A 260,267-nucleotide genomic window follows, 5' to 3' on the forward strand; every position below is an offset into this window, starting at 1 on the left:
GTCTTCTCTCAAAGCAGATTTCGGTTTTGGTTTTATTAACAACGTGCTACGCGTTTCACATGATTTACTGTTAAAGATTTTGCGAAACTATGCGAAGGTGATTGCGGTAAACAATAAACGCGTCGTTAAAATGTTCCATTCCGGCGACCACCAGCCCGCTGTTGCCCTTTTCTGCGCATGATCCTGACCTTGACAGTCGGCTGCCGTTTGACAGCCGTTGTCGTAAAGTACGATAATTTAAGGCAATTCTAATTGGCTGCATGATGGTTTGTTAAGCTGCGATGATATTCATCACATGCTCACTTGGTTGGCATGATGGAGATGAGGAAAGAGAATGATTGAGATTGTAAAAAAGAGCTCTTCAAGCTCAAGTTCTTTATTAAGTGCATTAATTTTATGTTATGGTTATATTTTAAGGACTGTTGTGAATAATTTATGATTTAAAAAAAATCCCACTATTTAATTCGAAACTTGGAAGTGATATCTTACATTATGAACACATCAATGAACAGCGAAAACATGTCAATTTGATGCCTTGGAATATTAATCACATTTAATAACCGCTTGGCGTCGGCCGGGTTCAATGCCCTACTATATTTTGATGTTCCCGGAAGTGGCAGGATCGGTTTTGAGCCGCGGTACGACTTTTACCTAAACACAGCCACCCGATCCCTTGCTCTCCCTTCCCTTCCCCCTGTTCCACTCCTGCTGGCCAAATGTTGGCCAAATGTTGAGATGCAAACGAGCTTCCCTGGGCGCACAAGGGAAGTCACAAGAAGCAAAACAACAGCAACAACAAAAAACGCGATCCCTCAGGTGGGACCGCTTCGTTACCGACGAACCACAATCATAAAATAGCCCACCGGCTCTACTACCTTCTCCTCAGTTTTCACTTTCAACCCGTTTGTTTATGGGGCCGAGGGAAGCTATGCAAAAAACCACACACACACACACACACACACACACACACACACACACACACACACACACACACACACACACACACACACACACACACACACACACACACACACACACACACACACACTCACACAGTGTGAGGCAGCTTGCTTTGAATTTATATGCGCGAATGTCATCCCGTTTGCAACATAATTCGCGTTCGTTCGGTTGTTTGTTTTTTTTTGCTTGGTTCCCTCCACTCCAAATCTCTCCAACGATCGACACCGGCTCCACCGGCCTGTGGGAAAGGTGGTCGGGTAAAAGGTGGACCCAAGAATGTCACCTCCTCAACGAGTCTCATGACAATTGTAGCGGCATTCAGGCGTTCATTCAATCGTCGATGATATTTCGCTTACCGCTCGCCAGCTTCCAGCATCTCTCGAAGCAGCAGCGGCAGAGGGAGGGGCAGATCGCCTCGATCGCGAATCATTCTTTCGATCTGCATTCCACCGGTAGCCCGCCGGATTGTGTGGCTGCGGTGTCGTTCGTCGTTCGTTTTGATGATATTCGAGTCTCATTTGCTTCATTCGCCACTGATATTCAATTGGATGCTTTGCTTCTAATACTGTCCCCCTACTGCTCTCACTTACGTCGGTTGATGTTGGTAAACTCGGGCCCAGGCCGTGATCGCGACAGCAGGTCATGTGAGTTGAGTGTTTTAAAAATAAATTTCACTCCAAAAGCTAAATCAAAAGTAAATAAATCTTATCACATACAAACGCCGTTTCCCCTATGTTCCTTCCTTTCTTCACCATGATCATCAGCTCGAAGAAGCGGTGATTGTTGACTGCGCTGTTCGGAAAGCATTTGCAAAGCCGTAAAATGACTTCGCCGAGAAATATTCCTATCGCTACTGCCCTTTTGGTCGATCGTTTGCGGTTTGAAGCACAACCAACCACCTGGCGCAGAATAAACTCGTCGGAGTCGGTGTATGGGTGAAGTGTGGGTAAAAATAAAGAGCAAATGTTTTCAATGCTTCACCTCAACCGACCGAGTGTGACAGGATAGCGGGATAGAGTTAGTTATGCTGCCCTTCCTCATGTTATATTATGTCGGCTTTTCCGATGGGAGGTGTTTGTTTCAACGGTATGACCCCATGATGCATGGATGGCTGATGTAGTAACATTTATTTTGCGTAATGAATCTTCCTACGGTACTTTCAATCGATTAAGAGAATGTCAATGGAATACAATTGTAGACTCACTTTTTTAAGCTTTCAAGAAAAAATGTAACCACAAAATGTTCATCATGCAGATATAATGTTAAACAACAATATAGCAATTGAATATTGCGGTGTAGAAATAATATGAAATTTGAATGCAAATAAAGAGTCAAATAAAACAACTTATGAACGGAATGGTATGCTTTGATTAGATAGTTTTGTTGGTCTTTTTCTAGCATTCGCCAATAACAATGAGTTGTTAAGTTGATAAGTTGAGGGCAATTTTGGTGTTTCCTTTGGCTTTTGGAAACGTTGAAACCTCGTTTCGATTAAATAAAAACTTAATGAGTATATCAACTTTCCACAGATTTCTATTATTGAAGCTCGATTTACGTCTGTTAGAACTAAAAATGTAAGTTTCAATGAATATAATCAAAATTTTAGACTATTAATTAATTAATTCATAATCATTTTTGCCCGCATTATAGGCTCTCGAGAACCACATGACGGTAGGGTAAATGTACCAATAGTGGTGCAATTTGTGGTGGTACAGATGTATTTTAATGGATTTAAAGTGTCAGGAAGGCCAATTTCTGAATATTTTAACATATAACAGTTGGAATATGTTTTATCTTCGCAATCACAACCATTTTTACCATGAAACACATCAAATTTACGAAAAAAATACATATTTTTGTGATTGCTTCGTTGTACCTATAATGGTGGTATGGTTCCTATAGTCGTCGTATTGTGTTCCTATAGTGGTGGTAAACAAAGATGCATCAAAAACGGTGTATAATATCAATGAAACTTAGTTTAGAAGCTGTTTTCGTATGAATAGCAAGGATTACTGCCATAATGTAGGTTTCTTGCGTAATTTGATCGTAAAAAATGTATGAATTTGGTTAATGAAGATATTGACTAAAGTACTGAATACCACCTGTCGTCAACCCATAGCCAGAAGAGTTTGCTTGATTTGAAGTCGATTTTTCACTCAGTCAAATAAGCGAATTTTGGCATTTGTTTGGTAAATTACTTACAGAAAACTCATTTTTGTTGCTTATTTTAATGAAAACAGTACGACGTGTCAAAAATATCGTCGAAAAAAATCTAAAATTACATGTTTTTATTGATTTTAGAACTAGGACCACTATAGGAACATGCCTGTTTGGTGTACCTATAATGGCACTATCGTAAAAATCACTTAAAAATACGCAAATATGGTCAAAAGCCAATGAATTTGAATAAAACAATATCATTTGATAACAATTATGTTAAAAAACTAATAATTGCGTTGTTATGTGATCATTTAGAACGTTAACTAACATATGAGTATCGTTATGAAATCCTAAGGAATTTAGAAAAATGTGGATACCTTTCACAAAATAATGGATTTTTCGGTCATAAAGAAACGGAATGGCCCCATTTCATTTTTAAATCCTTTGTAAAAGGCTAGAGAACATTTCACACTATCGTAAATATTTTAACTACTGTTAATTTATCGTATGAGACGCATTTTAGTGCAATACCACCACTATTGGTACTAGCACCACTATAGGTACGTTTACCCTACATTTTTTTTAAATTTTTCACAACATTTGTATGATGACAATAACAAGACATTTGACCTATTATTTAGATGACAGCCATTGTCAATCGTAATCAACCCAATCAACCTTTTAAAAACAGGCATCATAATACACTACAACTAAATAAATGATTTACTATTAGCGCTCTTTTACCTCACAAGGTTAATGACCCTTCGTAGACATGCTCCCGGAATTCCGATATGCGGCTGCACTGATCCTGCAGACCCACACTCCCCCGAAAGCCTTGCAGTACGTTTCGAAAGGGAGTCACAGTGAAAGAGAACAGCATGAGGGGAAAAACACACTCACAACTCAAACAAACACGCACACTACACGGAAACGGGAGATCGTGAGTGGAGGCGGTTCGAATAAGAGCAATGCAAAACCGCGCAAAACGTAGTACAAACAAAACTCATGCAACAGCAAATAAAAGAGTCAATCGAAATGGAACAAAAAAAAAACAGGACCAACAACCCCCGAAGCTCAAGACAGGCACAACGGGAAACCGCATCTGCGTAGCTGTTTTTGGGTGAAATTCGCGACAAATGTGTTACGTAAAATAAAACGTACAAAAATATCGACACCCCGAAATGAAGAACGACGGCTCGGCTGCGGAGATTCTGCTGGTTTCTGGCCCCGAACGGGCTGAGGAAAGGTCGCGCGAAGCCATACCAATTCGATCAAGAGATCAAGGAAAAGATTAGACCTCCCTGCACTCAAGGTTGTATGTGTTTCGGTGCAGTTCAAAGTCACAAACACCCAAGAATGTTTGTTTAAAGAGCATGTCCGCTCGCTGTTAGAATGTTTCAATATGATTCAAGATTTTAAGATAAAGTGCAACAACAAATACTACATAAAAATCCTACTCCAAGAGGGACGTTCCACCTCGCACGTTTTCTCGCCGCGATAATGGGAAGCTGTTTGCGCTTCGGCAGCATAATGATAACCCTGGCGGGCCAAGTTTGCCAAAAGCTCCTTTATCATTTCGTCGGGCTGCGGCGAAAGTGCAACTGCATGTGAGTAAATTAATTTCATCCTTCGTGCGACCTCACTATCCCTCTCCTCAGTATAGTACAGTAGTACCCACCCCGTTGCTCGAGTCACTACGGCATGAAAAGACTGTTTTTGTTATGAAATAAAATGCAATCACGGAACCTACTGGCCCGAAGCCGATCGACCGATCGACGTACAGTTTTGGGCGACCGACCTCAACGCAAAACGCCCTCGGAAAGAACTCCCCAGACGGAAGGGCCCACACGGCACAAATAAATCATTAACTGGCCGTTCCGCGTGTCGATGGTTTCGCTCGTTTCCCTTTCGTTCGTTGGAGTTTGCTCCAGTTCTTGGACGCTTCGTTGATGTCGGGTCGACTCGACTTCACAGACCCGGTTCAGTCGTTCACCTATTCGGTTTGCTCCAGTTCCTTTGGCTGAATTGTGGGTTCAATTATTAATGGTTGATTATGCGAGATGTGAAACAACGCCATCGGGTGGCCTTTCGCTTCAACCCCGGATATGTGCTCTGATCATCATTACACGCCTACCGTGTCGTCGATGTCCGTTGGGGGTAGTTGCTTCGCATCGTTGCATCCTGTGAGTAGGGCTAGTGATAGCTTGTCTGAATGGATGAATGTAACTGAGAGGTTTACATCCAGCATCGCATAAATAGTTCAAAGGATTGGCAGACTCTACCAGGAAATGTACAAATGGGTGCCGGAACCGAGCAAGGGCAATTGATCGTTTTGTTTCTTTTTGTTTCGTTATTTTCATTGAATGGTAATAGAAGAGGAAAAGGAAATAAAAGGAGCATTATTCTATGTTGGTGGAGTATAAAAAAATAAAATATGAATTTGAATTCCAGGGTGTAACCAATACCGAGTAATAAAACCCAGCCAACCGCAACTGTATTTATTCCTTTGATTGCGTGGTATGCGTATTGCATACCCAAGGGCGCTTTAGCCGGACCTCACCATGGCTGAATACTCGAGCTGAATACACCATGGCAACAGTCGAGGACAAATGTTTGGTTACATTCGTTCATAAAAAGTAGAAATTTTCAGTAGTTGAAGAGCGATTTAAAAATAATCACGTAATGTTTAACGATGATTATTTGAGCTGGTTTAGTTGTGCACAATTGAAATTGAAAGAGCTCTTACCCATGCAGAGATTGAAGACCAGAAACATAATGGTCGTTAAAAAATAATAAGACAATCTTGGTTATTTGTTATTATTTTCGTCAAAGGCTAAACAGGAAAAAAACTTGTATTTCTATACTTATTATACTTATACAAACTTGTAGAGGGAAGAGAGTGAACTTGGAAGGAGAAATGAAAATACGGCAAAGAAAGTAAACTATCATAAAAGATAAATAGAATAGACAAAAAATAGAAACAACACGAATAATAGGGAGAGAGAGAAAGAAATGAAAGCTAAGAAAGACCAAGTATAGAAAAAACAGAAACTCATGACTGTACAATATAACTGTAAGTCATTGGAACAAATGCAAAAAAAACGCACTAAGCCCACATCTCAGCACCTTCAATACAAGTCAGCGGCGAATGAGGTCAATCAGCTCAACGTCTCTATAAAAATTAACAAAAACAATACAAGTCTCTTAAAAATAAAAAACAAGGAATTATAAAGACACAGTGCAACAAGTTGCAATATACTTTTGCTTAAAAACTTTTATTTTTCCCTAACATTGTGTTACACTTCATACAATAGTTTGTGTTGTTTTTTTGTAGGGAAGAACGTGTACACATTTTGTCTATCAACTTATGTATTAACGCTTCCATTCCGTTTCACAAACACACACTGCTTCACGACAACCCTGCCCAGGAAAGTTCCCGCATACACTGTACAGAAACCATGGTTCACGGTTAAATGCAGGTGCAAATAGATAAATTAAGAGTAAACAATTTTCGTACCTTATACCGAACAAGTATTAAAATTTCAAGAGAAGAAGAAAAACATACAATTATTAAAAAACACTGCATCAAAAAACGTACCATTTTAACACGAATTAAATGATCTTACCTAAGGGTGAACAGATCTATCTCCACCACTGTACCACTCGCTTTGTTGCAAAAACTTACCGATTGATTTCAACTGATCTGCACTCTAACTGAACTATTTCAGGCGATGCCTTCTCTATTTCAATGCTCCAGACCAAAACTACACGTGTTTGCTGTTTAACTTGAGTTTGCTTTGTACATTGAGTTCAATCGTGTGCGAGAGTGTTTTCGTGACCTTTTGATTGGTTCACATTTCCCAGCGCGTTCACACTCGCTGAACTTTTTAACATAAAAACATCTTCTTTTTTTTACATCGCTTGCACACGAGACCATCGCGCGGTCGCCATGCACTGTGAACCGTTTAATTGATTTAAAATCAGCTTTTAAACATTCTCATTCATTATTGTAATTATGTACAGATTTTTGTGTTTCTTTTTTTTTTTGTTTAATTTGCTGGCCCAATCAAGCCTAGCCTAGCTGGGTGGCCATTGCCGCACGACACCGTTCGCACTGGGGATAAGCTCGGAAAACGTGAAAAATTAAGTAGCGATAGTAGTGTTGGGAAAACGAGGCGGTAGCTTGATATTAAAAAAAAAGGATTTCTGTGTGTGTCGTTTGGCACGCAGCCAGGATGACAATTGAATGTAAAGTTATGTTACGAAAGCTACTGCGAGGGCGAAAAATGCATGCCGGAGAGCATGGAGCAGCTTATCGAGTAAACTGCCGTACAATGTAATGCAACCAAACAGAAGCAACAGCAACCAAAAAAACAAACGACGTAAACTAATATTTATCATTTGCATTACAAAACGAACCGTACCGCTTTTTGCTGTTCACATCAATCAAGGGTGAGAGCGAAAGTAGGAAAAACGGGACTTGTCGCTGCTAATGAGGCGCCAATGTGTACTGATGACCTCTCATGCAGTTATACTTTGCAATGTCGATCCTTTCATCTCGTTTAATTGAATGCATTAAAATCAATGTTTAAAGAGGCAAAGTTGGAGCAAAAAAAAGGGAACATTGTAGTGCACATATATAATAATGACATGAAAATGAGGTTAAAGTTAACAATAGTGCAAACGAGAGAGAGAGAGAGAGAGAAAGGGAGAGAACACAAAATTCAAAGGACCGTGGGACGGCAACCGAAACAGAACGGAAATGATTAAACGGCACGTTGTACGGCTTATAGGATCAACAATCAATTGTGTGCCGGATACTCGCATGATGGAGGTGGCCCTTTATGCCTCGTCGCCCCTGCCAGCTTTCTGCTTTGTTTTGTTCATTTTTTATTCGCTCCCATTGCTACTCGGTCACCGATATTTCCCTTCATATTAATTCTGCCACCGCAGAAATCCCTCGTTATCGTTGCATGCAAACGAGCCGAGGCCGAAGAATAATGAGCGTGAAGCATAAAATTGCGGCCGCTAATGAATTGACCACCAATCGAGCGGCTAACGGGTGACATGTTGTTGTTCCCCCCGTTGCTCCTTCTGCTCCTGCACCGTGCTTAACAATGATGTTGCACAATACACACATACGGCAGAAAAAAAAAACCTCCAGCAGTGGCAAATAACACCGGATAACTGCAGCCCCGGCATTGGGCCACCGTTCCACCCACGGAAATGCTTATAAATGCACCAACGTGAAGGATGATTAATTCCGTTGCGATGGGAGAGGTTAAGGTAATGGTGTGATAATGATTGAAAATAAATTAATTGATGGAAGTACACACAATACGTGTACGAAATGATTGAAACGGGGTTATTTCCGTCGCAATTTCTCCGCAACTATTCCGTCTTCCTTGCCAGTGCTACGCCTGTCGCCGGTACACATGGCGCACCCAACGCTCGCAGTAAAATCTATTTATTGTCTCTATCATTTAATCTCGTAATTCGCTCATCGATGAGCCTGTGCGCATCCATTTCCTTCGTTTGCTTAAGTCTTGTTGTTTATGTTCGTGCCCTCCCTTCCTTAAACACGCCCTACTTATGGGACATGTTGGGACACGCTTTGAGCGATACTATGCCATCCATCAATTCTGGCAGCGACCCAGTTCACTATCGCAGCACTGTAGGCGCCACTGTACTTTAGTTCCGTGTGCAAATTACTCTACGAACTCTACGGGGATTTGCGCCCGGAATGCTTCCAAGTATGCGAGTAAAAACAACTCTACGGAAAAGAATCCTACTTCTAAGTTACTCTAACTGTGCTGTGCGAATAGAACGGGCACCCGCTCTCCGTCCTACTGGCTGCTGGTGGCGGCCGTCCATCCAACCTACATAAGCTCCGTCACATAATCCGGTTGATCCGTGCCGCCCGGTTGTTGCACCTGAAACGTGGAGCCACGGAACTCGAACAGCTGCTGTTGGTGGAATGGTGACGCAAAAAAAAAGCCACAATTAGAAGGAATATAATTATGTCCACAGCGAATCGTTGCTTACCGAAGGGGCCCGACTGTTGCGCAACGTCGCGTAATCGGCCACCTCGCTCGAGCTCGTCGCACTGGGGCTGGTAACACCGGACGAGCTTAAGGCACCGGGCGGTGCCAGCGAGCTGCCCAGCACCGTGCTGAGGTTGCTGGTGCCGTAGTTGCGCGGCTGGATGGTAGCGTACGTGTTGTCACCGGCCTGCGACAGATCGTACGAGTCCCTTCGCTGCTGGTGCGCCGCCGACTGCTGATGGTGGTGCAGCTGATGGTGATGGTCGAGCCCGAGCGTAAGCGAAAGCTGCGAGGGAGGATCCTGTGAGCTGTTGGTGCTGTTCGAGTGGTTCATGGACTGCTGCTGCGACATCTCCGGCTCGGAGAATACCTGCATCGTTAGTTCCTGCTCCTCGTAGAGCTTTAGCTTCCTGCGGAACGCGTTGAAAGTAGCATTGAATGAGGCGGTCGTCCTTCGAATTTGGATTTTTTTGTAATTCAGAATAGTACTTACTGCTCAATCCACAGTGGATTTTCGGTGGTGTTTAAGTCTTCTATGATTTGCTTTTTGATCAGCGCATCCTTTCTTCTCGTTTCACTCGGTATCGTGATCGACCTGTTTTGGGTGAGAATAAAATGATTTATTTGGCGTTCTAGCGAAATTCTTAGCTCACCAACGGCAACTTACCAGTGCTTCAAGCAGCAGCAGAGTACAATAAAACTAACCGCACCAACAAACAGCACAATCAGCAGTGCAATCAACGCCGCCAGTGCCAAATCAAACTCATCCTGCACCGTGGTAGCGTACGCTGGCACCACATTCATTATCGAGAAGCCAGCATTGTAATCCTGCCAAGATGTAAACACACATTAGCTGATGATGACACAACAAACCCACAATTCATACCTGTAGGAAATCATATTTGGCATCGATCTCCCGCAAGATCTCCTCCACCGGTACGATCATCTGCGTGCTCATGTCAACCGCGTGGAAGTACATATCGCACCAATCCATGCGTATGCGCCCTAGACTGTCCACATGATATCGGATCTCATCCACGATGATAAGCCGCTGCGTCGCATTGCCCAGCTCCGACACAATCTCGTCCCGATCCTGATGCACCTCGGACGGAGGCCGGGACAGTATCATGCGCACTAGCTGCTCCGGGTTGAAAATCCACACGTGCACGCGGGTGACCGCCTCCCGCTCCGGCGATTCGATCTCCTTCGCGACAATCTCCAGCACAAACCGGTCCTGGTTGTACTCCGCCATATAGTTGGCCGTTACGACACGCCCGTCCTTCGAGATGGCGAACGGGCTCGGCACAATGCTGCCCGTCGTCTTGGTAGCGCCGTACTTGTACAGGTACGAGCCGCGTATGAACAGATCCAGCGTCGCGTTCACGCCCAGATCCCGATCGGTCGCATTGACGATCGTGACGAGCTCGTTGATCGAAGCTTTCGAGCTGATGCCGGCGTAATACACGTCCCGCTTGAACACGGGCGCATTGTCGTTGACGTCCAGCACGTGCACCCACACCTTCGCGATGGTTGCGTTCCGCTCCAGCTGGTCCATCGACAGGAGGGCCCGCTCGTGCTCGCTAACGTACAGGTCGGACTGCTTGCTCGCCAGCACGTACAGCACGTACAGGTCGTTCTCTTCCCGATCGACGGACCGGTTCGTGTACAGGTCACCGCTCGTTTTGTCCACGTAGAACGCACCGTCCTCGTTGCCGACCAGCATGTAGTAGAAGATGGACGGGTTGGGACTGTCCAGGAACGCCTGGATCTTGCCGATCCGCACATCGCGCGCTCCATTTTCGGTGATGAAAAATTTGTACGGATTCGATGCGTCCGGAAACTCGGGATAGTTCTCGTTCACATCGACCAGCAGCACCGTGAGGAAGCGGAGCGTTTCGAACCACGCCGGCGTACCTTGGTCACGGGCGACCAGGATCAGCTCGTACCGGGACTGGCGCTTACGATCGAGCTGGCGGCGGATGCGCAGCTCGCCCGACATCTCGTTGATGCTAAACTCGTCCGTCTCCTGCACGTTTGCGCTGTTGACCTGTGGAAGTGTATAAGCAACGCGAGCGAAGGGATGCTTTCAGAACAATCATACGTGGCTTTGAAGTGATTGACACGCTACGTACCTGAAGGTAGTAGAGAACTTTTCCATTCGAACCCGAATCGTTATCAGTCGCCTTGACAGTCATCACCAAGTAATCGGGCGAAGCAAGATTCTAGAAATGAAAAGAATACAAACTTTGTTACGTTGTCTTTGTTTAAAGCGTAATAAAACTCATCAAAAGGGTCCCCGTTTTCCTGTAGTTTGTGTATTGTTATAGAGAAATTGGACCGGTCGGCCCACCTTGACTCTTTTTGCACGACTCATCCTCATCCTTTACCCTTAGTACGAGGGTCCCCTATGTACAAATCGATCGCAAAATGACACCCCATCGTATCTCAAACAATACAGCATTGAGATATTTGAATTTCATGAGTACAGCTCAACACAAAATGATTTTATTCTTCGCACAATAGCACATCAGTCAGTACAACGGAAGTGCTCCCGAATATGCATTTCACATATTGCAACATTCAATATGCTTCATCCCTTCCAAAAAACACGCATTCCCGCTGCTCACCATACCCCGTACGGGACAATCTGCACACACACACACACACACACACACACACACACACACACACACACACACACACACACACACACACACACACACACACACACACAGAAAACTCAATGAAATGGCAATACCCATCATCAGTTCTCGGACCAGAGAAACCCCCGACGGACAGGAGCGTTTTAATTTAAACCGCACGCGACATCGACACCAATCGAACCACCCGCGTCAGAATGTGTACAAGTGGCGCAGCACCCGTTATTACGATATTATCACCTTTCGTAGGGGGCGGGATGGTTTGGCCGTGCCTCACGTCGCCCCAGCACTTTGAGTGACAATTTCAATAGAATTTTAATGAAAAACTCAATTAAACACAGTCCCAGCCAGTGGCACACAACGCGACGCACTTGTGCGGCACCGTGCATAGTACCATGTGGGCACCCGCAAAAAAAAACATGCGTATCCGGCTGCATATGCAGTGCCGCAGCACAAAGGAGATGTATTTGCGTCTGGCGGGACGGGCGAAAGGCATTTCAATGTGCTTCCTTACCTCCGGTATTTCCACCGTGGCATTGTAGAGTGCCGGCATGATGAACACGGGCCGATGCTGATTGATACTCTGGATTTCGATCACTATTGTGGCTGCGTCGTTGTGCGGTCCCGAGCCTAATCCGTCGCGCGCCTCAATATCGATGCGGTACTGACCTGAAGCAGGGAATGAAAGTGGGAAACGATTAAGTGAGTTTTTGAGAGGATGTACGACGGCCGGGAATGGGATGATGCGGTTGGTGGTGCTGGCACGAGCGAATCCATTACGGTGTTAGCTAATAAATTGATATCAGCTCGTCCAGCGCCATGACTGCACCGATTGCTTCACGTGCGCACACGCACTGCAAGCAAAAACCGCCGTCAAATAGCACGCGCGAGAGTGAGAGCGTACCGAGCGGGGAGCAAGTACTTTTAATTCCGCCTTCATTAACTTACCACTTTTCCCTATTAGGCTGGCCCCCGGGTAGAGGATGCCCGAGTTCGCGTCCAGCCGGAAAATGCCGCCCACATTGTCCGAAAGGATGGCGTACTTGACGTCTCCTGCTGCTCCCTCGTCCGGATCGGTGGCCATTACCTGAAACCGAAACGCACAAGCGTAGCGCAAAACATGACCAATGCAGATACCATTAGGACGGAACTCTGGGTGTGTGTGTGTGTGTGACCTTACCTGCAAAATCGCAGCCGGCGGATGGAGCGCTGCATTCTCCGCCACCGTCGCGTGATAGATCTGCTGCGTAAAGGTGGGCCCATTATCGTTCTCGTCCAGCACGCGGATCTGCACCGGGACCGTGGTCGACCGCCGCATGCCCTCCGGCGCTCGGTCCGTCGCAATCGCGGTCAGGCTCGCCTCCTGCTCCGTCTCCCGATCGAGCGCCGACGCGTTGTGCACGGTGATGGCGCCGGTGTCCGGATCGATCACAAAGTTGCCACTGTGATCGCCCACGATCGTGTACGTCAGCTGGCCGTACAGGCCGGCATCGGCGTCGCGGGCCCGCACCATGCCGACCAGCGTGCCGACGGGGCTGTTTTCCCGCACCTGCAGCGTGTACTCGGGCTGCTCGAACTCCGGATCGTTGTCGTTCGTGTTGACCACCTCGACCGTGATCTGGGCGGTGGAGGTTAGCTGCGGCACGCCGGTATCGATGACGGACACGTTGAACTTTATCACCGGCGTCGCCTCGTAGTCGATACGTGCGATGCTCCGCAGCAGCCCTGGTTGAGGAAAGGGGGAGGGGGGGGAGGGAGGGAAAGATGTTTAGTGGTGCGCCAATTTTTCACGCCGCGTAATTATAATGTCAAATCGAGCGAGCCCGATTCTCCACCACCACACCAAAATGCCGCCCGGACAACTGCGACTGTACGCGCTGGAATATTTACGCATCGTGCAGACTACAATTTAGTCATTAACGGTGCATAGCGCTCGCATCCTTTCCACATTATTGCCCGTTCCGCGCAGAAGAGAGCGGGAGGTTGTGGTTGGAAAATGAAATATAATAAATTATCAGCTGTCTGGGGGACAAGGCACCCCACCGCAATCAAAAGCGCTGCCAAACGTTCCGAAAATGTAGTTTGAAATGCGCCAGGAAAAGGGCAAAAGGGGACACACTCAACGGGACAGTGACTTCCGTATTGAGTGCAGGTGTGTTTCTGTTTGCCCACTATTATGATGAGGATAAAATGATAAAATAATTACACTTTTAGCATGAATTGGCAGCAACATTTTCCAGGGAGCATCAAGGGCGAAGGAAAAGGTGTTGTACCGTACACCGCCTGCCTCGGTGTTAATTCGTTGATGCCGCATCAGATTAGGTGACGATTTGTGACGATGGTCAACAGTGCCGACTGTGCGCAACTGTGTGAGCCCGGTCGGGCAAACGTGAATGGGTTGAACGGTTGAATTATTAGCCGAGGTGATGAAGCGAAACAATGCTAAAATATGTGAGCCGGCTATTTGTGCACCGCTTGGCACACAAACCAAACCCTCAACCGTTACCCTGTTGTTGTCGTTGGCATTTAATCTGCCAAGCGACGGGCTAAATGACAAATGCTTTTGTGCGAGAGATTATGTTTCGCCCATAATAGTCTGACACTGAGTGCCATCGATAATGCTTCAACAATTGATGTCGCTGTTCCGATGCGTAGGCAATTGGCAGCTGTTGTTTAGGGGCAATTAATGTTTTAAACAGACGCATAAGCCTGCTTTTATGTTGGATCAATCTAGTTCGATTGTGAAACAATTTAGTTCTTTTGATTTTGTTTTGTTCAAATGTTTATTTCATATGCTCTAAGTGTATATACGATTGGATTAAAGTTTTAAATAAAATTGAGGAAGCCCGCAAGACAGTCTAAGTGACCAGTATATGGCGAGAAAATATGTGTAATGTAGAGGAATAGAATATCCTTTCATATTGAGTGGCTTATATTGTAACAAAGTTTTTTTTTAATATCTACAGAAAACTTATATGCTGAACTGTGAATCTTGCATTTGAGTTCTAAATGAAAAATAAAGAAAATGATGTTTTCAATAAACACATTTCATGTTTCTAGCTTCTACCTGAGCAGATACCATGACCATTATTCTCATTGATATGTAAGTAAACTGCGACCAACCCAATTCTTCTTCTTATTTGGCTCAACAACCGATGTCGATCAAGGTCTGCCTGTACCCACTTGTGAGCTTGGCTTTCAGTGACTAATTGGTTCCCCCCCATAGCAGGATGGTCAGTCCTACGTATGGCGGCACGGTCTATTTGGGGATTGAACCCATGACGGGCATGTTGTTACGTCGTACGAGTTGACGACTGTACTACGAGACCAACCCGATTAAACCTATTAATTTGGTAACAAATGACAAATAAGGGATACTTCGCTTTTCTTACTCGTGAGATTTTATGAACGATTACAAGATGAGCATGCTCTTTCGTTCATTCAAAAACTTAAAGGTTTTTTTTTATTATGCATGCCATTTAGAGCGTTCAAAATTCATTTACAGAGTTTCAATGAATTCGGTCATTTGGGAATGATCAGAATGATCCAGGGGTCTCCAAACTACGGCCCGCGGGCCGCTTGCGATCCTCAAGAGCCTTTAACGAGCCCCGCGATGACTGGGTAAAGGTTAAATTAAAAAGCTTTCTTTTCTAACTAATTAATCAAAATTTATTTGTTTACTTCTGTAAGACGAAAATCAAAATTCAATAAAAGAAAGCTGCAGAAATTTGATTTATTTTGTTAGTATTTTCTTATTAAAACGAGATTTGAACTTCCACTCATTCTAACGATAGTGTCAAAATGGCCCTCAACAACGTTGATTGTGAAGCTATGCGACCCGCGAACTGAAAAGTTTGGAGACCCCTGGTCTAATCAATCAATCAATAAACGACTATCATTTGTTGTTTCTGTACCATTGCCAAAGATGGATAAAAAATAAATATCCCCTTTTTCAATTTTTTCTTTACACAGTTTCCCTGTTAAGCCCGCGTTACAGCTCCAGTAAAATGGATCAAGAAATTTTGAGTTTTATTTTAAATATATTTTATTAAATATTAATCAGAATGCAGCTTATCGTACAGCAAAAGAAAGGATATTAAATTCCCTCATCTATTTGGACTATAAAACATATTGAATTAATAAATTAAACGCATTTCCTTGTTCTGTTGCTCCAATCACACATGCATTTCCTTGGCATCTGTTGCTTCAATCTCAAGGAAATTGCATTTAATTCATTATTCCAATATGTTTTATAGTCTAAATAGCTGGGGAATTGAATACCCTTTGTTTTGATGTACGATAAGCCACATTCTGATTAATATACAATGAAATATAGCAAAAAAACCAAAATTCAATTTCATGCGAGCTCTAAGGCGACCTTTATCATTGACAAAACGGGAAAGTTCGGCCAATAGGTTAACATGATCATGAAAATAAAGAAGTAAAAATTCACAAAACAACATTTTACCTTCCATCTCCCTTACGAAGACTTTACAAATGGCGCCCGAAAACAAAATATACGGCCATCACAACTAGGGTTCACTAGTCACTGTTACAGGCAGCTAAGGCACAAAGCGTTAAACGAGCAGCCGGAACTAATTAAGCCGATTAGCTAACCTCGTTTCGTCGTTGATCGTCCGCCGGAAAGCCATTCCAAGGGTGACGTTACGCACATTGCTAATTTATTGATTCCTTTCGACTTTTGCGAAAGGACCTGGCGGCAAACCGGCAAGCAATGTGTCTCGTACCATCTGACCGCCGCTTCGTGATGTACGCGCGGAAAACAGATGCCCCGCGCTCTAATGACAGTTTGAGGGGAAGTTAAATATATATGATGTCGTCCTTCCGCGCTAGTGACACTGCTTATAACGGAAGCTGTTCCACGATAAACTCTTGTTCTGTGTTTGCGTGTGTGCGCCCGGGAATGCATCTTGACAGTGTTCAATAAATAATCGATTAATGGTCAACAGGCAAGAAGGGGCACGGGATGAACGCCCGATAGCACCGTACGTTAGGCCAGGCAAAACCATTTGCTCTGTCTTATCACAGTCTTGTTAATGGTTCCTGTGTCTCACTGATAGTGTTTGCGGTTTTGCCGTTGCATCCGGCAGTGATAGCAAAGACGGCGCATTGTCCTTAGAATCAATATACAACACACACCAACACAATAACACACGTGGGGTGTGGGTCAAACAAAGCCTCATTCTGTCTAACCTTTTGTGCTGTGTTCTATGTGCTGCATCCATATAGACCAGATGACGATCCAGCGCAGCAGAACCGTGAAGTGTGGCCCATTCAGCCCAAGTGCACTTGATTAAACGCAATGGAAGGTTAAGCGGTGGCGGTGGCGCCGGTGGCCCTTACCTGTGGTGTTGTGGATCTCGAAAAAGCTGCTTTCCGTCATCCGGTATTCGGCAATCGTCGAGTCGGCATCTGTTGCTTGCACCGTCGTCAGGATGGTACCGATCGGTTGCTCCTCGACCACCTGGTAGTGATAGTGCGGGTTCTCCGGTGTCCACGGTGGTGCGAACAGCTGCGGCAATGGGCATGAAACGAGAGAAACAGAAACGGTTCAGGCTGAGGTCGAAGCACGGAGCAAGTACGAGCGCACAGAAGATGGATTGACAAATGGCTGAGACGTAGGCGTCACCTTAAGTAATATAATAAATTTCCACACAAATTTATGCATGCATACATGCACGCCTCATTTACCCGTGCCCGGCGTGTTTCCGGTAGTGCTTCCCATCGGTGGTTAATGCAAACGAGCACAACGAGGGTACTACCTGCAAGCCGAGCACGGTGGCTTTTGAGCCGTTCGGGGAAGTTTGCACAGAAAACCGGGTACCGGATCGTTGTCATCGTTGTGACTCTCTGCTGACAGCAATAAACTGTGAATAATGGTCTGGAAAAGCCATCAACCAGACTGTGACGGAATGGGGAATGGTATCGGGCAATGGGGGCGGTATCGGGCGGTACCACTGTCGCACTCAACGACCCCGTTCCAGGAAGGTGCCGTAAGAAAAAGTAGCTTCTTCGGTCGATAGCCGTTGCTGTCGGTGCGGCAAGGATATCACAAATAATCGGGCACAGGCGGCAGCATAAATCAAGGAGCAACCGAGCCCATTCCGTGGTCTATTTGACTCGAGTTGCAGCGTAAACCACGACCGAGTATGTGTGTCTGTGAGTGTGTTTATTGGTTTGGAAATGGGAAGGGTACAGATGTGTTACGATTTGAACAATTTTCCCATTCCCATCATCAACCGGTTAAGCATCCATATGCTCAATCAAGAGTAAATAGCACCATATCTGAGATGCTATCTGTAGCATTCCTTCCGAAGGGCTCACTAATTTCTAATAAAACGCTTAAACTAGTTGGTGAGAATGTGCGAATCGAAATGGTTTGTGCTTGCGTTCAACATTCCTCCTTTGCATGCATTCAATGGAAACATTTCAATCCTCAAAAAACGAAACTCTTGAGCAAAAATCATCAAGATATTGGCTAGAATCCATTCATTGTTAGTCTTTGGCACGTTACCTCCTCAGCAGTTGTGGACGAGTTAACCTCGTCTGTCACTTTCCAATAACGGAACGCCACGGACATTCCAACAAAGTACATCATCAAGCCTTGGCCTCTTTCCGTCCCTCGGCGTCCGTCGGTACAAACACGGTTCACTTTGTGTTTTAGCCCAGCCCAGCTTCGTGTGCGATGGTTCTGCGCCAAACAACGTGTTTCCGGGAGCCTTCTCCCATGCCAAGCACCAAACTAGGGACAAGTCTGTCTGAGAAAACGCATCAAAGGGGGTGTTCACAATTCATCACCGGTGCCGGTTACCGGGTTGCCTCGACACGACGAGTACACAGCGTACCAGATCCCCGGATCTGCAATCGAAAGGATGAGAGTTCTTGTCCTGTGCCTTCCATTGCGAAGCTGCCCCAGCTGCCTTTCCTAAGGGCTAACATTTACACTGGGTGCTGGCATTGAAAAGACTCACGTCAAAACACGCTTCGGTAGTATGAGCACGGGCAGAAGCGGAAAGCATCCCCGGGGAGGGATAAGAATAGCAACAGTGCCGAGAAAACACGACTCATCGTTGGGCACAGGCGGGCTTTTTTTGTTTTGCTGCCGGAATGGAATTGACAGCATTGTGATTTGCATTTGCAACGGAAGTAAATCATCGGAACGATTTGTCGGAATGGGTTTGCCGGAATCGGTTGGCTAGGTGGCGGATTGAATTGGAATACATTTACTGGAGTTTCGTTTTTTCTCTCTCTCCCTATCACTGTTCGTCTCGTGAAACAATTCCTTTCGATTGCAGAAGTTGCCGCTGGATACAATAAAATGTTGCTGATGGATGGGTTAGCAAATGTACGGCTTACACTGTGACTTTAATGATCGATTTAATGGCTTTTTATAGGAAAGTGTACTTTGCGATATTGGTGTACATTTCATCGTATTCGAATAGCATACACTAGGATATCTAGAAGAATGTGGCGTGCGACTTGGCTACAATTACAATTTAATGTATGAAAATACACATTATACAAACATGCTAGAAAGTGGTTAACGTGATATGTAAAACAGAAAAAAAAAACAAAATTTCCATAACTGAGGACGGAGTTTTTTCGTATATAATGATACCAATGAGTTTAATATATAATAGGAAAACGCAAAGTTACGGATATGCTCTTCGTAGATTAAAGATTCAAAACTCTACCAAACTTTTGATTGAATTAATCAACCCATTAGCTCCATTGTTACAACAAACCGTTGAACTTAATAGCATCGACAAAGAAGCACGAAGAAACTAATTTTGAAACATAATACATTATATGACTCAATATGCAAATCCAAAATTATGAAAACTACAATTAACTGCTTTTCAGAATGCGATGGAGACGCCCAGTCAATTTCGTTCGTTTGCGATGCTCTATGCCAGACACGTTCACCATCGCAATAGCAGCACAATCTACTGAATATACATTACCCAAATCATTGCTTAATACGCTCTAATGAAGATGACAGATCGCCTTAAGAAACTTCAGCCCCTACCGGCATCGAAACAGGCCAAGGGAAACTTAAAATTAAGCTCCAGCTGCACCTGTGCTCGTGCCTTTACGTTTTCCTCCAGCACCAGGCAGCAACGCAGCAACGGCGACAGTACGTGGAAAGTACACCCGATACCGTTCCCAGCATCACGCTACCAAACGCCTGTTAAACACTGATAATTGCCTTATCATTTATGCAAATGATACACTCGATAGTCGAACGGTGCGCCGGCACGCACACGCTCCGTGAGATATATTAACTCACTTATTGGTCCTGCCCAAAAACTGCCACCAACTGGTAAGCACTTGCTGCCTGCCGGTGGATTTTCCGTCAAACCGGACGTGCCTCGCGCAACACGAGAGCAACTGTTCCTAAGCGATACCGAGTACTGGTGCTCTCCTTGCCACAACGCCGGCGCTTCTTGTGTGCCGGGGGTATTTAGAAGCACCGGATTTGATCGGATTTGGGAGTCGAGTTCGGGGAGCCCTGGGCGGCGGGCCAAAAATTGCACAGCACCAGATGACCCGGCATGTCATGTCACGAGCGAAGTAGTTTGTACCCTAGTGACAACAAATTAGATCACCCTCAGCCTTGAGTTCTGTCAACCCACCGAAACACACACGCACACACCAAACTCGTTCGACGAGATTCCCTCTTGGGAGATACTGTCGGAGCTGTCACTGTTCTGTTTCTGGTCGTAAAGGCTGCCGGTTTGCTTTAGTCTGACTTTAAATCGCTGACCAACTTTCGTGGATAAGCAGACGCAGAGGCGAGTGAGTGGCTGTGTGGCCACCCCGCTTTGTGCATTTTATGAGGGTGTATTTTCCGCTTTTATCACTACTAATTTAAAATGGATTTGCTACATTGCTGCAGAGATGGATTCATAATTATTAATGTGCCCGGGGGCGAGGGAGAAGCCTGAGGTCCATGGGGAGTGACACGTGGATGGATAATTTACACTCACATGAGAAACAAAAGGCCGGGCTTTGGTTGGGAATCGAGAAACCATTCTGCAAGAGCGGCAATTAAAATTGATGCGAGATGAAGCCGCAGGACGAGGAAGAAGTACGAGACACCGGGTACGTCTTTCACACATCGTTCAACACATACACACACACACAGTTTAACAGACGCACGGCCGTTTATGTCTCACAAAACCGGTGATGTGGATGATGTACGACCGATAAACGCTGGATAGCAGCAACCCAAGCTCCCGTTGCTGCCGGGTTGGGTAAGGGGCTAGGTTCTTAAGAAAATTCCATTATTTGTACTGTGCTTGGGAAAGCCTCCGTTTTGCGTGCCATGTGGGAACGATACAGGTTTAGAATGAACACATAAATTATTCACCATTGAATGATTCCGACGGGGTGAGCTGAGTCCCGAAGCTGAGGAGTGAAGATGAGCAGGATCGATTGAAATGTTCCCTTAGCGTAGGCAAACCGTTTCTGCTAACATATCCCACAACACCACCATTCTTCTCGGGTACGGGTTGTGGCTGCGAATGTCCGTTTCCGAAAGCTCCCAAACGAACCTAACCGATGGGTAAAGCCCATAATCGTATTATAATTAAAATGCCCTCATCTTACCGCCGCTTTTGTTCTTGGTTGGCAAGAACTGGGTCGGGATTTTCTACCGGATCTGCTTCCATCATACAGAACATGCTATATATGCTAGCACACTCCCGCCCCAGAAAGTGGCTTGATGGAATTGTAGAAACAATTCCTTGGAGAAAGCCCGCTTCCGGTACGTATCGGTACGCTTAGAACCTTCCGGACAAACCTTCCCAACGCTCCACGGAATCGTTCACATACACACCCTCTGCTGCAAGCGATTGGGAGTTTGGGATAGATTTTTACTCAAGAGGAATAACCCCATCGTTTGGTCGATTGTACGGGAGATGATATTGCGGGATCTGTCCGCAGAGCGTTGGGATGAAAACCGGTAGCCGAAATGTTCGGCTCGAGAGAGTTTTGTTTGAATTAATTACAGATCGACGATGAAAGAGTTTTCATCTCTTCGTTTAAGCTGTAGTTGGAATTGGCTGTGTGCTTCGTTTGTTTCATACAGCGGAAGCGATGTGTAATTGAAAGAAGGGATCAAATTTTTGTCTTTTTTATTCTAAGTATGCTTTATGGCTGGAAGCCTGGAGAACAAGTTTCCTTGAAATGGAACGCTCTACCTGCTGGTTTTTGGCCCAGAATTGAAAACAATATTAAGTGAGCCTCCATTCGACCTAGTTAAAGCTTCCTTTTCCCTTGTGTACATCGAACTATCTTCACTTTAATGATTTTTTGCCCCGAACTGCTGTTTCAAATGAGCCGAGAAAACGGGTCCTGCATCGTGTCGTTCCTGCTCAGATTCGAAGTGTGCCTTATCATGCCGAGGGATCAACGGGTGAGTCTCAAGCACATTCTGATCAAACGTACCCGTCCCGGTGTTGTGCAATGCGATATCTCTAGCTTCAGCCAGTAAGCCTCGGAGTATATTGCACCGCAGCTGCACATACCGGTTGCCTTTGCGCTTTCTCGAAAGGCACTTCAACATATTAACACCATCGAGAGCACCAATTCGCCTCCTTCTGGCCCGGGTAGTGGTGGCATCCACTGCTGGTGGATTACGGCACATCGACTCACCCGCCCGACCTCACATCCTCGTAATAAGACTTTTCACCTGTGTCATAACACGCTTGTCAGCGCCTTCTGTCCCAGCCGCCCGCCAAGCCTTCATGCGTCAGTAGACACAACCAGTGTCTGGGCCTGTGTCGTCAACCTGTCTTCAAACCGTACCATTACTCGGGAGAGTATTTTTGGCTTAACGAAAACGCCATTTACGGTAGGATGACTACCCATGCCTGGTTACCCCTGTCCCGCGTTTGGCACCGCCCACCATAACCCCTCTGACCCGGACAGTAATTAACGGAAGTGGTGCAAAGTAACCTTGGTTAGGATAATGCTCAAGAGTCACTCGGTCGGCGGGATGCTTCTCGATGTCATTGGTTTAATTTAGCTCATCTGGCGGTTGGGAAGGGCTGGGGCAGCAGAAAGGGGTGGCAAGCAAGACACTAAGAGCAACCATAGCATCCAGCAGGGATCACGGGGCACCGTATCCATGAAAAGGTGCCACCGTTTGTTCGTAGTGCGAAAAGTTGCCAGGATAGAGGGAAAAAATACACCTACCGACACACACAAAGCACAGACAATCTGACTTCTTACGGCAAAGGGGCACCATCTTCATGCCGTAGTCATGCGACGCCACCCAAACCCGGCTCTCCGTAAAAGGAGAACCTTGTGCGCTATCACGTTCCACTTTAATGGGTTCCTCGGGCTCCCTGGCGTTTCTGGCAGACCAGGGCGTTCGTATGCTGGCGCGAAAGCTGGGTTCCACGCCCGCTGGTTTCTCATTTCCACCCGCTGCAGATGACAGCACTCCAGCCGGAGGCGCGGTGGCTGAACGCGGGACGCGCGATTTGTCTTGATACAGTCTTAATAGAGCACGCAAGAGCGAACCCGGGGCGGATGTTTTTAAAACCATGCTACGTAAACCCATCACCATTCCCATTCCCACGGCTTGCCGGCGTGGGTTGGCGTTTGCATGGATCAAGCACTGCTCCTGAGGATCCCAGCGAGACCCCGTGGGGCGTGGGGGCAAGTGAACGGCACCAGCCGACCGCCGGATGCAGCTTCGTCCGGGACGGGAGGGATTTTACGCTGGTGGGTAACGTTAGGATATTTTCTCATAATTCGCTGGAAGGATGCTTAAAAAAACGCCACCACTAGCAGGAGTTCATCATTGCCACCACGTTGCGATACACACACACAGCGTGAAGCCAAGATTGAGCAGGAAGATCGCGACCGAAAGGGGTGAACCAGAAGTAAAGGAAAAAAACAAGAAAAGGCAGCGCACACGAAAAAACGCGCGATGAAAGGAAACGAAAAGCGATGCAATTTTTCTTCCCGCATGGAATGTCCGTGCCCTCGAACGAGGCCCTGGTGAAATGAGAAATGGTGAGTGGCGGAATTTTTCTCTCCACCGATGGCGAGTGGCAACAGGACGGCGTTAAAACCACTGCGTCGGGAATAAATTGCTTCATTATATGGTACTCTGTTTTCGGAATGGTGTTGCTTTTAGCTATCTTTCTCTTCTTTTTTGTTTTGTTTTCGTTTGATCCACTTGCTGCGGACTCCATGTCCATTTTGCTGGTGTAGCAGTACTTCACGTCCATGGTGCTGGTGTTCTGGTACGTGTGTGAGCTTTGTGTGGCCCGATGAACGCGAAGAAAAAAGCATTCTCCAAGAAACATTAAAACAATTCATGCGAAGTTACGAGAACTTCATTCTGTGGATTTTGAAAAAAAAAATGGACAGAATTGTACAGCTGCACTTGATAGTTAGAACAGTTTATGAAAGTAAATATTAGCTTCATGTGTTTTCCTCCACAGTGTGTTTTTTTTTTTTAAAGGAAAAAAGAAGCTCTCTTTTATATTTTATCTTTTCAACGATAACTTCAAAGAAAACACAAAGAAAACTTTCGCATCTTGCACTACGATAAAGCGCTAGCAGACAATTGATATACAGTAAACAGTAAATTTTCATGAAAACCTATACAAATATCATTCACAAAGAGTCATATTCGTTGGTTTTGGCACCCTGTCAATCTACTTCATGGAATTAAAATTAACTCCGTTTGATGGCGGTCCTAATAAGCAACGAGATTTCACTTACAGGAGGAGTTTTGGTAAAGGGTATTTCAATTGGTGAAGCGATTGTGTAAAAAAATTATCTTTTCTTGCTACGGGTTGAACGAAATGATAGCATGAATTTCTTATTTACAGTTAAAATAGAATAATATCTCTAATTAATTAAATTCGAATGCCTGTTTGCAGCCGGAATTCAGCATAAACCTTTCTGAACAATAAGAGCCACGAGCTTATGAGCATTTATTTCCCATTGAACACACTTCAATTTGGAACATTATATGTCCTTTATAAAGGTTTTCATGATAAAGGTTTTCTGTTATAACAAACTCTCTTTACACTAAACTGCGCATCAGTTCTATTTTCATATTAACTGTAGTTTGCATATCAACCCCGCTACATGGCTTGTCGGGATTGAGTACTAAACAGCACTTAAGTACTGAACATAAACAAACAGTTTTCCTTCGAAACGGATCTAAATCGAGAATACTTGGACAGCATTAATTAGATAGCAACAATAAATGAACTAATTTCGTTGTTTTGTTTAAAGTTACGAAAACGCAGCAGACCATTTATTCTAAAAAATATTCCACATTCATGGTAGTGGTAATGTTGCATGGAAATACGTATATTCGCTTCAATGGAAAATACGATTCGTTGTAGATCTAAATAAACAAACAACTATTTAAAACATGTCTATAACAACAAGCCACAACTTAACAAAATTTTATTACTGGTTAAGTGTAATACTAAATTGCTGAAATTTTTGAATGATTCATCGTAAAATGTATCATGAATTAACAGTATTCTCCATCAACGCATGTTTATACATCATTTGTGGGACGTTTCGAAAAAGGACCGTTTGCTTACCGCATAAAATAACACTTGAGCCTATTTTACGATGGATATTTGATATTTATTAAATTCAACGTACTGTATGTGGCCCACTCGAAGCGGGTTAAAACGACGTCTTCTACTCGATCCTGTATGTATCCGTACAAAGGGAACAAATCTCACCATCACATCACACTGAGAGTATGCCATTTACGTCGAGTACTTTTTGCGCTACAAAACTCCCTATTCCAAACTTTTGTATGACGCTTCTTTTCCTCCACCGCTGAAATGCAACAACACTGCCAACACTCAATCGAGTGTGAAAATTATGCGCATTGCATTGCACAGCGCATATTAACGAGTTTTATTTCCCTCTTTCCTAGTGGTGCCATCAGAGCGAGGAGACTACTTATTCCCTACCGGCAAAACCGAGGTGATCGCATGCAAAGCACATCCCAAACCATTTTCCGTAAAAGCACTCTCGCCTAAAAAGCATTGCACCTCGCCAGCAGCGCAGATATGATTGTCGCAGCAAATTTGCAAATCAATCGATCATAGCTCGCTCGCGTTGTGGGATTTTCAGCACAACAGTTCCGCACATCGGCACGGCTTAGACCGGCAAGCAGCGATCCATTTTCCATTTCCCGAATGGACTCATTTGCATGTGTTGCTGTGCAGAGTACACCCTCGGTAAGGGATCGGTTGGAAACGAACTGACTAATGGGAACTTGCCTCCGATTTTCAAATTGCTAGTTTTGCGAGCAAAGCCGTCCCCACGTCCCCGACTGGGTAATCTTTTGCACTTACCGGTGGCTCTTCATTAACGTCCGTAATCGTGATGATGAGAAGTCCTTCGCCCTGTTGGATGGATGGTGCCGTCGTATCGGTCACGAGTACCGTGATGCGTATGACCTGGAAATTGCAGACAAAGCGAAACATTTATGAAACACGATTCATGCCACTACACTTCACTCCACTCCGTGTCAAACGCTTACCGCAAAGCTGTCCCGCAGCAAGCGTCGATTCACAAACACCTTGCCGGAACGATCGATCATAAACATATCCTTGAAGTCTTCCATCTCGCCCACCTCCTTGCCGTTCTTGTCCACCGCGGTGATTGGCTCGGTGGCCGCATAGTCCAGCGACTCGCTCGATGCCACGTCCGGATCGACGGCGACCAGCGTATGCACCAGCGTCCCGATCGGTGCATCTTCGCTCACCTCCGCCCGTTGCGTGGTCGGCGTAAAGTAGGGCGCCTTATCGTTGCTGTTGATAATGCTGACCGTCAGCATCGTCGTGCCGGACAGGCTGGGTGTGCCGGAGTCGGACGCCACAATCTCCATCTGGTACGTGTTGCGTCGATCGTAGTCCAGCTTGCGGGCAATGCTAACGACACCGGTCCTATTGTCGATCGCGAAATCATCAAAGCTACCCTGCTGAATGCGATACCTTGCGGGAAGAAAAGGGTACAAACAGACACACACACACATTAAACACCTCCAATCAATGCAAATAAACCGAAAAAGCCGATGCAAAACAAACAAAGCGTACAATTCATTGTAATTTCAAGTAAAACTTTTAAGCTTCCTTCGAGCCGCCATTCCCCCGTTTCTTTGTCTTTGTCCCGGGTCAATCTCGGCCTTAGGCTTGGCATCGGCTTACCGCTCTCACCTTTATTACATTAGCGAATGCAATTAGGGTTCACAGACACAGTGTGGGAAGGTGGGAAGGTTTCGGGGTCTACAAATTGAAAGTGAGTAGCGAATTGCAAATCGACTTCTGCCGAAATCGTTTGCATATTTAATGAGAATTTTGGTGCTGCTGGCCTAATTAAAATTCAACAGGACGTTCCACCGCCTTTTCCCGAGCTTGGCGCACTTGGCACGCGAACCAAAAAGGCAAGATAAAACCGAGCAAGTAACAAAAAAACGCACAAACACACACACACACACATTAAGCTAAGAACACTGCTCTAATTAATGGGCTGAGGTTGCGTCCCGGGGAAAGATTATGATTCGCAACGGGAAGATGGTGGAAGGAAGGGGCGTTTTTTTGGTCCTCGACACCTCAATCCACTTCTGAATTGGAAATAAGCGGACGCCTGAGTGCTCGGACCGTGCACGGATTTTAAAAACCGAAATTCATTACATGCACTTTGGCAACAAAAATGTTACCAATTTAATCACCCAAAACAGCCACTCTCTCGCTCTTAGGCTTTAGTCTATAAAAAAAAGTTTTGCATTTTCTTCCCTAACTCCTCACTGGTCTATTTGTGATGGACACGGTTTCTCCATGAAATCTGGCAACAAGCCCCAAATGCCATGGGCATCTCTAACCCGGGCTCTCCCATCCCAAATGATCTTATTTAAAGCTTTGCTCCTCGAACCGGCGGGACAAGAGCTTTCCAGCTGCCAAGGTAATCAAAAACGCGAACACAAATTAGGTCGCCGGTCAAGGATGAAGTGGTGAACCGTGGGCATTGCGGCGCTCTTCCTACCGAAGCGTTGCATGAGTCTTAATTTGTGTTTGAGCTTTAATCTCATTTAACCCGTCTACACTGACACTCTCTCTCCCTCTCACACACTCTATCGCTCTCTCGGTCATTCCACCTTTGTCGTATCGTACTTTATGATTGGTACTTTTCGAGCAGGGCGACCACACCTTTTGCACGAAAATGCTAGGCGCGGTGGGCGCTCAAGTTTCGTTCCCCTTTCATTCGTAAATCTAAACAAGAATTTGATTAAAATTTAACTTTATTTATGGCAGCTCCCAACCCATCCACAACAATGCTCGCTATGATACAGGCGTTTCATAGTGGACCATTTTTGGAACCCCCCTTTTAACCGATTCCAGCCCTTCTTGTTGCTTGTTTGATTTGTCCCAGTCAATTATGCTGTGCCTCGATGCAGCTACAGCGCGGGAACATGCTCGGTTATTGTGATTTTCCTCTTTGCTGCTTCCGATTCGTTCTCGATGTGCCCGTGGATCCGGGGACTCGTCCCGTGTCGTACCGTGTGGTTGTACGCTCGATTGTACTTGTGCATGTTTGCCGGGGCCGTGTATTTTCCGCATTTTTGTACACGTTCGGTTTCGGGTTTTACAACAACTACATCAGTAAAATCGATGCTCGAACTTCGTAGTTTCGCTGTTCTTGTTGGGCCAGAGCGCGGAAGCGTGGGGTTCGGTTTACATGATCCCTACAGGTTTGATGTTGTGTTTTATGCCGCCAGGGCGCAGGACGGGGGTTGCCATTCGGGATGGCGGATGCTGGAGTGCAATCGGTTCGCAAATAGTCAAAATAGGCCGATATGTTTGCATAAAACACGGGTAATCTTGTACCGTGCAAGGTAATTTATAAATGGTTACACGCACTTCCGTTTTTGTACACAGTGCATGTATTATTAAGCAAGCAGCGTGTAGTAGACATTGGTGAATCTATTTACTTGCATTTTAACTGTTTTACTATTCCAAAGTATTGCATATTTCATCACATACCTTTCTTTAAAAAAAACTCACCAAACGAAGCAATCAATTTGTTTGAAACGTAACAAACGTATATTTAGTTAGAGTCTGCCAAATATTGTCTTAAAGATGGGAAAAATTAGTACAAAAATAAGTAAAATTACGATTTACTATTATTATTATTATTATTTATTTATTTATTTAATAAAGACTTAAAGCCTCATTTGGTCCTTTTATTAAGCTACCTATTTTTACCGATTTTCCCTTTTACGATATTTAGGGTCAACTGCATGGTTCTGTATAAAGTATGGGCATAATTTCGGCAGCCAAAAGGCAAACTCTTCATAAAAAACTACTTTGAATCATAAAAAACCCTAATAATCGCATCGTTACTTATTAAGGTAATCAAGAAACGATAAAGGCCATTAACAAAACGAGAAAACGGCAGAAGGCTTGACTGAGGCGCTTGTTTTGTTTCCTTATGACGCATTAGAACCAACAAATGACTTCAAACGGATATTTAACGGCTGTTTCATCCATTTTCTTACCGATTTTTTGTTTGTTACCATTTCAATGTTCCATGTAATCAATTCTATGAACTTTCCCATTTGCAATAAACACCATCATCTTCATCATCATAACCATCATCGATTGGTTGTCGTTCGCCCTGCCCCGTGGTTTTCGATGGGAAGCTCGTATGCAAGCCTTTAGAGAACAGAGCGCAGCTCATCTACCGAGGGACAAAATCTCGACGTCTCCGGAAGCGGAAGCGAGTAAAATGGACATTGATGTCGTTTTGCAACCGAAACCCTAACCGCACCCAACCCACCACCATCGCTGGCGGGAGGGAGTAGAGATTGAAAGAGCATGGAATGAAGTAGCATCGAAGAATCGGAAAGCTCGGCCCTCGCTCGATTACCCCGTTCCGTAACAGGCGAACCTTCGGTATGAATAAATAAAGGTAAAACAAGGAAAGGTTTAGGTCATATATTCGCATTTACAGCACAACCTTTACCCCTTGGCTTCCGCAATCTCCATCCCTCACGAGATTGAATCGCTTCCGTTCATGATCGAACGAGTTTCTTCAACAGCATCCTTTCGGAAGGAGCCGCCCCTCCCGACGCCTCGACCCGTTGGGCCATGAACGTGCCACAGCCGCACACCATGTCCCGTAACGCAGGGAAGGATTGAAAACACGGGTACAACAGGATAAAATAATCAAGTTATTCTAAAAATTTATTTTTATAGCCTTCGAACCAGTGCACACAACGGTACAGCCCGGGCACCGGGCACCGTACGGTACCAGGGCCGTAGAATCGATCGAAAATTGGTTATGGGGGTTTCTCTCGGCTCGGCTTTCCATCGCTGCTCATCCCGTTCACACGGGACGGGGTATGCGGTTTGTGGAAACATGGTGTAAACGAAATTTAAAATTTACCTGATCTCCGCATTGATTCCTGTATCCAAATCGATCGCTTGCAGTCGCTCCACTACGGTGCCTGGGAAATTGATTGGAAAACAGAAAGAAACACGAACGTAAATCAATTATTTGGGCTAGCTTTCGCTGGTAGAGCTGTAAAGTAAGATGAGTAATGTGATGGTAAAAACACAATAGAAATAATGTAAGCGCGCTTGAGTGGTAGTTACGCCAGGCAATAACACGAGAGAATTTCACAAGAGCCGTTAGTTTGCAAGAACCGCAGTGCACACGAAAACAGTGTCAAAGTCGCTGTTTTCTGAAAAACGAACCAAATATTACGCAAAATGCCAATGTACTGGTGTAACATAAACCTGCCAAAGACTAGCAATAACGATAGTGACGATATTAATGCGAAATGGTATCGGGTCCCGTCGATCCCCCCAGTCACCAGGGAAATTCGGGATTCGGAAATCGAGCTCGTCAGACATAATATCGAGAAACATTGATGTTAAATAAACTTGACTCTACGCTCAGCATGGAACCACATGCCCGTAAGAGAACTGCGTCCTCTCGGGGGACGGGGTTAGAGGAAATTTCCGAATGTCGATCGATACCGGTACCGGGCATGGATATTGACATGGCATGGCAGACGAACCGCAACCATCCAATAACGTTCGATAGGATTAATATCTTTTGACGAGTTCGTTTGATGAGGAAACTCCAATAAGACCCGCTTCGGGGACGAGATTGCATGACAACAGTGCTGTGGTGGGAGGGAGAGAAAACGTGGAGTTGGATGGAGCAAAATGTTCATAAACTTAACTTGTTTACAAATACCAACAGTGGCACTGTGTGCAGCCGATAACCCATCGTGCTGAAGCCTATGCTTTCCCATTGAAGTTGATATTTCCGATAAGTAAGCTCCAATTTCATAGTGTGTCTTTGCGAAAGTAGTTTCTATCGCACTGCCAGAACTATGTCTTAATTCGCTCTCTAAGCATTTGGACAGTGTCTCGCTACCGCTGCCCGTCTGTGCCCGCTCCTGTGGTAAACTTTCTCCCACCAATGACAACAAACAGCGGCAGCCGGGGCTGAGTAAAGGAACTTAAATACTTGGGAACGAGCTCTTGAGCGCTTCGAGGCAACTAAGGCAGCGTAACTTCACTTTTGTCTTGTTCATCACCCATTATAAAAGGAACGCCATTACTACCACGATTGCGGCACGGCGAGAAGGTGTGGGCCAACTGGTGTGCGGCAACTTACGGAGCAACTTACCGATTGGAAAGTTTTCCTCGATCGAGGTGAGATAGTTTTCCCGAGCAAACTGCGGTGCGTGGTTATTAACGTCTCGGATGGTGATGTTCACATTGCAGAGCGTCGTGTACAGCCCATCGGTAGCCTGCGAAGGGGAACGAGGTAATGTCGGAGGTTAGTGCAATGGTTTAGAAATTGTTCGAATGCGATCTGCAAGACCAGACCAGAATAGGTATTAGGTCGAATTTTTGCCTCCCAAACCCTCGCCCAACTCCCTGCAGCAGGTAAGGTCCCGCTAGCAAGGATCCAATGGGATGGGTTAGTACACGGCCACCGTACGGAACTGGTGCTCAAACAACCGTGCAAGGAAATGTTAATCAAGAGGAATTTCTAATTAGATATAGTAATGGCCCGACAGGGACTGCAGGTACTGTAGCATCCAATGCAAACCCGCCCCGGTGGCTCACTCACCTCGACGCCAAAGAACACATTTTCCGACCTTAGGTGGTTCACATCGAGCGCAACCGTTTTCGATATCGTCAGCTGACCGGTGCGTTTATCGATTTCGAAATGCCGTGTGACGGCCTCGTTGCCGATGATGCTGCGGAGAAATGGCAGGGGGAAGAGCGGTTAGATTGCATCTGGGTCTAATCGATTTCCGACACAAACCGTGTGTAGCCCGGGCCGGGCCCGGGTCGCACCACTACTTACCGGTAGTTGATTTCGGAAACGACGTCCGGATCCCGGGCCCTAATGATGAGCGGTGGCTCGAACGCTGTCGCACCCTCGTCGACCGACGCCCGGTACAGGGGGCTTTCACAGACCGGCGGCGAATCGTTCGCATCGAGCAGGCTGATCCGCACCGATACGACCGACGTTTGTCCCCGGCCCTCGTCGTCGGTCGCCCGGTACGAAAGGTAGTACACCGATTGTGTTTCGTAGTCGAGGCAGGGTGCCTTGCCGGGGCCGTCCGATTGCCGCGGGTGCTGTATATCGTTCGTGAGCAGCGGCTCGATGCGAACCGTAGTCGGTAGGGCCAGCTCCTCCACCAGCTGCTGCTGCTGCTCCAGTGTGGTCGTTTCGAAGCTATCGTAGAGTGTTGATATTGTCGGCGGTGCTATTACGTTCACGTCGTGGTACTCGTTCGATTCGCCACTGTTGACAATGCGATACGTCATGTACTCGATGCCCCGGGCCGATGCGTTCTGGTGCTGCTCGTGCTGCAGATCGGACCGGGTCGGTATTTGGCGCCGCCGTCGCCGAACGAGCTGGCCGGCTACCGGTTGCATCTCGCCGGCGGTACGTTCGACACCGCTGCCGGGACAATCGGCCACCGAGATGGCACCCGTTATCGCGTCCACGCTGAACAGCTCCGAGCCCGTACCGGACAGCGAGTACCGTATGCCCTGGTCCCCGTACAGGCCCGAGTCGAGATCTTTCGCCGTGATCGTCGTTATCAGCTGCCCCGGATGGGCCGTCTCCGATACGGTGGTCGAGTACGAGTCCTGCTCAAACGTGGGCCTGTTGTCGTTCGCATCCGTTATTGCCACGGTCAGCGTGGCCGTCGACGATAGCTTGGGGTTGGTTTTCGTTTCTTCCGCTATCAGCAGCACGATAAACTTGCGCTGGTTTGGATTTTCGTAGTCGAGCGTACCGTTGGCGACGCGGATGCTGATCTGCGACGAGCCGGTTACCAGCTTCGGCTCCACGTCGAACACGTTCGAGACGTCGTTCAGGCGCAGCGCAAACTCTGCATTCTCCCCCACGTCCGGATCGCGCACGCTAATCTCGAGCGGCAGTGGCGTGCCCGGGGCCGTGTTTTCCGACAGTGACACAAAGTACTCGGTTTTGTTGAACATCGGCGGGGAGTCGTTAACGTCGCGAATCGTGATGGATGCTTGCGTGCTGGCGACGGTCAGATTGTCGTTGCCCGGCACACCGTCCACCACTTCGCGCGCCTTCACCGTCAGTATGATCAGCCCGGTATCGTCCGGCAGCGCTTCCTTGTCGAGGGGCTTCGCTGTCCGCAGCTCGCCCGTGTGTTTGTCCAGCAGGAAGTAGTCCATCGGGTTCGTCACCAGCTCGTACACAATCTTGCGCGGCTGGCCCCGGTCGCCGTCCCGCGCCTGTATCACCATCACGAGCGTGCCGATCGGGCTGTCCTCGTTGATGACGGCTGCCAGCGAGCCCTGAAACACGGGCGGCGCGTTCTGCACGTCCCGGACGTGTATCTCCAGCCCGGCCGAGGCATTGTACAGCCCGTCGCTGGCGTCCAGCAGCACCTGGTAGATCATGCGCTCGTTGTAGTCGAGCGGTTGCTTCAGCACGACCGCCGCCGTCAGCCGGTCCTGCTGGCTGTCCGTCACCTCGATCGCAAACTTTTCGCACGCGTCCGGATTCTGGGGCTGCGGAATGCACGACACGTCCAGGTTCTCGCCAACGGTGTCCCGGTCCGTCACCAGGATGCCGTCGAAAATGGTCGTTCCTGGTAGGGCATTCTCCAGCACCTCCGTCTCGTACGGTACCTGCGAGAGGATGGGGAAAGCAAAAAAAGCAAAAACAAAGGTCCGGAATGAGAACTCCACTGGGATTACAATCTTTTCCATTAAAATTACAATTCAATTCGCTCAACGCTTCCTCCCGTTCCATCCCTTTTTATAATTGCTGACCCTCATTACCCATTCCTACTCGGGAATGCAAAACCAACCGATCTCCCTGCGGAATAACCGCACACCAGCTGGACACACTGTCAGCTGTGGGGGAAAAATTCCAACCAACCAGAAAACCGGAAGGTCCAATCGAACGACCCGGGCTCCCCGAAATACCCGTACGGGGTGGGTAAAATGTTTGCATTCCGAAGTTTAAATTAGTTCCAAATGCCGAAACGGGTTACTGCCCGGGCCTTGCGTGGACGAACGGACAGTCTGCCACAGCTCCATTTCCGGTGCGGCAGAGCGGCACACAAGGGCCGAGGTCGAAAGTAGAGATTAATCATCCCGGGCTATAATGGTCCCGTACCCCGAGCTGTGCCTGTGTGTTCCGTTCGATGGCTGGAGCTTTTCGGGTGCACTGTGTGCGAGAAAACAAGCATGCTCCACACTTTCGTTCCAGAGGACGCAAAACGCCAGAGCACATACCCAGACACACGTACACAAATAGTTCCAAACAAGGTGACAAGGTGCTGTGGCAACCGGGGGAGGGAAAAAAACTGTGTCCACCATGGAACCGGGCGAGTTTATTGAAATTGTTTAAAATGGGAAACTTTTCCTATTTATTATTGCACAACACGAAACTAATTTCACTTCAATGAGTTCACCGTCACAGTTGGTGTCGTTCCTGCTTTCATCAACCGACACAGATTTCTTTGCGCCGGTGGACAGTTCTCGTGTTGGTGCTGCTTTTTTCTTCCCCCGCATGTATACACCAGGGAGAAATGTGCAGAGGGGAGGGGGTCTGTTCGCGTCACACCGCTTGCAAGCTTCTCGTGGTTTTCGTCACGATCGAACGAGTTGCCGGGAAAAACTGTTTTTTTTTTATCATCATTCCCGCGCTGGTTCGCAACTAACGCGAAAGTTGCGATGATAAAATGGGAAAATGGCAAAGTGATAGATGGATAGCAGCTAGCAACAAGAGTGTCGAACAAACAAACAAAAACAACACAAAAAAACAGGATTCCCCTTGACAACGCGAGCAGCGGCAGCGAACGAAAAGTTTTACTGATTTACTGAAGATCCGATGAACCAGTCAGGTGAAAGGCAAATGACACTACTGCCCTGAAAGGTTACTGCTGCGACGGCATGTGCCATTGACACTTCCCAGCAATAGTGCGCCATCAAAAGAAAAAGATATTTTTAGACATCGCGAAACGCAAAATAATCGACGAGTTTTCAAATATTGCAGATGTGTTGAAAATTTAACAAACAAACTACCATGTTGAAAGCATTCAAAGCTCTCAGAGCAAGTACATTTTAAAAAAATGGAACTAAAGAACAATTTGTACTTTTAAATAGATGCGCAACTTCGCTGTAGGTAATGTAGCTATTTTTAAAATTAAAAAGAGCTCAAAATTGTACAATATTAACTTTTTATGATACATTACTTCATCCAAATTCTCTGTCAATATAAATAAACGGTTGTTCTTTTTCCACTCTTTTTAGTTACATCGATATATCATCATCATGTATAGATATATTGAGTCAACTGGTTCTACAGCGCCTTCATAACTATATGGACAGTTGTTTTTCGTGGATTTGTAGAAAATCCAGAGGAGATAGATAAAAACATGTAAATTATGAATTGTGAAAAATACTATTTCACTTTATTATTTATATATTTTTTAATTTTCAAACCTATTATTTTTTTGATTTTCAAACTTATTACAAAAACTCGAATTTAGCGTCGTAGCATAACCATAAAGACGCTTCGAAAAATAAGTGTTACGTACAAACAAATGCAGTAAAAATCGTCCAAAAACATAAATAACATATTTTAGGAAAGTTGCATAGAATTAAATTTTTTAAGTGATTTAAAAAAAGTGTTTATTCATGAGTTTTACATAAAACCTAATTAAAAACCTATAAAAAAGTTATGAAAAATCACCATGAGTACATTAAAGCATATTTAAGTACTAAACACCTATTTTTCGAGTTGTCTTTATAGTTATGGTACGACCCTAAATTCATTTTTTCGTAATAAGTCGTGTAAAAATGATTTTAAAAATTCGAAAAAAATATATACAAAGATGTGAAATAGTATTCTGTACCATTCATAAATTCACTGGTGTTATCTATCTCCTCTAGATTTTCCGCAAATCACGAAACACAACTTTCCATATAGTTATGATAGGCGCTGTATAAATCTAATTATATCCTACGGCAATATCTTGAAATTTGTCTGCAAAAATATGACGTTTTATCTGTTTACAATGCTTAAGTTTATACCGTACATTCTCTTATTTAATTTAACTGCCCATTTATAGTAGTCTAAGATATTGTTTTAGGAATAAAACATCGAATTATAATTCCTCTATTTCATCTTTAGGAAATCACGCACAGGCACAGCAAAGGATACAAAAATTAAGACAGAAAACGAACGCAACGAAAACAACGAGTTAAATACAGCGACTTACATTCTGAAACTCCGGCGGGTTATCATTCTCGTCCAGCACGATGATGGTGATCGGAACGTTAACTATGTTGTCATTCTCGGACTCGATGCCGGTTGCGCTGACACGGTCCCGAATCGAAACGGAGAAGGACAGCGTATCCTGAGCCTGAAACAAACGAGAGCAAAGAAAAGTGAATCAACTAACTAAATAACGCAATGAATGAGAGGGGTAAAGAATGCTGCCCATAATGTAACAGCACTATTATCTTGGTGCACCGAGACTACCAAACCGCCGTGGCATTTCGTTCGAAGTCTTTGGGACAGTCCCTTTGGCCTTTGGTCAAACACCGCCGATATAAAGCACTATTGAACCTTGCCTTTGGTTTGGGCGTACCAACCCATCACTGCAGCTTAGTTTACTGATGGCGAAAACACCAACCCACGATCGTGCTATCGATCGATCTTCTCTACCGAATGAGTATGTGTGTGTATGCTGCTGCTGCTGGTTATGATACGGATATTGTTTTTACTTCCGTTTGATGTGATGTGTTTGTCGATTGAGTATTTATTTATGTTCGGTCTCGGACGAATTTCGGCGTCTGGCTTTAGCGTGTGCTGTGTTTTCTCTCGTTCCTTCAGGGCCGCCGGCGACACCCACGTGCCGATACGGCAGTAAACGTACCCGTGCACAGCAACCAGGTAGAAAATCAATTGCAATCGAACCCAAAAAAAAACAAAAAACAAGAGAACACCACTAGAAATGGAAATCAGGCAAGCTTTTCGCACCACAGTATAAAAAAAAACAACCTAGAAACAGAAAAATACCAACAGTTTGCTCACACAAAAAAACCCAAAACACACAGAAAAATGCAGACAGAATAAATAATTCTATTTATGCAGAATGTTTATTTTGGTGGATGATTTTTTTTCTTCTTTATCTTCCTCCACCAAACTTTGCCGTATTGTGCTCGCAATGTGGCCACTCGTCACGAACGCGGCTTTATTCATAATATGTTCACCAGTGCAATTGTGTTTGATTTTTGCCTTTGCCAACATTTATAACATCCACTCCAATCAGCACAGGTATGGTCCGGTGCTGCATCGCAAACAAACGACATAAAAAAAAATCCGCTTGTATCATTATTGTGATGCGGCACAAACTGTCAAGCACCAAGCCCACACGACAAAGCTCTCACGACATTCGGCGCAGCGCGTGATCAAAAGGCAGCTCTCTAGATACTGACTTTGCCTCTCTGTGTGTGCTTGTATGTGTGTGTGTGTGTGTGTGTGTGTGTGTGTGTGTGTGTGTGTTTGAATTTTAGTACAAAATTCGATAACCGTATCCTACGCAGCAAGCCACGCAAAAACGGACAAAATAATCATATCGATTGCACGCCGCAGCTCAGTTCAGAAGAAAAACAAGCGAAAGGCGGAAATTTCATCTATAAAATGGAATGGATACTAACGTTGCGCCTACTGCAACGCACCCCCGCATCGGAATAGTGCATCTGAACAAAGTGTAATTGCATTTTTGAGCAGCACATCAAGCAAGGAAGCTATCGGGAAACATAGATCGAGAGGGAAATTCCCCACCTTCACAGCTCACATTTCTCGTTGACTTCCGTTTCTGTGCGCACATGGCACAGCATCGCATCAGCAATCGGGTGCATTTTTGTCGCACCCTTATTAAGTTTTTGTGTGCGTGTGTGTTTCACTTTCACGCGCCGAGAACGCTTTTACCGATACTGACTTGCAAATCACGAAAGGTAGTAGATGTCCCTATTCACTGTAGTCAACAACAACAACAAAAACACAAACATTGCACAGAATGGCGCGCAATGCTGCATCGCCCCTCTTTTTCTGCTGTGCATCGATGGCAATGGTGTATGCATCATCATCATCATCATCAAACACGAGATAGAAACTAGAAAACTTTCACGTTCACCAGCACCACCAAGCAGGGGAATAAAAAAACGGCACACAAAAAACCCATTCATAAAATTCTTTCCCCATCAGTCTCTGTTCGGTTTCGGTGTTTGGGTAGTTTTTTCTTGCTTTCATTTTTTCCCACCCACTACACGACGGATCGCACTAATATAAGCGGCAAAAGGTGCACCAAAACCCATCCATGACTCATGCGAAACCAGTCGCAAAACACATCGCAGAACGATACGAAGCTGACGGTTGGCACCGATGCGAAGTTAAATAAATTTATCCATCCAATATTGAATTTTCACTCAGCGTGCTTTTTCGCTCGCCGAGTGCCGGCTTTGACCTCAGGGCAAACATTAGCCTGTGAAAGTGGCGGCCGTAAACTGGCGCCCTCAAGAATACAAGGGCACTGTCGTCTCACATTTATCGTTTGCCAAATGCCCTCCGCCAACTCAAAAAAAAAAAAACACACACACACACACACTGAAAACTTATCCCATCGTTGTGCTTTGGCACGGCACATCGACATCGAAATTGGACATTTTTATACCGCTTTTTATCTGGATAAAGGATGCTGTGTGTGTTTGTGTTGGATGGCAATTTTCGCAAGCCATAACTTAATTACCTGTGTCCAATCACTCGATTATGGCACGATGGTTGGCGAAATTCCTACAGCTAGGCTGACGGACCAGTCTACTGGTGCAAACATGCTCATGGTTCGTACCCCGGCCACTCCAAAACCGAAAGCGTTCAGCCATTTAATCAATTTTATAAACTTACATCGCACGAACCATCGAGCGAAGTTCAACATTTCGCTGCACTAAATTGGTTGACGGAGTGGAATCTGCTGTTTCTGAAGCGAAGGACACCGAAGGGCAAGGGACGGCGGCACTATCGGGCTGGAGTGGGAAATTCTTCTCGTCAGAAGAACCGTACCGAAGTGAAAACATGTGAAGATATTTTTCAGTGTCGGTGCTCCGGATGTGCGCACACCGGCGGTTCCTACTGAAACTAGCAACACACACACAAACACACACACACACACGAGTGGTATAAGAACATTTGTCTGTGTGTCGAGGCAAACGGGGTAAGCGCCAAATGCCGCTCACACTTCGACCGGGTCGGGATGCTGAGTTGTCGATATTAATTTTATTTTCCAATTTATTGATCCTTTCTTCGCTCGAAAGCCCGGTTCGGTACGAAAAATCGAATTCGTTCGTGCCATTGAACTGTTTGTCGTGCCAGAGTACAAGCAGTGTGTGTGTGTGTGTGAGAGAGTGTATGTGGGTATGGGAAGACATCGATGCTGCTTTTGCTTTTTTGATCCAGTTCAAGTTGTTCTTCCCTCCCCTGTATTCGCTTTAACATCATTCACTCGCCAAAATTGACCCTCAGAAGAGATTATGGGTGGTATGTGTATGTGTGTGGGAATGATCTGGTGGTAGTGCTTGTTGGTATTTTATTTCCACCTCTTTTTGAAGAGAACTGTTCTAACATCTACTGAAGCGATCGATAACGATGGGAATGGAAACGCCCCGATACCAACAGTCCTTGCGGGCTCACCGATACAATTCTACGTACGCGTGTGGCAAGGATTGGAACAGCATTCCCACGGCTCATGGTCCAAACAAGCATTACCACGTAAATCTAGCGCTGAACCAAACTTTGGAGCAGGCTTCTGAGAAGCATCGGCTACTGGTTAGCCTTTTCCTTGCTGGATCAGAAGCTAGCTACCAGATGTATGTTGTGCCCTATCTAAACTTGTTCTCATCGAATTATGCCGAAAAGGGAAACTAATTCATGAGAAGTTAGAGAAGCAAACATAAAAAAACTATCAAGGTGGAAAGGATGTTTTTAAGTGATTTTATAAATATCCAGGAAGCTTGTTATTTACAAGGGGCAACTGGCAAATTCAAATAAATTTCTCATTTAACAAATAAAAAAAGTGAGGAAATAGTATCATATTGATCAAATATGAGTATATATATTCAGTGTGACTATTCAGTTATTTCTTTAGCAGCTAAACCCACCAAACAAAATACCTCTAGTGCCTTCTCTTTATAGTGTAGATTGTTAGATCATTTGAAAAATTCTCCTAAAGCTTTATATTACCAACTCTATGAAGCCGTTTAATCTCGAAGTTACTTTGCACGTTTCCCAACGCATTACAAAAAAGAGAAATAATACATTATCCAGAATAAAACCCACAACGCACCTTTCAATTCCATCCTATGATTGATGGTGCATTGCCCGTTGGCTTGGTGCTTTAAATTTCGTTACATTAGCTTTCACACATACAGAGTTTATCTTTTCCCGGGCATGTGCAACAGAAATCCAGCGCAAATGCTATGCCAATTACTGGAATCCCGTAAAGCAAAGCGCAATCTGTCACCGCCCACCCTCCCTACTCAGCCACAGCCCGGCTAGCGCAACCAACGACGTTTGCCTCGCTGTCGGTGCGCATAGCTTGTGACGTGATGGGTTTTCCCCGAATATTCCCCGAGAAGAAATTCCAGGGCTTTTCCCCAGGTGGACAGGAATGCGTTGCTGCTCTGCTGCGTCAAAACATTTCAAATAGATACCAAACCCCTTATCCAGCTCTTCTCAGCTCATTTCCTCAGCTCTTCCTAGGCGATGTAGTTTAGTCTGCGATTCCTGTTCCATTGTTCCTCCTCACCTTTTTTAGATGGATCCGCTTTGGATTCGCTATTCCCATGCCGTTTGCTTCTCCGAAGCTTCCCTCCCCCAAAGGGCCGATTCCGTGGTAACGCGTGTTTGTGCATTTTTTTTTTTTTTTTTTTGGTTCGTTTGTATTGTTTGCTCCCTAGCCTGACCCGCACGCGGAATGCACTACAGGAAAGATTAGCGCCAAGAGAGAGCCGGGGCTCGAACATCCTGAGCGAAGCACAACCAAGTGTCCTTTGAGGCTTTCCGAACAAAGTAACACGTTCAATAGAGGAACGATGCGAAGCGATTTTCCACCAGAACCATTGTTCAGTATTTTAAAGTGTGTTCAGTTGGCCATTGTTTCGGCTGGTAGTGTGATACGGTTGCCATGCTCCTGTAAGGCAAAACGTACGGCAAAAGAGCAAACATAAATGCTTCAAAAGAGAAACATTGTTCTTAGAACGGGCACAAAAACGGTTCAATCCATTAGAGAATCTTATACAACAAAAAGAACATATTGCCGAGTGCATAGTGACTGGTTGAGACAGCAATCGTGTGTGTGGGAGAGAGAAAGACAAACGAAAAAGGTAGCAATTATTTAGAGCTGTTCCTGGTCCCTTGTAGCATGATTGAATGATGCTGAAGCCTGAACGAAGCTCCGGTTCCCACACGAGGAGAAGGTGCGTAGGGACGGCATGCTTTACCGCAGCCAATCGAAGGGTGGAATTCCGTTTAGCGGATTGAAGGATTAACTCCATCCTGAAATGGTATCTCCACGTCGAACTCTCGTTATCCTTCTTGTTATGACCTGGTAACTCAATAGCGTAATACCCATCGCATCAGCGATTAGGATAAGAATAATGGGCGAGGTTATGGGTGATGCACAGTTCTCTGTGAAAAATAGGCTTTTAGTACTTTCATGTAGTATTTAGTGGGTTGCCTTTTAGATGGGGTTCGAAGAATTTCGAGCGTTCTTATATGTAACGATGGCAAAAAATAATTTAAAAAACAGTGTACAGATATATTTTATGAAATTGTGTGAACAATAAAACATATTGAAGCAAACATTTTTCACCATCACGCGCTTCAACGTCTTGATTGGATTTTGAATCTCATTAAACTTCAACTATTCAGTTCCAACTTCACACATGCAAATTCTCGTTTTCTTTCTCTCTCTCTCTCTCTCTCTCTCTCTCTCTCTCTCTCTCTCTCTCTCTCTCTCTCCCTCTAGCTCCCAAATGGAACGCAGACTTAAGCGCACAAATCTATGGTCAAGAAAACACTTTACCATGCGATTCGAGCGGCTTACCACGGAAACCTCAAACCTCAAACTCTTTGTAAAACTTTCCACAAACTATCCTCTGCACACCCATCGTCCCGTTTTGGGATAGGATTCAATGGATTCCTAATTTGCACCCGTTTTCTATAGTCGCTCGGTATTGAACGACACATCATCCGGTCCCGTGGTGGCATACGTACGGTGCTTGCTGCCGTTGCCCCAGCCATCACCACGCACGGTCGGTCCTTCACTCCGTCGCCAGCTGCGTATCCTCTCATGGAGCCCCATCCGAAAGAGAGACGAGCAGAAAATTAGCATATAGATCAAGCGTCAAACGAAGCTGGTGGTAAATGCACTTCCGATTCTCATTTTCTTCGTGTGCCGGATTTCCACGCGGTTACGAGCCGTTTGAGTTGTATGGTTGAAACGAACGTGCACAAGGTTCAATGGGACCGTGGTGGTGGGAAGAAATCGAACGAATTCAAAGCATCTGGGGAAGTGCAGCTGCAGGGGGAAGTGCTGCATCATGTGTTGAAATACTTTTTGTTTCCTTCCGGTTCAATCAAAAGCGTAAGCATGCTCTTCCCTTGCGATCGTTTCGATAGGCCATGCGTGGGACGTTTTGTGGTGTAATACTACAACTTGAAATGGGGCTTTGTTTTTTTTTTGGAAGCTTCAACAAATTGCATTTCGAATGATCATTTCGTTGTGGGAATTTTAGAAGTATATCTGAGCAATCCCTTTTCAATCGGTTGAAAATTATCAAATTTTGTAACATTTTTCCAACACAATCTGAAATTAAATAGTTAACAACAATATTCTTATCGCAAATCTACCTTATAACATTTTGTGCACAACATGCCAATGACGAAGCCAACACCATTATAAAATGCAAATATCGTTCAGAGACATTAAAATATCTTAAGCCTCCTTCACTGGACCAGAGATCATATTTCTCACGGCCCTCGTTATCTCATTTGACCCGAGAAGCTACCTTTTCTTCCAAACCCCTGTCAGTGTCTGTGTGGATGTTTGTACACCTGCTACCACTTAGTGCGTCGTCTTATTGCGCATCCATTTCAATGCGTGCCTTTTGCACAAAGGTTCAGCTAACATTCCACTCCGAACAAACGCATACCTTAGCCGTGCTCTAAATGTTCCAATTTACTATGAATATTTCATACACAATTGTTTGTGCTTCGCTCAAACGTTGGAACAGTCCAGTAATATGCATATTCCTTAAATTTCCATGTTGCCCAGCAAGGCGGGCACGGACAAAATGCCTTCAGCGTTTAATGAAGATGCCGACGCCGGTCTGTGTCAGTCTGTGCTGTGTTTGTTTTGTGCACTGCTGCAGCTACTGGAGCGTACCGCGTGTGACAGCACCCGGCCGTGCACCATGGCAACCAAGCATCACCGACACCAGTCGTGCCGTACCTAAACGTCCGAGACACCAGTAAACAAGACGTTCGACACACCGGTGGCCGTTGGGTGTTCGGCTGGATGGGATTTCCCAGAACTGCACAGCGCAAAGGGAGCTGTGCACAATGTGACCCCGGTCAGCGATTAGCAAACATTCCTGGAAAGTGTTCATTACCGAGCCAGGCGAGGCGCCGTACCAGAACGGCAACGGTGAGCAGGGAGGGGTAAGTTACAGCACGTGTACTGACATTTTACATCAAATGCCGCTTTACTTACGGCAAGATGAAAAGCAAATGTTTTCCGAGAAGATCTACTTTGAATCTAATTGAGAATTTTGCATGACTTTCATTGTTGCACGGTGGTGTGTAATATGCTTGACGGCTAGCCTGCACCGCGAGTGCCATCAGGCAGCCATCGACCCCTCGGGCAAAAAAAAGGACAATTATTCCGCCCGACCGTGTGATGGTGGATATAAAATGCTTTACGATCTTCAAACGAACGAAGCACAAGCGAGCACAAGGAGAGCGAGAGAAAAAAGTCGCATGCCTCCACACGCCTAAATCCGATTTGATCGCTCAATAGCCATGCTCGGTCGAGGGTCCCCGTATTTAGCAGGCGAAGCGGCTTACGTACGGCTGAACACGCGTGCGGTGCGCGGTAAATGGAACGCACGCGGTAAAGCTTCCATAAGGATTACATTTTATTGTCAATCTGATAGCTCTTATCGCCTGCCATTCCTGCCGACCGGCACCGAAGGGAGGGAAAGCCGAAAGCTTACCGATGCGTTTGAGGTCGGGAAAAAGGGGCCTGCGGCTCCCGCTCGAAGCGTAATTAATGAACCATTTTGAATTCATAAAATATCCTACGGCCAATTCAATGCCAAATGTCTGGCATTGGCTGGCCCTTTTGTAACGCATTCGCTCTGTGTGTAAGCGTGTTTGGCGCTACTCTCAAAGCCATCCGCGACCAGTACAGAGGGTGAGATCTTCCTGTGTTGTTCCGTTTGCAAAATGGCACCAGTGTTACCGGGCGCTAAAGAGAGAAAAGCTTCGGAAGGATTCGTTCCACTCAACAGGGCACAATTGAATCGTAAATTACGGTCCCCCCCCCCCTTCCCTCTGCGTTCAGTTGGTTGTGCGGCAAAGCCTTTCATGCTCGGGGCTCGTTTACCGAGGAGCCCCCATTGTTTCCAAACCGACGGCCGTCGGAATCCGGCCAGGCATCATCGTTTGAGATTTTCTCGCACAGTCACATTTCTTACGCCCATTCTTGCCCATGCCGGGCTGTTGCTCTTTGCCAGGTCAGATTCTTCTGCCTTTGCCTCGGATTTGCCGCAAGGCGTGCTGGAAAGGTTCCCGGGCTAACACACATCAACACCGGATGCGTAAGCCTATATGCCTGTGCCCTAGGTATATTGACGCAACAATACCGGAAGAACGTAAAACTTCCTAGCTGGAAGAGAAGGAATATTTCCGCTCTTTCCCTGTCCTTCGCTTACCCGTTTACATCGAATGTGGTCTCGGCAGATATTACTTCGCTTCTCCCTGGGGCTGCAGCTCGGGCTGAACCCCTTTCAACTGTTTTTGTGCGCGTGTGTGACCACTCGAGCATGCAGTACATTCGTTTCCATAATATAATTACCATTATTATTGTTACCTCACTGTCGGTCTTATGGGCGGATGAGCTTTTACCGCAGCTTTTCCCCGAGAAATTATTTTTTGGAACGTAACTCCGAAACAGGTTCGAGGGAAAAGGGGAAATCCCTTCTGTGAAAATTCAAGCTTATTAACTTTGTTAAGTAGGACGATACAGAGATTTTCGATCACTTTCAGTGCTAAATATGTGTTCCATACAAATTTAACATTACAACAGGCTTTCAACTATTCTAACAACGAACCAGTGATTGCCTTTCACGAACTAGCTTAGTTTTGTCTACCTTTTGTACAACACACCAATTATCGACAATGTACTGTGATGTATGCTGCATTAATCTTCACCATTGTGTAGTGTTTACAGCCCGAACATAATTGATCACTATTCAATGCTTCGTGCATTCTCCAGCTAGTTGTTAGAGAGCAAAATTTAACCACTGCTACGCTTATCACAGCCGACAGGCAACAATGGAAGCGATTCTCTAGAATTTATCACGTATATGATCCCCGGCAAGCTCAACCACTCATATCGTTACCATGCCACCTAGCGCAGCAATGTACGTGTGTGTGTGGCTGGAGATATGTTTGCATCATTTTCACCATCACGGGGAACGGTTGCGGCACAAGGGTAACAATTCCTACCCAGTCAGTGTGCACCAAGTACGCGTACGGTCTGGGGTGGGTCGGACATCGTGCAAGATTTATGTCGTTTGCCATTAGCTAACCTACGTCGGTGTCATCTTTGCCGCCGGCATCCTTATGGTGAAGCAGCAGTAGTTTCGAGGAAAGCCAAACCATTCCCGTTCTAGTCCCTTTGCTTGCGCTGGCTTTCACACACGTAATGCAATTGCACTTCAAACTACCAGTCCGTCCCTGGGCTGGTTAGCCGGTCGGTTTATAACTACGATGCGCGGTCCGGCCCGTACTTACCTCGCGATCGAGCTCCTTGATCACCTGAACGTCGCCCGAGATTGGATCGGCGATGAAGTTATCTGAGCCGATCAAACCGAACGAAACGTTACCGCCCTCCGGGTCGTAGCCTTCGAGCTTGTACACCACCGCCCCGACCGGTGTCTGCTCGGACAGGGCGAGATTGTTCATATCTTGCGTGAAAACCGGTGGCAAGTTGCAGTGACCTAAGCGACGAGAGAGGGAGAGAGAGAGAGAGAGAAAGGAAGAGAACCAGAGATGAGAAAGTGTGTTATTGATCAAATGGGAGGAATTAACACGTGTTTTATACATCCCATTTTGTTTTTAAACGATTTATAGCCCGATGAAGAAGGTGGGCGAACTTTCTTTCGCTGTCATAACTCATTCGTCCAGATAATGCCTGCCAAATGGGTTTGCGTTAATCGGAAAAGCCATTACAGACATTAGAGGGAAAAGACAAACCCAGCACAGGCTGGTAGGTGCTGGAAAGAAAGATTTATTAACTACTCCTTCTAGACAGAGCAAAGCATGGGGGAAGACTCGTTTCTTAAATAAGAGGTGAACAAACAAAAAAGTACTGTATGAATTCGGTAAACTCATCTAACGGACTAGGTACGCAAGGGGCCACGCGCGCTATTTTTTTCTACATTTTTTATCACTCTCTCTCTGTGCAAAGTGCTTTTTCATCATTAGGGCATGCTCATATGTGAGCAAAACAATTTTACTTCATTTTTACGCTGATGTGAAAATAACCGCAACGTTCGCTCGCTTCATCTTCATCGGCTTGTAATGGGAAAATAAATTGAAAAACTAAAACTTTTATGCAGAAAATTGTTACACCAGCGCTACGGCAGCAGAAATGGTTTCTCTCGTCGCTAGAGAGGATAGGGGACAGCCGGGACAGTCCGACGCCCATAATGCGACAAGCAGCAAACGGCGTTAGTGTGTGTGTGTGTGTGCTGCACACGTCACCAGCAACAGAACTTGCCACGGACCAGCAGCTTGTTCACAGATGGCGAGCGGTGGAATGCAAAGTTGTGTGTTTCAGTTCGCAAGAAAGCGACACCAGGGAGGGCAAGAAGAAGAGAGAAAAAATTACACGGAACTAGTGATTCGCTTGCCCCGTGTCTCAGCACGCCACCAGACCCGGTGAGCGAAATGTTTTTATTATGGCAATTTTCGTCCAGATGCTCCACGCCGTTTGGTGAAGTTTGGCGTGCTCTTCGTTTCGGCATTCGCATTCCAGATAAACCACGAGTGCAGCGTTAAGATGGTGCTCGCTCCACTGCAGATACCGAGACGCTGGCTGGGTCTTAGATCTCGAGAGAAAAACCAACATCATTGGGACCACAGCAAACTACTGAAACGCTTTGGGGACGGTCGGCAGCACACCGCACGGGTCCGTTTGCTCCCATAAGCGGAAAAGGTAAAATGTCTGATTCGTCCCACCCCACTATTACGGCAAAGGTTGCAAGAAAAACCATTTCCGTATCAAAGCGTTAGATACCACTGTAAGGAGAAACTTTTGCCCAAGGTCTTCTGCATGGTAAGTTTTTCATCTTATCCAACCGGAAAAGCTATCCTTCGAGAAGCTCTTGGTTGACCATGGGACCGATGATTGGACCGAGTCAAAAGGTAGCCAAGGTCGTACAGTAGGTGGGCGTGAGCGTTCATTAGAATGAAGCAGGTCCAACCGAACCGAACCGGTCGTTAGTGCCAGCAGCCATAATTTTGCATTGCTCGGCACAGGCCACAACGTGATTCTCTGCTTCTCGCTCGTTGGTATGCCGGAGCTTCCTGGTCGAAAGGTGTAGAAACATGAACCCCGGGTGAATGGATGGTTTGTGCGATCGTTGCAAAAAGCAATGTTGTGCTTTGCTGTCACGATTGATAACATGTCCTGTAAGGCTATTACTTGCTGCTCGCTACTGCTACAAAGTAGCTTCCTTTGGATGTTCGATTTTCCGAGAACTGTTTCATCGATGTGAAGGTAGCTTTTGGGGTAGTTTATGGAATGGGGTCAGGACGTTCCGTTCGTACGCAAGCAAGCAGACTACGGTTGAGAACGATGTTGTCTTTCATCCATAAAAAAACGCGATTGGATGCGTTGCATACATTCTTGTGTTGTTCAATACAATTCACATTGAGTGCGATAAAGCTTTGAAGAAAAAGGCAAGTTCAAACGAACATTTATTAAACATATGTAAGAGTTTTATTTACTTCCCAGATTAATATTATACTGAAACATTCCTTTGAACTGGTAACCAAATTCATGAGAACAATATTTTCTTTATTTATTTGTATTGCTTGATGTGTTGTCATCAATGTTATTGACTTTTATGTATAGTATAAACTTATTTTACTCTGCCATCGGCAGTCATTGCCTAAGGATCATACTGTTTTTTGTGCTTAGGTGTTTCAATGTGTACCCCAAATCCAAAATATTGTACATAAATGATACTCCACGACATCTTGCTCACTAAGCTATGCAAGAGGCCAAAATACTCTAGTTGCATAAAATAAATATATAAGGTTATATCGTAAGAAAACGAATGCGATTGTTATTTGTTCAACACCTGCATACACTTCCAAATTCTTAAATTATATATGCTGTTACATGACAATATTCGTACATAGAAATCAGTCAATTAATTAAATTATCACACTTGCAATAGTCCTTCAAGGATTTAATTATATCCTGATAAATGAGTTAGTAAGTAAACAAGTAAATACACAAAGTATAGTTCTATTTATTTGCCACAAGAACCAAGCACATTCCAGGAATATCAGGTAGCAAATCCATTGGATATGTGGATTTCGTTACATCAGTATAATTGTTTACCCTGATCAATGTGAGATTTGAACGCAAGGCAGGCATATTGTCAACTACAGCAATTGCTTACTCCTTCGAGGGATGGAAATATTTAACAAATGCAATCCAACAGCCTCTAAAACTTCAAAGTAACAGAAAAAAGTCGTTTAAGAAACGCAAAAACTGTAGATATTAGTCAGGATTATGCCAGAATACCCCATGCAGAAAAACAGCATAGCTGCGAGAGGGATTGTTGGACACCCTCTTTAACTTTTCATCAGTTAAAAAAATGATCTGATCCAGGAACGTTAAAAGTAGCATTGTGATAAAAGAGTGAGAAAAGGTCTAAAAATACCCTTCCGTTTCAGGAGTAGGTTGGCTGTTGTAGAAGCTTTGTGATTCCTTCTGTTGATTGACAATTTAACAGGAAATAATGAGCACGCTTCATCATGTCGACATCAGATCGAGCAACAACAAAAAACAACATTTACAATAGGCCTTTTGAGAGAATTGAGTGAAAATGATTTGCTGGAAAGGTGTTCTCTGTCATAGGAGGTTATCTCTTATATACAGATCAATGATGGAAAAACATGTTTTAACAATTTTTCAAATTTTCATGTGGACAATTTTACCTTCCTTCTACTCGGTGAGATACCGGCCATTGGAGCTTAACAAAGTTTCACAAAACATCCCCTACCATAGTATCCATCGGCTCGGGAAGCGTTCGTGGTGTTGTAGTTTATTTATTACCTAGCCTCCAGCCTACATTGCCATCGATTGGTTGTTTGTTTTTCCGGTAAAGAAGAGAAATGTGACCATTATCCATGCCTTCGTATGTTTGTTTGCATCCATCCGAACCGTTGCCAGAAACGCATGGATACAACTACCATATTTATTCCTCCCAAGATTCAATACCACCTTCTCCCAGGGATGAAACGTTCAGCGCACACACAGACACACATACATGTGCACATATCAGTACGTTTAACCTGACAAAAGCTCTACCTCACCGAAAAGGAAGAACGGAAAACGAACTGAAACACCGCAAGGCCGACGGTACGGTACGGCGTGTGGCAGGAGAAGAAATAAAATAAAAATAAATGTGGTTTGAAATCACTAGAATGTAGCGCGACCCTTGCGATCCTTCCGCCCAGCTTGTTTTCAGTTATTTCCATATAGATTCCCAACCCTGCCCTTCTCCATCGGATCGTGTGCATAGCGCGGCGGGAGACTCACGCTGGAATTCGACCCTTCACTTTCAACGATTGAACGAACGAAAGAAACCCCGAGCCAGTGTTTCCCTGGAGGTTGGTGTCGTTTTCGAACGCCCGCAGCATACACTCACCCAACCAGCTGCAAAAAAGAAACTAGTGTGGGTTCCATTCTTTGGCAAATGGTAAGGAAACCCAAACGGGAATGCCGGTACACATATACACAAAAAAAAAACGGTACCGTTTCTGGTGTGGCGTTGTGCACTGATTGTGTGCTCGATAGGAGGCCCACATTACGATAAGGCGCCTGGCGGCAAGGTTAGTTCGGTGCCAATTATTATTATCGTATTATTATTACCTTATATGGCTCCGGTGTGGAAATTGGCTAGGGCAAAAGCGCGGAGACGAATGGTGAGGGGAAGTAGAGAGACCAAACAAAAAGTGTGGCCTAAGAAAATCATCTCTGTATGGCGCTCCTGTACGAGGTGCTACCCAGGCGAAGCATGAAGCCGCTGCCGACGATGATGATGATGCTGATGATGACGATAATGTCGAAAAGTGAGGCCAAAAACATATGAATGGCACAGGCATCCCGATGTACCGATTGGGGCAATAGCTCCCCTGTACCGTCTAGTCCGAGCCGGGAAGGGAAGGAATTAATTTCAGCCAAATTATGACAGATGGTTATTGCAGTTTTGGCTTCCGTTCGAGCAGTAGCGCCTTCGTAAACACCAACCCAGCGTGAGGTTGAGGCTTCTAGCTCTGTGTGCCTTCCGTTTTGTGTGTGTGTGTGTGTGTGTGTGTGTGTGTGTGTTACTCTCTGTTGTATATTTTCTTCTTCATTCTTTTGTTTCTCCTTCCTCTTTCTTTGACTGCCACGTGGCAGAGGCAATTGGAATTTGATTTACACGACCTCCGCACCCAGGGTCCACGCTGGAAACCATATGCGAAGAGGTGTAACTCTGGAAGCAAGGTTTAGAATTGTGAAAAACTTCGTTCCGGATGCTATACAAAAAAAATACGTGCTTAAACACACACACACACATCCGCTGTAAACTGGCACCGTGGGATCAAACAAGGGTAAAAACAATGTTCAATTTGTATGTGACACGTGCACACGCCACGCTCAGCCCACTCTTTGCGCGAGCGACATAACGATATTAGCATCGGTTTGCGCGAAACGCACTGGAGCGGTGTGGTAATGTGATAAAAATTGGGTGTAACTTTGGAGTCGTTATAGGCCATAAACGGCAGCTGCTCATGGTTGTGCAGTTTAATGAAAGCGTCGTTTGTGCAGAAAAAAAATGCCAGCGCAAACACACCGAGACACACACACACACAAGCAATATACCACACACGACTGTGCTGGGCCGACAAATCTGTGCCGACAAATCTAACACGTGCTGCACAGGGAATGAATGAGAAAATGGGGCTACGCAGCATGTTGAACATCGTGTGATAAACGGAAGCCTTATCTCACCGAAAGACACATAATATTCTCGTGTTTCAATCTTCACTTGCCTTCCTCGCCCGGTCGGCTGCTGTCCTTTCATGGCACATTAATTTGATTCTTGCACATAGCCGGCGGTAACATTCGGTACAGATTGGACGCGGAAAAAAACATACACACACACAAAAAACGACACACATACACACAGTCACATTTATGGCAGACACGCGGAAAACTCAGACGCGACGCGCGGAAGACTCATTGCCGAAATCAATTCACAGCGCCGGCGAGCGAGGCGAGACTGGAGTGAACCGAGAACCGACGGGCTGAGGATCATAAATCTTTTACTCATCGGTTAGCTCCTCGGGGTTCCGTGCCGGGTCGAATGTTTGCGTGCGGTGTTTGCATTCATCCGGTGGCCAATGATTCGATCACCTTGGGAAGTATGCGGTAGCGCAAAACAGCATCCAGGTAGGACCGATCGGCTGGTCCAGCTTCGCACCGCCGCAGTCGTCGCGGTGCGTCGATTTTTCCTCACTGGCTTAACTCACTGGCATGAATCAATCCAAAATGAAACCAACGTGCGGGTGGACGTAAAGCCTACCGGTACGTGCTCCGTCCCCGTGCCGTATGATTGAGCGCAAGCCGTGCTAATGGGAAGCCACGGGCTGAGCCACTAAATCAGAGCCGAGCTCATTTGTAAATGTCGCAACCGTTTCCACGAACCATCCTTTTGTCGATGTAAGTCCGTGTAACTATTGCCATTTGTATCATACCACTTTTTCTGCACGCGCGAGCAAGCGCGCACGATGCGGAAAATGAACACTAAGCGTACAGTAAAAGCGGTCGTTAAGCTGTGCTTTCTAAGGAAACTTTATGCAAGTTTATTTTTATGTTTTGCAACAAAACATAAAATAACCAACGTACACAGTAGATTTTTGCGCAGTATAAGCATTGCAGATTCAGCATTGCATCCTATGAATTGAGATATCACCATATTCTTGGCATTGCTTAAGATGTTTTGGGAAAGTGTCTCAAAAATGGAAGTGTAATATCGTAAATATTAAATTAATTTCATATATGAATTTTTTAGCTGCCATAATCGATTGGTAGTCTGCTTTTTGATGATATCAATCAATTTTATAGGGGTATCATTCAATTTTTAATGTTAAATTTTAGCAAATGCTGAATGGTATGTGGGAAAAATAAGGTTTATGGATGTAACGATTCCATTTCATCCATCCAATACCAAATAATGGTTATGGCGTTTTGAATTGTTAGAAATGAAAATTTTACATCCCGTTTATATGAAAATGCGAAATTATATCTAATTATAGTACCAGATCAACCACTAATACTAATTTTACTACTAAGAACAAATTTTATCCATATTTTTTTATTTTCAAACAAATGAAATGAAACGAACGATTTGAATTGTTTACATTAAAAATTTAACACCACGCCAAAATGAATTGTGCCATAAATGCAAAATTTTACCTAACTCTAGTATCAGACCCACCGCTAATACTAATTGTTACCACTGAGAACATATTTTATCAATAATTCTCATTACAAAACAAATAAATGGCAAGCATTCACATTTGATATCTACGAGGTAAGAAAGATAATTGTATGTTTTATTGTTTACTTTTATATTAAGGAATACGTTTGTTTGGCAATCGCAAATTTTGAATAGCAGAAGATGATCGTTTATCTGTTTCTAAGCTAAACGAATAATAAATTATCATGCATTTGTTGAAAAATTTAAAAAAATGTAAAATTTCTATATCATTCATGTTTTTTAACAATTGAAGCAATTGAAAATATAAAGATAATTATTGAGTTTGAAGTCAGATACATACATTCATACTTTTAGAATAATGAAATTGATTTGTTTATTGTCAAGGCAATCACTGTCTCGTGAATCTTTAATGATGATGACGAAAATTAAATATTTTTCACAAATTGAAAACCAGCGCAAACGTCGCGAGCAATAAAACCTCCTTAAATATTCTACCATATCGCAAGAAACTCACGAGAACCAACAGCAGCAATGGCACATCACATTGAAAGCCTATTAATTGGTTATGTGCTTGGATTGTCGCGAGAAAAGCATTTCTGCCGGCAGGAATGCAGACAATAAATCATACCCCCAGCACAGCCATCCAGATAATCGTTTTGTTCGTCGCGCAGTACGAAGCGAATAATGTACGAACGAAATTATTAATTTCATTCCATTCTGTCATCCCGACATTGCACCAGAGCAGTCTCGATCCCGCTCTCACACTCGTGCTGCTTGCTTGCCGATCCCGTCTACGGTCGCGAAAGCATCGTACTTCTATTACCGAAACGGTTGGTACAGCATTTCTGCCACCTCTTCTCTGTGCAACATCTCGCCAAATGGACGAAAGTGCAAAAACTCCCATCACAAACATCTGCACCTATCTTGCGGGCACCGGTGTGCCGGGAGGGAGGCTCTTTTCGTTCGCGTTTCGCCACCAAAAATAAGTTCCACTTGGCACCGGATACAGTACTTCGAACTGAAAATAAAGTGTACCATCCAAGGAAGACATCATATTTCGAGCTGAGCGAACCCCAAACTATAGGTATGTTGTGTGGAGCGGAACAGAACGCCGTTGCCACGGTAACGGCCACCGAGAAATAAGAAAGCGGGAACACTTTTCACGGGCACACTCGTTACCGAACGTGAAATAAGAACAGTGACGTGCAATTTCTGTTTCTTTTTGTTTTTTGTTTTGTTTTACTCTAGCATCCAACACACTACTCTTTTAAGTGAATGGATGCCATGATAAAACGAACAAAAAAAAACCACTTCCGAACATGTTCTCCGAATTTACCCGCGACCAGGCGTCTCCATTGCCGGACAAGTCTGCTCGGCATGGGTAGGACATGTCCATGGCATGTGTATGCACGAGTGTGTGTGTGTGTTGGCGTTAGTGTGAAACTCTTTTTTTATTATCTCCAACGTGTATGCGCGCGTGTGAATGTATGTATGATTTCTTTTTTATATCACTTTCGAGGAAGTTCTTCAACCACGTAGAATGTGTGTTTTGGCGTATTCGTGTGTCTTGGGTGATTTTATTCCACTTGTTTGCACTTGCGTTTGCAAACGCGTTGGTCGAAATGTAGTAAATTATGTGCTTTTTTTCCTCTTCGCTTCCTTTCGGTTATCACTCTGTATGCAGTTTATTTTAACACCACTTAGCTGCAGGCGGTACTTAACGGAATATGGCACCGTCAACAACAATAACGGAACCAGAGTACACACATCTGCGTTGTTTTTTTGGTCTCCCTCACACAAACTCACTCTTCTCTCTCTCTCTCACTCTTCAGAACAAAAGTATTAAAAAAACACGATTTAAGTCGGCCCTTTACAGTACTTGTGATGATGTTCCACAGCATGAAAAGCTTCCACTTTCGTAAGTGCTGTTGAACCCGGTCATCAATTGTTGTGTTGCAACAATGTTGCTGCAATTAAAATATGTTGGACTTGTTCCATTTCTGTTCCCGAATAAGATATTATGAAAATATATCGGAAGTTATTTGTAACAAACAATGCTTTAAATGATAAATGTGGAAATGTAAAAAAAAAACCTTTAGTAACCATGCGCCTCCATTGGATCTCATATTTACTTTTGAACACTAGTTTTCCACAGCTTTTTAGTTAAATATCATTAAATTATTCCCCATCTCATGTTATTCATGTTCGCTCATGCTTCTAACACATACCTAAGCAGAAAGACTTGCACACTACATCCATTGAAAAGAAACTTATCCACCATAAAATAAGACGTCTGTGCACTTCAAAACATCCTCTTTGAATTCAAAAATTTCCCTTTCTTCCGATCGGCACAAAACTGCTTCAAAAAAGGTGAACTGGAGCTGCTAAAACGACTCTAGCCAAAGTTTCCCCCAAGAGAGTCACATCCTTCAGTGTGCGTTGAGGCAAACAATTAGCTCTTATGCTCCTCAAACCCTAAGGAAGGTAAGTTATCTTAAATTGCGTATGTATGTGTGTGTATGTTGACGTATGCCAACGAACGCAATGACGGTCCGAAATGGAAAAAAGGTCACCGTATGCCCGCGAAGAAGGTAATTTGCAAGGAAGCGTAATATTTTTTGCATAACTTTGATCCCATGTAAATGACTCCTCTCCATGTGCCCTGCCGTCTTCAGTTCGTTCCGCTATCCCGACCGACGTTGGAAAATGGAAGAAAAATGTTCGTATAACAGCACTTCACCTCTACGACTGGGGTACTACAGCGACAGCTTCTGCCACCGACTTGAGTGTTCCCATTACCAGCACACATGTACGCTCGGTGTTCGCTGTGACGGAGGCGCCAAAAAAAAGTGTATAAGAGGGTGAAGACGGCAATATTTCGCATAGCATACAATTTATGCGAAGGAATTTTTCACTGCCGTGACTGGACGGATACATACGGTGGAAAAGCCGCAAGCAAACGCGTTTGGGGGAACGTATTACCTTTGACCCCAAAAATATACGCCTTGTTCAGCAACTCCACGCACACACACACACACTTTCACCTTTACCATCACCACTCCATCCTTGCCTTTCCGTGCACGCGTATGAAACGATTCCATGTAACAGAAAACGTTAAACGGTATATTGAACGCCAAACTTCCCGTTTAAGGAGCTTTGATGATATATACATTTTTCTTCCCCTGCCCGACATGCCTCAATAATGCTCCACAATTCGTCCACCAAGTTCAATAAAAACACCAAAACTTCTTTCCCAACTTTTGAAACATACAAATAAAATAATAATAGTAATAATAAGGTGAGCCAATCAGTCGGAACAACTTTGTACGCATGAAAGGGGAGCGAGAAAAATATACACGACAACAACAAAACGTACCACCACGAAACCAAATATTTGAGTTCAAAGCCAACGAGCGCAGCGCAGTTTTTCGCGGCTTTCCCTGTGCTGCTCATATTTTAGCTCTTAACGTTTAAGCCTACGCCGAACGCCGCGAACGTCAAAAGCTTTCTTTTTCCCGGCGCACACGGCATCTAACGGGAGGAAGAAAACTTTTACCACCCCGGTGCACCCCTTTCCGGTCTCCTTCCGGTCCGAGGCAGACTTTTAATGAGAAAAACTTTGGCAACTTCTCATGTTACCTTTTCCGCTTGTTTTGCACTGCTCGCTAGAAAGTTGACCTTATCTTATCCGTCCATATTCATCCTGTATGGATGCTTGAATCTTGATTGTTTGATAAGATCTTCGGCTACATGCTCTGGCATGGTGTTGTGGTGGAAAAGTGAATGCTTTCCTTTTCATAATGGTACAGCTGCACGTTTTGCAAACGCGCTTGTCGGTGATGATATTTGTTTATAAGTTGTCAATAAAGTTTTGATGGTAAAGTGAGAGGAGTGAGTGAGTGAAAAGTGAGTGAGTGAGTGTAAAGTGAGTCGATTGATTTAATCTTTGTCACAACTGCGCATGTCACTCAGGAAATAAACAAGATCACACGTATATTATTTACCAAACAAAAATTAACAACACTGTAATGTATTATTCAAAAAACATTTTATACAGTCTCTCCGCAGCCAATTGAATTCCATAAACTCATATTGTAGGTCAAGCAACGCGTTTAGGATTATCGCATAGGCAAATAAGTCTTAGCGACAGATAACGTAATAACTATTACCAAGCAGTAACATGGCTAATAAACAAGGCACCCGTTTATACGCAAGCACTCAGACACCTGTGCCCATTCGCTGTTGTATGTTAACAAATTTACGATGCTGGCGAAATGGGAGAGCCAGATAAAAAGCGACCCTAAGCCATACAGCCTCCACACACACACACCCATACAAACCAGCTGCCGTCTGGTACGAAGTTCGGTCTCGATTTAATGGTTAAAGTTTACTGCCAAAAGTTCCATGTGCGATCGGCGACAGATTGCCAGCACGCTGGTGACATTATTTGACATTAGCCGTGGCGCGGTGGTGCCAAACCTTCTGCCACTGCACTGTTCTGATGGATCCGAATGGAAAAGAAGAAGAAAGAAAAAAAGCCAAAAGAATGAACGGAAACCATCACTCGTTTACCCAACCCACCCACTCACCTACCTTCGTTACGTTACCTCCCATCCCATCGAGAGTGCAAATCGAACGTCAACGATCGTCTTGGGAAAAGTGTTATTATTTTTCGTGTGGATAAACTTCACGAAATCATGACCATAACTTTGCCCGCACCTTTCTGGCCAGAAAGGCAAGGGGGGTTGCTCATCGATCTGAAAAACCAATCATTCTGTCGGTTCATTTCGGTTCATCGGGTCCAAAGCTAAAGAGCGTACCGGGTTGGAAAAATGTTAAGGATGGCTCGGGACGGTTTTGACAAGAGGCAACACCGAGGTAAACAGCAAGAAACACAGCAACGCAGGTGCCTGCTGGCTGGATGGCTGGCTCGTTGGCTGGTTGCCGTAAAGGATGTTCGGAATTTATTGCTCTTTCCGGTGTGCGCCACGGTGGCGCATGGGGCGCATTCGCGCCGTCGTAAAAACAAAACGTCGCACCAATTTACGGCTTGGGTGATAATTGAATGCGAACCTGGTGCCAGCATTTCGTGAGGATACGCGCCGGAACGATTCGGCTGCGGCTAAGGTGCAAAGTTCAATTGACTTACACCTCACCTTCCGAAACGGCTGCTTTTAGCTGATTAATCTGAACTTTCCGGCACTGTGTTGACATTGAAACACCCCTCAGATAGTGTGTGCAATTACACGATGAATTGGAACACATATTACATTAGACATCTTTTACTTATTGGCTATAGTTCAAAAGTGTCCATTGCGTTCATTCGGTTAGAAAACAAAAAATACAACAAATGTAGCCGGCATAAACAAAGCCAATCAAACAACGGTGCTGAAGACAACTCCTGTGTCAAGTCTCTTACTCGATTGGATTCCATTTTTTTTTACTATTTATAGGGATTTATCAACACACGCTCACAAGTAGCACAAACAGCACGCAACGGCAAAGATCATTTCAATCGCAGCGTCAGTTTCTTCACGACCATACGTCGCACGCTGATTGGGAAACACCATGAGAAAACATTTTCCAATCCACTTGAACGATGTGTATCGCCCATCGCTTTTGTAAGACGTCTTTTAGCAAGCGCCATCTTTATTTTTATCCCACACTCTTCTTGTTGATCTTTTGTTTCGGGTGCCACTCGAAAAAAATATATATGCTGCCCCACAAGCTCATATGTATTTGTGTGATATGTTCACCGTCCCTGCTAGTGTTTTGTTTGCTTTCTGTCATGCCGTGCATTCGAGAGCCATTTAGCAGTTCGGGGCGAAACCATTAGTACGCGAGAAGGAAAGACATGCTTGAAAAGTTGCGCAGAATCCACACACACACACACACAAATACACAGTTATATAATTCTGGCCAGGACGACAAACGTTACACATTGTTTGCCTTTTGATCGTGCTAATGATGTGTTTTACTTTCTACTTTTCTTTCCCGTTGCTTTCAACGCTGTTGTACAAATTTCTCCAATTGTGACGCACGGAACCATCAACAGGCAAAATGGGACGCAGAGCAAGAAATGGAGCCTGATTGGGCTTGCCTTTTTTATGCTCGTTTTTCGGCTAGCCGAGATGGGAAACCGAATAGGAGATACACTGAATTAATGAGACAGATTTCACGTCGTTCGAATAGGCTCTGCACATCCACGGGCGGAGGCTGTTGGAAATTGCTTCCAATTCATACACGCACACATGTGCACGTATATTCGTCGGTTGGGACTTAGGCAATGGGAAACATGGATCCAGCGAAAGGAAGGTACGGCAAAGAATGTTTGATTCATGGGCGATGTGCTGATCCGATGAATATTGATGAACATTTTTACCGAATCCTAGATTAAGCGACCAATGAATTGTTAATAAAAGGTTTACAACGTAGGACCGTCAGACGGTTTTTCGAAGCATAGCTTATTTTTTTTTTTAAAGAAACTACTAGATGTTGTGCCTTCCAACATGAAAAGGGACAAGTAATTTACAAATAAATATATTCCATTAAAAACGTCATGGCTATTTTGTTCCATTTTAACTGTCATTTGAAGTGTAGTCTCCTACAGCACAGGCTGTCACGTTGCAAGGTGCACCAACCCAAACACAACATGAAACGAAAACACTCATGAATTTCCAGATGCGAATGTGTCCCGTTCTAAAGATCATCTACACGCATTCACTGGCAAACTTTCGTCAACTTCCCCGAGAGAAAAGTTCAAAGAATTGAACTGTTCTGTGCTTTGCGCCGGATGAAACACATCTTCGTAGTCTGCGATAGAAAAGCAGGAAATTAGAATCTGAATATTTGCCCTCTGTTTGCATTCACCACACGACAGCCAAAGGCCGGACAGTGTCTGTGACCGACGCTTTTGTATGCGCACAGTCACAAACTAGCTGCAAGCGCCCGGAAGAAAGTGCAAAAGAGAAAGACAGATACATACATTAAACCGGCCAACTTTGCACCATTTGCTTCCATTTCCGTCCAGTGTGTCTTAGCGGAGACAGGAGGCACTTAAAGTTTCTAGAAAGCGATCGGTACAGTGCTTCCAGCGGCAAACGAAGGTTGGAATCAATCCGGAAGCGGAAACTATATTACACACAAGAAAGTTGGTCGTCGCAAAGGTTTGCATGCTCTCTCTATCTCTCTCTCTCTCTCTCTCCTTCTCTCCCTCTCTCTCTCTCTCTCTCTCTCTCTCGCTACTTCTTGCATACACTGTCTCGCACTACTCACTAAATGCAGTTAGTCATTGGGATCGGGCATCTAACTTCACTGTCGTCTATGGCTAATTTTCTACTGTTTTTCAGTACAGCGCAATATAAATAAACAGTACTTACATTAAAACAAGTTTCTGTTCTTGTTGTTGAGTAAGGGTTCCAGTCTAAAGATTGTCTAGGACACTGACTGGCTGGACTATCTAGCACTGATTGGTATACTCATAGCAAGATAGTCAGTATGTAAGGCTGTAAGTATGTAAGTTCATACGAGGGCCATCCGGATCATGAATTTATATCGATCTTTCCGATTTCTTGTGCCATGTGCCCTTCGATTTGTCAAGTGTCTCTCCAAATGTGTCCACGAATTAAAACAGTTGTCTGTTTCTGGTAAACCATTTAAAACAAACAACAGAATAAACTCTTTTCATATATATTAAGCGCATGAAACTAGTGGATTTCGAAATGAAGTGGTAAACAGTACAAATGTGCTAAATTTGTCATGCTGATCGTTTTTCCGTCACTCGCTGATAGCGGATTGAAATTAGCTGATGACTAATTTTGATCCGCTTCGTTCTTTATAGTGTATCCCTCATTTATTCAAGGTCACCAGCTTTCATCGGACCTGTTCATTCCAACATGCATTAGGAAGTCAAAACGCACAATATCCATTGAAACTACGTGTAATAATGAGCCCTTTATTGGCAAAACCCCTACAGACTGTTCCGAGTTGAAGGAAGCTATGACAATGCACTTCATGCCACCCAAATCCCATTTCCCAGTCACCTACGTTCATTATTATTTCATTAGCCTTAAACCCTATTTCAATACCCATACAAATGCATCTCCCCAAAAAAGTACCAACGAGCGCCTTCACTGGCCATATCAAACGTGGTGCAGGGGAAAAGCCGCATTTGTTACCCGATGGTAGCTGCCCTTTTAGATAGGAACACTATTTCCTATCGCAATATCTCGCCACCTACATTCGCCATTCGCGGTTGGTTGACCAGATCCTTGACAAAGGAAACGCTATTCTCACCAACGCACCAACACTACCCCGACTGCGCGTCCAGTCTGTGCCTTATTTCATTTTGTTTCATTACCAAACGTAGCGGCATTCCAGCAATATTCGCGAGACAACAGGGTTGCACCAAAAACACCCAAAGTGTTACACAGACTCATCGTCGTAGCACACCGTACCGCCGGGTGGGTTAGGGTTTTGTGGTAGCTGCCGCTGTGGCGGTTGGTTTTTTGAGCGGAAAATGCATCAGTACCGTCGAATGGTACATTATTTTCGGATGCATCTGGCCCCTGCCGAGCGTTTGGTGCCCCAGTTCCGGCGACCACCGAATGCTATGGTCACGGTTGCAGCTATGATGTAGTGTTCATAAAACTGGTCAACATTTCTCATCCAGCTCTCATTCGGGAAAGTTCATCCCACAAAGCGTGTGAAGGGTGCATGCGGGTGGGTTCGTGGGCGACTGTGGGATTTAATTAAATTTAATTCAGCAATTTGTGTCAGTTTTATTGTTTGCTTTGCTGCACCGTACAGCGCGCATAGAGCAGTGGCCAGTGAAGCATCGCTGTGACATATGGGTTTTCTTGAGAATGTTGTGTGTTGTGTAGTATCCTTGCTGGGTGTAAATAGTGTGAATTTCGCTTACACTTTGGTCACTTTGGTTTGATAGTCACATACACAACCGCAGAGTTATACCAAGCTGAATGAGACAAATAATTGGGTCCTACATCACAAGAGCAGTTAATTGTTTGGAATTTCATTGAAATTTTAACCCAAAAGAACATCATACTTCACTCAATTAAATCTTAAAAATATTTGTAACACGACCGGGCTTAGTTATTAAACGATGCAGAACATAATTTAAGTGCATAAAGAATAAAACACGAAGTAATCTCGACATATTTATAAAGCACCTTGTTGCCTAACGTACTCGTCATTGTCGGCAGATGTCCATCGACAGGTCAAGTATGAAGAATTTGTGCAAACAAACGCCCCTTCCCGTTAGGTATGTGAGTAAGACAAAATAGAATAAAAAATAGACGCAAAACAACAACAGTAAAGCTCTCCCTGACGACCCATCCGACCCACACATGGATAGTGGTTATCATCATCATCATTTTCATCGTCGCCACATGACGATGGTTTTTGTCTCTTTCATTCCATCCTGGTAGCATCCCGAAACATTGTCAGACGAAGGATGTAATAGTACAGCAGTACCTTCACCATCATATTGCCTTGGGTCTCTTGGGCAAACAAAAAACATTACAGAACAAGCGTGCGTGTGTGTGTAATTGTGGTTGTGTCAATGTGAGTGTTGGGATAGAATTGCATGATTGTTGTACGTGATAAAAATGAAGTGTCTACAAATATCTAATAAGCACATTGTTCGGCCAGAATGGAGTATAAATCATGCTCAATATTTGAGTCTACGAAAAAAAATGAGAATCGTCATCAACTCGCATGTGGAAGTAGTTCGAACAAACTGCATTCTTAACACAACAATGTCTGATAAATACAGGATATTTTAACATTATTTTATACACATGATCGCAAAAACAGAGAAATATAATATTTTAGCTAATCCTAAAAACATTCATGCACAAAAATGTTTCAAACTATAATTATTTGTCTTATTTTGACATTTTTTTCAGCATGAAAGACTTCAGCAGAAATGTATTAATAAAAACTATGCCAATGTATTTTAAAATTAAATATGCCAAACAGAAAAAGTGACTTTAATACAGTGTAAATCATTTCATAATTATTTTGCACAATGCTTCCAAACTGTTGGTTTTGTTTTTCAGACTGCAAAGTATATAGCAATAACCCAAGCAAATTTATAACACCTTTTTGCTACCAGGAAACTAGTAATGCGTACAAAAACTCGTTTTTTTAATCAAATTAAATTAACGTGGATACTCATGTTATACAAAACATTCGTTAAAGTTCATCCAGCCACTATAATACGGACAAATTATTCTACGAAAAGTGTAACTGACCACATGGTGGGTAAAACTTATTCATCAGTAGCTTTCTCAATCCTTTCCCGTCCCTTGTCTGGTAATAAAAGAGCACATTTTTTCCACCCAAATTAAACCATACTTGTTCCACCGAATACATCCCGACAATGAAGGTAAATTTAATTTACAAAATTGAAATCCTGGCTCTTGTGCCGTACAACTTTGCAACTGAATATGAAATTGTTCCAACCGAAACGGACCAACCCGAGCGGAATCATCAAATTTATGCTCCAAAGACCGAGCGACAGGGACCGGCAGCCATCCGTGAAGAGACAGGACATGTGAAACAGCCGCTCAGCGAAAGGAGCAAGCGATCGACACCAGGCTGAAGCAGGCCGAGCAGCAACCGAACGCGAAGACGAACGCTCGCCTTCTCGAAAGCCTTGACGTCAAGGGTCGCTAATGTCGCCCCAAGAATTTCGATCCGGTAGCTCGCAGAACCAGCAAAATGAACGAGCAGTCCATTTCCCGGTGGCTTCGCGCACTCCGGTGCCCATAATCCGTCACCTTCTCGAGGGATTTCGGTTTCGGTGTAGCACGGCTCCCCGATGGTGGAACTTTTCTCGCAAATTGGATTTGCCAAGAACCCCGACAAATGATGCCGACTGTGCGCGCAACCTTCCGATTTGCTGCAAATCTTCCTACGCAGGAGAACCACCGTTTCCGACGGCCTAGCTGTCGTTCGAATAGATTGTTTTTTTTTTCGTTTTGCTTGAATTTTACTCGCAGTAAGACAATGCGTCTACCACGGGGATTGAAATCGTTCTAGGCTTGGTCGCCATCATTCTTCCGAAGGTGAAAATTTATGTAAGATTTTATTATCTACCATCATCCACGCGAAACAGCCACATGTATATGGAGCGACAGTATTGTCGGAAGGTAGTACTCATATTTGATTGTTCTTTTTTACAGATGTGTAGTTTCTAACATTCTTTTTTTGAGTATATATATGTATATAAAACAGGCCTACAAAATTGTGCGCGATTCTCTGCATTGTCGATGGACGGGATATAGTAGTGTGCTTTCTTACGTTTTACTTACGTTTTACATTGACTTATTTAAAAGAAGCAAATGCTATGCGCAAAGAATAACCAGTTTTGAAACACAAATATTTGTTTCAATACTACTGCTACTTCCGGTCTCATGGTACAGTCGTCTCATGGTACCGTATAAGCTATAAGGTATAAGCCGGTCTCATGGTACAGTCGTCAACTCGTACGACTTAACAACATGCCCGTCATGGGTTCAAGCCCCAAATAGACCGTGCCGCCATACGTAGGACTGACTATCCTGCTATGGGGGGAAATCAATAAGTCACTGAAAGCCAACCCCACAAGTGGGTTGGCAGGCCTTGACCGGCATCGGTTGTTAGGCCAAAGAAGAAGACTACTGCTACTTCACTTCACTTTACTATTGGAATCACGTGCCGGCTGCTAAAAGGCGAGATGGTATCGATACTCTTTCGAACTGCGACCTCCCGTAGCAATTGCTGGAAACATCCGTTCGCATAGCGCTTTATAGTAATAAGAAGCCATTTAAGGCCGAGCATGGTTGCTTAGGTTCTCACCCATAAAAATGAAGTAGAAGCTAGTTTTATATTGTTTTATGAATCTGCAATGATATGTAGATTACAATCCAATCTTGCATTTTTGTCTGAACTGTAAATCTTACGTAAAATTAATTAAAGAAACAAAAATGAAGCTCTCGCAGGTTTAATGTGTGCCGTATTTTCAACCCTATAGTTCAGATTTACATACATTTACTATAGGTAATTTCTATAGTAATTTACTTCCTATAGGTGATTGATCCCAACAAATTGCCATATCCTAAGTATAAAAGGTCAAACAAGTCATACAGAAATCCATAAGGACACGTTATTATAGCCAAAGCACGTATTACGGACTTTGGCTTCGATTTTCTGTAAACAAATCAACACATAAAGTCTGTAGGCTAAACAGACCCTTCCGCGCCCTTAAATCGCCCACATACAATCTTTATTATACTAAAACATGAAGAAACCGAAAAATCACTTCAGCTAATCACATTGTGTATACCTCAATTTTCCATCCAGCTTTGAACAACTTGAAAGAGAGGGTGACTATAAAAAACCAGCTTTCCCAAAAGTACGCAATAGCTTTAGTTCATTGTGAAAGGCCCAGGTAACCCTGGGTAAACAACAATAAACAACTCATCTTGCTCACGCTGCTAACGGTATGCCACGGCCCTTCGCAAACCCCTCCCAAAGCGACGTCTGACAGATTTGCGGGACAACAACAGTTTGTGTTCCGGGGCGTCCAAACAGTACAACGTTGACATACGATCAGTGCGCAGGGTGGCCGAACGACGCCCGTGGAGCGAAAGAAACGAATCAAACGATCAAAAGCGCCATCCACCCACTGTTTGGAAGGTGGGAGGCGGTTGGTGCGAAGCCAAAGTAAATAATTCAGAAAACGAGAGAATGACATGCACCTTTTTCCTGGCTGCCGGGGAGAGACCATTCACGACGCAGTCCTACAGCGGGTTCCAGCTTCTTGCCTGCCTGCCTGGCTACCAAGCTACCAAGGAGTTTCCACTCTTCCCCTTTGGGCTTGTGTAGCCCTTCCCAACACATGCGGGCGCGTGTTTGTGTGTGTGTGTGTGTGTGTTTGTGTACAATGAAACCACAACGAAATAACTTCCCATTTTCCCGAGCTCCACCAACATCACCTTACCATGTCTAACTGACGTTTGACTTCCGTAAAGCATAACAAATAAACACTAGCACTAACACCGGGCAGGGCTGGCTGCCAACCGCAATCATACCACAAGAGCCGTGCCACACTTGCCAACGCCGCCAGTTCCGGTGCACGACCAAAGCTCCGACGCTGCTCCGGTGGCTACTTGTGGCAGAGTCGAGTTTTCGGGAAGTGTACCAGCACCACCGGCACCGGCAAGATTGATCTGTCTCTCGTCGTCCACAAGCTCGACACCACTTGTCAACGAAATGTTAAGCCCCCGGAAACATACGCAACGTCGCCCCCGGTTGTGTCTCCGAAGGGACGGGCAGGAAGGCACACAATATGCAACAATGGCAATAATAAACCTGTCACTTTATTTGCCAACACACACACACACACACACACACACACATACACAACAACAACAATACTCCACACTGTGCTCTCTTCCAACAACCATGGCAACTGACGGTACGACAATCAGCTTCAACCGCCACGTGGCGGTTTGTTACACTTGACACTTGACTGTCGACCGACTGCTCACTGGTCATGAGTGGAGTAGGCTAAAAAGGGCCCCCTTTTTGCCTTTCTTTACCTAATACATCGTTTAGTTGCTTGCAGCTGGTGAGGTGGCGGATAAAGGATAGCAGAATGTCTTGGTGCGTCATCTTGACGGTCGAAAATGATGTAATTGCATAAGACGCAGTCGGAGCGGGAAAAGAACAGGGAGGCAATTAATTACTTACATGGTACAACCAGCAGGCCAATCGTAACGAACAACACGAACACTTTCCATCGGGGTAACATCGTTCCCCGGTGCGGCCCGGTGTGCCGGACAATGCAGACTAAAATTCCTGTAAATAAGAGAGAAAAAACGAAAGGATTAGTAATACGGTGAGGTACGGCGCGACGTGTGTCTTTTACAACATTCCCACATGCACACAGAACGTGAACGGTTAGAAAACTTGCCGCATCGGATGGACATTCGAGCGGCCGTAACAAATGATGTACACGTTCAATCAACGAATCCCAATTCGACGTTCCGACGAGTGGTCCGACGAACCACTCAAATCTTATACATCGAACATACCATGTTTGAGACGAAACCATCATGCTGTTGCCCTGCCAGTGGACAGAAGCACCCGGTACACAACTGACGTGGAAAACTTTTTCAATTTTTATACTGATTTTATTGCAGCCGGAAACATGTGCCCACATGGACAAAAAAAGGGGGAACGACTAGACGACCAGAACTGATGTGGAGAAGCTTTGAATGTGCTGGTCAATATCGTTCAAATCAATCGAATATTATATGTCACTTTTTCCTAGCTCGTTCTGTTACTGCAAGAAAAAAAAATACTTCAACGATGGTCAACAAAACAGCTCTCGTTCTTGGTGAGTGGCAAAGTGGCAAAGAGTTGGCAAAACGTTAAAAAGTTTACTACTAAAAAAAGGTCACTGCTTATGTAATTGTTTGTATCATTCGCAATAGAAAGTGGAACAAATATATAAAAATATAAATAATAATATAAAAATATGAACAAACCCCGATTTGTTGCATACTCGATTAGCTCCTGTGGTATTGAAATTTTATGTTGAAACGCACATATGACGCCAATGAAGACTTAAAACAGATCGAATTATTGTTTTACTATTTAATAGTAGTGTTTAAAGTTCTCCCACAGAATATAATAACCAAAACATCACGATTTTAGAAGGCATCATTATTGAAATGTTATGTTACAGAAGGCAACTGTCAGTTGCATATGGAAAATAAAACCTCGATGACGAATATGCTTCCACTGACATGCTAAAATGTCTATTTTCTAGCTCATACGATCAAAGACAGCAGATAACATCCATTTTAAATTGAATATAAACAGTTTTTACAACAGTACAAAATTCAGTTATCTTGACGCAATGAATAAACATCATTACAATAATACTATTCTTATTCGAATCGAAAAAAAACAACTGATTTCGATTAACACCATGGCTCAATCGAACCTCGCGAACATTTTTTCTTTCAAAATCCATTACGATCCCTAGAGACTCTAGTAATTGACACTTAAATTCAATTCACCACTTCATTGCTCCATACTCAGCAAGCAAGCGAATTGAGGTTGAAAATTTAATACAAAAAGCTCCTTCACGATTTCGTTTTCTACACGTTGCTTACACTACAACAACAACCACAACAACGGATAAAAAAAAGAACTACTATCCCAAAAGTGACGAGGGTAAATAAGAGTGTGCGTCTTACGAAAAGTTAACGCAGCGATAAGCCCACACGGTCCGCCGCGGCACAATTGCTTCGAATCTCACTGTAAGGGTTTAGGTGGAGTGGTTTGGCCGGCAACGCCACAAGCTAAAGTAGCGTGTACGACCATAAACGAAACGGTCACAAAAAGTGACCCATAAAAAGGGTTGTTCATTGTGGGCACGTGCTTACACACGAGACCGGTAGCGAAATCGTATGAACTGCACTAGGAAGATATATATATATATATATATATATATATATAAGTATATCTGGGACACAGCAGCGCCAATCGGTAGCAGCAAGAGTCGCTTGAGTCGAGGCAAAGCGACCGCCATTCACGCGCAACTTTCGGTCGTAAAATCGGTCAATCGATTATAGCTGTAGACGGTGTAAGCTAACGGGTGGCCGCTGCCGTCAGCCCTTTCGCTTTGCCACCGCTTGCAAAAGGTATGAAGTAGAACATTTTAATACTCAATCTAGACGGGCGGAAAATATGCTGGACACATGAACGGGTTCAGAAAAACGGATGGAGCTACAAAAAAAAGCACGCAAACACATACCAGGCAGCCTGTCAATAGCTCTATCAACGTCGTAAAGTATGCAAATCAATTGATCACGCAGCGGAAGGAAACCGGGACGACGGCCAGAAAGATCCTTTTCGAAAGATCAAACTCTCGTGCGAAAGTAAGTGGTGCTTCTTGATTGCATATTGCGAACACTAGTGGGACGGACGCTTTGGAGAGGGAGCAACAACAAAAATGCGGGGAAAACATCAAACCTCTAAAAGAGGCATAAAAGCAAAGCCACTGCTGTGGCACAGCTTTCCCGGCACTGTTTCCAGTATAAGAGGGAGAGAAGAAGAAAAAAAAAGACAACCCCCAGTCAGCCGACAGGAATAAAATCTCAAGCCAAAGGAAAATTGGTCCTTCATTTCAGGCAGCAGTGGATGGTGGTGGATTCCGCCATCAAAAGGACGTCCCGTCGTAAAGGAAAGCTGCTGGAAAATCTTATATCTTCCACGAAATGTGACTCATATATTTCGGCTCGAGAACCCCGTTACTCCAGCTGCTTGACTATGTGTGTGTGTTTGTGTTTAAGTACTCGAATACGAATACGATCGAACGGTGTGCTGCGCCGAGAAGGGTGAAATCAAAAATCCATTGTCGTCATTTTCGAACGAAAGTATCAGTTTTCGGTCAGGTTCGGCACTGGAATGGCAACTGCACAGGCAATACACCGAGCCGATAGGCTCCTGGCACTGCTCCCGAAGTGCTTCGAATCAAGGCAATAAAGAGAAGCGACAGAACAAATCGAGATACGTGCATCATAACTTTAAACCATACTGTGGATGTAGCAGAAGCAGCAAGGCATCGTCTTCTCCAGCTCCTGGCAAAGATACGTTTCGCTTGAAATTGATTCCATTATGCAGAGGAATAGAACGATAGAAAGAAAAGCGACGAGTATGGGCACGTTATTGGAAATTCATAAAATTATTTTGATTTCCTTTTAATGGTCCCGCTTTTCTGCATGACTGTACCCAGGTGGCACATACGACAAATCGTTCAATTGGCGTTGCATAGCATCGTGAAGCAATAGGATGTTAGAGCATATCGCCTTGGGGAATGGTATCAGTGAAATTGAAATACAAAATCAACCCACTGGCACACACATCATGTTGGGAAAAAACTATATTTTAATATTGGAGCTACTAGTTGATTTTCCATGAATAAACCAATCCTTTAGGAGAAAAAAAACCCCGTCTAACTGGGTAGTTTAAAGTCCCCAAAAGGTCCCATTTGGGTTTGTTTCTTCTGAAAACCTTCAACAAAGGCAAGCTCCGTAACTCTTCAAACCCAAAAAATTATCATATGCATATTGTCGACATCGCAAAACGATCCAATAACGATGGAGAACTTTCAATAGTTCTGTCAAGCACACGTGGTCAATAAAGGCACCGCTTGTCGTTGGTACCATATGCCACTAAAGCTACACTGTACACTGTACACGGGCGTCAGATTTCTCTGCTACACTGCCCTTCTGGATGCTGAAGCTCACTTTTTACCCCCGTGGTTGTTTACATTTTTCTTCTCGTCGTATTAGTTTTACCTTCCCACAACGGCCCCGGCGCTCGGCGGGCGAACGCTCGTTTGCATATTGACAGGCGCAGGCGACGGCAGAGTCACGGTACCGTAGCCAAAGCATGACCAGCCACAGACCGGACAAGGTTAGTTTTGCGCTCGCTTACGATACCGCGTTCCGTGCACAGACGGTTGCCCCACAACAGTCCATGGAGCAGACTGTGCTCGCCGTACGGAACACACAAATCGAGAAAGAAAACAGCAATAGCGCACGGAAAAGACGCGGCTCTTGCGTGCCGTTTCCCCGTTGGCTAGAATCGACGGGGAGAAGCAATGGATGATAATAGGATTTCTCTTTTATTTGCATTAAACCGTGTGCTTTCCCAAGTTGGAAAAGATGAAGATGAGTCGATTGATTTCAATGCATCACGTCGACGGATCTGTTTTCGTAGCTTGTGTCATGCTCTCACTCTCTCTCTCTCTCTGCTTTCCTCCTGTACGAAGAGGATTTTTTGTATATTCATTTTTTTTTCTTTTGTCTCAGAGGTTTAGTCGTTGGTCTCGGGAGCTTGTCGACGTTTCACTGCTGCCAGCTTTAACGTACGTACATACACACACACAACCCACACCTCCCTTCCTAAAGCGGTACCGCTTCTGAGGGGGCGAATGTTCAAGCGAAACTTCTCGCGTAAAGCAAAATAGACGCCGCTCTGATCATCAACAGACGAGTAAATATTGACAAATGAGATTAAAAATGAATTTCGATCCGCGCGTGAAATTGATCAAACCGATTGATTCGGTGCGGTTTGTGGTGGGGCTGGCGCTGGTGCTGCTCGTGGCATGGAGGCGCCCGGTACCTCGCTGCCGGAATGGAAACACGTGGAAATAATTCATCATTCATGACGACGGTTGATTAGCTTGGTGAAATAGAAAAAAAAAAATAAACAAAATAAAACAACCTAAATTTATGCAACGGCAATGAATTTTCGATACAAATATTGCCTTTTCTGCCGACGTGATGAGCGATGAATGATTAGAAATTAGCGAATACGTAATTGCAATGTACAGTCCAAACATAATTAGATGTTTACTACAACGCAATCGCTAATCTACTGTTCAAATTCTCATAAAACAATCAATTTGAATTTGTAGAACCTTAATCGAACGCTCAATTGCAGCAGCACAGCCAATGAATGCTCTAATATTAGGCAACAAACTTATTCGCATTACACTCGCCCATTAAAGCTCACAACAACTAACTGTAAGGCTTTTCTGATGAAAGTCATTGTTTGAAGATGATAATGGAAGACAAAAGGCTTTGAGTTTCACCTTGATTAACGCAACATACGCCTACGATAGTACGGGAACGACTGTGATTGGCAGATATGATAATTAATAACATAGAGACAATTTATTGTGTATCCGATGTTTATCATTATTGGTTAAGATGTTTGTAAGGTTTCCTTGCACACGAACGCAAACCCACATATTTGAATTATCGTGAAATAATTGAATCTTTCAAATCAGATCCTTTAAATAGTATTTTGGTATGAATTAAAGTATCTCTTAGATACTTAATTTTAGCTTAATTTTAAGCTTGGTTGTTCCTTATTTTTTCTTACCCTTACAATTATAAAATACAGCGAAACCCACTCCTTGTCTCAGATCACAAAATCAATTTATTTATGGCTTGTTTTTACCATCGAAGAAACTGGAAAAGAATTCCTCTATACGAGAAACAACACACAACAACACTTCCCCCGTAACAACAGCAACCCATTCCACGCCACTATTTCCGGCAAGTTGCCGTTCGCCGGTTGCACAGTAAACCATAATTCACTTCTTTTTAATTTTATTAAATTTTCGATAATTTATGACCCACGATTTTACACCCACGGTGCCAGCATCTCGCCAGACTGTAACCCCCGGAACGACCGAAACATCGGCAAACAGCCCGGTCACTAGTGACGCTTATCATATACCTTCGCCTTTTAGCGTTCGGGCTCGGTAGCGTCAATGGTCAACCACTTTTCTTTAACCACTCCACTCGACACCCCACATGGGCTCCTCGCTTCCAGCCCGCGGGGCAGGAAGGAAATGGAATGTGAAATAACTGGTCAGCGCTTGAGCGGAGCGAAAAACGAACCCGTAAACGGAAAAATATCAATCTTCAACCGAATGAAAAACGCGGCTTCGAAAAAAAAGCGCTTCCACAAACAGGATACAGTATTTTGTTGTTGTTTTTTTCTCTCTCTCTCTTCTTCTACTTTTGCTTTCTTTACCGGTTCAAGTCCCCTCCTTCAAAGGAAACATATTTTCAGCACAGTTTCGCTCACGTAACCATTTTCTTTTCCTTCCGTTTCATTTCTTGTTATTTTTTGGCCCTTCGTTTCCATCCTTGCTCAGTTTTTGTAGCATTTTTTCCCCATTACTACAACACTAGTGCCGTTATTATACCCCAAGCATGCTACTTACTAAAGGTTCCACTATCCAATGAAGGAATAACAAGGGATAAAGATATCCTCCCAGAGCGGGAGGGAAAGGAACGAACACCATCCAAGCTGGCCACGCTTTGGACGATATGATGAGGTGGCATAACGATGAGATTTATGAGTAGTGACGATGGAAACTTGCTGCCATTGCCGTTTCAGCCAACGGCACGAGCATGTGTGCGGAAGCTTCCACGCTTCCTGCCGACGTTTCCTGCGGATAACGCAAACGTCACACGTGCCACATGTATCGCCACTTCATTCGCTGTTTTATGAGCGTCGGTTCGGTTGGCACAACCATGCCATGCCGTTCACGATTTCTTGAGCGACCCTGCCGTGGAAAGCCGGAGCGAAAAAATATTTGTACATCTATAAAGAGCTTTCCTTTTCCGGTACGTTTTGTTCAATTTCACGAAAAAGCTAAACGCCCGGCGCGAAAGGGGTGTGGCCGCTAAATCCCATTAAAGAAATCAACCCTCGAAACGAAATTGAATGTGACAGCAATCACGTCGGCAAACAAAACTTAGTACGCAAAGAGCACCGGCTAGAACGTGCTCATCGGCCTGGGGGTCGTTTTTTATATTGAAATTCCATCCTGTCGCAGTAAATCATTTTCACTCCGTTTCCGGCACTCATCAATCAACCATTGGGGCTCACTCCTTGCCGGGTGAAACTGGAGCGAACAGGCGTTGCTGGTGTGTGGTTGTGTAAAAACGCTGCTGCTACAGTGCGATGCATTGGAAAAACTGGTTGCCATCGTTGCCGCAGGGGAGTGTGGGTAGTTTACGGTGGTTTGCTCCACACCACCCCAACCTAAGCAAGCGTACACAGGCGTGCATATAAATTTATTAAAAATTTATTATTACATGAGCTGGCAGCAATAAGGAAATATTACGCGCCATCGAATGATTTATACGTTTATTTTGACATTCAACGGTGCAGCCGGCTCGTTAACGTGCTCCCGGGACGCGGAAGGCGTTTTATTATGCCTTCCGGCATGGGTGAACGCATTTGCTGGCGGTGTGCATCAGACTGTGTATGCATCGTACATCAGCGACCGCTTAGATGAAGCGCAAAGCGTGATAAAGTTGCTCACTTTGCTACCGCCCCCATGTTGTAAAGAGCGAGCATTTCAAAAAGCACGCAAAGTGTACATGGCGAAACGTTCTACTAAGAAATGAAAGCAAGGGCTTTTTCATTAGACAACATACGATACATAAACAGATTATTCTGTGTTTCTTCATCAGCATCAAACTGTAGCACAATATTTGACAAAATACTTCACTTGATCCTTTTTTGTTTGTTTGTTTTTTAGTATTCACAACACAAATAGAAAACTATTTCGAAAATTGCTCCCAAACGCACTCAATTGTGTGAGTAAAATGGTTGCCTTTTGCCGCGCTGGTACCAACTTTTCCCAAACAAACACTATTTTTGTCTCGTTTCCTGCACAAACTCCAATGGCCTTGGATTCTTGTGATTTTAAGTAAGGAAAACACCAACACCGCCCACATCCTTTCTCGCGTAAACATACATGCTGCTTTTGTTTTTCAAAACGGTACCGGGTTTCCAAATAACTTCCCCGGTCCGGGTTCCGGGCTGAACAGTCACTTCCCGGACCAACGCATCAACCGAACCGATGGTAGCGAGATCCAAGATACGAGGATCGTCTAAGCTACTGGGGTGGCTTTTTTCTCCCACTCTCTTCTTCACTAGCTAGCTACTGCTTTTTGTTTTTTGTCCAACACCTCCTGCGTCTGTGTTGGTGTATCTGTGGCAAAAGTGATTTGGAAGGGAAAAGTTTTTCTTTGTCCCAACTTTTACAAGACACACATCGAGAAAGTGGGGACCGTTATCGCGCGAGTCGGGAAACCGATTTCCGACCAATCAGCTTCCCAATCGCTGACGAAAAGGGAAACTGACCCGGGAAGCTGGGGGTTCGGGGTGTTGTTTTTCTCCTCTGTATGTGTACGCTGGATGTCCCACTGTGGCTGTGCGGTGCTTTCCTCCCTCAAATGGACGGGCAATGGCTGGAAGGATGTGTGAATAAATGGTTTTTCTACGTATGAGCGAGTTTTTGTTTTCCTTTACTGCTGCGTGTGTTTTTACGTACATCCGTGTAGTAACGTCGCTGATCGAGTATGAATTTGCGTTTCATTCTTACCATATGGTTTTTGATCGAAGAGCGAGTATGGTTTTGTGAAATTTCAGCCCAAATAGAAAAGCATGAACAACAGTGCGAAAATAAATTGCACATATTCTAATAATACTAATAATACAAAAATAGATGTTCGATGTGAATAATTTTGCTGTAATTTTCCATCACACTAATTTTTCTTAAGTTATGAGTTTTGATTGCATGATTTCCGAAGAATTTACATCACTCGTAATAACCGTACGGCTGTTTCGATCGAAAAGATGCTAAGTAACGAAGGCAGCACCTTCTTGGAATACTATTTTCGGCTATTGCAAGTTCGAGCAAACTTGCACAAATTACTCAAAATGCATATTCCCGACCGTACCATGTCAGAATAATCTGGAAGAGAATTCATACCTGCTGTCATTTTTAACATTATTCCATGATAAGCGTGGCATCCCAGACAGGTACCGCGAATAGTCAGAATTTGTCGCAATATCTTACCTAAAATCTACCTCTAAGCCCAACTGCCTTCAAATAAATGATTTTGTGGAAATTCTGCCGTTTCATACAGACCTCTATTTCACAGAAACTCTCATTAAACACAAATCATCACGCTAAAACTGAGAACCCACTCAAACGTTGCAAAGGACGAAATGTTCTGCTGTGTCACCGTGCAATAAGACATATCGAGACAATTTAACGCTTTGGAGCGTGAAAAAATAGCCAAAATCAACATGGCATTTCACGCCTAAATGTATGTGCTAGAGGTGTCAAAAAAGCATTCATAAAGGTGATCCAGATTTTTTGATCGAACCAATCATTCAATCGTTCCTGCACTGCTAAACCTGCCGATTCGGCAGCATGTTCTCTCTCTCTTTTTCCAAAGTTTTAAGGTTTTTTTGTTGTTTTTCGAAATGTGTTGTACAGTTCCCATAGTTTTTTGGTTCGTTCCCACGTCTAATTTGCTACACATACTTTTTGGTTGAATTTTGTATGGAATTTACATCTCGCATACAGATATCTCCATACGATTGCACATTGTGAACAAATATGCCAATCGTGTACAGCGGTGTGACCATTCATGATTTATCGCTTTGGTATCAAGAATCATATACGTATAACATCGAAAAAGTATGTCTTTTCTGCTATCTGGGGGGAGAAGAATGGAGATCTGAAAATGATACCTATTCACTTGCTCACTTGGTGCATTCGATCTTTCGCCTCTGTTTCTCTCAGAGAAGCGATGATCTAAAAAATGATTCTCGTCTCACTCGTTCACACTTTACAGATCCGAATCATTTGAATGAATTCGCACTTCTTGTATATACCCAGCTATCATCATGTATGGTGCGATGTGATTCAATGAAATGCCAAAATTTTCACGCGCCAACATACCGCACGTGAAATATTTGCCGAGAAACTGCTTGTTTTTGTATGGACCTGTCATCGAATGTCATCGAATTTGGCTTCACGCTTCGTCGTTATTTGGCGGGATATCTGGTTGCACGGTCAAGTGAAATAAGAAATAGGAACGACATTATCAGCCTGCGTTCCTGTTAACTAACAAACTAAATCCTAAGCAAGTAAACTAAAAACTAGTAAGTAAACTTGCGAAAATGTTTTTAGTTTTGGTATGTTCTATTCATTGTTTATATTTTTGGACGGTGGAGCACATTTTACTTTGCTTTGTCCCATGTAACTATTATTATTTTTTTTAATATTAATTATTCCAAAACTGAATTAAAATTCCCCACTGATAACTGTACTTCAGAAAGAACAGTTTACTGTTTTACTTCAACCTATATGCAGCTGCACACTACCTTTCTAATCACGGTTAAAACCGTACCCTCTAAACACTGTACAAATCAAAATGAACTACACGACTCACCTTCCCAGAAGCTCCCTCCCTTCACGCCCGCCAGAAGGGAAATCGGACAGCGAGCAGGACGAAACGAGCCCGACAAACAAACCCCAGAAAGATGGAGCACCGTTCTGAATTATTCATACCGGTCACTGCTGCAACCCGCACCAGCAGCAGCAGCAGCAGCAACGCAAAATGCCGGCCCCGGTGCAGCGCTCCGTGGTGGCATGTTTATACGCTCACTGACTTATCGATACAAACAACGGTGAGTGCGCCCGAACGATATTTCCACCGGCGCAGGGAGCAAGCGTGCTGGCGGTCATTGGGGAGTGAACGAAAAAAAAGCAACATAATTAACTTTCCATGTTCTCATGAATAATGCAGCGTAGAAGCCGTGGGATTAGCCATCGACTTTGGCACAGGCAAATCACAGGCGTTTAAAGTCGCGCTTGGATTTGTTCGATTTCTTCCTTTTCAAAATTCAATATCGCGCATTGCCCGGGAACAAAAGGTTCGTGTTGCCGTTCCATTCGGGTGGAAAGCTGAAGCAATGAAAATGGAGCAGTAACGATTTCGTAATTCTGTCGCTTTCCTCACTTGGAAGCTTTAAGACGCGTCAGCATTCAATCGATGTCGAATTGAAGCACGGAGCTTTACCGGAAGAACGAACGCGTATCACGATCGAAAGCGGTATCATTTTCCAATTAACTTTATAATACGCTTTGCCTCCTGCACGCCCCACTCTCACAACGACTCGGTAGGATAACCTTTGTGCGATGCTACTGCGTGACCCCCCCTCCGAGCACGGATTCATTTCGCCTGCCTCTAGTGAGCATTAATTTAGCAACACTATCCTACCTCTTAGCCGTGCAATCGCACGAATGGAACCGAGCTGGCGTTTCACCATCCTTTTTTACCTTGCTAAATTTTATTCCATCAACTATCAACACGACTGCCGATTAGAATGATACGGTGCACGGATTCCGTATTGCCATCCCGTCTGCGTGCTGCCCGCAACACCCGCCCTGGTCCCGCACAACACGACGATCCGATTTCAGGCAAACAACTGAACGGTCGATGAAATCTTAATTAATGAAATAAATTACTATCATCAACTGCACTTCAACTCACTTATTTCTCACTCAAACTACTTCACCCGTGTACGCGAAGAAAGCTGTATAGATACACACACACACACACACACACACACACACACACACACACACATACTGAAGCGAACGACGCTTTTCGAATCCTAGGTCCCCATTTCCCTGCCCTGGTGGCGGTGCGGGAAAATTGATATGTATCGAAGACTAACGTCGATCCCGTGACCCGACTTCATTTCGTGCCAAATTGGCATGGCATCGGAATGGCGAAAAGCGATACGGCGGTAGCGTCCTGCTGCCTGCCTTCAATGCTGTACGTTTGAAAGACGATGGCGGTAAATTCTACCGACCAACGTCACCGGCTCGCAACAGTACACCACCAGTTACCAGCCAGTGCGCTACGATCCACTAGGTTTTGAATCCAAGTGGTGGGTGAGCAGCTATTTGCTTGTTAATGAGATTTTGCTGTGCTTTGTGCCTTTCAGTGTAGGCACGGCGCATGTATATGCGTGTGTGTGCATGTGTACTAGGAGCAACAAAAGAAAAAAAACTCTCTTACACACACCTTCAATCCCAATTGGAACAACACATGGGACTGCTTGGGAGTTTCCATTGCTTGCTCACAGCAGTTACTACGGTACGGTTCGGGACAACACTGGACAGGATAACCCACCACACACACACACACACACACACACACACAACCTCCACCATGGTGTACCATTATCGTGCTCCAATATCGAAGGAAATATTACGGGAGGAACGATCGATTGGCCGAGCTGTGCCGGTAGAGCGTACGTCCGGGAAAAACACATTAATTTCATTTCACCGTCGGGCACTCGCCGCCGATAGAAAAGCACGGAAGCACATTCGGGAAAGATTTTTATCCTCATGCCATCAATTTTTGCACCGTTACAAATGGTCAGATTTCGGGCAGGGATAGTTCCGGACTAGCCCAAACTAATACTACCGATCAATGGTGATGGTGATATTATTTTCAAACTAACGTTGGCCAGTGTTGTGCTGCACCGGGTAACGAAACTCATCATTCGAGAGTTTGGATATAGGATACGTGATTCCGCACGACGACACGTTTTGTTTCATAACAAATTTCAAGAGCTTTTTGTGTAGTTTCTTCTCCTCCCTAAATATCCTTTAAATTCCCCTCGTACACACACACCAAATAAGCTGCCATCCAATCCATCCCCCCTATTAAGCTAGCAAACTCAATCCCACAAATAATGCCATCTCCCAAAACACACATTCCCGTGGCAAACGCCGCCCCGGGAATCAATAGAGCAAAACGATGGATATTTTAAAATCCCCGCATTCTAATCGTATCTACCGGCGAGCTTGCCGTGGGAAGATCACTTCCTTCTGCAAACAGTTGTGCAGTGGCAAACGCAGTAGCAGCAGCATAGAAAAAATATAAAAGAAAATCCTATGATAAAGCCATCCAGAGCCAACCGAGCAGGAGCAGGAATGGAAATGCCATCAAATGATACCTCTCCCTACAACGGGATAGCAATTTTCAGCACTCCGTGGGACAGCGCGAGGATGTTGGGCAGCCAGCGCCAGTGCCAGCGTGAACGTCTTTTCCCCGCTCCCGCTCCACAAACACACACACACACACACACACACACACACACACACACAGCTACACATTCATTCAATATTCACTAATCCACCCGCACCCAGTGTGAAGATTATCGGATTACGAATTATGCCCCTTCATATTCTATCGCTGTCGGCCGGTCCGGTCACAACCACCACAGCTTGCTGAGCCTAGGCTTGCCGTGGGCTTAGCAATTGTGTCACTTGTGCTGGGTGCCAGTCGCGTATTGCCCGTAGTTCTCGCTTTTCATATCGCACAGCAACAACAACCAAACAGAAACACACTCACACACACACAGCAATCCGCATACCAACAAACGGCAAAAAAAACCCGTCCCCTGCTGAAACCGTACTCCCAATTCGTATGCCGACTTAGCTTCGCTTGCCATCCGGCGGGTTTTGGGTGAAATATTTTCGCCTCTCCGGCAGCATCCGCTTATCGAGGTTTCCGAAAGCCGTGCGCCGACTTCGAGTCACGCCCCGAGACTTTTGCCGTGTTGCCGTCCTTTCCCACGGCTGCCTGAAGGACTGAAGGACGGGGGGGGGTTTCCTTACTCTGTGCATCTTTCTATTTTCTCACTGATCCGAACGTTCCGTGGCACGGCAAGATGGCAGCAGACACTGACTCTGCCCTCTAAGCAACAGACTAACCGGAGCCCCTTCAATGGCGAGACCGGTGGGAGGCAGAGACACATCCACGTCACGGATGAACGTTGGAGAAATGATGGTAAACGAAACGATGGCAAAGAGTTCCCTTCCACTCTCTCTCCCTCTCTCTCTCCTTCTGTCTACATCTCCAGGAGTTCCTCATCCGAGAGGGATCCACAAATCCACACGAACAGACCGTCCGTTTCACCGGCCGGAATGAACGGTGAGAACGTGGCAATCGGCTCCACGGACGGTTATGTGGCTCACTTTCGTTCGCGTACCGTTGCTGCACGCACACCTTTCTCCTCCAACCAAACGCCTTCACCAATTGGACTGCCAGGAAGCAGATTAGCGTGCCGTGGTGCTCGGCCGCCCAGCAAACCGATCCCAACCTCCGCCCAAGTTCACTCGGCCGCTCCCCAAGCGGCAAGCGGTGTGGAAAATGTGGAAACGAGTCTGTTTGAAATGTCGCGCGAAAAAAGGGACGACAATTTGAAGCAATCCTCACCTCCACCGGCTGCTCACTTCTTAAGCATGATAGCGATCCATTTCATTGTGTGTACGAGTACGAGCCCCCCGGGGGGGCTGGTGGTGAATTTGTAGCTATTGTTCTAGGGGATTTACACGGCACGCCGGCCTTGGTCTTGGAAGAGCAGCAGCAGCAGCAGCAGGTTTTGCTTTTGAATATCTGATTCTTGGACGGCAGCCGTCTGACAAAGTAGTAGTACGCTTTAAACCCCGAGCCGACTGTGTGGATGCGGGGCACACCAAAAGAGACCCGGGCGAACATTTTGATAAGGGTTTTCTTCCCTTCACTCCTTCCCGCCCTTACTAGTAGCATGACACGGAACACAAGACGGACGTACTACGAGACCGGCCCGGATACAACCAAAACTGTCTCGGACTTTTTCCGATGCCCCACCAGATCGGACAGGTACAACAAGGATTGCTGGCAGGCGAACCGACGTGATAAATGAGAGCCCGTCCCGTGATGGGTTGAAGAGCTTAGAGGGTTTGGAATGTGTGTGTATGTTTTTTTTTAAGTCCCCTTCCCTCATTCTTTGTTTTCATGTTCTGCCTTAGAACCCTAACGGCCCGGATGTGTGTGTGTTGGCGGGACATACGTGAAAGCGTGTGCAAGTGCAAAATGAAATATCCCGAAACAGGGTTACACGGTCGCCACACTTCGATGAATAATGGTACCCCATCGTGAAGCATTTTATTACACCGGCTCAAGCACGTCAAACAAGCATGTTGTAACACGGTTTTGTCCAGAGCGGAAGATTTTACACATCCTCGAGCGAATCTGATCCGTGCCGAGAAAGAACAATGAGCGTATGGATAATGTTTGACAGGGCGCTACATGCACCACTGCACATAACACCAGGGAAGCAAATACTTGCCCTGAAGACAAGATATCTGATATTTCAATGAGGTTAATAGAATAACCTAGTTTTCACAGCTTTAGTTTTTTTTTGTGCGCTAATGAGTTTTCCCCCGCTATGACTTAGTTGACTATTGTTAACTATCAGCTTCAGGCTATTCTGCCAACGAATACTTCTCCGGTGTGACACACCAGTCAAGCGTTGTAGTTGCATTTATAATGCCTTGCTGTACCGTGATTGCAAGAGTGTTTGGGTTCGAAAGAATTTTTTTTAAATAAATAAAGCTAAACCCGTCAGTACCAATAAAACATTAAAAATACCCATCCTCATTGTTGGTGAATGTACAAACACACTTAGAGCTTCTGATTGCCGAAAGCAGGAACGAAACCTCTTGCGGCAATGTTTGCCTTAGCAAAGCAGCCCACACCAACGCGGCAAAACGGTGCTTGAATGAACAGCATGCACAGCATGGTACACTCAAAACCTGTCACAACCACACGTACGTAGAAAGGCGCCTAACTAAGCACTTGTATCCTACACCGTACCTTTTCCATTGAAGCTTCATTCATGATTTGGCCCTGAAATGCTTAAAGCCTCGATGTTAGGAACAAGCAAATCCCATTGAACTTTTAATTACTTCAAATCTGAAACATAGAGAAGCCGAAATCGTCTCTAAACACTACCAAACACATGTTTGAGCATGTAGGTTGTGTGTACAATACAAATTAGTAAAACCGGAACCGAGAACTGGCTACAACTGGTGGACATTAATTTTTACTACCAAAATCAAACACACCTACATTATGCAAAGAGTGTGTACGATTGCTACAGTGAAACATTCCCCGTTTCCCGCACCTGCTCCCGCAATGCTGGATGTTGTTCGGGGTATGTACCAGGGTACGACCCTTGTCGAAATGCTGTTCAACTTCTCGGTCACATCGACTTCTCGGCACATCACATACAGGTTTAGTTTTCTTTCCTGTTTTTGCTGATGCAAAATGGCAAGCAGAGTTCCTTCATGTCGCATGCATAATCGATAAGTCCTTTTACATGTTCAATTTGTACACATCTGGAGCCCATGTTAGCTTTTCATGTTGTGCAGAACTTTATTATTTGCCAGCTCTTCTAGCGTGCGTCGAAATTTGCAAACCAAGAGAAGTTTTATTATTTTATTTTTTTTCTTCATTCCACTCCATGCCACATCTGACTTTTGTTGCTTACGGTGACCTGTTCCAAGTTTACATTGTCGCTACATTATTTTTAAATTTAGCTACACATCTACGGCGGCAATGGTTCTGCAACCAACGATGTGGTAATGTGCATTGGAAAATAGGGTAGTGTAACATTCATTTCTCTGCCACTAGGCAACTGCAAAGCATGAGTAAAACTTTGTGCTGCACAGCCATCGGGCGTAAATTAAGATATAATTGAAACCGATGAGCGATCTGTTACAATTCCAATTTATCCATACCGGCTTCGCGTTGCAGCAACATTTTATTTACGATATGTTGACACGAATTAGTTTGAAAACAAAAAAAGCCTTACAAACATCACTTATTTATCTCGCTGCTTGCTGCCCACTAATGGAAAAGGGTCGAGCTGAGGAAAGTGTTGCCGTAGCTAAGCCACTTAAATATCTGTTCCACTAGGAACGTGAAAAGCCACAGCAAGCTTCCCACAGAGCGGATCAATTGATTGCCAAGCAAATACATTTTAATGCCCAGCTTCCGGTGCATGTGTGTGTGTGTGTGTGAAACAATGCTACAAAACCACTGGATGAAACGTGGAAGCAGAGCGCAAGAATGCTTTACCACCAGCCCCGCTGTGTGTGTGTGCTGCTGCTGCGTGATGCGATGTGGTGAAAGAAAGAAAACATTAGCGCACTGGAGTAGTGCTGTAAAGTTGTGAACAAGCGCCATATATCTTTCTTTGGTTTTACACTGTGTTTTTTTAAGTTCCGTTTTCTCTCCCGGTTTCACAAACGGCACGTATCCTTTCGTACTGTGTTCTTTCCGTTTCTCGCACCAGCTCGCAAACGGTCGCAGTCCCGGACGCTGTGAAATGTTTGCACAGGGGCTTGGCTTATATTTAGCAACCAAGACAATGGCGTGCAATGTGAAGGGTTTCCTTTAAACTGTTTGCTGATAAAACAGACATTGTTCTACGCGTAGCAAATGCTAAATTTCTAGTAATCGTTTCACCCTCCGGTTGGCATTTTGAACAAACAACCGCAGCACAATGGGCAGCAGACACAGCCTCTGCTAAAAAGTTGCTGTATTTCATGACGTCATGATTCTCTATCTACCCTTGTACATGTTTCCAGTTTTTTTTGCATTCCATCCAATCTAAAGGCCCAACCCTTTCGATGTTGCACCTTATCGGTGTGTAGCCGTTTTGAATACGAGCAAAGAATCTGTTTGCTTGCTGGTACAGAATCGACCTGGCAGAATACGGCACAGTACTGACGTCGCCTGCAATGAATTGAACAACGTGCTGAGTAGCAAGGAATGCAAGTGAGGACCGCACTATCTATCGATGGTTTGCGCCCACTTGGAATGTGAACGATGCGATCTGATACGAACGATTCGTCGATGATGTATATTGATGATGGCCCCTTAATGCAGGATGCTTTTAAAGAAACCGGCTGAAATGCTCCCATTTCAGTGGGAGCATACTGAACTGCGTTACAAATCATTCCATCTCGATTCGTTTGGTAAGCGGTTGCTATTTGATTTCCCGTTTTTCTTCTTCTTGTTTTGCTTGTGAATCGTTTAAAAAGCTTACATTCTGTTCTGTGGATGGAATTGCTTCTTTACATACGTGATTTATCTATCTGATGTACTAGTTCGAAATTCCGTTGCATGGACAACTTGCAGAGCTTCACTCAGGACTTCCCACAGGGCTGCTGGAAGCGCTTAACGGAAAAACGGGATTCTATGCTAATTTGTCTCCCGTTTGTTGGTTTGATTCTTTCTTACCTTTAATGATTGTTCGTTGATGTTTCGGTTCTTTTGAGTTTGATAACGCTCTTAACATATAAAAAAGGTTCGCCTTCTGCTTGTTTATTTGGCCTACCCAAGACAGCCTATGGCGATAGTGTGCTCAAGATATTATAACATAAGTTATTATAATGTCATTCGTATAGTTACTCCTCCCGTTGAAAGTGTTTGAACAAGTCTTGCAAATGAGACTAGAAGTATATGCCACCTCGTATCTTTTCTCGACTCATCTTCTTCTTCTTTTCTTCCTCTTTGGCACAATTTTTAGGGCTTGGCTTGCAGTGACTGATTGATAACCCATAGCAGGATAGTAAGTCTTACGTATGGGGACACAGTCCGTTCGGGTCTTCTACACATGACGCGCATTTTGTTAAGTCGTACGAGTTGACGACCGTACCACGAGGCCGGCCAACTCCTACGTGGGTATGCCAGCCTATATAAGCTTTCGATACTTGCTTAGTCCTTGCTACGGGGGACTGTACATATGAGGCTTGAACCCATGACGGGTGTGTTATTGAGTCGTACGAGTTGATGAATGTGCCACGGTACCGGCCCTATCGCTACTCATGAGTTATTATTAATCAATAATTATATTTCATTCTATAGGATTTGTCAATCTGGCAATCTGTAAAAATGCCAAAGAAAAACCAAAGGACCATATTGTTTTCTTATTGCAATTGTTGTAAAACAGATTATGACATTTGAGAATGCCTTTTCATGTTACTGACAAAAATCCATCACAACATAATATCAAACAAAACAACCAACATACCGCCTTCGTTTCCCTCCCAAACATAGCTCATTTAAAAATAGAAAATTTCTCGACGCTTGCAATCAGCTTAATGATTCTCGAATTCATTTTCGACAACATTTTGTTCATTTGTAGTATTTTTTTTTTCACCCACTTCAAACTCGGCAGGGATTAATTTAGCAGCATCGCTCGTATATCCGCACCTTTTGCCGCTTATCAAGCGAGCAGGGACGTTGAATTCGCTCGATTTTGTTCATTAAATTTTATTCGTCCCAGCGGATATGAATGAATTCACGAGAATGCTCAACCATACGTAACCAGGCAACCTCACGCTTCAAACCGGTCGGTTGCCGATGAAAGCACCGGCGCTTGATGTGGAGTGGAATAATTGTGTGCCACCACAGCGCCAAACAGCACTACAGCCGAACACAATGTTGTGCTCGAACACTGTTTCCTGGTGCAATTACGGCGAACACGATGCAACGCGGACCCGAAAACACCGATCACTTATCAGCCTGCGAACTCGGTCTCGTTTCGAGACACAAACTGCGCCATGCGTTGGTGCGTTGCTATAGAAACACACTCGGTTCCGGGTTTGATGTATGATGTAAATATCAATGTAAACAATTTCACCGAACCAAGGTTTATCATTTTGCTTGCGCACTTTATGAAGCGCAAATAATGATCCATGAAAATGGGAATAAATGGTCATTTGATGCAATCGCCGGTTTTTTTTTTTGTTTTGTTATGTCCCAGTGCCAAAGAGAAATAAAATCATTTTCCTGTCAATTAAAAGAGAATACGCTTCAGTAGATTCGTCGATTCGTGGAACGTTTAATAAAAGGCTTCTATCGAGTATTCAGACTGCGCTTCGCTACAATAAACGATATAGATATAAACGGCCTGATTATCAGATTAATTTCCGTATCAGGAATAAATTACATTCCTTATATCTTAAGTCATAATCGATGAAGGGAAAATTACTGAAAAATGCCCTTTCAATTTTTGTATTTTTACTATTGCTAATGCTCATCCTATTCTTACATTAAAGCATTCCCTTCCATACATTCAAAAGGAGAGCTCTCGTAAATATTTATACTAAGAGAGCAACGTTCTTTGGTGGAATGATACCGCAAATCGAATCCGCACAATATCAACACTGAAAATAAACATCCTATATCAACAGCAGCTCACAAATCTTCAACACCATCGAGATGGTTTGAAGGTGATGAAAACTTATCTTCACACCATGGTAAAAAAAAACAACCGATACCGATCGGGCGCATTCAGCCATGTAAATGGTAAACTTTTCCGCCCATCCTGATAGTCCCGATCAATTTGGCAACAACTTCTCATTCGCACAGCACCTGCTGCTGGGCGCACGGGAGCAACTTCTGGCTCGGACCTGGTGTGGGCCCTCTGCTTTCCTACGGACTGGGTTTACAAAAGTTTATTAATTAAGTTACCCCGCTCAATGGCCGGCTCGCAAACTACTCACCGTGCGCCAGCCAACCGGACAGTGTTAACATTGGAGATTGGGGATGAACGCAGCAACGAAAGCTGGCAAAAAAATGCCCAACCCTTCGACCGGTCCCTCATCAAGCGCGAACATCAACGGACCACTGGATGGCTGTGGTAAGGATCTCTTACTTTTACCAACTCTTCCCCTGAACATGTGTATTATAGGTAGCGGGCGGAAGGAAAACAAGCGGCCCATCACTTTCAAACAAAGCCACAAAGCCTGCGTTTTGAGGCTCACTGACACACACACACACACACGTACTCAAACCCTCTCGTCCTTTGGATACTCTCGAAAATGGTAAGGGAATTGGTTGGGAGGAAATTTTGTTTAGCAAACTCTACCTGCCTTTGATCCAAACCTCGTTCGGGCACTGTGGCCGTATGCTGATGATAATGGACGAGGGCTCGCCAGTCAGTGGAAAACATACCGTTGGCAGTTTTCACATTCTCTGCTAAATTGACTGCAAATGATTTCAATCCTTTCATCGCACACACTCCCCATCAGTCTGCATGGCTGTGTGTGGGAGCGTTTGTGTGCGGCCATGCTTTTAAGGCGTTTCAATATGTGAAGCACTCCCTCCGGTGAGCGTGATAACGAGGCGCACCGGTAGAGCCGGTAGTGTCATTCTCGGGCAAACTTGCACACCAAACCATCTCTTGTGGGCCCGTTCAGTTGTTCGGTCCGGTCCTTTTCAGCTGCCGCAAGGTAAAACTTCGCCACTCGAACCACTCGTCGGTAAAGGTGAAAGCTAATTCATCCATCCCGTTTACTGCAGCGCTAGCTTGTGGAACACAATCTGCCACACACCTTCACACACCTCAACAGTGCAGTTCTTAAGCCAAGCGAGCTGTCCCGCCTATTCTTAGACAGCCTGGGCTAATGATTCTACCGAGGGCACTTGAAACGTGACATCACATATCTCATCGACCACGAGCAGTGGCGGTTCTGTGAGTGACACTGAACCGAACCGGGTGGTATGGGAATCTCCCACCCCACGAACGGACGCTGCGACACACATGCGACCTTCGCTCGCTCTGCGGTGAAGACGCCTGCCGGGCGAATGCTGCTCCAGAACCCCACCCAGCATTCCAACAGGCTGTCCGTGCGATTGTCACTTCTCAGTCTCACACCAGACCGACAGCAGCCAGCCCGGGAAGCTGTTCACACGTTGCCTAGACAAATGAATCTGCTGTCCCCTCGATCCAGTAATTGCTGCTGCGGCTAATGCTGCTGCTGCACACCAGTGTGGCATGAACACGAACCGACGAAGGACATACCACCTCATAGTCAGATTTTATGAAGTATTTCCTTTTTCCACTCAACGATTTCCACCGACACCGAAGCACTCCAGCATGAACCACGGTACAAAGCACACATGCGTGAGAAACAAAGAGATCTCTCTCTCTCTCCCTCATACACACACACACTCACGCTTGGTATGCGGAAGCTTCAAGTGTGCTGGCAGTGGGAAGCGATAACCACACTGCTAATTTATTCCATCTCCGTTTTTCTGCTAATCCTCACATCCCGTACCTATACTTCTAGCGATTATTCTATTCTAATGGGCAAGATAATGCCTAAATCTGGCAGCACACATAATACGAGCACGGGAGAGAAAGTACACACCACTGCAATAAAACTTTTCGTACGTCCCGTATCTTTCCCAGCTACAAAAGCGGACCATTCGTCTCAGCGTACGCCACCAGGGCGAAAGGAACATCTTCCTCATGGACGCTTCGTAACTATTGTTCGAACATACCCAAATTCTAACACAAAGTCTCGCCCATCTTTTGCCCGAAATTCTTGTACTGTGCTTTATGTTGATGGCACAGGAATGTTGTGCCAAGGGAGTGAAACTCATCTCGGAAAATGGTTTTACAGGGAAGGTGAATTTCATTTTACTTACCAATTGAAGGTCTTCTTATGATGCGTTAGCTAGAAAGAAACAAAAGACATGGATTTCGATTACAATCTAATACGTTTAATGGTGTGAATTAGAAGTCAAATTATTCTCTGCAAGGTTGAGCGGATGTTTTGTATATTTGTTTCTTTACCTTTCCCGATGGAGGCGAAGCCTTTTACGCATATCAAATCCCAACGCAATTGTGCTCCCGTCACCATTATCTATCACCCTTTAAAGCAATCTCTTACACCAAAACAAGACCACGACATTCTGAAATCTGTGCTCAACATTTCTCTACAACATCAGATGAGAGAGAACATTTCATAAAATTGATGAGACACGCTTTACCAGCGCTCAAGAAAATGTACGATCCACCTAAATCACTGCACCACGCTAAACAAACAGACCGAACCGGCAGGATTAGCTTCTCAATGTCAACACGCACGCCTTCGCCTACACAGGCCGACGAAAGTTAAACTTCAACCCTGGGCGCAAGATATGATCTCTTGCATCGCACACTAAAATCAGCACTTGTGCAGATTAACTTACTCGGCATTCTCGAGTACCACTTCCCGGGCTATTTGCTCATTCTCAGCCCAGCCAAACACATTACTTGAAAGCTTTCGGCTGTTTCGGTTTGCTGCTGCCCCGGTTCTCGGCCGCCGTTGTGCCTTGCAGCATTAGCAGCAGTACTAGCACAAGCGGCAGCAGCAGCAGCTCGCAACTTTCCCATTTCAAAACTAAGCCACTTAACGCTGATGCATTCACCGGGAGGGACACTGGAAATAGACAGCGCGCTGGAAACTGGCAGAGCATTAAATATTAATTTCCACTTCCTGTCCCGCACCCACCGGTTCCATTTTTCTTTGTCGGTTGCTTCCATCCTTTCCATGCCAAGACGCCAGATATGCTGCTGCAAATCTCTACCAACGATACGGATACTATCTTCAGTGTGTGTGTAAGTGTATGTTTGTGTTCCTGTGTGCAAGTGTGTGCATGTATTTGGAGAGCTTTTTTTTGGCCTTCTGCTCGAGGCACGGCGATAAAGAACTGTATCTTCAGCTTCTCCAACGCGCACCGGTCGGTTAATGCAGCCGTAAAGTGGATCTTCGTCGCTACTTTTCCTGGTTCCGACTTCAGTTCCCCTTTCCGTGGACCTTGCGTATGATGGAGATATGAGACGAATCTCTCTGGCTCTGATGTTTCACTCGCTGGCACATCCAACCACGTTCACCGAGCGACCGGCAGTGCAGCTTGACTTTGCGTTAAGGGTTTACGATGATGATTCATATTTAATGTTTAATAAACGAAAACTTAACCCACCGTCGTCTGCATGCAAGATTTGCTCGATCAACGATAGAGCGTTACTCACCGTACCGGTAATCAACCTTGCTGCAGTTACACCGCTGGCACCACAGTATTTTGAACACAGAACGCAGCACGACGACAACCTGGCACGATGGAGCGCACTTGTCGCATACAGCAAACCACACTTCAACTTTAGCGACAAATAGTACCTTCCTTTGATGAGCTAGCTTTGACATTTTGTATCCAAAGTGAGGGTTTTACTTTAAAGTTATTTAATAAAGCTGGAGGTGACAAAAAAGCTGACAAAGACTAACGAGCTAATGAAAAGAGTACTACCAAAACGTAAGTTTGTTCACAACACTATTCATGCAAGTACAATCATTCAAATGCTATCTTTCTTGTGAAAAAAAAGATCCAACCTGGAGAAAAATACCTTTCAGGCTCTTACCTCTTTCACTACCTTACGGAAATAATTATTTAACATTGTGATGCTGAATCTTGCTATCATGGTCCAGTGATGACACTGCAGATGTTTCTTTTATCAGCAGTAAATCTCTACTCAAATTTTCTACCCTGTAAGCTATGCTTCCACTTTAAAAACGGATCTTAAATGCGTAAACGGAACATGCGGAACTGCGTCTAATCGCAATATTCGCTCCACGCCCAGAAATGAACCCCCTATAAGGGGTATTGGGTCATCCGGTGCGTAACGCAAACCTCACCCAAACCACCACCATCAAAGGATAATGCCCGGTCCCAAAATCATTAGTTTCGAAAACATTAGTCATTCCATCAAGCTTGTTACTAATGATCTGCTGCCAAGCGGCTGCTCTTGCGTCTATCGGCGTGGTAGGCTAACTAATTTTTGATTCTCATTTTGCCGTCATAAACACGAGCCTAAACAGGGGACCTGCCATAATATCACACGGAACGATGTTTCAGACCCGTCCGTCCGTGGCAGGCATCTCCCTAGGCTCACCTAACCAGCCGCCCGATCGGTGTTCTGGCCCCCAGGTTGCCATGGTCTACAGGCCAGCGTCGTAAAAAGCGACCAATTTTCTTGTTTAATTAAGGTCGACGCCTTTTCACAAAATGTACGCACCGCCGCCACCCGTATGCCACGCCACCATCAATCCCAATCAGCTTCAGCTGTGCAGTCTTCTGGTGTGGGACGCACAAGCTTACCTTCTTCCCGGCACGGCCCCATCCACGGGACATTCCAATTCGGACATTCTTCCACGCGCGTTACCTCCAAAACCATTCCCCCTCCCAAACACCCATTGCAGTGCCAGGTTGAGCATGACAACAGAGCTGCTTAGCTCCACACTGCCCTGTTGCCCTGCCGTGTGCCCTGTGCCCGATGGCGAACTCGTAGCAACTGAGCAACACCGGGAGGATGGCTATCAGCAGCAGCCACACGGATACGGAAAGGTTCTTGGAAAGTGCCATGGCAACAGAAACCCAGCTTCCCGGAACATGACACTCCTCTCCCCGCTCTCCGCCAGCGACGCCATTTACGCAGTTACAATTTTTAATGAGTGTCATTTCCTTCGTCTCAAAATCAGATAATTAATTTCTCTGCACACCGGTGAAATGCCGGCGCTTCGTTTCGCTACGACCACTCTGGCCGCTGTGTCAGAGGAGCGGGAAGGGTGGGCAGAGATTGTCGAGCAATCCCAAAGCCACGGTCTCGGTATGTCCTATCAAAGTAGCTACAGCTGTGGTGAGGCATTCTTGTGATTCTTCCGAAAAATGCTGATGGCTGCTGATGGTTATTACTTCAGGACATCAGGCGTTCAAGGACGCAACCATTGACAGAACGGAACGCAAACGGATCACACAAACATGGGAACAAGTAACACAGGAAACTATTCACAAGCAAAAGGCACAATGTAGCATCATGTTGTCCTCAGCTGACAATACTAATGATAATGATGATGTTGTTGTTGATGATGATGATGATGATGAGCTTCTAGGAATGCTGCTTTACCTGTTTTGCGTTGTAAAATTTTCAGCAGCACAAACACATTATTTGCCGCTTTGTTTTGCAGATTTTTCTTCCACTGTAGCGTTCTCCGGCTCCATCCAGCCAGAAGTAAGAAACCATTGAGAACATGTCGCTACGATGTTTTACCGACAAGTGGCTTCATGAGAGTCATTAAAAGTAGTGCCTTTTGCCCTAGATCGACGGTAAAAACCCCGCACCGAACGCGACAGACAGCTCTCACGCTAGATGAAAAGCCATGCCATCGGCAAAGGTAACATTGTCGCTAAAGATGCTCCCGTGTTTAAATAATGCTTGCTTGAGAAGGGACAAAGTGCACTGTCACACTTGCCCTCATTATTCTGGTGACACTTTGGTACGAAGTTTTACATCATTTTTGTCTAACTACGGTCCTCTACCGTCACGCCCGCTTATGTTTCGCTCGAAGGAAGGATTTTCAATTAGGCTACGTGCCTTGTTCTTGTTGTACTGATGAAGATGCTGCTTATGTGTAGTGTGCTTCGTGTCGCTGTAAGAGCTTGTCTGTACGCTATGTTCATGGCGTGTGCTTGGCCTCATTCATAATGCTAACATTATGGGAAAACAAATGCAAAAATGAAATTACTTTTCGTTAACGGTACCGGCGGGGCAAAGCTGAGTACCAGCAACTCTTTACAGCCGCAAAACAACTATATGTTTACCTCAGGTTAATACACATGCTAACTAGATAAAGCTTATTGCACAATGAAATATCGCTGAGTGCACTTCACCGAACAGTCGTCAGTATATTCGAGTCGATGAAGCAAAAATCGATGGCATATATCTCCAAAGAGCAGTCGACAGATTTTCTGCCAATAACTCAATTTGTCGGGAGCACGCAAATTAAACCATGCGAAGATTTAAAGCCGCGTACTGTATTTGAAATTAAGATTAAAATTAGTTTAACTTATCATTCATAGTTACCCTGCTTCTGCCAAAAATATGTAAATAATTCATTAAATTGTATACATCTGCTCTACTATAGAAGATCCATAACAACAAGGCTGAGCTAACGTCCACTTTGTATACACTCATTTAAAAATTGTAGATTCAACATCTGATTCTTCATTTGATGATAAATGCATAAATTTTATAAATATTTCACAAATAATGTCGCATGAAATGATGATTATTCAGTTATTTGTACAAAAAGACGTAACAAGCATTGCACGATATTGTCAGCTACCAGCTGCACCTGTACCATCTGCAGTGAACATTCGAATCAAAATCTAATTCCTGCTCCACCTAACATATGTGAATAGTTTTCTATCCCCTAGCAATCATTCACAAATTCTTCATACATTCAAGAACTACCCACATTTCCTCCTGATGCATTAATTTTTAGTTCACCGTTGACTGTACGACCCTTCAAGACCACTGGCAGAGAAGAAGCCAATCTCTTCAGCTGCAGACCCCCCCCCTATTGATCGCCGGGTCGAACAGCTCGACAGCCTCAGCCCTCTGGCACGTTCGCTCGCACTGTCAGGAGCAGCGTTACCAGTTTCCCGGAAACTTCGCCTTTCCAAGCCAAGCGCTCAGCTCCGTCTTCGAAAGGGGTGCGCCTCATGTGTGGTGCGGTGTTGAAGAAAAACTTTTGCCCCAGCCAAAACTTGCTCTTGCCACTGCTTCCGGCAGTTTTTTCCCCCATTCCCGCTGTAACGTACATAAATTGTGGCTTCTTTTTCATCTTCTGCCGCTCAAAGTTTGCTCTACAGCGTCCCGTTGGAAGGTTTGGCGCTCTCGACCCCGCAGACTTCTTGGCGGATGCACATCATATATTCTGTTCAAACACGGCACACAGGGCAAGTGCAAGGAGGAAGTTGTGACATTCCCCTTCTTCAACAGACATACACACACACACACACACCCACATTCACACCCATGCGTACAGGTATTTGTATATACCGCATCGTTTAAGCGAGTGGGCAGTGAGATGATAATTGAATTGTAATTGAGTTTTGTCCCGAAACTGGCCAAACCAACGTCCCGAGTCCACAAGGCTGCGGCGGTAGCAGTTTGTAAGTGTTAACTACGAGCTCGTGCTGGTTCTGGTTCGTGACACGGCACAGGGTGTTGTTGGGAGCCGTGCTTTTCAAGGGCGTCAAACAGTGTAAGCGGTGTGATCAGAAAGCACTGCTCCATGTTACACTGTGGCGGAAGGGAAAGAAAGGAGGAAAGGGCAAAATTTATTATCCTGATTAAACGGCACCGGCCGGTTGCACGTGATCGGAAAGCGAAAGCACCGTGTACAGGTGTACGATGGGAGCAGCACACTCAAGACACGCCGCCGCCGCCGTGCTAGAATGACAAGCGTTCGCAGTGGCCGGAATGTGGAAAGAAAACTGCTCATTTCATTTCGCCCGTTCCGTAAAGCGATGTTTCGGACGAGTTAATGTTCGAGGAACTGGTTTCCTTCTGTTCAAGAGGGTCTCTCTGCCCCGATAAAATCATACAATTTCGCACATAATTACATTTATTTGCACGAAATCAACATGGCGTACGTGCGGCGGTGCGGTCCCAAGCCAGTGAACAATGAACATCCAATAAATAAAGCTCGGGATCATGCCCTGCCGCCGGAAGGTTTCGGCCTTCCACGCGGACCTTGTCAGCTGGGCAGTAATGTGATGTGAAGAGGGAAGTAGGTAATTACGCTGCTGGAGTAACATTATTTTGAGCTAATTAATTTATGAGTTCTCACTCATTCCATCACACTTTCGCTCGCTTACTCCAGCAGAGAAATTAAATCATGATTAGTGTCTTTCGGACACTAAATCTTATCGTCTCTGTTTCGCAACGATTCTACCATCTCGGATAGATGTGCACTTCTTATTTCTTGGACAAGGAAGAGAGTGTGTTCGTGTTTTTTCTCCTTTGAGCATACAATATCTAAAGAAATGCTAGATTTTTTTTTTTTTTTGCTTTTTATCGTTCCATGAAAACCGAAATCCTACACGAAGCACACGAAAAGCTGCATTGCAAACATCCACATCCTTTTCTTATTGGCATGTCGTTGCCACCGCTCCTGCCTGCTTGTATTCCCGACAGTTGTTGCACCGTATAAATAATACATGCGCGGATCATATTTAACCGAGTTACAAACTAAGCGTGGCTCCAACTTTTCGAAACGCTTCGCTCCCTCGAGAGGTCGTGTGTCAAGCGGAAACATTAAGCTCAGGGCTAACTCTACCGCCACCCAGGTGATGAGCACATGCTGAAGCACTGAGGAAAACTTTTGCTTCTCCAACGAACAGTGCGCAACAATGAGCGGCAATGAGTTCGATCGTGAGTGCGGATGCAATTTGCTCTCGTTCCCCCCACAATGCCTTCAATATAAAATAAAAGTTTGCTGCTGGCGTTCTTCGCTTGCGTCACTAATGCCGGTTACTACCTGTCTTGTCTCGTGTAGTTCCGTCCATACCTGGTATTCATTATGCATCCTCATTAGCGGGTTTACCGGTACATCGTGGCAGGGCAAATTAAGAGCACCCGCTCTAAATGAGCCCGGTTCGATTTCTCCGACCACCGCCGACACTGAACTTAATGCTTCGCTTTGCGTGGAAAACTTTCCAGACTAAAGTTTTCCACCGTCCCACGCCTCTACTCCCGTGGCCGATTAGCACGAACGCCCGGTGCATCGATAAGCAAGCAACTAGAGCACCGTGGCCGACTCACCCCGGGGCGAATAAATATCTACTGCCGGTCTCAGTTTTTCCAGTTCATAGCTTTGCCCGGAATTGACTGTACTGTTCAGTGCCGCTTCAGATCCGACCAACAGATTACAGTTTCGGGTCACCGACTCATACCGATCGGGCGGCACTGTCGGTCAAGGGAGGGTCGGTTTTGTGCCGTAAATGGTCCCCGTGGTTACACTTGGAAATTATACCCTCGGCCGCATAAGTACGAAAACAAAAACCACTCAAACAAACCCACATCACCATCTGCGTGCACTCACTCTCTCTATCTCTCTCTCCCTCACTCGCTCTCTATGGTCCAATGGTCGGTTGGTCGATCGGATAATAGTAGCCCAAAAAACCCCACACCTAACTCGGCCTGGGCAACAACCGACGACGATGGTTTCGATGATAAGAAACGGCCCGAAAGACATCCAAACCAAAACTCATTTCCCACAGCCCGGCCGGTTGCTTCCTTTGTTTCCTCCCGTACTGCCAACGCGACTGCTTTGAACCGCACTTAGGAGCAGATTTGCCGTCTTCTCGAACCACCTCACCCACCACTCCATAGCAACAACAACAACCAAAACAGCTGCCGTTTACGCTCAAGTGCCTGTGGTTGGCTCGGCTTCACTCGGTTACTGCAGGCTGGTGCGCCCAGAAAAAGATCGTGCGATGGTATTTCCTCCGTTCTCCATTTTCTTACAGCAAAACCCTGTAGATACATCTACTCATTTCAGTCCCAGTAGCCAGTAGCCCAGTCCAGGGCTAGCAATCCTTTAAGAGGCATTATCTTCCATTCGCCGGACCACCGACAATCCTTCCCCACTCCAAACGGACGACAGCAGGCAGCCGGCCGTTTCATCACTCAACCATGGCTGTGTTTACAATTGTCACTTTGTTCCTGGAAGCTTTCAAGAAGAGTCGCACACCGTATTGAACGACCGGTCGCCTTTTCGAAACCCAATGGATACGAGGCAGCAGCAGCAGCAACAACAACAAAATACTCTTTTGCTCCTACACTGACCGCCCAACCGAACGGATCACACACTTGGGAAAGTTTTCTACCAGCCGGAAGTGAGCGAAAAAGAAAGATCGCCTAAAACCCTAGCCGACTGAGCTTGCCGTACCCGGCACATCTGTTGTCGAGTGAGGTATTTCGGGCTGTATCTGTTAGGTTCGCTTACACCTTCGGTAAGCAGCACTCACGGTCACCCACCGACCGGTGACAGCTTGAACACCCCATTCAAACAGACGTACAATGAAAGTTTTTCACCAAACATCCAAGCACACTACATGGGCAGTTTTGGGCTCCATCCGGCGTGTGCCTTTGTACACTTGCTTTGGTTCATACGGAGCGAGTCCAATGCTATAAAGCGTCACTATAAACGTAAAAACGCTGCTTTCGCTTAAGCTCGAGCAATTTCGTTCAAGTGTAAAGCCGTGTCTTATGCATAATTCCCGCCACAGTGCACAGTGCAGCCTGCTTGCCGGTCGGCCAGGGATTGCAAACGTGTGCAATGTGAAAAATTGTTTTCATTCTCTTTAGCAACCTTCGAAAACATACGTTTTTCGATACCAGATCCATAAAATATTTATAGTGACCTAATTTTCTATCCTCTCATCGAAAAAAAAGAAAGAACGACAGCACGTGCAATCATTCGTAAAGCTTTATTATCCAAATCCACACCCAAAACCAAAAGCAAAACAGTAAATCATTTCTAGCTCCTAAAACATTAATAAAAAAAACTAAACGACACTCGCCAACACACTGGTCAGCCGCAGCGCGGGCGGTTCATAAAATTGCCGCTCACGTACCGGGAGCACTCAGGCGTAGCAATTAAATATACTATCACCACGAGGAGCACGGGAGCACACACCGATAGCGGATGCGAGCGATAGTGCATCACAGACTAAACTATTTATCGCTCGCGGGGTTGCGACGATGTGCAATTTATACGATGGCTTATAAAAATAGAGATGCATAGCAAAGCCCACCAAATGTAGACCGTGGCTGTAGTGGATGTGTGTGTTGTTGATGTTTTTTTCTGTTTTATTTTTATGCTTTGTTTGTTCTATTCCACTTTAAAACGTAATGCAATCGTGTTTGCGCTACCGAACCAAACAGCAAACACATATATAAAAATGATCGATTTCAATTCCAAGTGACAGACCGCAAGAAAACACATAACCGCTGGGGACACGTCGGTGGCCAAGCTTATTTTTCCATTCTGCTGTTTTGTTTTGCTGCGTTGCTTTGTTCGCATTTACACGGGAACGTTTGTTAAGCTCTGCTGGATCACAAACTGGGCGCGGGTTTGCAATGAGTGTCCCGAAGCTGCAGTACGCTCTTTCGCACTTTTTATATTTATTTCCTGCTTGACATGCCGCTCGACCGTTACATAGACGTGACCATGTTCGTTTTGTTTTCTACTTTGGTGTAGGCAGCAACAGCCGTTAAGCACGGTAGCGGGACAATTATTTACGTTTCCATCATTTATACGTTTCACCAGGCGCCTCCATTGTTCTTCTCAACAGGGGCAACAGTGGTGCATTGTTTTAGTATGAATGACACGAAAGATCGCTTTTATTTGACATTCTTTTCTATGTGAGATGCTTGCAGTGTAAATATGCTCGGTTGTGTAATAAAATAATAGAAAAATATGAAAAGCAAACAAATAAACATGTTTTTAACTCAAAACCGAATCGGTAACTAACTCATATTAAGCATTAACCATAGTTTATTTTACATGGATAAAAGCAACAATTCATTAGTCTTTTATTCTCATGGCTCATTTGTGTTTGTGTTTGCACTTATTATCAAATTTATGAAAATGAGTTTCATGCTATCATTTACACTAGCTTCATGCTGGTAAAATCATTATTCCAATCGTTGCATGCGATGATTCATAAAAATGTCAAAGTTGTACCATTAATCTTGCAACTAGCTCAACAACCTAAATCACCACTGACCGCACAAACCACTGCAACGCTCTAATGGGGACAAAGAAACCCGCACCGTTACCGAACCGAACGGTCTGAGGTACATTTATGCAAAATCAGTTATCGGTGCGGTTAGTAGCGTGCTGCAATAAACAGCCGTCAGACGTCAACCTTACAACGCTGCAAAAACCTGCCTTTCGTGGCAAAATTCTTTACAGCCAAGCGTGTTGGTACCGTTTTGCCAAAAAGCCAGCCATTCGGGCATGCGAGCACGGTAAAGGTTGCGAGGAGCGCGGTCCTCTACACCCCAAGCAGCGAACGAAACTCGAATAGAGTCGCAAGCGCAAGCCCGGCATCGTTTGGCCGGGCTCAATCACGTACAGTTTATTATCGCTATTAACACGAAGTGTTGCCATATTTATAGGGTAATGCCATGTCGACGCAGAGCAGCTGCCAGCTGTCCTTAATTTTCTTCCCCGGAGTGGAAAACCGCGTAATGGGCTTTCTGTTCCGTACTCGAACAGAAACGCTGCTGGTGGGAAAGCAGCACACACAAAAATAGTCAACATAACAAAAAAAAAGGTTTCGATGCATTTCTCCACGCAGTTATATGCACCATCATTTACAGGAGACGGTGGGTGGGAGGCAGGAGGTGTCGTTTTCCTTCCTAGCAGTTCACTCAATTACTTACATCACAAACCAGTTCCGAATAGTTGGGCAAATCGGCTCTATTTGCTAAGCTAAATTGCTATAAATTTTCCCCAAACGCACCGCCAATGCACCGGCACGGCAAGGGTTCGTAGCCAATATAATCAGGCTCGATAGTGGCTACGAACGCTGCATTTGTGCAGTGCCGGTCTCGCCGGGCAGTTCCGGATTGCCATTTTCTGCTTTTCCTCGTGCTACATGTTCCACTTGGGCTAGCAAAAAAAAAGAAGCCCGTGCCCAGTGCTAATAAATATTCAACAGCATTAAAAGACAGCGTGCTCGTGCACGAACTGGCCGGGCAGGCCAGCCGGCCAGCCGGGGTTCCAACGGTACCGCAGGAAAGTGTTTGCATTAGCAATGCATAAATAAAAATTGAATTGACCACCAACGCAGCCGCACCGGGGCGATCGCGCGTATCATGAAAATCGGCGCGACCAGCTGTACCCGACCGGTGAGCCGCGTTACGTGTTATCGCTCTTGTACATGTTCTTCTCCGATCGTTTCCCTGGCACCGCAATACCATCATCCCCAAGCCGACCAAAAGTGCACTCTTGTGCACGAACGCATCTTCACAATGGTGCCAGGCCCGGACTGTATCCTCCGTACTCTACGCTACACTCGCGTGGTAAATTTGGTAAGCGATCGGCAAAGGCTAACTAGTTAATCCTTTCCTCGGAAATTTCCGGCACACCTCCCCCACGGTTGGTTCCGGTCAATTTCACAACCGACAGATTTCTACCATTTTCCTACCGGCGTTTGTCCACCCAACACCAGCACCAGCAGTCGTATTCGACGCGGTCGGCGATTTTGAGCCGCGGATGCTCGATTGCAGGCGTTATAAATTTTACTTTGCCAAATTTATCTGGCCACGATCGGGGAGGGCCCGGATAAAAAGAGCACCCGTAAAAGGAAGTGAAAGGAAAAACGGACCAAATGGAATCGATTGAATGCGCCCACTCCAGCTCCGGAGTGAATCCCGTGGATTATATGGCACGGAACGAAACCAAACCAATCATCGTCGGGCGTTCCAAGTACGTAATTTTTGGGGAAGAAGGGAATGAAATTTTTACATTTAATGCAGTGTGCACGATGGCGGGTTTTCCACCGGCTGTTTTCAACGATCTGTTTCTGTCGGTAAAGTTTAATACATTCATCATCGGTAGATATACTGTGTGTTCTGTGTGTTTTATGGGTATTTCAAGGCAATCACATCTAAATGCAGTTTATAATGTACGCCAATTGCTATCGTTTTAATTGCCTAAAATCGTTGTAAAAATATATAGAGAAGAGTTTTTATTTTATTCATTAAACGTTCACAGCGGATTGTGAGCGTTAAGTTTAAATATGGAAACATTATTTTAAGATCGAACACACTTTTCGCATCAAATCTTGGTTGAAACTTAATCGAAAATATGGTACTTTGCTCCGTAACATATCCTCCCATGCATCGTTACAAGCCTTCAATCTCTTGTGAAATAGATTAGCCACAAATAACGGCAAGATTCATATCTCTGCTATAATGCTTCATAATAACAGATCACCAAGAACTGGTGGCACAAGATGTGCTTATAACGAGAACGATTTGATTCGCGATATTTGTTATTTAGCCTGCACCGTTCCATCAATCTCAAACAGACAAATCTTCATTGTTGCACATTGCTCAACAATTATAATTATTATGTCATTGAGAATTTTAACTTCATTGATAAGTCTCAATTTGTTAACGATAAATCCACTTTATTGTTCACTCTTTCATATTGGCAAACAATTACCAGTATTCACTCGATTATAGTTAGCCCCAAAAAGCCATTTAACACCACAATAAATACCCAAGTAAGTAAGTAAAAAGGCTTTGACACTGCAACCGCAGATTGGTAATATCTTACGAAAAATATGAAGTTCCAAGTTTCAATGTAAATGATATTTTTTTCAGACATGAAACTGCCAAGAATCAATAAGCCATGTATTTGGGTTCATTACAAGGAATACTTAAACAATTCAATGAATCGCTAATTTTGAAACAGCAATTTACACCGTACATTCCTTTGAAAATATGCATTAACGTGCATGAAAAAACAAACCTTACAAAGTAATAAGCAAAACTTCCCACGCAAAATTATCCTCCCTGCTGTTGCGCAAGGCACAAACATTCTTTCCAATCACTTTTTACATTCCACTTGACAGCCTGTGCCCGCAAGCGACAAATTGGGTGGCTGTTGGATTAGGATGTCTTTTGCTTCCTTTGCATTTCCAATAACAAAAACTTTCACGCTGCAAACTACACTACTCGAAAGCATTTCCACCAGCTTATGGAAGCTTATCATCTAGGCCAGGCAACCAGAAGAAGGCGCAAAGTGGCAAAATTGCGTGAGCCGCCCGTCTCGCCGGGCATCCACGATTGCAACTCAATCAAAGTTTATCCGTTTCTAAAGCAATGTTCATAAACAAGCGTCAGCGCAAAACGATGGGTTTTTTGCTTTTTGCTGTTGCTGTTGTTGTTTGTGTATTGTTGCTTTGCCCGGACCACACGGAAGTGCTTCCCCCAAGAGCCTGAAACCTTCCATCACAATCACCATCGCACGGCCAACAGCGGTAATCCATTTATAATTCCTCTGAGATGTTTTCCTTTCCGGACATTATCACCTTGTTTCTGACATACTTTACCGTTCCAACTCCCGAGATGGACCTTCGCCAAACATTCGCTCGGAATCGTGAAGGTTGGCTGCCAGCACTGACGACTCCACATGAACGCACCAACGGCATGGGTACCGCAATCGCACCGAAACACCTCCTCCTTCGTAACTTATGTCAAACAAATTTAGAAAATTTCAGCCCTGTCACTCAATTCATTCCCCCCAGTGACTATTTATTGCCTCGGCCGCCGCTGCCAGGCTGCCCGAGCTGGTCCCGTGTTGGTGGAAATGAAATTTTCTACGAAATAAAACTTTCGGCCCATCTCCCCGAGGGCGCCACAAACCAATTCTTCACACGCACACCTACGCACACGCATTCCGGTCCGTAAATAGTCTGCTGCCGTGACCGATGCCGTGGTCCATAGCAAACCGAACCCAGTTTGGGATTTTGGTTTGTTTTGTTCACCCACCCACCCAGCCGCACACCAGGTCCGGGCATACATCCAACTACCCCATTGCAGGACCATAATATGGAAAGGACGGGACGGTGAGAGCAGGAGAAGTTTTGATCCAATCTAATCAGAGAGTTCATGCGGACCCCAAAGATGTGATAACTCTGGCGTGTACGTTCCACTGGGAGAGCGAAACAACAAAAAAACCCACAACGTTCGGAAGCATGTGGCAGGAAAAGCATGGTCCAAACGATTGGTTTATTGGCACTGCCAACGGGTGGCCAGCGAGTGCCAACCGAATCCGTTGCAAGTTGGCGAGCATAGTCATGTCAAGCGCCAGATCCCAAACACGAACCGACAAGCCCGTGTTTATGTTCAGCAAAGCATAAGTTCGAAAAATGAACTCCACGACAGGCCGGGCGGAAGATCTTATCGTGCAACGCCAAGGCGTTTGTGGGCTGTGGGAAAATAAACAACATCCTTGAATGCCCTAAACCGTTGGGAATTTTTGACAACGATGACGAAAGAGAAGAAGCTACCAAAGAGATGGGAGAAGCGGCATGATCTTCAACCGAACCGGGTCTGCAAAAAACGTCACCGAAAACTACCGAATATGAGCGCCGGAAATAAATAGCTGACCTTGTTTCCCCTCTGTGTTATCCACTCCTGTGCGAGAGGACGATGATGCCCACCGGTCCTTCGTTGACCGCCCAGCAAACCCCTCGTTGCCACGGTAACCGATGGAATGGGCAATGAAGTGGCAAGAACGATGATAAATCATGGCAAATATTTCATTAGAAAAAGGGCAACCCAGTTCCATACCGCGCGCCGAGCATCGCGTGAAGGTACCACGGTCAAGCCCACGAACGTGAAAACGTTAAAGAAAGGGGAGAAGAAAAAAAAGGCGAACCATTTGTCGATCGTCTCCACTCACAGGGTTTCTCACTTCCAGTGTGCGCTATGTGTGTGACGGGGCCCAAACTCTCAGGAGAAGTTCTTGCACAGCCAACATACCACGTGCAGCACGTGCTTCCTGTGTACCACCATCTTAGTAACCCCCACGTGGCACAATTCCATTGTCCAAGAAACGGTAAGGCGACGCGGCTAGGTGATGATGGTCGCGCACCAGCAGGAGGTCTGTCACTGCTGTGAGTCGGTCCCTATTGTTTTGTGCTATTTCTCCCCAAAGCACTCTCATTCACCACTGTTTCTCTGCTTAACTTCCCCCATCATCCACCGTGAACTGCTAGCCTTTTGATTGGCCCGGAGCATAGATACCGACACAAAGCACGGTGTGCGCTGCGAGACTTCTGTTTTAATTCCGGTACCATAAATAGCATCCTTATTTTCCGCTTCCGCTGCGCTCCGGTATCCTGAAGACAGAGAAGCTTTTCCCTTTTTTTCCTGCCCGCTTTAAACTAGCGGGCAACATAAAGGCGAACCGTTTCGAACCGGTCCTTTAGAACGCCCATTCGGTACCGCCAGTAGTACAACCATCGTTCTGCGACGCAGGGCGGGAAGGAATCGAGAAGGACAAAAAGGCAAACCGAATGGCGGCTCCTAATTGGATCGATTTGAGATAAACTTCAATCGAAAACAAAAGGTACGTAATAAATGATTCTCCCATGACAAACGACCGACAGCACCCACAACTGACGAAGGGACAGGATCGGGTGATCGGGTCTGGAAATGGACGCAGCCGGTAAAATTAGAGCCCGCTTCCGATTCTCGACTGATTGTGATTGTGCGAACTGTGCACGGTGCCATGGTAAGTGAATGGATTTCGCATTTAAAACTCACTCTCTGCCCTACACACACACACCCTAATTTCCCCTCTCCTCTGTGTGGAAAACACTGCTTATCTCATTTGCTTGTAGCAGATGTATTTTCAGCGGAAAATCCTCGTTTCCGGTGTTTGTGTGCCTTCATCGTACAGATAATTATGTATGAGGCAAACTCTTCCGAAAAGCTTACCCAAATCGCATTCCAGCGAAAGTAATTATATCCATGTGCTGTTCAGTGTATGTTGTTGTCGTTTGCTTCCCGTTCGAACAAGATGCAAACCAGCAACCGGGTCAAACCGCACAAGAAAGGTCACGGGGATACATCCGGGCGGACGAATAATTAATTACTGTAAACCAAACCTTTGAATGATTAATGACGAAACGCTCCTGCCGGGAAAGCCCCACCGAGCCGACAAATATTTGATTTGTTTGTTAAAAATTAAAGTCCATTATGGGCAAAGCAAGCAATAAAACGACCTAAAGTTCAACAGCGCGGACAAGATAATAAATGTAAGGAATGATCACAGCAAGCACACATCCCAACAGAACATCCTTCCTGAGACCTAAATAACCTGCCGTATGTGTATGCGTGTGCAGCTGCAAAATCATGGTACCCTGTGGACATTGTAAGCTCGCTCACGCACATTACGCACCAATAAGGGGGCAGGTAATTTAATTATTACTTCCACCATGTGTAGCTGCCATCCAGCCACGGCAACCTGTACGGCAAGCCATTATGAAATTATTAAAAAAAAAAACAAGCGCACACAGGACAATAAAAGCAGCTTTAAACGCTTCCACCCGCGTCCACTGCAGCAACATGGTCGCCAGTGTTTGTTTACCATTCATTAAACCGGATCAATATTGTTAACGACTTTTTACACGCCATTTTATGAACGGCACTACTTCAAAGCCTCGGTCAAGTTTATGTTTTACCTCGTTTTTCGAATCGCTCAACTGGAACGGGAAACCCACCCAAGCACACACACACACACACAGTCGCGCGCGCACTCAGGATGCAATGGGATTCCTAACACCAGGCACCATCCGCAAACATCGCAGACCGCGGGCGAAAGGAAGGATGCCGTGGATGGCACAGCTGCAGCAGGGCGAACCAGATGCGCCACCGGACATGATTACTTCCGCCGGTCGAAGTCTAATTATGGTCGAGATTATAAATTTTGTTCTCGTTCGTTCGCCCGCTCTCGCTTTTCCACCCTGGGCTGGTGGGTGGAGGAAACGCTAATGATCCGATGGCGCAAAAGGGTACCGGGCAGTGTGGTCAGGATGGAAACGCTGCACACAAAGCGGGTGTGAGCGAGCACGGGCGAGCAAAAACAAAAAAAGCACCGCTGACGGTCGAAGCAGGATGGTGAAAATGCTTGTTGTACGATCAAACTTTCGCCCCGCTCGAGCCAACTCGTCGCTTCGGGTTCCAACCCGACAGAACTGACAGTGAAGCTGTCCGTTGCTGGGGACGCGGATCGAGCTGGTTGCCTGGCCGCTGGTGGGACAGATAAATTTCCGAGCAGCGCAGGGACGGGACCAAACAGAAAGGGCAGGTTCAATGGGTTTGCACGTTTGGTAATCATCAAAATAATTAATTACGAGCGGTAAAATTTTAATAAACCATACTCGGAATGGTTCTGATCGGAAGAGAAAGTTTTTTTTAAGGGATTTGAAAAAGGCGGATGGAAAAGCTCAGGATAATTAAAATCCTGGAATCGATTTACAACGAGCATTAAGGGGACAAAGGATCGACATTCTATTAATCTCAACTGTCATAGTGCAGATGCCCTCTATAGCGAATGTTACATGCTTACCTTAGGTTTTGTTGCTTGCGTTAAGATTTAATCCTTAATTCATGGAACTTTTGTAAAAAAAATATTTTTATATAAACTGACACTGACAGCTTTTCTATACACTTTTTGCTTTATCTTTATTCACAGTTGTAAGATTTTTTTGTGGTTGTGCTGATGAAGCTGTCTAAATGCTCTGGATGGGTAATGCTGCAACGGGGAGCAAAAATAATATTTCAATCAGACGTACGTCGACTATTCCTTCCCATCTGGAAGGATTAAATCCATTCCTGGAAACGGTGCGCTGCCGCTAGCGTATGACACAAATTTACACCACACTAAACATCAATCGCACACGATCCGCTTGCAATCAGTTATAATCACATCGCCCGGCATTGTACCGGGCGTCTCCACCGCGTTTTCCGGTTAGCGCGTATCAAACGCTAATGACATTTGCTTTCCCGACCCGACCGTAATGAGTCGATCCGTGCACTAAGCGTGCACTGCACCGTGACACACAGGCACTTGCCATACCGCCCTTTGTCGCCCGTTCACTAGCACAGTGCCATATGCACACACCGGCCAAATCACGCGACCCACAAGCGACACAAACACACACACCGCACCGTGAGAGAGTGCTGGAAAGCAGTGGGAAGTAAATTAACGACGATTGACAAGCGCACCGGGTCGAACGGTGGATAGCACGGAATCGGCACGAAAGCAACAGCTACCGGCTCTTGATCAAACAAGGTTCAAGACGGCACCAAGAACTTCTGCTTTGTTGCGTTTTGCACGGGCCAATAAGAACGGATAAGTTGAGACGGTTGGGATAGGAACAAAACGTGTGGGAGAACTCGGTTGGGAAGTGGCAGGCGGAGAGAAAGAGGAAGTGAGGGAAGGTACAAATCTACCAGAAATATCTTTGCCCGGAACCGTGGGTGCTTGCAAGCTTGCTTTCTGCTCTTTTTCATCTAGTTGGCTTTCGCCTATCTGTACACAAACACCTAGCACACACTGATGTGCACACATACACACACACATACACACTTATACATATCTGTACGCATGCATACGTTCCAAGGAGAAAGCTTTGCCCCTCGGTCGTCAGCGACAGCGCGCTTTCCTTTCCACTCCGATAACGTTCACGGTGAAATGAACTGACCCCGTCACTCCGGCAGACATACAGAACACGACACGAAAACACTGACAGACGGATAGACAGATGGACAGGTTTGCCAAAAGAGCAGGAGAAAAACACAACAACAACGAGCTGAGGAAAACCCCTTCGCACCTAGTCGCTTGGTTACCGCAGGCCGAAAACCGCGTGATCCTTATAGCGCACCCTTCACTCGCGCTGCGTTAGCGCGTGTGATGCGAAATTCGTTACGCTCTTGCCGCACAAGATACGACGACCATTTCCGTGCACGTCCCGACATAAACTGGAGCCCGAGCGAAAGGTTCTAGCCCGATGGTACTAGCATGCGTTTTTCCAGCTACTTTTTTTCATCAAAACACACACGGCTGCAAGCTCACAGCATACGGCTTCGGTTCCGGACTCGGACCAAAAGGAGCAAATACCGAGACGCTGTCTATGGTGCGTTCGGGTCGCTACCGTTCGCCGGTTGATGATGATACAAATTGCGTGAGCGGTATTCGTTCACTGGGGAGGGATGTGATGTTGCACGTGATTGGGTTGTTGTGCGCATGTTCCAATGGAAGACGGTTCCTGGAAACCATACAGCCCGCAAGGTGAGGTTTGTTTACAAAATTTATACCCGTAGCATACAGAGAAGGTATATAAACAGGGCCGCCTAAGGATTTAGCCGCTTGGCGGCAGGATTGCACAACCGCGGGCGGCTAATATAGAGCGTTTGCTGGGGAAATGTTCACCGAGTTCATCGTACGAGCAAAGCAAGGGCGGCTATGAAGATGCTTTAGCAGCGATTCAGGAGGAAGAAGAAAACAAGAATGAGAATAAAAGAAAGAAACGAGCTCAAGTATCAAAATAAAAACGTCAAGACATATTTCAAGGTTCCAGATTTCCTAGAACGGATATGCTTTCAAACCTTATCATCTGCATTATTTATTGATTCTTGTTATTGCCCCAAGAGCCTTATTATTTGTCCTTCACTTAACGTTTTATATTTATATTCAAGTGTTAATTAGATCAACAAATTACATATTTGATGCACTTTTTAGTAGTTTGACCAAATATAACAGCTTCATGACTTATGGAAATTTAGAAAAAGAATATACAAATGAAACTATAGAACTGTTACAGATAAAAGAACCTTTCAAACATATTTGTTTTTATTTTTTTTGTTGTTTTCAGGCAGGCAGTTTTAATCCTCTCTGCTACCAATGCTATTCATCTCGTGTAGTTTATCATGTTTCAAATCATTAATGAAAACGAATAACTATGTTGATATTGCCTACGGTTCCCGGTAGACCGGCCCACTCACTGATAACGGTGCATGGTCCAGCACAAAATGCAATACCAATTTGCAACATGTTACTTATGCTTTTTCTTTTTTATTTTTAATCATCTGCTTAATTCTTTCACACCTGTGAATAGGCTCGCTCGTACCAAGCGCAAACGGTAGTTTCTATTTCACGTATTAAAATTTTGTTTACCTTTCCTCGTGCCTTTGCGCCGGTACCCAGCGTGCGTTTGAACGCTTTGCAATGCTAAACCCCTTCTGCTAACGAAATAACGGTAGCCGCGCATGATAATATCGCATTCATCGCACCGAAGGGATTATCCACCATCCAAACGCTATCCTACCCAACGCTGACCAGAGCACACACATATATGTGAAATCATTATAATGAACAAACAAGCGTGCGTAGGATGAGTGGGCTAACAGCCGAAACATGGAAATATGATGGTACATGCGACGGATACGGTTGTGTTCTTTTCTTTTTTTGCACTCTGTACATATTCAATTCCCACGGCACCTCTATCTTGTCTGGTTCTATTTTCACGTACCGGTTTTCCAGCGCATTTTTTGCCCTATCCTGTTTTTTTTGTCCCGTAATAATTGCGTTGATGACGTTTAATCTATTTACTCCCAAAATATTCTCTTCCAAGCGGACGCGTTCCATCTACCCAGTTTTACATCGCCTTTTGGTGCTGGTCGTTTCAGGTGAGATAACGGCAGCATGGTTGTATGGTAGATTGTTTGCACACGAAACAAAAAAAAAAACAAAACATTATTACCACCATCAAATTCGTGGAACATGTCACTACAGACCATTCATTAGTTCAACAAGCACTTGTGAGGGCTGGTGTGTTTTAGACCCCTTACCACAACCTCAACATATTTACGTATCTGTTGGCTAATGAATCGTGAAAACGGGTTTTTACTGGAAGAGATTTTTTGGCGTTGATGTTGGAAGTGTAAATTACTTTACATTTTGTTTCAAATTATCTCTAGCTGTTGAAAGGGTAGCTTGAATGCTTGTGATATTTTATCATTTTAAAATTCTAATGCCTTTTAGTAGTAAAACAATACATTAAAGAAAATACTATTTTATTGATGTTATTGCAACCATTTTATTTTCCTTAAATCACCATAGCGTGTCACATTCCCATCAATGTTTAAAGCAAGAAAACAGAAACGCAACAGTGCAACGATGTAAATATTATTTGAACATCAGTATTGCAGTATCCGGAAAAGAAGCAAAAACTGTTCATATTTAAATAATATTATTACATCTCTATGATAGTCTCTCGCGTGGGCAGTCCAACGATGGAACTTTTTAACATATCATACGACTTTTAACATTTCGTTTGCTGCATCCTATGTGCACCACCACTCCCACAGCAGCTGACCCACATAGTTTCAAACTGTAGCTAAATCAAATTATGCATATCCATCACGCTGGTGCACAGGCAAACCTAACCCTTATCTTGCCCACTCTCGTAACTCGCCCAGCCAGGCCAAAGGCAGGCAGTGAAACATGCTTCAGCCGCACGAGCACCAGGCGTCAACCATAAATGCAATCATACACTCGGCTTTGGCAACGAGATCAAATGAATTTTTTAACCTTTTCACAACCTCAAACACAACCTTCACGCATGCAGCATTCGGCGAATGAGATAGAGATTCCGGAGAAGAGAGAGCACAGGTTCATACGCTTTTAGTAGATAATTCAATCAGCATAGTAGCAGGATGCAGCGCGTAAAGTATAGCAGCAATGTTGAATTATGCTCCCACCGATTCTATGCTCGCAGTGCATATTTAATCATGAAATTTCGTTAATTTAAAACCTCACAACTATCGGCCAGCCTTTCTTTCACAACGCCGTAAAACAATGCAACGCAGTCCGTTCGGTTTTGTCGCGCACCGTTCACAACAATCGCAACCCGAACGCACAGGGTGTACGCGGGTCAATATTTATTCGAGCTTCGAGCGACGGAAGGGGAAAAGGCTTAAAAGGTTTAACGATTTTAATATTGCAACGCTCGCCCTGCCGGATCGCGGCTAGTGTAAACACGATGAACCGTCGACGCTGTCGAGAGCGCGATTGCATGTCCGTACGGTCAACACTGGAAGGTCATTGCCAGGGATGTGTTTGCGTATGCGTGTGTGTGCCTGTGCCTTGGGTAGCCTCATTTTATTCAAGCGGCTGATCACAATCAGGATGTCAGAAATCTGTAATCGAATCGTTGCAAACCCCATGCAAAGGGGTCCCCCGGCTGGTACTCTGCCCTGCACAATGGACGAGCTTGTTTTAATGAGTTTTATGATCAATGATCGTAACCCCGCGGGCATGTTGGACGACAAGTCTATGCACACACTCACACACTCGCAATTGCACGCACATGGAAGCATCGGCAACACACAAGCATAAAAAATGCAATTGCTACTGTTGACTGTATGGGTCCGGCTGTAGTGCCATGTTGTTGTTGTTGTTTGATCTTGGTAATTGATTTCGATCCTACACACACGCGCGCGAGAACACCCTTACAAGGGTACAAGGTACACAAGCGCTCACACAACAAGCGTAGCTAGTAATCATCCGACGCGGGGTATCGGGACAGTATGACCGGCACGTAGTCATCGTACTGGGCGATGAAGAAATTGCCCGCCACCGGGCTGCCCAAGCTATAGTGCCGGGCGAAATCTCGCGTACAGAACCGTATCCGTGGCGTCCGATTTCTGTGAACAGGCGAGATCGGGGAAGGAAGGAACGTTAAAACAAGCTTCAATCCAATGCCATACCAAAGCGGGATAATCCCCATCGCTGCAACTCCACTCGGACGTACTTGCTCGATGCCCGCGGTGCCTGCGAGTAGTCGTTCCACGATTGCTGCCGAAACACCAGAAAGATGTACCGATGGAAGCCAACGCCCGACCGGGGAAACACCGGAATGTACTCGAACAGCGTGTCACCGTTCTGGACGTGGCGCCCGGGGACGTTCCCAACGAGCCAGTGGGCAAACTCACGGTTCCACGGCTCCATGCGGCTCGGCGAGTCCGGATCGGTCATGATGAGCGTGTAGAGTGCGGTCGGGTCCGCGTACCACTCCACCTTCGGTTCCTCGCGCACCTCCGCCGGCGACAGTTCCTTGCCCGCGTCCACCAGCTTCTTCCCACGGTACACTACCTTCGCGAACGCGTCCGGTGCGCGGTCGACCAGCATCGGCACGATGTCATGCTCGGCAAAGAACTGCCCAATGTCCACCTGCATGTCTCTGCACCGGCCGGTCACTCGTAAGACACTGACGGGCTGCGGTCGCAAAACCAGACCAGAAACACACACACCGGACCGACGGAGCCGATAAGCGCCCTCACTTGGTGTCTATCTGTTGACGGCCAGCCCTATCACAAACCGATCACCCCGGTAAAGGTTAGCCAAGTGAGCAAAGCAAGCGTCCAACGTACACACTCAGCGCCTACTATCAGCAAGCGGACTGTCATAATAAGCAGCATCCGCGTGACGCCCCGGGAATGATAACCGCACAATAACAACCCTTAAACGCACTGCGCACTTGAGCGCGATGAGTGGGAATAATTCAACTGCAATAGAATGGTTCGGGCGAGGCGCGTTCACACATTCAAACACTTACCGGTCTGGGGCAGGGATGACACCGCCTCGATGCACCGCTGCTGCTGCTGCTCAAGTGCAGTTGGCTTTATCAGCGCTTCCGATCGGCTAGCTTAGCGTGGTGTTAGCTCATCTGGTCACCTGAAGCTTGCCGGGAGAGTTCACGCCAATGGCACACTGGTAAGGCTGGCGTTTCTATTTTTAACCAACAAACAGCCACTTCCTGCAACGTGAGGCAAGAGCCAAATGTAGGTCAATTGGATGTGATCTTCAGTCCGCTGGAAAGAAAATGAGAAATAATAAGAGTTAATGAAAATTATTATTTTAGGGAAATAAACTACTGGGGTCAATTGCTGTTGACACATTGAAGTATACATTATCAACACCCGAAATTGCCTACAGTTTGGGGAGTTTTTCGCTTTATTAACCTTCGTTTTAGCTTCCATCAAATTGCCCCAACCGATTCCCCAAATGCCATCGCATATTTAACGATGATCGCTAGAGAGATCAAATTACGGTTGCGACCTATCCAGCCGCTTTTCACTGTATAATCTGCTCGCTTCCATCAAACAGAACGCATAAATGTGCGGCCGGCTCGCAACACTAATGCTTGCTGCTGTCGTGCCAACTGTTTGCCTCCCATTGGCTTTTGCGACAAACCAATCCCCTCCATTCAAAAGCACTAGAACGACGACAAAGTGTCGCTCCGAAACTTTGCGCCGTGCCACATTGTGCCACGAGCTGACCAGCCAACCCACCCAGTGCCGATTAGCACCAATGATTCGCGATGCTTCGTTTGTCGTTTTATTTGCCACCCCCCTTCCCCCCTCCACCTTACTTCCACTTCCGGCTGCCGCCAACTTCACGCTGGGAACAAGTGCGGCTGGCAAATTGTTGCATATTTTCCAAGTGTCCCTTTGCGGTAGTCACGCTGACATGCTAGCTAAAATCCCCTTCCCATCCCTGTGTTGTCTGTAGCCAGCTCCGAAAATTTGTTATGATGTGTCCTAGAGCCCACCCCACTACACGAGCTCGTGGAGCACGCCATACTGAGGCGCATGGGGCACGGTGAACCGGAAGGAAAAATTATGAAAGCTCCAACAATCCCAGCCTTTGTGCGTCCATCGTTTCGTGCTGCCAAATTTTTGCCATCACCCTTCGCACCCGGCAACCATCCCCCCAGTGCCGCATTGTACAGCGCAATCTGCCCGGGAATGGCATACCGACACAGCACGGAACCCACATCAAAGAGAACTTTTTACCCCTGTCCTAGCGCTCCTTTGCCTTGCGTGCCCCCTGAGCATCCCGCCAAGATAAGCAGCTTCTCGTTGCGACACTCCCTCCCCTCCCAAAATCAGTCTCATACAGCGCGGAGGGGTAAGCAGTAAAGGTGAATATGGACCGAGGCTGCGGAAGACATTTTTGGCAGTAGTACACCCGCAACGGAACTTCATTAGCAGTATCATGCGGATGCAGACGGGCGAATTTTGGCGAGAAACGGACAACATCTCAGTGCTTGGTCAATGCTGGCCGGGGCTGCCCACAAAACCGCACGGGTACGTATGGCACTGAAAACATGCTTATCGAATACCGCACATTCAATGTCTCCGCCACACCCCCTCCCCGGGCGCAGTAGCATTCGAGCGCTTGACCGTTTGACGAAGGCTGCCGTACTGCAGACACTGCCACGCGGCACCAGCGCCACAATGCATTATTATTACTGTCATCATCGCTGCAGATGTGAGCGAGTTTATTTTCGACCGGTGTACGAATTTAAACTCCACTGCTCGAACACAATCCCCCTGTGCCTAACGACCGTGACAATGCTCCTATTGTTGTAGGGGCGCACTATTGAGGTTTATAAGCGGGACAGCAGCAGCACCGTTCTGTACATTGTTGCCTTACCCGTCAGCACGCAAACTTTGTTGATAAGACAGCTCCGGGAAAAGTCGTACAAGCGATTATCCTTTCAAATTTCGCTCATTTCATATGACTGCACATAAAAGCCTTCCTGTGACATTGTTGGAAGGACTCTGCATTTGAGCTAGTTTGCATCAAGTATGCAACTCTACACATCATCTTCGATGGCGTCGACAGGGAACTATCATATATTTCTCAATCGTACGTACTGCAAGAGAAATTTTACTATATTTTTGGGAGATTATCATGGAATGTTGCCATCGAAATTTTACTAATAGCAGTTGCAGGCAACAAGTAGATCTTTAACAACAACAATTTTGGTGCCTTTACTACTTGTTCACTTGCGACAGAGGTTTTCGTGAGCAACAAAAAGTGAATAAAGCTTGAGTTTAAACAATTTTTCAGATATTTGTCAGTAGCGTGATAGATAACCTTAAAGTTATTCTTAATCAATTATATACAATTAATAATTAGGTGCTTTAGTTGTGTATTCTGACGTAGTTAAATTTATTATATGGCAAATTATTCTTAAATTTTAAATTTTAAATTTTGAGATAATACATTTCGAATATAGATAATAACTTACAAGAAGAAGTGAAAGTGTAACTTTCTTGTTATATTTTATTTAATTCAATTTTATTTAATTTAATTTAATAATTTACTAGACGTATTGTTAATTTTCTTTTGAATTAAAATCGAGTAAGAAAATGTATTCATAAAAATGATTAAAATCTGGCTAAAATTCATTTTGCATACTTTCAGGCGCTCAGCAACGTCAAGCGTGGAGTTTTGTTTAGCAGTACCGATTTTTTCTTGATGGCTATAAATATTTAGCATTCGCTAATCAATTTGCCTGCTCGCTCTTCAATCCCATATCCTAGAAATAAGCACTCTGCATCAGTTCATTTTGTCAGTTGTGTGTGTGTTTGATATCTGCTAATGAGTATACAGTGAGAGACTTGCACAAACTGCTTCTCACACACTTGTTTGCCGGCTGAAACCAACCTCATCCAAGCCCTGTCGAAGAGTGATGTCCAATCAAAAACACACCATGTTGCATTTGACTTTTTGTGCTTTGCTGCTCTTTCTCCTAGCACATCGTGTTTTTATTTACGTGTTTCTTGCCAGAGCTCATTCCATCTCCACACGCTTCATTTAAACGAAAGCACTCAGTGTTGCACGCTTCGGTTTCTTCCAGTTTCCTCGACGCCAAAGATACTTTTCGAAAGTCCTCTCTGTACCAGCAGAGCTTTGCGGATGTGTTTCTGGTTGGTTCCATATTTTACCGTTCCCGGATATGTTGCTACTGTTCCGATTCTACGTCCACTTGTGTTCTGTGCCATGTTGCGTGGCTCTATGCTCTCTGCATGCATATTTATTCATCTGCCTATTTTCACCCCGTTACCGCGTGTGCGCGCTCGTGCTGGCGCTTTCTTGGCCCAACGATTCTCCGCCCGCAATCGTGCCACCATTCGTTCTCGTCAGTTTGAAATGAATTAATTTATTTTATCTATTTCCCCCATTTCTACCACAATGCTTCACTTCAAGCCTCGAGCCCGCACACACACACACACATCTAGCGTAAGCGGGTATCTTGAAATTCAGCCAGCCCAGTCAGTGCGATGTAGGCCAGCCACGAAACAAATCCTCTATGTCGCCGTGTGTTACCGTATACATGTGGCTTATTTTAGCAAAGAGGCATCGACTCGCACTCGAAAGCAACGGAAACAGAGACCAACGACTGTGTGGTAGAGCGGACTATGAAATGGGTGGAGCTCTCTGCTCTCTCGGACGGATGGGAAAATTGTATCAAATCATTACGAACATGGCATCTCCCCAGCCTTTCTTCGTTCAGCCCGGTACGTCCCGCACTACCGCACAATGACGTGGCTTCTGTTTGTTTAATATTAGTTTCGCAAAACAAACACACACACACGTTTCTAGGGGTTGGGGACCACTGAATGTAGCGAATGTTTACCAGCAAAGCACTGCACCACTCGCCGTCGTACGACTCTTCTCGCCAGGGGGAGAACACAGTACAGTACAGAGAAAAGAACAGTCATCACTTGTTTGCCTTTCACACCCCGTCCTATGGAGGATCCCCACATCCGTGTAGGTGTAATCAAATAGTATCAAAACTATTTCACCTCAATACCGCAACCACTTCCTGTACATTCTGGAGAAGGAGCACACAGAGAGGGGCGTGTGGGTGAAGGATCGAGTGAACTAATTCCAGGCGGATGATGGTACTTCAATTATGTTGCTGAAACATTTAATTTATGGTGCATTCAACTAATGACCTTTTAGGGGTCGGTCGGTCTTATCCATCCTTGTCCCCAGTTGGTAATTCTATTGACCGAGGGCAATGAAGAAAAGTCATCTATTTACGTTAAAAAGTGATTTTTATACATTTTGCAGCAACCCCAAATCGGCCGGCAGCATGATGATTTTCAGCTATCCCGTCACAAAACTAGCTCACTGAGCGGCGTCAAGGAAAGGAAATGCAGTGTGTTTGCTTGAAGCAAATATTTAAATTTATTTTTGACACACTCCCACGCACCCTTGCATTGACTTTTTGGCTACCGGTTTGTGGGGAAATTCATCCAAAATTTACCTAATAAATTCCTTCCTCACACGCTCGTACCAACCACACAACGACACAAAATAAGCTTCGGCAGTTCCGGACATTGGGCTACACCCATGGTTACCCTTTGTTCGAGATGTGATAGGTAAAACAATCTGTACGACACACATATACATTCAATCTGCTTGCTCCAGCGACAGAACGGTTGCTCCGTACGATGGCTTGTCTTGTGGTGCAGAAAATTAAGGTAGCTGTATATTCGTCAACTTTGCTTCCCCTGCGTGTTGGGCACCACAGTTCGTGAGCAGGTGACGTTCAGTGTGCCCTTGCACAGCACAGGCCACCATGCCACCTGCAAGGAAAAAGTCCACAATGCCGGAGGGCGCTAGCGCTGCCGACCAACGTCAGAAGGTGTCTAGAATCAGCACACGCAAAACTTGGTAAGCCTGGCTTGGAAGCCCCGGAGGCTTGGGCAATCGCCAAAGCAAGGCAGTGCTGGGAAGGGCAAATATTTGACCGAGAAATTTTGCACAATTGCAAACATTCTTACATATTTATGCGTTCACGGTTCTGGCAGGGTGCCGTTCCGGTGCTACTAACCCCGCCCCCTCCCCTCCCGGTTGATGTTGTGTCGCCAGCGACGAACCAAGGTGACACCGAAGGATGCCCGTATGCTTTAAAAGCTACCTTTCTATCCCCTATTTAAGCGTTCGTGTTGCACCCGCTGCTTCGGTCGGTGGGTGTCGGTGGGCGACCAAACAAAAACAGCAAGCTATGCCGCAGACGATGGCCATGTTGACTTGTTTCAGAATGTTTGTTTGTAAAGCTTTCGCTCACGGGTGTTGCTATTGTTTTCGGTTTTGTTTTTGTTATCTTATTTTTGACAAGAAGTTCACTGTAAGACGTGAGACCACATATAAAACGCAATTTTAATGTGTAACTAAGAAGTTACACATGTAACTGAGAAGTTAGTGTAGAAACTTTATTAACATGATAGCCATAACAAAAAGTCTCTAATCTTTCTCGATGCTCAATATAAATTTATTAAGCTAACTATAGAATAAAATTAGTTTATTTCAGTAACTGTAGTAACTGTAGCAAATATATGATAGCGGGTGAAAAGCTCCTTCCGATCATAAACACAGTGTAACATAATTAAATTGCCATTATATATTACGACAATTCAATTCAATAAATTTAATTGCCCCTTATGTGTTATAAGCTTTAAAATAAATAATCTATCCAAAATACACTAAAATATAACTGATTTCATCACTTACTGCGAGGAAAAACGTCATTCTCCTTATTTATAAACTCTTCATCAACCATTAATTTATACACGTTTCGGTGGTTAATGTTTTTATCTTGTTTATACAGATCAAAATTAAATTGTCAAATCATTTCACAAAACTTAACGATTAAATTACATGAAGATTTTCATGGCTTTAAAAAAATCTCAAAGCCCTGGTCCATAAATACTATTTGCTCTGATTAATGAAGCTTCGATAGCCTATAACATATTCTACAATTTAGAAGAAATATAGTCTGTTCATATAATATGAATTCCGACTGTACTACACTACTACTGGTCTGCTCAGTTCGAGCATCAGTAGCGAATACGTAAAAGTAATATCAGTAAAATTAAGTAACACGGCACAAAATCTCCGTATGTCAGTCGGAGCTAACTATATCTCATAATATAGAAAAGTCATCAGCAACTGTTCATCTCCATCGAAAGCCTTATCCATCTAGACGTCCTAAATCCTAACCATATTAACCACCTGTAGTCTATGTAGTCTAGTTATTTAATACTCAAAATACACTTTACGATGTAAGTAAACCATGGGTTGAGAAGTGTATATTTCCGTCAAATAAGAAAAACTAGTAGAAGTGCCCATCAGCATTATCTTGAGCATACTACACTTATACTGATGCTTCTCTCGAATACCCACCCTCTCATTAAGCTCCGAAATTCGCCTTCCACTAAACAGGGATCGTTTACCACGCAAAAGGATACGTCATACGACCATCTAATATTCAAAATACACCTTCCATCACTAATGCTCTAGCAATCGGATGCCTGTACGTGCTGCAAACAGGAAACATGAATAATTTCCTACCCTTGCCGCAAAAAAGTGCAAGCACAATCCTTATCCCCGAGTGCTCATTTATACTAAATGAACCATCACCCTTTTTTCGAGCTATCCGCTTCATTCCACCAGTTCCGCTGGGTATTCCGTGCTGAGGCAAAAAGGAGGAAGCGAACATCTCTTGCAACCGGCCATCATCAGCCAACCCTGACAGGATGCATCCGTTCTACTTGCCCAACGGTAAAGTGTTTTGGCGAGGAGTGTTTGTACCTTTTCTGCTTAGTTGAGAGCTACTGACAAGGATGTAGCTTCCAAATAGTGGAATCCTGGTAACTGGTTTCTCTTTAGCAAAGCATGGCTAAAAAACTAACTATCCAAAAAATCTCTAAAAGTAACCATGCCCGAATGGATGGTGAAAGAATAGTTTATTCATTGGCCTTCTTTTTGCCGAAAGCAATCTTTAACCGGTGTGCGCTTTACCCGTAGTCTTTACCACTGCAAGGCAGGATACCATGGCACTTGAATTTAGCATCCAAACATCGCGCCATACCAACATCGCATACATGCTAAAACAAAACAAACAAAAACACTGTGCTCAAAATTAACGGACACAAACTCCGGCTTGGTCCTGATGAAGCGGGTAACTTTTTCCACCCGAAAAAAAGCCATTTTGGTTGTCTTTTGCTCGGCACCTTCGCTTCCGCTCGATGCGAATTTCTCTACTTTTCATTAGCTTGTACTACCTCACCGCCGCAAGATAACGACAGTGGATAGATGAGAGTGTGCCGCGCTAGTGCGTCTCGGTTCCACCCTTCCTCTGCCGACTATGAGCTGTTGGCCATTATTTGTGCGGCTATGTGTGCGGAAGCTCGACAGAAGCTACTCAACCGCGTGTTTGGGTTGGCATGTAGCGGGATGAGTCAATTAATGGAATGACCTGACCTCAGACACCGCACCGCACTGGCGGAGGGAGGACCTTTGCCAAACCTAATTGCACCGACCGAAACCCCGGCCGCCCCTCCGTTTGTACTGGAAGCGCCTTCGGACGATCCGTGGCCCCGCGTACGCTCTATTATCATTCAATTAAGCGAATTGTAAATTTGTGTCGGTGTTTGAATGCTGCCCATCGTTGTAAAATAGTCATACTTAGCCACGGTCTGGTCGGTCAGTATTGGGGCTGGGGCAGAACGGCTTCATGTGCCATCATGTTCCGCCAAGTGTGCCGGACAACAACGCCCCGTGCACCTGTCCAAAGATGACCGTCAATTTCCTAATTGACCGCTGAACAAGCGTCACGGTCAAATTGACGGCGTCTAAAGCCAGGCCCCTGTCTTTTATGACGATTGCATTTAATTTGAACGATTAAGCAGAGCACCACAATTAAGCGGGACTTATCCTACACACCTTACGAGTCCCTCCACAAAGATCGTTAAACCAGGAGAATAATTTATGGAATCGGAATAAATGTGTTCAATTTTATTCTTCGTTTTGCATGTCACGTTTCGATTTAAATTTAATTTGAAGTAGTATGTTGCTTCGCGAATAACGTTTTTGAGGGCCATAGTGAGCTTACTTTTGGTTAAGGGTGAATGTTTGTAATTCTTTTTGATAAAAAAATGAAATGCATGTATTAAATTTCTTCAGCTTTCTATTATTAATGCTAGATTTTCGTTTTTTTAAATGAAAACATAAATGAAATAGTCTAAATAATAAACCTTTCATTTTAAACTTCACAAAATCATCCCAGGCCGCAGTAAAGATTCTCGAAGGCCCGCGGGCCATCATTTGCAAACCTCTTTTCTAATCTATCGGCTGAGAATGGTGCAAAATGATCTTGGTAAAAAAATCACCTGTTATTACAAATGTTTAGATACAAATGTTTATTCAACAATTTTAGCTATATTTAGCGCTCTGAGACAGAAATTTGTATCTAAATAAATAAATCAATAAATCAAAAAATAAATAAATTAATAAATCAATAAATAAATAAATACAATGAAATGATATGAACCAATCCAGTATCAAGGTCAGTAATTAAAAAAAGGCATGGTTGTGAAATGAAAGATTTACTAAGTCGCATTTTCCTCCAAAAAAATAGGTTGACATCTTAAAAAAGGAGTAAGATAAATATATGTAAAACAAAGTATGAAATATATGACATACACTGAAAGTCGGACAGTCCTTATAAAATGGCCAGGTAGCTTGCCTATATTGGTCATCATAGTGCTGACATTGAATAACTATAGTTCATTAGTCAATAGTGTTATTCACTACACCTCAATTGCTACTTCATATGCATATTAAAAATACTTACTTTAAAACACTAGTTCTGAAAATTCATGAAATACTATAGTGGCCTTATTTGCACCAGCTTAAGAAAAGTTATCCACGTCGATATGTGAAAGCATTGATGTTCAACTAAAAAAATCCTTTTTTGTTTGTTTTGTAAGATGAATATAACTCTAGACAAGCTGTAGCTACTGTGTAAAAAAAGCTGTGCTATTGTATACATTCGCATTTTTCGCTACCCTTGTACCTAGCTTACCATTCTTGCTATCTCGTACAAGATTAGTCTTTCAAACACATCTTGAAAATGTTTTAGCTTACAATTCTATTACGCCAACGAATTTTAACATTCAAAGTTACAAAAGACACATAAACACATACACACATAAACACTTACAAAACAGAAACAGATACACATACACTTCCCTTGCTTTACCCTCCAGCCACGTAAACCATCTATGTTGCAAATTTTATCACACGAAAAGTGGCTGAAATCGCGCGGCCGGATGATTGCCCAACTTACCCGGCGAAGGTTAACCCCCCCCCCCTCTCCCCGCACAGTCCCTTCACCCATTTTCGGCAGCCGTGAATCGTGAAAATTGTTGCCGTAAGTGTTTTGGGGAGGGGTGCCCGAAAATGAATTTATTCAGCACGCCATCCACCCGCACAGTCGCCACCACTCCGTCACGAAACTTAATCCAAAGTGGTAAACTTTTTCATCTCCGTGCGCGCTATCCCGTGAAATCGTGACACAACGAATGGTGCCCGCACCGGAATGTGTGAATAGAAATTGGTCGGTGGGCCGGTGGGTGGGTGGCGAATAGAAAAGAGGGTGCGGTAGCTATTGCAAACAAAATTTGAGGGTAGTTCTCACACTTCAGTGACTTGTTTAAAAGCTTTGTGTGTGTGTGTCTCGGTGTGTGCATGTATGATTGTTTTTTATTTCTTTTCTACTAGATCACACAGATTGCAACTCAAAACATCAACGGCGTTACAAATACAAGCATTCGCTTTAACCTACATATATGTTTGATACCACGGTGAAGATGTTGTCTTCTCTTGACTTCCTCCCTATCATTTCAGATGCTTTTCGTATTTTTGATACATGACCCGAATTGTAAGGTGTATCTCCCAGATGCGTCAATACAGGGGTTTTCAGATATTGGCACAGTTGCGGGACATTTTCTTGACTTTTTACGGGAAATTTACTTTATGTGATAGGAATTGAACTATTTTTCCCAATTTTTGGACAAATCCAATAGCATTTTCCAATGAGATTATCCAAAAAGTGTGCTATGCACTTACTATATGAAAGCGTCAAGAAAGTATCCCACAACTATAAGATACCATGAAAACCCCTGCATGGTGAAACATTGAAGCAGACCAACTCGATACCTCACACATACATAAAGTAGTGCCACACGCCGGCCACGATCACATTCCTTCGCGCGTCAACACAGCCAAAGCTTAAAGGCAAGGCAAGAACCGGAGACAGAAAAAAGGCCACACTATCTTCGCCGTCGGTGATGGGAACACATCATACCATGCGAGTTCCAATGTCCAAGATGTCTCCTTCAGGTTCGTCACTCTCTCGTTCGCTCGCACAGTTTACCGTTACTTGACACCGCGCGCCCAGCGTCGTTTGCTTTGCGTGGCCCCGTATTGTTAGTCCCAGACAGTGGCCCGCATTCCCTCCGCTCCGCCGCTGTGTTGTAGATTCTAATGCCGTGCTGTGGCTCTTGTGGGCGTTGCGTTCGATAGCAAGTAACGTTTGCTATTTGCATCAACTTCAAACAAACACGACGTCGACGTCTACATTTCAGGCAACGGAATGCGTTTATAGTGCACACGTTCAACCAAACAACATCAAAAAAACGGAATGGGTGCTGTTTTCTACAGTACACAACGCACGCTGCAAAAAGCATACCGAAGGATGCGGTCGGCAATGGCAGTGATGAAGGAATTTCTAAACTCTTCTCTTCCACGGATCCAGGGATACAGGTTCCGGTTTCCGCTGTCGTAGCATCTCCAGACGACATACCGGTAACCGGTTCCGAAAGCCCTTTGATGTCTCATAGATCGAGTGGATCGGACGATCAACATCGGACAGACTGGCAACTTTTGGGGTCGAAAGCTTCATCCCGACCTCAATCGCATTCAAAATCCCAATCAAAACGGGTTTTTTTCGGAAGGGAGGGAACTTGGAAAGAAAACACCGCCCGTCATCAGTTTGAAACATTAGCCGGCATGTTTCACATTCTTCGATCAGTAAACGTCAGAGGATGGAATGTTCACAAAAAAACAATGGTATGTTTTTGTTGTACTGTGATGTGTTGTGCACGATTTCTAGTGAAATGAACTTTACCTGTAAACTTTGTTCAAACTTTACAGGTTAAACTTTATGAGTAGCTACACAAATAAAACCCCCCTTTTGAGCACAAACTACAACAAACAAAATGAACATTGTATTGATGTTAAGCGATCGATCACTGGAAGGGAAAAATCGATTGACACAATTTCGCTTAATCTGCTTACACTATGTTGCACATCATGTAATCCTAGCAAAACGTACAACACGCTAATCCGTGGTCCTTGCCGGATGCTTTCATCATTATTTGTAATTGGCTTCATTAAAAATAAAGAAACAGTCATCATATTTCATGCTTCATTATGTTCCATTCCTTGATGCTATCCAAATACTCGCACCACTACAGGTCATTTGAGCAGAAAGAACCTCTAATCTATTCCATGGTAAATGTATATCTTCACTAAAAATATAAACATACCAACTCGACCGCTTTCGATTGGTTTGCTTCTTTCAACGCAATTCACACAATAGCCACTGATCCCTTCCATCTCAACCATACACACTCTCGTCCCTACATATGCTAATTAGCGCGAACTGACCGGTCAACAGCGGGATGGAAAAAATCCTTTCCCATTCAAAATCCCCCGCCCTCCCCTTTCCTCCCTTGGGAAACATTTCTATTGAAAACCAACAAAAACGAACGAAAAAAAAACCATTCGAGCGCTGACAGCACCGGAAACTCTCGCACCTCGTCCAAACGGTCGCTTTTGCATGAGATTAGGATTTCACAAATACCGCAAACATCATCCACATGTGCCACGAAATCTCTCACCACATCTGTTAATTTAGCAAACAAAATAATCCACCGCCCGCTCCGCTTACGCGCCAAACAGGGGCGCCATTCGCTCTCCACCAATCCATCGCGCATTGTTCTCATTGGCTGGTGGTAATCCCCCGGCCACGGCGCATCGAGGCTTTCATCGTGCTAAGCGATCCCTTTTCATCCGGAAGCCAATCATTTTGAACGTGGCTGCCGCTGTTGCATTGCTTCGGCCTGGCATCACGGCTGCGTCCACCGGTCCGTGGAATCATTCAGATCGATTTAGCTTTTTGAGGTACACCGCACTACGCGCTAACCTCACGCTGACCATCGCTATAACAGACCGCACCACACGTGCTACACATCACACCGGGCTGCTGCCACAAAGCACGAGCTGTTTGCAGTGCAAACTTGACGGGAGGAATGATGGGTGGGTACAGTCGGTGGTCGATTTGTTGCCTCGATATTCCTCTCGGTTAACCAAAATCAAAAAGGATTTTTTTTTATAATGCTTTGTACTGCAGCCACAACAGCAGCCGAATGGTTTGAGCTATATTAGCACCTACTTCAAACGATGCTGACTAGATAATAGAGGGAGATGCAGGGCGAAAAAAACAAATTGTGACGTCAATTATTCATATTGTCGCTTGATAATTGGAACACCGATAAACGACTAGTACGAACCGCATAGGAAAAAAAAAGTTCGATTACTTGCATACTTCATGTCATCTGATCAATGAAAACGATATTGGTTGTATTGTTCGACTGATACATCTTTTATACATCAATTTCAATTGTCAATTTCTGACATGTTTTAAATAATGATAATGATGTTATAATAGTCCCCTGTATAGTGTCTTCCGTTTGAGCAAACGATTAACAATGCACAGTTACGCACGAAGTAAAAAAACAATATCCCAAAATTGCTGGAGCATATTAAACCCACCAGTGCTTCAGGCGCGAATTTAACTCCTGTCAACCCTTCGTCAGTCATGTGTTTAATCCAAAGTTTCATGAACAGCGCGCGTGTCTTGAGACTTAACCGAATCATATCCATTGTTTGTAAATTAAACATAATAATTTGAAAGCATAATTAAACATAATAATTTTTGTTCTTTCACATGAATCTGAAATTAGAAGTATAATATCATACTCTTATCCATAACAAGGATTTTTAATTTGCTATTTATTACTCAATTATGTAATTATGAGATGTTTTGGTTTGCTTTATAACCATATTTGATAAAATACACGAATATCGAGTAAAACTGTTTTTTATAGATATATCAAAACAAAACAGAGCTACAAAGTTCCCACTTTACATAAGTAAGGAACAATTCGTAGAGGTGTTTAAAGAGAAACATGATTCTATTCATTCGAATTGTTTGTTCCACTCCTAATGCATTTTGCCGTAAATCATTAACCCCCCGAAACCAGACCGATGCTCTATGGAGTGTTGCCAACAACGCAACAAACCACTGCAAATAATTGCACTAATACATGCTCACAATCTCACTTTTCTAGCATGACTGTCACTATGACAACATTTCACTCTTCACCAAGCATTCATCCACATAGGTTCCTCAATTACCTCTCGAGAACGTACACGTGTTACTCCAGGGTTCACACAAACTTTCTCCCTACTTCTCGTCCGTACGTTCCCAAAAGCACGAGATAAAGAAGGTAAATTTGCCATCGCCCGGAGCGTCCTGACCGGGAGCTAGAAGTGCTGTTAGCATAGCACCGCCCTTTGATGTTGCCTATCAACGGCACATTACATCGTTAGAAGTACCCCGGGCAAGCACAGCTTCTTAGAGCCTGAAGCTTTCGCTTCTTCACTGTAGTGTGCCGCCACTGCACGCCCCGAAGCACAACAACACTCCCGGTAGCATTACTGGGGGAAAAAAGCTAACATCACATCGCACCTTCGGCTACCACACGCTTCACGGTGCTGCAAAGTGGGCGAAGAACGCTTTCTCCGAGTTATTCTTGCGCATTGAGCGAGTGCTTTGATTTACGTCTCGTTTATCATTCGACGCAAAACCACCGCAGATACACACCAGTAAGAGTCGCATTTCTTCCCTACGGTCACCTACACAGGGCCGTCATACAGGCGGCGCAGGGTCAACACGGTGGGTGATGGGAAAATGAAAATTTAATTAAATATGTATTCCAAGTGCCGTCCTCGCGCACATTTCCGGCGGACGGGATTGGAATATGGTGTATCTTCTTGCCACTCGGCACTATATTTATCCTGTACCAGGAACCAAAGAAAAGAATACGTTTACCATTATCCTTAACTAGCGGGTTCTGTACACTTTTTTTCTGTGCTCATCGCTGCTGGTTCAAATGCACTACTGCGAATAAACACCAAAAGGTGTCAAAAGAAAGTGAACAAAACTCCCCGCCGGCAAACGTTACGAGCACTGGGAACAGTTTCAGTGCAGAGCCTGCAGAATGTCATAATATTATGACACACCCTTCCCACTACCCACAACCCTTGTGCGAACCAGGCACGTGCTCTAGTTCTGGTTCATTATTTTCTGGACAATTTGTATTTAAATTAAGCCCGTACTTCGTTACCCTGCTGCACTGCTGCTGAAAACTGTGCAAGAACAAGTACACTTTACCTTCCCATTCTACAAGCCACCACCTCCCTCGGCGGCTGTACTTTCCGGGACCGGAGTTTGATCGTTTCTGACATTTGGGGAGTAACGATCCGGTACCGGTGGTTGTGTCTCATTTCGTAATGTTTCGTGTGCTTCAGCACGTCCCTGCTCGTCGGCGCGGCGTTAGAGTGCCGGGCGAAAGTTTTTATTCTTGTCGCAAGGGTAAAAGTACGGTTGAGTACACACGACTTTCCAATGCTTTTAAAGCTTAGCAAAGTTGTAACTGCAGAGCAGGCAACTTCAGCACAAGTGCACAAGTTTCATACTGTGTCTCTTGTCCTCTGTCGCTACACTTTTCCACCACTTTCGTTACACTGCAATAATTGTTCAACTCACTGCAACTGGCAAACAAAAAACCACACACAAGACACTAGAGTCAAAAATGCACAGGACATGTAAGCTTACAATAACCCATTCCAAGAGCATTATACCAACAGCCGACGGAAGAAGCACCGTAATACTACCACTACCAAGAAGCAAAGCCAAAATGTTGTTAGATTGCCAAAACAATCGGATTACGTTCCGGGCATGCAGTTGTTACTTCACGCGGAAAAAATGCCCCTTCAGCAGCGTTTTCCGCGTGGTCGCAAAGCTGCACCAAGTTTCTGCGGCCCAGTACAAACCTCCCGGTCGAACGGTGAGCCGGAAGGATAACTCATACCGGACAAAGAAATGCGGGCCCGAAAGTGCGATTTCCTGTAGCCGGAAATGAAATGGCTGGAGACAAAAAAAAATGCACTCCGACCGACTTGCACTTCCATTGCGACGACCACTTTCAACGTTTGCGAAGTGACCGAAAAAGAAATCATAACTGTTAATACGTTTCTGGTATGAACGTCCTAGAAAAGCACGTCCTTATGCCTAAAACCAGCACAAGAGTTTCTTTTACAGTTTAATGCACAACTCTAAACTTCCTTCTCGGGCGGTGGGTCAAGTGAGTACAATTGAATCTGAGCCGCACACCAGCAGTGGGTTTTTTTGTTTATTTTTTCCAAAATCAAGCAACTGCAACTGATCTGCCATTACCCTTCCTCCACCGTGCGGTCTCTGCACCTAGATCCATTATAAATATCATCAATTTTCTTTTGCCCAAAACCCTTAGCCAAGCACGTTGTCATTCCGGTTCGGCGAGCAAACGAAACACTTGCTTACCCGTGCTTTTGGCACCGATTTTCGGTACAATGCAATTTCCCTGCACAGCGATGGGGCACACCGGGCTAGACCAATAAGATTTACGCGCCCCAGTATTGGAGGTTGTGTTTTGGGGTATAGAGTAAAGAGTTAAAGCATTATGCAAAAGAGTGACATGCGAACAAGCACGGTAGGAGGAAGATGCACAACAGGGGAATTGCAAACGAGACTGGAGCGTTGAATCTCGACCACAAATAAATCATGTCACTCGGAATATTGCTCCGAAGATAGTGGCGAGGATACGAGGTTTATCGTGGCGCAACAACTGGTTTGCCAAACTGTGGCGCTCTTTTGGCAATCGCAGCGTGCAGCTTCGACGCAGGCAAGATAATTGAGTGTTTTGCATTTATTGTTTTGGTTTGGAGCTTACCATTATTGTGACTTTGTACACATTACAAAGTATGTCACGGGATTGGCCGGTGGGTTGTTTGTGTGGTATGACAAATGAGACGAAACAGCGCCGTCATCAATGGTTGGTTCTAGAACGCTCCCGCTGGTTACCGTTCCGATTATTTGTGTGTCTGGTAGGCGTTATCAAAATATTTAAAAGTTGGCAGTAAAAAACGATTCCAAATCCCAACTCATTACATACTGACTTGTTTAATGGATGGCAGCCCCTTATCAGTGCGTTTTGCGTTTCCAGTACAAAACCAATACAAACAGCGGAAGCTGGACCAAAATGACAAGTTTAAGCGAATTGGATTGTTCAATTACTAGCTGATGAAAAAAAAAATGTTTACAACTTTGTTTAAAACGTTCCAATAACACAATTCCAACCATTCCAGGCGATAACTCTTCTTGATCACATTGTGTGAGGTTTTCTGTTCTTGCTATCAATATCCGATGCTAATGATGGACATTTTTATCGGTCCTGGAACTGTTTTTCTGTCCATTTCATAAACTGTTTTCATTCCACGAACTATTTCTTAGCTTTTCTCAATCCAGGAGGAGAGCTACCTAAACATAAGTTTCCTATAGTTAATGCTTAATATATCACAGACCTTATTAAAAGAATATCGAAACATTAACGTGCTTGAAGTTTTAGGATACTTTAACAGTAGCCTTGTTAATTTTAGATTTTCTCAAAAAGCACTTGTTTGCATAAGATTTCAAATCTTACCAAACCTTAAACAACGTTATCTTCTTTGCACAGTCACTAGATTAATAGCCATTCCAAGATGTGCCGCATTCTGAGATTGAACAAAAACGCATTCTCCGCAACGGACTGGAAAACGAGATGTTTAGTTTATTGTGCAGCGGAAATTAAATTTCATCTACCATTCAAACAACCCCGGAAGCGTTTTAGTACGAAAGGAAGCAAACACACCCATTGCAAACGCTCCCCCGGCCCCCAGGTCGGGTAGGTGGATGTACATCTACAAGAGACGGCAGAATAAAAAGCTGCTTAAATCCAAAGGAACGAACCTTCAGCCTTATTTTCTACAGCTTCGAAGGCTACGATTCAGCAGTACGCACGCTCGCACGAGCCCGCCAGGCGAGCAAAAGGGAATAGAGCCCACCGGTACGAGCCGGCTAGGGGCTACCGGTTTGGCAGTTGCGATTTTAAGAAATTAATTTCATAGCAATCTGGTCCACCTTTTCCACTAATTTTCTACGCGCCAGGACAACGTCCCGCACAATATCCAGTGGAACACGTTGTGCCGGATTGCCCCGCACTCGGTAGGACTGTTTAGTCAGCTGTCGGAGCGGGTGGGCGTTATGCAATGCGCTAAATTATACCACCAAAGGATGGATCCTGCTTTGGTGCGCTTTGTTGTGCAGAAAGATAAATACGAAATGCAGAACATTGTGCCGCGAAGCGAACAGTTTCCAACAGCATTCCAATGGCAAACAGCTGTACAGCAAAGGAAACTATCTTAATCACACAGACTGAGACAGTGTGAGAGAGAGAAAGGGCGGGCAAAGTTTGTCGTATCAAGTTTTACGCGTATGAATATTAATAAAAGACATTTGTGTTTTAAGCGGATTATACAGGAATATGATGGAAGCAGCCGGATGCCGTACGAAAGAAACATCATACGTACATATCATATCGTCAGCGTTTCAATGTGCACCCGGCATGAAACAGCGTACAGTGTGTATTGCAACGTACCCGCGGCATTTCCTTTCTCCTCGTAACTGCACTAGTGCTGCCATTCCCATCGCAACAATGCACCGCAAAACCGACCTTACTGAAGTGTGTCAAAACTGTTTCAACCACTACCGCTAGCCAGCTGACAGTGGCAGCGGTTCGTTTCGCTACTGCTACAGTTGTTTTTTTAATCCACCATTCCAGCCCTACGGGCTTTTGCGATTGCACCAGCATGTGTGTTGGTAGGGAATGTGCCAAAAACAAAACCATATAATCAACGCCGGTATTTTTTGTTTTTGCTCTTCTGTTCAATGCACCATGCCCGGAATAAGCTCGGGAAAATTATCTCCTTTCTCTGGCCACGTGTATACATGCTGACCTTTTTTGGCGTGTGTGTGCGTATATGTCTAGGCATCCAGTTAGGTGCTGGACTTGTGATGAGGAAACCGGTAATAGTAACCGGCATTACTGTGTTCCGGTTTCGGGCGATGATGATGGTGCCGGTTTTTGGACGAAACGGAACTGGAACGAATGAAAACGAAACGTAAAAAACCGGCTCCACTGCTGAAGGAATTCGTTGCGATCGGCTAGTGACCATCGGGATGCATCTCAAAGATCAGATTCGTTTGAGACACATGGTGGTACGATGGGACGCAGGTGACGCCGGGCTATCGTTGCGTATGCTGTCGGTAGTGGCTAAAGTGGGTCACCGATGGGTATGATACACCTGTTGTCCAAAATGAAAGTCCATTTTCGCTACAGGAATGGTACAGGTGACACATTGATGGTTTTTTGTTATTGTGAAAACTGTGAAACACATATGCAGGTGTTGTGGATATCCAGTATGCACATTGGGAAGCATTTTTGCATACGTGATACGATATGGAATCAAAGTATACACTTACTTAATAGCAACTTTCAGATCTTTCAATAAAATTATGCGTGGACTCAAGCTCTATAAGGAGGACTGTGTACACTGCTATGAATAATACAATTAAGCCATTGATAGCTCAATTAACAATTAACTCATTAGCGGTTAAGGCTGGCCTAGACCATGTATCAAATAAGATGAAAAAGAAATAAAACATACAATGTTTAGATAAAAACCGGAACGGAAGGAACATAAATTATCCATTTTTGTAGAATAACATCTAAAACGGACATTGAAAGAGTTCAATTTTACATGGATACATGCCCGTCATGGGTTCAAGCCTCATATTGAACGTCCGGCTGCGTGGTACATAATAAGTATTGAAATCCATATGTCAAATAGAAACAGTTCATCGTTTTTTCATATTTTTTTCATGTTTGATGATCAAGCTCCAGCTTGATAAAACGCTCGAAGATATATCGATAATCAACAAATGTTGCTGTCCGTGTGCAGGGTTGAAATGAATTTCTACACTTGCAATGATCCAGCGGGACCCATTCAAATCACAACACAAATCCCTCAAAAGAAATTGTCATATGTCTTAACTGTTTGGAGATAGTTGACTTAGGAATACGATATCGAATCATTCAGATTTTCTTTTATTTTCATCGTACCCATTGTCTCTTTTTAAATATTTTAACCCTCACTTTACTGTCAGAAATGTTAATCAAACAAGTTAACCCTAGTTGTCACTATACTGAGATAACCTAAAAGAAGTACAAACAGACATAAAATTGAAATGTACGGCATCAAGCCTTACATGTTTCCTTTCCAATAAATCTCTCATTCGAAAGGTCTGAAAATCTCCACCCAACGCGTCACATTCGACCGAACAGGTTTACTTGTTTTGTACTCATCTCCATTTTTTCCCCCAGTGCAATTGCATCACCACTCTGAGTCTGCACGGTTCAACCCGTACGCACAATACATTTTGCCGAGCACGAAAAAACAATACAATACCGTTCTTGCGCGAAAGCGCATTAGTATGCAATTGGGTGAACAGCTTTGCAAACTCAGTTTACCGGTGCGCACACATCATCGTCGTACCAGCGGGGGGAGGGGAAAAGTAAGACACAACAAAAAATAGACTTAATACCGGCCCCTTCATCTTCCAAAACACATTTCTGTCATCACACTGCAATCGCAATCGAAAGCATTCGTTTTCCACGGATTAACTCTTTCCCACTAGGAAACAATTGTTTCCGCGAGTACGCTTTCGTGTGTCGCGTAACCCGTTCCGCGCAGGAGGACGTCTGAATCGAGAAGGAAAAGAGAGCCTATTTCTTTCCCTTTTATTTTTTTTTTCGCCTTGTGTGATGCTGCCACCCCGTGTCCCGTACCTCGACACGTATGGTATCCCACTGTACCGTAGAGGCTCATCGGTCAAATTCTTCGGCAAAACCCAAATCCCCAGCCCACTCGGGCCGAGCCGCACGAAACGCAAAACGCAACGACCCTTTTGTGAATGTCCTTTCCGGAGCGCAGTATCGAGGTCTTCTGGGTACAACCACAGCCGGCCACACTGGGGCAAAAACGATGGGCCAGAAAATCCAATTCGACATTCCAAAAATCGTTCGAATCCGTTCCCCAGTGTTGGGGCGATGCGAGAAGCATCCCGGAAGCTACCCAAGCTTTCCAGCACGAACGGGAAAAACATTCTCGCGAATCGAAGGGCCTGCCTCGTGAGCAAGAAGGGAAACATCGGAAGCGTTCTCTCCCCCTCGGTGAGGAATGTTTTTCTTTGTTGTTTGCATTCGTACCGATCAGGAGGCAGGTCGGTTGGTCTTGGGGTTTTTATGGCGGATCGGACGGGAAAAGGGGAATGTATCGGAATTTTGGGTCGCCGCAGAGGTTTAAGGCTTCATCCGGCGGAAGAAAGAAATGAATCGGCAAAAGCGAGCAAATAGAAAACCAGCAGGGACAAACAAATTGGACTCAAAAATTTCTGTGCGCTTCTTAGGGACCGTTTCCGGGGTGGAAAGAATTTAGGGATAAACATTTAAATCCACCAATGCACGTGGCCGTTAGCAACACATTGTTCCGGTGTGATGTGATTCGTTGGAAAAATAATTTCATTTGTTTGATTTGTAAATGGTGTATGTGGAGAAAATGTTTAAATTTGATACTGATTATGATGCGATTTATTTAAAACAGAGATACACTGCCTCAAGCGGAAAACTGGGCTAATCATGCTTGAGTTCAATGATGCTTTGTGTTCAGTAAATAAAATGTGTTCACTGAGTAGTTTGTATACTAGACATTATGTGTATTTTGTATATTTTTACGGAGAACCTGGGCCAATGGCTTGTTAATGTTTTGATTAGCCATTATCTGTTAAATGATTTTCCAATTTTTAAGACCCCATTACATTGCTATTCCCTTTTGAATGCTTTGACTATCAATGGTTTAAATCATTTCATTTTAATCCATAAGGGACGGTCCAAAACGGCCGTATTGCTTAAGATAATTCCATTTAGTATTATCACAAATACCAGCTAAAGCGCCTAATATGGACTTCACGATCAAGCTCTGTTTTGTACTTTATTGGCCCCAAATTAAGAAGAACTGCACTTTATACACCCAATATATCCTGAAAATTTACTTACTTTAGATGAACAATCCTTTCACGGATGATCATTATTTTGTAATTGATATTTTTCCCCAAAACTCCAAAGCTGTAGATGCCCACAGTCACTGTTGCTGTTGTGAATAAATTTGTTGCTATGCTTCCGTCATCACGGCTGGTGTGCTTCGGTAAATTCTTACCGGATGAAACGTTTTGTCCGAAACGTGCCTGTATGTTCCCATTCGAAGGAGTGGGCCCCAGGATTGGCAGCAGGAACACTCAGAGAAAAAGGGAAATTTTTTCACAGCATACATGTCTGCCTTTTCCCCTATCTCTTGTGTTGCCCTTTTCCAAATCTAGACCGAAAAGTTTCCGTAACCGTTGCGGAATGTTTGGGTCCTCGGAAAAAGCCCATAATTTCCCTAATTTGAATGGGCATAATGATACCGTTTATTATCTGTACGTACCGATCGGCAGCTTCCGGGTGATTTGCCCCGGAGAAGCTAACGAACCATACACCCTGTGCTGCATGGATACGTCCTGTGTTTGTGCCTGTGTATGTGTTTTTTTTGGGTTGGACGAGAACTTTTCCGATACAGATCCACATCAAAACAGCGGTAAAAGTAGCCAACTAGCTTAGCAACTGATGCCGAGGAGAGTAGCCTTTCACAGAACACCGACCGGCCAATAACCTATGCAAATCCTGGGAAAAAAGCCCCCAAATGTGATCTTTCAGCTGCTCTTCCGATGAAATATTTCCTCACATGGCAGGATACGTAAACATACAAACACACACACACACACGGGCTCACATCACAGAAGCACACCGCAACCACCTTTGCTTCGTGCTCGACATTTCAACGGAATTTGTACGGATGCGGAACGGAACGAATACAGCACAGTGGGAGAGGGTAGGGAAATAAATTCGGTTCAACATATGATTTGTGAGCAATCATAAATACGATGAGGAATCCCAATTTGTCGGCTTCTCCGCACCGCTAGGCGCACCCTATTGATAGGCGAAGCTTCGCCGCTAGTGGATACGTCTCTGTTTTTTGTGCTGCCGGAACTGTCGTGCACAGCCAGGCTGCGGTGAAACAGTACTGCCTTAAGAAGGGATTTAAGGATTTGACTAGCGCTTAAGGATGTGAACGAACCCGAAACCGAGGCACCGAGCGAAAGAGCACCATGGGGACGAATTATCGTTGTGAATTTATGATACACCGGTTCTTAAACCTTTACTGCTACCGTACGGTACCCGGTCCCCCCATTTGCAATTGACTCGACAGTGTGGGCAAGGTTGGTTTTGCTTCGCCGGATGCTAGCCGCTCGGACAATTGGATTTATCGGTCGATCGGTCGAAGAAGGTTTAGCCTTTTTGGGCTGGACATTTGAAAACAGCAAATGATTCATTTTCGTAGCGAATTTTGAACTTGTTTCTCTTCCTGTCAAAGCATTCGTTGTCATGAACTCGCTCCGTTTCCGACACTTGTTTGCATTTAATTGATTCAAAATCATTTACAATTTTACAAGCTGTGTATGTCTGGTAGATCCAAAAAAATGCATCCACACCAGCATCGTGTTTCAACCACTACTCAAACTAGCATAACATGGTTTCCCACTTCCCATATATCAATCTCGTGTCATTCTGTTGCTAAATGACGTAAGCATGTATTGTTCGTGCATGCATCAGCAACCGATGACAAACTCTTCATCGCGATGACTTCCCTTTACCCATTCCATAATTATTCCCAACACACAACAACACATGAAGTGGAAAGCAATATGAAATGAATCAAAATTGCATGAAATTTGGATTGAAGGTGGTACATCCATTTTCATTAGGGAAATACATTCTTATGCCGATGAATGTATCACTAAGCAAAGGTTGTCGCATAGAAGCTGCCCATCCTATGTTTACCACAGCAGATACGCTTTTGCATTTTTGTTAATTTTAAATGACATTCGAGAAGATGTATATATAACTTACCAGGCGATGCTTCTTTGATTCTAAAAATGCATGACTTTGCTTATAGATGTTTCTTAAGAAATGAATATTCAATTATCATGGCTATTAAACCATATTGAAGATTGTTAAAGTACCATGAAAATTCTACAATCAATAACAACCGAGGACTGAGATATCTAGGTTCTAGAAGAATTCAATAAAATACATATTATGAATAGATAACCCATGAATAGATAAATGATAAGAACAAAATTGCAAACAAATAAAATCATAATTAAAACACAATCCAAGCGTGCTTTCTCAACCACCACCCACAACCCACTGTAAAGAATTCATCGAATGTTCTTATCGTTCATTTTATACGAAAGTGCCCAACAACTCATCGAAGCTGAAAATTGTATTTACTCACTGTAAACGCTACACTTGTTCATTGTTCTTGTTTCTTTTTTATCTCTCGGCTGTTGTTGGTACCATTTACATTTGCTACTTTCCCTTCCAGTTGCAACACAGCTACTACCAACACAGCCATGATTGCAAGCAAGTGTTGCGATGGTGACGTGTCTTTGCTTGTGGCGTCCCATTCACTAAACGAATTGCTGGCAAGCCAGCTGATGCACTTGCCGCCCCTACAGTTGGGAGAAAATCGGGAGGAAACAACAACATATCGCTACAATAAATTCGGATTGTAATTCAGACGCTACACCACTGCGCGCTATTCCGACCGAGAAGAAGGACCCACCGAGGCTACTTCTGCGAAGAACAGTGTCCCTCTATTCCCGGGTGTAGTTCACAATTGTAATGTTTGCGCTGTTCCATCTTTCGCCAGCTTTCATACATTCACACCAAACACCATTTTGCTGGTGCATGGCTCTGTTCTGGCTGATGGCGCCAACAGCCTTTCTTCTTTTTTTTTAGCCATTGTTTGCCTTTTGTTGTTATCATCATCCAACCGCTTCTTGGGAAGCAACAGCGAGCATGATCTGGTAACGGGTGTTGAACAAAAAATAAAATAAGTCGGTCAAGTCGGACCGCCACACTTACCCTTGTCTGATTTTGAGCGTTGCCAGTTGTGCTGTCTCGGCGGAATAGAAGAAAGCGAGTTACATTTCTCCCCTTACCATGCGTTTTAAAACCAACATCGTTAAGATCCTGTTTTACAAAAACTTTGGTTTACAAAAAAAGCGGAAAACAGTGCAACGAAACGCTTGCAGCTTGCAGAGAAACAATTGTTGCACCAATATTTCAAACAGCCACAACACACTGTTTTGATTTTTGTGACGTTTGTTCTCTGCATATACTTCCCGCACTCGGCTGACTGAGTGTGCTGTCGCAGCACCACCGGATAGAGCCTGAAAAGCAACAAACAAATTTCAAAGAGTGCTTTTTCAAATGTTAAAAAAAACGTTTAAAAGAGTGCTGACATTAAAAAGAACGCATTTTCTGTGCGAAAATGGAGTTTTTTTGTGTGTATGTGTTTGGAAGCCCGTGGCGCATTTGAAAAGGCGAAATTAAACGCTTCAATCAACCACTGAAAGACGTCAACGGTAGGGGAAGGAAGGAAATCGAGAGAAGAAAAAACTGCAAATGCGTGTGAAACACACACACACACTCACTGTAGAGGGGTAAACCCCCCATTACTCTCCCGCTTTTTGAGATGGACAGCTTTCTTAACGAGTTTTGCCATCAACGGGAAGCTGGCAGCTCAATCAAAATGTAAATCAGTTTGATCTAGCACTTCTTTCGCCCAATGCAGCCACACTCCAACGGACAACTGGCATCGGGCGCAAACTGCCAGCCCATTCATTGCGTGCTGTTGCGACAAAGGGGGGCGGGGGCATTGTGTACAGCTGTGACAAATCAAACCGAAGCCGAAAGAAAGTTTGTTCATTAGAATGTGATTCGTTCAATGGTGACGATCGCATTTTCAGCGAGGCAGTTGCCATCAATTAAGGCCATCCCGCCGATCACGAGCCGGTACGATTGTGTTTTGGCGTTCTCACAAGCTAACAGAACTACAGACGGTGCTCTTCTCGCTTGCCGCCAGTGGAAAATCGTTTGACCGGTGTTAGCATAAAGCCGGCTTTCTTTGGCAGTGTTATGAAAGGTTCAAGAAGAACGGTATGTTTATGGGAGAGAAAGTTTTTTCGGTCAACAATGGGAGTAACCATTCCAATTTGGGGACGATTTTTTTTTGTACGATTTTGTGCGTTTTTATCGATAAAATGGAGGAATCAAAAATGAAGCTAAAGCTGGAGAAAATGTGCTGTGTTGATATAAATGGTCATCGCTTGCTTTCTGAATGTATGTTCTTATCACAAATAAATACAAATAATAGGATTAATCAATTCTATTTTCGATGAAAGCTTTTGGAACAGAATCACACTGGTTCTTAACAGCATTTAATTTAAAAGTTTGTTTAATTTAGAGAAATGATAACACACTTTTAAATTCAATTCAATTCAATAATTTCAATAAACAAAACTCGTTGTCTGAGAGTGGAAATCTTATTGTGCATATACCAATAGTTCAAAAATAGCGACTGTTCAAGCGCGATGCCTTTTCCTATTTGAATCCTCCTAGAAGACCTTAAAACCAGTTAACAATGTAAGCGCATGGAATGCTATCTTGCTATCGAATAAAAATTGACATTACCAGTCCATCAAGAGTTCCAAAATACGAAACAGCCATTTAGATGTAAAACGCTCTTGTATTCTTTACAGACACCTGGTAAGGTCTTTTTGCGACTATTTTAATAGGTTAATGTTCCTCCAAAATTCCTTTGCTCACTACCCGTTTCCCTACACAAACCTACACCAACTCATAACCGTGTGTAACTTACCCACGAGTCCCACACAACCAGTGGCAAAAGTTTTACACTTGAATATGAAATCAGCTTCCCAGTGAATGAATTTCAAATTGGGTGCCTGCTGCGTACGGTTTTGGGTTGGCCCGTCCCCTCCCCAAAATCAAAAGTTCGCCGGGTGACGGAAACTTTCAATTTTCTTCTCCAACTTCAACAGCACCGGTGGCAATCAGGCACGGCAATTGTTTGGTGCTGGATGTTAAGGCCACGATAACTGGAGGACACTGTCTAATTCTATGCGGCTCATCATGCCGTCATGGAATGGGTTGGCTTGCCTAGGCCGAGCTGCTGGCAGACAGCTCCCACGCGATGGGATGAGAAGCCCACCAGGAAAGCACATTCTTCGGGCATAGGGTGTGAAAATAAAGCGTACTTACCGTTCCGTTGGTGGGCACAATTTTCTCAGCCCAACTGCCGGCGGTAGCGTGTTTTGCTTGAGAAGACACTGCTGTGACCTCGCTGCGGCTAAGACCTCTGGTGAAACAAACTGGTGAATGGTTGCTTCTTTCCGTTTTCACTGTACACCACCCAACAGAACCTTTACACTGCACTCCGTTCGCTTCCTTCACTACCTGCTTCCACGAGCGACACCACCTTGGAGGGTCGGAAAGACAAACGAACGCTTTTGTCTTATTCACACTTCACTTCAGCCTCCGGTTGGTGGGCTTAGGCAATGGTTACGGTTTCGCTGCATTAAAGTGGTGGCAAACGAGGTGCAACAGTGTTGGTGCTGGTATCTGCAAAATACCAAACTGCTTCCGTTACCGAACTGCAACGCATTGCAACTTGTAATAGCTTTTAACGCAAGACGTTGAAGAATCGCATAGATATCTAAATCTGCATGTGCTCTTCAGGGCATTGATTGGCGTGGATTATTCAGGCCAATACATTCAAATCTTGTTAAGTGGTAATGTTATGCAATCAAATGTTGAATGATTTACCAAGCACAGCAACAACTCAAACCCGTTAAAAAAACAAGCGTTACAAATCCAGCAATGATCATGTGCTCCCATGTGCTAATTTTGGTGTGAATGGGGATAACAAAAAATTAACAACCCAACTTTGCCACTAGCCCAAATTCCATCCAGAGAAATTCAAGAAACGCCACACGATAGGTAGGGCCCTCCTTCTTCTTTTCCTTCGCTTGCGCTGCGACCGATTTGGAACGGGTGGCCCTCATTTGCAGACTCCAGCGAAGAAAACCCAACGATCTTACCAATACAAACGCACGCAACCCGCTTCAACCCGTACGCAAGCTGGAACCCGAGAGCTGCCCTACCCGCTAGAACGGGACCAAAAAGGGGTGAAAAAAGGTTTGGAAGCGAAGACAAAAAAATATCAAAAATACGCTGGCAATGCTTGTTTCTTGCATTTTCTATTAATATTCCCTCTCATTGCTTACAAGTAAAATATAACACCACACACACACTCCATAGACTGAAGTGGAAGACACTTTTAAGGCTTTTCTTTTTCGTGATTTTTCTCGCCTGACGCGTCACTGCCTTGGCACAGCATCACTTTTCCACCTCCTCTGCAAGACCCGTGTGGACATGGTAGCCGTAGGCCCCAAAGCAACTATTGCACCAACACACTCACACATACACACACTCACATAAACCAGATACACAAACAGACGATGGTGAAACGAGCATGGTCAACCCACTTAAATGGACCGACTCCAGGCCCCGTCCGACTAGCTGCCACGGGTGCTGCGAATGAATCTCGCCCTATTCACATGCGCGGCGGATGGCGGTTCTACCATCGATCACGATCACTTGAACGGGGAGTGTTGATCTTCACTACTCCAGTAAACGAGCACGATCCAATATCGCTCCACTCAAACTGCACCACCTCCTGACCTTTGACTGAGCCAGCTTGATTCTACCAACATCCCACACCGAACGGCACAACACACATTAAACAATTTATCCGCACCAGTAATTGGACACTTGGGCACTTTTGAGTGCATGCACACTCGAGACAGCTTGCAATTTACCAACCGATTGCTCATTTGATTGCGAAGGTGAAACCCACTCTTCTTCCAACACTCTTCTAAATCGCCAAATATGAAGGTTTAATGAACTTTTTTTTGTTGTTGTTGAAACGTTTGCTTTTCTCTTCGCTAACCTTTCACTCGTGTGTTTCTCGCCTGCGTTAGCGAGATCGATTCGCCGTTTCACTCACTCGCCCTGAGTCACGCCGTGGAGGGTTGACGATTTCTTGATCGCTTTTGTTTTCCTGCTCACACCTTTCGTACACAGATCAAACGCACCGGGACCCGGCCACCTACCACTCTACGCGTTGCTCCAGTCACCCTGCCGAGAGCGACGATCCAGATTCCGGTTCTTTTCGTCAGACCGTGGCGCATGCACTCGCGCACTCGCGCGTCCGTTCGCGGTAGACCTAAAAGTGATGATGTAGTGGCGAACGCGTCGCTACACAGCCACCCTGCAAGCACCGTAGACGACGGAAGACCTGTGCCGTTGGTGTTGGTGTCAGCGAGCGTAGGGAACTTGTTTGGCAACTTTTCTCCATCCACACTACGACCGACCGTGCACGGCAACCAGCCAAGGGAGGTCGGTTGAAACTTGGTGCGTTTTTTTATGCTACAGACCTTCCTGTGGAGTTTCTTTCCGGAGCGATCCCTCTCTGTCTCTCTTTCTCTCTTTCGCTCTCCCTCGCTGTGGTGACGATGCTGGAGATGATGGAGAATACAGCAACAAACAATTTGTGTGCCGTGTACGCACACCACCAGCAACGTACGATTTACGATCGTGCGCGGGCGCAGGTGCGTAGAAGATCGGTGGCGGTGGTAAAGTGAATGGTCACGAATGAGAGACACAGGCGGAATAGGCCAACAACAAACACCGGTAGAGTTAGGTCCATGTTGAGAGTGAGAGAGAGAGAGAGCGCGCGTGATGGAGAGTGAGAGAGGAACTCAACTGTGCTGATGGTAGCATAAAATGATGAGCATAGCATAGCATACAATTCGTCGGTGATCACGCACACACACATGCTCGGAGAAAGGTAGAGAGACATTTGAAGATCAGCTGTTCCAGACTGATCTACAGCAGGGCTGCTCAACTACAACGGTTGCTACTTGCGTTGCATAAAAAACTTTTGGAGCGATTCATTCGTTTTCGTCATTTATTACACTATTATTAAAATCATTTCATTCATGTTCCATCCTCTCTGTCTTTCCTTGCGACCTGCACAGACCTTTTCTAAACTTTTTTATACTGTTGCGGTCAGATTAAGATGAGTCTTAGGTTTCTTCTTCTTCTTTTTGCTCAACAACCGTTGTCGGTCAAGGCCTGCCTGAACCACTTGTGGGGTTGGCTTTCAGTGACTAATTGATTACCCCCCATAGCAGAATAGTCAGTCCTACGTATGGTGGCACGGTCTAGTTTGGGCTTGAACCCATGACAGGCATGTTGTTAAGTAGTACGAGTTGACGACTCTACCATAATACCGGCTTAGGTTTAGGTTTTACTATTCTGATCCATACAGCGGACAGCTTTAAATTCAGACTATCCGGCTGATCATGGCATTCGAACGAAAGATCCAACGAAAAGTGACATGGAAAATTATACCTAGTCAATTTGAATGCATGCAGAATTGTTAATAAGCTTCAAACCGTGGATAATCATTCATCGATTCGTATTGGTTGGCATGATTCCAACATTTGACCGTTAAAATAATAAAAAAATTGTTTTGTAATATGTAATAGAAATCACCCGACTGTGATTGCCAGCGAAAACTTTTAAAATTGCTTCGTATCACTAACCTTTACAATGAACTCTAACCAAAACCACATTTGTTACAGACACTTTTTTAATAAAATCAATAGATAATAGCTTTAAGTTATCCGAGACTACCCGGTATAAGGTAATTTGCAAGCCACAAATGGCTTGCAAATTAGAAAATGAAAATACTAGTCAGCAAAATATCAAAACAAATATATTCAGAAAAGCGATCATTTGCACATGAAGGGATGAAATAAAATATTTTGAAATATAATATAAATATGAAATAAATGTAGAAAAACACCTAAAGAAGCTACTCATTCTTACTATATTTTCGATAAATAAAACATTTTCATATTCCAGACCCATTGGAATGTCATGCAACATATTTGTTTTATAGTAAAATTCATTCAGTTAAATTATACAAATTACTAAATGACTAAAAATGTTCTGGTGACTTTGTCGAATTCCACTAAAGCAAACACAATTGGTAGTATTGATATCTTGAAATCACTACTGTTGTTTCTGGCTAATTCATCTAGAAATCTGCACATTGCTAATAAACAAATGCAATAATCCCCGGCAGGGTAATCGCGAGCATAATGAATGAAGCTGTACCACAGTCCTGCAGTGGATATAATCCGATACTAGCTGCTAATAAATTCATTGCAACCCTAACGCCCTCTGTGTGCTGCACCAGTAGATCCAAACTGGCCTACTACCCCCCATCCACATCCTGACAAATTCCGTCCTCTTTCCAATGATTCCAAAAACACTGTAAGCATTCACCTTACCTCCACACAACCGACGCAGCACAGGACAGGAAGAAAGATTCAATTACGCCATGAACGCCGGCGCACAAAAAGCAGCACAACAAAGCAGCCAAGAGCAACAGCGGAGCAGAAGCCAGCAGGGGCCAGCATTAAAGGCACGCAAACGGAACGAGTAATGGCAACCTTTGCCATTCGACAAGTATGAAGGCGAAAGAAAATTAATTTACTTTATCAAGTCAAACGACAACGAATAGGTCCTAATTCATTCGAGGGTTCTGCCCTCGCTGTCGCTCGGTCGGAGGAAAATGGGAGGTGCACGGGAGGTTTGGTGAGTCAGTGCGAAAGCAAGCGGGAAGGATTCACGGCCCATCGTACGCTGGGGTTTCGTATTTTTGTGTCTTTAGATGCTTGACCTGACCCGTGAACCGGATCCCCGTGAATGGTGGAAGTGTTCCACCCACAGCCCGCTTCCGGTCCAGATGACGATCAAGATATCAAAAGAAAGACAACACAAGCACCGACACAGACACACATACCCGGCCAATGGTTTCTAAAGCACACCGTCACGCTGTCCCGGCATATGGTTCCGGGATGGGTTTCGTTCCGCCAGTGCGGACTAACCGACGACCCGTTTTTCCTTTTCTCATAATGATTTTTGTTGTACAGTTTTTTTTTCACTCGTTTCCTTTCTTTGCATTGCGCGAAAAATAGATTTCCACTTCATTTAGTATGATTAATGAGGATATACACTTGGGCTGGTCGGTTGTTGGGCCGGGTCCCGCGTGATGGGTCGAATCGTTTGGGCTCGACCGCTTTGTTTTTGCCTACTAAATTAACACGCCCAAACATGTAATGTCGAAACAAGAAAGGAAAACATCGGCAAAAAAAGAGGAAACTGTAAACTGTAATAAATTGAATCATTAAAGATACAGCTTCAATTGAATGGGAAAGCTCAAACGATTTATGAACCGCTGGGAATTAACTGTCTTTTCCTTTTTCATGCTTGTAACACTCTTTGAAATTAAAGGAAAATTATTTTTAAAATAGCAGCCAAACGAACTAGGATGCGTTCCATCAAATAATCATAATTATAATACCAATTTCTGCCAAATCACGCAAACAAACCAACTCAGCGCCACTTCAATCACTTAAACCCGCATTAGACAGGGTACACATTTCAAGGCACACTTTAACAGCCTCAGCAATATCCTTTCCAGAATACACCATTTAACGCCCTACTGACAGCGCTTAAATTCTTAACCTAAAAGTCACCTTCGACACTGGGCACACCTAGACGCCATTAAATTAGAGCTACTTGATGGCGTTTAACGATGTGCAGATTTTCATTCCACTCTGGCACCCCCTGCAGTGTGACGCCATTAGCGTAGCTTTGTCTGATTTATTGCTTCGCCTGCGCCCAACGACGAACCCTTTCCGCAAACTCACACATTCTGCAACGGCTCGCTGGAGCCCGCTCGTTTGGCACCGGCAGGATGCTGTAAAATGCTGGAAAATGGAAAATGTTAAACAAGCGCAAATAGAACACTGGAATACATAATAAGTATGCAGATGAGAGCGAGTGAGTGCGTGAGCCGGTTGGAGCTAGAAATCCGTGCAAAGCATCAAACTTTACAATTCACTACCTCATACTTATTCATTCTTACTGCACGACCGCTTTCTAGCAGGACGCTGTAGCTAGGAACAAAGGCATTCTCCATTAAGGGTGGGCCAATAAACCCGAAACGTGGGTGACTGTCGGCTCTTCAAGACAAAAGATAAAGTCTGTGAACTTAAGCTTTGTCAAAGGAATACTCAACTCTTTGGAAAAGAGCGATAGAGAGAGAGAAAGTGAACGAGAGAAAGAGAGAATGGGGAAGATTTGAAGCAGGAATGTCAACAATTCCTCCCGCCTGACTGTTTACTGCTCACTGCTCCTGCAAAAATGATAACCTTCATCACCCTTACAGGTCAGCAGCAACGGGGGCAATAAAGCGTCCCATTCCTATGCTGAGTTCTTCCTCCCTCCGGTTAATTCCGTGCCTAATGATGATGGAATGTCCATTTCCGACGGAAGCGAAGTGTGTAAAGAAATGTGCCCCAAACAACCGTGCGAGGGGGCCGGTAAGCTGCGAAGGCAGCAGACAGAATACGGGCAAGGAGTTATTAAAAACTTGCTTTTGCTTACATAAACAGGCAGCCTGAGCATGGAAGCTGCTGGGCGGAAAGTTTGACACGCGCAAATGGAAATGGCTGGAAAGGATTAACGCGGTACGTTAAGGCAATAAAGGTATGGACAGAGAGGGGGAGGGAGAAGTGAGTGAAGGCGGTAGGGTCGACACTGTGCAAGATTCTTTGCTCACATTCACGAATACCTTTATTTACTGTTAATGCTTTCATTTCATTTCAACGGGTCGACGGGTAACGCGCCACGAAGGTGCCATTCATTGCTCAAACTCGAGGATCTCGGAAGCAATTAGCACCGATGTGGTGACGGGAAGCCTGGGCACAGATTAGTGCCCGAGCTTAGCCGTTTCCACCGACAAGGTGAAAGGACCGGACCTAATGACTTTCAATGTTCTGGATGGGGATGGGTGGAAATGCTCACTTTGTCACGGTAGGAACTTTGACGCTACATCCGTGTGAGGATAGTGAACAAGAGCCGAGTGCTTAACCTGTGTTGTGCAGATAGGGATAGTACGAAAACATAACAAAAAAAACGATTCCATGGGGTTGATACTGTGGTTTAGCGGGTAGTTCATAGGCTTAATTTCTGGTCATTTACGCATTGTTAAACTCTGCTAAATATGTGCAAAATATTTACTATCCATGTAGCGTTGGAAACGTGAACATTGTCATAAAAATTTTGAAATTATTCTTAATTATGTTCAGAAGGCACAACCAGGTGGTATTATTTAAACCACTGCACAGGAAAACTTACTAAGTAAAACTATTACATAGATTCTTTCCACGAGTAAACATTTCTACAATATTGTTAAAGCGTGGTCTGACGGTGTCTCAGGTTTGACCGCCTTATCTGTCTATATAGACTCAAAAACATACTTTCTTTTCAACTACACCTTATATGCCGTCACCAGTGCTATGCATAACCGTGGGGTAAATACATTTTTACCTTTGTAGTAAACATACGGTTTAAGCAGGGGCATATATTCCCCTAATGTTTGTATAGATCATCATTCAATAAAATTAACAAATTCTGAAGTTAAATATTAAATGCATACTAAAGATACGTCTATACTCGTTTGCTTCACAGCGACCTAATGCAATGACCTAATGCTAATATAAAACAATAATACCTGTCGCAACACCTTTTCATAAATAGAACAACCTATCTGCGGGCCACATGAAAATGATTCTTGACACAATGTAATTATGAACTTTCAACATATGATTTATACACAGGGGAATCTGGGGAAAAAAGGTTATATGGGGCGAAATGGTCACCTGCACTATTGACAAATTAACGCGTTTATAATGACTTCTAAAATATGATGTTTTACAATGTTTAAAGCACACCATGAACGTTGCACAAAATAAGATTCCAAAACAAATTGAACAAATTATCAAATAAAATGTTTGCTAAAACGATGTCATTTTCACCGTTTTGATAGTAAGCTTTCGAAAGAAAATTACATATAATTAAAGCTATAAAAGGGTGTGTATCCAGGCACATGATATTTATCTAAGATTCACGTTAAAAAAGTAACCATTTGAATTTAACGTAAAGTTTTTAAAATTAAAGTTCCTAAAATGTTTCACTTGGGGCCAAATGGAAATTCCAGCAATTGACTAAAGTATTCAACAAATCACTTAAATACTAACCTTAAATCTTTACTCTCACAATTCTACCAAGATGCAAGAGCTTAAACCAAAGCCCAAAGTTCAATGTTGTGGTCCATTTTGCCCCTTTGTTTTGACGTGTTTTAACATTTCGTGTAAGACCATTTTGCCCCATAACAAGACCATTTTATTCCGCACATTACATTTCCAGGACTTTTGACGTAGATTTTTAAAGTTCGTTTTAAACATATACATTTGTTATCAATGCATAAATTTCTGATTGTTTTTCATGAATGATACGTTCAAGAATCGATTGCCATAAAACTAACAGTGTAAAAAGATTTAACCAATAAGATACAGAACAAAATCCTTAACAGGTCCATTTGCCCCGCTTTTCCCTATATGCTGACGCTATCCACCAATTTTCATACAACTGCTTAAGCACTTTCTGTTAGAAGTTGTAGCACTGATGTTTTCTACACTTAAGATATGTTCTACTAGAATCACTTAAACGTCATGCATTCATGCTTGTAAGCATGTCGACTCGCACTTCGAATTTCCTATCAATACCGTTCCATCGTAGCCATGTCATAGATACCATTTTTTTCTGTATTTTTTTTTTCAAACCAACCTTAGAGATAACGTGTCCTTTTTTATTATGGATTAGTTTGAAGAAAAAAACAATGCGTAATAATCCCTACATATAGTTAAATGAACCTTGTACTTATTGTTTTGCTTACCAACCATTGCAGGTTATGATCAGTGGGCCAATGTTTATTCCAATGCAGGAGAGTCACTTTTGCAAATACAGTTCATGATACATTCGAGATTTATATCCAAATTTCCAGCTAAATGATCTGAATATAATTCCAAATATTTGTTTGTTAATATTTTTGTTTTAGTTTATAAGTACTATGGGACACTCATTGTAACGATTAAAATTGCACGGGAATTTGGGGTTTGAAGTACTATTTTTTTATGCTGAAAAAATAAACAAAATCGATAAAACACGAGCATTAGGATTTTAATTAAAATAGTATCTTGCATGACGAGGTTTTTGTACAACAAGACAAATAATGGAAAACAATCATTGAAATGATTAAAAAAAACAAACACTGCACAAACACTGCTGAATCATAACATTTATGGTGTTGTACTCTGCAAGCTAACAGCCGCCTCCAATCATAAAGTTACACCAAAAAGTAACCGACTTGATTTCATTAAACTGTGTAACAACTATCAATACATCATTCAAGCTTTCTATGTAATAAATTGTTCTTCGGTGTAATAGGTCTTAAAATAATAAACAACACAATTGCATCTGTAAACAAAAAGCCCTCGTTCTACCTTTTACATCCCTTTACACCCCTTTACCTTTACTCACGCCGTTGAAATATATGATAAAATCAAAAGCCTATCAAATTGGTAAATTTCATTTAGCAAATGGTCGCGCCTACTCACAACCAGAATACTAACCACCAGCCTATATAAAATACTAATTGATTTCTTAAGATTTTTTATCATCTCTCCTACACAGCACAAAATCGGCTGCAGTCTGTTTCGATGTCCGCAAACAAAACAAAAAACGCTTGCCAACCGTTCTGCCATCGTTCGGGTCGGGTGTCGTTGTACGATAAATTCACCGAATCCAATTAGGTCACAGTACTTTATGACAGTTTGCGAGATAAGTTTTCCCGCTCCCCTCGCTGTTTCTTCGCCTTTGCGCTAAGACTTGTATCACAGCACTGGGAAAACTGTTCCGGTCAGCTGTTTTCAGTTCACCGCAGCGCGCGTTTGTATCGGGCACGATCAAGCTTTAAAACCGCTCTCTGCCCGTTCAGCAGGAAAAGTTTAACCAGACACACATACACACACACACACACACCTGCCACACAGCGTGTAGAGTGGCAGCAAGCTAGTTTAAGATGCTGCACGTGCTACTGCACTACGCTGGTGTCTTAGCAACCCTATTTGCGCGAACAGTTAAAGTGAAAACAACACCCACCCCGTTCACACCAACGCACACGAAGTTTCAGATAGCTTCTGACATGGGCACATGGACACGTCGGGTCGGAAGCTACGCCACCGTATCATATTCTTTTTCGGAAATTTTTCCTCCCTCAAGCTCTGCCCAGAATGCTGAAAATGTTGAAGCTCCTAGTGTAGCCCGTTGGCGCCAAAACTATTGACGCGATGTGATGATGGCAATGATGGTGCGCGTGATCGCAAACCATGATGATGATGATGATGATGATGGCGCTGGTGATGGTGGTGGTAGCAGAGGTCGTGGGGCCAATGGTAACAATTCACTCGAGAAAGGAAGCACCAAAAGGCAGAGATAAAACTTAATAAATTACCTTCACACCCGGTGGCGGACAGCGACGAGCTTATATCCGGAAAGCCCGAACGATTCCGCGCGAAAGCACGGAGCAGCATCCAGCAGCTGTGACACCGTGACAGGGCGGTGGAAACGGATCTAAAATTTACTCCAAAAAAAAGGCAAACTATTGCCGATAGAATGAAACATAAAGAAACAACCTGAACGGTGCCTCTCGTCCCAAGATCAAACCTTTCGGAAGGTACGAGCGAACCGAGTTTGAGCTTGGTAAAATGGGCTGCAAAAATGGAAAAAAGAGAAAATAAAAATGTTGAATGATATTCGCTTTGGATTCATTTTGCCTCCCTCACCCTATTGATTTCAGCACCAGCGGGAACGAACGTTTGGGAGTTTCGCTTTTGGGGCACATTTCTCTAGTACGAACATTGCAATACCCTGCGTTCCACATCCGTTAGGGTGGAACACGATGAAACCAAACTCTCCACATCCCGATAGTGCCCGATAGCGACAGTTCCGTTTGGTTTTGGTAGGGCTGGCGGTTGCGATTGATATGCGAAATTCCTCGACAAGAAAAGATGATCCAGGATGATTCCCATTTTGCTTAGAGCTTTTCTACACCATATAGAAAACACAGTGAACCCTCCCTCCCCACACACTCGCATCTACACTCCCGTGCATGAGAAAACATTTCAATGCACACCGTACGTGGCTCGACATGATTGATGAAGTGAGGATTTGGCACTATTATGAAACATTTCTGCTACGAAACGTGCCAATACGCTGCGAGGTGTTATGATGTGCGCACTAGCAAGGATGCAGTTTTAGTTTTTGCCGACAAATATTCGGATGGAAATTTTAGTCAAAAAGTATGCTTCGTTCAGTGTGAATTATTGATTGTATACAGGTAGTTTATAGAATAAATAGTGTACCTGTACATATTCAAGACATTTTTATATTATACTTCAAATGTGAAATTACCTATTTGCCTCTTGAGAATTAATTAATTTTACTATAAAGCCTACAAAACAATTCACATCTCATTTGGTATATTCTAGGCGGCGAACTGATCCTTGAAAAAATGACCTATCAACATCGTTTTTTGATCTTTTTATTCCCGAACCCGAAACGAAAGGACAAAATCGGCCCCACAAATCCCATTCATCAATTTGTCTCTATTAATTTTTGATTATACCACATCCCCTTCCCACACAACCAGGCGCGCGACGGATGAATTTATGCTGATGGCCGCAGACTCCTGTTTGGAACAAAAGCGGAAAAAATAAAGAGAGAATGAGAGAGATAGAGAACGAAAAAAGGCATATAGCTGATAGCAAATGAGGCAAGCAAAGGGCACGATCGGTGAAAAATTTCACATCCTTCCGGTAGCTTTCATAACGTTCCGGCCGACGCACGTCAAATGGCGTGATGGCGTTGAGGCTGAGTGGCTCACACCGATCGAACAAAACAAGCACCCACACACACATGAAGGGGACAAATCGCACGTACGTGAGGGGAAAACATTTCGAAAACAAACCCTTACTGCTTGCTCCGCCACCGACCGGGCGCTTTTGGCATTTTTGCGAGAAGCTATTAAGCTTCCACGGAACCAATCAGCTACGATTGTTTGTTTGCAATGAAAGCTCAAATTTGAACCGATTCAACTAAAATGCATCGTAATTATCCTGTAGGGAGCAAATTGGCTGGATTAGCCGAATTCGAACAAGCGAACAGCAGCAATGGACAGCAGCACAGGTTTGCTTTATTGCAACACGAATATGCAGTGAAATTAATTAAATTACTCCCACATGCATTACTCCCCGGTGCGGCCCGGTGCGTTGGTATCGCGTTGGTTAAATGATGGATTGTATTATTGGTTAACGTCAGCATGGTTTAGCACCACAGCCCGACAACAGTGTCATCTTACCAAGAGCGAACGTTTAATTATAGTAATTAATTAGTACGAAGCGAAAATCAATACACTGAAGGGACGGTGGAGTTTAATGCCTAACAACATTTCGATACATACTAATACTCGATTGCTTTATCGTGACGTTTTTTTAAGGTAAATTAAAGCAGCAGTAATATTCTTCAGGCCACTTTATTCAACCGCTTTTCTCGGAACAGTTACGTTATATAGCCACAGACGTAGGCAATGACGTGCAACTCCTGCTTCTGACGGATGCTCCCAGGCTTCTCTGCTTATCTAATATTGCTATTTTTACTTTACAACTCTGTATCATTACCGTTCTTTTCTGTGTAATTACAATTGGCAGAAACATACGCATCGCACCATCCCCCCAGTTCGGTGTTGTCGTTTGCAGTGTAGCTGTGTGCAGTGTGGCACGCAATAGGAGCTCACCTTCAGCGGCACACATGTAGCAATGTGTGTTTGCTTACGTGCTGCGGTTATCCGATTCCCCAATCTAATCTGCAAACGTACCCAAAACCTGACAAAATCGACATTAGCCGGGGCTGTTTGGGTTTGGGCGTTTCTATTGCTTCGCAGCTCCCCAGCACCTGTCACATGCTGGCAGGAACATTCCCCAGGGATCTGTCAATAATTGGTCCACCCGGGGCGAGATGCGCAACGTGGCAGGGCCCAAAATTTGTCAAGTTGTGCAAAGAAAAAAAGCCCAAAACACAATCCATTGGAAGAAGGGGTGGAATTAAAAACGAAAATCGCACACACACACACACACACACATACCGAGACAATCTTACGAAATGGTGTTACACATTTCCCAGTGCAATTGGTTTTTCCATTCTTTTATTTCACATTTCTCGTTTCTTGGCTGCTTACGGTTATACGGTTCAAAGCAGACGCCATCGCGTGTACCACTGCCAGGGAGAGGGGTTGAGATGTCTTCCGACAGTGTCAAAAAGTTTTAATTACTTTTTTCCACTCCCTCCTCCCTCGCCATCCTTCGGTTTTCGATTATTGACTGAATCCTTCCCGCGGCGACATCGAACAAAGGTGGATGTGGGAGAGGGCTACATGCCGGTGAGGCGGTCGGGCCAAAATTCACCCGCCAACCATATTTACCTTGGTGGATGATGTTGCAAATCGTCAACTAACTTTTTCATCCGCTTAGTCCCGCTGAGTGGCGTACGTAAGCGAAGCAATTTGGGACTATTGTTAAATATTAATAAAAAGTTGTGTCTTTCTGTCAATACCCGGGAAGGATTTGTAGCGTGAGATTGTACTACGCAAAAGCTGGATTTGCTGGCTGGCGGTTTTGCGGTAAAGTATCGCATATGGCCAAGTTGGCATTATACATTACACAATCGATCGAGTGCTACAGCGTGAACGGATTGGCAAGCCGTCAATAATTAATTCCGTTGGTCTGGCGGTTGACGACGTTCTTAGAATTTAACGCTGCGCAAAAGTAATTACAATACTTTCGCTTATTAATTAGCTTCTTAACAAAGTAAACTCCTCGTCTTGTTTTACAAAGTGAACGACATTCTATAATAAAAAAAACATATTGCAGCACAATTCTAATCCTTTATTCTATTTTTCAACACAAGCACCGTTATGATCGACAATTTAAAGCCGCGGTATGAACTTTGTTATCCCCGCGGCGTACTATTCTTCCAGAGCACCGCGTACCAACTAGTTCATCGGTTACTTCTTCGTCGAACTTAAAGTATGTTCCTCCTGGATCCTTTTTGAAGGCCAAAAAAGATAATAAAATCAGGGTGGAAATTTACGTTCACGTTATAATATGATATCCCAATTTAGAATCGTAAGATTTTGTTAACAATGCAGCATTATAAAGTGTTGCCCATTGCATGGGTCATCGTTGATGTCGGTTCGGTAAGATGCAATAAGGGAATTTCCTTCGAAATGCCATAAACCATATAACCGACCATACTTCACATGTGACAGATAAACTTGCTTCTATTTGATTAATATTATTTCAAAAAAAAACGATGCAATATCATATATTTTAAATAAACTAATGATATAAGTAACATTCATATATAATTATTTAACTAATGGTGCAGGTACCATAACAAAAGCATGATTTTTTTTAATAGAAGTTTCGACTGTTGCATTTTGATTCCTCATAATTGACAAAATAAAAGCAAAATTTTGAAGATTCGAATATTTTTAACACTTATTTCACTATTTATTGTTAATTATTTAGTAAACGGTAAGCAGTGCCCAATTTCTTATTTAAAATCACATTTATATCGTTATAGCGAACCTTAAACTAAAATTTAACTTTTAATCAAGATTAATTTACGTTAATCAAACACAATGCAAAGCCAAAGATACACAACACTGGAAAGTATTTTCACGTGTTTAAGTTGGTGGTAATTAAGCTTTCATTTGCCCGTTCTGTTAAAAACTCAGCCCCAGCCGCCAGCATCCAAGAGAAAGGGAAACTAAAACATTCATCCTTCACTCTTTGCTCACCACCATCTAATCTGCTGGTGGTGCATCGTGGGGCTCAGTACAGCACACCGCGACCGGCAGACAGATGATAAGTAGGGATCATTTGAAATTCATCGCACCCCAAAAATTGAAAGGAAATCTCAATGCGCTACCGACACGTTTTACCTTCCCAGTCGAGAAAACCGTACCGCCAAACAAAAGACCCTCAGCGCATCAAAGATCAGCCAGCGGACGGGTGAACACGATGGGAAAAGTTTTCGGCAAGATTGTTTGTCAACTGCCTGCATGTTGGTCCTCAAACCGATTTTAATTTAAGACCTGTGTCCGCCTACCCCGCCCGGCTCTCTGTTCACTAATTTATTCCTGTGCAAAAACGAACGGCAAAGTAAAACAATTGCAAACTACAGGCTGCCCGTGCCTGGAGAGAAAATTACAAACAATAAGTGTGACAAGTGAAAATGTAAGTCTGCAATGAGTGTGGCACGGGTATGGGGCGGAAGGTTTGCTGGAATTGTTACTTCTTGCGCTAGGTTGCCGGTTTGTTTAACCTTTCTTCATTCGCGCCGGACAGAATGTGGGAAGGCAAAACGGTGCCGACTGCCACAAAATTCATGACTCACACAAATTTAAAGCATCGACAGCAATGGTTTTGGGTAAAGAGCAGAAAAACAATGAGTTGTAAATGATTAACCAGCAGCGAAAAGAAAAAAACAAACACCCAACACTTCATCCCTTCCTTTTTCCCCATCCAGCAAAAGGAAAACCTCCAAACGGTACGAAAACATTAGGACAACTTTTAATGAGTTTCGCTGGAACGGAACCCAACGAGAGATAGGGAAAGAAGTAGATAGAAAAAAAACAGAACACGGGATACCGGGAGAAAGAGACGGAGCTTCATTCGTCCTTATTTTTTCGCGGTTAAGGGACGTCATTGTAAGGAGAACAATTGATTTCTTTCTTTCTTTTTGCGGTAAGCGGTCCTTTTGCCCTTAATCCACCCCGCAACGGTGACAGGCGCGTGACACATCTCCGTGAGTAATGATCGACCGTTTGGAAGGGACCATTTGCTAAGGAGAGCGCAATCTATTTGCAACAGCAAAATGAGGTTGCGCTACAGCCACCGGCCACCTTGTGACCTTAAAATTGACCCAGCGAACAAAAAAAAAGGGAAGCTTCCGTTCTTCATCGGTTTCGGGAAAGTTAATTGCGCGGGTTGTCCCAGTTTTCGCGTGTCTATTTTTGAGGAACCACGTTGGCACTTGACATTGAGAGGCTGCACAAAAATAACGGTACAACAGGACGCAGAGGCTACGTTTCGTTCGCGTTTCGGTGGTGCTGTTGTAGTGACATAGGGCAGACCAAATACACCTATTTCAAGGAGGGCGAGGGGGTTGCTTATGACTGTGTCGCGATGATGATCATAAATCTTGTATACTCGAAAAGTTCGTTTCTTGGAAATAAAACCGACCCGTGGCACCGTGTTTCGACGCCGCGAGAATACACAATCCATCCCACCAACGGAATGGCCACCGGAAAACATAAAACAAACACGATTGCGATTAGATACCGGTGACAGGCGGGAAAGGACGATAAATTCAAACGCTCCGTTTGACTGCGCATTGTCACAGCGCGCGCTCGTGGCCTGAGCCATTGTTTTAAGCTCGCTTTACCACTCGAAACACAGTTTCGGGTGTTTGTGTGGTGGAGGAACCACCCATGCCCAGTGGGCCGTGCCGCAACGCAGGCGTTCCGATAGTTGATCCGCTCACTGTCAGGCGTCAAGTGAAGCCGCCGGTTCGATTCGGCTCCCAAGCAAAACGGTGGGTAAAGTTTCCTCCGTGCGATACACATTTAACTAATACTTTTTCCCCCATTTCACTTCCAATTCCGGCTAGGGGAGGGGGGGGGGGTGGTAGAAGGTAAGAAAGCTTGCTACAAATAGAGTGAAAACAAGATTTATGAGCTCCCCTCAAGTTGAAAGGCCCATTTAGACGTTTTGGGCGATCCCCGTCGCAATGTCCACCCGGTCCGCACTGGTCCACCCAACAACCCTCCGGATGGGGAGAGGGTAGGATAGAGAATGAGAGAAAGAGAAAGAGAGATATGTGGCATTTCGGCTACAAGCGTGTCCAGGACCCTTAAAACGGATGTCAAAAGGATCAGGACGAAAACAAAATGACGTGTTTGTGTGAAGCGCCAGTTAAAGTATTTCCGATTCACTACACGACATCAACGCACACACACACACACATCCAATACGTTCGCCGAAAATAAAGGATGGTCTGGGTATATCGGTAAAGCCAGGCCACTTGTGCCATCCGCTTGTCACCTCAACCGGTGGCACATTGACTGGAGGCAATCGGGCGGAAGCTGACATTCCCGCCATAAGGGAGAAGCTTAACAAAACACGAGTTCTTCCGTGTTAAAATCGTACACAACACTTTGGTTCTGACGTTCTTCTCGCGGAAACAGATACACAAACGGGTGAAAAGCAGAGACACACGAAGGGGGGGGGGGACAGATCGTTTGACTAATCTTTTTATTGCTCGTTTTGAATCTTGAATCTTGTTTCTAGGGCAGCGCCCAGTGAAACGTGAGCAGGACCTGCCGGGACATAATTCAGGGTAATTTACGCTTATTTTTCTCACAACTAGGTGTAGCTTTAGCTTAAGTGTTTGATGGAGGGTTTGTTTTTGGGGAGAGGAAATTGGTATTGCTGCAATTACGGCACAGCTCGCGTTTCAGTTTGGGTGAGTGATTAAATTGTCTTCAAATGGCAAGACATGGAGTGATCCATTATGGCATTCGTATTGGTTTTTGAGGAGGGTGGTATGATGCTTAGTTTAGTTGTTTTTTTTTTATTTATTTATCTTTCATTGTTTTTCCTTCTTAATTCTTCTTCCATATATCCTTCAATGAAGCAATGTGTTTTGTTGATGCGAAGCTTTAATGTTAATCTCTTTTTGTCACTACTGCTACACTAATAGCTTTCTGAACTGCGTTACCTCTCTAAGTGATTAATTTTATGTCTTTTTTTGTTTGCTCTAGTCGAATTAGCGAACGATTATCGTTCGTTTTGTAAAATAATTCAAACGCACTGATGAGATTGATTCTGTTGAATTCATTAATCTTCTTTCGCAGAGTTACGCCTGACAAGGCTCAGGGCTAAACTGGAACAGCTACAAATCTATACTGGCTATAGCATAAATGAATTGGATTTTACATCGCCTATCAATTAATTCCTCAGCACAGCTTAAAACAATTATTTTTTCAAAATTCCGAATGAAGCTTACAACACGTGCAAAGCTAGGAAATAATATCTGTTTTTCATTCACTAGGAACGGCCATGCTGCATTTCGTTAAATTAATTAAAAATAAAAGTAAACAATTTTTTAAAAGCGTATTTCGTACAGAAACTCAGTTTTAATACATTATGATTCAAATTACGGACAGCTTCAAATTCTGGACATTTGACATGTTTTTGATTGAATTTCTTCATATCCAGTCCCTTGCCTTACCGCTTTTTAATTTAAATTATTTCATAATGTATCTTACCATTTAATAGGCCCTGATGCCACAGTAAATACACAATTCCTGTGGGTCAGTTCACCACCAGAGCCATTCTTAGCAGTTTTGCTTCAAACTGACGCCAGTGTAATTACTCCGACAATTCCTAATAATCGTGTCTAGGTGCATTGAAATACATCGGATTCCATTGTGGAAGTAGTTATCATCGTGAAAACAACAATGTTTTATTATGTTATACTTTGAATTTCAATAAATCACATGTTTAATTCTGTTCGGAATTCGAAGCAAGATTTTTGTTTTTCTTTTTAATTCCGGACAGCCGAAGTAAATTGTGATTTATTTGTATAAAATATGTTTTTAGACAATGATAATAACAAGAAAACAACGATATTTGAAGATTTATGTGACAAATGCATTGATGGCCGTAAGAGAAAGACCGTAGCAATTCTTCGGTTCTATTCATCTACGAGTACAAGAGAAAAACAGCATCGAAACACCGTTGCATTTAAGGCCGTCGTTCTGTCGGTCTAGGAGGACTCCTTCTCTTAGAATTGAGTGTTCGGAACTCAAAATAAGCTAAAAACTAAAACGTTACTGAGTGAATTGGAAGAATATAGACCAAATTTTGAGCCTGTCCGGAATTCGAATCAAAACGTCCGTAATTTGAAATGTTTTGAGTACATTTTTTTTAACTTTATTTTTTCTCAGGTTTAGAAGGTTTGCTTTATTTAAGGGAGCCGTATAGAGGTGTGACCGATTAAAATTGAATTAGTTAGAAAATATCAAATGCCAAAAATGCCTTAAGTGTCCGTAATTCGAAACAATACGGTAATCTAAGTGATCGCCATCATGATCACATGAATTGTCGTCACAGGAGAAAAAAAATTGCGCGGAACGTATACACCGCAAAGCAAACAATTTACATTGCCTAAATGCAGGCGCATAACAAATCTCGTAAAAGTACAAATCTTGGAACGTAGACAGTCGAGATAAGCTAAATAGTTGAGTTTAATTTATTTTTATTCAGCAGACAGAATTAACTATTTAACTCGCGTTGTTTGTTGCTTATATTGCTTTAGTCATTCAAATATTATTGTTTAGCTGAGTCGAAATTTCCATTGCCATTTTAAACAGTAACATAGATAACCAATGTAATTGTTTTCTGCAACTAAAAACCAACATTTTGTTTTTGTTTATTTTTCTTTTTGCTATTAAAGTGTTTTTGTTTCTTCATTTTATTTGAATACTATTTTTAGATGGCTACAGCCACAGGAAATCCTATGGGTTCTTGGTCGGTCAAGACCTACCTAAACCACTGATGGTCTACCTATCTATGATTGATTGGTGTACATATAGCAAGATAACTAGTGCTACGTACGAGGAAGGGAAGTCTCTTCTGATACGAGATTTGCACCCATTATGGGCATGTGATTAGGTCGTATATTTAACGAGTACATCACCGGACCGGCTCCCACACACTTCTAAACATTGCTTTTTTTGAAGCGTTGTTTATGAACTATTTGTTTAGCAACTTCTTCTTCTTCTTATTTGGGGGCTTGCCGCTCAGTGAATTACTGATTGCACATAGCAGGATAGTCAGTCGGAAGTGAGTTGTATTTTTACTATCCTCATTTTTTCAACATGTTTTAACATTTTTTTCATTTATTATTATCACAAAACATGTCCGTTTAGTTCGTAAATTTGCCATGGTTGTTGGTGTCCCGTGGCACAAGGTGAATCATAATCTTAATACCTTCGCCCTGCGATGCCACCCGGAAAGCCTCGTGCACGTCCTGCAGATCGAAGTGGTGCGAAACTAGCGGCTTCACGTCAACGTACCCACTGGCTACGATTTCCAATGCGGCAGGATAACTGTTAAAATGAAATGCAAATTACACAATTAAACATTCGCAATCGTACCTCCTCCAAACACGCCTAGCAAAACTCACTCATGATTGTAACGCATCGCAGTGGTGATTTCGATTTCCCGCGAGATTGCATCCACCATCGGCAGCTGAGCGTCCTTATTGCCTAGCCCCACCAAACAGATGCGGCCCGCGTTTCTGGTCGCCTTGATCGCCACCCGCATGCCGGGCTGCGAGCCGGAACACTCGAGCACCCGATCGGCCGGCCCGCCCAAGATCTCGTGTATCCGCTTCACCAGGTCCTCCTCGGTGTCCTCCTTCCGGATACCGATCACGCCCGTCACACCAAGCTTCTTGGCGACCTCTAACCGATGCTTGGCATGCTCCAGATCCAGTATGACCGTGCGCGTCGCACCCATCGCCTTGGCAGCGATCAAACACACCAGTCCGATCGGTCCGGCACCGAAGATGATCACGCGCTGCCCTAGCCGAATGTCCGCCCGCCGACCCGCATACACGGCAACGGCCAGCGGTTCAAGCAGTGCGCCCTCCTCCATCGTGACGTGATCCGGCAGCTTGAAGCAGCAGTCCGCGTACTGCGCATAGTAGTTCGAGCAGTTGCCATCGTGCTTCTGCGTCGTACAATGCTTCCCATCCAGACAGATGTTGTACTTGCCCACCTTGCACAGATCGCACGTACGGCAGCCGGCCGCCGGCTCGATCGCGACCCGATCGCCTACCTTCAGGTGCGTCACGGCACTGCCCACCTTGCGCACTACACCGGCCGACTCGTGACCGAGCACGATCGGTTTGACGAGCCGCTGGGCACCGAAACCACCATCCTTCAGGAAGTGGATGTCCGTACCACAGATGCCACAGGTATCAACCTCCACCACGACCTCGTTGAATGCCGGCTCCGGTATGGGACGCTCGTCCAGCCGCAGATCGTTGGGACCGTACACGGTCGCGGCAAGATTTTTGTTCGGTGCCATCGTTGCAGACTCTCTAGGCGTAAATGAACTGGCGCGTGGCCGCGTCGCACACCGGCTTATATAGACGTACGGGCGTTACGCACAAGCATGTTTGCGTACCACGACCGTGCGCTTGACGTCGATAGGCTCGTAATCAAACGCGATCAAACGATGCGATAAAGCGCAGCACCAATACCCACAGCGATGGTGGTGCGTTATCAGCGCGAAGCAAAGCAGTTTGGCGAGATCAATTAGTAGGTGTCATCACGATAATGGTTTATATATATATTTAGTTTAAGATAAGATTTCAACCCCCCAAGTTTTTATTAAAGCTCTTCAAGACCGCTTAAATGTATTGTCCACACTCGCATCTCTTCTCAGTTTACGAACTTCTTGGGATTGTTGCTATCGCGCGGAGTCAGATGCACCATCACCTTCAATCCTTCCCCAGCGGCAGCCACCCGGAAGGCTTCGTTAACGTCTTTCAACCCAAAATGGTGCGACACCAGGGGCTTTACATCCACATACCCACTGGACACGATTTCTAGCGCAGCGGGATAGCTAAAAGTACAACAAAAGAGTGCATCATTACCAATTCGCTGCATCGCAAACCACCGCCAGCATGCTCACTCCCCAACTCACTCATGATTGTACCGCATTACGGTAATGATTTGAACTTCGCGCGAAATTGCATCCACCATCGGCAGCCGCACCTCTTCATTGCCCAAACCCACCAAACACACAATGCCGGCGTTGCGTGTCGCCCTGATGGACGTACGCATGCCCGGCTCGGAGCCGGTGCACTCCAGCGCACGATCCGCCGGTCCGCCCAGCGCCTCCTGTATGCGCTTCACCAGCTCATCCTCACTATCCTGCTCGCCAATCGGTATGACGGCCGTAGCGCCAAGCTTCTTGGCCGCTTCCAACCGCACACCGGCGCGGGCCAGATCGAGCACTACCGTGCGGGTAGCGCCCATCGCTTTCGCCACCACCAGCGAGATCAGCCCGATCGGTCCGGCACCGAAAATGACGACCCGGCTGCCCAGCCGAATGTCCGCCCGCCGACCCGCATACACCCCAACGGCCAACGGCTCGAGCAGTGCGCCCTCCTCCATCGTCACGTGATCCGGCAGCTTGAAGCAACAGTCCGCATAGTGCGAGAAGAAGTTCGAGCAGTTGCCATCGTGGTGCTTCGTCGGACAGTGCTTCCCGTTCAGGCAGATGTTGTACTTGCCCACCTTGCACAGATCGCACGTACGGCAGCCGGCCGCCGGCTCGATCGCGACCCGATCGCCCACCTTCAGGTGCGTCACGGCACTGCCCACCTTGCGCACTACACCGGCCGACTCGTGGCCGAGCACCAGCGGACGGATCAGCTTCTGATCGCCGAAGCCACCCTCCTTCAGGAAGTGCACGTCCGTACCGCAAATGCCACAGCTGTCCACCTCGAGCACGACCTCGTTGAAGGCGGGCTCGGGCATTGCGATCGGCACCAGGCGCAGATCGTCCCGCCCATAGCAAACGGCGGCCATATTCTGTTGCGTTGGTGCCATGTTGTCTTTTCGGGGGCTAGCTGCTGCTGCTGCACAATCTTCACGCAAACACGAAACCGTTACTGACTGGTTTTTGCATGCACGGTGCGATCTTTTATATTCTGTTTCGGTGCCAAATTTTTTCCCACACCATTGATGCGCAAGGCGCAGGGTCAAAGATTATTTCCAATTCATGCCAAATTATCCTTCACGCTGTCAATAGTGCATCAGTAATGGAGTTATGATTTGGCACCCGAACCTGCACAGTGACAAACAGAAACCCCACGAGGGGACAGCTTTAATCAGCTTCTATTATCTTCCGCGAAATACTCTTTCGGACTTTATCATTTATTGTTTACAGCTCTGTTCGTACCCGGTCATCTTCCAAGCCCATATTGTTCCAGCCGAATCTTTATAGCCTAAAAATATTGACCTCGGCTCGATTTGCATTCAAGAGCTGTTTTGTTTTTCCATGCTGTTCATTTAACGTTAAAGTACACTGTTTCCTAGCTTTTACGGTGACTTAAAAGGTTATCTAATCGGCTGTGTACATTACATGCTTGATGGACAGTAATCAGAACCAACCGAGAGAAGCTGTCGATACGTCAACATTGCTGGGGTGCCATGCCTCCAGCGGCTCCAACTGCTACTGATAGCGATAATGCTATTTTCAGCTTCGCCTGCCATGAAACACCATGACTAGTTTAAACTGGCGACATTAGACGCGCTCCCGCGATCGTTGTTGGTGTCGTGCGCTAAAGGGGAACCGAATGCCTATAGATTATGACAAGATGCAGCAGTAGTAGCGGCATTGGTATGGCGAGGGTGGCGATGGCAAAACAGCCGCCGTATCGGGCCAATCAAATTACCCCCAATGATTGTTCACAGACAGACAAACGCAGTCGATGGAGGGGACTGACTTCTCTTGCAGTACGATCTTGCCTTTTGTCCCTGCCCTGTCGTTAGCATCGAAGCAACCAGGCCTAGTCGATGTAGATGATATAGCGAGAGAACAAGACACTGGGTCAGGGATGCCTCCGTTAACGATGCATTGCAAATCTCTGACTGAACGGACCGGACATCATGCAATGCAACGTGCTGTGGAGCTGAGGAGAATCATGGCTTCTTTCTGATGTCACGTTTGATTCATAAACGCAAAACACTGGGACTGTGCAAATACTATAAAGATTTATTGACGCAGCTTTTCGCCCCACTGCCGAGCGGGACGTTCCAGAAACGATGCCTACACCTTTCGTTGTGGATTGTTTTTGTTCCTTGGTTGGCAGTGGATCATGACTTTGACTGCACCGTCCAGCCCGTACCGGGCCGTATTGAACGCTTGGTCCGATTCCTGCAGCTCGTAATGATGCGTGATCAGCTTGAGTGCATCGATCGTACCGTTCGCTACCATCGCGACCGCTGCTGGATAGCAGTTGGCGTACCGAAACGCCGTCCGGATGTCAATCTCACGCACCAGGGCCGTCGTTATCGGGACACGCTGCTGTATGGCACCGATGCCAACCAGCGTCACCACACCGCCCGGTACGGTAGCTTCAATTCCCAGCTGTACGCACGCTTCCGCCCCCGTACACTCGATGCTAATGTCTGGCGCAGTACCGAGCAGTGCATGAATGCGCTTCACGATCTCATCCTGCGTATCGTGTCCGCTAACTGCCAGCGTTGCATCGGCCCCTAGCGTCTTGGCTAGCTCGAGCTTCCGCTCCACCAGATCGATGACGCACACCTTGGCCGCACCCATCGCTTTCGCTACCAGCAGCGTAACGAGCCCGATCGGTCCGGCACCGAGCACCAGCACCGTGCTGCCAATCCCGACACCACCCCGGCGGCAACAGTGCACCCCCACGGCAAGCGGTTCCAGCAGGGCGCCCTCCTCCATCGTCACATTCGCCGGCAGCTTAAAGCAGCAGTCGGCCGCGTGCGTGTAGTAGTTGCACAAATTGCCATGCCCCGTGGTCGCACAGTAAACGCCCTGCGGGCAGATATTGTACCGGCCGGCCTTACAGTGCCGGCAAGTGCGACAGCCAATCGCGGGTTCAATGGCGACACGATCACCCACCTGCAGGCTGGTTACGTCTGCTCCAACGGCCACCACCACACCGGACGATTCGTGGCCGAGCACCAGCTTGTCCTTTAGCTTGTAGTCGCCGAATCCTCCGTGCGACACGTAGTGCACGTCCGAGCCGCAGATGCCCACACAGTCCATCTCGAGCAGGACCTCATGATCGCGCGGCCGTGGCATGGGGATTTCTTCCTGCACAAAATCGATCAGCTCGTCAGTACATGCCTACCCGCTGCTGACAGCGCTGCACTCACTCACCACACGAAAGTCTTCGACGCCGTGTACCACGCCGGCAAGATTTGTAACTTTCCGCTGTGCCATTTCCGACCGATTCTGCTTCTGCTATTGCTGATTGATGCTGCGCTCGCTCGTTCGATCGCGCTACGATCGGTAGCTCTCGCTAATGTACACTAAAGCATCCGAATCATCTCGCGGCGGTTTATGTATCACGCCGGCAAATGCAAACTACTCGCTTCACATTGTCGGTGGAAATCACTGTGTGAAGAAAACACTGGCGATGCAGGCGAAGGCGTCCCCCACTCACGCTAAATGCACTGAAGATCAAGCCGAGTCACGTGAAACGCTAATCAGCATGCTCAAAACGATGCACATTAATCACCAGTACGACCAGAACGCATTCGTTGATCAAGTTGTGGTTTTATTGGATCGATTGTTTCAATGAATGTTGTTAGATTATTATTAACAGCATATCGTGATTAAATTTATTTAGTTCGTTAATTCAGTTGTTAATTAAACTTGAAAAGCAACAAAAAAAATGGATGTAATATTCGTCCAGGTTGAGAGTTTCTATACGTTATACTCATACGAATTAAATTCAATTACTAAATAAAGACAAGGCGGTCTGTGGTACAGTCGTCAACTCAAACGACTCAATAACATGCCCGTCATGGGTTCAAGCCTAGAATGGACCGTCCCCGCGTAGCTAGGATTTTGACTATCCGGGTTGCGTGGTAATGAATTAGTCTCGAAAGCCTGTATTGGCCGGGGCATTTCCACGTAGGACGTTACGCCAAATGAAAGAAGAAGAAGTAAATAAAGAAAACATGTTCATTCTATGCATGTCCATATTATGGTTCAGATATAACTAATTAACAGGTGACATTCTTCTTCTTCTTTGGCACAACAATCGTCCTCGGTCAAGGCCTGTCTGTACCCACTCTAGTGAAGTGAGCTTGGCTTTCAGTGATTTATTGTTACCATAGCAGGATAGTCAGTCATATGGGGGCACAGTCTATTCGGGGCTTGAACCCATGACGAGCATGTTGTTAAGTCGTACGAGTTGACGAGACCGGCCCCAACTGGAACTGGGGATTTGTTCTGAAGAAAACTGGAGGAAAAAATAGATACTCAAATAACGGTAAATAAATAAAGTGCAAAAATGGATTTGGATTTGGTGACATAAATTAATACATTTCGTCTATTTGTTATTTATTAGAAATCGAATTAGATAAATAAAATCTTATTAAAAAGATTGCATATTTTTAATGAGAAGAAATATAAGTAACTTAGTAATAATAAAGAATTCCCATTAACATAGCCATATTTTTTGTTATTTTGGCCTTAAAAATAATGTGCTTTATACAGAAGATATCTTCAACACGCATAAACCGCGTAACTCGGGATCACATTGTTACTCCATACGACAGAAACGCACTAGATGAAACAAGTGCCAAGAGCATAGCCTAATCATGTCAACAAACTCCAGCTGTTGTGTAAACAAGTGAAGTTAGAAAGTGCCGAGCGCTCCGCATTTTTTATCAATATCCGTATATCTGTTAGTTTTTTACATTTAAACGTAAAATCCGTTTGATGATAAGTTGCATAGCGAATGTAGTTAAAATGAGATAAGAATTAGCGCTTTTCGATCAAGAATGTTTTGTTTAGGTTTGATGTGAACTGTAAAGTGTTAGTGCACTTGTGTGTAGGATAAAAAGCATAATTTTATTTACACTTTTTTAGGAGTGAATAACATTCAGAAGACTAAAGCAATCCACTTTATTTGCTCGGAATCCCTGCTGCCTTTCTCGTCCATTCTGCACTCAAGGTGAATCCTGCGTTTGTACGTCCTCTATGCCCTATCGAAGCGATGAAGTACTACAAACACAAATAACAACTGGCATGCCATCACAAACCATTCTCATTGAACGTACCCGGCACTGCTTCCTTTTCCAGCTCAGCTTCATCGCCGGGACCCCGTACAAACAGCTGCGCTATCGACAGCTCACTCATACAGAGCTGGCTAGCTAATAAAAACACCCATTAAACGGTACCCTCCGCCCGGGAGAGATAAAGCAAGACGACTCGGTAGGGGTCCGTTTCAGTTGCGTTTTAAAGTCGGGACGAACAACGCGGCACTGTGCGAGCAAGATTAGTACGTTTGCGATGGCCAATAAGAGCGACAATCTCACAGCGGTGCTGTACGGTATTGAGGATCTGCGCCTGGAGCAGCGTCCCATTCCGGTGCCGAAAGATGACGGTAAGTCCTTTGCTATACTGCAATAGTTAACCTTTAAGTTAACCTTCGGTCACTTTTTTAGAGGTGCTGCTGGAGATGGACGTCGTCGGAATCTGTGGCTCGGATGTGCACTATCTTGTCAAGGGACGGATCGGTGATTTTATCGTGAAAAAACCCATGGTCATAGGCCATGAAGCGTCCGGTGTGGTGTCCAAGGTGGGCTCGAAGGTGAAGCATCTGAATGTTGGTGATCGCGTTGCGATCGAACCTGGCTACGGTTGTCGCACGTGCGAATACTGCAAGGGCGGTTCGTACAACCTCTGTGCGGAGATGATCTTCTGTGCCACCCCGCCGTACGATGGCAACCTTACCCGATACTTTGCCCATCCGGCCGACTTTTGCTACAAACTGCCCGACCACGTGACCATGGAGGAGGGTGCCCTGCTGGAGCCGCTTTCGGTCGGTGTGCATGCGTGTCGGCGGGCAAACGTTGGGCTCGGTTCGCAGGTGCTAATTCTTGGGGCGGGACCGATCGGTCTGGTGACGTTGATAGTGGCCAAAGCGATGGGTGCGGGCAAAGTGCTCGTTACCGATCTGCTCCAGAACCGGCTGGACGTAGCGAAGGAGCTGGGTGCTGATGAAACGTTAGCCATACCGAAGGACGCGACGGAGGCTGAGCTGGTGAAGATCATACACGAGCGCATGGGCGGTGCGCCGGATAAAACGATCGACTGTAGCGGGGCGGAATCGACGGCCCGGCTTATGATCCTGGCCACCAAATCGGGCGGTGTTGGTGTGATGGTGGGCATGGGCGCACCCGAGGTAAAGTTGCCGCTAGTCAATGCACTTGCCCGAGAGGTCGATATACGAGGCGTGTTCCGGTACTGCAATGAGTAAGTGATGATAGCGGTGATTGTGCTCGTCTTTATGGAAATTAATTCGTCTTTCTTTAACAGCTACCCTGTCGCTTTAAGCCTGGTGGCCAGCGGAAAGGTGAATGTGAAGCGGCTCATTACGCATCATTTCAACATCGAAGATACGGCCAAAGCGTTCCACACGACTCGCCACGGCGTCGATGGTGCAATAAAGGTTATGATCCATGTACAACCGAAAGATAAAAATAATCCGAAATAGATAAGTATGATGGAATATAGAGGCAAATAAAGTGTAAACGGCTTATACAGAACATGCAAATAAATTGCACTAAGCATATAATTGTAAAAGAGTGTTGGAATTCGATTTTGACATGAGTTTGCAGTCTATTTTAGAAACAAATGGTAATAAATTTAATGATAATGATTTTTTTAATTAAAATTGATATTTTTTATATTTTTCAAAATCCGTCACACCCAACGTGACAGTCATCTCCGCACCAATGCCAACCACTAGGCACTCGAACAACTGTCATAACAAACCACCAGCGCCATTTGTTTACATTGAATTTTTAGGGGTTGTTTCGTAGAACAGATGACGGTTGTGGTATAGGTATATACATCAAGCCACACAACAAAAATATGTACTGGAGTTACAAATATAAATTAAAAAACAACACACCCATTACCTCAGTAGAACTGACTGCAATAGATAAGGCACTACAAATAGCAGTGGAAAACAACATAATAAATCCTATACTATATACGGACAGTAAAGCGGCTTGCAGCATCATCAAAAGGGAACAATATAACAACAATATAGAGGAAAGTACATACAATATTATTAAAAACAGTTTAAAAATAAATGCACAAATCAGATGGTTACCGGGACATATCGATATCGAAGGTAATGAAAAGGCGGATGCCTTAGCAAAAAAAGGAGTGACGGCAGACAACATTATGGAAAACAAATTAAGAAAAAGTGACATCAAACTTATGTTTCAACAAAGAATGATTTTTGAAACGCAGGAATGGTACACAACGGAAATACAACATAAAGGGAAAAAATTCGCAGAATACCAGAAAGAATTCAAAAGAGATAACTGGCATAAAACGATAAATATCAATGCAAATGAAATAAAGACTATGAATCGGATACTAACAGGACATGACTTCTCCAAATACTGGCTAAAAATACTTAAAATAGAAGAAAATGATATATGCGATGTTTGCCAAGTACAGGAAACGGGCAAACACCAAATATTTCACTGTACAAAATACAACAATGAAAGACAGAAATATCCCAACATCCAAGAAGACCTATTTCGCAAACACTGGAAAAATAATGATGGAAAAATAATAAAGGAAATAATTAGATTCATACAAGACACAAAAATCTCCCTATAATGAAAAAAAAACCGCAAGTTTGAACAGCACACAAAAACATAGATAACATGATCATATGAACTTTGAAAGACAAATCATAAACACAACATAGAAATGTCAAAACCATCATCAAGTAAACAACACAAATACAACGGTACCAACATTGGAGAGGTATATGACTCAGGCAGTCGAAAACCTAAGAGCGGTACGTCTTTGAATGTGGCTTTATTAAGCATAGGCTTTATAAAACATAGAAGACTACATCCTGCTCCACAAAAGAAGAAGAAGAAGAAGTTGTTTCGTAGAAAAATAAGGTCCCCGTCCGGAATTAAGCAAAACTTACCCCAACACCATGAACGTGATACAATCCAACATCTCCACCACAATCAGGAGTTTCAATATTTCCGACGATATTCGAATAGAGGTAAAGAAGTTCCGCACCAATGCAAGCATCGACGAGGTGGATATTGAGGACGACGAGGATGATATTTGTAAGCAAAAGAGGATAATTTGTATCAAAATGTAGGTTTCGTTAACAACGCTACCCCTAAACAACCACTTCCAGCCGTCATACAGAAGATTCACAAAACGTTTGCCGATCCGCACAGTACGACATTCGATCCGGCTACACTGAAATCGATCATCGCACGGCTGGATGACATTGAGAAGAAGTTGGAAAACATAGTATACATGAACCAGCAGGCAGATTCGCTTGAAGCGGCCGCACGACAGCAGCAAGCCGGAATGGTAAATCTACCACCATCCACCGGTGGAGTTATTGTTGGCAGCAGTGGGGATGAAGGATTGGAGCTGAAGCTGGAATCTCTCGATTCCGACAGCGAGCTGATCGGAGAATTCATCGAGCAGGATGAACTGAAGCTGGTCGAGTTCCCCATCAACCGGATCGAGGAGCTGAAAGAGCTGGAAGAATCCATCACGACCGACCAGGAGTCATTTGTGTCGTTTGTAAGTTTCGTGTCGTTGATTTTAGTCTCCCTGTGGGTCATCTAGGTTGCAGAAGGCTTAATATTTTCTTTCGCTACAGGTCAATTTTATCGGCGCCACCGTGCAAAAGTACAACCGGAATCTGGAACTCGTGCTGAAAGATTTCATCACAGAATCGTTGATCAATGAGCTCGGCTACAGCACGACCAAAGAATCGATGCTGTCGTTCTACATCTTCAACCAGTTGCTTTACGGTGAGTCCAGTGCTACCCTACCTTCCTTGTGACCTTGTTTGCATAATGCTTTCTATGATCTTTTGCAGATATATGGAAAAATGAATACTCCACCATTAATGACTACAACAATAAGCTGAAGAATATCGTCATAAAGACACAGAATCGATTTTTGCGAATGAACAAAAACAAGAAATAAAACAATAAAGCGTATAGGTACTTACAATTTAGTCTTATGCGGCCACGAGTCTCCAAACCCGTTAAAGAGTCGAACACTTTCCACCCGAGTCGAGCGAATGTACCATTTGCGTCTGAAGATCTATTTTGGAATTATAAATCCAATCGTTTGATTTTTCCACATTTTTTTTACTGTCTAGTTTTTTTTTATTATTCAACGACTTTGGTGTGTTTCTGTTTTTGTGTTCTGTATGTATAATTCCTTTCTTTGGATATATCCTTCACTCGCACACACCAAGCCAAACACATTGCGTCCGATCCTTTTTGACGATAACAGCTCGCGCGAGTAGTTGCCCCATTGTTTTTGTTTTTTGTTTTATTAAACTTCAATTTGCACACGATGCAATACTGAATATTACTGTGCTATTGCAGCTGCAACAACTGTTATTGCAAATCGAATGACTTTCGCATAGCGACAGACGAACGAACGGTGGTGGCTGGCGGCAAGCGATCCGCGGAGAGTTCGTGTGTTGAGTTTCTTAAAATTACTGGCATTCGAAGCATTCGTGTTTGAAGTTGAGTGTTGACGAAGACAGCCATCCCTAATAGACGATATTAAAGTACGAGTACGAGAGTTTGCGGAACAGGATGATGTTGATGGGAAGCTAACAATTAGGATAAGGTAAGGACAACAGAGAGGGGAAAAGGGCGATATGGTGGGGAGGGTTTACTGCACTCCAAGCTTCTTTTTCAGCGACTCCGGCATCTCTGGCGGGGGTGGGCGGGGGATGGATAGGGCAACCTTCACACCGTCGTAGATGAACCACTGCAGGGCGGTCAGCGTACCGATCATGATAATACGCGGCATCAGACCGTTCCACATGCCCATGAAGCCGAGCTGCTTGGCCACATCGATCGCGGACGATCCCTTGGCCTGGTTCAGCTTGGACACGACCACGTCGGCCGGATGGGAAACGATAGCGCAGAACACACCGGCAATGTAGCCGGCAGCGAACGTCACAATCAGCTGCTCACCCTTCGAGCACTGGTCGCGTGGCTTCGGCACGACGTAACTGTTGGCGAAAGAGAACTCGTTTCATAAATTCCATTTCAAGCGCCTACACCGTTATCAAACACTCACGCATAGAGCAATTCAACAGTCTTCTCGAAGCAGGCGAACTTCATCATGGTGTACGGGATCTGACGGCACCACAGCGGAACCAGACCCTTGTAGAACGCCATGATGCCCTCCTCGCCCATCATCTTCGGCATCGCTTCACGCATATTGCTGGCGAATCCGGGCATGGTCTGGATCTTGACCTTGGCCGCCTCGAACGGCGACAGAGCCATGTCGGCGAAGAATTCGGCCGAGGCGGATGCGCCCAGATACAGCCAGGTACGGTACAGGTAGGCATTCTCCTCGCCCAGCATGTTGGCGTACTGCACCTTGAACACCTCATACAGACCAAACTTGAAGGCACCCTGGGGAGGTGGAAAGAGGAATAGTACAGCTTTGTAGGGCAACAGAAGCAAGTAGGCGATGAACGCTGCTGATAAGCAACGGAGCAAGGGAATGTCATCGCAAGATCACACTTAATGCACAATTACAACAAAGCGCACAATGTGACACTTGTTTGCTAAGTCTATTAGCATTCCATTATCTGAAATGCAAGCGCAAAACGCCACGTGCGTGTCTGTGTGTCTCGTATGTCATCCCAAAGTGATCCGCCCTGACAATGATGGAAGTGAAATGCAAACCGCTACAAATGATCCCGCGCCATCATTACCTGTGCCGAGTAGCCGAAGAACGTGGGGGCCCATCCCTTCACCAGACCGCGGGAACCATCCTCGGCCAGCGTGAGCTTGAAGCCGTGGAACACGTTCTTGTACTTGGCCTGGTCGACCTGCAGCCGGCACTTGACCAGATCGAGCGGCACGACGAAGGTGTGGGTGGAGCCGCAGGAAATGATACCGCCGAGACCGCACAGCAGGAAGAACTTGGTCGAACCGAACTCGACCTCATCGGTGGCGGCGGCCGCAATGGAGCGGCCACGGACCGGGGCGACGGTACCGGCATCACACTGTGCCTTCGTGAACGGCGTCTTGAAGGGCGAATTACGCGCAGCGTCCAGTAGTGCGGTGAACATGATGCTTGGGGGTCTGCTGTTGCTTGCTTCGATTCACTCGGATATTAACTGAAAGCGATCAATGAAGAAAGAGGCATTTATTATAAAGTTTAGGTTGACTGCCACTTTTCGGATCGGACTAAGGTTTGCGCCAATTATGTAAGCTGTCCCTGGCTGTCCCTGGTTCCGACACCTTAAACCATCAAACCGAAGAGAGATGAACCGTCGAAGAAGACGTCAGAGCATAAACAAAACCCCATTCTAACCATCCTCCTTCCCTATCACAAAAGACACGGCTCTATAGACACACTTGAAGGTTCAATGTTGCATAATGACCTCCTTTTCTTCGGTTCGGACGTTGGTCGTAAAAATAGTTGTAACCGTAACACACACGCGGCAACCCAACGAAGCTGTAATGCAAAGCTCTTTGTACGACACCGGGGGCACAGCCTGCACAATGTGGATCAGTGCATCATCAATGATTAAGGGTGGGGAGGGGGGATGCGAATCGATTGTCTAATTGGTGCCAAAGAGAAATACTTTCGCTATCGGCACCTGAACCTTCTTCGCTGCACGTGCTTCTTTTTTTTAATTGGCCGCGTGGGGAGCCACATGCCTCCGCTATGTGCAACTGGGAAACGGTCCACCAAACGAAAGGCAGCCCCCGCTCGTGCACGGCTAACCGGGATAGCTGCTTTCTTTTGTCCAAGTTCAAGAACAGCCCGTTTCGAAACTGTTTGCCAGCGTAACATGAAGGGGGGATGACGTAGACGTAGAGGGGACGCGCGCGCGGCGGGTAGGACGAGAGGACAGTAGTGTGTCTAAAATTAAATTTCGATCCACGCGAAGAAGCAACAAGCAGCGACATTGGCGCACACAAGTTGGGTCACAAGCAGCATCCACACGTCTTCACGTCTCGTTGTTTCCCCTCCCCGTTTTGCGCGCCACCTCGTGCGCTTGCTTGATGTAATCTCGTTTCTTTTTTTCTTATCCAGTAAAGATGCAAACTAATGCACACGTTTACTTATTCATTGTAGTTTCAACCGTCTATGGTCCGACCGTTCGTTCAGGTGGTTATCGGGTGTGATACGGCTGTATTTTTCAAATCCTTCCTTCGATTACATAACCTCAAGCGGATTCCACTGAACGTTCGTCTTGGCGCTGCAGCCGGATTGGATAAACGAAATAGGGTAGTAGTTTTGACTGGGGAAGTATTAGCATTAGAAACTATTTGTTCCATAAAGCACACCCGGCTTGGTGGACGTATTCCTTTACCCTCTTGCGTGAAGTGGTTTTGCACACAGCCTCAGGCAACCCTCCTATCGAAAAGAATGATCTACAAAATAAACTTCAACACACTGCACACCTCTTTTTTTCGCACACGCAACTTGCTGCCCTCTATCACAATTTTGGCTCGCCGCACCTTTTCTTCACCACTGCAAACGATATCGAACAATTTGCCTGCTTTCTGTTCTGTACTGCCTGACTGATGGTGTCCCCCTTGACTTTACCTTCAATTGCCGTCGCCTGCTGCGATGCGAGATCTTTCCGTGCTACGGTCGCTCTGAGCCGCAGTTTCGTTCAGCTAATGTACTCTGGCTAGAGCTGGCGCTGCTTGCTACTCGCCCCACACACCGCTCCACCGGGGAGGATGTACGTACATTCGATCCCATCTTCCCGGTCTCTCCTTACCATATTTAAGGGCCGTGGAGGGGGCGGGGGGCTGTACTGTATGTGTGTGTTTGTGAAAACATACACGAGCGGATCTCCCGCAGATCGCCTTTTTTCCGTCCAAATGGGAAAATTCTGCGAGCACCCGTAGCTTCACCCTCCTGCAAAAGAGAGAAAGAAAGGAAAGAGCGTAAATGAGCGGCATCTAACAGTAGTGAGAAGGATTTAAGAGAAGATTTGAGCATTACTGTGAGAGCAAATTGTATCCCTTTCTGACCCACTAATCGAGAAACTGAACACCCCTCCCTCGCTCCTTCTTACGTTCCTCTCGCAGGGCAACCGTCGTCATGTGATTCGTAGTACGTACCTAACCGTACTCAACGGTGGTGACGTTTTGCTCTCCGCGACTTTTCACACTTCACAACAAGATGGCAAAGAGACGAATGAGACGAATTGATGACGTCACAGTGGAAACAGAGGACAGCCCCGTACGCTTTCGGTTTTATCAGCTGATGAAGGACAGCGACGCCGTTCTTGGCTCGACCTTTTAACTTACCAAATCTTTTTCATTTTCTTGGATTTGTGGGGATTTTTGTGTTGCCTATTTTGTACTTCAGCTTTACTTCCCCAGGCGAAATTCGAGCGAATTATTTGAACATTTCTCACAATTTAGAACAAACACGGGACATTTGAGTTATGGGTTTACTAATCGTAGCGTAATTCACACGACGGCTTCAAGGATTTTATTTACGATGATGCTGTGACACTTTAAAGGGTAGCGCACAAATGCTTAAACTAGCTCGGCGGCGGCAACTGCCCACACACACACACACACACACGTACACACACACACATAGCTCGGGTTGTTTAAGCACGCGATCACACACATGTACCGGGCATATTGCATCTTACGTGGCCGTCATTGCTGTTGCAAAAAAACATAATCATTAGCACCGGAACACACTGCTGGGACTACTTCGATCCGTTCGGGGTTTCACAAAATATCATTCAGTTGTTGGAACATTCCGATTCAATACCTATTTCGCTCTTCTTCTCGCGCGTGCACCTTTTCACAAAAACACTCCAATTGCCGGGCCGGGGAATGCAACAAATATTACTAATTCGTTCCTGCTTAGCAGCGCGCACGAAGCCACTTCCACAACAGTGCTGCACACCATCATCACAAACAAATGCTTCGACTTCCTTTCATCCGTGGCGCTAGAATTACTCTACGTTCAGCTTCTTCTTCAGCGACTCCGGCATCTCTGGCGGGGGTGGGCGGGGGATGGAGAGGGCAACCTTCACACCGTCGTAGATGAACCACTGCAGGGCGGTCAGCGTACCGATCATGATGATACGCGGCGTCAGACCGTTCCACATGCCCATGAAGCCCAGCTGCTTGGCCACATCGATCGCGGACGATCCCTTGGCCTGGTTCAGCTTGGACACCACCACATCGGCCGGATGGGACACCACGGCACAGAACACACCGGCAATGTAGCCGGCAGCGAACGTCACAATCAGCTGCTCACCCTTCGAGCACTGGTCGCGTGGCTTCGGCACGACATGCCTGCACAGAACGTGGACGACGGAAAGTAACAAAAGAAACACAGTGGATTAGATAAAGTGATGCTCGGTCCAAACGATGGCACAAAAACGCCAGTACGTACTTGTACAACAGCTCGACGGTCTTCTCGAAGCAGGCGAACTTCATCATGGTGTACGGGATCTGACGGCACCACAGCGGAACCAGACCCTTGTAGAACGCCATAACGCCCTCCTCGCCCATCATCTTCGGCATGGCCTGTCGCATCGTGTTGGCGTATCCGGGCATGGTCTGGATCTTGACCTTGGCCGCCTCCAGCGGGGCCAGCGCAATGTCGGCGAAGAATTCGGCCGAGGCGGAAGCGCCCAGATACACCCAGGTACGGTACAGGTAGGCATTCTCCTCGCCGATCATGTCAGCGTACTTGATTTTGAACACCTCATACAGACCGAACTTGAAGGCACCCTGGGGAAGTGGACGAATCATAAACGAAAGTGAGCATTACTTGTAGAACTGATTGGAATACTGTTCGAGATTAAATAGAAGTCCGATTTATTATTTTGAATTTGTTTCACTTCTCACACCAACAAAAAACACTACAGGGTTTTCCAAGCGTTCTCATAGTTGAGGTACGCTTCCTTGACTCTTTCTTACAGGAAGTGAACTTCATATGATGGAAATTGGACTATATGGCATTCTTTTTGGACAGGCTTTCTGGAAATTCCTATTGGATTTGTCCTAAAAGGGTGCTATAGTATCCAATTCGCAATATATTAAGTTCATTTTATGTAAGTAGCAGTCAATAAAGTGTCCCACAGCTATGAGAACTCCTGGAAAACCCTGAAATTATTAAATAATAATGATTTACAGCGTACCACGAAGTCAATTGCCACTGTAATTCAACAAAACAGTAACATTGGTATTGTAGTTTGTTTGTATCATAAAAACATAATTGTTACGGAACGCATCCTTTCCAAAGTTTGCATTATTGATTTTCAAGTTCCACAGCGCTCCGCAAGAAAAACGTGCATCGCAAAAACGCACAGTGCCGTTCACAGTGCATTACGTAACGAGACACGACGGCACACGTTTATGTATACGTTGAACCGCCCCAAGGCCAGTTCAATTACTCAGCCAACATTGTGCCGCACAGAGCGTAGAGTAGAATGTTTAGAACTGACACAGACTAAATGATCTCATGTGAAGCACGTCGTGCTGGTTGCATTAGAAGTGATTCCCACCCTGCACGTATTACCGCTTCGCGGTGTAGTCACATGGTTTCTCACCCACTAAAAAACTGCAGCATTTTTGTACAAGCTTGTCTTCCAAAAAAGGTCACGGACAGTTTATCAAAACGCGTTCACGTGGGACCTGCCAGACAGATAAGTGCAACCGAGTGCCCCACCCCATAGCCCCTTATCATCCGCTATCCATCTTGAGGATCTTACCTGGGCCGAGTAGCCGAAGAAGGTCGGTGCCCATCCCTTGGCCAGACCGCGCGCACCCTCCTCCGCGATGGTGACCTTGAATCCGTGGAACAGATTCTTGTACTTGGCCTGGTTGACCTGCAGCCGGCACTTGACCAGATCGAGCGGTACGACGGCGGTGTGGGTGATACCGCACGACAGGATACCTCCGACCGCACACAGGCCGAAGAATTCATTCGAGCCGAACTCAACCTCGCGGCTGGCGGCTGCCTGAACGGAACGGCCCGGCACTACCGCCTTCTCGGTACCGTCGTCACAGTGCACGCGTGTGAACGGTGTGCGGAAGGGCGAGTTCCGTGCGGCATCCAGCAGTCCGGCAAACATGGTGGAATGAATCTTTTATCCTTGCGACACCTGGAAGAGGGAGAAAGGGTAAAGAAGGGCAGAAATGGATTAGTTTTATTTTAGTTCCTGCAACACTTCGAAGTGTATTAAATCGATATCAGCAGAGTCTGGAGACATTACGACATCAGTTGAAGCTGAAGAGGAACGATGTTCTACGGACAGTAGAAGCGACCAGCGACGCAGCCACGTTTGCGATAAGATAAGATTGGAAGACCTTTAAAACAACGTTCCTTCGGCCGTGCTATTATATAAAAACTAATTTCCAATTTAGCAAAAACAATCCTTTTTCTTGCGCTCGAGGTGATTGCTTTTACTAACTCAATTTATTTAAAGAGTGGAAAATTAGTATGAGCATTTGAGGCTTGTTAATTTTTAAGTGAATATACCGATACTAATCATTGTACACCATCCTTTTCCAGACATTCCAAATTCCAACTTTTCGATCTCGTTATATAACCAGACAAAAAGTCGCATTATGTCGTAAGCGCCTCGCTCATGACTGGGAAACTTTAAAGCTTGCCGAAATAAGGGTTTTGCAAAATCCCCCTCCCTTAAGCCAGCTTCATGCAACTCTAATCACGATAGGGGTTGGAATCTTTGCTTTCGTTCACACTTCGGGTGAAACATTCAAAGCACACATACACGCACAATTATCACCTCCGGAGGGTGTCAAATGGAACCGGTGTGCACGGCCATCCATCCCGGAGAGTGCGTCACGACCTTCCACGAAACACTACAGGAGTGAAAGAGAGCTTCTGTCACGTGGAAGGGACCTGCGTAGAGCATCGGCGGAACATTCTAGACAGTGCGTGAAAAATTGAACTAGTTATTCCCCGCAGCATATAGGGAAAAAGAGACTTTTGTCCCATAAACAATAGGCGTAACAGTATATTCGGCCTAATTACCAGATGGGAGCTTAATTAACCATACAAAACACTAAGATTAAAATCTGACTAAGGATGGCCTTGAAGCACACTTTGCACACTCCACTGCCGCGCCTCTTTGTTGCCCCAAAAGCAACTACTGCACTTTACTAATCGTTCTACACACTCGATCACTTCATTTGCTAATGTCAGCTTTAAATAGAAAGAATAAACTTTGAGTACAGTTTATTTCTGGTGCACAAACTTACCGGCTCAGTCAGGCAGACGACAAGCTGCAGAAATGGCTGGCTTTCGATTGAGACAGCTTTGACCGCTTTTCGTTGCTTCTTCTTCCGTTGACAGGCTGGAGAATCCAGCGGAGCGAATTCCCGGAGAACAAAATTTGACAATGGCTACGTCACGCACGATAGCAAAACAATTGTTCTTTGTTCATCCATAATTCCATCCAAACCATGCACATTTCTTGTGTATAAACATAAAAAGTTCTTAAGAATCATCGTTTAATTACATAGAGGCTGAGCAGCATGTGTAAAATTAAAATTTTAACCATAAAATAAAAAAACAACATATTTTTGACCACAATTAATCCATGTCGCCCATAATGCGACAGCTTTTTCGCTCAATCAATCGAACTAGTGATGGGCTTCTCCAGTCGGAGCCAAAGCTCCGACTCATTACGTTCCAGCAATTTGAAAAAAAGGACATGGTCGTTGAAAGGGAATCATAAAAATATTGGTAAAAGAAAATCATTCCAAAAAACCTAAAGAATTACTTAAACAGAAGAATTAAAGCGAAGATAAAATTAAATATAAAACTCAAAATCTAACTTCATAGTTTCGGAAATACGTCTTTTTTTAGGTGAAAGATAAATTATTACGCAAATTAGACAATTTCTTTCATAAAATGTGGCGTTACATTAACCAAATTACGAACAACGGTCGGAAAATGTAAAGCATAATCATAGCTCCATTTGCTATTGCAACAAAAAAAAATCCAAATTCCGATCACCACGTGCGTGATTGTGTTTAAAATACATTTGCTTTATTTTAATTCGGCAATACACAGAAACCTGTGCGCTTAACAAATATAGTTAACAATAAATTCGAATTCATTTCTGCCTGTCAGTGGCCAATCGGTACTAATATTCGAAGGGTAATCGTGCATGAGCAGATAAGTTACCCCCCTTTTTGTCCAGGAGAGCTTTAGGAAGGAGATTTCTTATCTTTTCTTATCGTACACCTATAATACACGCGACGAAGATAGAGGATAACATACAGAAAGGAACATGAATTTGGCCCGATACATATGGGTGGGTTACACATACATAGCACATGCGCAAGCGGTACACGCAGCGGTCGACAAAGGATGATTGGGATGATACGCAACATAAAGAGTAATAGATGGGTTGGAACGAACACAGCGTACACAGGACATTACCACACCACACACACACACAGACTGATAAAAAGGCACATGGTAAACCGTTCACGAATCCTCGAGCTCGGCGATGGGCGGTGCACGGTCGGGCGATAGGAGCGGTGTAACGACTTCCCGCAGCTCATGCTTACCTGCACCGTCGGCAGGCGACAGCTCCTGCAGCAGAACCTCCAGCTCGTCATCATTCGTCACCTCGATCAGGCTGCTTTTCAGCGTTTCCTGAAGCAGCTTTCGCACCTCGTTCGTCGATCCGTACACGATCAGCGGGATCTTTTTCTTCTCCAGCTCCTTTTGCAGCATTTGCAAACCAGTCGCGGCAGTGTAATCGAATTCTATCGAACGAAACAAAGATCCATTAGTACACAACAAGACGGTGGTGAGAAGATAGACTGCCAACACTTACCATTCACTAACCGGCAGTCAAACACCACCGGAATGTTGCCATGCTGCTTGATAGCTTTGGACGTGACGTTGCGCACCCATTCGACGGCCGGAAAGTATAAGAGGCTGTGATTTGGACGGATTAAAATGTACTGCGTGCCGAGGGCCGTATCTGCCACGCTAACCGTCAGCAGTGGGCGAGCGGTCCGGTACACGACAAAAGCCAGATCGGTCAGCACACCGGCCAACAGTCCCAGCTCGACACCGATGATTAGACTCAGCACGAACGTTACCGCGCCCGGAATAAGCTCGCGCTTGCTGCATCGCCAAAGCGGGCGGATCACCTCGTACTCGATCATAAAGATGACCGCCGAAATGATCACCGCGCTGAGGGCAGCCTTCGGGATGTACTGGAAGTAAGGCGTCAGCACACCCAGCGCCAACAGCACGAGCGCACCGGTGTAGATGCCACCGATCGGTGTCTTTACGCCGCTCGCATGGTTGACCGCACTGCGCGAGAACGATCCCGTCACGGGAAACGAGCTGAAGAACGATCCGCAAATGTTGCTGAGCGACAGGGCGACCAGTTCGCGCGTCGGATTGATGCCGCTGCCGCCGAACGCTTTCGAGATGGCCACATTGCCCAGCACCGCGATAATGGGCACGAGTGCAATCGATGCACCCAGCTCCTCGATCATGCCGACGAAGCCGACCGGCACTGGTTCGGTTCCATTGGGTCCACCGCCTGTCGGCAGTACGGTGCTGAACGGTGGCAGCTGAAAGTCCGGAATTCCACTTTTCACCGTGCCGGTCAGTATGAACGGCCGTTCGCCCCGTTGATCGTAGTAAAACGCGACAAAGCTGGTCACCAGCACGACGAGCGCATTGCGCGCTGTTGCAATCAGCCAGCAAACGAATCCCAGTGTTTTGCGTCCCCGCGTAGCTTCGGGCGGTGTTTTGATGTCTTTTAATTTCTGAAAGCAAGGAGACGATTAGGGGGAGAATGCAGATAAAAGAAGACAGTAGCTTACCCTCATTGCCAGCAGTACAGCGATCGATACGACACCCAGTATGCTGTCGGCTATCCGGGCCTCGGGAAGCTTTTCCACCACGGTGCGCACGGTGCTGGCGAATCCTGACCCCGACCCACCGCGTATGCCGAGCAGCGCTTTCAGCTGGGACGCTCCAATGATCAGTGCGGTGGCCGAGGTGAAGCCCACCGTGACGGGCAGCGAGATGAGATCGACCAGCGCACCAAGCCGTAGGACGGCCATCAGCAGCTCGACTACGCCCGACAGGAAGCATAGCAGTATGGCGAGCTGCGGACCGGACGCACCTCCGTAGCCCGTGTGTCGGCTAGTCATGAGTGATAGTAGGGCGGTTGGACCGATCGTCACCTCACGGCAGCCACCCAGAAGCGCGTACACAACGCCACCGACAAAGGCGGAGTATAGACCGTACTGTGGAATTGAAACACGAAGAACGAAGAGTTAGCTAGGGAACGAATCCATCAGGAATCCATCTTACCTGAGGCTCTAAACCGGCAAGTGTCGCATACGCCAACCCTTGGGGAAGTACTGTCAATCCTACAGTGATGCCGGCGATCAGATCGGCCACCACGAACTGTCCCGTGTAGCCGCGCAGCCATCGTGTCCCGGGGATAACGCGCTCCACGCGTGATAGACCCATCACGGTTTGGTAAACGGTCCGGTGCCTTGCTTGCTTGCTGCTACTTTACGGTGCTACGGTTGCTGCCTTGCTGTAAAAGTGGTAAAAGATCTTCGTTCAGACACGCTCATCACTACTTTGGACTTCACACTACACTAGGTTTATCGGCACGAATCGGCTTTAGTATTAGCACAACTGTTTCAATTCGAGTTATCGTTGTTTTTTTTTGTATTCGAACATACGATAGGCTCTTTACCATCTGGCACTGATGTTGTGTGTCGGCCTACACATAAAGCCATTCTTTGGACGTGTTTTTTTTGCGTGCAGGGTATTACAATGTCTACCGTTTGATGATGAGGCAAAAACTGAACGACAAATCGGTTACATGTACGCACAGTTATGATCGACGGGTATCGAATGCGACAGACCTTCTACCGAGGACAAATAGTTTTATTAAAAAAAAAAGGCGACTGAACAGGTACGTAGATGCGCAAATGCTTTCCGGAAGAAGTTTACAACGGTGGGATCCTCTTAATGCTTAGCAAGAAACGCGATCGATTTCGATCGACATTATTTTGTTGTGCTACACAGCAGACCGTACTCTGAACCGGATGGTAGATTCTCAGTAATGGTTAATTTAGACATTTTTTTCTTAACCCTCTACATCTAGTTGCCAAATGAATTTAATCCGATTGTTACCATAACCCCACGATGGGACGCATCCTAGTATACATGGTGTCGATCAGTACCAAGTGCTTCGAAATATCAATGCATGCGTGTGTTGTGTTCTACATTAAACTATAGATGTCCATCAGATATTAAGAAATTGAATAAGAACGTCTATTTCGAAAGTCTATTCACAGAAGACTTGAATTCTCATAGAGGATACTTATAGTAAGTGGTAAAGTATTGTTCAGGGACTATCTAGTGGTACAGTCGTCAACTCGAAATACTTAACAACATGCCCGTCAAGGGATCAAGCCCCGGATGGACCGTGTGCTCTCTTACGTAGGATTTGACTTTCTTGCTATGTGTAATCAGTAAGTCACGGAAAGCCAAGCCCCAGTAGTGGTACAGGCAGGCCTTGATTGACAACGGTTGTTGTGTGCCAAAGAAAAAAAGTGATGATCACGCCATGCAGAAGTCAGTTTACCTAATTACAATTAATTTTTTAGGCAAAACAAAATATGCGGATGTAGGGAAGCTCCATATTATTGACTTTGAATTTCAAAATATGTTCCAGGCAAAGTCGGACAATGTATTACCTTTTCAAATTAAACAAAAACACAAAAAACAGCATAAATCATTCAAGTAAACACATTTTTGTAAAGGCTTTCGTCGTAAAGAAAGTACCAACACCACACCAACAGGTACTAGAGTTTGACATGTAGGTAATAGTTAAAGCAAACCAACGTTTTGCTTATCACACTACCAAGAAGCTACACAAACAAACAAACGGGACGGCAGATTTATCACGAATATATTGTGGAAGGTTTAAAGCTTCCTGTAAATCCTTTCGCCCACAACCGTTCAACCGGTAGAGCACACTACGCCAACAGAAACACGTGCGAAGTAAACAACCCAGCAACCGTTTGCGAAACGATTGTTAGAAAGTAGGCTTGCTTTACACAAATGTTGCCAAAGTGTGTGTATGTGTGTGTTTATGTGTGTGGACAAGGTTGCTAAGAACATTTGTTTCGTTGTCGTTTTCGTTTACAGTCCGGCGAACGGTTTTCGGGCGATCGATGGGTATTAAAAACAAGAGAAAAAAAATCCCTCAAAATGTTGCTGACGGCGTACAGTACGAAACGTGCGCAGCAAATGTGGAATTCCTAAAATGGTGGAACTTTTTTTTTATTTTCTTTGTGCTTACGTTCACAGGTCCCATTCAAAAGTGTATTTTGTTTACGAAATGTAAGAAGAAAACATCAAAACAAAAACAAAAACCGGCTTTAAAAACCGGCCATCGCCGTATACGCACCGCTCCAAAGCGCCCGAAAAGCGTATATCTCCCGCCCAGATCCTCAGACGCGATAGGTGAGAGGATATAAAAGCGAAAGAAAAACATGTTTACCCAACAACTACTGCTACACAACATCTTTCGCCGGGTCGGCGTTCGATCGTCACTCACCCATATCCTAACGATACGAGCACCATTTCTTATGTGAGAACCAACAATATCAACTCTATAGTAGCTTGCGCGGCGGGGAAGGTGATCGTGCAAACCGTGCGCGTAAATTTCATCCTCGACCAAATGTGCTCTTTGCACCGATGGTAAATGATCGAAAGCTGTTTGGCGTTTGGTTGGACCCCGCGGAGCCTCATTACACCTTCTAGTCCTCCTCGGGTGTCCAAACAGGTCGATTGCGCAGAACGCACAGATCGAATGGAAGGTGAGATGAGAATCTTACGCATCTTATCCGCCCCGAACCGGTAATATCCAGATTTAGCTAAATCCTGCGTTTGAAGTGGAGGAAAAACGAAACAAACGAGCCTTAAAAATCATCGTGCCTGGTATGACCCTCTTTTGTTGGGACGGTTTAACCTTGAGTGTATAGGGGTTGTTATGCGTCTCGTTCTGCGTTTTTGCGGATTAACTTATTTGAACATATCGCAACAAGTTTGGGTTGTACAATCACGGCCATTTTATGATTTTTTTATAATTTCAATGGAACGATTTATACAAGTTACCCCTAAAGAGAGGATTATTTTTTAATGGTGTTGGTGTTCCAATTCCAATAATTCCACACTCTAAACTGCTTCACAATGTACAATCACACTGAATGGTATTAACACGTGCTAAACACGCGCAAACCCGCGTGGTTTTAGGGTCACTACACATTCAAAGTCATCATCATTACGAATCGAAATGAAACGGTTTCTGCCGTATCAAAATGATTGGAGAACACAAAACGCCAATCCACTGCCGTTCACTGCAAAACATTGTAATTATGGAACGGTTTAGGCCTTCCAACTGAGGGATGAGTTATACTTGGGGACACAACGGCTAACGGCGTTGCACAATTTGGCATTACAGCTCACAGTAGGGGACACTGTGGTTATTGATCATTAGTCATACACACCGGAGAGAAAGAACGATGCCAAGGATCAATCAGGATCATCTACCACAAAACTGGCTAACCATGAACTGGGCGCCTGTTGACTGAAGCGCTTAGAAATACTAGATTACAGATATCGGAGATGTTCCATACACACTTTGCGTCTACTTTAAGCGCATTTGCTTTCACTTATTAACACTTACCAAAGTACGGTTACCTTCAAACCGGTCCGCCGTTCTGCAAAGCCGATCTACTTCTAAAGCCTGCGGCGAGTTACACTACTTTTCCTCACTACCCGGCACTGCCTCTCCAGCACAGCCTATGTTCGCCTGGTGAAACGTGCGTGCGTCGTCTTGCCTCTCTTTAACAATAATGACCCTTTTTATCTTAAACGCGCGCGTTGCCGAAAGCCATGTGCGCACGTGGCTGCATGGAGGAAAAGGAAACCGCACCGCCACCCGCGCCCGTCACCGATCTTCACCCGCTTGGACCGGCTAGAACTGTAGAAGATGTGTGGCGCCCGAGGTGGTACACGAAACGATTTCGATAGGAAGAACGCGCAGCTATTGCTTTCCAGACCCGTTCGCCTCGACGTCTGGAACGATACAGCGGCGCTCGCCGCTAACTGGCACCATCCGAACGGGTGGGGAGGGTCACACAAAACACAACCATTCCGTCCGTTTGCGATGTTTCGGAGGGGGGGGGGGGGCTAAAGGAGGGAGAACCTCTTCGCCGGTCACGAGAGAGGGAGGAACTGGATTTTTTTATTGGTGATCCTTTTTTTCTCTCTCGCTCTGTAGCCTCATTTGAATTCCGGCATAACAAGCAACAAGGGTGTGTTTGTGTAACATAAAATCATATTCATCCTTTTTTTTTTTTTTTGTTACATTCTTCAGGTGTGGAATGCGCGATTGATCTCGTGTGCATGCCAAACGAAATCTCGTGCCCGGGTGCCGGCAATCCGGGGTCAATGCGCGTGCACGCGGACGGCTTTCTTATGGGACGCGTGAGAAGTGTTTGGGTGCACTTTGCGTTGCGTAAGCTGGTTGCGTTACGATCAAGTCGTTTGCGCCGTTGTAACGTTGAGAATTTAATTTGTCGAGGATGATGTTGTGTACAACGAAGAAGTAGATGCGTTGAGATTGTTTGAGTTCAAATTTGAGCCCGTGGCCAAATAATGTGCCCTTTTCGGAACCAATTTGCAATAAGCAGCAATCGGCCTTATTAAATTATGTTCAGTGTAAGCACAAACACTCGATATCGATATTATCGTTATCGGTGCAAATTGATGCGCATCACTCGAATTCACTGGAGACAGCAGTACTCTAACACTCATATCTAAAGGTAAAGAAAGTACAATCTACCTTTAATTCACTCAATGGACCACGCAACGGCTTTCTTTTGTGGTTCTTAATAGGGCGTAATTTTTGTCGATGTTGCGGCCACGTTCGCTGCCCTAATTTGTTGTTTATCGTACAAAGCGGAGAGTAACTTACGAAACAGCAAGGCCGGGCGGATCACTGGATTACAGCACAGTACACAAACATGCAGTAGAATTATTCACACCGACGTAGAGGAATTTAGTAATACTTTCATAACAGCGATATTCAACACGCGCGTACCTGCACACCCAACGATTGCTTCGTCGGTGTCGTCCATAGATGATCGTTAGTTTTGTAAACAAACTTTCGAGCCAACTTCATCGACCGCACTCCGTAGGTTTTGTAAATTACAACCGTGCTATTCTATCTTTCCTCCCTGCCGGAAGTGAGTTGGAGAAAACGGTCCATTCCTTCGATGCTGGCGGGTTTTTCTTATCTCGCGGCACACAACAGTTTCCACTGTTTTGATCAAAAGAAACTGTAGGAAAAAGGCAAAAGCAGAACATAAACAATACCCAGGTGGCATATTGTGACAGCTGTCATGCCGTGTGTGTGCGCGGAGAATGACAGCTCGCAACAACAACACAATCCGTGACGTCATATCGCACTGCCTGTACGCCTGTCATGTGATATTTTTCTCATTGCTTTTCGCAGTCCTCCAGAAAATCGATCGATCCCGTGTGCGTGTGTTTTGGGGTAAATACGATCGCTGCAGTTCAAACCCACCTAAAAAGTCTACTGCCGGATTCAGCAATGGGTGCTTCAGCGCTGCCAATTATTATTTTCTCCGCCATCTTTGGCGTGGTTGGCATTGTCCTGCCGATTGTTGCTCCGAAGGGCCCGAACCGTGGGTATGTATTCGCTTTGTGACTGGATGCGGGATTGACGACTCCCCTACGCACTGAGCCTGAACTACAATTTATTCTTTTTTTTGCCAACAGAATCGTCCAGTGTGTGCTGATATTGACGGCGGCGACATGCTGGTTGTTGTAAGTAGAGCAGCAGTCCACCGATACGTACCAGCCAGTGAATGACCTTGTGTTTTGCACCATATCTTTCCTTCCAGCTGGCTGTGTTGCTACATGGCCCAGATGAACCCGCTGATTGGACCGAAGCTGCACCAGAATACAATTCTCATTATGGCACGTGAGTGGGGCAACCCGCTGCCAGACATGGAAGGGTTCCAGCCAGAGCACTCGGATCACTAGATCCCCCCCTGGTGTGCGTCCCAGCAGCTCAGCAACCGCAGCGTATAACAACCTACTCGCTGAACATTCCTCCATCGTTGCAAGTAGCGCATTGCAGAAGCGATCAAATTTCGTGAACATCATTTAAGAGACATTGGAGGAACTAAGTGAGTCGTTTAAAAGATGTGTTGCTCTCCATCAATCTGCCGTGCAGTTGCAAGGATGGTTGGATTGGATGTAGCACAAGTATTGTTCACTTCATATTTTGTTCAATCATTTCCCAAGCGAACGCGTTGTGTCGCTTTCGCGTGTCCGCAAACGCCCTGCAATGTGTTGATGTAAAGTTTTGTTTCGTTTCGTTTACAGTTTTTATCTCTTCTGTCATGATTTACCCTAGCGAAAGAGAATGTATTATACAAATAAAGTAACCTAAATTCCAACGATACGTACGCTGGATCCATAAATCCGTATGAACTATTTTCCAACGAAAGAAAAGGCTTTATTATTTCAACTCTTTCAATTCCGCAACCCGCACTTGTTATCTCCTCTAGCAACCCCATTTTGACATGTGATTCAGTAGTGACGTATTCCAGCTGCCCCGATTTGTTTATGTTGTTACGCCAAGCCCGTGTGGGGTGAATGTTGTTAGTGCCGTGTGGTTCTGTGATTACTCGTTCCTTTACCGGCCAAGAACGAACGCGACGATGCAGAGAGTTTCCAAACTGTTTCAACCAGCCTTAATCATCCCGAAAAATGCTACCATAAAATCGCAGGATATCACCTCCAAAAGTCAAAGGGTAATTCGTCAAAGGAATAGTTCTCGTGTAATTAAGTTAACTCACGCTCCTCTTTTTTCGTAGCTCATGCTGGAACAAGGACTCATCCGACAGGCTGGCAATGGGACGTTTTACCTACTGCCTCTGCTACAGCGATCGCTGCAGAAAGCGGTTGACCTGATAGACCGACACATGGAAGCGGTCGGAGCACAAAAGATGGTACTTCCGCTCCTAACATCGGCAGAGCTGTGGAAGAAGAGTGGCCGACTAGGTGCTACCGAAGCGGGCACACCGACAGAGCTGCTCCAGACGACCGATCGGCACGGAAAGGTGCAAATTTTGGGACCGGTAAGCCTACAGTGCCACATTTGCTGCCACCACGCTGAAGCTTAAACATGTGTTGTTCTTTCTGTCCTACCGCCCCCCCCCCCCCCCCCCCCCCTTTTGTAGACACACGAAGAATCAATCACATCGCTACTCGCCGCCATCGCTCCCGTTACGTATCGCCAGTTTCCGCTGCGCCTGTACCAGATATCGACCAAATTTCGGGACGAAATGAAACCCCGCTTTGGGCTGATGCGAGCGAAAGAGTTCCTCATGAAGGACCTGTACACGTTCGACGTTGACCGGGCACGGTGCCAGGAAACGTACGACTCGGTGAACGAAGCGTACGGCCGGTTGTTTCGCGAAATTGGCGTCCCGTTCGTAAAGGTGGCCGGAGACTGTGGGACGATGGGTGGATCCCTGTCGCACGAGTACCACTTCCCGAGCGAGGTGGGCGAGGATGTGCTGATCCGCTGCACCCGGTGCGGAATGCACACGAACGCTGAGCTTTTCCCGGCGTTGAGCGAACGGTGTAAAAGTTGCGAAACCGGAAGTGACACTTTCGAACGACAGGCAGGCATCGAGGTGGCGCATGCATTCATTCTCGAGGATCGGTACACAAAGGCGCTCGGGGCGACGTGTCTGGCCGCGAATGGGAAACCGGTGCCCCTCCAGATGGGATGCTACGGTATCGGCGTGACGAGGCTACTGGCCGCCTCGATCGAAGTCCTGTCCAGCGAGAAGGAAATACGATGGCCGGTCGCACTTGCGCCGTACCGTGTCTGCATCATTACCCCCAAGGCGGGCAGTAAGGAGGAGGCACAAGCAACCCCGTGGGTCGGTAAACTTCACGACGATCTACAATCGTTGGCAAACTGTGCGGGGGACGTTATTGTGGACGATCGTACACAGCTCACCATTGGCAAGCGGTTGCTGGATGCGCGTAAAATGGGCTATCCAGTCATTGTGGTCGTAGGTGCGAAAGCCGCCAGCGAAAAGAAGCTGGAACTGCACGACGTAGCAGCGGGAACGGAAGTAAGCCTACCGTACAGCGATACATTATCGGCCGTTGCGGAAATATTGACCGCTGCAAAGCGGTCGGAACACCCTGCCGCAATGCAAAACGATCGCAATAAAGTTGCACAGAAGCTGTAGACAAAGCAGGCACGGACACATAAGGGAGAATACTAATTTATTATACAAACTGCTGCAGCAATCCGCTCACTCGAGTCAGAAAGTATGCCTTAACAATAAACGCCAGAATGACGATCACGCCGGATCGCGACCGCGTACAGTCACTAACGACCGAGTGGATCTGTACCAGCGATATCACAAAATACATCAGCACCAGCACAATATGGATGGCCATGCCCGTCTCGGTCGAGTTTTCCCTCCAGATAATGATGGGAATGAAGAGAAACTTCCCGATGCTGGCCAATATCACGCCATGCAGCAGCATGTACGGGTAGGTTTTCCCATTGCCCGTTAACTTCGGCACGGACCGGTGCAGAACGCGGGTAAATAAGTAAATAAACCCATACAGCAGTAGAAAACCGGCCACGAAATGAACGGTCGACAGGTAGAACCCCTTCTCGGACAGGAACGGATCGGTCAGGTGCGAACGATAGGTAATGCTGGTTATACCGCGGAAGGCATCCGTCCAGAAACAGTACGCCTCGAGCAGTATCAGAATGCAGCCAATTTTCCAGAGGTTCTAGAATAGAAATTCTCCGATGAAACACTATTTTGCAATCAATTTATATGGCCAATGTACGCACCTTACAATCGGAATTGTATAGAATATGTCGATAGGCGGGCTTGGACAGCAGTATTAAATCGATCAGTATGATAAGCACCTCGAACTCGATGTACTTGTCGGCAGGTTTTTTGCATTTATCCTGAAAGGCAAACAGGGCGCTCAAGTCTTTTAACCGGTCTTGAGAATGTGGAACAGTTTAAACAAAAATCTTACGCAGTCGATAATTTTCAGCACGGTGGAACTAATCTGACGGTACAGGCCGGACACAGGCCGACCGCAGTTGATGCAGACAAACTTTTTCTCGCCCGGTGAATGCTTCAGCAGATCAAAGTATCCTTGCAACGGTAGCGACAGCTTCATTTTTGAGGCTGCTGAGAATTATCCTAGTTTGGAGTTTTAGTTCCACACCGGGAATATCATTTTCTGCACAGAGATATGTTTGCTTGTTTCCGAACCAGATTTTTGAAGCGTTGATTTGTTGTTGTTTACATCACGCAAGCATTTCCGTTCGACTGCTACCCGTCACGCAATCTTTGACAGGGCTCGAGCGACGTGTCGGATTGCAGTTCACACGAACTTCTGGGATTATGCAAGATTCTATCGCAAGCGCCACATACAGTAGAACGTCGATTATCCGGGGGCGGGTTAACCGGCGGGCGGCTTAACCGTGCGCATAAATGTGACAGCTGTTCAAACGTACTGCGAACATTTGCAGCGATAGTCAAGTGGGCATCCAGTTTGTTGTGTAGCTCTGTACTGTCTAGTGGTATTTTCGAAATTCATTTTTGTTCATGAACAGTTGTTAAACCTATAGTTATTGATTAAAATAATATTCTACTAACGATTAATCGATTGATTCAAGGTGAAGTAATCCTAAAACTTGTGGATTTTATAGCTTTATATGAATTTGACATTTCTTGGACCATTATCCGTGCAAATCGATTAACCGGCAACCGTCCGGTCCCGAACTGCCCGGATAATCGACGTTCTACTGTATTAAGCTTAAACGACTGGAAAATCAGATATCCATGGAAAAAACGAAAGCTCCATAGCTTCACTGGTTTGCTCAATAGATGGCGTTTCATATCTCATTATAATATTGCTATCCTTTGCTTGTAATCTGTTTCGACGTTCTAGTTCTAGCAATGCATAACTTCAATGCATAACCATGCAACAGTACAGTGGAAATGAGAAAGCTCTCCAACGGAAGAAAACTCCGCTGTGTGGCTATCCCACCAATAGATGGCGCCATCAGCTTTTTTGCTATTTTTAGAACGCATGAGTCATTTACCGTCTGCTAAACGAAGGCTTTTTATTTTCCGTTTTGGTTGAGAGCTTGAGCCGTGTAGACCCCGTTTAGTGGTTATTGGGTGGATTTGTGGCACATGGGAGCGTATCTCGGGGACAGTCTGTATAATCGAATAGTCAACACCTTGTTTTTGTCAAGGCACAAAATCAAGTTGCATTCTCGTCGATTTAATTTGTTGATTTTTTCCCGTAGTGTATTTGTTGTTTGGAGTCTTTGGTGAAAAGTGATGTATGCATTTTCTTTGATTTTCTTTGATTTTCATTGACGTACACATCACTTTTCGTCGATTTGTCTTGATTTGTGTTTCGAACACAATAAATCAATTAGAGAGCGAGAAATATATAGAGAGATAGAGTAAGAGAGTTATAGAGAGATAGAGACAGAGTGATTCCATTACAAACCGTTCAAACGTGTACCATTTTGCTCATCGGGGGGCAGTTAATGTCAAGTTTTCCCTTGGCGCGAAATCAGTCCCCTCCGCCGAAGTGTTGAAAAAAGCACAACGAAAAGCAAAATAAATGTAAAACTACTATTAAACATGTGTATGGTGCCGTTTGTTCATCATGAAGTTAATCTGTGAGACTTGCACCATAAATCGGTCCGTGGCCGGGGGTAAACGTGCGTTCCAGAAAACGATCCTTGCCATCGGGAAGGGATCCGAGCGGAAGGGAGATGAAACGAAGATCATGCTCATTACGACCGCCAACAAGGCCGGCACCAAGTACAGCGTCCTAAAGAACATAAGCAAGATATTTACCCGCTTTCTGGAGGAAGGAAAGGCCACGATTTCGTTCGTCGCACCCGAGCACGATGTGCAGATTAAAAGTGATAAAGTTCAGCTGACGGCGTTCCTGAAGGTGCTAAAGCTGGTGCTCACGGGAAGCGGACAACCGGCGGAAGGGACCCAGCCCGTCACGAATCCCTTTTCACCGTCCGCTCCACTGCGACTGCCGTGTCTTACCGTGGGGAAGAAAAAAGCCTCCATTCTCGATTCTCCGAGTGTCCTGGCGACCAAGTGCGTGATAACGAACAGGAAGGACTACCCAACGAAAGGCTTTTCTCGCCTGCTCGTGTCGTTGCAGATTACCGACGTGAAGCTTTCACGATTCGACTCACAGATATTGTTGCTACAGAAGCTTCGATTTTTAAACCTGTCCAACAACTGTTTACGCAGCTTGCCTCGCGCACTTGGCCAGCTACGACTGAGCGAGCTGGATCTGTCGAGCAACAGATTAGCCGACTGCACCTGGGACTGGCTGCTGGAACCGAACATTCAGTCGTCGCTGCAGAGTCTCAACATTTCCGACAACGGGCTCTCATTCTTACCGATCAATGTGATAAACGCTGGCGCACTGGTGGCACTAACAGCGAACAACAACCACATCCGCAAGCTACCCTTTGCGCTGTGGACTATGAGCCGGCTTCGGGTGCTTTCGTTGGCCAAAAACCAGATCGATGGTGTACCGGAAACCTTGGAACGAATAAGACTGGAGCGGTTAGATCTGTCGGAAAATAATCTTTCACCCGACGGAGGAACAGCTGAGCTACACCCGAGTCCTTCGATGCAGCAGCGGCAACCGTCGACCCTGTTCGAACTCGCCGCACGTACCGTGATCCATAGGAAGCTTCCATACGCAATGCCAGGACTGTTGCCGTTCACCGTGGTGGACATTATACGCCGTGTGCCTCTTTGCGGCTGTGGCCAACCGTGTTTCGATGCGAAAGTGTACCAGCGCACGAAAGTGATCAATGGGCGCTGTTCCTGCTTGGTGCTCAACGCCAACCATCTTCTCATCGCGGACAGTGTTTTTTGCAGCGAAAAGTGTATCCGGAAAGCGAACGAGCGGAGACTTCATAATCGAGGATTTTAAACTAGTAGCTACTGTGTTTTAATAAATTATTCTTGTTACATTTTCACTACTTCTATGGTTTTGATTCGGACACGCGTGCTTTGAAATGAGAAAGACTGCTTGTTGTTTTTTTGTTTCCGGATTGTTTCCTCTTGCGATTCTGACTCACCGGCTTTTGTGTTACTTTTAATGTGCTTTGCTCTTCAGTTGGTTTCACAGAAAAATACGTATTTTGGTACGTAACAAGAAGAATGGCCAGCGTGTCGCCATTGGGCCGTCCCCAGCCTTGACGAGTATACGCTCGCAGCTACAACGTCCGTGCCAAAGTAGATATAGCTCAGGGAACCACACCGTCTGGGAACAACCGACCTGTTGCTGGCGCATGCGGTCGGCGTGGGTCGTAGTCTTGCTGTCGCATTTAATCGAACAGACCGAAGCCCATATCCTCATCCTCATCCTCGGACTCGGACTCCACCTTCTTCTCCTCAGCCTTGGCAGCTGGGGCGGCAGCGGAAGCAGTCGTTGCCGTGGCAGCGGCGAACTTGCTCGGATCCTTGATGAACTCTTTGACCGTTTCGGCCTCCTTGAACTCAACCTCGGTGACGGCGGCAATGGCCAGCAGGTTGCGGAAACCGTTGGCAATGCTGTGCGGCACCGAAGCCAGCGTCGGGTATCCGATCTGGAGCGACACGGCAGCCAGGTTGGCGACTCCAGCCTGGAACTTGGCGCGCAGATCCTCCGCCTTGATGTCGAGGATTTCCGGCGAGAAGATCGAGCCCGAATCGTACACCTGCTGGATCTGCAGACCGTACGAGAACGGCGAGATGTTCAGCATGTTGAGCAGCGTGGCCTCGGAAGCGCCGACCTTGTCGCCCGGCTTCAGGATGGGCACGTCGTTGATGATTTCAATCGTACCCTTGGAAATCTTGGTCGGGATCGACAGGGCCTGGAAGAAGGAGGTCTTCTCCGGACCGAGACCGGTGTTCTGGGCCGGGATGACGACCTCGAGCGGGGCGATCGCACCGGCACGGGCCGGGGCACGCACCTTGCTCTCGGTCAGCTTGTCGCGGATCTCGGCCAGATCGCCCTTGGTGAACACGAAGCCCACGTTGCCCTTGATGTGGTTGAGCAGCTTCTCCAGGTTCTGGTTGTTCTCCAGATGCCCGCGGATGGCCTTGCGCATCATGGTGTTCTTGCCCATCAGCACGATGGCCGAACCGCGGAGCGACATACGGATGGTTTGCATCTGACGGGAGCCGACATTGTCAGCGCCGACGATGAAACATCTCGGGTATTCGTCGAGCAGTTGCTGCGGGGCGGGACGAAGATAAGCGAAAAGCGTTATGAATATTACGCACGTGCAGATATGTGAGGTTAGGTCGCAGTAGCTAAGGTGTCAGGAAAGGCAGAGTATATCACAAATCAGACGTAAAACAATGCAAGCATTTGCGCACACACCGATACCTCCTGGGTTCAGCTTTGTTCAAGCAAGGAGCAGCATGTACGCATCATTCATTGTTTTAATTATCATCATAAGGAGTACATTCTACTTTCCATCAGCTGGCACACCACAGCCCAACTCCCTTTACCTCCAGCAGCAAGCTCTACATTCGTTGATTACTTACCACGACTTTTAGGAAATAGTTGGACTTCCAGGTTGCTTTGTCCTCCCTACCCATCTTGATGTGATAATAGGGACTTCGTAAAGAAATTTAAGAACTGAAAAGACCCAAGACGGACAAAATCACCATTAGTCACAATTCGGTACAATGGCTTCGGGTGCCCAACATCGTACGCTGAACACGTGGAAACAGGAGAGGCTTTGGGACGCTTTTACCGGGCATTTTGCGAGTGCACGAAATACAAGACTAGGTGCAATTGGAGCTAGGCACTTTAGTTCAGCAAATAAACACCCGTACAAGACAATTGATAGGAAAAATCTAGTGAAAAAAGGGAAATTTTTTCTTACCAAAGCGGTCGCTATTGACAGATTAGCGTATGCGGACGAAATGGACGAGTTGAGGCCGAACCGCTCACGTCCTATCCGTTCGCCCGCTACAAGGAACGGATGGTTCCGGAGCGCTATAAAATATTCAAAAATATCGTTTATAGCAACCTATTTATAGAACAAAACCGTTACGATTTATTTTATTCCTGTAACAAAATCATATGATTTTAACAAGAACGATTAATGAAAAATAGTAGGTATGGTCCGTTCGACAATCATCGAAAGAAAAATTGTTGAGTGAGACTCGTAAAAATCACTGAATAAGTAAATAGCTGAACAATGGTGTGTTAAATTTCCGAATAAAGCTCCATTTACGTTACAGTAAAATGAAATGCCTTCTACTGCAACAACTGCAGGTAATGAAATACTTGATTATAATTTTATATGGCTTTTTATTTTTTCCAGTTTTAACATTTTTTTCTCAAGCACAAATGTAAACATTGTAAACTTCAAATGGTTACTGGCAAATGATCGGCTCGACCATGGAACAGCTTAAAGATTCGATGTTTAACGTACGGTTGAGACCTCTCTACGCTACCGAACTGCACACTACAAACTGGCGCCAACGTTTGTGTATTATAAAAATACGTTCAGAGTTTAGCGTCTAATAAAAGGATTCATATTCCATTTAGCATGTTTCATTTTGCTTCTATCTAGTTAAGCAAGGGACAATATGATTAGCACGATTTCGGTTAAAAGCTATATTCCACTACGGATCGTTTCTTAGTACATTGATTATGTGTTGGTATGTATGTAACTTGTATGTTGTTTCACTATTGGAATAATATTATTTCAAAAATGCTTGTAACACGGGTACCTGTTTCCTTTGTAGCTTAAGAATGTGGGTTTCTAATTTTTAAAAATTGCATCAATGTTCCTCAACCGTTTAAAGCATGCCAAATGTTCTATATACGATCTAATTCGACTCACATCACGCTGTGAGCCACCCAAACGACACTACGCTTTAAATGCACCCAAACGCTCTTGCTCACCAGAACCAGAACCGTATTGCGTGGACCTTACTGAGTTTGCTATATCTATATAAATTGGCTTTTGTATTGAAGAACATTTTAAATAGTTTTATAATAGTTCAAAATTAAAGCTGTAACCTGTTCCTGTTCGTAGCGGCTGGCTCATTGATTGCTGATATTGTGCAGTTCACACACTGTCCTGTCCTGTGAATAGTGCCGGGGGTTCTAGCTTACACCCCAGGCTAGATCATTAGATGATCGTTGCAGTTTATCTTTTCTAGGGATTGTCTTTAGTTTGGAATCGGATATAAAGGGTACCAGTAGCTCACGTGAGCTGACGGTGTAAGAGTGTAAAGATAAATGATAGTTTAGTCTTACTCTGTGCTGCCGTGTTGGTCGTAAGTGGGTGCTGCTTGTCGGCTAGTACGCCCTGGCTGGGTATATATAGTTAGGATCGTATAAAAAAAAAACAAATTTAATTATTTGTCGCTCTAGTAGTAGTAACCTGCTATACCATAGTTTCCGTTGTTTTACGCTTCACAACCTTCGTGTATCGTGTGTTGCCATTTAATGTAGGATGAAATCTATAAGTTCCTGTGTATTTTTTTATCTTTTCTTCTTCAACCGTTTTGTGCCACCCCACTACGGCGTGAAGCTCCCTCGCTGTCATCGATAGAACGTTAAGGGCAACGATAACACGACCGTTTGCTCACAACTACTACCATTGGCAAATGCGTACGAAAGGCCGTACGTATGTGTACGGCCAGAACGGCTCTACTAATGTATATCATCGAAAATTTAAAGCTTTCTTGTCTTCCGGCCTCGCCATCCACTGCGCAACTCCCGCGGCATGCCGATTGGAGTGGTTTCGCGATTGCAATTTTTATTTGACTTGTTTGTGACTTCGCCCCCTTCCGCGCTCTGGCACCCCGAGCGGTTGTGCATCTTAGCTGATCAGTATCAGTATGCCTACCTGCTAGTTAAGTGTATACTTTAGAACCATGTTCAAAAGCTCAATGTTAATAAAGAGTGAGCGCACATCCTTCGGATCCCGGCGGCACACAAACTTCCCGCCGATCGTTTGCCCCTCCCGCACCGGGACCGGTTCCTCCAGGTAGAAAATGGTCTGCTTCCAGTGGGTCGGCCGCGAGTACGGCGAGGTGGAAAACTCGATGTGCTCCGGCAGCTCGAAGAACGTGTCAAAGTATCCGATGATGGCGGTCAGCTGTGTGTCCCGTTTCACCTTCAGCTCGAAGTCGTAGCTAAAGTTCGGACAGTCGACATCGACCTCCATCAGGTCGAAGTTGGCAATGATGTTCGCGTTCGTAATGATGTGCTCCGGTTTGCACACCTCGACCGTCGCTTCCCGCAGCACCTCCTTCTTCATGCACGACATATCGAACCCGTACACGTTCTTCCAGAAGCCGATGAACTCGTTGTGCCGCTCGAGGTCGCCGTACCCGGCGATGCTAATGTTGCAGCGGTTCGGCAATATGAGGCCTCCCTCGCGCAGGTACTGCTTGCGGGCATAAATCACGCTGTCCATCATGCCCTCGAAAAGCAGGAAGTAGCCCATCCACTCGGACACGATAATGTCGACCTTTTTCACTGGCAGCTCCGTGTCCTCCAGCCGGCCCTTCACGAACCGTATGTTCTCGATGCTGTTCTTCCGCACAATGTCCATCGCCTGGTAGATGATGTCGGACTGATCGACCGAGATGACCTCCTTCGCTCCCGCCTTCGATGCAAACATCGACAGGATGGCCGTACCGCAGCCCAGATCTAGCACGGTTTTATCCTTCACTATGTCGGCATTCCGCAGGATCGCATCGCGGTAGCTGGATGTGCGCACCTCGTCCTGTAAACAGGGGATCTTCGTTAAACGTCAATTTAACAGACAAATTAAACAACATCAACCTACGCTCAACATATCGTGATGGATGCCAAAGTGTGAGTACGTGTTGAAATAGCTCTGATCGTCATCGACCGAAACGCTGCTCACGCAATGCTCCAGCTTTCGCTTGATCTGTTCCAGCTTTTTATCGCCCTCGGCACCCTCCTCCGTACCGGCTTTCCCATTTTCCTTCCCGTTCGGTTGCTGCTGCTGCTGCTGATCCGCCAGCACGTTGCGAAAGCTTTCCTTCATCTTTTCGATGCTGCTGGCGGCATGCTGAAGCAGATTCTCCTTCTCCCGCAGCTGTGCCGACAGATCGTTAATGATGCCCTGCAATTTTCGGTACTGGTCGGTGGTAAGCGTCATCGTATCACCGAGGTCACTGCCGGTTTCTTTCTCCCCCGACATCCCACCGTTGCCACCCACACCAGCACCGCCGCTGCCGCCGCTGCCATTGTTCAGCATAATTTCGTCCAGCTCGTCCAGATCGAACATTAACCACGTTTCGTTCTCTACCGGCTGAAGGTACTTATCGTCGGCCCACGGTAAGCTGCTCCCGGTAGCCGTTTTGAACTGTTCCGGGGCCGGTTTTTCGCGCCGAATATAGTTGATCATCTTGATGTAGGAATATTCATCCAGATGAAACCGCCTCCGGACGCCGGCTAGATCAAAATCGTGCTGCTGCTTGGCGTGCCGAATGGCCACCGTCATCGTTGGAGAGATCGTTTCACAAAACAAACACTTGACCGGATCGTTCTGCTCCTCGGCCACCTCCCACTCATCATCCTCTCCGTTCGAGTCGTCTCTCGCATCCATCGCATCGCAAAGCGGGGGACAGTCTAATGTAGGGACGGGGGAGTAGGAAAAAGTATAATTAAAAATCGCCAATCAGCTGCCATTTACACTTTTGCAGGACCAATCGACGTACCTTCGTCATCACTCATGGTTGCCCCCTTGCGGAATCTAAAACACACGCACCAAAAACGCAACTGGTTCGCAGCGGACTCGCGTGTATGGAACGGAAACCACGTGAAACAACAACTAAAAATGCACACCGAAATATGGAAGCTGAAGGAAATACAATTCTCACGCACACTGGAAATCGAAAACTTTCACCAGCGGATAGCTGGAAAGGAAATTTGAGGAAAAACAGCAAGAAAGGGCACACAAAACGCGCTTCCGTGAGCAGATCGAACCGAAAGGGACCCAAAGACGGGAATCACCGCACTGCGCACATGCTTTTTGTTGTTGTTGCGACTGTACGACAGCGTTTGACAGTTTGGTGTTGTCAAAAAGGTGCGTATGCTTGCTGTAGGTATGCGAAATTGCTGTAATTCAATTTCTTTTCTACCGTTTAACTTGTTTCTCTGCTTGCATTCTCGCTAAGCTTACCTTTCTTACATGATTTGTCAATTTTACTTCACTTTTGTTTGATGTTCACTCTTTCTAAGGCATAGATCTGTTTTATGCAACCGATCTTTTGAAATGTTCCGCCAAAGTGTCCTGGTGGATCAACAGCAAATGAGCCACTGTCAAAATACGGGCAAGCATCAAGCGCTTGCAGCAGGCCAGAAACACTAAACACAGAACCACCATCGTAGCAATTTTGGCATCATTTTGCTAAAATGGGTGAAATATGTCGTCTTTGCCTGGACTCGCTGCCCAAATGTACCGGAATATCGATAAAAAATGAACAATTTAAGGAAGAGTTGAAGGCTGCTTTTCGTTTTGAAGTGAGTACTCTGTACGGGAGCTGAACAGCAAAGCACACCAGCGTGTTTGTGAATAATATGTTTGTTTCTCTCGCAACATTGTTTTTGCAGATTGATTATAAATCTAACCTACCGGAGCTTGTGTGTGATCGATGCCGAGATACAGTTTCGCATATACACACCTACATCCAGGATGTGTGGTCCAACCAGCAGAGTTTGCTCTTAGAGGCTAACACTACTGTCGTTCAGCCAGAGGAATATTTGGTCGAGAAAGACGTAAGTGACACAAAGTTGTTTGAAAAGGAAGAACTGCCAAAGATACAGGAACCCGGCGTAGTACAGGATCTGCAGATTGAGTTCGTTCAGCCTGATCCGGATCCGATCGGTTTGAATGATGACGATGCTAACGAAAAACGCAACATTGCCAGTAGTGAGGACGACGATGATACGCTGCAAGTGAAGGAAAAGGAACCGGCGGAAACGGCGGAAACGGCGGATCAACCCAGTAGCAAGAAGGCTAAGACATCGGTCTCCGATAAACCGAAAAAGACGCGTGCAAATCGAAAGGAAAACGACAAGATCATCGACGAGTTTTACACCATGGAGTGTGAGATCTGTTCGGCACCTGCAAATAACTTTGGGACGTTGATAAACCATTACCGTGCGGAGCACGATATAAAGGGCTACGTGCGGTGCTGCGATAAGCAGTACTTTAATCGGTCCTACCTGGTAGACCACATTGCATCGCACAAAGGATTAACGCGGTGCGAGATTTGCGACCGTACTTACAAAACAATGCGCTACCTGAACCAGCACATGAGCGAGAGTCACAGCCAGCGAGATGCAAAACCATTCAAATGTACCCAATGCCATATGGCCTACTCGAAGGAGCATCTGTTGCGAGCGCACATGCAGATGCACGTGAAGAAACAGTGCCAGTTTTGCCAGAAGATGTTGTCCAACCATTACTCGCTGAAGTTGCACATCTCTCAGGTGCACAGCGGTGACAATCATCAGATCTGCGCCACGTGCGGCAAACTATTTCGCACCAGTTTTGCCATGGAACGGCACATCAGGCTCCATCATCAGCCGCAGCTGGTTAACTGGGAGCAGTGTGAGCAGTGCGAGAAATGGTTCGACTGCAAGGAGAATCTAAAGAAGCACGTTCGACTTAGGCACGACGAAAGGGGCCAGTTTCCCTGCGACAAATGTGAGCACGTGAGCGTTAATCGCCGGTCGCTGGTGTTCCACAAAAACCGTATACACAAGGAAAGACAGTTGTATGACTGCAAGCACTGTGGCAAGCAGCTGCTGTCGAAGCTTGGCCTGCGCGAACACTTGGCTACGCATTCGAATGTTCCGCTCTACTCGTGCGAGTTCTGTGACGTGACCTTCAACTCGAGTGCTAACAAATATAAGCATTACAAGAGCAAGCACAACAAAGAGTGGCAAGATCAGAAACACCAAAAACTGTTAGATAAAATGTCTGCTGCCCCAGTAGACGTTGAACAATTGTAAATTCACGAACAACTCTCCCTTCACTCCAGCTACTCGATGCATTAATGCTTCGTTCAGGGCTGGTTGGGGTCGATTCAGCACGCTGGTCAAGTAAGAATATGTGTCTGTTTGACTAGCTTTCTATTTGAAGGACTTCTTAAAACCTCAAACAAAGGATGTATTCATTCCATATGGCGACTGCACCACGAGACGAGGTCATTATGCTCGGTTATGCTACAGCACATATAATATCTCAACGCAAGGTTAGGATCACAAAGAATGTTTTGACATAATTGTACAATTGAAACTGTAGGATTGGAAAATATTGAATATTTTAACAGATTGATGGAAAAATAAACGTTCAAGACTTCTATTATAGTTTCCAAGATTCAAGCCAGCAAAAGCCGAAAGCTCTTCAGATCAAGATTTGAAACAGATTCTCTTTTGGGAAAATAAATGATAACGGAAGAATGTTTTCCCATGCTGCTTGCTGTGGATTAAATGGCCATTTAGTTATTTCATTATTTCCAGGACGTCCACGACCGAATTGAGTTAATGAATATTAAAGGTAGGACTGTCTGTTACCCTTCAAACATCCAGGAAAGGTTATTGAATTAGTTTTTTTTATACGATCAGTTAAATAATTTATTTTCAGGCCACAGATAATCCATCTTCGGATTTACACGCCAGCAGTAGTCAACGTGGACAATAAGTTTTTTTCCAATCCAATAAACTATTAGCAAATGAAACTGCACCTTTAAATTATATTTGTCTTCCATGCGACTTGTCGCGGAAGTGAGCGAATTAACCTATATTGCCGAAGAACTGACAGCACTGGATACAGCTGTCAAATCCGCTGCTACCTGCTCGGAAAACTACGTTGTTTGTGATCACAACAAAACACGTGCGTTTTCTGTGTTCGTGCATCTGAAAATTATTGGATAAAGACAAAGCTAAACATGGTTTACGTTGAACCGGCACTCCCGCGCGGGCCCAGTCGGCCAGTCGTTAAACATAATCGAGTGAAAAAGCACAAAACACCCAAAAGCGTAAGTGTGAAACTCCTCGGACCGCAGAGTCGCCGGTCCAAACTTGACCAAGTAAATGAGTTTTTTTTCTTCTACTTACTAGCATTTTGGAGCCAAAACCTTACCGGCTGAGCAAAAAGCGCAGCGGCTTCGACCCAAGGAGCGATGGCAAGCGATGCAAAGCGAAAAGGAAATGGAGGAAGAGCAGCTTCAGCAGTGCTTCAAAGGATCGAACCTGGTGTTTGGCAAAGTGAGGGCCGGCATGCTCCTGCTGGGCTGCGTGAAGCAAATCCGTGCGACGGAGCTGCTGATTTCGCTGCCCGGTCGTTTAAATGGCATTGTGCAGATAACGAACATTTCGGAGGCCTACTCGAAACGGCTGGAGTACATGTACAACAACCGATCGACCGATTGTCCCACGCTGGGCGATTTGTACACCGTTGGCGATCTGGTGTACATGAAGGTGCTTCGAAAGGTGAAGGACCGCCGACAGGTTTACCTCACGCTAGATCCAAGCAAACTGCACAGCGACTTTAAACCAGCGCAACTCGTCGAGGGGCTAGTGCTGGCGGCCACAATTACCGTCAAGGAGGACCACGGCTACACGATGGACATCGGCGTGCACAACGTGCGCGCCTTTCTGCCGCAGGAACATCTGAACGGAAACCCGGACGATGAGGGTCGCAATCTGTTCTGCTCGATCCACTCGGTGACCCAGTCCGGCTCGGGAGCGGTCGTAGTGCTGAAAGCATTCCGTCCCGACGAACCACGTGTGCTGAATGTGGAGGAGGTTGCCGTGGAGACGATCGTGCCCGGCTGCCAGCTCACGTTTACCGTTGGCGAACCGGTCGAGTACGGGTTGCGCGGAATGTTGTTTGAAGATTCGATCACTGCGTACGTTAACCGGAACATGCTTACCAAGGTGACGAGCAATCCGGAGAAGTACAGCATGTTTAAAACACTGCCCGCCACGCTGCTGTACGTGATGCCGGTCACCAACGAGGTGTTTGTTTCCCTGCGACCGTATCCCAACAATCGGGCAGACTGTGGCCAAGCGCATATGGTGGGTAGCATTGTAGAGAAAGCACGAGTGAAATCTACGGACGGTGGCGGAGTGTGGCTAGAATTCGGCAACAAATGTCGCGCGCTGCTTCCGATGGGTGTTATAAGGAAGACGGCTGAAGCTGCGGCGGGAGGTAATGTCGACGAGAGCGTGATGCTGAGCAACTTTCAAGTAGGTACCACCCATAGGGTCGGTGTGGTGTACTTTGATCCGCTCGAGAGCACCTACATTGTCAGCAACAGCCCTGACCACGCGGAAACGATGATACAGGATTCGTTCGATGTCGAAATCGGCAAGACGTACAAATGCCGCGTATTGCAGCTGCTCAGCACGGGAGCTCTGGTGGGGGTTGGCCGTGTCACTGGAATCGTCAAGTACGAATTCTTTAATCGCGACAGTAAGCTTAAAGTGCGCGATGTCGTCCCAATGCGTGCAGTGTGCCGTGGGCTGGACAATGACTTCCTCATGTTTACCAATCAACCGATGCTGCTGAATGAAAAAGCACCCATACTGATGCACTGGAGCCAGCTGGATAGAAACCGCAAGGATCAGAAATTTGTCGGTGCTGTTTCGCAAATACAGAAATCGTATGTGTGGGTACGGTTCTTCAACAACCTATCCGGTAGAATAAATGCATCCGTTACCGTTGCCGGACAGGACGAGGCCGAGGTAGCAAAGCTGCGCCAGGGCTCGATAAGGCTGTTTACCGTGCTCGATTTCGACGAGGGTGCGAACATAATCGATTTGGCGTTGAAACAAACCGATCAGCCGGTACGCACCGCTCAGCTGGCGCGTGTTACCGTTAGCTACGTCCACGCTACCGGTGCCGAGGTGCTGACAGAGAACGGCGAGCAGGGAACGATCCCCGCCGAATGTTTCTCCGAGTTTGGCGAGCACAACTCGCTGTACATGCGTTTGTTGCGCGGAGGAGAAACGCTAACCGCAGTCAAGACCAACCCGGAGACGTACAGCGCGCGTTTAACGCAGTACTACCAGGAAAATCCCATTTCCCTGCAGTCCGTGCGCGCGGGCATGGTATTGAAGGGGAGCTGTGTCACGGTGAACGGTAAACCTTATGTTACTCCGCTGCTAAGCGATTTCCACGGCCGATTTCCAGTGTCCATCCCACCGAAATGGCACAAGATTGAGGATGGAAGCATCATTAAGCTGCGTGTGGCGCATCTTAACCCGACGCCAACCAAAGATTTTTTATCGGTTATGAAGGTGGAAACGGAGATGGTTGAAGTGTGCGAAGACATTTTTACCGAGATCGGTTCCTTCATGGGCGAATACCTGCAGGATGTAAACCGCTTGATTGAGCGGTTCCGAGAGCTGGACCATACCTTTGCGCACTACTCCATCGGGGATCGGGTCGAGTGTGTCATCGAGAGCACCGTTGCCGAGTGCAACAAAATGGCCGTGGAGGTGCAGGCGGTCGGCAAGCGGGCGAAATATCCGACGAAAGGCATCGTCACTACGGTGCTGCCGGAGCGGCCCGCCTCGTCCTACAAGGTCGGGCAACAGGTGCCCGGTCGGATCGTGTGGATTGACGTGGAACGAAAGCTGGTGCACGTCTGCGTGGACGAACCGTTGTTCTCGCGCATCGTACTCCAGCAGGAAGACGAAGAAGAACCGGACATGGACGTACAGCGCCAGTGCTGGGTACTTTTTAGCAACCATTACCTGAACGTTTGCTGCGTACAATCCGATCCACCGTGTCCCTTGGTAATAGTACCGGTAAAGCATCATTACAACGATTTCGTTGGCAACACCCTGTCCACAAAGACTGTCGAAGCACAGTTCGTGAAATCGCTCGGGTCGATGATTTTGGCATTGGAAACAACGTCCTACAGTGCGTACAATAAAAATGATAAAACCATTGGTGGGAAAGTTGGGAAGCTGGCAAAAGGTAAAAAACCTCAAAAACAGTTCGACATGAAGCAGAAAATGATCCACGCAATGTCAAAACAGAAGCAATTTAAGCACATAATCCCCAGCGAAGCAAAACAAAAATCACCGAAGAAAAAAGAATCTACCGTGGATGCACCGAAAAAGAAGCAGAAGAAAGCGGCATCTAACCAAATGCCGACTAAAAAGGGCAAGAAGCGGCAGCAAGAGCTGCAGAACGATCAACAACAGCTGCAGCAGCAGCAGAAAAAGCAGAAAAAGTCCAAACTAAAGAAAAAAACAACAGATAAAGGATTTACTATCGATCAGCTGGACGGGTGTTCCGATATCGTCTTCCATCAGCTAGATGGTACGGAAGACACCCAGACAACCGGCAAGAAGGCGGTAAAGCGTCGAAACCAGGAGTCTACGACAGCCCACGGCAAGGGGCTACCCGGTGCGACCAACTTCTGGGACACTACGCCCGTTTTCAAACGTGCCCAATCGGACTCGAGTGACGATGACGACAGCGATGCGGAGGACCAGGCTGAAACGGTACCGAAAAAGCGTGCAACAGCATCCGAACGGTTCGAGGCGATGAAGCAGGAGGAGGCGCGGCTGCGCAAGATCGAGGAAGAGCTGGCCGATCCATCGCTCGATCCACACACGCCCGACCAGTTCGATCGGTTGGTGCTGGCCCAGCCGAACAACAGCATGCTGTGGATCCGCTACATGGCGTTCCACATGGAGTCGGCCGAGCTGGACAAGGCACGGGCGGTCGGCCGGAAGGCGCTGAAGGCGATCCACTTCCGCGAGAACGCCGAACGGTTGAACGTTTGGATTGCGCTGCTGAATTTGGAACTTCGCTACGAAACGATCGACAGCTTCAAGGAGGTGCTGCAGGAAGCGATCCAGTACAATGACGCGTTCAAGGTGTACACGCGCGCGCTGGACATCCTGATCGACTGTCAGAAGCACGAGGAGGTGCAAAAGATACTGGAGCAGTTGCTGAAAAAGTTTCGCAAGCAGAACGACATGTGGTACCTGGTGGCCGACGCGTGGTACCGTATCGGGCAGGGCAGCAAGGTGAAGCCACTCCTCAGCCAGGCATTGAAATCGTTGCCAACCAGGGATCGTAAGTGTCGTTGTCGTTAGTCGTTGTTATTAGTTTTTGTGCATCTTTTTAACGGGGTTTCCTTTTCTTCTTCGCTCTCTCTCACAGACATTCCTTTGATCCTGAAGTTTGCTTTCCTGCACAATCGCAACGAGAACCGGGACGAGGCGCACCTACTGTTTGAGCAAATTCTAACCTCCTACCCGAAGCGCACTGACATCTGGTCCCAGTACGTCGACATGCTGGTGAAGGACAATTTGGTGGAAAACGCACGGCAAATTCTGGAGCGCGCGATCATGCAGCGGCTGCCGATGAAGAACATGAAAACGCTCTACACCAAGTTCGTCAACTTTGAAGAGAAGCACGGCGATCGGGAAAGTGTTCGGCGTGTGAAACATTTGGCCGCCGAGTACGTGCAGGCGCAGCTGAACAGTGCTGGTGTAAAGTAATTAGTAAGTGCAGTGTAACGGACATCCGGAGCTTTCTTTTTTTTACTAGATTTATTACGTGTGTTTATTAAATGTTATTAGTGTATATTTGCAAATTCAAATATGTCGAAATAAATGCGAATTATTTGTACCACTTATACATAAATTCAAAGGATTGAATGGTTAATGTATATTTATCGTGTAGCTAGTTATCTTCTACATTTCTACATTACATTTACAATAACTCTAGACAGTTTATATAGGCCATCATATGACATTGCAGGTTGTTAAATCAAAGAAGCTGTCTGAATACTTCCGGAAACCCGGTTCCGCTATATATAGGGGGTTTCAGGTGTTTTCATAGTTCTGGAACACTTCCTTGACTCTTCCTCTTATTGGAAGTGAACGTCATACGATGGGAGTTGGACTCTATGGCATCCTTGGACAAGCTCCAGGGACAATCCTGTTGGATTTGTACAAAAAGGGTCCAATTCCCGCCAATATGATTGTTCATTTCCGTAAGAAAGATTCAATAAAGTGTACAACCTGCGTGGTATCAGACACTTGCCTTTACTTTTCAATAAATGCTCATTACCAAAGCAGACCAAAAAAAACACACTTGAATATGAACAACTTAACATCACCATTAGGAGCCAGATGCTCAAATAACCCAAACATTTCACAGTTAGTTAACCACGTGGGTACGGTAAGTTCCGGATGAGCATGGATAAGCCGTTCATAATACAACTCTCTGCCAAACAGCAGCAGATTCGATGACGCCCGCTAGCGTGTTTACCAATTTGCATACCGCGAGAAAACAGAGCCCCTTACGTTGGGGGGAAACATTTGGCAAACATATTTATAGAAACCGCTACTCACCATCCGAGAGTGCTGTGAAGTTCTTTGGTTAATTCATTTGCTGAGGCCAGCGGGCAATGCGGGCGGTGCGAGGAACTACCAACGGAAAAAGCAACAATTCCCGCGTTACTCTGAGAACATACCACGAGCGGTGTTCCGATAGAAATTCCGGGCGAATCTCTGCTTTTTTTTTCGTGCTCTCCGAATTCACAGTTGGTATAGAGTTGGATAATTGAGCGAAATTTACACTGAAGACGATTATGGCCACTTAAAGGGCCACTGTGTGTTGTGTTGATTGTGTTGAATAGATGAGTGGGCTTGAACACTACTGTGATTCTGTTTCTGCTGAATTAAACTCATTAAATCTCATGGAATACCAGACACGCGGTAAAAGAGATAAATTTAAATTTAACGTACATGACCGTCCTTTACCACTGTACCGACGTACAGTGCGCCGGGTATGGTACGCTAGAGACTCCCGTTATTTCGTTCTCTCACTACTTCTCTCTTTATCTTTTTCGCTCTCTCATTCTCTCCCCCTCTCTTTCTCTCTCTTGCAGGTATTTTTCGCGCCCACCCTATTACTATTGTTTGGCCATTTTTGCACGCGAGAAAAATGTTATGTGTTCGCTACGCACTCGGCCGTCGGCAGTGTTAGAACGGTGTTAGTAGATCCCAGTAGCACAGTGCATGGCGTGTGCATTAATTAATGAAATGACCGATAACAAGTAGTGGCCGTTTTGCTTTGCGCTTTGGGATTTGGGCGGAAGGTGGAACAGCAACATTTCCATAAACGCGACTGATTCCGTTCGCGACGAGGAACGGAATGTTTCGTGTGCAGCATGTGCTGGAGTGAAGTCCAAAGGTACTAGCAGCAAAAGAAAACAAAACAACTGTATAGATTGTGTGTGTATTACACTTGAGGGTAAACAAATGTAGTCCTAGCGCAGTGTAAAAGTGCATGTGTCTGTAAATTGTAAAACGTTCCTGTGCCCCGTGTTTATCCCCATAACAGACGAATGTAGTTTCCAGCACTCCAAATTCCTCCCACTCGCGCAAAACCAGATGTGCACAAATTCGTTCTCCTCAAGGACGCAGTAAAACCTCCGCCATTCGACCGTGTGGTGCATGTTTAGTAAAGTTTAGTTTGTTGAACCTTTCCGCATACTATCTCGATTGCTCGTTCTTGCAACTACGTTCTTGAGAATCCGTTTCAACCCCGATGCCCTTATATAATGTTGTTTCTGCACTGTGGTTACTAGGAACGATTCGGCCGAATGTATCCCCCTCAGAAACCCATCGCAGCAACCGTGGTTACAACACTACCACAGGCACACACAGCCCCCATGCTAACACGGCGGTGAGAAGGATATCGATTTTCATCACCACCATTCAGTCCTTCCAAGGCACTGTGCGAACGAACAAGCAAATACGAAGAACCTGGACACAGCGCTGCATCGCAAACGCTGCACACCGCCGCCACCGGCCTCTGAAAAGGACTCTACACGGTATCGCCCTCCCTATACCCGACAGCGGGTAAAAAGTTGCTCATTAAAATAGGATAAAACAGGTACTAGTGCAAAAGGACCCTTCCCGGGACAGTGTGTTAAAGGCAGGGGTTGTTCCGCTCGTTCCACTTTTGTGTAATGCAAGAGGGACACATCATCTGTTTCTGTGGTGTGTATTGCATAAAGATTAACTCGTGTGGTGGTGCGGTTTTTGTGTTCCGGCAACAATGGAACACATAAACCAAATGACGACGTGTATGCAGCTTCTCAAAAGAGTGTACAGTACGTGTGTGTGTATTGTTGGTGTGTGATTTCGTTGTGCTGGCAGTGTGCCATGCGTGTGGAATGATACAGCAAATAAAACCGGCTAGAACCATCATCAGCTGGTGGTAAAGCACCGTAGTAGCGCAGGGAGTCGTCGAGGCCGATATTCCCAGGCTCGGTAGGAGCAACAAATTGGCACCTTCTGTGTGTGTGTTGATTTTAGCTTATATGGAAACACGGCTCGTTTGGTAGTGTTGCGTTTTGCCATCGCTGTGGGAGAAGTAAATTCCAGCTCCAGCTAAAACTTAGGTTTTGAACTATTTTTGGATAATTTATTTGCTGCTGTATGGAGTTAACGGATGTATTTGCGCTGTGCTGAAAGTATTAGCATTGGAGTGAAGTTCTATTTTTAGACGCAGCAAGTGTGCGTTTTGACGGAATAAGAAGTGAGCAAATGCAAACGTTATACGCAAAAAAACTGCACACCCGCAGCGATCTCGCGTTCCAAAATACCTCCCGAGCGCCCGACCTGCCGCTACCACCTTCCCGAGCGATTGTAAACCCGCATGTGGGGAGTTTACAGACCAGAACAAAACGTGAACATGTGTGTAAAACGCTTCTGAAAACTAGTTTAATCTTGCCTACCCAGCATTGTGCATGTATTTTTGCTGTAATAATTTGCTGTTACAGTATGCACCAGAACCAATTCTAGCTGATAAGCGAACACGACCACCCCATTCTCAATTGTTTCATTTTTACATTGCCCGCACATACAACTATCCACGGACCGCGGTCTCCTGCCGCTTGCCACTTTCATTCCATTATTGGCTAAACAAAAAAAAAACCAGCGAATCAATTTAAAAATGATGTCTCGCGTAACGTGTCGTGCCGTGCGATGGCGGCAGCGTTCGCAATTGGTGGAAATTAAATTGTCGATAAAATAGAATCATTGATGCAACTCACGATAAACGGACCACTTTTGCCTACATGCCGCAAAAACGCCGGCATCAATTATTTCACACCACTGTCTCCGCTTCTTCAGTACGACGCGCCGCGCAGCGCAACACGGCAGCGGATAATAGTCAAAAAGAGCGCGAGCGCGCGATTTCATCTGATAGTTGGGAGCACGTGATCGGCACGCAGTAGTGGTAGTAGTAGTAGTGATAGTAGTTGTATTATGCGGACAGCAGTTTGGCGCGGCAGCTAATGAGATTGACCATGAACAGCATCACCTGGCGCATCATATAATTCGTTATGCAAATGTGCGTACGCGCTCCGACTAGCTAACGCAATGCTTATCTCTGGGCAAACAAAACGCGCGCCACATGTATGTACTATTCTACACTGTACTAGCACAACGTGGAGCAGCTAATCACGCCATTGCAATTCTTAAGCATAGTTTATGTTTGTAGTTGCTTAAAATATTTAATATTCATCTAATAGGCTAACGTGGACGCTTTTTTGAAGATTCATGTATAATAATTTTTGATAATCATCCGTATTACGGGTCGAAACTTCAAAGCAAACCGAATCTTCAAACAAACCAAACCGAAGGACGAAGCGACGCAATTATATCCGCCTTTGAAAGGGATAAAGTACCGCGATCGTAAGGGTCCAGTTAGTGTTCTAGTGAAAGTCAACGAGAAATCTTTATTTATATACCATATATCTTTTCATACACTAGTGTTGGGTCTCTTATACTAAAAGCTGAAATTTCTGCAGATCTGGATTCATTGCGATAACGAAAAATATAGAATGGCAGCGGATAATAATAATTAGACTTTCTCTTTTAATTAGGTTAGATTGGAGCATTGGGCTATTAGAATGAGATTAGGCGACGCTTTGGGGTATTTGGCTTATACTGGATGCATATGCATTGTTTCATTTCAAAGATACCTGAATCAGACATTTTATTATTATTATGCTTTATTCATTGAACAGTAAAGTTCTGATAATTTTTCTTAATTTAACACTTAATTTAGGTTACATATATTAATCGCAAACTGGAGTATAGACGTTCTTTAAATGGCATTAATGTTTCATTAAAATCAAAGAGTTGGTCTTCTTCTTCTTCTTCTTTGGCTCAACAACCGATGTCGGTCAAGGCCTGCCTGTACCCACTTGTGGGCTTGGCTTTCAGTGACTAATTGATTCCCCCCATAGCAGGATAGTCAGTCCTACGTATGGCGGCACGGTCTATTTGGGGATTGAACCCATGACGGGCATGTTGTTAAGTCGTACGAGTTGACGACTGTACTACGAGACCGGCCAAGTTGGTAGACTTGATTAAATGTCCTGCTCATAGAAGTAATGGGGTCGGATGAGCCATGGGTTGTTCTGCTGCGCACTATATTAAGCAGGGGACGTGGGCGTGTTGGAGCCGTTGGATCATATAATTCAAGTCGCTTGAGTATTGAAGAGCAGTCGATGTTCCCTGTTAATAAACCTTCAACATTTGTTGTGCTACGCGGCGTCTATCGCTGAGTTTTTGCAGTCCAAGCAACTTTAGTCGTGTATGAACTCAATGCGGTCTGAAAGGCGCTGAGATGATGGCTTCCATACCACACTAGCATATTCCACCACTGACTGGACAATACCGCAGTAAACAGCCTTGACACTATTTGGATCCCTAAAGTCCTTTACAACTCGCTGAACCAGTCCTAACAGTTGATTACCACGATAAATTATTTCTTCTGCATGTTGGTTAAATTCCAGCAGTCGGCACTTTCAATGCGAGTCAATATTATAGTACATCAATATTTTAGTTGTACAAAACGGGTTCACGAGATCTACTGAATGATAGAGCCCGACGCTATTCGATAAGCCTAAAGTAGTAGTCAGCATGTATTAGCAGACATATGTAAGGATTTAATACGACGATGGGGAAGACTTTCAACAAACTATCGGTTTGTTTGGACGGATGTTATTTACTTTACATAAACAAAGTTGGTACCATTGCAGCGGCAAGGCAAGCAAGATTTATGTGACTTTAGTATGGTTTGTGTGGCGATAATTATGTCACTATCCAATTACTGCAACAATGTTGCTATGAAATCATCCGAGTCCATGCATACGCCCTGCATCGCATGTAAAGAATGCGCAACTACAGCGTTCCTTGCCTGGGTAAAGGTCTGGTATTGTCAAACAATCGATTTTGTTTGTTATTCTTATGAAACTGGCCGTGATTCAAGGTAGGTTTGTTGGGTGTAGTTTTTTTTTCATTTGATGATCTTCAAAGTGTGCCCAAGATATGAATCATATGCCTTTTTTAATCTGTTGTAAAGTTAAACAGTGTCCCGCCGCACAACTATTGGGCTGATAAAATTTCACCCAAAAGCGAGCATGTTTACACAACTGGCCTCCGGTTTGATAGCACACGCGGAAGTGTCTTGCAAGTCTTTTCTGTGAACTTTTTTTTAAATTTCTCCTGATGGTAGTAAGTCTGTGTTCCTCGATAATGCGTTCATCAGCAATTATTAAAGGGCCATTTGTTAGAAAAGGAATATATGAGAGACCGCATTAAGTTGGACCAGTAGTGTGACGGCATTGAACAAAAAAAAAATGAATTCATTTTCTTCACAGAATTATGCTGAATGTTTCACGTGTTTGTAGTAAGCGAACGGAAGAAATACTTCGTTGAGCGAAGTTTACCCTCTGATTTACGGATTGAACGGTGCACAAAAACGACAAAAACTCGTCCAGCATCATGTATCAGTGCCGCAAGTTTACGCGAAGGAATCTACTCTTCCTGCTGACGATTGGTGTGGTGTATCTGCTGCTCGACCACTACTTCAATGGCGAAGACTATGGAGATAACAGGGAAAAACTGTAAGTCAAAAAGCTGCACGAAGATGAACGTAACATTCGTCTACTAAATGTTTGCGCTGTTCTTCGTTTTTTTTTCAGCGTATTGATCGAAGAATCAATCAAATCACTTGCCAATCAGGGAGCTTGCAAGATGCCAAGTTTGCCGGTGGACTCGCCGGAAATGTTGAGCTTTCTCAAGGACGAACCACCGATCGAGTGTGGCAGCGAACTCCAAGACTGGGTTACGTGCGAGGTTCGTGGCGGCCAAGCTCATCGGCTCCATTCATAGTTCGCTAATAGGTTTTCTTTTCCATTATTTTCTCTTTCTCTCTCTCTCTCTCTCACACACACATACACACTTAGAAAGCAGTATGTAATATAAAGCCAGAAGTAATCAAGGAGAAGGGCAAAATCACCTGCGACTATGCGGACATACTGCGGAAAAGCGACTTCAAGCTGTCATTCGGCGAAACGACGCGCACATCCGGCAGCTACACATTGCAGGCCAGTGACTTTGTGCGCGCCAAGTGTTGGACGGACAGCCGGACGGAACGGTGGCAGGGTTTGCTGATAGGCATCCGGCAGGATGAAGAGCTGCGGGCACGGTCCGGCTGGAACAAGGAATCCGCACTGAACGTGCTGATGCTGGGGTTCGATTCGCTCAGCCGCAACGCGTTCCAGCGCAAGCTGCCGAAGGCGTACAAGTACCTCACCAAGTACCTGGCGGCGGACGTGCTGCAGGGGTATAATATCGTGGGCGACGGGACACCGCAAGCGCTGATCCCGCTGCTGACCGGGTTCACCGAGCTGGAACTGCCCGACACACGGCGCCGGATGAAGAACACCGAGTACGTGAACGTGTATCCGCTGATCTGGAAGGAGTACGAGAAGTATGGCTATGTGACCGCGTTCAACGAGGACGTACCGAACATCGGCACGTTCTCCTACCGGTTGAACGGGTTCGACGAGCAGCCGACCGACCATTACATGCGGACGTACTACGTCGCGATCGAGGCGTACCTAAGCTACTACAAGCGGTTGTGCATCGGGGCGAAACCGCGCCACAAGGTGATGCTCGACTACACCCGCGACTTCATGACCAGCTATCGGCCCAGCACGCCGCGCTTCGTGTTCAGCTTTCACGGCGAACTGTCGCACGATTCGATCAATCTGGTCGGTGTGGCCGACACCGATCTTACCAACTGGCTGGTGGAGCTTAAGAAATCGGGCATCCTGAACAGTACCATTCTGGTGCTGATGTCCGACCATGGGAACCGGTTCGCCGAGGTGCGCAATACGCTGCAGGGCAAGCAGGAGGAACGGTTGCCGTTCTTCAGCTTCACCTTTCCCGACTGGTTCAAGACGCACCACCGGGAGCAGTACGAAAACTTCCGCCAGAATCTGGACCGGCTTGTGACGCCATTCGATGTGCACGAAACGCTGCAAGATATCTTAAGTAAGTAGGAACGTGCAGGCCCAACCTTCCGGAAATTTGTGATTTATGAACGAATGTTTTTTTTTTTGTTTGTTTCGTAGCACTTCAGACGCTCAAAGCGAAACAGAAACCAGCCATCTCGCGTGCCATCTCACTGTTCGATGTCATACCCCAGAATCGGTCTTGCGCGGACGCGTACATTGAGCCGCACTGGTGCGCCTGCCTGAACTGGCAGCCGATCAACGATACGACCTCGTCGGAGGAGGTGTTCCGGTCGGCGAAAACGATCGTCGACACCATCAACCACCATACCGAGCGCCATCGGGGCATCTGCGCGCTGCTGACGCTGGACGAAATCCGCTGGGCGGCCCGGTTACAACCGCACGAGGGGCTGGTGCGCTTCAAGCAGAACCGCGACACGGACGGCTTTCTCGGCGACTTTTCGTCCGATGCGATACGCGCGCCGCACGACATGTACCAGGTGAAGCTCGTGACCAACCCGAGCAAAGCGATCTACGAGGCGAGCGTGCTGCACGACCGGGCCAACAATCGGTTCCGCGTGAAGCTGGGTGACATTTCGCGCATCAACAAGTACGGCGAACAGGCCAACTGCATCTACGAGCGGGACCCGGAGATGCGCAAGTTTTGCTACTGCAAGGAAGATCACTAAGTATTGCGGTGTTGCGTACTGTGAGAAGCGCATATTTATACCCGAGCATCTCGCAAGCCGTCGAGAATCATAGCTTTTTGGGCGAAAGAGTGATCGTGTGTAAAAAAAAACTGAACAAAAGAACATGCACACACTTGGCCTACGCCGGTAGACTGTAAAGCCTACCTCTGTTTCAAGCGGACGACAATATGTACTATTACAACACTGTTGCCCTGTTGACTGATCAGTAGTAGATAGTAGTGCAGTGTCGGCGCTGTTGCCCCAACTTTGCCGGCAGCTCCTAAAATCCTCCTCCCCTCCCCCTCCGCTATTGCCCTCACCCCACTCGAAACCTCAGCCACCTTCCAACCCATCCCATCCGGCGTGGGGCAAGATGTGATGCGGCCTCCCTGTAAATACATTTTAGTACATGTGTCCCGGGATGAATGGTGGCAGCATACTGTGCGGGCGGTATTATTACACTACTCTACATTCAGTGTTTTTGAAGCATTTAAACTATTATTCGATGGGTCGAATAAATCGATTCCCTGCAATAACCGGCGCCAGTGACCGTCGCGTTGCAGAATGTTAGGATGTTAAGAATCTCTCAGCCCCCTCCCGCACTACTACGCGTCCTAACGGCTTAAACACTGTCAGTAACGTTCGAGCAGCACTGCACTGCGATGGATGCAACGTACGAAACGTGATCGACTGAAATGCTCATCCCCATCTTTACCCCTCTTCCTTCTTTCGTGTGGGTGTGCTAATTTTTGTGCTAAATGCAAGCGTATTCAAGCTTAAGGTATCAATCGTGTGAATCTCGTCATTTGTATTAGTTAGATTAGTTAAATGGATTAAACGGTGAGAATAGCAGCACAGGACGAATCACGTGCACGTGATTGGGCAACAGATGGATTGGTCAGGACGTCAGAAAGGATTCTCTTTACATTTTTTTTAAACGCATTACTTATGTGTGTTACCCAAGTTCAGGGAGAAGATGTTGAATTTTGATCATTTATGAAGTGTGTGTAAATTAAGAGAGCAAAAGAAGCAACACGGAAATAATTCAGTAATGAATTAAGTTCAACGAAGCACAACAAGCCAGCTCGGCGATAGAAGTTAAAAAAGCATTAAGAAAATGCGTCAAACGCATTAGCTTTTCTATGAATTACAAAATATGCACTCAAACACTGTTTGCAAAACGGTGCTCTCAAACCGCAAAGTTTAGAACCAAAATTAAGCTTTGGTAGCAGGATGTATGTGATTAGTTTTACTTTTTGTTTTGTATTTCATCGCTATTGCTGTTAAAACGTGGAGCGGGATCGAGAATGAAACGGATTGAAATGAATTACATGCAGCACAAACGTTCTTCTAAATACATTGTGCCGGTTTTGTTTCGAGGAATTATCCGAAAGTAGCTAATTTTCACACATGTTTGCCGGATTTTCTTTCAAAATACAATGGAACAGGTACGTTTTTGATTCGTTTTTCTGGGATTACGTGTATTTTCTGTTGGATCGCTCCTTCGCACATGCCCGAGACTGATCGTACCATTCCGGTTCGTTCCGCATAACATAGTCCAGCTGCGTTTGATACACCACCGTGATACAATACTAGCACTCGCGCCAAACTGATAGATAGCTGCGAATCGTCGCTGTTTCAATATTCGATTCCGATGTGCCTTACAAATGCTGACATTTCCACTACCGGATGCAGGGATCGTCACTGATTCCGAATGATCGTTTGCGTTGGTGTCACGATCGACCGAAATGGTAAAACGGTTCATACTTCTGCCCAATTGTATCGCGGTACGGGTGTTTACTATTCCGATATCGACCCCTTTTTTAATGCAAACAAAAAATAATAATAACACTATCCTACCTGCCCCAATATTTGCCACTCCTTCTCACTTTCTCTTGCTCTCTCGGTCTCTCTCCCCCCTTGATCTCTCTTCTGTCTGTGAGTTTCTGCCGTTGAAGTTGGTTGACGAGGGTAATGCCTTTTTCGGCACAGAATGGTTCGTGTCTTAGTTTTCCTTCAGTGGCTCAATAACGGTACCGCCGCGAATCTGTCCCCATCCAATCAGACTGTCGAAACAATGGAAAGAAAAATGGCATTAGAATGATTTAAAAAACCTTTCCCTCGAAACTGTTCATTTTGCCGCACACTGCTACCGAGAAGGCTGCTACACTTACCGCCAATGGTTCTCCACACGTCGGCTGAGCGCGATCTTTTCGTTCTTCTCCGTGCACACGGGATTCGTGAGAGCGATTTTGGCCAAATCGGCACGTGTTGCCACCACGCGCCCGCCCGTACTGAGCGAACCGATGTTGACGAGCAGCATTTCGTGCCGGACCAGCTTCTGCACCTTGGCACCCTTCTTGTCGCCCTCGGTACGCACGCCGAGCAAGCGCTTCAGCAGATAGTACGACACTTCCAGCTCGATGAAGATGTTGGGCAGCGCACCGACCGCGCCGAGCACCTGGCCCACCAAACGATCCGCACGGCAAAGCGTCGGCTCGATCTTCGTACCGACACCGATCAGCCCACCGGGCACGGCGAACTGCAGCTCGTTCTGCTCGGTGTACAGCGACACAATCTTCGAGAAGATGGGCTTGCACGTTAGCCGACCCTCCGCATCCTTGCTCACCAGCCCCGGGCGTACCTCGATCTCCTGGCCGACCTTCAGCACGCCGCGCAGGATCGAACCACCGGCAACGCCACCCTTCAGATCGTTCACCTCGCAGCCGGGCTTGTTCACGTCGAACGAGCGGATCACGATCAGGCGCGGCGCGTCAATGAAGTTGCGCGGCGGGATCGGAATCTTCTTCGTGATGTACTCGCACAGCACCTCGATGTTGTACTTGAGCTGGGCGGAAATCGGAATGATCGGGGCGCCTTCCGCCACCGTGCCCTGCACGAACTTCACGATCTGATCGTACTGCTCCTTCGCCTGCGAGTCCTTCACCAGGTCGATCTTGTTCTGCAGGATGATGATGTGCTTCAGCTTCATGATCTCGATCGCGGCCAGATGCTCGGACGTTTGCGGCTGCGGGCAGGACTCGTTGCCCGCAATCAGCAGCAGGGCGGCGTCCATCACCGCGGCACCGTTCAGCATGGTTGCCATGAGAATGTCGTGCCCGGGGCAATCGACAAAGCTCACGTGGCGCACCAGCTGGAAGCGACCGGTGCAGGCGGGCCGGTAGCACGGGAAGCTATCGTCCTTGCTCGACCCACCGGACGTAAAGCACGTCGGCCGGAGGCATTTCGGGTTGTCGCACTTGTAAATCTTCGCGTTAGCGTAACCTGTCGGTGGAAATGGAAAGGAGAAAAAGTAAAAAGGGTATTATGCATTAGTAAAAATGTCAAATATATATTTAAATCTTTAGGAAAGTTTATATAACAATAACGCCTGGCTACGACGCAAGAGGAGACAATAAGAAAAATCAATCTGCTAAATATACCAGACATTTTAACAATATTATAGAACTGAACACAACTGATCGTCAGTGTGTTCAATAGAAGACTGTACAGTACACGGCCACGATGCTCGTCGTCTATGACACTTGTTATTCGAGGCACGAACTTCTTGTATCTCTGTGGATTACTGATGGGTAAAGTTGGCAAAAATCCGGAGTCGACTCCGATCCGACTCCGATCAATTCGGAATCGACTCCGGAAGGTAGTTCCGCCCTGCATTATCCGGAGTCGTTCGGAATCGTTCGGAATTGTCCGGAATCGCCCAGAGTCGTCCGGAGTCACCCTGAGTAATTCGGAGTCAGAGTCGTCTGGAATCTTCCGGAGTCGTTCGGAGTCGTCCGGAGTCGTTCGGAGTCGTCCGGAGTCGTTCGGAGTCATCCGGAGTACTTCGGAGTCATCCGGAGTAGTTCGGAGTCATCCGGAGTCGTCCGGAATCGTCCGGAGTTGTTCGGAGTTTTTGGGAGTCGGAGTCATCCGGAGTCGTTTGGAATCGGTTGGAGTCGAAGTCGTTCGGAGTCGTTCGGAGTCGGCGTTCGAAACAAAGGCCTGTAAAGGCCTCAGACTCCAATCGTCTCCGAACCACTCCGGACTACTCCGTACGACTTCAGGCGGCTCCGAACGACTCCGACTCCTGGTGGATCTAGTGGTTCCATTTTGCGGATGTCGGAGTCGGAATCGTGGATGCGCTCTATCACTACTGTGGATATTAGGCTTTAGCAATTCGCTTCATTTTCATGAACGTGAACGTACTAGTTCTTTCATTTAGATGAACTGAATGGGAATCGCGATTCTTTCGTTCATTTCAGTTGATGCACCATGAAAATTATTTGGTAGAGCAGGACGACCAGAACGACCTGGCGTACTAGAACGTTCTTTATTTCGACTTGTCTGTACGTTCTTTTTATGAACAACTCAGCACATTACGATTCATAAAGAACCGATGAACGTTGATTAGATGAACATAGGTCATTCGTTTTTAAGAACCTACACACCTCTAGTGGATATGTCTTTGGTTTTGAATAGTAAGATGAAACATTTTAATAAGGAATGTAACCCGAAACGATCGGATGATAACTTTATAATCGTTTTTGACGATTAGAGGTTAGGTACAGAATTTCATTTTATATCTCGAACAGCTCCTACCTCATCTACCGCATTTGGTCTATTTTTTAACTCGTTTTGAAGTTATGACAGTTAAAAAAGATTGCATGAACTGACGAATCATGTCGATCAATCGTTCCAGAACAACAATATAATACAGTGGAGCGCCGTTTATCCGGGCTTCTCGGGACTTGGCTTCGCCCGGATAAGCGAATAACACGGATAATGAGTGAAATCATATATTTTATAACCAATTCCTGGTTATTTTTTGGAAATTTTTCTTATTTTTTGATAAAATAACCCAGTTTTTATGAACTTCATGTTTTTCGAAAGAAAATTTTTAAACTTGCCATGAATTATAGTGTTTTTTGTTATGACAATGTGCTCTTATAACCGCTTTTTCAAATATCCTCCTCATAACCCAATGTCACTTTTGGATTGAACTGTCATTTCTCAACAGCACGGATAAAAGTTACCCGGATAAACGGCGCTCCACTGTATTGAGATGAACTACCTCAAAACCAAAACTTCTTTACAACAATACGCGTTATTAAAATCGCTTCCTTTTACCGAACAGAGGCTTCATTACCATGCACTATCGGATGGGCATACTACGGACACCAAGAAACAATAATTCAATAATAAATGGAACGTAATAAAATTGTAACATTTATGAGTTAACATCCCACACCTCAGTACAGTGCGATAACCTTATAGCTAGTGTGTATGGTGTGTGCTAAAAGCCGCTTTAGACATGAAAACAACAAGCTACACCATCAACATTTCGGATGGGACAAATTAAACAAAATCGCAAGTAAAAGAGTATTTGTAGTTTTATTTTGTTCATTTTCATTTCAGAAAAATGATTATCCTATATTGAAATAAGTGTACAAGAGGCGCTATACACAGAACGAAAATAATCAAAATCAGAATGTTCATACAATAACAAATGCAGTAGCACTTTCACACCTCTCAGAAGATGAACTTTCGGCAATTGGCACTGCCGCACAGGCACTCGGTAACGCCTTTGGTATTCCGCACGCTACCGTTGGCAGTAGTGGCCTTGTCTCCGTTCTCCGCAGGTTTCTCCTCCACCACACCACCGGTACTGCTGTCACCGTCCATCGGGGGGCCACCGCCGCCGCTGCCACCATTTATCGACACGTTGTTCGGGCTCACCTGGGCGTGATAGTTGAACGTGAGTTCCTCGCCAATCTCGATGCGTCTCTGGGCGAAAAAGGCCAGCCGGGGCAGGTACGGATCGAGACAGTCGATCCACACCGACCAGATGCCACAGTTCGGATCGCACGAATGGTTAAAAAAGCGCGTCACATTACCGTAACGGGCTGCGTCCAGTGTGTACGGGTTGTCAGTACCGTTAAAATCCAGATCGAACAGGTACGTCCGGCCGACCGCGTCGTACTCACGGCCCCGCTTTTCCGCCTCATCGTACGAGATGACCTCGCCACAGTACTCGGAAATGTACTGGCCCTCGTAGATGACGGTGTTGGTCCTCACGCCCCAGCCCCGTCCGTTGGGCGTTTTGAACAGAGTTAGATTGCATTTGCCGCCATTCTGCACCACCCGGTTCAGGCAGTCCGGGCCGCAGCTGCACTTTTTGTTGCACTCGAAGATGGGTGCGCCGGGTTGCAGCAGCAGCCGCTTCTTGACGCTGTACGCAAACCGGCCCTCGGACAGCTTGCCGCAGCATGTGCTCCGTCCGGTGCACGGATTACACTCGCAACCGACCGGAGGATCGTTCGGTATGGAGATCCCTTCGGCGGGAATGTTCCCCTGCAGGTAGGTGAAGTTGTTTGGCGGCGCGTCGAGATCGTGCTCATTTTCCACCACGACACGGAGCGTTGGTTCGTGGTCGTTGATGTGCTTCTCGAACCGTCGCAATTCTTCCAGCTGCTCGCACCGCTTCGCGTACGACAACTCGCGGCACATCAACCTCGTGATGCGTTCCCAGATCAGCTTGTTGCGGCCTCGGTTCATCCACAGTTTGGCCATAATGATCAAATCGGCCCGCAGCTGATCCCAATCGTATTCCTTGTGTTCGAGCAGTATCTCCTGGTACGTCTTGCTGCCCTGCCTCTCCAGAGATTCCAAGTACTCCGGTGAGCTCCTTATCTTTTCCTGTAGGGGCTCCACCCACTCTTCGAGCAGGGACATCTGAGCGGAGAGGAAGCTGTCCAACATCGCACAGGAGTTTACATTGTTCAGCGGTTCCCATGTGTTGTCTTTCGAGGTGTATCCAAGCCACTTTACAAGAAAGAATGGCGAATTTCCGACCAGCTGAATGTCTTCGATGTTCTCCACCGTATACTCTTTTGATGCCGTTGCCGACTTTTTGATCTGTTTTGAGTTGCTTCCACCGCCAGTGCTCTTGCGCTTGGGGGTGGATTTCCCAGCAGAGAGGGAAGAATTGCGCTCACCAGTTGCTGGCGTTTTGGGCGATGGTTTCGCTGCTAACTTCACGTTCAACAAGCCCTTGGAGCTATCTCTAGATACGGGTGTGGCGGGTGAGACAGTCCCATTTTCTACCTTAATAGAAGCGGTTGTCTTGGGTGTTGACGTTTTGGGCGATGGTTTCGCTGCTGACATCACTTTCAACAAACCGTTGGAGTTATCTCTAGCAACGGGTGTGACCGGTGTGTCTGTCCCATTTTCCACCTTTACAAAAGCGGTTGTCTTGGGCGTTTCTGTACCATTTTCCACCTGTGAGCTCGAGGACATTGCGTTCGGCGTTTCATCGGAACATTCTACCTTAATGTTCTGTTTGTCGGGTGTGGAACTAAGGTTCGCCTGCTCCTGGTTGATGGTTGCTAAACGTGTGTCCGTGGGTACGTCCCAGCGAGAGCCGTCTTCACGTTCATCTACCTCTTTCTTCACCTTATCAATCGAGCAGGACATACGTTTAGGGAAACCGTTCGGTTTGGGTATGTGCGTACCGGAGAAATTTCCCTGCGCGGCCGGACAGGACTTCCTTCGTGCCCGTTCCCTGCTAGCGTGCAACGACGGTTGTGTAATTCTTTCCGGCGGCGACATGTGGAAAAAGTCCATAATCTTTGCTTGCTTCATGCGTTGCGTTTCGCCGTTGTTTGTCGGACTTGTCTGCAGTCCGTTGGGTGAGAGCTTGCGCTTTCGGCTAGGTGTGTGCTTATTGCTATGAGATGTACCGTGGTTGTACGGTGATTTGTACTGTTCGTGCATCTTGTGCAGATATGCTTCCATTGCTTTCGCATCGGATTGCAATGTTTCGATAAAACTTTTCGACAGGTTCTCTGGTATGCGGCGACACCGCCGAAGATACAGTGCGCGACGGGGCGACGTGCGTGTGCGTACACGCGTACGGCGAGATGAAGAGAAATAGAGAGAAAATACAGAAAAATATAGATCAATTGTTTTATTACATGACAGGATTTGGAAGGAAGCTAAACCTAGCCGTTCGACAACAAGCTAACAATCCTATCGTTAATTTTATTCAAAGAAACAACGCATTACCGTCACAGTTGTTGTTCTGCCAAACATCGGTTATCTACGTCTGTATTTTCTCTTGCTTTCTCTCATCTCACCTCGAGCAGGTACAACACATACACACCAACACAAACACACATAAACCGAATTCACACAAATCTTAACTGTTTTACGGTCATACAATATTGAACAACAATATTTCCAGATCACGTTAATTGTGGAACGGACATTTTGAACATACATATTTGACCGAATGTCTCGATTGCCATGGAATGATTGCAGGCCTAAGGCCCATAGGAACAATTTTCAGACAGTTTCACACTTGTGTTACATACATTGTTGATAAGGACGGATGAAAGCAAGACAGAAAGCAAACAGAAAATATAGACTTATGTTTCTAATTTTAACAGAAAAAAAAACAAACAAAAAATGATCCAAACACGCCCCATAATATTGACCCTGTTAAATGAAACAGAGGCAGACGAAAAAAAAACAAAAAAAAAAACAACACACATTTTAAGCTTCCCAGCAACGTTGGGATTCGACACATTTCAACACTGGGTTTAATGATGAACAAAGTAATACGGATGAAAGGTAAAATATTTTTTTCTTCTTTGTGTTTTAATTTAACTCTTTGATTTAAAACTGTATTTATAATTAATGTAAATTTGTTTCACTACAGAATCGCTTCTTGCTGGCCATAACAAGACTTACTACGGGACTGAAATATAGCATCCATATCAACATCAATCAACCGTAAGTAAGTAAATGGAGTCAGTATAATTGAAATAAAGTCCGTAATTGTGTGAACACATAAATGAAAATCTCATGCATTAAGACAGCTTATACTCAATTCTTCCCGATCTTCAAAATATCATATTCCACAATGGGATGGGATTAGATTTTGCCGATTTCAATTTTTTAATTGAAGACCTGCCTAACTATGAGTTCGATAAGCGGTATTTTATTTTTATAAATATGTCTTCCGTTATTTCTCTTAGCCATAATGGGTTTGTCTGCATGATTAATTGCAGTTACCAATCCGGAAGCTGCATTCCATGGGCTCGGGCAACCTTAATTTACAAAACTCATGCCATCCCTGAAACACTGCATCTCAACACAAATACTTTTATCATTTAAACAAAAAGTATGCAAACAAAAAAAGTGAGAACATAGGAAAATATGAACCTAATTTTCCGTTTCAGTATTCCAATACATTGGATCTCCCATTCAAAAGGTTCAAGCCTTCATAGCGATTAACTAACCCAGTCTCAGTAATTATTCCGGTTGATATGTGTAATGAGCTTCTAAAATGTATTTATTCCGGTTAGAACACTTCCATGTTCATACCCATAAACGTCGGAGTTTGAAAAGAATAGAATGAATGTGTTATTGGTTAAAGTTTTTGTAAAATCGGATCAGAAATAAGCATCTAAAGCATTGGTTAAGCCGAAGCGAGAACCCAGCTTCCTTTGACTGATGCTTACGGAGTGGAGACGGGATGTAAGCATTGGGCGGGAGGAAACAACACGCGGAATGGTCTCGAGAAAATAAGGTGAAAGGATCATGATGCTTATCGTATTGTGACACTAAACAGCTCATCGGTAATACAGGATGGGATTTGGAAGAAGCTTACCCAGTTTAATTGTAATGTTACGCTCCAGTTCGTTCTTGAAACGAACCGTCTGGACACCGGAGATGGCCTTCACGACTGTCGATTTACCGTGCGCTACATGGCCGATGGTACCGATGTTAATAGTAGCCTGTCGCGATATCACTTCCGGCGAGAGCGGTGTCAGCTTGGTAATGTCCTAAAATTGGTAAAAACCCAACGTTCAGCAATATTTGTCAGAGTTGTGTTCAAAGCTAAATAATAAAGAAATATGCATTGCATGGAATGGTTCATGGATCTCGTTTGGAGAAAGGCATTTCCTTCCCCGGTGGTACATTCCTTCAAACACCGCACCAGAAAAACATAACCTCACAAAAACGCTACACGAAGGTAGCATTGCATCAGCACAGGAAAGCCTCCGCAATTATTCCATATTTCACCTCCAATGGTTGATTAATGGTACGTAAAATGGAAGAAATGAATCAAAGACTCCCCATCATTCAGAAGGATGTGACCTATTTCATGTAAATCACCCAGTAAAGCCTCTCCGAAGAAACCGTGTCTCGTTGGCATCTTTTGAGACGAAAGTAGTAGAAATCTTTGTGCCCCAGCCCGTCCGCTGGCAGGCTCTGTCGAAAATCGCACTCATCGCTGCTTACCAGTTTGGAAAGGTCCTGCTGCTGTAGGTGGGGCTGCCCCGTAGTGGCGGTGGACATTTGTTGATCACCGGACGACATCCTGGTCGGCTTGATTCACGCGTTTCTTTTCTGAATTAACAAAATCGAACAGCCAGCGAACAAACGGAGAAACCTTTGCGCACACACACACGCACACAAACGCACGCACACTCGACTGTGGTTGGTTTGACGTTAGGCTGTATGCGTGTGTGTTAGTACAGCGGGCACGGAGCGGCCTGTCAGATGAACCGTGCCTGGATTAATTTTAATTTAACGTAATTTAAAGAACTTGTGATGAATGTAAAAAATAGCACATTAAGTTTAATAGCATTTTCAAATAATTTTAAAACACACGGATTGCAAATAGAAGGGACATTGATGGAGTTAGAACGACTGGATCCGTTTTTAGTACAGTGAGTGACATGAAGCAAAAACCGGTTTTCATGAGCTCCGAACGCTCCAAATCGGTGTGGTTTACCGGTGTGGCTGGCGAGTGTTTTTGAAAGGCGTTGTGAGGGGTTTTGAGGGTTCAAGACGGTCGCCTAAAAGCTCGTGATGATGTGCGACTTTGTTGGTGGACAAAATTAAATGGCCAAAAAAATAAATACACTCCACCACCCCCTCCCTCCCCACATTGTTCCCCACGGCTCCTTCATTCCACGTGTGTGCATCTTCGCTCCGCTGTCTCACTTGCTCGTACATGTTCCTGTTAGGCCGAAAATACACGGACTGGAATTTCGCGGCCGCGGAATTCCGCCTGCTGAAAATTTTATAGATATGACAGTTTGGAAAAGTTGCCGTTGACAATTTGTACATGGGTTTGTCAGCAGGCGGAATTCCGCGGCCGCGAAATTCCGGTCCGTGTATTTTCGGCCTTAAAGTTCAAACGGAGAGCAAATAAAAGCCAACTTGCTCATTTGGTGGTTAACTATGCACTGTTAAAAATGACAGGGATAAAAGTTCTGCTGAGGTAAAATGATGCGCGTAAATTGTCACCAACACAACGAAAGGCATATGAACAAACATGGAAGCGAAGTAAGAAGTGAATGAGGCCAATTGGCTCCAAGTCTCTTTAAAAATAAAGAAAAAAATGGAAGCAAAGCGTTTGTAATGAAGTGGGAGCTCAAAAACTCACCTCGAAACGAGCACTGTAGGCGAGCAAAGAACGGGTAGAGAAAGCGAGCGAAATGCAGCGATTTGTTTACGTCAAAAACCCTCGCCATGTTGTACGGGATTTGTACCGGTTTTTTGCAAGCCGAAGTTGCGCATCGGACGTCATATCGTGAAAAAGCACAATTGTTAAAAGGCCACAAGCAATACAAGTTTTTTCGAACCATCTCTGATTGCCGCGTTTGTCGTGAGGAAAAGAATTTATCAAAGTACAGTGGTAGATTAGGTGCAATCGGGAAAACAATTGCCATCGCTTTCCGCACGGCCCAACCAGCGCAGGTACACTTGCTGCGTTCACCAAACGCCGGTGAGGCTGGCTACGCGCGCTAGTGTGTGTGTGTGGTTGTGTTGTGTTTGTGTGAGCGCGCGGTAAAGTGCTTCGCGCGATTTGTTTTGCCCGGGAGCTTGTGGGCTGAAGAGCTAAGAAAATCGGAACCCAGCAATAGAGTGTAATTCAACTTCCCACCATGGCTTCCACGGCTAAGAAGGCAAAGAAATCGGACGCGCTCGAGGAGGAACCGGAGGCACTGGAGGCGGTCGATACCTGCCAGAACGAGATCGATGCGCTGAACGAGCAGGCGAGTGAGGAGATACTGAAGGTGGAGCAGAAGTACAACGAGCTGCGGAAGCCGTACTACCGGAAGCGGAACGAGTTTATCAAGCGCATTCCTTCCTTTTGGATGACTGCAATTATGAACCATCCACAAATATCGGGCATCCTCGAGGAGGAGGAAGAGGACTGCCTTCAGTTTCTCGAGAAGCTCGAGGTGGAGGAGTTTGAGGACATCAAGAGCGGATATCGGATTCTGTTCCACTTTGAGGAAAATCCATTTTTCGAAAACACCGTGCTAACTAAAGAGTTTAAGCTCGGCTCGAATGGAGGTAAGCGATGGGTCAATCGGAAATAGAGAAGAAACCAAAACTATACAAATTTACTAAAGCCGGGTACTTTTTTATTTGCTTTGTCTTGCTAGAAAGCCCATCCTCGACTAGCACACCGATCAAATGGAAGCCGGATCACGATCTCACCAAGGTGCTGCCAAAGAAGGTGGCCAACAACCGTCGGAAGCGCGGCCTGGAGAACCGAACCTTCTTCGACTGGTTCACGGATAATAATGATCCCATTAATGACGACATTGCCGAGCTGATCAAGGACGATTTGTGGCCGAACCCATTGCAATACTATCTGGTGCCGGACATCGAGGTCGAACCGGAGGATGACGAAGATGGCGATGGCGGGGAAGAGTTTGGCGAGGAGGGTGATGAGGAGGAGGTAGACGAGGTAGAGGATGAGGAGGAAAAGGCATCCTAGGCATTACGAGCTGACGAGGGGAAATGAGCATTAGGAAAGCCACCAGACGGTTCACAAAGGCCGAAAATCTTACCTAACGAGTCAAGCAATTGACGATCCTTCAAAAAGTAACTGCAAATTATTGTGTACCGGTACCAAATCATTGCATTTTATTTATGTGGCGGTGTAGATTGCACCATACGTAAACAGGGTTTTGTCACATTAGCGGGATGTGGCCGACGGTAGCCCGCTCTTTGCAGCTGAATTCCAATAATCCCTAATCGTAACCATTATTTATACCTAGTATTACAAAACGGACACCGAGCAAGGTGAACACACACACACACACACTATGGTCAGTATAACGCAGACGTTCCATTCGTGTCCATGTTTGAGGTCGTCATCTCTGGTCCTATGGCTCCTAGTAGTGGCATTGGGTTGGTAGGAACAGCATGGTTTATCTCGAACATGGATCGGACAACAAAACACGACGAAATCAAGAGAATTATTTGTAATTGGGTGGAATTTGTCTCGTAGTAAATTTCCTAATAAAGTGCTAAATATACTGTCTTTGGTGGATTAAAAAAATCAGCTAGTTTTTTTTCACTTGCCATTTGTTATACATTGTTATCGAGCCCCGGACTGATCAGACGAAGGCGCGAGACCGCGAACGGTTTCGGACACTCCTGAGGCAGGCCAAGACCGCAAAGCGGTTGTAGCGCCGGATAAGTAAGTAAGTAAGTTATCGAACCCCGGATGATTGTATGGCCCCACCGAAAGTCCGAATGATCGGATGAAAAGCCGTATCTTTTTACTCACCTGGTAACTTATCAGGACCTCACATAGCACATTGTACAATTCACGACGGTAGTGGTTCGTCCTTAGGCTTTGCATTAAAAGCCATTTAATTTAACTTCGAATGTATTCGAGGGAAACGTCATTTAAGTTTCGAATCCTTCAAGGAGAACATTTTTATTCTGTTTCGGCTGTACTGAACATCATACATTCTATATGGCCAGTATTCGCAACGACCCGCGGCTATAGCACATTGCAAAACACTAACCGTCAGCTAGGACGCAACCACGCACCACGTCTCCCGGCACACCCACATCGTAGAGCCCGTACTACCCGTACTGGGGCCGGTGTGTTTGTAGATGATTTTGCTTACATTTTAGACGGGCGCCGTAATGACGTCGGTGTACTTCTTGATTTTGCTGGCAACGCTCATGTCGACGTACTTATCACCGATCGAAACAACCATGCCGCCAATAAGTGCCGGGTCAACCTTAGCCGTCAGCTGGATCGTTTGGTTCGGCTTAAGGAATGCCTAAAAAAATGTTAAAAATAACATATTGTAAATGGATTTAAACATAAGAGGCACTGGCTTGCGCTTACCTTGAGAGCATTTTCCAGCTGCTTGCGCTGGCCATCATCCAGCGGTTTGGCAGTCTTCACCTCACACACGACCTCACCCCGCTCGGCAGCCATGATCAGGCTGTACGCGTTAATGATACCGTCCAGGCGACCGAGACGACCGTTCTCCGCCAGCAGGGTGAGCAGATTGCCGGTGGCAGCGTTGAACTTCACCTTAGCGGCGACATCCTTCAGTGCGGCGGCCTTTACGTTGCGCTTCGTCGTCGGGTCACGCAGCAGATCGCGCATCTTCGGATCCGAGCGCATCTGGCTCTGCAGCCCCTTCAGATCCTTCTCGACCGCATCGAGCGCCTTGGTCTTGGAGGCAGCGGAATAGAGCGCACAGGCATAGCGGCCCTCCAGTCCGAAGACCTGCACCGGTGGCTTGACCAGCTGAGCGGCGGCCGAGCTGGTGCTCAGTTGACGAGCCTGTAAATGTTTTTGCCGGAATTAAAATTACATAACCCTGTTTGGCCATCACATAACCAACGCACTTGGATCCGCGAGGATGCAGTGTGTGCAGCGGGTAGGGAGCGATGGGACGCGCTTCCTGCCGCGAAAGATGTGGAGTTTTCGCTGGTTCTAGGCGTGCGAAAGTACTTACCAAAATAGTGAATTTTCCGGATGCTGCCATTTTTCCTGTGTCGATGCGGATGGATAAGACAATTTCACGACGATGGATTGTTTTTGTCAAATTGCACAGAAAACAGGTTGGTCAATGGGCAAGTGTCATAGTGACAGCTGGATGTGTCGCTTGACAGAGGAAAACGAAGCACGGTGTGCTATAGGAATGAAATCCAAGCTTTTTCCACAATTTTTATTTTACAGCTGCTTTATTTGAGCTCTGGATCGTGTAAGAAAATATTAACTATTTATTTAAGAGTGCTTTGTGTGTTTATTTTAAATTTCAAACGGATGAGCAACTAGATACAATTTATTCCCCACTTTCGTCTTGGACGAAAGTAATTTAACGAAAGAACTATGTGCGCTTTTGCGCGCCATAACGAACAGTCACCACGTGGTCAACTTTAAATTAAAGAAAGAAAATAGTTCGTGTTTTTCAACACAGTTTTCGGTTTAATATTTATATTTCTTATTCTGAAAGTCCTTCACTTGAGACATTTGGCAATATTAGAGTCAGTGTTATGTTGAAATTCTAAAATATTCCATATGTAAGTGTGAAGGGTTCAAGCCCCATATGAACCGTGCCTCGTATACGTAGGGGGCTGACAATTCTTCTATGGGTTAACTAATGCCCATTAGTCGCTAAGATAGGCCTTGACCAAATACAGGGGTTTCACCATATAAGAAGAAGAAGAAGTACAAGTGAAACCACGAGTGCATAACAGGTTAAAATTCCAAATGTACACATAAAGATTCATGAGTATGGTTCATTAAAGCATTGCCAACTCCTGCTCCAATTATGAAGCCAATTTCTAAATATCAATTATGTATGTTGCAAGTTGGTTCAAATTACCTCCAGCATCGATCAAACGTTCTTCAAACGATCACACATTTAAGACTAATTAACAGCAAGTACAGTAAAAACAAGGGGTTGTATTTTATGACTTTTTTTTATTATCAATATTGTACAGTACCAGTTTTTTGTCGATTTTACCAATACCAGTTTTGCGAGAGCATAACGAATCGCATTGCGCTTCAATTATCGCTGATTACTTAACGAATTGTTACATACTAAGGAAAGAAATGATGTCTGTTTCGGCTATCGAGACCATCCGCTTCACCATACCTCTGGCAACAATTTCGATTAAGCACGATCCTGTAGTGTTTGCAATCGCTTAATAATTTACAGTAGACTAAGGCAAAGATTACGAGACAGAGAGAGAGATATTGGGTTATAAAAAGAAGAAGAAAAGAGGCTAGTTGCGTGTATTTTAGACCATCCACCACTACCGAGGTGGTGGAGCCTGCTGATGAGGCATGTGCATGAGAGTGAACGAGCCTCAATAGATGTGTCCTTATCATACAGTACAAGAAATCTTTGAACATCCACCGAAACGATGCTGGTGTGATATCGTCTAACTGGCTTACAACGCTATTTCTCGCTACACTACGCTCTTGCGCTTATCACCTATCGACCTACCGACGTTGAGCTAATGTCCTAACGGCTTCCGTTTTCCTGCTAGCTCCTCACTGTGAGTCGGTCAAACGGTGGAATTGTGAAAATGTTCACACCAATCCGCTGACCCGAGTAAAAATGTAGAAACATCCGTCCGAAAATGGGGTGGTTTGATGGGAGGGAGGAGCGAGGGGGGGGGGAGGGCTAGAGGGTGATTGGGTTGAAAAATAAAGCATGTTGAATCTATTTCCTAACCCATGAGCTCCGGGAGGGGGATTTAACTGGCGAAGGAAGGAAGGAGGGTTTTAGCGGGATGCAGGGGGATGGCATGGCTCCTGTTTTTGCGGACATCTTCCGTGCGTGCGCAGAGCAGCGAAGTCATGCTGGATGCTGGAGCGCTCATAACCGATCACAGTAAAAAGGCACCGGTCTTCTTTTGTTTCTTCCATTCGGTTTTAGTTTCTACGCTTAGCACCGTCGTTCCCGTCGTGTGCATCTAATTACTACCGAACCCGACGAACGCACGGTGCCGCGTGGTCGAGTAGCTGTCCTCCATCGTTTTGTCGAGGGTCTGATAAAAGTCCGGCTTGCCGTTGCTTGCGGTGTGCGGGACCGCGTGTCCATTCGAGATGTTCTTGTTCGGCACCGACTCAAGGTTACCGTTGGTGAGTGCCATCTGTTCAGCCTTTTCCTTCTTTGCCTGGGTGGAAACGGAAGATCAAGATCAAGAGACGCACGGTGAGTGACATTCAATGGTTGCCGGAAAGCCGTAAATTAACGACCACTCACCTGTTTTCGCACGGTGTACGCCTGCTTGTAGAAGTTCGAGAACAGGAAGTAGAACATGACGGCGTGGGCACCGATGAAGTAAGCGAACGCGATCGGATAGTTGCACTCGTTCCAGATCAGCAGCTGGAAAGCGTGTCCCATCACCAAGATGAACTGAACCTGGGTAGCGAACGAACGAAGAACGAAGTATTGGGGTGATTCTTTTGCTGTTGTTTAATGAAGGTTTTCTATCACTAGCACTTACCATCTGCAGCACGGTCAGGTATTTCTTCCACCAGAGGTACTTCTGTACTTTCGGTCCCATCGCGGCCAACATGTAGTAGGTGTACATGATGATGTGCACGAAGGTGTTTAGCAGACCGAAGAAAGAACTGTGTCCACCTGGAACAAGAGATGGATGGAAGGGAGAGTAAGTGGAATGTAAGTGGTTTCACCAGAAAAAGTCGTTAATTGTTTAGTCGTTTGGCGAGACGTAGATCGATGTTTTGATATTTAACAATTATGGTTCATTTTTCATTGTGTTATACTAACAAAAAACTAAATATTACGATCACTTGTAGGGTGCTGACGATACCGAGTCAATGGAGTCTCAACAGTCCTCCATACAAAAAAACAACCCTCAAACACCTACTCAATTACCATTAAGACAAATCTGGGATTTCTTTTCCAAAACTGGTGTGAAAATTAATTGAACACATTTAGCATTTTTCCCTCCATTTTTTTCTTGCTGCCCTCTGAAATTCCTCCACAGAGTCAGCATGATGTTGCACATGGCTGGTTGTTCAAGCGGAATAGTAATTCAATTAGCAAGCGAGCCAAACATTGACCCACTGACAGGAAAGAGGCTTACGCATCACACTGACGATGATGGTTTCATTTCATTCATTTCGTTTCGTTGACACTCAGTGGGAAGAGAGATAAAAAAGAAGCGAAAACTTTGCCCTGACTATCATTAGTCACAAAAAGCCCCAAGTACGGTAGCTGAAGTGGAAAAGCTGCCACCGCTGAATAGGCGCTTCTTCAGTGACACATTCAATCTTGCGCCGTACTGGAATGGAATGGAAGGCGTACGGCTCTGTGTGACCTATGCTCGTTAGGTGGCAACGAAACATGACATTGTCATGATAAATTTGTATTTGTACAGCTACCAAAAAGGGGCCTGGGAGGTCTATTCCCATCCTTCCCATTGTGTTGACGGTTTGCTTTGCTAAATATCATTTCTTGAGCCTGCTTCTCGGTTGTGTAACGGTGGGCTGTGGCAAACACCTGTGGGCCGGTGGCTGGTGCCAGCTAATCAATACGTCTCAGCAAGCGTGAAAGAGAAAACTCATTGCCACCGCACTGGTGCGCTGCGCGTGTTTGCAACAGCGTATTTCTGTGCGTATTTTCGGGGGCTCGATGTTGGGCAAACGCGTCAGCATACAAAACTGAAACTGTATATTTATGTTGTACTAACCTGGCGTAAACTTAACTCCCCACCAGACCGACGCCGGCATGATGCCGTGATGGATGACGTGCAGGGTCGACACCTGATCGTACCGTTTGCGCATCACGAAGAAAATCGTATCGAAGAACTCGGTAAACTTGGAGAAGTAGTACCACCAGCAACCGGACGCCATCTGGAAACAAAAAGGGGGGGGGGGGGGGGGGAATAAAAACCCGAGGAAAATAAGCGATCTGTGGGTAGGCAAAGGACACGGAACAACAAGTTTCTCTTACCCTCAGGGCCATCGGTGAGCGGGAGTAGTCAACCGGTTGACAGCGCAGACTGTAGCCGGCGAGCCAGCCGGAAACGCATGCCTGCGGGAAATGGCACGAATCAAGGATGGGTGAATTATGTTGGCGAGATAGGGGAGCGCACATATGGTTGGTAAACAAAAAGTGAAAGGCACACAAAAGCGTTGCCTCGTTGCCGGTGGGGTCAACGGAACTGGGCAACCTTATTGGAAACCATTGTTTTGGGGCGCCTTACCTCGTAGAACAGCCACGTACTGAAGAGCACTTGCAGGAAGTTGTACACGATCAGTACCTTGCGCAGCTCGAAGGGTTTCCTGTTTTCCATTAGCCGGGGACCTAAGACCTGGGGGACGATAGAGAGACAGAGACGTAAATCGTTAGGCAAGCGGGGAACATTGAGAAGCCACATTGAGGGGCAAACACAATCTCCTGTAGGAGATCTGTTTCTCTCCAAAGGCAATTAAGACAAGGTTCTAGAAGACGATCCCATCGAGGGGATTCCCCACTATGGTGAGGTTAGCGAACCCTGCTGCAGGTGAACGGCTCGGCAATGCAAGTCATATGCATCCGAACGTTGGAATGCTTTGTGTTGTGGAGGCTTAAGATCAATCAGGTGGAAATGTGACGAACGGTGGTGTGGTTCAAGGACGTGGGGATCGGAAGCATTTCTTCGATTTATAAGTAAAGATCAATATATCAAGCTTACAAACCGGGCAAAGTCATGCAAAAGGAATAATGTGGAATTAATGTCGGCGCGAAGGCGAGAAAATGGAGCAAAACAAAAAAGTGCTTTTTGATGTCTGTTGTGTTTTTTTTGCTTCAAATTTGATTTACTAATGTGCTTTTTGTTGTTGTTTTGGTTCACTTTTCATTATTCGTTTTGTTCTCTTACGTATTTATCACTCGTTCCTTATGGTTTACTCATTTTCTCGTTTTTGTGAAGTTTTTTTTTGCAAGTTAGCTTAGCTTGATTCATATTTTCAGGATAAAAAATTCAATTCAATCAAAAACTAAATTCACTAAATTCATTTTAAATTGAGCTATCTTCTACGCCAAAAAATACAGTAGTAACGGGTTACACATGTTGGATAGAAATGCTAGGCCATAATTCCGTGACTTTCATTGCTAGATCAATTTTTCCGCATTTTTGCACCCTTAATATACGTATCATAATACCTATTGCAACGCGTGTACGTTGCAAACCTGACTTTCTGGGTTAATTAGAGGGAAAATCGAAACATTTACTCAAGAGACCTTCTGTGTATTTTCAGTTCAGTTTTACCCTTTATTGCAACCAGATGACGTCCGGACCGACGTAATCGCATTGGAATGAAAATTAATTCGTTTCTACCGTTACCCAATGCCAGGTGGAAGCCGGCGAAGCATACACGAAGACGGAAAGATTTGTCCATATCCGCACGGTTCAAGATCTTAGTGAGGTGTGAAAAGATAAAATTATTTTTTGCTTTCTTGCTGCTCCAATGCACTCCCACCGGTCGGCTGGGCAACACTATGTGCACTGGCCGTGGAACGGGCTGACAGTGAACTTGCACCGGGGTGCAGTTTTCCAGCGCTCAGCTGGATGGTTAGCGTGCAGCAGCAGCGGGGAGCGATGGAGAGCGCACACAATTTTGTCACGATTCAATTTACACCACACACAGACATGCCAAGGGATGTGAGTTCAATGTCGTACCGAAAACGATACCGGTAAGCATAAACCCGTCCATCGAAGGTCAATGTGATAAACTCATCTCGGATGAAGTGGTGCAATGAATCGTACGAACACAAACATACACAAAAACAACCAGCGAGCGACCAATCCGCGTAAGATGATGTTTCTCGAAGGAAACATTCACTTGCGAGATGGTATTTTTGTAGCTGTTGTGCAAGGCCAGGCTACGGTTGTGTTATCGGTGAAGGGAGTAGGGTTCCCGATCGCGCCAAACCTTTCCCAATGCGCTCTGTGTTGATCCGTAGCCCTGGTTTTTTTGTGGTTTGCTGGAAAAGTAAGTGCAAACAAACCGGGTCACTTCCTGCAGTGTCTGAAGGATGTTTTTTTGCGCTGCGGACATTCCACCCGAAAGATTTGTGCGGCTTTGAATGGAAGGAATGGAATACAATCATAACCTTTGGATTGGTGATAGTGTCTGTGGCGTTCTACATATACAGTTCTTACAGGACTGTGATGGTTTCCTTTCGCAATGACATTCGGGTAGATCTTACTGGAAGCATGCAATTGAATCTGAGATTTTCCTATTGAAATCAATTCCATTGGACTAAACGACAACAAACACTTTGTTTGTGAATATTTTATGTGATAAAATTGTAATGAGATTTTTCAGAATGTTATACTTCTATTGTTTAATATTGAGCAATTTAATGATCGTGATCTTTCAATTCATATTAATTTTCTTATAAAGCAAGAATAGCTCCCCCAAAAAGATTTTATTCGTTTTGGGTTTTTCTCGGGGTAACAACGTTTATTGATCTACGTATTTATACTTCCAAAAGGCTTGGCTTATAGTGACTTGGTTGGTTTCTCGATGATACGATAGTCTGTTCAGTCGACGAGGTGCAAGGAGTTTAATCCCTTGACAACCATGTTGTTAGATCGTAGAATTGCTATGGTGTAATACCAGCTTGAAAAATATTGGCTGTTAATTAAGCTTCTTACATGGCTACATGGCTATACATGGCTAAAGTTAAGAGAAGAATGAGGCCAATATAGCATCAATGTCTCTATGTACAAGAAGCAGAAAAGCAGAAAAGGAATCTCCAATAATTAAGAAGTCTTCGTGACGGACAGTTGTGTAAAAGCAAAATATTATCAGCAATATAGAAAACAATAATTTCTGACTTTTTACTCGTCTCCCTCTTTGTAAGCTTCAAGTATCACTGCACCACGTATTCCCCAGATTCCGCAGATTCCACCCTGCAATGTCAACGGTAACGCCGTTGACCCATCCTAGCTCGTTACGAAATTCCACAAATCATTCCCTCCACAGCGCTTACCTTAACGCAATAAGCATAGCACAGACTGATGCCGATGGTGGGAAAGGGTGAGCTCATCAGGGGCCAGTCGCGCGTCCGCGGATCGGACAGCTCGTCCATCAGGTACCGCCAGCCCTGGTGCACATTTGTGATAAGCTCCATCGTGTTTCGGTGGCTTTAACTGCTAGCTTCCGCCGTGTTACTGGAATGAAAGAAATGCAAACACAAAGAAAACAAAACCAACATAAGTCAAGAGTACAAGTGAAAGGAAAAGGTTCTAGAACAGTCGATTAAGGTGAGAAAGTATTTGTTGTCCCGGCGGCACACTCCCTAACTCTCACTTTGTGTAAATACCGCCCGGTCTCGGTCCTGCCTCGCAGCTCTGACGTCAAAAACGGTACGCGCGTAATCGTATCGCCCGGCCCGGGTAACAGACAGGCGCAACAGACTTCCGGCATGGCGGTGCTAACCGTGAAGCAAGCTGGCCATTTCTTCTTCAACTGCAAACACTCAGCGCGTGGATTGTGGCGGAATTTAGGCCGGTGTGCAACCTTTGCACTGTTTGATAATTGTTCGCTTCGCTACGACTGCGAGACCACAAAGCAAACAGACCACAGGGAAAGTAGTTTCGGTCTTTGAGCGTTTTGCGGTAAACAAATCAATTAATGGCACACGGATCGAGAAGGTTCTGTGCGGTGTTTGTTTTGAATGTCTTCGGATCTCCGCCACTCAACGGAGATTCACGAAACGGAGATTTTACGATGCCATTGGGGGGGCCATGTGAACGTTAAATCAGATCCTTCAGAATCGCTTCCATCGTGGCAATAAATAGTATGATTCAACTTCGCACCATAAACGGCACCAAGAAGTCCGACTTCCGCCGACAACTATCAGTTGCGAACAGCTGTGTGCTTGATTGGTGGTTAAATTTGCTTGACTACGCTCGCACACACCTGATGTGATGCAGATCTTGAGCTTGAGCTTTGGCTTATACGATGAGGTTTTAAAATTTCGCACTACCAATAAAACCCCAGTTCCTGGACGCAACTGGTTTTGTTTTTTTTTTACGTTTCGCCATGGCCGCCACAGAGTATTGGATGCGCGAAACAAGATCAGCTTCAGCGGTGAGCCGTTCGGTAGATCGAGTTGTGCGGAATTGGCATCGACCCGGTTTTGCTTGGACCGGTCTCCGTACCCAGGAAGAAAAACAGAATGAATATTTATTCCGGGTCTCCTAGGGGTGTAGAATGCTTTGCATTCGCAAACTGGGTGTCCTTCCCGAGCTGCGGAACGCAAATCGTCAACATAACAGTAACGCCAACTGTCGCGAGTTGCGCGAAAGGATGGGTTGGGGTTTCGTTTGGCTGGCTGTGGGAGACAAACTTTTCCACTGTCACTGAGTGTGTGTGCGTTGAAGGTAAGTGAAGCAATGTGGGATGGTGTTTTGTGTCTTTTTAAGTTAATTATAAACAGAGAGGTGAGAAATCGATGGTTTCGTTAGTTGAAAAGCGCTCGAAAGCGTATTCCACCATTATGATGTACGATTGCATTACAAAGGTTAAGATGATAATCTAAAATATGGAATACATTAAAGAATCGTATAGATCGCAACAGAGGACCAAAAAAAACACTCACAAATTCACACGAGAGATTAAATCTGCATTGTGAGTATATGAACGACCTTCAACTTTAGAAATGCTAATATCCATTCTATCAAAGGAAGCAGACTGCGATCTGATAAAAACACCTTTTTTCTGTAAACAAAAAAAAAACATAGGCAAAATCAAATATAAATTTAGCGAATGCGAGATGCGTTTGAAAATGGATCGTTTCGAGCTCTCTACAAAGAGTAAACTTTCAGCAGAGAAGCTTCCACAGCTGTTTACAAAACAACAAAATGCTCTATCCCTTTCTCCCACCCAGTGTCAATAAAATAGAATAAAATAATGCACCGATGGGCACCGGAATGCTTGGGCTAATGAAACGGCACGGATTACGGCCACCAGGGTGTCCTACATCATCAACACCGTACGCGCCCGGCACATCGCAACCCACACCCCAGCAACGTTTCGTCACACCCAGCTCACCCCGCGGCATCAGGAGTACTACTTCGATCGCAAAACTAAAAGCCAGCCAGTAAACGATGCAAAGGTCAGAGCATTGAGCGAACATTTTATTAGCTCGACCTAGCTAGCCCGGCCGGGCCCAGCGCATCAGCCCGCAGGTCACCAGCCAACACCAGCACCCAGCTGTGCGGGGTTGGTGAACTTTATAGTCGGTTGGCACCGTTTGCGCTGTGCCAACCGCCCATCTAATGAGAGTGGTGGCCCGGCGTGGTCACCGTAATGGTGGCCGTATTAGTGTAGATGCACTGTTTTGTTGTTGTTGCTGCAGCTTTTTAATGTGCACCGTCCCCGTCAGCCTTCACGAAACGGTCCGTTGGTGTGTTTTATTCGGCTTCTAATCTTGTGCTGACCCCATACCCACGCGCCGTAATGAAGGATGTCTAGCCGGTGTTGGTGGCGGTTGGAGGAGACGCGGTAGATTCATTGCAAATGAGTGTCTTTAGTTGTTGCTATCGGATGCGACCGACGGCAGGTGGATGAGTTCGCACAATGTAAAAGAAGGTCAGCACGCCCGGAGGGGTTCGTCGCTTGACGCCGCTATTGCCGGGGCGGGTAGAATCTTTCGTCACTGTGCGGCACCGTTAGCGGGTGGCGCTCCGGCACTTCGGGATGTGCTCCCCGTTAGCCATGCGTAGCCGGGCCACACCGTGCGCGGATGCCGATCACGCAACCGCTTCAGGACTTGAGGTGATTAATTTGCTTAGCCATCGAGCAAAAGAACAAAAAAAAGACAGCCAATCGACACGATGTCACAGGGCGTACGAGAACAGTTGTAATGGCGCGGTGTGTGCGAACGTGCGCGCTTTTAACATGTAAAGAGACGACACGCCGACCGACACCGACTAATGCCACTTCTAAATGTGCCACCCTGGTGACGGATGAAAACATATCGCACTTGACCGCCGGGAGGGCGGGTTGGGACCGTTTTATGGTTATGAAAATGATGCAATTTATATTCACTTGAGCGAACGGGGAAGTAGCAAGGTCGCTCATGGCAAGTGGCGTGTCCAGACGCGCCCTTTCAGCGGACGCTCCCTTATGGTAAAGAATTCCACACCGCCTCAGCTCCATCTTTCCGCACCAACACCACCACCACCTACCGAAAAGCGTTTGCGCAACGCGCTAGAGCGCAATTTTCCGCAACCGCGCACCGCGAGAGGTTGTTCAAACGGAAAGATCGATTAGTGCAGCGTGCGGCCACACACAGATCGACAGATAGCCTTTGCCATACCCCAACAACAGCAACAACAACAACAACAGAAGGAAACACGAAAACTTTTAATAAGATTTGTTCATGCAAAACCGACCAATATGAAAACTCCACTCCTTCCGTCGCCCCGCAATGTTGCACCATCGTCGAGCAAAACCCTTTTCGGGACGAAAGGTAGAGTTTCATTAACTTGGTTGACCTTAGCCGACGAGGATGATGGGCAATAAAATGGAGGCCCCGATCGATGTTAGAACCGCACTAAATCGGTGAAACGATTCGTTAGTTCTGCCTGACTCACGATCGAAAACGCAATCTCTGCCCCTTGTTATTATTAAAAAGCCCCGTGTCAATATTGTGCGCGGATACTGTGTTCGAGGTTCGGTCGATCGAAGATTTTCGCCGTTGCAGTGGTTCAGTGTTTTTCGCGCCACTTCACAAGCTGTGCGATGTTCGCTTGCCGGGCATGCCCCGGGTTTGCAATCCGTTTGGCAAATTCACGCACGTGTGCACATGCTTCTCGGCGCCACGTTTTGCGCCACGATATTGCATTCGGGCGAGGTGGTTGAGTTTGGCCGAAAATTTGGCACACTGTCATAATCGACGTCAGAGGCGCCATCAGCGCAAGAGCGGCAGAAGAGCAGCGTGAATTGCGCGGATGGTGCAGTTTAATGGATTGGCTGGTTGTGGATTGTGGCCTATTGCGATCGATTACTGCGTGAGATGCAGTGACGTGCTCCGCCAAAGCGGGTCAATGACAAATGTGGGGTAATTAAACAGCGAGCGACACCCTGCCGTGGCAGGAAAGGGAACCTTCTCGCAAGAATGTCAACCCGGTAGTTTGCAGCCCGTTCCCGTTTTGTGCATGGGAATTACCTGGCCACTCACTGTGCCTGTGTGTGCCACTTGTTTTGCTTTTAATCAATGTGTAACGCAAATTGCGCGATCGCAAGACGAAACTTGTGGCTAGTTGCAACGATCGGTTGACACGGTGTGATGTAGGTGGTGGGTTTCCCCCCAAATATAAATGATATTAGGAGAGATAAAAAGGTGAAACTAGATGCACTGATAGCTAGCTCTCATAACCGAAAGTTAAACATTGCGAAACGATCGCATATAAATTGAGGTAAAACCAAAAACGACAAAGCTATACGATCGCCGCATAATTAAAATATAGCCCCAGCAAAACTCCTCTACACCATTGTGCAACCTTCGCTTCGCTTGTATGCAAAACGTTATCGGCAATGATTAAGTCAGACTGCCGATTACACACAACATAGTGATTAGAGCATCCGACGCAATAAGTTATGCGGAATGTCGCGAAAGCGACGGCTCCGGCTCGATCAGTGATCGATTGATCGCTGCTGCTGCTACCATCAAAGGTTACATCGACGCACTGTTAGAACTGGTCCAGGAAGCAGTGGTCAGAGGAATGTGTCTTTGATTGTAATTCATTAATTTTAATCCCAGTGGAAAAATAAGCTCAAACCCACCCACCACTCGTGATGAATATGCAACAGTGCGTAAGTGATATTGCTTCGTGACGCAAAAAGACGCAACCCACTCGAGTGGGCGAAAGGGTCTCCCGGCCGGCACACCCCGTCTGACTCGGTAGACGGTTCTGGAACTGGAGAAAAGACAGCTGATCGGTACTGCAGGCCACTACTTCACGGGAGATACTATTCTAGCCACAGTGCCTGTTGTTGTCGAAAAGGCCACTGTTGACAAACGTAGAAGTAGAACCGGCTCGGGTCCAGCGGGTTTTCCCCTTTCTTCTAGAACTCTCCACCGATTGTCTAGTCGCGATCGCGATTGAATGCACTTGGTGACGTTATGACTTAACTGTTGAGGTTGCAAGCAGCGCCCAAGCAAGGCAAGTGGGTGGCTCGCGGTACAGGCATCGATCAATTACCGTTAGTAAACAAGCACCAAACCCCCGGAGGTCTGGACGAGTCACCTGTCAATCTGTCGTTCGAAGATCGTTGGATGTGACGTTTTGTTTATGCCGATGGGAGGTTCTGTTGCTGCTCTTCCTCTCTCTCCATTTCTTGTCATTTTAATAAGCAAGCCTTCTATATGGGTGCCGATTGGGAAGATAAATACACACTTTGCCAGGCTCTGAACTTAAACTTGATCTTGCCACTGCACACGAGATTGGCAGCAGCCGGGAGGGAAGATTGATGTAAGGTGTAATTAACACCGTAACACTGGGTTGGTAGTGGTACAGCGGGTGACAACGCGAAGGAAAATTCCTCCCCAGCGAGTCAGCCGAGTGACGCACAACGGAGGTAACTGTATTTCGTGCCCATTGCATTCTGTTTCCTCTAGTCCCTCATGGAGTTGCATACCGTTGCATAATGGATTTGCAATGCTCATTGGTTACTGGTTTCAGTAGAAGAAAAGTGTCCCCCGTCCCCACAGTGAGCAAACATTATGCAGCATCTCTCTTAACCCCCATTCTTTGTTCGCTGACGCTTCGGCTTTGATGCGATCGAGCCGGGTGGATTAATTCATCAGCTGAGTGTTTACCCCGAGCGCCAGTGTTTACGTTTGCTCAAGCCGTTGGTTACACACAAAGCATCCCCAAAACGCGCTTCGGAGCAATTGCTAATGCTCAATTGAAAGTGTGAAGATTCACACACGCCTGCGGGGAGTGTTTTTCATGGCCGATGGTTTTTCGGTGATTTACATGATAGTACACACACTACGACCATCGGGATATGAACATGGAAAGAGCATCACGCGTGCTCTGCTTGCTAACATTTAGCAACGATCGAAACTGTTTGTGCTTCACAACTTTGAGCTCCGAAAGCCATTGTGGGCTGTGTCCTGTGCGGTCCTCCACGATGCCTGTCGAAGTTCTACCGGTTTGACCGAGATTTGTGCTGATTTTGGGCAAACGAACGGAGGGTCATCGTTCACGATGGTGATGATAGGCAAACATGGGCCAGTTTTTGAAGGCACCAAACGTTGGTGAAGAAACAACGAAACGCACTTTAGTCTCACGGGCACGTAGCGTATAGCGGTGGTATAGGGTCACCTGATTGGTCGGTGCCTATTTTTAAAAGTAACAACAAAGGGGGACCGTTTCCCCTGGCTGTAAGGGTGATTCTTCACGCTCCAATCTCTAATGGGCGCATTTTGTATGCTGTACAGATAGGGGCAGAGTTTGGTTTAGCGGAGCATTTAGGTCCGGCGACAGTACGAGCCGCGGCTAATCAGCGGACACTGACCATGCTTCTAATCTGCTTGTCAGGTTGAAGGTTGCTTACGGAAAGCTTTTCACGCTTTCCAGCCTAATCGTTGGAATTAATTTCAAACTATTATACCGTTTTAGAAATTCATTTACGTACAATAGCGTTAGAGTCTAAAGGACGAACCTTGTATAAATCAATCGAAAACAAAGGCCATTGTCAGGTGCCTGACACGTGGCACTCTACAACACAAGCAGGATGCCATTTTTCCAAGAACTTAAAATTCTTTCCCACACCAAACTTAAAAGCGAAACCCCGGTACCGGTGCCACTCTTTGACGACATGTGCGACAAAGGACAATCACCTAGCCGTGCTGCCGCCTGCTGTCACCGGTGCGGCGTCCACAGCCGCATTTTCGGTAAATTCCTCCACGAAACAGCGTGGGTGGCAACAAACGCTCTTCAAGGCTAATCAGATCGTTTGCATGCACGCTTGCCCGTGGCGCCAAAGGATCAAAACGTGCGCTCCCGAAATTGCGCATCAATTATTTGCCCTCAGCTATCGAGCAGGTTCACAACCACCGTCCACCCTCCAACCCCGCTTAATTTCCAGCTCGCTCCATCGATGCAAATCTACGATCTGGATCGAAGCGGCAAGCGAATTGATAACTGTCCAGGGTGCACACCAGTGGACGACCTTCAGGCTGGCAGGTTGGCCCTTTTGCACGGCGAGGCCAGGCTGTGGATGGGCATGTTGTTTACATTGGCCTCGCTCGTGCGACCCGGGCCGCGTGCGCAACCGTTACGTAGATGGCGATCGTCTGCTGCACATGGCGACGGCGAAACGGAGACAACGAGCATGAGCAGCAGGGAACGGTATCTACATGTTTATGCTTTATGTGCGGTCTGCAGCGATATCGGACAGTGGCACAACCTTGTGCATCGCAGCAAAATCTGCAAAACTGTATCCGATCGGTCTGGTCGATGCCCAGTCTGACCTAGTGTAGAGGACCTGGTCGCATGGTGGTTGAGTCTGCTGAGCCTGCTGTACCCCCTATGCCCATTACATCATGTAATAGCACAATGGAACAGACCGGCCTGGAATTGGTGGGCCAGCAAAAATGGGGCCAACGCAGGCCTACCCTACTGGTTGCAGCATCCGCGATCCACCGCATGGGGACCACATGGGGACGATATTTGAATGTGCCGTTGTTATGCGTGTTTGCGGTGCGGAGTGCTGCGAAAGCGAAAACGGCTCGACAGTGAAAACCGTCCGCTGGTGTGAGTGTGTGAGGAGAAAAGGCGGCATCGCGTTGGCTTCTCCACACCATCCGCGAGATGCATTATTCATCGGGACGGTCAGCTTTGCGTCTTTTGCCAAGGGATGGTGCTTTGGGCAAATGAGATGGGCAAAAGGTGGGAATGCAAATTAAAGTGAGAAGAAGTAAAGTGGGGGAATGATTATACAGCAAAAAAAGCACAGCAAACCCGTTGCCTCATAATGATCGTCACAAGCGATCGGTCGATTGATCTCTCTCCCTCTGTGTGTCTGCGAGTCCCGGGATTAGGTCATGCCACTTTGGGGTGCGGAACAGCAACCAGCACCGCCACAGACAGCACACACGAGCAAGGAAACGGCCAAACGGTGGCCCCATTTTCAGCGGGTTGTTGAATTGGTGCGAAGCTGAACAAAAAAAAAAAATCTGCAAAAAATAGAGCAACTCTCGTGCACAGCATGATCGTCCGCTCCAATGCTCAGGTGCAAAAGGTCAGCGAAGGTGCAATTTACTCTTTTGTTTCCTCCTTTACCACATTTTCTTGGTACCACTAGTGCGCACGTTCAATAAGTCCCACCGAGTGACTTATTGGGCAGCATCCAGCGAGTGGGAAATGAACGGCAAACAAAACACACAGCGCCGCCGGTGTATCGATCGGTATGATGTAACGATCGTTAACGCGCATAAACACGCCCAACATTGGGCGAAGGCAGGTAGAAGGATAAGATTGAACTGCACACAAACGATACGAACGAAAGGCTTTAAATCACACATTGATGCGGTTGTGTGCGTGGAGCGTTGCTCGGTAAAGTGTTGATCGTGTCAACGCGATACAGCACAGTTCGAGCATTGAAGTCTTTCGTTTGTATCCGGGCAATAGATTAATGTGGCGATTTTTTTCTCTCTGTTCCACTCGTTGTCACTTTTTAAGCATGATTGCTGGAATGACATCAACGGAACTCAATCCGTCTTCAAAGCCGCACATTATGTTCTTGACAAAAAAGACACATCGCACATTTATCAACCACTTGAAACGCCACTCGAACAGGATCTCGCCCCTTTAGTAGCATCCATTCTTGTGACGTTTTATCTCGGGGCTGAAAATAACCACTTTGGATTGGCACGGTTGAACAAAGTTTTCTTCGCACACTGTTACTTCCTAGAACGCTTTAAAGCAAACAAAACAGTCAAAGAAGTGGTCCCTTTTTGGTTCCACACTAAATGGAGTTGGCTTTTCGAAAGGTGGCAAAATCACGCGTCATTACGCACTCGTGGACCGCTCAAGAGTGATGAGCAAATTAAGCAACGCTGTTGCGCACAAAGGGCAACGGAGCTTTTTTGCCTTCATTTATTAAATGACACCTTTGCCCAACTGGTGCTTTCCGGTGACGGTGAACTGTGGCTGCTTATGCTGCCAGTCGACCACTCGACTGTCGCTAATGAGAATTAGAAGTCGCACATAATGAATTTGTTAGGGGAGGAAGTGAAAAAAAAACTAACATGAAAGCGGTATATCCCCCCGTTGATGCCAGAGACGCTGAAAAGGAAGCACAGCTTGACGTTACATTTATCTCCGGCAACTTATTATCACTCACGCAAGACGAACCAACCCCTCCCCCCTGGTAGACTTCTTTCGACCGTATCCGAATGCACAAAAAAACGGTAAACAAACATTGGGCTGCCGATGCAGCCGCCCCTCGGTTGGAGACTCTTTACGTTGAGTCGCGCATCCGCCCGGACCTTGGCAGTACATTTTCACGACCAAACGGTAACATTCTCCTGCTCGAAACGCGTTTCGTTCCGTGCCGTTGGCTGAGTTGGCCAAGTGCTTGTATCGTAATCGATGCTGCATAATTTTTCGGTTTCAGTTAACCCAATTTCGTCCAATTCTCACCCTAGCACAACCCAAAGACAAGCACTGCCCTTAACTGAAAGCGGTTGAGGGTTGAGATTTAATTCATTCCGTACAATGACCCAACAGCACGAGTATGCACGTGTGTGTGTGTGTGAGTGTGTGTGGCACCACTGTTCGAGTTTCTGCTGGTCATAAATGAGATTATCTCACCTCAACCGGAGACTGGGCGCTGGTGAATGGCGTGCTCGTCGCGGATGTCGAGTTAGACACCGTGGAGACACGTGGCAACCCAGAGCCCTAGGGGCAGGTCAACCGGTACCGGTGCTTTCACTCGGCCAGTACCGTCACTAGGCCCGGAGGAGGGGTGTGGAATGAATCCGTTCCTTTGCTTTCGGTTGCATTGCGACAACGGCAGAACGCGGGAAACGGGTGGCAGTAAAAGCCTCGGAAGTGACAGGTTGAGCCGGCTGGCGCGCTGTCACCAGGCGGCCGCCGTATCGATGGTTTTGCGTGTGATGTGTACAATGTGTACAGATTGTTAGCCATTAATTCACACCAATTACCTTTTGCTAACGGTGTTTCTAGAGCTAAGCCAAAGTGAACGAAAAAAGCTTACGAACAATGTCGGAAGAAAACATTTTAATAATATTTAACGATTCGCTCTTATGTAGAGAAACAATTGACACTAAAAAAACAATAGCTAAACAAACATCACACAGCTTTCTGGCCAAAAAAACACACACACTTCGCGACGTGAAAAAAGACAAACGTTTCGTCTGGTTCAAAACTGTTTGCGCGACTGTGCCTTTGCTTTCCACTTTGGTCGATGCTATCGATCGGTTGATATATTTTGTTTCACCTTTCGGCTTTTTCTTCTAACACTGCTTGCCCCTTGCGAGCCATTTTTCTGCACAGTTGCACTCGTTGTTCCCAGGAGGGGTGGTACGGTGTGAAATATTTACACCGCCCGCCGTGAACTGGAACGGGACGGTAAGAAATGGAACGAAAGAAAAAACTGCAAACTCACGCGCAAATCACTTATTGCATCGCGATTGTGTGTGCGACGTGTTTATTGCTGCGTTTGGGTTCCCCCCACACTGGGTGTCGTAAAAATGCGATCACCTGCGTGCCTTTGGTACCGTTTCCTCCCGGTGACCTTCAACCCGCAACCCGTGTCCCGATCGATCGCGGCTGCTCTCGTGTTGTTGATTGTACCAATTAGATCCACACGCGTTTGCGCATCCACAAATCCTTGATCACTTGTACACTTGTTTTCACTTTCTGTGTGGCAGTGTTTGCCGTGAACCTTCACGGTCATCGCAGGGCAAAGATGCTGATGGAGCATTTCAACGATCGTTCGGCAGGGCTTTTTGGAGACTTTTAATCTCACCGTACCGAGCCGCGTTGATGCAAACGGGCGGACGTATCATTTCCACGCAGTTCGTGCCACGAAGATACGTTAGGTCGCGGGAAATTAAAATAAATTAACCAAAAAGGCACGATGACGCATGTTGGGCTCGGCGAGAAACCGCACCCGTGACGGTATCGGTTGACGAGGTGAACGCTGGTGAACGATCATCGCTGCTGGGATGAAAGCATCAGGCCAAGTGTGATGGCCGCACTCTACACCGAGCGCAGTGGACGCCGTGCCAATCCCGAACGGTGTCCGGGGGTAGTCAGATTTTGACCGAATTTCGCTTATGTAAGACCACACCGTAAGACCCGGGCCGTTTGAATGGGATCGCTGCGTAACGATCGGCTGGCGAGGTTAGTTTTTGCCGCGTGTTGCCGGAACACCACGGCTGTGTCGGTTGGACCCGGGGCTGTGGTAAAGCATCCCACCGGTCTCCGAACGCGGGACATTCCGTGACGTGAAACCGGTTGGAGCTAGGTGAACTAAACACACCTTCGGTATTTTTTTGTTTTATTTGCTCCGCGACGTTTTGGTCACTGCCGATCATTCACGAACTTGGGAGACGACACTTAAATTCAAAAATCGATTTTTAACCCAACAAACGTGCACAAAAACAATACTAGTAGCTTCTTTAATGTTAACAGATATACAAAAATGATATTTTGAATGAGGATCGAAATAAAAAAAAATCCCAAAAAAAAAACAGAAAAGGAAAGCAAAACATACCAATCACCCCGTTACTTCACATTTATAACGCATAAGCACGTAGGCTAATGTGGTGGGGTCCTAGAAAAGTGGGACTTACCTTTCTAATAAATTACTGGCACTGAACAGAGCGCCACAGTCTCCCTCGAGCGGGCGTCGAGCGAAAAAGTGCAGCCACTGGCGGTGGTGCAGGAAGAAGAAGAGTAAAACCAAATTTTTTTGGGGAAAAACAAATCCCTTTCTGCCGACACTTGCCACACTTCGCCAAACGATGCTGACCGGTCGGAGACACAGACGCTGTCAAATCGGCCCCGTTTTCTGTATTAACGCACAGGTATCCAGTCTTCACACACACAGACACACACACACACACCGCTGTGTGTTCCGCTTAGTTTGGTTAAAATCCGCTAGCCACCACTAAGTTTATTCACCAGCCCGGCGGATGGGGAAGTCCGGCGGCGTTCGCGACACGTAATGCTGATGCAGCAGACAAAAGCACTGGCAAACCGTCCTCGATGCCCTAGCACGGGGTGGGCACGGTGATTTTGATGGGAATGGTTGTGATGTGGTATGAAAAGCAGTCCGAAAATGTGAACCTCACTGACCGAACTACACTGGAGCAACGAAATGTCGGGATTCAACAGAAGTCCTTGCAGTGTTATCCTGCTTGCCCACTACACCCACTTATGGTAAAACTGCTCTCACACACCGTTGGGCACGGACACATAGACACAGATGCACATTAATTCAGTTACACGAGCCCTCACTAGCACACCCATACATACACACACATGTAGAAAGGCCCAATTGCATGGGACCATACGCCAATATCCTGGAGGCCGAGCACCTTTTCGCCCTGCGGTCCGGTGCGTCCGTCGTGAGGCACAAGCGACTGGTACGAGCGAAATGAGTTTTCGGCGATCGCGACATCGTTGTTTTATATATCGACCCCACTCCTCGCGATCGGACCGCTCCACACCGCGGCACCGGGACGCGTTCCGCCTGCTGCTTTCCCACCACCCAATCGTCGTGAGATTGGCGCTCGTGGCGTCGGCAGCAACAACGAACAAGCGAGTCGCGATCGTACAAGAGGGTGTGTGTGTGTGTGGATCGAACCGAGATGGATACTAGGCGCTTCCATAGCGAATCACTGGACGCATTGTGGAATCGGCAAACCTCCCCTTTACTACTACACCAGGTATTAGTACTACCACCAGCGCACAGAGTAGCACAGCCTCATTTTGTTCTGTTTTGTCCGCTCTGGGAGGGCGTTTGGGTGGCAAGATACGACACGATCGGGAGCTACACAAAGCGAAAAGCCGGTTCCGAACCTAGGGGAACACACTACGCGCTGCTCTAGACAAAGCTTGTTTTTGTGCAAAAGGCGAATTTTCGTTCTGTAGTGTGTTGGCTCAGGGACGGAAATTCCAGCGCAGAGCTACAGCAGGCTTTTCAACGGATAATCTTCCAATCCGCCATGATGACGATTGGATGTTGTTGATAATCTTGCGATGGTGGTTTGAATGCATTGTGAGGCCCGCTTAGCTTTGGGAAGAAAGAAACATTCTCAGTCCAGTGCAATGAGCCTTAGTTACAGACGCTCGCCGTTGGTGGATGATCTTGGCAGTGTGATTATGCGCGTAGCTCTGCCTTCGATCCTGCCTTCTGGATGCGGCTACACATCGTATCAGCTCTAACCAAAGCAGAAGGTTGCATGGGTGCCTTTGTGAAGGTGTCCTACGGGCCCAGCGGCAGATTGTTGGTCAAGTGCACACGCTTGGCCCGGGCACGGTGATAGCCACTACTTGCCTAACCAGTTTTTCTCCCCCGGCATCGAACGATGCACTACAAAGATGCACCACCCATCGTCAATTTGCATCTTGCTTTCTCTCTCTCTCTCTCTCTCTCTCTCCCTGCCTGCTCTTGCTGTTGCACTCTCGTAGGTAGTATAGATTAAATGCCGGTTTGACGCAACAACTGCAACCCGTGTGTCGCGCAAATGCCGTTTGCGTTGCGTTGAAGTCTCCCATCCTAGTAGGTACGGGCGCACCGGCAAGTCTGCACCGGTCGCAAAACTTTACCTTGTTAAACTTGGCCCCTTTTGGAAGCAGGATTTGTCCGTCCGATGTCCCTCGCGTCTGCGTGCCCTTCAACTAGAGGTGTTCGGTTCGATTGCACGGAGCTGTGCGAAATGCACAAGACTGAGTCGAAAATTTTATACCTCTCTACACTCCTCCCCCCTCTCTACCGAACGGAGCAAGCTTAAGAAGCGTTTCGGTGCGGTTTTGAATCTTGTTGGCTAATCTGAACGGCATTGAGCCAAGGTAACTGGGGCATGAACTGGCGTGCACCCAAGAGATCGAATGGAAAACTGCTGAAATAAATTAACAAATTAAAGGTACGAGAGCGACGATGGTACGATTTGCTGTTGCTAGTTGATGGGAACTAACTAACTAACTAAGTTGATGGGAAACGAGAAGTGAATTGATTCTGAACGAAAATGGTGCTAGAGGAACCCAAAAAAACAAGAACGAATCCCTTTCAATTGTGGCGTAGTTTCCTGTATAACTCTACGAGGGGTTATAAAAATTCTTCACTGTTTTGCTTTTCCTTCTCCACCCACTCAGAATATCGATAGGAGTTCTTTTTTTTGCAGAACACAAGCATTCCAAGTTGTTAGCACGTGTCACAACCAGTCCTATAAAATTGTTTAAAAATATCCCAAACGGACATCGCCGAACTCAGCACCGCATTAGCTGCCCTTTTTACTTTGGGCCCAAGACTGGTTTTTCGGGTGCAAAATCTCAGCTCGCTGTAATGCTGCGAAGCATAGGCAACAGCGAGACCGAGCGATTAGCATATTCTCCTGCCTGCCAGCCCCGGCAGATCCGGTAGGGAACAGCCAGAAGAATCGCTCAGGTGTGTCAATGTACCGAGCTGCCGAAAGAGACATCACGTTTTTCCCTTCTGCGGTCTGTAGCAAGCGGGCAAGCGTTCCTTTTTTTGGTATTTTTCTTTTGCGAAGCATCATTGGGTTCTCCCCTGGCACACATGGTGGACACTATTCAAGAACAGCCAACAAACGCGCAGCATCTGCCGAATAAGGACGGGATCAGGAACGGGGGGGTGGTGGAAATTTCGCGATCATTCTCAAGGCGACGTAACCGTAAACGTGAACGGGAAGCTGAATTCAGCGCTGGAGTGGCCTGGCGTGGCCTGTTCGGGTGTGTGTGTGTGTCCGTGGGTGATGACCATGCTGAGGTTGCTGATGCTGCTCCTCATTAGCATCCGGAACGCGATATGCTATATCGAAATTGTGTGTTTGCCTGCGTCACAAGAAAGTATTTCGCGGGCAGGCAGATGGCATTAATGAAATCTCGCTCCGACTGGTTTAGTTTCTATTTCGTTTGCGAGACAACCACCGGGCCAGTGAATTTAGGCTGGTGGAATGAAAACTGCCGCTGACTGTATTATTGATGCAAAATATTTCCCACATCGAGCGCGCTTTGTTTCCCTCACTCTCCGTCTTTTTGGAATGAAAAACGGCCATTCTAAATATTCATCTAACGGAATAATCCCTCGCAACACTCATGGGGAAATTTTGTTAGCATGGCAACAAAGAGTCTCGCACGATAGTCGCACGTCTGATAAGAAGGTGAAACTCATCTCAAACGGAACGAAAACAAGCTGCAGCGTGGCGAACGGTCAAATGTATCGATCTAAAACCGATATATACTACGTTCGAGGTTGGTTTTCTTCATCTCCCTTGGACCGTATGTAGTGTCAAGGTGAATTGTATTGAGTGTCCACAGAGTACGAGAACCATTGCCAGCCAATTGGATGCCGTGGTTTCTTTCCTATTGCTGTAAACTCTTTATTACCACTTTATTACACCGCCCTAACATTCCGCTTTCCCCGTGTACCGCCCTTGGGTTGCGGTCTGGTCCACCGATCCTTGATCATAAAGCTCGGTTGGTGTTTTCGATGGAAACTTTTACACACGACCCACTCCGTCGCAGGGGCGTTGCCTCTCACGCGCTAGGCACGGTTGGCTTTTCCCGGCGTGTTCGCTCGCGCGGTGAATCACATTGCGTGATCGTGATCGTGGCCACTATTGTGTTGGGGGGAGGGGGGGGGGGGTGGACTCTAATTGTCTTGCGATAATAATCGCGAGCGGAAGGTGGTATTACTTTCTTGCACGACTCGACTCGAATCGAGAATCGATTAGCACACGGCAGAGTTTGTGACGGGATGTACACACTCGTCCAGGCAGCATCTTGAATGGTAACCGCTGGCACAACTGGTGTGGCTCGGCTACACTGCTGACTGTGAAGCGCCCTCACCCTATAGAGTAACGTTTGGTGCTGCAACGGATCTAAGGTTGCATTCTTCAATTGCGCCTTTAATTGGAAGAATGTGCCGTCATCGGTTAAAGGTGTGAGGAAAATGTCAAGTGACGCAAACGGAGGCGTCTATTTGCTGCAGAATAACAGATGCGCTGCTAATATTTACTAGAATTTCGTTAGCAGATCCGGCTCACAAAGTTCCGGAGCGGACGGACCCCAGCAGCAAATGTTGTGTGACGAATCCGGACAACTGGTGGGTCACAAATGGTCGAATTTTTAATTAGCGCGCAACGCAGGATCGATAATTATCCTTGCAAAACGGTAGCATCTTCCCGCGCACTAGGTGAGGAGGCCGCCCGGGCACTAACCTTGACCATCGTCGTATTCGTCACGGTGATCGGTTGACACCACCAGCCACGGAAGCTGGCTCGATGGCTTGATTTGGCAGGGTTGTTTGAGTATGTTTTTTTTGCCACACCTCCCTTCCAAGCTTCCCTTGCCACGTTCGGCACTCTGGTCAGCTAATTGATGTGATCGTTTGTTTAGTGTTTGTATTAGTAGCACAGCACTTGATTAGCGCTAACGTGAACCTCGAGCGATCGAACGTACGGCGGTGCCACTGCGCATCGACAACCTCCAGAGCACGTGGGGCTTGAAGTGATAGCTTGATCTGCTGACCCTGATGCAAGGTTTATGCTTTGGAAAAGAAAATACAGAAAAAAACCATTAATTCAAAAATGTACTACGCATAGCATGGTTGGGACACCGTAATGGATGCTTGAAATTGAAGGTTTAATGCGATATTTCTGGAATGTTTATTTTTGTTTCTATCACGTTGAGGAATCAGATTAAAAAATCAATTATGAAGGTGCAGGAAATGCGTAAGAATTAATGATTATTTATACAAAGACAGGCCACGAATCGAGACGCTTCCTGTGGGATCATTGTTCGACCATATGCAACCATATGCATTTGATAATGCAAAGTCATCTGAAAAAATCACGATAAAATGCAATCGCTGTGACGTTATTGTAATGCGGCTTGCGTTGAAATCGATTATGAGGAAGAAAAGAGAATTAAATTTAGTAAAAAAGACTTGCCCAAGCACATACAGTGTCTTTTAATAATATCCATTGCAGTTGACATACTTTTAGTGGACTTACTTCTCTTCTTCTGCTTACTCACCTTACGATCTATGCTATACGGGAGTACTTGATATTTCATGTTTGTTCCAAACAATATCATAGGATTAGGTAATGATATGATTTACTACCTTGTGATATACTACTATTTTTGCAATACACGTGGATCTTTACTTCGAAAGAAAGAGGATAATAAAATTTTCAAGGAAAGGCTAATTGGTTCGAAAGGTTCATTGTATGTCTATAACAACTGTTACACCCAATCGTACGAAACGGAGGTAATTCGTTTAAAAACTACTAACCAGCGTTTGAGATGAGTAGAGCAACATTGAAAGCTTGTTGCTTGTTGCAGTTGGTCTACCCATACCTTGATACGATTTTCTCATTTGAATTAAAAAAAAAATCAATTTAGAATGCCCAGCACTAATGTGTGGTTTAATATTTGTGATACAGTAGAAGGTAGTTTACTATTTCCTATGCAAACATAAAGGCATAAATGAATGAAATGTAAATGTCAGATTTTTTTACTCAATCTTCTGTTTTTTTACCTTTCAATCAAACCCATTTTTTTAACAAATATTTGATACGTATCAACGGTACAATTATAAAAAAAAACGAAAGAAATCCGTTACAGGGTTCATCAGTCCAATAAACTACTGTCCACTTGTTCACAACAGGATGACAATAATTGTCAAACTGTGCCGAATATGACTGTTGTGCAATCCAAGATGACAATAATTGGTGTTATTAAACTGGACAAAGTAACTCACATGAGTTGACGTTTGATCAACTGGTAGACAGCGGTGTATATCTAAAAAGACGATTGTTATAAACAAATGGACAATTGTGATTGAACTGGAAAACGCTGTAACTATTACAGTTGTTACAGTACCGCATAGTACAAGTTTTAACAATGTGTCCGGAACCAGCGGTACCAGAAAAAAAAATCGAACGTGTGTTTCACTGTTTATTCAACAATTTGAATTATTTACACAACAATGCCAAACGCGGATGAACATTAGCTCCCTTGTCCAAGTGCCGCGCCGTAGTGCCGCTGTAGTGTCCGCTCGTACGTCACCCAAAAACCGACCATCCGCTCGATCTCATTACCATCCATGAGTACACAATATTCTACCACAACCACACAACCCTCATCAATCAAATCAAATCGCACTATTTATTATTCTTTCCTCCTGCAGGATCGGCCCAACCGGTGTGCTTGCAGACAAAACAAAAACGCACCCACCAAACGTTGGTCCCAACTAAAAGCTGCCTTATCATGTGCGCCGATTGAGGGTAACTGCGTCGTTTCACTCACATACTTTACGCTGTAGTGGGAAGAAATTGGAACATCACTTAGAAAATGGCAAGGCGGGGGATTGGCCTCGATGCGCGAAACAGGAAGAGGTGCTGGATGTTTTGTTTTACCGCTGAAGAAGCTTCCAGTGTGTTCGGGGCAGTTGATCCTGTTTTTAGCTCCCCGAGCCACGATGGCAAGGAAACGCTGGTAAATGGGGCCAGCGGCTTTAAGATAGTGCCACTCATCGGAGTGGTTGTGGCAGTGCTGCGATTGACATATGTAAGAACTTCCCAGTTCGTTGGATGACCTTAGATTAGTGCAGATGATGGCGTTGTCGCACGGTGCCGTCTGATGGATGATTCGTATTCGTAAAAAGGCATTACGTCGATAAGCCCTCGGGGCGGGTTGGTCGACGCATGTACCCACATTTGCTGCCGATGAGGCGCGAGCAGATTGGAGTGACGCGACCGTAAGGAGGGTCTTTCGGGCCGCGAGGTACGATTCGATTCGTACAGCGCACAGAGCATTCATTAGCGTTCGCAGTTCAAGTACCGTACCCCTGTTACAACGACGCCCAAATCGAGACGTGTGTCGAGACGTAAAATTATGCCGCACCGTCTGGTGTGGGGTGTTGATGGCAGAGATGGGGTTGAATGTTTGATTTTGCAACAAAGCCGAGCGCACTGCTCCGGCCAATTGTATCCACCCCTCCAAACGTACAAAAAGCCCTTTCGCTTCCCGTTGCCAGTATCGGTTGCGATCGCATTGCGAAGCATACGAAGGGAACCAACCACATGGGCATTAGAGGTTTGAATCCCGAACCACGGCTTCTGGCCGTCCTAGTTTGGGACATGGCTAAGTGCACGGAGGGCAGTACACGAAGAAGGATTGTAAGTTAAGCTTACATTTCTTTCGTTTTCATCTCCCTGGCGGTGACCTATACTGGGAGGTGACGACTGAAGTGAGGATCACGTGTAAACGGACGCTGGGGAGCATCACATTGGCGGACAAATGGTGTCAACCTGCCATGCATGAAGCACGCCTTCGCGCCCCAACGAAAGGAGCCAACGTGCTGAAGTAATCTGACCGTATGAAAGTTAACTTAAAATTAACCAATTATTTGGGTTAAGATATAGGTGCTGAGACGCGGGCAAAATTGAATGAAACGCGTGTAATGTGTGATCATACATTTCACATTGGTTTTTTCTTACCTTTCCCCCAATGTCCACCCTCATTAGAATCGTGTCATTGCGCACGCACGCACGTAATCCACCATACGGTGCGGACTTTGATCGGGTGATATACTTTGTCTGACGGGCAGACAAATTTTGACCACATCATCGTGTGGCTGTACGTCACGACACACTGGGACGTCAGCATTTCCGTGGCGTTTGCGTTATTCCATTCCCGAAGCTGATGTCAACCACATCTTGAACTTTGTACCAAACCATTCAGCGGACGGGAAAAGATCAAACGCTCAGCATAATGGAGATCAACTGTTCGTTTGCATAATCTTCTTCTTGTGTTGTTCTACCAGCTATCAACAAGCTGTTCACTCGTGCTGTCCAGCCGAAAATGAGAGTGCAAACAAGTATCTGTAGATTCTCAGGCTTGGAAGATCCCACATTTCAAATCCGGATGCAACAGGTACATTCACCACGTTTTGCGTTGTTGCCTTATGCAATCGTGTCATATCGGGCATGCCTGTGTATCATTGGCACTCCCCACCCAGCAAGAGATTCGCTCGAGGGTGACAAATATTTGCAACTGGCAGCGAGGATGGTAGGAATCGAACATACCAGTTGCTTGTGACATTGAATTCTGTGATATGCCGGGTCGTATCTACCGGGCATGGATGAGCGGCGGTAGTTGCGCGTTCACGATCACTTTGGCATTGGCGATTAGAATATGCTCGAACCGTTAGGCAGGGTTATGAAAAGCAGAATCCTAGGGTTGATTGTTTGGGCAAAATGGAGTAACGTTCGATTTAGACGACAGTCTAAGTGGGACGCCAATTTATGTTGATGTGGTATCGAAGCTTAATGGTGAATTTATGGTAACCGATGGGAAAGATTTGAATCATATTAATAGAACTGGTTGTGCATTTCCAGGTAGTCAGTCAGTAGCCATTTGCAGATTGATACACATATGCTAATGGATAGAAGTTATTGCTTCCTTTCCAAGTGTAGTGCTTAGTTTGCGTAGTGCTTAATTCGCCCTTGCATGGTAGTATTCCCATCTCACTGACTATCTTGTTTTAAGCAGAAATTAGCAGTCTGTGCTTTAGAATGTTTCAAGTTTGTTAAAGTTTAGCTGGTGTCGATAGTATCGTCGTCCATACGTATGACATAGCAACATAGCCGTCATGTGTACAAGAACCGTAAGAACCGAGCCATCGCTACGTTATACTGAGGACATACGCATTCACCCTTAAATGGTGAAATAGTCAGTCTTGTATGTGGAAGACGATCTAAAGGGCAGTCGAACCACGTACGATCTTGTAACAACCAGCGACTCTTTTCAAACTGCACCGAGATGAGAGAAATAGTCCATATGAGAATGAGGGCGGTCCCATGGAACAGTCGTCAATTCGTACGACTTAATAAAATGCTCGTCATGGGGTCAAGCCTCATATGGACCGTCGCTCTGTAGTATAGTGATGGGTAAATTCAACAAAAATCCGGAATCGCTTCCGAATGACTCCGCCAAAATTGGAAGCGATTCCGGAAGGTAGGTGCAAAACTCCGACCTCGGAGCCGTCTGGAGCCGTCCGGAGCCGCTAGTCGGCAGCCGGAGCCGGTCGGAGCCGTCGGAGCCGTCGGAGCCGTCGGAGCCGTCCGGAGCCGTTAGTCGGCAGCTGGAGCCGGTCGGAGCCGTCGTAGCAGTTGGAGCCGTCGGAGCCGACGGAGCCGACGGAGCAGTCCGGAGCCGGTCGGAGCCGTCGTAGTCGTTGGAGCCGACGGAGCCAGTTGGAGCCGTCAGAGTCGTTGTAATAGTCGAAAGTATTCTGAAGCGCCTGAATTTCCCGATATCAGCGATAATTTCATTTTTTTAAACTGCTCACGAGTAAAAAAAGAGTCTTCTTCATTTATTGCTCTCCCTCCAACTGCTACGACGGCTCCGACCGGCTCCAGCTGCCGACTAACGGCTCCGGACGGCTTCGGACGGCTCCAGACGGCTCCAGACGGCTCCGACGGCTTCGGGTGGAATCGACAGTTTAAATTATTCGAAATCGAAGCCGGAGTAGCAATGCTCGGAAGCGATTCCGAGCCGTGGGTGCGATTACGGTGACCCATCACTACTGTAGTAAGGACTGACTATCCGGCAGTGTGGTAATGAATAAGTGTCGAAAGCCTGTACCTCTGTATGTACAGTACCTCTTATACGAGGATTCAAAGATACGCGATTTTCTAAATTTAACAGTTCTTTGGGCAAATTGTACTTATTTGACATATCAATTGTCTAATGTAAAATAAATTCTCTTCTGGTCGAACTTTATAATTCTTTCAAGCAGGTTTCTTATTCTTCTTTGGCACAACAACCGTTCTCGGCCAAGACCTGCCCTGTCCCAAGCGCCACAGATTAAGCTTAAACGACTGGAAAATTGAATATCCATAGAAAAAAAAATGAACCAGCTTCATTGGTTTGATCAATAGATGGCGTATTACACAACTCATCATTATATTGCTATCCTTTTCTTGCAATGTGTTTCGACAAGTTTCATCTTATCATGACCTATATAGCCTTCTAACTATCTGAGCAAAAATCTATATGAATGGTCGTGTGGTCAGATACGTGGATATCAACACCAACGACCATTACTCAAATCTCACTTGCTACAGTGCTGGTGGTTTCCGTTGGAGTTAAGTATTTAAACAATCGTATCGCCGTTCTAGTTCTAGCGATGCATAACTTCAATGCGAAACCATACAACAGTACAGAGGAAATGAGAAAGCTCTCCTCCAAGCAAGGAAGCTGAACTGGTTGGGTATCCCACAAAAAGATGGCGCCACCAGCTTTTTTGCTATTTTTTGAATGCATGAGTCGTTTGCCGTCTGCTAAACGAAGTCTTTCTATATTCCGTTTAGGTAGAGTGCTTGAGTCGTTTAGAAGCCGTTTAGTGGTCGTTTAGTGGATTTGAGGCACTTGGGGTGCCACTAGTGGTCTTCGCTTTCAGTCAACTTGAACGAGGCTTTCGAGGCTTGAACCTTTGATGCACATGTTTTCAGTCGTACGAGTTGAAGACTGTACAACGGACCGGTCAAAGAAGGTTTGAAATTGTTATGTACAGTGAGAATTATAAAAAACTATTTGTTTTATTAGCTTAAACTTAGCACGCCAAACAACATTACACTAAAATAAATGATATTTTGGCTGAAAACCGTGAAATTCGACTTATGCGGAAATTTGATATACGCGGTATTTTGCGGCCGTTATCAGTCCCCATTAACCGTGTATCTTGGGGACCGCCTGTAATGTGTAACTGAATAAAT

At 45.6% G+C, this 260,267-nt stretch overlaps 22 protein-coding genes across 31 annotated transcripts; 9 read left to right on the forward strand and 13 right to left on the reverse strand.

The window, feature by feature from the left end:
* Positions 1–6,376: 6,376 nt before the first annotated feature.
* LOC120947233 (cadherin-87A) lies at positions 6,377–141,762 on the reverse strand. Of its 7 annotated transcripts, none has more exons than XM_049607698.1 (23): positions 141,243–141,762; positions 139,330–139,704; positions 112,686–112,941; positions 89,292–89,320; positions 67,276–67,383; positions 46,523–46,728; positions 36,663–36,806; positions 32,246–34,059; positions 32,006–32,135; positions 31,556–31,679; positions 30,299–30,359; positions 26,394–26,847; positions 26,206–26,310; positions 17,189–17,357; positions 13,005–13,549; positions 12,773–12,911; positions 12,339–12,493; positions 11,297–11,386; positions 10,051–11,211; positions 9,832–9,992; positions 9,658–9,759; positions 9,166–9,574; positions 6,377–9,083 (listed from the first exon to the last, which is right to left on the reverse strand). In XM_049607698.1, the coding sequence occupies exons 5-23, from the start codon at positions 67,334–67,336 to the stop codon at positions 9,000–9,002; spliced, it is 6,114 nt and encodes a 2,037-aa protein (XP_049463655.1). In that variant the 5' UTR covers positions 67,337–67,383; positions 89,292–89,320; positions 112,686–112,941; positions 139,330–139,704; positions 141,243–141,762; the 3' UTR covers positions 6,377–8,999. The 7 variants fall into 7 exon arrangements, with proteins under 7 accessions (XP_049463655.1, XP_040218321.2, XP_049463652.1 ...); XM_040362387.2 differs by having other exon boundaries at positions 6,377–9,086; positions 139,330–139,546; positions 141,243–141,761; XM_049607695.1 differs by having other exon boundaries at positions 6,377–9,086; positions 139,330–139,689; positions 141,243–141,761.
* LOC120947234 (protein D2-like) lies at positions 110,942–112,528 on the reverse strand. Its single transcript, XM_040362388.2, has 2 exons — positions 111,882–112,528; positions 110,942–111,774 (listed from the first exon to the last, which is right to left on the reverse strand). Exons 1-2 carry the CDS (start codon positions 112,304–112,306, stop codon positions 111,624–111,626), a joined length of 576 nt encoding a protein of 191 aa, XP_040218322.1. The 5' UTR covers positions 112,307–112,528; the 3' UTR covers positions 110,942–111,623.
* Positions 141,763–159,130: 17,368 nt separating the features above from the next.
* On the reverse strand, positions 159,131–160,438 carry LOC120951025 (sorbitol dehydrogenase-like). The gene is made up of 2 exons (XM_040369500.2): positions 159,487–160,438; positions 159,131–159,409 (listed from the first exon to the last, which is right to left on the reverse strand). Exons 1-2 carry the CDS (start codon positions 160,392–160,394, stop codon positions 159,226–159,228), a joined length of 1,092 nt encoding a protein of 363 aa, XP_040225434.1. The 5' UTR covers positions 160,395–160,438; the 3' UTR covers positions 159,131–159,225.
* Positions 160,439–160,686: 248 nt separating this feature from the next.
* Positions 160,687–161,995, reverse strand: LOC120951026 (sorbitol dehydrogenase-like). Its single transcript, XM_040369501.2, has 2 exons — positions 161,016–161,995; positions 160,687–160,934 (listed from the first exon to the last, which is right to left on the reverse strand). The coding sequence occupies exons 1-2, from the start codon at positions 161,924–161,926 to the stop codon at positions 160,751–160,753; spliced, it is 1,095 nt and encodes a 364-aa protein (XP_040225435.2). The 5' UTR covers positions 161,927–161,995; the 3' UTR covers positions 160,687–160,750.
* A 663-nt stretch (positions 161,996–162,658) lies between these two features.
* Positions 162,659–164,463, reverse strand: LOC120952991 (sorbitol dehydrogenase-like). Its single transcript, XM_040372615.2, has 2 exons — positions 164,244–164,463; positions 162,659–164,177 (listed from the first exon to the last, which is right to left on the reverse strand). Exons 1-2 carry the CDS (start codon positions 164,304–164,306, stop codon positions 163,149–163,151), a joined length of 1,092 nt encoding a protein of 363 aa, XP_040228549.2. The 5' UTR covers positions 164,307–164,463; the 3' UTR covers positions 162,659–163,148.
* A 1,464-nt stretch (positions 164,464–165,927) lies between these two features.
* On the forward strand, positions 165,928–167,676 carry LOC120961541 (sorbitol dehydrogenase-like). The gene is made up of 4 exons (XM_040385321.2): positions 165,928–166,050; positions 166,179–166,482; positions 166,544–167,354; positions 167,418–167,676. Exons 2-4 carry the CDS (start codon positions 166,389–166,391, stop codon positions 167,593–167,595), a joined length of 1,083 nt encoding a protein of 360 aa, XP_040241255.2. The 5' UTR covers positions 165,928–166,050; positions 166,179–166,388; the 3' UTR covers positions 167,596–167,676.
* Positions 167,677–168,732: 1,056 nt separating this feature from the next.
* On the forward strand, positions 168,733–170,127 carry LOC120961544 (uncharacterized). Its single transcript, XM_040385326.2, has 4 exons — positions 168,733–169,210; positions 169,285–169,685; positions 169,765–169,918; positions 169,987–170,127. The coding sequence occupies exons 1-4, from the start codon at positions 169,072–169,074 to the stop codon at positions 170,094–170,096; spliced, it is 804 nt and encodes a 267-aa protein (XP_040241260.2). The 5' UTR covers positions 168,733–169,071; the 3' UTR covers positions 170,097–170,127.
* A 131-nt stretch (positions 170,128–170,258) lies between these two features.
* LOC120953818 (uncharacterized) lies at positions 170,259–185,303 on the reverse strand. The gene is made up of 12 exons (XM_049607514.1): positions 184,882–185,303; positions 181,479–181,710; positions 180,983–181,411; positions 179,974–180,925; positions 179,623–179,902; positions 177,227–177,258; positions 176,866–177,050; positions 175,542–175,882; positions 175,100–175,441; positions 171,862–172,255; positions 171,216–171,556; positions 170,259–171,147 (listed from the first exon to the last, which is right to left on the reverse strand). The coding sequence occupies exons 2-12, from the start codon at positions 181,638–181,640 to the stop codon at positions 170,802–170,804; spliced, it is 3,804 nt and encodes a 1,267-aa protein (XP_049463471.1). The 5' UTR covers positions 181,641–181,710; positions 184,882–185,303; the 3' UTR covers positions 170,259–170,801.
* Positions 174,566–178,498, reverse strand: LOC120961542 (phosphate carrier protein, mitochondrial-like). Its single transcript, XM_040385322.2, has 4 exons — positions 178,382–178,498; positions 176,866–177,258; positions 175,542–175,882; positions 174,566–175,441 (listed from the first exon to the last, which is right to left on the reverse strand). Exons 2-4 carry the CDS (start codon positions 177,226–177,228, stop codon positions 175,096–175,098), a joined length of 1,050 nt encoding a protein of 349 aa, XP_040241256.1. The 5' UTR covers positions 177,229–177,258; positions 178,382–178,498; the 3' UTR covers positions 174,566–175,095.
* A 1,374-nt stretch (positions 185,304–186,677) lies between the features above and the next one.
* LOC120953824 (V-type proton ATPase subunit e 2-like) lies at positions 186,678–187,711 on the forward strand. The gene is made up of 3 exons (XM_040374093.2): positions 186,678–186,911; positions 187,002–187,049; positions 187,127–187,711. The coding sequence occupies exons 1-3, from the start codon at positions 186,814–186,816 to the stop codon at positions 187,266–187,268; spliced, it is 288 nt and encodes a 95-aa protein (XP_040230027.1). The 5' UTR covers positions 186,678–186,813; the 3' UTR covers positions 187,269–187,711.
* A 101-nt stretch (positions 187,712–187,812) lies between these two features.
* On the forward strand, positions 187,813–189,525 carry LOC120953820 (probable proline--tRNA ligase, mitochondrial). Its single transcript, XM_040374088.2, has 3 exons — positions 187,813–188,044; positions 188,108–188,371; positions 188,474–189,525. Exons 1-3 carry the CDS (start codon positions 187,952–187,954, stop codon positions 189,500–189,502), a joined length of 1,386 nt encoding a protein of 461 aa, XP_040230022.2. The 5' UTR covers positions 187,813–187,951; the 3' UTR covers positions 189,503–189,525.
* On the reverse strand, positions 189,523–190,688 carry LOC120953823 (protein ARV1). The gene is made up of 3 exons (XM_040374092.2): positions 190,320–190,688; positions 190,126–190,245; positions 189,523–190,061 (listed from the first exon to the last, which is right to left on the reverse strand). Exons 1-3 carry the CDS (start codon positions 190,464–190,466, stop codon positions 189,543–189,545), a joined length of 786 nt encoding a protein of 261 aa, XP_040230026.2. The 5' UTR covers positions 190,467–190,688; the 3' UTR covers positions 189,523–189,542.
* Positions 190,689–191,112: 424 nt separating this feature from the next.
* On the forward strand, positions 191,113–193,335 carry LOC120953821 (leucine-rich repeat protein 1). The gene has a single exon (XM_040374089.2). It carries the CDS (start codon positions 191,979–191,981, stop codon positions 193,284–193,286), a length of 1,308 nt encoding a protein of 435 aa, XP_040230023.2. The 5' UTR covers positions 191,113–191,978; the 3' UTR covers positions 193,287–193,335.
* A 50-nt stretch (positions 193,336–193,385) lies between these two features.
* LOC120953822 (60S acidic ribosomal protein P0) lies at positions 193,386–195,337 on the reverse strand. The gene is made up of 3 exons (XM_040374091.2): positions 195,235–195,337; positions 194,891–194,984; positions 193,386–194,574 (listed from the first exon to the last, which is right to left on the reverse strand). Exons 2-3 carry the CDS (start codon positions 194,942–194,944, stop codon positions 193,684–193,686), a joined length of 945 nt encoding a protein of 314 aa, XP_040230025.1. The 5' UTR covers positions 194,945–194,984; positions 195,235–195,337; the 3' UTR covers positions 193,386–193,683.
* Positions 195,338–195,645: 308 nt separating this feature from the next.
* LOC120961568 (uncharacterized) lies at positions 195,646–199,388 on the reverse strand. Its single transcript, XM_040385357.2, has 3 exons — positions 199,067–199,388; positions 198,166–198,977; positions 195,646–198,102 (listed from the first exon to the last, which is right to left on the reverse strand). Exons 1-3 carry the CDS (start codon positions 199,080–199,082, stop codon positions 197,221–197,223), a joined length of 1,710 nt encoding a protein of 569 aa, XP_040241291.2. The 5' UTR covers positions 199,083–199,388; the 3' UTR covers positions 195,646–197,220.
* Positions 199,389–199,594: 206 nt separating this feature from the next.
* Positions 199,595–201,720, forward strand: LOC120961569 (transcription factor grauzone-like). The gene is made up of 2 exons (XM_040385358.2): positions 199,595–199,871; positions 199,962–201,720. Exons 1-2 carry the CDS (start codon positions 199,764–199,766, stop codon positions 201,366–201,368), a joined length of 1,515 nt encoding a protein of 504 aa, XP_040241292.2. The 5' UTR covers positions 199,595–199,763; the 3' UTR covers positions 201,369–201,720.
* Positions 201,721–202,209: 489 nt separating this feature from the next.
* LOC120953350 (protein RRP5 homolog) lies at positions 202,210–207,033 on the forward strand. The gene is made up of 3 exons (XM_049607726.1): positions 202,210–202,396; positions 202,479–206,460; positions 206,548–207,033. The coding sequence occupies exons 1-3, from the start codon at positions 202,307–202,309 to the stop codon at positions 206,886–206,888; spliced, it is 4,413 nt and encodes a 1,470-aa protein (XP_049463683.1). The 5' UTR covers positions 202,210–202,306; the 3' UTR covers positions 206,889–207,033.
* A 1,297-nt stretch (positions 207,034–208,330) lies between these two features.
* Positions 208,331–216,766, forward strand: LOC120947406 (uncharacterized). 3 transcript variants are annotated; one of them, XM_049607061.1, is made up of 5 exons: positions 208,331–208,389; positions 213,080–213,325; positions 213,404–213,557; positions 213,668–214,760; positions 214,841–216,766. In XM_049607061.1, the coding sequence occupies exons 2-5, from the start codon at positions 213,204–213,206 to the stop codon at positions 215,407–215,409; spliced, it is 1,938 nt and encodes a 645-aa protein (XP_049463018.1). In that variant the 5' UTR covers positions 208,331–208,389; positions 213,080–213,203; the 3' UTR covers positions 215,410–216,766. The 3 variants fall into 3 exon arrangements, with proteins under 3 accessions (XP_049463018.1, XP_049463017.1, XP_040218653.2); XM_049607060.1 differs by having other exon boundaries at positions 208,332–208,590; XM_040362719.2 differs by lacking the exon at positions 208,331–208,389 and adding an exon at positions 208,608–209,295.
* A 96-nt stretch (positions 216,767–216,862) lies between these two features.
* LOC120947408 (eukaryotic translation initiation factor 2 subunit 3-like) lies at positions 216,863–225,946 on the reverse strand. Of its 2 annotated transcripts, XM_040362721.2 has the most exons (4): positions 225,721–225,927; positions 225,086–225,260; positions 217,584–218,694; positions 216,863–217,475 (listed from the first exon to the last, which is right to left on the reverse strand). In XM_040362721.2, exons 1-4 carry the CDS (start codon positions 225,796–225,798, stop codon positions 217,415–217,417), a joined length of 1,425 nt encoding a protein of 474 aa, XP_040218655.1. In that variant the 5' UTR covers positions 225,799–225,927; the 3' UTR covers positions 216,863–217,414. The 2 variants fall into 2 exon arrangements, with proteins under 2 accessions (XP_040218655.1, XP_049463016.1); XM_049607059.1 differs by lacking the exons at positions 216,863–217,475; positions 217,584–218,694 and adding an exon at positions 220,785–223,256 and having other exon boundaries at positions 225,721–225,946.
* A 1,024-nt stretch (positions 225,947–226,970) lies between these two features.
* On the forward strand, positions 226,971–228,790 carry LOC120950728 (protein SET). The gene is made up of 2 exons (XM_040368985.2): positions 226,971–227,790; positions 227,883–228,790. The coding sequence occupies exons 1-2, from the start codon at positions 227,376–227,378 to the stop codon at positions 228,218–228,220; spliced, it is 753 nt and encodes a 250-aa protein (XP_040224919.1). The 5' UTR covers positions 226,971–227,375; the 3' UTR covers positions 228,221–228,790.
* Positions 228,791–229,145: 355 nt separating this feature from the next.
* LOC120951059 (ATP synthase subunit O, mitochondrial) lies at positions 229,146–230,346 on the reverse strand. The gene is made up of 3 exons (XM_040369569.2): positions 230,217–230,346; positions 229,595–230,041; positions 229,146–229,526 (listed from the first exon to the last, which is right to left on the reverse strand). The coding sequence occupies exons 1-3, from the start codon at positions 230,244–230,246 to the stop codon at positions 229,371–229,373; spliced, it is 633 nt and encodes a 210-aa protein (XP_040225503.2). The 5' UTR covers positions 230,247–230,346; the 3' UTR covers positions 229,146–229,370.
* Positions 230,347–231,167: 821 nt separating this feature from the next.
* On the reverse strand, positions 231,168–249,908 carry LOC120950627 (elongation of very long chain fatty acids protein). The gene is made up of 8 exons (XM_040368816.2): positions 249,087–249,908; positions 237,231–237,411; positions 234,454–234,561; positions 234,201–234,281; positions 233,938–234,100; positions 232,726–232,862; positions 232,482–232,640; positions 231,168–232,392 (listed from the first exon to the last, which is right to left on the reverse strand). Exons 2-8 carry the CDS (start codon positions 237,369–237,371, stop codon positions 232,189–232,191), a joined length of 993 nt encoding a protein of 330 aa, XP_040224750.2. The 5' UTR covers positions 237,372–237,411; positions 249,087–249,908; the 3' UTR covers positions 231,168–232,188.
* Positions 249,909–260,267: the final 10,359 nt, after the last annotated feature.

The sequence above is a fragment of the Anopheles coluzzii genome, chromosome 2, assembly GCF_943734685.1.
Source record: "Anopheles coluzzii chromosome 2, AcolN3, whole genome shotgun sequence".
NCBI classification, from domain to species: Eukaryota; Metazoa; Arthropoda; class Insecta; order Diptera; family Culicidae; genus Anopheles; species Anopheles coluzzii.

What these genes read in the sequence shown, in the direction of transcription:
- LOC120953350 (XM_049607726.1), top strand. Translation starts at nt 202,307, where the DNA reads ATGGTTTACGTTGAACCGGCACTCCCGCGCGGGCCCAGTCGGCCAGTC. An exon ending in AGCACAAAACACCCAAAAGC is followed by an intron (nt 202,397 to 202,478) that starts GTAAGTGTGAAA and finishes TCTACTTACTAG; the next exon opens with CATTTTGGAGCCAAAACCTT. An exon ending in ATCGTTGCCAACCAGGGATC is followed by an intron (nt 206,461 to 206,547) that starts GTAAGTGTCGTT and finishes TCTCTCTCACAG; the next exon opens with ACATTCCTTTGATCCTGAAG.
- LOC120951059 (XM_040369569.2), bottom strand. Translation starts at nt 230,246, where the DNA reads ATGGCAGCATCCGGAAAATTCACTATTTTG. An exon ending in CCGGAAAATTCACTATTTTG is followed by an intron (nt 230,042 to 230,216) that starts GTAAGTACTTTC and finishes AAACATTTACAG; the next exon opens with GCTCGTCAACTGAGCACCAG. An exon ending in AGCTGGAAAATGCTCTCAAG is followed by an intron (nt 229,527 to 229,594) that starts GTAAGCGCAAGC and finishes ACATTTTTTTAG; the next exon opens with GCATTCCTTAAGCCGAACCA.
- LOC120950627 (XM_040368816.2), bottom strand. Translation starts at nt 237,371, where the DNA reads ATGGAGCTTATCACAAATGTGCACCAGGGCTGGCGGTACCTGATGGAC. An exon ending in GTACGTGGCTGTTCTACGAG is followed by an intron (nt 234,282 to 234,453) that starts GTAAGGCGCCCC and finishes CATTTCCCGCAG; the next exon opens with GCATGCGTTTCCGGCTGGCT. An exon ending in GCTCACCGATGGCCCTGAGG is followed by an intron (nt 234,101 to 234,200) that starts GTAAGAGAAACT and finishes TTTTGTTTCCAG; the next exon opens with ATGGCGTCCGGTTGCTGGTG.
- LOC120961542 (XM_040385322.2), bottom strand. Translation starts at nt 177,228, where the DNA reads ATGTTTGCCGGACTGCTGGATGCCGCACGGAACTCGCCCTTCCGCACA. An exon ending in TCTTCGGCTACTCGGCCCAG is followed by an intron (nt 175,883 to 176,865) that starts GTAAGATCCTCA and finishes CCACTTCCCCAG; the next exon opens with GGTGCCTTCAAGTTCGGTCT. An exon ending in ACCGTCGAGCTGTTGTACAA is followed by an intron (nt 175,442 to 175,541) that starts GTACGTACTGGC and finishes CGTTCTGTGCAG; the next exon opens with GCATGTCGTGCCGAAGCCAC.
- LOC120953822 (XM_040374091.2), bottom strand. Translation starts at nt 194,944, where the DNA reads ATGGGTAGGGAGGACAAAGCAACCTGGAAGTCCAACTATTTCCTAAAA. An exon ending in ACTATTTCCTAAAAGTCGTG is followed by an intron (nt 194,575 to 194,890) that starts GTAAGTAATCAA and finishes CCCGCCCCGCAG; the next exon opens with CAACTGCTCGACGAATACCC.
- LOC120947234 (XM_040362388.2), bottom strand. Translation starts at nt 112,306, where the DNA reads ATGCAGGTGGACATTGGGCAGTTCTTTGCCGAGCATGACATCGTGCCG. An exon ending in GCACCGCGGGCATCGAGCAA is followed by an intron (nt 111,775 to 111,881) that starts GTACGTCCGAGT and finishes GCCTGTTCACAG; the next exon opens with AAATCGGACGCCACGGATAC.
- LOC120953820 (XM_040374088.2), top strand. Translation starts at nt 187,952, where the DNA reads ATGCAGAGAGTTTCCAAACTGTTTCAACCAGCCTTAATCATCCCGAAA. An exon ending in TCACCTCCAAAAGTCAAAGG is followed by an intron (nt 188,045 to 188,107) that starts GTAATTCGTCAA and finishes CTTTTTTCGTAG; the next exon opens with CTCATGCTGGAACAAGGACT. An exon ending in AGGTGCAAATTTTGGGACCG is followed by an intron (nt 188,372 to 188,473) that starts GTAAGCCTACAG and finishes CCCCTTTTGTAG; the next exon opens with ACACACGAAGAATCAATCAC.
- LOC120947408 (XM_049607059.1), bottom strand. Translation starts at nt 225,798, where the DNA reads ATGTCGTCCGGTGATCAACAAATGTCCACCGCCACTACGGGGCAGCCC. An exon ending in AGCAGGACCTTTCCAAACTG is followed by an intron (nt 225,261 to 225,720) that starts GTAAGCAGCGAT and finishes TACCAATTTTAG; the next exon opens with GACATTACCAAGCTGACACC. An exon ending in TAACATTACAATTAAACTGG is followed by an intron (nt 223,257 to 225,085) that starts GTAAGCTTCTTC and finishes GCCGCATACCAG; the next exon opens with AGAACCTGTCGAAAAGTTTT.
- LOC120947406 (XM_049607061.1), top strand. Translation starts at nt 213,204, where the DNA reads ATGTATCAGTGCCGCAAGTTTACGCGAAGGAATCTACTCTTCCTGCTG. An exon ending in AAGACTGGGTTACGTGCGAG is followed by an intron (nt 213,558 to 213,667) that starts GTTCGTGGCGGC and finishes ATACACACTTAG; the next exon opens with AAAGCAGTATGTAATATAAA. An exon ending in AACGCTGCAAGATATCTTAA is followed by an intron (nt 214,761 to 214,840) that starts GTAAGTAGGAAC and finishes TTTGTTTCGTAG; the next exon opens with CACTTCAGACGCTCAAAGCG.
- LOC120961541 (XM_040385321.2), top strand. Translation starts at nt 166,389, where the DNA reads ATGGCCAATAAGAGCGACAATCTCACAGCGGTGCTGTACGGTATTGAG. An exon ending in TCCGGTGCCGAAAGATGACG is followed by an intron (nt 166,483 to 166,543) that starts GTAAGTCCTTTG and finishes TCACTTTTTTAG; the next exon opens with AGGTGCTGCTGGAGATGGAC. An exon ending in GTGTTCCGGTACTGCAATGA is followed by an intron (nt 167,355 to 167,417) that starts GTAAGTGATGAT and finishes TTTCTTTAACAG; the next exon opens with CTACCCTGTCGCTTTAAGCC.
- LOC120950728 (XM_040368985.2), top strand. Translation starts at nt 227,376, where the DNA reads ATGGCTTCCACGGCTAAGAAGGCAAAGAAATCGGACGCGCTCGAGGAG. An exon ending in TAAGCTCGGCTCGAATGGAG is followed by an intron (nt 227,791 to 227,882) that starts GTAAGCGATGGG and finishes TTGTCTTGCTAG; the next exon opens with AAAGCCCATCCTCGACTAGC.
- LOC120953824 (XM_040374093.2), top strand. Translation starts at nt 186,814, where the DNA reads ATGGGTGCTTCAGCGCTGCCAATTATTATTTTCTCCGCCATCTTTGGC. An exon ending in CCGAAGGGCCCGAACCGTGG is followed by an intron (nt 186,912 to 187,001) that starts GTATGTATTCGC and finishes TTTTGCCAACAG; the next exon opens with AATCGTCCAGTGTGTGCTGA. An exon ending in GCGGCGACATGCTGGTTGTT is followed by an intron (nt 187,050 to 187,126) that starts GTAAGTAGAGCA and finishes CTTTCCTTCCAG; the next exon opens with CTGGCTGTGTTGCTACATGG.
- LOC120953823 (XM_040374092.2), bottom strand. Translation starts at nt 190,466, where the DNA reads ATGAAGCTGTCGCTACCGTTGCAAGGATACTTTGATCTGCTGAAGCAT. An exon ending in TGCTGAAAATTATCGACTGC is followed by an intron (nt 190,246 to 190,319) that starts GTAAGATTTTTG and finishes TTTGCCTTTCAG; the next exon opens with GATAAATGCAAAAAACCTGC. An exon ending in TATACAATTCCGATTGTAAG is followed by an intron (nt 190,062 to 190,125) that starts GTGCGTACATTG and finishes TTTCTATTCTAG; the next exon opens with AACCTCTGGAAAATTGGCTG.
- LOC120947233 (XM_040362387.2), bottom strand. Translation starts at nt 67,336, where the DNA reads ATGTTACCCCGATGGAAAGTGTTCGTGTTGTTCGTTACGATTGGCCTG. An exon ending in CAGCCTAATAGGGAAAAGTG is followed by an intron (nt 12,494 to 12,772) that starts GTAAGTTAATGA and finishes TCCCTGCTTCAG; the next exon opens with GTCAGTACCGCATCGATATT. An exon ending in TGCTGCTGCTTGAAGCACTG is followed by an intron (nt 9,760 to 9,831) that starts GTAAGTTGCCGT and finishes CACCCAAAACAG; the next exon opens with GTCGATCACGATACCGAGTG.
- LOC120952991 (XM_040372615.2), bottom strand. Translation starts at nt 164,306, where the DNA reads ATGGCACAGCGGAAAGTTACAAATCTTGCCGGCGTGGTACACGGCGTC. An exon ending in GCGTCGAAGACTTTCGTGTG is followed by an intron (nt 164,178 to 164,243) that starts GTGAGTGAGTGC and finishes GATTTTGTGCAG; the next exon opens with GAAGAAATCCCCATGCCACG.
- LOC120961569 (XM_040385358.2), top strand. Translation starts at nt 199,764, where the DNA reads ATGGGTGAAATATGTCGTCTTTGCCTGGACTCGCTGCCCAAATGTACC. An exon ending in AGGCTGCTTTTCGTTTTGAA is followed by an intron (nt 199,872 to 199,961) that starts GTGAGTACTCTG and finishes TTGTTTTTGCAG; the next exon opens with ATTGATTATAAATCTAACCT.
- LOC120953821 (XM_040374089.2), top strand. Translation starts at nt 191,979, where the DNA reads ATGAAGTTAATCTGTGAGACTTGCACCATAAATCGGTCCGTGGCCGGG.
- LOC120961568 (XM_040385357.2), bottom strand. An exon ending in TCCATCACGATATGTTGAGC is followed by an intron (nt 198,103 to 198,165) that starts GTAGGTTGATGT and finishes CCCTGTTTACAG; the next exon opens with GACGAGGTGCGCACATCCAG.
- LOC120953818 (XM_049607514.1), bottom strand. Translation starts at nt 181,640, where the DNA reads ATGGGTCTATCACGCGTGGAGCGCGTTATCCCCGGGACACGATGGCTG. An exon ending in TAAAAGATTCATTCCACCAT is followed by an intron (nt 177,051 to 177,226) that starts GTTTGCCGGACT and finishes GTGCGGTCGGAG; the next exon opens with GTATCCTGTCGTGCGGTATC. An exon ending in ACTGTTGAATTGCTCTATGC is followed by an intron (nt 171,148 to 171,215) that starts GTGAGTGTTTGA and finishes TTTCGCCAACAG; the next exon opens with TTACGTCGTGCCGAAGCCAC.
- LOC120961544 (XM_040385326.2), top strand. Translation starts at nt 169,072, where the DNA reads ATGAACGTGATACAATCCAACATCTCCACCACAATCAGGAGTTTCAAT. An exon ending in GGACGACGAGGATGATATTT is followed by an intron (nt 169,211 to 169,284) that starts GTAAGCAAAAGA and finishes AACCACTTCCAG; the next exon opens with CCGTCATACAGAAGATTCAC. An exon ending in CTTCAACCAGTTGCTTTACG is followed by an intron (nt 169,919 to 169,986) that starts GTGAGTCCAGTG and finishes GATCTTTTGCAG; the next exon opens with ATATATGGAAAAATGAATAC.
- LOC120951025 (XM_040369500.2), bottom strand. Translation starts at nt 160,394, where the DNA reads ATGGCACCGAACAAAAATCTTGCCGCGACCGTGTACGGTCCCAACGAT. An exon ending in GCGATGCGTTACAATCATGA is followed by an intron (nt 159,410 to 159,486) that starts GTGAGTTTTGCT and finishes TCATTTTAACAG; the next exon opens with TTATCCTGCCGCATTGGAAA.
- LOC120951026 (XM_040369501.2), bottom strand. Translation starts at nt 161,926, where the DNA reads ATGGCACCAACGCAACAGAATATGGCCGCCGTTTGCTATGGGCGGGAC. An exon ending in GTAATGCGGTACAATCATGA is followed by an intron (nt 160,935 to 161,015) that starts GTGAGTTGGGGA and finishes TTGTACTTTTAG; the next exon opens with CTATCCCGCTGCGCTAGAAA.